Here is a 285,671-nt window from a genome sequence, read left to right on the forward strand (position 1 = left end):
TGGAAACAAGAAAAGACATTGTAATTCGACAGGCCGATAAAGGAGGTGCAATTGTCATCCAATCTAAGGATGACTACTACGAGGAGTTGAATAGACAAGTGAATGACAAAGATACCTATCGTTTATTATTAAGTAACCCAACGCTAAGGTTTAAAAAAGAATTGGCAAAAGTTATCCAGAAAGGTGTGAATAAAGGCCTCTTAAATAAAAAGGAGGCTCTCTACTTACAGCCGAAAACTTGCAAGATACCCATAATCTATACGTTGCCAAAGATTCACAAGGATAAGGATAAACCCCCAGGACGACCTATAGTGAATGGGATCAATTCAGTAAGTGCAAGAATAGGCGAATACATTGACTGGTTTTTACAACCAGTAGTGAAGATGACAAAATCATACTTGAGAGATACTAAGCACCTTATTCAACTCCTCAATGATGTGACCTTGAGTGACGGACCGATATATTTGGCAACATCCGATGTCTCATCCTTGTACACGATCATCAATCATGATGAGGCTATACAGGCAACTAAATGGGCCCTAAGAAAATTTAGTGGTTTAAAATGTAAACAAAGAAGATTTTTATTAGATTGTCTAAGATATAGTCTGGATTCCAGCTATTTCTGGCATAATAAGAATTACTATCAACAAATACGGGGAATTGCAATGGGCGCTAAATATGCGCCCAGTGTGGCTAACTTGTATATGTCGGAGTGGGAGGAAGAAGTACTATATAGCAATCGACCACACCAGTTGCTAGTATATAAACGCTTCATCGATGATATTTTTATTATTTGGAAGGGAGACAAAGAAAGCCTTAGTGACTTCTGTTTTTTCCTGAATAATAACAACAAAAATATAAAACTGACTTGGGAGATCAGTAATGAGAAAATTAACTTCCTAGACCTCGAAATCAAAAAAGAAGGATTTAAACTGTGTACTCAAACTTATTTTAAGGCAGTGGATAGAAACAGTTATTTACCTCTGGATAGCTGTCACCACTCATTATGGTTGAATAATATACCCAAGGGACAGTTGGTTAGATTGAGGCGGAATTGCACCAAAAAAGAAGTTTTTATGGAACAGGCTAAAATGGTTGGAGAAAGATTCATCCAGAAAGGATACGATGTGAAATTCATCGAAGAGAAAATTATGGATGTTACACGTCTGGAGAGAGAAAAATTAATACAGGATGAAGAAATAAACCTTATCCAAGAAGACACTGTACCCATTATTATGGACTTTAACATGCAATATAAACAAATTGAAAAAATTATTAAGAAATATTGGGACATTGTCAAGACAGATCGACACCTGGGCCCTATTTTATCAAATATACCTAAATTCATATACAGGAGGGCCCCGACATTGCGTGATCGCCTAGCAAAAAATGTCTTAGATCCACCCCAAAAGAAAAAATTTCCTTTTTTGAGGGAAAGGGGTTTTATCCATGCAAAAATTGTTATGCTTGCAGACACACAAAAGAAATTAAGAAGAAAAAATCAAGTTTCACGTCTACTGTTACAACACAGAACTATGAAATAGAGGACTTTATTTCATGTAGGAGTGAAGGAGTCGTTTATCTCCTGGAGTGCCCCTGTCATATCCAATATGTAGGCAGAACGAAGAGGGCACTATGGATTAGACTAAAAGAACATGTACAAAATATTAAAAAAAGATTTGACAAGCACAGTCTATCCTGACACTATTTAGAGCATCATAATAGTGACCCTTCATCATTAAAAATATGTGGAATTGAAAAGTATAAACCTCATTGGAGGGGCGATAATAAAGTTATCAGAATTAGTCAGGCTGAATCCAGATGGATTCATGAATTACAGACTTTATCGCCCCTAGGACATAACGTGGAATTTGATTTAAATTGTTTTATTTCCAATTTTTAGTGGTTTTACTATCTTACCCACAGTCTGACATAGCAAGTCTTTATTGTATCTTTATGGGGTTTGGTCTGCTTACTTGCTTTATCTGTCCCCGTTTTAGATTTAACATGCTCCTAGTGACCAGCACGATAATCTTTATCTTAGATTTTAGGATATTCTATTTTGCTTATTGAAGATATATTTATTCTCCTTTGTCTATTTTAATTTACTTCATTTTTATTCTGTATTTTTATTTTTATTTTATTTTAATATTTTTAATTAAATATTTTTAATGTTTCCTATACACTTGCACTCGATGGGCTGGTCGTTCGTCCTTGCCTGGATTAATTGAGTGACCAGTGCTTTTAATGGAATACACACATCATTGTAGTTCTATTTGAAGGTTTCTGTAAAATCATTATGGGTGATATCCTAAGTCACCACTAGATGGCGATGATGACCATGCGATTTTATGAATTATTGATGTTTACTAGAGGAATTTACAATGCTAATTACCGCAAGAATCATGTTTTTATTTATGTTTTTAATCATAATCCAGAATTAGGAGATGATGTTTACTGATCATGTTTTTTTTTTTTACTGTTATGATTAGCACACTATATACAGCCCCCTATAGTTCGGTTTCTTTCACACAAGCTCGGCTTCAAGTATTGTTTATCCGTTGCCATGCCAATGGCGCACATATAAACTGAAGGATTGGCACCGGACTCCTCATCCCTTTGATAAAGTCACGTGGTGTGACGCAACGCGTCAGGGTAGGAGGAGTCAGGTGCCGACGCTTCTCGGGGACGGCCGAACCCGGAAGCTTTTTGACATCCACTGATTGCTGCTATTTTAAATGTAAGTTGCTATGTTTTTCAATAAACGTGTATTTAATACTGCACCATGAGACCTCTCCTTTGTTTTTAAACAAACTGCTGGGATTGCTGGGAGTGCGGGGAACTGCGGGAGGAGTTGCAGAGAGACGGACTCATCTGACACTAAAGAAACACTGAAGGAATCACATCCTCTCCTAGATTATCTACTCGCTTTACTTGGCCCATTGGGGGCCGCTGCTGGAGGTGAGAGGCTAGGGGAAACAATTGGGAGATGCACTAGAACGTGCATAGAAGAAAAGCACCAGTCACTGCACAAATTGCACCATATTCAAAGACTGTTTTGTGTGGAAGTTACCAATCACTACTGCACTTTCTGTATGGACTAATTGCACTATTGTCACTGTTTGGGACAGTGTCTCGTTTGTGGGATTATCTGTCCTATCATATTTTGATTTTTCATCAATTTAAATTATTTATAATATTTATAATTATGATTTATTGTATTACAGTTTTTATCACTTATTATGCACTAGATTATTATGATATGATTGCATTATTGTGAAAAATATTTTTTAGATAGTCGATCATATAGGAATTCTTGTTGACCGTAGGGACTCTTTGCACTGTATGTTGGTCTAATACATCCACTTTTTAGCTCATGCTGAAGATTTACGTATTTTTGACATCAGTACTAGAAATGTTTTGATCTTCAGCTGGTGCTTGCGATACATTGGACACTGTTTGTTTATGGAGTTCTAGTGTGTTTTTCAGCCTGGGAAGCCAGTTCACTATATTCACAGGTTTATTTTTGCCACCTGATGAGAGGTGGTTGATATTATTATTTTTATTCAACTCATGTGAGCACTATAATCACACATTTGATTCTAAGCATTTTGATTACTGGTATTCACCATTTATTGTGTTTATTGCATATATTTTTTTCTTTGATTTACTTATGTACGGCGATATTCATCTCTAGGCCTATAACTATATACAAGGTGGAGCCCATTGTGTGTACTTCATCCGACAGCATAGTTTATTCTAGTTGTGATTTTGGATTATTTATTTATCACTGATTGATGGAGTAGCGCCACATATCTTTATCCATTATCTATCTTGGGGAATTGAGTTTACCTATCTATGTTGGCAGCTCTCTATCTGGTATTTTACCGTCAGTTTGGTAACTCTCTGTGTATATTGGGTTTTTGCGCACTGGTTCTTATATATTCATCTAATCTCATATGTTTTTTGTTTACTCTTTACTCCAGAATTCACTGGTTTCCTTTCTATCTATTCATCTCTTCAGTCCACACAGGTTGATCTGCGCAGTCAGCTCTGCATAACAAAAAGTAAGTCAAAACTATTTGATCTATTGCCATGGCACCACTGAATATACTTTCCCTGAATGTTCAGGGAATAAATGTCCCTCAAAAAAGGACCAAAGCCTTCCGTACTTTCCATAACAAGAAGGCTCACATAGTATGCCTCCAAGAAACACACTTCACCAAAGATTCTACTCCAAAATATATTTCTCCTTTTTATGAACAAATTTACACGGCTTCTGCCTGTACCAAGCAAAGGGGAACTCTAATCGCATTTCACCGATCCACACCATTCACCTTATCATCAGAAATTAAAGACCCAGAAGGTAGATACCTGATACTCATGGGTTATATAATGGATACAGCAATCACGGTGATTTCCTACTACGCTCCTAACAAACAACCTACACCATTCCTCTCACATATATTACAAGTGATTAATACACACAAAATAGGAACAGTGATAATGTGTGGGGATTCGAACCAGGTCCTCCTCCCATTTCTAGATAAATCACCTTTTACACCATCCAAAATAACCTCTAGATTACCTTTTTCTCAACTTCTTTCCAAATACAATCTGGTAGATTCATGGAGAGAAAGTAACCCAATGAAAAAGAAATTCACTTATTTCTCGCACCCTCATCAAACCTTCACCAGAATAGATCATATTTTTCTAACAATAGGAATGATACCAGAAATTATTGCATCAGATATAATTCCGATTCCGTGGTCTGACCATAATGCAGTATACACTACTATAGCCTCAGCCATACCAAAAGCGCATGACCCAACGTGGTACTTACCGGACATAATGCTCAAACACCCACTACATCAGATGGCCATTGAACAAGCTTTAAAGCAATACATATCAATTAATAATACAACAGACATCTCCCCAATAACACTGTGGGAAGCTCATAAGCCTGTCTTGCGTGGTACAATACAAAGACAAATGGCACTATTTAAACGGGAACGCAAAAATCTAGCAAAAAAACTAGAACTCAATTTTAATGCAGCCTACATATCATTTCAAGATAATCCATCTCAGAGTACAAAATCTCATCTGGAAAAATCTAGATTGGAATACGATCTATTTCTCACTGAGTCAGTTGATAAATCCCTCAAACGTTCCAAACATAATTTCTACATGAATACAAACAAACCAGGTACATATTTGGCTCGGGCATTAAATTCAACTAACAAATCTTTCAAACCAATACGTTTGAAATTATCAAAAAATGTTTACACTTGTAATCCAGTTAAAATAGTCCATAAATTTCACTCACATCTTGCAACTTTATACAAGACAAACAATGAATTTAATCCTACAGAAGCTGAATCTTTCTTCTCAAAAATAACCTTACCTGAGTTATCTCAGAATCAAAAAAGCAGTTTGGATGAGCCTATAACTATAGATGAAGTTGCTAACGCCATAAAAGACCTAAAACTTAACAAAAGACCAGGCCCAGACAGCTACTCGGCTTTATACTATAAAACATTCTCAGAAATACTCTCTCCCATTCTCACTGAAACTTTTAACAAACTTCTAGATGGACATTCTTTTCGGCAAGAAACACTAATGGCAATTGTTTGTATGATCCCAAAACCCCTTTCTGATGATACTTCCTGTGTGAATTATCGGCCTATCTCTCTGTTAAACCTCGATATTAAATTATTAGCAAAAATAATAGCAAAACGCCTCAATAGCATTATAGGAAAATTAATACATAGAGATCAAGTAGGCTTCATGCCAAATAGACAGGCAGGCGATAATATACGCAGGGCAGTGTTATTGGCACATATTGCTAAAAAACGGAAAATCCCTTTATGTTTTCTATCTCTCGATATTAAGAGGGCATTTGACACAGTATCCTGGCAATATATGCAATATTCATTACAAAAATGGGGTTTTGGACCCCACTTTTTAACATGGATCAAAGCATTATATAATAAACCCAAAGCCTATATAAAATATGCTGGATACAAATCTGAAGCCTTTAATATCGAAAGAGGTACCCGACAGGGTTGCCCATTATCTCCCTTATTATTTGCCCTTATACTCGAACCCATGGCCCAATACATCAGAACAAACCAAACTATAACTGGCATTGAAGTAGGAGGTATTACACACAAATTATGTATATTTGCAGACGATATATTACTTTTTCTATCATCACCACAGGTCTCTGGTCCTAACTTAATACCAGCTCTTGATGGATTTGCAGCCCTATCCTTATGATTAATCCTAAGAAATGCCTAGTGCTTAATATTTCACTCACAAACATGGAATTGATCCCGGCTAGGGCTGCACTCCCATTCACATGGGCAGAAAAATCAATCCCATATCTTAGAATTCATTTAACAGCATCTCATTCTGACGTATTCTCAACCAATTATCCTCCTGTATTAAGACAGATCACAAATCTAATAAAACAATGGTCACAACTTCCTTTATCCTGGATAGGGAAGATTAATGCAATCAAAATGACTATTCTACCCAAATTGCTTTATCTATTCAGAGTCCTCCCTATTCCAATTCCTTCCTATTTTTTGAGAATAGTACAAAAAAGAGAAACTTCGTTTATATGGGGCTCTTCTAAACCACGTATACCTATACACACACTACATCTTCCCAAAAATAAAGGAGGCCTGGGATACCCTAATTTTACTAACTACTACAGAGCAGCACATTTGGCCAGTCTGTCCAAATACCATGCAAAACAGGAAATCCCATTATGGGTATTTATAGAGGCTTCAGAAAATGACCCTCTATTAATATCAAATTTATTATGGCTTGATCCTAAAGACCGCTTTAAAATTCATAATCCCATAACTAAACACTTCTTATCTCTCTGGGATAAACTAAAAACCAAATATCAGTTACAATCTCCACACAATCCTCTCCTTTCTTTTATCAGAAATCCGGCCTTTTATCCGGCATGGATCTACCCAAATTCTTTTAAAGCTTGGACAACATCAGGCATTCAGACACTAAATGACTTCATAGCATCTAAATCATTCCTTTCATTCCCATCGCTTAGAGAAAAATATGATCTACCAAACTCTGAGATATTTAGATATCTCCAAATCAAAAATTTCTATACACCATTCCTAAAGGGGGATACACCATTATCCCAATTATCCATTTTTGAATCAATCTGTACAAAAGATCCATTTGCTAAAGGTACAATTTCATCACTTTATAATCAATTATATGGAGTAGCAAATCTTAATAGACCCTCTTACGTTCAGAGGTGGGAGGAGGACCTGGGACGAACTTTAGAAGACATGGACTGGTCTAACATATGGCTCACATCTAAGTCATCTTCACCCAACATCTTAGCACTGGAGACAAATTATAAAGTCCTAACTCGCTGGTACCTTGTACCCGCTAGAGTGGCAAAATATTCACCTAATACCTCAACTAATTGTTTTTGAGGATGCCCAGAAATAGGCACATATTTACACATATGGTGGACGTGCCCAGTAATCCAAACCTTCTGGAAGGAAGTCTTCGTGATTGCATCTAAAATATTTAAAAAAATAATACAACCAGATCCATATTTAACTTTACTTAATCTAAAACCGGAATGGTTAACACTCTCTCAATTCAAACTTATGATCCAACTAATAACGGCTGCAAAACAAACAGTGGCCAAGGCATGGAAATCTCCTACATTGGTACTAGCAGAAACAATTCACAGAATGAATAATACAATGTCCCATGCTAAGATGGTAGCCATCGATCAAAATCAAATTCCAAAATTTGAAAAACTTTGGCATCCTTGGATAAAACAACAGTTCCTGTCAAACTTCAATGACTCTGTCCTGTTGCCATGGTAACAGATTAAATGACTTACAGAAACACCCATTCTAAGGCTTCAAAGAGAACTAAAAAGAATAATAAACTGACGAGCGGGACAACCTTGTGGACCATACCTCTACCTTTCAACCCTTTTTCTTCTTTCTCTTTCCTTTTCTCCACCTTACGATTAAAGCTCATTATCAGAATTTATTTGACCTATATACACTCTACTTGTAAACAATATGTATAGTAGGTATAAATCATTTAAATACCTACAAAAGTAACTAAGGAAATTATATATATCTTTAATTTAGGTTTACGTGAACCCAATGTTTAATATTTGAAATTTCATATTTACCTATATAAACTCTACTGTAAAACAATGAGCTTACTTTATAGATCCTTGTAAACTTACTTTATGTATCTTTATAACATTGTATACTCAATAAACTTCTTTTGACAAGGAAAACATCTGCCTCTACTTGTTGGCCTCTCAGACATGATGGGTGGGGCTTATTACCCAAATTTAATAGAAACTGGGAAATATGAGATTGGATGCATTTTATTGAATGAAAAGTGGTGTTTGGTGCACTTTAAATTGAGGACTGAAACTGACAGAAAGTTAAAAATTATAAAAAAATGAATAAAATGGGGAACAAAAGCGTCAGTCAGAAAAACTGTGGATGACAAAAAAAGGGGGCCGGCAGGGGACAAAAAAAGACAACAAAAAAGAAAAAAAAAAAAAAAAAATTGCAGCAACCAAAAAAAAAAAGGGTATACAGCACTAAATTTTATGTAATGCTGTCTTAAACACTGCACTACACTAACACACTACACTATACTCACATTATACTAACACACTATACTATACTTACACTATACTGACAAATTATACTCATACTATACTAACACACTACACTATACTCACACACTATACTAACACTACACTAACACTCCACACTCAGAGTCACAATAAGTGAACACTAGTGATGGGTTTTATGTTCGGGTCGAACATGAGTTCGACTCGAACATTGGCTGTTCGCCCGTTCACCGAATAGCGAACAATTTGGGGTGTTCACGGCAAATTCGAAAGCCGCAAAACACCCTTTAAAAGTCTATGGGAGAAATCAAAAGTGCTAATTTTAAAGGTTAATATGCAAGTTATTGTCATAAAAAGTGTTTGGGGACCTGCGTCCTGCCCCAGGTATCAATGCAAAAAAAAGTTTTAAAAACTGACATTTTTTTCGGGAGCAGTGATTTTATTAATACGTAAAGTGAAACAATAAAAGTGTAATATTCCTTTAAATTTCATACCTGGGGGGTGTCTATAGTATGCCTGTAAAGTGGCGCATGTTTCCCGTGTTTAGAACAGTCTGACAGCAAAATGACATTTCTAAAGGGAAAAAAAGTCATTTAAAACTACTCACGGCTATAATGAATTGTCGGTCCCGGCAATACACATAAAAGTTCATTGATAAAAACGGCATGGGATTCCCCCACAGGACAAATCCCGAACCAAAATTTTAAAAAAAATGCGCGGGAGTCCCCCCAAATTCCATACCAGGCCCTTCAGGCATTGTTTATTGAGATTGACATGGATCTGCATCACTGGATGATGTGAATTGATGGTGGATTAACATCAGTGGGCATTTTTTTTTAATTTTAAAGACTAACTTTAACATACCCCTGGACCCCCTCATGGACTCCTCCACAGGAATTTCTCACCTCCGTTTCGCGCTCTGCGACAAATTAGAATTTCCCTCCAAGAGATCTCACTTCATAATACTTGGAGAACATTACATAAATCATGTAATGATTGAATCATGAATAAAAACACTATACTTTTTATTCAGCTCCACACAACAAATACTCCCGTTTAGACTACCTCTTTATTAGTCAGCAAGACCTGCCCCTCCTATCCAAATCTACAGTTGAACCAATGAATTTCAGACCATCACCCGATCACCCTATGCTTAACCTTCCCTGAATACACACACACTACCAAAATATGGAGACTAGATTCCAACTTACTTACAGACCCGGACAGAGTTAATAATCTCAACATTATCATTGTCAACTTCTTCAAAGACAATGATACCCAAGACACCTCACCTCTTACCCAATGGGAAGCTCACAAATGCGTATTATGAGGATATCTCATCTCCCTTGCTTCATCCAACAACAGAAACACATCAATAGCCTCCTTTCCCAAATACAGACACTTGAAAGATTTTATAAACGAAATCTCGTAAAATATACCTTTCACAAACTTACTGAGACATGAAAAATCCTTTTAGAAGGCCAAAAAGGCCAAAACAATACTCCATCTACTAAAAACACAAACAGGCGACACTTTAAAAAGCAACCCAGAAATAGCAAAAGAATGTGAGCGCTTCTACGTGAGCCTGTACAATCTCCCAACCTCAGAAACACAACACTCCGGATCCTCACCCAGATCAACCCTCATAGAGAGTTTCTTGGGAAAACACCACACTAGACCACTCACACCAGACACAAAACCAAGCTAGACCTTCCCATTTCAAAAGAGGAATGGGATACAGCTCTCAAACATTTGAAACCCGGGAAAAGCCCCGGTCCTGATGGCCTATCAGCAGCTTATTACAATACATTCACAAATTTACTATCTGCCCCTTTCCTCAAAGCATTTAACTTTCATACTCCTGACCACCCTCTTACTCCAAACTTGCTAGAAGCACACATCTCAGTTATTCCAAACGAAGGAAAGGATCCCACACAAGCAGCAAATTATAGACCGATATCCCTACTAAACCTGGACATCAAAATTTTTGCAAAAATCCTAGCAAACCGCCTACTTCCCCTCCTTCCATCCATTATAGACCAAGACCAAGTTGGATTTATCCCTGGTAGAGAAGCCAGGGATAACACCATCAAAGCAATAAACATCCACCACCTCCTAACTTCTTCCAGCCAAGCAGGTTTTTTGTCCCTCGACGCGGAGAAGGCATTTGACAGGGTAGCCTGGGACTATATGGAGGCGGCACTCTGATCCATAGGCTTAGGGAGCCGCCTACTAAGCTTTATAATGGCTCTCTACTCCTACCCGAGTGCTAGAGTCCGAGTTAATGGCTTCGTGTCAAATGCCTTCCCCATCTAAAATGGTACGAGGCAAGGTTGCCCCCTTTCCCCACTTTTTTTTGTACTCACCCTAGAACCCTTCTTACGCAGCCTCAGAAACAACCCAAACATTAAGGGTGTACAAACACACAACAAAGAATACAAATTAGCGGCTTTCGCTGATGACATTTTCCTCTTTCTTCCTGAACCACATACATCGCTTCCCAACCTCCTAGCAGAATTCTGCCAGTACAGATTAATTTCTAACCTTAAGATAAATTTCTCCAAATCCTACACCCTTAATGTCTCCCTCCCTAGCAGCACTGTCACTCAGTGCAAAGGCAATTTTGCTTTCCTCTGGAAGGCAGAAGACATAACCTACTTGGGCATTCAACTTCCAACACCTTAAAAACCTATACGCTAAAAACTACCTAAAATATCTACCTATCTTACAAAGCCTCTCCGACGACTTTAAAAGGTGGAACAAGCCTATTTTTTCTTGGTTCGGTAGAGCAGCTATCTTAAAGATGAATGATCTACCTTGCCTCCTCTATATCTTACAAGCGGTTCCAATCCACATCCCCATATCCTTTTTCTGAAGCTATAGAAGTCTATGCACACGATTTCTCTGGGGTAGCCGCAGACCAAGAATTAGTTACCCGCAACTCTCCCTTCCCAAAAATAAAGGAGGAATAGGACTACCAGACATTATAAATTACTATCGGGCCTGCCATCTCACGAGAATCATAGATTGGAACATCCATAATAAATTTAAAGACTGGGTCACCCTTGAGGCCTCTTTCACCCCATTTCCCCTTTGCTCACTACCGTGGATGCTCCCGAAACATGTCCCTACTGACGCTCGCCTCTACCCCCTTATTGGCCCCACTCTCAGAAGCTTCCAAGAAACATGTGAAACAAAGTGTAGCGCTATAAAGTGAGTACTGAAAAATATAAAAATAAATTACGTGAGTGAAAGAACACTAATCTTAACGTGTCTATGTTAACAAAAAAAGTCCATAATTATAGTCTCTAAGTAAATAAGACCGTAATGGTCTTAAGCCATGAGGTGAGAAGTGCCGTCAGTCACTACAATAAGTGAAAATATTGTGAATTGTCCTGTGTTCCAGAATAGCACAAATGAAAGTGGTATGATGATGATTGTTCCTCAATCTATTAGGGACAGAAGTCCTCGGAGTTCCTATCGGTGATAAGCAGAAGCCACCTCAGTGTCCTCTAGAAAACGTGTAAAGTTCCCACAACCAGTAGTTTAGGAGGCTTACCGGAGGGTTTGAACCCAAGACAGCGTATACTGTTATGGGTCAAACCGGCTTGTATTGCCCACCGGCAATAGGGGGGATCTTGGCAAACTGGGAAGATGGGAGTCCCAACTGTTTTCATAGAAGTATCCTCTCCATATGGTTGGTCACATATCCCAGAATATGGCCCATATAGAATATTCACTCACGTAATTTATTTTTATATTTTTCAGTACTCACTTTATAGTGCTACACTTTGTTTCACAGGTTTACTTAACAAATATTCTTTTTGTCGAGTTAGCTGCTCACTCAGAGTAAGCGCAAAATACTTTACTGCTTTTTCTTCCAAGAAACATGCAAATCAAGAGCCCTATACTCAACCTCTTGTTACTCTAACCCCGACTTCCCATCAGGACTACATAGCAACTTCCTAACGGACACCTGGCTATTCAAAAATGCCTTAACCCACCACTTTTTGCACACGGTAAACCCCTATCACACGATAAACTCCCATCCAAGGATGAAAGCCACCCCATTTCTACCTGGAACTACACACTTCTATCACACTATCTCCGTGATCTAGTTAGGAAGTTCATGGTCTCTAGACCTCTATCTCCCTACGAAAACTCTTTGCCTATTGCAAAGACCTCAACGCCACTTACTATCCATGATGCACTCCCTTCTTTTCACAAACACTCCCTCCAACACTAGCTTGGCATGCTCAGCCTGGGAAAAAGATCTTTCCTTACCCCTATCCCCTGAAGATTGGAAGCAAATCTACCTGAATACACACAAGGGTTCTGTGAACATCACAAACCAGATGGTATCGCACCCCCACCATTATCCACAAATACCGTCCAGATCTTCCTGATACATGTTGGAGATGCCAACGTGAAAAGGGATCCCTTTTACACATTTGGTGGAGGTGCCCTATCATCCAAAAGTTCTGGGCAGATGTTCACCGCATCATTACTAGGGTGACTACACTTACGCTCGATTTTGATACACTACTCAATGGCAACAAATAATAGATACCTTAAATACCTTGCCATGCATATGGTAAATGCAGCCAAACAATGCATACCAATTTACTGGGGGACTCATCAATCTCCCTCAATTAAAGATTGGCTGACCAGAATCAGCAAAATAGCCGAAATGGAATGCCTCATTAGCATCGCTCATGACACACCTACAAAATTCTCCACCAAATGGGCTTGCTGGACCCACTTTCAGACAACAACAGATTACCGAGGCCTTGTCACCCCTAACACACAACATGGGAGTCCACCACACAATATCCCAACATAAACTGCCCTAGGATGCCCTAAAAGACCCCTTTCGATACACTTCTGAAATCACTATAGATCGATACCGACTACCTTCAGCCCTTAACGCTTAACCTTACCCCTTCCCATTCCCACGGAGGGAGAGAGAGATGGTGACCCACCCCCTCCGTCACCCTTACCCATTCCCGTCCAAACCCCGCCTGACTCCCCCCCTTCCACTTCACTACATCCCCCTCACACCATCACACCCCCAGACCCCAATCAGACCTCGGACATACAGAAACACTACACCTCACCCAGACGTTTAACTAGCGTACAAACAAGCCCTACCTCAACTGCAACAGACCAGCTAGCAGTCACTAAGGCTTAGTTCTCAACCAGCTTTTCACACTTGACGAGCTACTTGGTACTCTTATCACATAAGCCCAAACAGTACAGCAAATAACCTTGGAATTGACAACCAAACACTACACACCTACTTCACAAAACTAGAACAAGCATCCCTGGTGACCAATTTGAGTCATTTAGCCCCTCTTTGATATGCAACCCCCTAGATAGGGGAAAAGAGAATAATCACAGCAGTTGTGAACCATGATATTTCCCTGCTTTTCATAGTTAACTTTCTACCAAGCCTAACCTTCCAACACTGTTACCTATCGATGGAACTTGTTTTCTACCACACATTTGATGTTCTTTGTTTTTGTTTCTGTAAACATAATCCACTGTTATTAAAATTTTGTGTATTTAATTACTATTTACTTTTTTTACTGAATGAGTAAGGGGGCTGTATTTGGGGGCCCCCTTATATTTAAAGGCAGATTCCAGGTTCAGATAAGCCCCTTACCCAAATACCTCCACAACCACTGGGCTAGGGTTGTAGGTAAGAGGCCTTTGTCCTCATTAAAATGGGGGGAATGTGTTTTTCCTGTGACACTCCCCTGGCAAGGTACCCCCATGTTGAGGACATGTGGCTTTGTATGGTAACACATTAGCCCCCCCCCTTTTTTAGCCAGCCAGGCTGCATACTTGGATTAATGGTCTGACATTAATTTTTAGGGGAGCATCACATACCAGACTTGATACCAAAGGGTCTGGTATGCATTTGGGAGTGACTCTACACAAAGTTTCTTTTTCATTCTTGCTATAGAATTTGCTACAGCAAAAGTGACATGTACAGTATATAAAAAAAAGAAATACATTTTAAATTGACCGCAAATGACATTTCTTTCCTGGCTTCTTTTTATACAAAACGCATGCAGACCCCTAAAAGGTTTCCCAAATATTTGGGGACCTATAGAGGGTTCTGTGTGCCAGGAATTTAAAATCATTTTTTCTTTGTAAATGTTAATGCTTTAAAAAAATCACTGCTCCTGGCTAAATGTAAAACATTATTTAGTTGCGCTCATTAATATAAAATCGCTCCCCTGGTGCTCTCCTGCCTCCCCCCCCCACTTATCCTTAACACTTTATTGAAACACACCTGGAAAATATGGGATTATGTTAAATATTCTTGTAAACTGCCTTCTCCACAACTCCCCTTACTCCCTATTACGAGTAATCATCTTTTCCTATTGAGTCTTGAACAGCCGACTTCCTTTTCTTGGTGGACCTCACATAAGTTTAGAGTCAGCTTATAGGATACTTACCAAAAAGTACCTTCAAGATGGACACATGTTTGGGCTTAAGTTGCAGAAGATGCCAGGCTATGTCCTCCACGTATGGTGGACCTGCCAGAAGCAAAACGGCTTCTGGTGTAAAGCGTTTTCCCTTCTGCATACACTATTCAGGATCCGCTTTTCTAGAGACCCCTGGCTAACACTACTACATTTCAAACCTCCTGGTGTTACTAAGAGACATTTTAAACGTATTCATTTCATTTTTTAGCTTCTAATTGACCATAACCAGGATGTGTAAAAAAAACTATTCACCCACTTTTCTGAAGTTGAATCCTTAATAGTTGTTTTTTTTTCATGAATGAACAGTTATCCAGCATCCTCGCTAATAGCCATACCAAGTTTCACAAGATCTGGGACCCCTGGATCACGTACCGCTATCTAAATATAGCTGTGTAATCTGAGCTTTTACTGATGCAACAATTGATAATATTTGATATTCCCCTATGTTGTAAAGACTCCAGAGAGAGAGAAATAATTTTGCCCCTGTACAAATTGTTAGTAAGACCTTATCTGGAATATGCAGTTCAGTTTTGGACACCAGTTTGCAAAAAGAATATTGGAAAACTTGAGAAAATGCAGGGAGGGGCAACCAAACTAAGAAGAGGCATTGAGGAGCTCAGCTATGAGAAAAGATTAGCTGAACTGAATTTCTTTCCTTTGGGAAGAGGCAATTAAGAGGGGATATGATCACTATGCATAATACATAAGTGGTCCATATTGTTAATTTGGTGTTGAGCTATTTACTTTCGGGTCATTACAGAGGAAAAGAGGCACCTTTTTATGTCTGGATCAACTGTGGGTATAGGATTGTGTATATGGAAGTTTTTCTTTTGCGTGTTTTTTTTTTTTTTTTCCTATTGGTTGAACTAGATTGACTTGTGTCTTTGTTCATGTATAAAAAACCAACAGGGGTTAACTCTGCGCTAGAAACCTAATTGATAAAAATGGGTTCTATATTTTTTTTTAAATTAACCTGATATCAGCAAAGCAGCCAGCATCAAAGAGTCAGATACAAGAACTCTAGATACAAATAATAAAAAAACCAATGCAGCGCTAATTAAATTGAGCAATAATGTGAAATATCACAAAGGAAAACTACAAGAAAAAAAAAAAAGCAATTATAAAAAATACATAAGAATATACATAGAGCGCAATGTATCATGAAACAGTGCCACAAAGTAGTGATATATTAGTTCACCAAAACAATCCAAGCGTAAAATTAGTGAAAATAATCATATTAAATGCCAAATACTATCCAAGTGATATTGATCACAATAAATGAAAAAAAAACAGATATATAAAAAGTCCCATCACACACAGTGCAAAAAAAAGTCCATAAGCATAATAAAGAAGCTGATCCAAAAATTGTGATGAAAAGAATCCAATCTCCCAATAGTTAAATGCACCCAGCTGATTAATAAGGCTTCTTATCGACTCAAATGACCACACAGGTGGTCTCACCAAGCATAGACGATGTTAAGGTCTCCCAACAACCTATACCAGCATCTGTAATGTTGGTTAGATCTGCACTGCTCGGGAAATACAAACAAAAAGAGCTCCCATAGTGTAATCGTTCCAAGCAGGGGATTTATTGAATAAAAGAGTACACTTACAAAAGAATCCAGTCAATAGGCATGAACAAACGGCAATTGGAATGTCTCAGCGTCTCCACAGGCTTCCCGCTGTGCACAAACTTCCCATCAATCTCGGCAGAGGAGAACAACGTAGTGACGTCAGCATCACAGGCCACACCCAACGTGTTTCGTCACGATAGGACGTTGTCTGGGGGTTGGGCCCAACCCCCAGACGACGTCAAAAGCGATTGCCTTGCTTCTGTATGGTCATCTAGAAATCTCAGTTTGGGGTAGTACCACAGCTTGGGGACATAAACCTCCTGATTTGAGGGAATCCTGTATCTTCTTGTGTTCCCGCCTGTACATATTCCGCAAGATCCCAATTTTATTTTCCACTAACTTAATGTCTGCCTGGGGGACTCGAGTCTTTACAAACTCCAGAAGTCTCCCCAGTGTTGCCTGCCTTGCTTGCTTATTGAAATACAAGGGGTGCTTGACCTCCCACAGGTTTCGGTTCTCTTGATAGAGGTTAATAAACTGAATGAAAAAAATCCTACTCCTTTAAAGGGATTCATTTTATCTGAAAGACAAGACACAAGATAAAAACTGTAATGTCAGTCCAAACTCCCAGTATTATTTTTTACAGAATATAGGGTACACACACACGCACACACACACACACCAAACACATACACAAAACACATACACAAAACACACACCCACGTTTAAATCTTTACCTTCGTTTATGACACTCACTACTTCCATTCGGACATACGTAGGCCAGCGTACTAGCTTTATATACACTGCGCATGCGTCATGCTCCACCTGCATCGCCCGCCCCTGGTGTTCTTTAGGATGATTTTCCCCCGCCCCTTCATTCTTCGTTGCGCAGTGGGAGTATATAGAGAAAGATGGCAAAGAGATTATCTGGAACTAGTGTGGAGGAAAGCCCGGAGCCACAAACATCCAGATCCAGGAGGAGATATAAGGCCACCAACATGGCCTTTGAAGAGATGGTGGAGATGGTGGCCATATTGAGGAGGGGGGACTATGATGGCAAAAAAAGACCGTACACCAGACCCAATATGCGGAAGGACAAAATAATGTCCTCAGTTGTCACCACTATTGAGGGAAAATTTGGAATTAAATGGGCTAAAGAACAATTGAAGTGCTGGTCTGACCTATAAACTAGGGAGCCTGAACGATATTGCCGAATCAAGAAGGTGCTTAAAAAAAGTAAGTACTTGTTGTGTGTTCCTATTGAGATACTTAACTTGCATGCTGATCCATATGCTTTTCGTTTACACAGCATCGCTCGTAAAGATTGTTCTTTTGAAACTACATATGATTATAATAAAATGGCATTTGTTTTGCAAGAAATACAGGGTTGTACATACATTTAGGTCTTGATAATTTGTCGTAGTAAAATACGTTTTGGATGTTGTGTAGATGTGTTTGAAACTAGAATGCTTGTTAAAAAAATGATTCAATGTAATGTAAGGACAGGACACAGCAGCTGTTTCCACATCTGGACTCATGAGCACTAGTGTACTGTGTGACACCAGAGAACATTTTTGAGGGTAATCCGCACAGGGGCTCCAGGAGATACTTGAGGTGTGTCCATCTGTGAAACTTGCATAAAAATGTTAAGTATTGCAGTTTTGTTAAAAGGGAATTTGAATCCTGTCTTAAAATATTTTTTTTTAACAAACAGACAATTGTCCACCACTTCAAAGCAAGGTTTCATATTCCTATTTCTGGCCAGAAATATCACTATGTTAAGTATACCTTTTGTTTCATTCTCATAGGGGAGAAAAGACTCAGACAATAGTCAGAGGATCCCAGGACCCCCGCAAGTCACCAGCCTGAATTGGGAATTACCCCAAGCCCCAGCCCAAGACCACGCCCACCCGACGATCTTGAGGAAGGAGAGGTGGAGGAAGTGGGCGAGATGTGCACCCCACCAAGTGAGTGACTGACACCCTAGCTTAAGGTAATCTATTTAGGCATGCATATATCTAAATACATTTTTCTCCACAAATTTTAGGTGATGTTCTGGTTGTGGAAGGCCAAGTGGCGGAGCCATTCAGCACAGACAGTGCACAAAGACTGATTGGGCAGATAATGGTGTGGAATGGCCAAATTGATAGAATGTGAGAACAAATTGACAGCATGAGAAATCGGCCGGACAGCATGTAACAGGAAATCAAGAACATGATTGATGTTTTGGGGAGAATATAATCACTTTTTGCCTAAAACATCAATCATGTTCTTCATTTCATTGGAAAAATTTCTATTTTTGAATGTTTTAAAGTTGTGAAATAGTAAAATCCAAATTTAGCAGATGCACACTGTGTTTCATCATGTGCTATCTGCCATCAGGGGATCTCAATGTACTTGTTTTGTGTTTGCAACCCCTTCCTCATAATGCTAGTTTGTGAGAGGAAAGGGATTGCACACACAAAACACGTCCATTGATCCCCCATGATAGGAGATAGCACATGTTTACTTTACCCATTTGGACTCAAAATTTGTGTGCATCTGCTAAATTTTGCTTTTACATGGGTGACATCACCAGCACAGTTTTTGACATGTTGAACTTTGTAAGTTCCTGAGGTTTTTTTTTTTTTTTATTATGTGTGAAAAAAACCCTGTTGTAAAACAAAAATTTGTAAAAAAAAAAATATTTTTTGATAAATATGCCTAAAATAACCCCAAAAAATAAAAAAATTATATTGTTAAAAACAAAAAAAAATGCTAACATAAAAAATGATGTTTTAAAAAAATGCACCTTTGAATGTGCGCACAGTAAAATGTTTTTACTACTACAATGTGTGTGGCTTATTATTTCAATACTCAATACCAGTTTAGTAATTTTTTTGGTGTTTACAGTGACAAAGGGCCTTATTGACTAAAGGGAAATGCACTTGCCACTAGTAGTAAGACCCCGAATGGGGTGGTGGCACAATGCGAACATGCTTCCCATCGATCACCCCTACACAGTTGGGAAAGTCCCAACGGTCAGCGAACTGGGAGGCCACAGTCTGCCATTCCTGTGGGTTGGAAGGAAACTGTGGAGTCAAACAAGAAAAAAAAATATATAAGTACTTTTTCTTTCCAATATTTTTATTGAAAATAGTATATAGAAAATATACAATATACATTCCTTGAATATAAAAGGTAATGGAAAAAGAAGACACATCTCGGCCAACATGGCCTGTAAGAGTTACATTAGCAAATTATAACATCTCTACTCTGTTTACATGAGGCAAGAATGGCTATCTGGTTGTTCACAGCTAAGGCTATCCCTGTCACTCTTGTACAAATGCATTCAAAATATAGAGTGTCCTTACTTTGGAGATATATATGTCTATCCTTATATTTTGGTTGCCCCAAAATTATTTCCATGTCATTTATGTATTCCTTGGAGAGAAGGCGCGACGCCGGGGGTCCACCTGTCCACCCCATTTGGGATCTACACTGTGGACGGGAGGCCCCCAGCCTCACCCCTCCCGACTTATAACTAATGAATCTAATATCACATCTTGATCCTCTGCAAATATTGCGAGGGCAATGACACAAGGCAGGAAAACCTGCAAAGACAAACAAAAGGAGAAAGGAAAGGATAAGAGAAAGGAGGAGAAAGAGGGAGAAGAGAAAGGGTGGGGGAAAGGTTAAGGTTGAGTGCACCCCTAAGGATCTCCACTAAGATCCATTATCTATCGAAGCCCGTAGATAGATAGGTCCACCATGGTTCCCAAATCCTATCAAAAGCCTGCTGTTTATCCAAAAGAATCGCCGACAGGCGTTCATTAATCATAATCCACGTCAGCTTCACTCTTACCAATTCAAAGGGGATCAGAGGCTTTCTCCAGGATCTAGCAATCGCCATCCTAGATGCTGTGAAGATAAAAGAAATGAGTTTTTTTGTGTGCCTAGGCACTCCTTCCACTGGACCCCCCAGTAGCGCCTGTTGTGGAGATTTGGTTAGATTGACTTGGGTCAGTGAGTAAATAAAATTATAAATGCATATCCAAAAATGTCTGACTTTAAGGCAAGTCCACCAAGTATGATACATTGTACCTTCCCTGCCGCATCCCCTGAAACACAGTGGGGAAGCGCCAGGGATGTATGTAGCAGTTCTCACCGGAACCATATACCACCGTAGTAAGACTTTATAATTCGCCTCTATCAGGGAGGTATTTATATAACCTTTTGAGGCTAATTGCGCCATATTAAGCCATGTATCCATTTCTATTGTTACCGCTATATCCTGCTCCCACTTTTGCATATAAAATAATTTTCCCATCTTAGAGTTCAGTATACTATAAATTTTGGATATGTGGCCTTTATGTTTATCAAAAGACCTGCATAAATATTCCATTGGGGAAGAAGTCGTGATATCGGACTTTGCGTTGTAGAGTTTTCAGGAAATGAAGGTGGAGGTAGTGATAGAATTCTGTATTAGGTAACTGATGCTTTTCTATAAGAGATTGTTTTGATAATATACCTCTATGATAACATATGTCAGCTATACGAATCAGGCCTTTGTTGGTCCACCATGATAATCTTTGAGGATTAAGACCCGGGGTGAAATCTGGGTTGCCCGTTAACGGGGCTAAGGGAGCATGAGTAGAGCAAAAAGTAAAAGGTTTTGTAATCTGTCCCACAAGCTTAATGAAAAGGATAATGTGGAGCACAATATGGTCGGTCTGTCTTTCATATGAAGCCACAACAAATGGCTAATCGGTTTTGTAGGATATGGTGATGATTCCAATTTCATCCAGGATGGCTGAGGTAGCCCTAAGTGGGAGCGGATTAATTGGGCCAATTGGGCTGCCTCAAAATATTTGGCCAAATCTAGGACCCCCAAACCCCTTTTAGTTTTGGGGGTGTAGAGGGTTTGCTGATTCACCCTAGGCCTTGTATCTCCCCATATAAACGTCATTATCTTTTTCTGAAAAACCTTAAGATCAGGTCTATTGATTGCTATCGGAAGAGTTCTGAACAAGTACAACAGTCTCGGCAAGAGGTTCATTTTAATGGAGTACAGTCTGCCAAACCATGACGGAGGGCTTTTAGCCCATGACAATAGGTCTGCTGTCAGTTTCCTATAAAGAGGGGGATAATTGGCTTGGCACAGGGCCTGTAGAGTGGGGGTTAGAAAAAAAAAAAAAAAAAGTCTATTTTTCTGCCATTTAAACTGGAACGATTTTTGAAGAAGTTTTACTGTCCGCGGTTCTAAGGTTAAATTCAGGGCTTCAGATTTGGAGTGGTTTATCGTGAGACCTGAAAAAGCAGTAAAGCATTGTAGGACCTGACAGATATTGGGAAGGGACGTGATCGGGGAGGAGAGGAACATTAAGATATCTTTGGCGAACAGAGAACATTTCTGCGCCCCGTCTCCGCAGCATATCCCTTTTATGTCTTGGTGATGTCTAAGCTTAATTGCTAGGGGTTCTAATACAAAAATAAATAAAATGGGAGATAGAGGGCACTCGTTCCCCTGTGTATATCTATTGTATGAGATTTGTAGCCTTTTATCTGAAGTTTGGCCGTGGGTGTGTTGTATAGTATCTGTAAAATAGTCAGAAAATGAGGCCCAAATCCATATCTCCGCAATGTGTAATATATATATTCCCACGTGACCGAGTCGAATGCCTTACAAAGATCTAACTACAGTAGCATTCCCTTCCGTGTGCCTAGATTGTCCCAGTTTGAATTAAGTGCTGCTATAATATCTATCTATCTATCTAGCCGTCTGGGCTAGGTGCTTTTGTGGGATTTGAACATTTAATGGCTGCTAATATCTCTCCCTCGGTAAAGTCTGCTTCCATTAATTCTATATGTTCTTCTTCTACTTTTGGTAAGGGAATATCATGAAAAAATTAATCTGCCCGGGCTTTGGGAAATGGGTCTGGTTTATTGTAAAGATCAGTGAAGAACCTTGCAAATTCTTGGAGTATCACTTGGGGGTTTTGGGTAAGTTTCCCATCTTGTGTACGTAATCACGGCATTGCAGGATTGAATGGTCTCGGGGTTAGTTTTCTAGCTAATAGTGTGGTAGGTTTATCTCCCTTCATGTAAAAACGATGTCTAGACCAGCGTAAAAATGTTTCCGCTTTGGTTGTGAGGCTAAGATTCAATGCAATTCTAGGAGTATCTATTTTATGTCGCAGATCCAGATGAGGGTTATATTTTTGTTCCTGAACTATTTTTTGTAACTTGTCCTCCTGCTGTTAAATGTTCTGTGCATTATCTCTTTTTTTCCTAGAGGCCACTTGAATCAGTTTGCCGCGAATTGTGGCTTTTTGCGCCACCCAATTAATGCTGGGGGACGTGTCGCTAGCTGGATTATCTATAAAATATTGTTGGATGGCCTTCTCTATCTCAGTGTATATAATGGGGTCATTGAGTAATGATGTGTTAAGTCGCCACTTTGAGGGTTTTGATTTCATCCATAAATCAGTTAGTGTCATTTGTACTGATGAGTGGTCTGACCATGAACTGGGCACTATTTTAGCTGATTCAATTGGGTAAGAGTGAAGATTGTGTTTGTAAATGGTCTATACGAGAGTATGTTTTATGTTTTATGGACCTGGGAGTAGTGGGTATAATCCCTGGTAGTAGGATGGAAGTCCATCCAAATATCTATGAGGTCATAGGAGTGTAAAGTTCGGGCCAGTTTGGTACCCTGTTTGGGGGTATGTTTCACTATTGGTTTGTGTACGTTGGTCCTATCAAGGACTTGGTCTAAGGAGACATTGCTGTCACCGCTCATTATAACTTGGCCTTGTACATGAGGCATCAGTGTTTGTAGCATGGTTTCGAAAAATGTTACCCGTCCCGTGTTGGGGGTGTAGTATGAGATGAGTGTGATAGCATTTTCATTCACTTTCCCCGCGACCATGACATACCTTCCCTCTTTATCCCTGATGACAGTTGAGGGAGTGAACGGTACTCTCTTTGCAATGCAAATCGCTACTCCTCGTTTATTAACTGGGCCGTTTGATAGATAAAACGTGGGATATCTAGCATTCAGGTATCTAGGGGCTGAAGTACGTGAAAAATGCATTTCCTGGAGGAGTAGGAAATCTATATCTAGTTTGTGATAGTTTAGAAAGGCTTTAGCTCGTTTTGTAGGGGAATTTAGGCCTTGAACATGATGTGTTAATACATGAGTGTGTGAATGGGGTACTTGAGATCTTATCATTATAGTCCGGCAAACTGTACTCGCCTGTTGTAGATAGTCGTCATTACCCTCGAATAGGAGATGTTTCGATGGTCTTCTTCAAATTTCAGATGTAGGGGTGCACTCAAGGAAAAGGGGAAGACAAATGAAAGAAGAAATAAGAAATCAGTGTTGGGACAAGATGAACTGTACCATCTGTCAACTCAGAAATAAGGTACATAAAAAACTGATATAACAACATGAACATATTTGTAAAGGTCCCGGAGACTATGGTCTCCACTGAGTTGGGTGAGGTTGTCACCATCTGGTTGATGACGACAAGCTGCGTTTCCACCTCGGCACTTTCCATATAAAACATTGTATTGATAGAGAGGGGAGACAAGCAAAGCTAACTAACTCAATATATTACGTTCCCTCAAGTCTAACTAAACAAAACTAGGTTAGACTAGATTAGGGGGGTCAGGGTCTACTGTATCTATATAACCTTCATAGTAAAACAACAAACATAGGTTAATCAGCTCTAATCTCCCAATAATGAGAGGGGGTACATCCCTCCAGAAGTTAGGCAGTCACATTGGCGTCTCGAAGATGAATTAAACTGGCTGAACTATAGCCAACATGTGAGTTCCAGACCGCTGAAGGGGAGTCCTGTACGGGTGTACAGTAATATCAATATCTCTGTGTGGTGGATACTTCCCAAAAAAAGGCTCATCTCCATCATCCATCTGGTCCTGCTACTGGGTGTCGTCTTCTAGAAGAATATCGCTGGCGTTGTTCCCATAAGGGCGAGATTGGACGATCCAATTCCTGTTGTGCTTTGGGGGCTGATGATTCCCTGGATATCAAGCCAAGGCCCAAGAGAATGTCTGCTCCATCTGAGAAATTTGCAAAGGAATATGTCTTTCCCTTGAAGGTAAACGATAATCAAAAAGGAAATGACCAACGGTATTTGATTTGGTAATTATTGAGCTGCACCAATAATGGTTTCAGGGCTCGTCTTTTTTGGATAGTCATTTGCGAAATGTCCACGAAAATTTGTATGGGGTGGCCCATGAGGTCAATTTCGCCCCTAGCCCAGGCTGTGGGCATTATTTGTTCCTTAATTCTATAGAAATGCGGGTTGACTATGACGTCTCTAGGAGAGCCATCATATCTTGGGGCCGTCAGAGCTCGATGCACTCTATCAATTTCCATGTGCTGTGGTGAGATGTCCGGGATCAAATCTTGCATGAGAGTATGTACTGCGTCCTCCAGGTCAGTCACCGCCTCAGGTAGACCGCGAATTCGAAAATTATAGCATCTGGATCTGTTTTCCTGATCTTCAATTTTGGCATTGGCTTGATCTAATAGATCTTGTAATGAGGCTATCATGCTTGAGTTCTGATTAACCCTCCGCACTGTGCCATCCATTTTGGATTCGATAGTGTCCAATCTGTCCCCTATGTCATTAAAGTCATGTTTCATTTCAGCTGTGATTAATTGGCAGGCCTTAGTCAGCTCTTGCTGTAATAGTGCTGAAAAGCGAGCGAGGAGGACAGAATCCCCTGGATATGGCGCTGGAGGTGGGGGAGGTTGTTCACTTCCTATGCTGTTTTTGCTCAGGGCAAGTTCGGCTATTTCAGCCATATTCCTCTCCATGGAGGAAGCTGGGGAAGCTGGGGAATCAGCACCATCCACTCCTTCCCCCTGATAGGTATGGGAGGGGGAGAGAGAGAACCGCGGGGACCCATCTTTCTGTGGCCGTGTGATATCTTCCTGTGACTGAGAGGAGAAGGGGTCCCGCTCTCTGTCTAGTCCAGCTGCCGCTATGTTATGAGGAGAGATGCCTTGTGCAGGGGGGGCCTGATTTCTCTGGGTCCCGCTCACCTGCTTTGCAGCTTCTGTCTCTGTCCTCCGGCCCGACGCCATCTTGGAAGGGGGAGTCCCTGCTGTAGCGTTCCCCGAATGGAACGAATAGCTGGATGCCGGGGGTTTCTTTTTGGATGTCCCCCCTCCTGTCCGGTTCATAATGTGACCGCGGAAGACTGCAGTCTTTGTGGCTTCCCTCTGGCTTAATCAGGCTTGGAAAGGCCGGCGGCGTGCAGAGCAGGTCAGAACATGTCCGCTCCCGTGCCCGTGCGCTTGCGCACTATTATATAAGTACTTTTAAACATAACTTTTCTAGCAGATTACACAAAAACATTATTGAACATCAGCAGTCTAACATTTTTTAAAGTATTATTTCTAAAAATCTAGAAAATAAGGACCACTTCTAAGATTACTCACCCCCTCTGATGGCCCATTGATCAATTTGTATGTGGGGGTGGGGGGTTCTAATTTAGTAGAAGACCACACATGACATTTGAGGGGGTGGGCGGGGGGGTTCTAATTTAGTAGAAGATCACACGTGACATTTGGAGACATTTGAGGGGGTGGGGGGGTTCTAATTTAGTAGAAGATCACACATGACATTTGGAGACATTTCAGGGGTGGGGGAGGGTAAAGCAGTACAATAGAGCTGACAATATACATTGTTAAAGGGACTATAGCCTATAGGTGTATATGGGTCCAGGATTGCATGGTGGGGATGCTAGTGAAGGTAATATGCATGTAGGGCAAAAAATGATTTACCAAAAAAAAACATGCATGCATGAAGATAAAGGGGACATTCACAGCATATTCCAAGCATGGTAATTAGGTAACAATGAAATTAATACAATACATTAGCAAACATTAAAGACATATCATGTAATGTTAATGGATAAAAAACTTACCTTCATATAGTCCTTCTGCAGGACCTGAATTATGGCAGAAGAGGTCTCTGGAATAATGATCCCCAGAGCCTGGGGGGAGATGCTTGTCAAGAATTTCAGATCCTGAAGGCTTCTCCCATTCGCCAAGTAACATAACATGGCAACTAGCCTCTGCTCCGCAGTGATGGCTTGCCTCATGCAGGTATCCTGTCTGCTAATATAAGGGGTCAGCAGACATTGAAAAACGAGGTCCGTCATCCTGAGATAATTCCTGAAATCCTCAGGATTATTCTCACGGATCTCATGGAGCAAAGGCATGTGCAAGAATTGGTCACGCTGGCGCAACCAATTCTTAGTCCATGAACTCCTCCTCGCCCTGTTCATGGACTGGGCTGGGGTCAAAGTATGAACCCCAACACCAAGCCCCCATGCAGCACAAACTCGAGAACGAGTACATCCACGCACCATGGCTTCAAAACAGTCGGCTGGTCAAACAAACAAACTTAGAACAAACACACTGAAGAACAGCAAGGCCTATGAAGAGCGACCTGAAGATCAGGAATGAGTGGACCAGAACGGCCTGCTATACCGGTTACGAACTGACCAACATGCACTGAAAACCAGATACAAACCTCACAAGCACAAACTGAACCGCAGAAAACGATCGAAATAAGCTGAAGTCTGAAAAGCACGAATCGTCTCTAACCAAACTTCCACTAACACGCGGTAAACATGAGATTAGCAGATGGAGCCCAAAGGGTGGTGTAATGGGGCCTGAACTTCCTTTTTCTAGTCCCGTCGTATGTGCTGTATGTCACCGCGTTCAAAACCATCGGACTTTTGGAGTGATCGTGTGTGTCCAAGTCCGTCCATTTCTAAGTCCGGCGCACCTACGCTACAAAGTCCGTCGGAAAGATCGTCGGACCTAGTCCGTCGAAAAGTCCACTCGTGTGTACGCGCCATTAGTAGTTGAATAGTAGTAGTAGTTTTCAAACTCTGTTTTCTGGGATAGTGGGGAGAGAGGAAGTTTCTAAATAAAACTTGATAGCAGTTGCCTTGGTGGTGTTGGGAGTGTTGCTTGAGTGCTGTGGTAGATTTCTAAAGTTTTGATAGTATGGTCAGAAAGTGTCCACTATTTCATTACTATCTTGGGTCAGTTCTCCTGAGGGGTCAGTCAATTGCAAGACAAGTGCTTTTTTTTGGGGGGGGAGGGTGCCTAGAGCATTGGCCAGTATGCGTCTGCAATTGTTTTGGCCATTTGTAAAGAGGAGTAGTATGTGAGGAAAATGAAGGAGATAATGAAGGAGATAATTTTATTTTCTCGTTCCAATTTGATTTTGTGGCCGTGTTTACTAAGAATACTCTGGATAATACTTTTGTGAGCCTCCCACACTATGAGTGGTTTTGAAACGGAATATTATTGTGAGTGACAAGTGTTCAAGTTTTTTTGACGTCCTATAGGAGACGTGTTGAGTCCCCAGGTTCTTGGTTTAGCGGTTTGTGGAGAGAGATCAATTGTGATAGAGTTTGGTGATGGTTAGAGTATGTTATGCAGTTGATGTTGGTGGCTAATGCTTTTGGAAAATTAAGATGTTGAACAAAAATGAATTAATTCTGGAGTATGCTTTGTAGACAGGGGAAAAGTGTGTTTAGTCTTGTTCCTCAAGATGTTTAGCGCTCTACACATCTAATAAATCTTGTTCATGTAAACTTATACCACTCATTAATATGTTTCAGGGCAGAAAAAAAATGAGAAGATGCTCTTGACACTTTCAAAGCCAGCTTAAGTGCAGAATTGCATTGGTTAGAGTGTATAATTACAAATTATGTTGGCTTCTCTGCATTTCAGGAAGCAGTGGTTTCTGAATCTAGGTGATTTAAATTGTTTAGAATGAGCTACCTAATAAATGCCATCTTAGTACAAAGTTAGTTTAGAACCAAAATATGAGTCGGCAGGAAGGTTGTGAGGGCAGGTAAGAACAGTATAGGAAAATGAGGGTAGGTGTATTTAGGTGGGGTACAGAGGGTGGGATTGAACATCAGATGAGAATAAGGTACGGGGGTTATGGAGTAGGGAGGAAGAAGAGTGGTAGGAGAAGTGGTTGGGGCTGGGAGGGAAAGTTAGGAACGTAAGTGTTCAGTCAGGGACTGCAAGGAGAGTTATGCACAGATTGAGATGACACTGGGTATTAGAAGGCACAGCATATTTTACTCTTTTTTTCTTTATATTTCTGGACTGTTAAGGCCTGGTTATACCTAAGCCATCTGCGCACTGCTGGCAATCATCTTGGAATACCAGTAGAACAGGAGATTGCATACCAGGATTCTGCCTCTGGAAGAGAGTACACACATACACCCTAGCAGCGGGGCATGGAGATAAAAAAGCATGGCCTCAGACCTCCTAGTGATGTGAAGATTAAAGTGCCTTATTACCTTGCTTTCACCCAGAACATTAAAGGGCCAGCTGGGGGCTGGAATGCTGACCTGGACCAAAGAACTGGCCTGCAGTGTAACAATGCCATCTGCTTGAGGATATACAGGATGACACCATACAGGACAGCCCTAATAATTTGTTGTTGCTCATGGAGGACTATACAGGGGCAGGCAGAGGGGCCTGTGTGGGTGGGTTTGTGAGTGGTATAAAAGTATGAGGGTCAGCAAGATAGCTCTCTTGATTCCTGGAACCCAGCCAAGATACAGAACTTTGAGAATGGACTTATGTATGTTATCATCTCTGCTCTTTTATCTCTATATGCTCTGTAATATTCTTTTAGATTTCTATGTTAGGGTTTTACTTTCTTTGTAAATAAATAAGACCTTTTCTTCTTTGAGCATTCCATTTATTATTATAGTTATTATTGTTTATATTGTCACTATTTAATATTATTTGAGCTTTAACAGAATAGCACATTATAGGAGCAGACAAGATAGTACATATTTATAATTTAAGTAAGGGGAATCCAAAACTACACCACTATTTATTTTTAAGGGGCTAATCCCCAATTTTAAGTGCAAAATGTTGGGGTGACCTACACGGGGACAGGGATGAAAAATGGAGGTTTGTGAAGGTGTCAGGAAAGGGCTCATCTGCTGGTGGCACTATGGCTCCCAGATTCATAGGCTGCAGTTCCAGTGTCAACCAGCGGGTGTCTCCTAGCGACCAGAAGGTCATATCATCACATGTAATCAGTCATCACCTGATGCTGTGTTTCTCCTGTTGCCTTGGTGTTCTGCCTCCATGTGCCCCTGACCTGCATTCATGTGTTCCTGCATTCCTGCATCCTGCATCCTGTTCCTGGACCCTGACCCTGCAGCCTGATTCCCTCCTGCTTTCTCTATCTCCTGTTACCTTCCCCCTGTCCTGTCTTGTTCCCAGCTCCCTCTGCTTGATCTCCCGTATATGACCCTGTCTCTGTTACAACTACGTTTCACTTATCCTGTTTCCTGTATATACTTATTTTGGGCAGTTGTCATTGTGTGTCACTATTTGGTTATCTGGTTTGATTTACAGAGTTTTGGTATATTTGAGGTGCGTTTACATTTACGTTATTTACTTATTTTTAAATAAATTGGATTATTTTACACTTTACTTGTGCTTGGTATTCTCTGTGACAGACCACACATTTCTGGTCACAACAGTTTCTGACAGAAGGTGTACAGTGTGGGTCACAATAGAGTACAATCTGTTTGGAGGTATGACCCTTTAAGAAAAACATGCCAGCCAGAAAGAATGAATAAAAAACAAACCAGAAAAAAAAACTGTGTACACATCTGGATATATGACAAAGCTGGGGCATGGCGACAGAACATGGAGTCACTTTTGTTGTGTCCCAGTGGCTGTGTGAGTCTCAGGAAAAGGCAGAAGTGGCTGATCCATTAAATGTTGCAGGCACCCTAGGTGCATTTAGAATTCACATTTTCCGAAACTGTGGACAACAGATGTGGGAGAAGGCCACCGATTGTCTCCCATTTTAAATATATATAACAGAACCTGAGGGGTGTATCCACCAGCTGTGATCAAAAAGGACAGCATACAGTTCGGGTGACAGCTACCCACTGAACTGCTACAATCAAGGTGAACAACATGAAAAAAACTTACTTTATATTGTAGAAATGCGCTCATCTATGGTAGTGGTTTGCAGATAATTCCTGGGTAGGGGAACCTGATGTACCCTGTGTCTATTTCCAAATGTGCAGTAGGAGGTTTATTGTGAATTTGCAACTAGCGTGTACATTGGCCTTTAGTTCAGGGCTATTTGTGGTTTTAGACCCCCTTGATGTGAAAGTTGTTCATGTGGCACTGGTTTTCATTGTCTTTGATACAAAAGTACAGGAGAAGCATTTGAGGCAAGTTGTTATTCGAATGCTGAAAGGCAGAGGATACTGGGTGTCTGTGAGACTCAAGTTCTATAACTCGAGTTGGAACTAATATGGTGTGTCATCACTTCTTTCATCAGGTCTTGTTTAGTAGTGATTTCTGCCAGGTCCTGTTTGTGGGGATAGAGTGCAACAGATCATTTATTTGCTGGTCATCTGTCCAGTGGGGCTGCAAAGAAGCATGGGATAACTCTGATGCCAATGGGCAGACATCTCTGGTTAGTCTGAATGTGTGGATTGAAGTAAAGGGCAAGCCAAGTCTATGGCCTTTCAAAATAGAAGGAGACAGTAGAAAGAGAGCAGCTTTTTCTGGTTTCTAGTTTCTTCTTCCCCAATGCTGTATGAGTAGGCAACATCTTGGGCTGCTCACATGGGGTAAAGATTGGTGGCTGGGAGGTAGGAATCCAATAGTCCCAAAGTTTTTGGAGACTGGCCGGTGCTCAGATGTTTGTGCCCTTTGAGCATACAAGAGAAGCGTCTTGGTTATTGTTAATTGTAGAAATAGGGCTCGGTCAGTGCAAATTAGTTTATCTAAAGGCTTTCTCTAAAGGACCACTATTAATTAGTAATGTTTATTAGTTATTACAGGTAAAGCACCAGCAATATTTATGCAGCACTTACATACTATATATTCACTTCAATCCCTCAAGGATAGTGTGCTGACAGAGATTCATTTTTTTTGTTCCTTTTATATTTGTTTTAACTATTTCTTTAGTTCTGGTACCTGCAGTTTTACAGACAAAAGCACATTTTCAAAAACTATGTGTGACAAAAAAACTAATGGATCAATTGCATCAAATTTCAGTTTACTCTTTTACAATTTTTCAGAAAATAGTTGGAAAACCTATTTCTGTATGCTAATCCTATACCTTTAATAATGATAAAAATAAATAATGAGTTGATTAATGTAATGCGTCACTAAGTTGGTAATATAGCCTTATATATACAGTATATATATGTGAACAGCCTCAGATGATACACAGAGATGAAACAAATCTCTCTACATAAGTTTTACATGTGTATATGCTTTCTTCAGGTTTATATATTCTTTAGAAAGTGCAGATTATGTTAGAATTTTCTTTTCCTGTTCCATCAGGGGGAAGGGAGTCTTGCCATACATTGTAAGACAGCTGATAGGAGGAAAGGCACAAACCCCCACTACATAGCCAGAGACTTGCAGAGCTTTGCATTGACCAGCTGTCTGCTAATCTATTTATAGCACCTGCCCTGACACAAATTTCAGGCTGGTTTTATCACATGTGTCAGAGAACTTATCAGAACTTATAATGCTGATAACAGAAGAACCGAGCAGGAGAATGCCACGGGACCTAGGGCTTGAGAGAAAGATAAGAAAACACTGCAGATATATGTATGTGTCCTTCTCAAATTTCATGAATCGGGTTTACATCCACTTTAAGAACTGAGTTTACCCATGTAAGGAATCGCCAGCCATTATACTGGGTAAAGGGCATAGGATATAAGATTTCTTTCCGAATTTTAATGTGCATTGGAATGTTCTATGCCAATTTACCCCTACTCATTCACATGGGGGGGATCTGGGGGCCCCATTGTTAAAAGGGGCCATTGTTAAAAGGGGCTTCCAGATTCCGATAAACCTCCTGCCCATAGACCCCCACAACCACAGCCCAGGGTTGTCTATAATAGGCCCTTGTCCTCCCCCCCAAAGCACTCCCCCATATTGAGAGCATGTGGCCTGGTATGGTTCAGGAGAGGGGTGCTTGCTCACCCCCCCTTTCCTGGCCTGCCAGGCTGCATGCTTGGATAATGGTCTGGTATGGATTTTGGGGGTGACCCCACACTTTTTTTTGCGTGGGGGTTCCCCTCAAAATCCATACCAGACCTAAAGGTCTGGTATGGATTTTGGGAGGGACCCCACACTGTTTTTTTTAATTATTTTTCTTTTTTTTTTTTTTTCTATTTCTGGCAATTTTTTTTTTGCAGCTGGATTATTATAATTATTTAAATTTCTTTCTTTTTTCTTCCACTTTACAGGCAGACTAAGGGGACCTCCAGGCACTATATTTAAAGGAATTGTTTCACTTTAAAGGGGTTGTAAAGGTAATTTTTTTTTTTTAAATAACAAACATTTTATACTTACCTCCACTGTGCAGCTCGTTTTGCACTGAGTGGCCCCGAACCTGGTCTTCTGTGGTCCCTCGGTGGCTGTCTCAGCTCCTCCCCGCAAGAACTAAACACCTTCATGCGAGCTCTCTCGCATGGTGCTTAGTTCTTGCGGGCGCGCTCCCGTGATACAGACGGTGGCTATAGCCGCTGACACTATCACTCGGCCCCGCCCCCCTGGCGCACCGCATCATTGGATGTGATTGACAGCAGCGCGAGCCAATGGCTGCGCTGCTTTCAGTCCATCCATTCTAGCCAATCAACGGCCAGGCTGAGAGACGAAGAGGAAATCGGGAGCAAACGCAGCAGGTGAACGGGCTCAGGTAAGTAAAATGGGGGGGCTGGGGGAGCGGTATTGGTGGATGTTTTTTCACCTTAATGCCTATCAAGGGAATGGAGGTTGATTAAAAGAATCTCTGCTAAAAGGGCCAGCCAACATCCCAAATTGAATCTACATGGGGTTTCCCCTTATAAACGGGACTTTAAAGGCATGGACTCGTAGAATAAGCAATATTAAAAATATAAATGTTATTAAGTACTGTACAAAAAAGACTATACAAAAAAATATTAAATTATTACATACATATGGAAAATTCTATACAAAAAAGCTCTCAAATGCAAAATGTTCCTAGAAGAATCATAGAGAACTTCATAAGTATAAGCATGAAAAAAATGCATAAATGTTTCCTACGCGTTACGGAGACACATCTCCTTCTTCAGGGATATTCAGATATGCATTTAATTTAAATGTAGAAATCTTGAATAGAAAAGACATATCTTCAAAAACAAAACACACCTCAATAGTGTCCCTCCAACCACCCAATAACAACAAATGAATAAAGGCATAGAACCAAGGCCTATATATTTTTTGTTTCATACTCACATGCCCAAAAGCAGCAGCTGAGAATGATGGATCAACAGAGGATGGCCAAACTGGCCAAACAAGACAAGTCAATAAAATCAAGAAAGTTGGACAGAGAAGAGCTTCCTGATAGCTGGGGGGGAGAGGGGTGCAGGCGCAGCAATCCCCCAAGCGCAGCACGGGACCGCAGCAGCAGAAGGCTAGGAAATAGGATGGATACAGTGAGCAAACTCATGGTAATATGTATGTTAAATTCATTAAATCACTTTGAATGAACCCACTAGGGCCAAATTTTCTCATATATAGAGGTAGGCTAGGGGTTTTTTTTGAAGAAGCATATAACTAACTAGAAATGAAAACCATATCATGTATAAAATATAGAACATTTTGCAGTATAACATATACAAATATATATATACACATAAAGACATATACCTCAGTGGGGTACTGTGGATGTAAAGACAAAGGCAGATTAGAATTAGTGAACTCCTATTAGAAAGCATACGGGTTGCAAACCCCAAATAGTGAAAGATGGCAGGAGATGGATGCTGGAATTGTAGGTGCAGTGGCTAATTAGGAACATCAAAGACAGCCCCTAAAAATTTATCCCAAAGGGGGCACAATCTGCAAATGACAGGTAAATGATGGAGTAAACAGCTAATATCCAACAGATTGGGCAGGAAAAGGGGGGGGTATCAATTAGACAAATCCCCTCATCATTTGCATCCCAAAAGCAGCAGAGATCAAACAATTTAATTTACCTAGAGTGCTAGATAACACTGATGTTTAGCCTCGTCCAAGCCCACAGCACTAAGGGTCTCCGGCTTCAGTCTGTCCCTAAATAGCCGCCAGACGCCCACAAATCCTGCCCTCAAAGCAGGCGTAGGTGATTGCAATCATCCACACCTGTGATGCGTACTGCAGGTGCGGTCCCCCGGATGTACGCGCATGGTGTCACCCCCTGCCCATAGGAAGCATTAAGGTGAAAAAACGTGAACCTTTACAATCCCTTTTAAGCATCATTAAAATCACTACTCCTTTAAAAACTATATTTAAAGAAAAAACATTTTTTGCATTGATACATGTCCCCCAGGGCAGTACCCAGGCCCCCATACTCTTTTTATGGCCAATAACTTGCATACAAGCCTTCAAAATTGGGACTTCGGGTCCCATAGACATTAATAGAGTTTGCGGCTCGGGTCCAAACTTTTTCTCTCTTTGGGAGTTCTGCTGCAAATTGACCCGGGGGATGTTTGGCCCATCACTAAACTTCATCTCCTGCTTCCCAATTGCTTCGAAATGGCCAACAACAAGAATTCCAAATGAAATCTGGCACTGTCTGGGGCTAAAAACAACAAATTACAAGAGTGTAATAACTAATCTCTGCCTCGGAGTCTGACACTGACGATCTTTCAGGCCTCTCTTTTGGCAATTACGTTACCCTTATACTCAGCTTTGAGGACACTGACATTGACACTTATCTGCATGCATACATTAGATGGCTGTCCATGAGACCTGAAATGGAAGGCTATGTTTCTGCAAAAGTGAGTGTCTACAAGTCTGAGCTAATGGTTGTGAAACAAGCAATTGTAGAAGAGTTTGAGAAATTCTCCTCACCTCCTCAAGGGAACTTGAAAGCTTCTATTGGACAGCTGAGATTACATCTGTAATCATACTAAGTGCCCTCTCTTTCTATTCACAAAGACACGCCTGTGGTCATTTATTTTCCAAAGATCATTGGATGACTTGGACTTTATTTTATTGAACATCAGACTGATACAGTATATATGGTGCTTTTAGGATCACACTAGACCCACATTCATGCTCTCAAGAGGAGATTTTTTTTTTATCACCTCCCATACTTTCCACACCTCCAACAGTTTTAACGAGTTTGCATCAGGCGACTATTCTCTTTTTATGCTCAAGGGCTCCACAGATAGACTGTTCGTTTACATGACTCTGTACCCCTTTATATTTATCCATAAGGGCAGTTTCTTTGAACAGCCTTACCCACTTGCCTACTGGGCACTTAAACCCCCCTCCTGCCCAGACCAATTTTCAGCTTTCAGTGCTCTCACACTTTGAATGACAATTACTCAGTCATGTAATATTGTACCCAAATTAATTTTTTGTACTTTTTGTTTCAAACAAATAGAGCTTTCCTTTGGTGGTATTTGATCACCTCTGGATTATTTATTTTTTGCGCTATAAATATAAAAGACCGAAAATTTTGAAAAAAAACAAATTTTTCTTAGTTTCTGTGATAAAATTTTGCAAATTATTAATTTTTCTTCATAAATTTTGGCCACAATTTATACTGCTACATATCTTTTGTAAAAATAGTGGATATTATTTGGTCTGTGTGAAAGTTAGAGAGTCTACAAGCTGTGGTGCAAATCCATAAAAAATTGATCACACCTGATGTACTGGTGGACGATCTCATTTCTTGTGACCCAAACAAGCCAGGAAAGTGTAAATACCCCCCAAATGACCCCTTTTTTGAAAGTAGACATTCCAAGGTGTTTAGTAAGATGCATGGTGAGGTTTTTGATGTTGTCATTTTTTCCCACAATTCTTTGCAAAATAAAATTTTTTTTTTTACCACAAAATTGTCATTGTAATAGGTTATTTCTCTCACATGGCATGTGTATACCACAAATGACACCCCAAAATACATTCTGCTACTCCTCCTAAGTATTACGACACCACATGTGTGGGACTTATTCACAGCCTGGCCACATAGAGAGGCCCGACATGCAGGGAGCACCTCCAGGCGTTCTAGGAGCATAAATTACACATCTAACTTGTTGACTACCTATTACACTTTTGAAGGCCCTGGACCACCAGGACAATGACACGTGACACTGATGACAGATGGCACTGATATGTGGCACTGATGGCACATGATGCTGATGTGGCACTGATGACAGATGGCACTAATACGTGGCACTGATGACACGTGACACTCATGTGGCACTGAAGACAGATGGCACTAATACATGGCACTGATGACAATTGGCACTAATACATGGCACTGATGACACGTGACACTGATAACAGATGACACGTGACACTGACAGATGGCACCAACAGGTGGCACTGGGGACAGGTGGCACTGGTAGGTACTGTGGGCACTGTGTTTTATATAGTGTTCACTCACGCTGCAGCACAGAAGCTCTCCCTCCTCACACGCGGTCTCTGTGTGAGGAGGGAGAGCTGGCAATTAGAGATGATCTCATATGTTTACATTTGAGATCATCTCTCATTGGACATGCCGATTGAGTGCTAAATGAGCGCTGCGATTGGCCATTTAGCACGATCTGTGATTGACCGTGTCCAAGGGACAAGGCCAACACAGATTTTCCCCGATGCGGTGGCGTGCGGAGAACAAGTAAACAGGAGGATGTCCAGGAACGCCCTCTGGGCAATTAAGCGTCGCACTGTAGCCGTCTTTCAGCTATATCGCGGGCGCCTAGTGGTTAAAGATGTTTTTCATCTGTTTACATGTCTGGGGTCCTGATCGCTATGCCAGTCCTGCTCCTATTATCTTGTCAAAACACAATGCTGCAGTATTTGGTTGTTTTGGGGCCTACATACTTTGGCTACATTTTTTTTGGTTCATATTCAAATAAATGTTACTTTTGCACTTGTCTGCATGCCCTTCCATCATAAGCATTTTGCATGTACATTAATTTCTGTGCCCATTTCCTATATCTACAGTATGTTTCCTATTACAGACTTCAGTGTTCCTTTTTTATCCCTCTGATGTTCTATTAACTTGATTTCCAATATGTTTTTTATTTTTTAACTTGTCTATACTGCAGGGTACTTGTTACATATAGTTTTTTTATTATTACAAAAACTGGAAAGTGAAAAAGCTGGTGTAGTCCTGCGTAGAAACCAATCGGTTTCCAGTTTTTTGTTTTGTTTTGTTTTTTGTCAAAGCTTAATTGAACAAGCTGAAGCTAGAAGCTATATTTGCCTACCATGCACAGCTGCACTAGATTTTGCACTCTCCAGTTTTAGTAAATCAATCCCTATTGTTTCAGTGAGACAGTTGCAGTTTTAAAGGGTCCCCTTGGTAAACCTCTGACTTCTATACATATTTTGTTAAATGTTATAACCTTTACTTCTAAGATCTTCGGATGCACCTGTGTGGTAATATGCTTCCCTTTTCTGAGACCATATAACAGGATCGTTTTTTAAATCTTCTTTTAAGTTTTAACAACAACAAGCGACATAGTAACAAAATATATATACTTTTTTTACTTGTTATTTTGTTACTGTGTCGTTTTAAGGTCCTTTGTTTACTGTCCCCCCTGCTGTTTAATGCTGCTCATTACGAATGCCCTGTCTGTATCACGGACTTTCTGGCCCCGCCCCCTCCTCAGATTACTTAAGCCCATTGTGTGTTACATTCCCTATGCTTGAGAAAGGAATGCGGCCATTCGTCCACCAATGGCTAGCCTATTCTATAACGCGTTGCATACGTGTGACGTCATCACCGGGCGCCACGCTGTGATTGCTCTCCAAGCCTCGTTTGCGATCTCCTGCACGGCCTGCCGTGCTCTATCCCAGAGGCCCTTACTATCCAGTGGAGAGCAGCAGCATGGCTGAACGGCTGCTCTGGCGTCCTGTACACATCCCTCTCTCCCTCTACTTGGAACTTTTATCCCTGTATCCAGGGCACGATCAGGCTCCTAAATACAGCAGGATTTATGTTGGTCTGTTCACTGTAAGAGACTGCACCCGGCTGCACCTACTCATCTTTCCTCTTCTGGACTTGGCATGCCCTGCAGGAACCGCTGTGACCTGTAGTTCCACCGCATCTCTCCAGCCCAGCCAACAGACCTGAATGCAACTCTTCCTACTTTTATGTGAGTGGATATTGCTGTTTTAGTAAATGTTTTTATGATATATACTCAGAGGCGCCCCTCTCCTTGTTGTTGTTCTAGCCTGCTGGACCCCGCTTTTGGTTCCTTTGGTGGCTGCCCTGACTGACCTCCGTTATATACTCCCAGTACACATGCATGAACATACACATGCAATTTACCAGCCTATCTTAATTTCTGGACTAATCGGTTTTATATCCAAGGTAATTGTGTCTTGCGCCTTTTTACTTGTTTTATAGTGGGCTTATGAAGTGTCAACTATAGAAAATATAGGGTACTGAAGTTTGTCGCCATTTCACGGGCGCACAAAAATTTAAGGTTTGACATGTTGGGTATCTATATGCTCGGTGCAAACTCATCTTGTATATTTTCCCAAAAATGTGGGTAGTTTATTGCGTTTGTTTGCCCTAAAATTAACCTTTGCGGTAATAATAGGTGGCATAAAAAAAAACTACCACCATTTTATTCTCTAGGGTGTCTTGGAGGTTTTATGTAATCTATAGGCTTAAAACGATTTTTTAGACATGTGTGCAAAAAATGCAAAAACGCCTCTGGCAGCGAAAAGGTTAAATGTGACTGAGATTTTTTTATAATGTACAATATACTTTTTTAAACAAAAAATACTACACTATAAGATATTTTCTCTGTTCATGTGCACCTGGTTATATGACATGGGGGGAAAGGTGAATGCAGACCCCAAGATTCTCTTGATTTTCCTGGGGGACCAGACATTTGTGGAGCGAAAGAGAAGAGGTTCCAGCCAAAAGGGGAAGCACTCCTCCTTCCCTCCCCTGCCACATTTTGCATGTCATTTTTTTTGGGGGGGGGGCGGCTACCTAGTTTTGACATGTACCTGCTCTTACTTCCGCTCGAATCGCCTAGGCCTAGTTCTACTCTCCCCCTCCCTCCCTGCATTCTTCTGGGACACATCACAGGTCCCGGAAGACTGCCCGACCATTCAGGAGGTGCAGTGTGACTCGCACATGCGCAGTGTGCACCTGGCTGTGAAGCCACAAGCTGTCACAGCCAGGTGCTCACAGTTAAAATGCTGACTCTGGGGAGAGGCGAAGGAGAAAAGCGATGGTTTGGGCGATCACATTGCTGGATCCTGGGACAGGTGAGTTTGTGTTTGTTAAAAGTCAGCAGCTACAATTTTTGTAGCTGCTGACTTTTAATAAACATAAAAACAACTGGAGCTCCGCTTTAAACCCAAAGCGCACTGTGACCTCCTGGAAATAAAGAGGTCCTATTAGTCTGGTGAGTGAGCACTTAAAGTGATTGTAAAGGCTAGCTTTTTTTTTTTAAATAAAAGACATATCATTCTTGCCTCCACTGTGCAGCTCGTTTTGCATCCTCTTCTGGGGTCCCTCAGCGGCTCTCGTGGCTCCTTCCCGCATCAGTTAATCCCCTAGGAGAAGCGCTCTCCCAGGAGGGGTTACCTTGCAGGTGCGCTCCCGAGTCCAGCATTTGCGTCCATAGACACAAATGCCGAACTCGCCCCTGCCCCCCAAGGGCCTGCATCATTGGATTTGATTGACAGCAGCGGGAGCCAATGGCTGCACTGCTATCAATCTATCCAATCAAGAGCCGAGAACCCCGGGCAGAGGAAGAGCTCCGGGTGAAATTCCAGGGCTCAGGTAAGTAAAAAAGTAAAACGGGGGGGTTGGGGGGCTGGGGGGCAGGGGGATCACTTTTGCATGGTTGGTGTTGAAGAGGATAGGATTACATCTGTGCACTACAGTTGGACTTATTCTTCTGAGGAACACGTGTATAATCTCAATTTTTATAGTTTTGAATGGACTCACGGGGTACGTGGACTTTATTTGGTTTATAGTTGCTGGTTTATTTAAGCCTGGAAATTAGCAAGTTTACTACTTTGCCATATAATATATTTTGTTTATGGGAATTACTATATATATATATATATATATATATATATATATAATTTCTGTTAATAGTGTCAAATATTAAACTTTTTGAAAGGGACAGCTACACTACTTAATTGGATTTAATGGATAAGCGCAAAGGTTTATTATTGTTTTTGTTAGCACCATTATTGTACCTACTAAATAAATTAAACTTGTCTTTAGAGAAATATGGAGGCTACCACTGCTGACCTCTCCTTCTGAAAATGCTGGTAAACTTGACTATCACGCTGACCCAATTACTTTATATTACTGACTAGGACAAATATCCAGCCAAGAATCTTTGAATTTTTCTAACTCAAAGTACTGAAGAAAGAGGGTGAGAATAACAGCCAGACAACTAACATTTTAACTAACATATCTGTTTCAATAAAAGGAAATCCCATTTCATAATTTGTAAAATTCTCAAAACCTTTCTTTTAATTACTTACTAGGATATATGCATGCAGCATTTACTGCATCAACTTTTATCTTCTATTATCTACCCTTTTTAAATGATTACCTAATTCTTCATTCTCCTTTAAAAATACCGTACTGGACCTGCTATAAATGTTTAGTAATATTACACCTTGTTTTGCAGTTTCAACTCAACCTTTATTTCAGATACTTTCCGCAAGATGTTGCCATTTCAACATACAGTACAGATGAGTATAAAAAATAAATGATTTTCCTTTCTTCCTTTATAACAATGCATTCAATGGTGTGTGACTATATTTTATGAATGTTTAGGAATGAACACCTAATTTCTCAAATTGCAATGAGAAGATGTGCATACCAGTCTAGCAAAGTTAAATATCTGGCCTAGAATAATGGAGATTCGAGCAAGATCTCTGCAGCAATATACTAAACTTATATAATTCAATCAAATGTGTAATCCTGATGTTTTTCTTTATATGATGTAATATATATGTTGTTTTTTTTTTTTTACAAAGTCAGGCAAATATGGGTTATAACATTTTTTATTGCTTCATCATTTTCCCTAAAACACAAGGTTTAAAGCCTTCCAAGCACGCCACCAGTGACGCCAATATTTTCCCCATTGATGTAAGAAGCATCTTCAGAGCATAAAAATGAGGCAATCCCTGCACACTCTTCTGGTTCTCCAAACCTGGAAAACAAATTATGAAAACACATAAAACAGATAACTAGTTAATCTGTCACAAAAAATACCAGTTTTGAAAATTGCGATTTAGTATAATTTTTGGGCTGTGCACAATTTGTAAGGCGCTGACCCCTCTTACTTCACTGTCCTGAAGCTTTGGGGTTCATGAATAGTAAATACTGGGGGAATGCAATAAAACACGTATGACACTTTTCTGGTGGTATGGCCTCTTTAAAATGACCTGAGGCAGATTAAAAAATCCCTGTGACCAATTTTAGTAGCTTTAGATACACACGAGGCAGATTCAGGTTCTTCTTAATAGCACTACTAAAAAAAGTGGCACAATGGCTGCACTAGATTACAAAAGAATTACCCTTAGCTTGACGATGACAAAAGTGGAGGTAATTGAAACCAACTCTAATGCCGCGTACACACACGCGCGGACTTTTCGACGGACTAGGTCCGGCGGACTTTTCAATGGACTTTCCGATAGACTTTCCGACGGACTTTCGAATGAACGTACTTGCCTACACACGATCAACCAAAGTCCGACGGATTCATACGTGATGATGTACGAGCGGACTAAAATAAGGAAGTTCATAGCCAATAGCCAATAGCTGCCCTAGTGTCGGTTTTTGTCCGTCTGACTAGCATACAGACGAGCTGACTTTTCGACCGGACTTGAGTCCGTCGGAAAGATTTGAAACATGTTTTATTTCTAGGACTGTCAGACTTTTGGGAAAAAAGTCCGCTGGAGCCCACACACAGTCGAATTGTCCGCTGGAGTCCGGTCCGCCGGACCTAGTCCGTCGAAAAGTCCGCTCGTGTGTACGCGGCATAACTTGGAGTACAAAGGCAGAGTGCCTGTCTCTCTATGCTGTGTAGCAGAGTGGCATGTTTGCCTCCTAGTGGCCAGTGATGATGACAGTGGGTGGAACCTGATGGGGAAGCTCAGGCCTTGTTCTCCATCAGCTCCCCTCTCTCCTTGTGACAGCTGGCAGTGGGAGGATTCTATAAACAATGTCAGGCTGTCTATTGATATGGATCCAACTATTGTCTGCTGTCAACCACAAGGGGAGCAGAACTGATGGAAATCTACTGTCTCCAAATCCTAAGCAGACTCCGCCCACCCATTGACAATTCTGATTGGCCACAGTTGATCTGATGGAGTGTTTCTATGGACACTCTGACATCAGTGTACCTCCACATGTGGCGCTTGCCCCAAATTCTTGTATCTGCTTCCAAAAGGTACATGAATCTGTCTCTCCATGTCAAAACGGAATTCCAAAGAGTGTCACAGACACGTTTTATGAATTATTGTGATTGTGTTTTAAATTGTTTTCCAATTTGCTGATAAGTTGTTTCTTTTCTACACACATAAGACGTGGTGAACAGGAAAGAATATTGTCAAGGTATTTTATGATTGGTTATTGAGTTTGTTGTTTTAAAAAAAATGATTCTCGGTGTATGTTCATTTTATATAATCTGATAATATGTATAAAGCCAAAAATTAATTATATTGAAAATAGCGTAGGATTTGTGCTTTTTTTTTTTATGATAAAAGTAAATGCTTCTGTTAAATGTTTTATTGTTGGTCATTACTATATTTGGAAGATTTCTCCTTTCTGTCCCTGTGAAAGCACAAGGAATTAAGGGGCATTTAGCTCTGGGACAGAAATTATAACATGACAGAGGTTTTAAAACTTTCCCATTTTACTAAAGAAAAATAGTTTTTTTTGCATTTTGGGTCTTTACTGGAGAGATATCCTATCTCTTCCTATCCCAATAAGGAAATGAAGGAAATCTCCCTGTTGGGAGGGAGAACATACATAAAAAGATAGCTGGGCTTCTAATTAAGTTATCTATTAAAAAAAGGATTGGAAGGGACAGGACCAGATGTTAGACAATGTGTGGAAAAGCACATGAACCATTAGATTTACTAACTAGTAGAACTTCTGTTCTCGTTAAAAAAAAAATAATTGTCAACCAGGCTTTTTCTGGCACTTTTTGTTTACAAGTTTCAGAGACCCTAGGGAATAAAATGGTGATTGTTGCAATTGTTTATGTCACACGGTATTTGGGCAAGCAATTTTGCAAATACAATTTTTTGGGAAAAAATACACTTTAATGGACAAAAAAACCCACAATATTTACCCAAATGTTTTTGTATAATGTGAAAGATGATGTTACCCCGAGTAAATAGATACATAATATAATGCTTTAAAATTGCACACGCTGCTGGAATGGCGACAATCTCCATAGGTGGGGAGCATGCGCGACTCTTCAAGACGGTGGACATGTGATCCGTGAGCTCTGGACCCGCTCTGCTCCTTGCAACCCCTGCACAGCTTCATTGGCATACATTTGCCACAGAGGGTAAGATATACAGACCCCTAGAGCCTCCTAGCACCCCATGGTAAAGGTCAGTCCCCACAAGCGTCGCAGCCGTTAGCACCCTGATGGCGGACGACAACTCACAGCAAGCCCTTTCCCTACATCTCCCCTCACCCTCTCAGTCTGTTTTAACCCCCTGAACTGCTAGATGTCAAACTACAGGCTCTGGTACAGCAGCTCACAAGGGGAATAGCCCAGGAGGTGGGGAAGATTTCTAGGGAACTCAGAGGGGAGATTGATCAGCTTGGTGAGTGGACAGCAACTTTAGAAACCAAGTTTGATGTGACATTACAGTATATTCAGGCCCTGGAAGAGGAAAATGCCTCTCTTAAAAACCCTGTGTCCCTGCTACAACTTCATCAAGAAGACCTGGAAAACAGAGAAAGGCGCCAAAACCTCAGGATTCGCGAGGTCTCAGAAAATGTGGCTAAAAATAACATCAGACCGTACTTATTAGGCCTGTTTAACCAACTTGCTCAAGACATAGTGGACATAGACTGGCTCCTTGACCGGGCCCACAGGTCTCTAGCCCCTAATCCTCCTGCAGGTGCCAGATGGCGAGACATAGTGGTGCGGTTCCACTATTAAGAGAGTAAAGAGGCATTGACCCTGGCTACCCTCAACCAATCCCATATTGATTATAAAGGGGACAGAATTAAAATATTTAGCAACCTCTCTCCAATCGCCCTGGCTAAAAGGCGCTCACTACGTCCCATCACCCCTCACCTTCAACTACACAAGTTCCCTTACTTCTGGGGCTTTCTGTTCCACCTCAGTGCAACAAAAGATGGCACCCAACATACCCTCCGGGATCTGCAAGAAGGAGATTCCTTCCTCAAAAACCTGGGCTTACCACCACTACCAGCAGATGAAGGGCAACCAATGCCTACTACCCCTCGACTTTCTCCAACCCCATCAATGATCTGGACCCCAGTGCGAGGAAAACGATTGAAGGCTTACTCCACTCCTCAATGCCCTTAACGGCCTAGGCAACCTACCTGATCCCCCCGTGAGTCATACCTCAGGAGGTTGTTTTTCTTTCCTTGGGATTACAGATCCCCGCAACCCCTTCTCACAGGCTTGATTTGTTCCAATTCACCTCATTGCCAAAGATGGAAGATCAACTGCTCAGTTTCTTTTTTGCCCTCTTTTTTCCTTCAGGGTGTTTTGCACATTTTTTTTTTTTTTTTCTATTTCCTTTTGTCAGAATCTTTGATTCTCTATAAGGTTGGTTAAGAAGTCTTTTGTCTGTTCACACCACTAATAGAGCAGCACAGTGGGATCCCGTGTTTCTCACCAGTTGGAGACCACCTTGCTCCCCCATTTTTGGCTGTGGCCGAGGACTCCTCAGTTGCTGTTGCTCTCAGGCCTACACATGTTATTAGGCCTACCTTTTTTAGGCCAACCCAACCTTTTTGTTATTTCGCAGCTACATATCCTCTGGACTTTTTTTGGACTTTTTTTGTTTTGTTTTTCTGTTATTGTTCTCTTTTTGTGCTCTTTATTGTGCTCTTCACCATTTTTGTAATGTTTTTCACAGTACAGTATGGTATGTATGCTAATATAAGGCTATTAACCTACAATCCCACTGTTGGGATGCTACCTGTTCAACTATATGTACATTGGCTAAATTTTACTACCTTGGCATGGCTCTGAAGCTGTTGTCACTGTGAAAGGCCTGAACTCCATCAAAAAACGGTGGCTGGCTTTGAAGGAGTTCAGGGCCTCTGGTGCGGATGTGATCCTGATTCAGGAAACCCACTTCCACACTGGAGGTTCCTTTAAATTTGCATCCAAATATTTTCAGATCTCTCACATGGCATCTGACTCATCTGGTAAGGCTGGCATCGCAATACTGATTAGACGCTCTTGCCTTCTCCAGATTCAGTCTACGCATCTAGACCCACACGTTCGCTACATGATAATGCAATGTGTTTATATGTCTTGTCCCATTACAACTATGAATGTCTATGCACCTAACTCAGATCAGGTCAAACTCTTAACTGAGGCATTTGAACAGCTCCAACGCTTCTCACAGCCCTTTATGGTGATAGGTGGAGACTTGAATGCCATACTCTTCCCTACACAAGATAGGAGATCCCTATTTCACACAAAACTACCCCTCCCCGCACAATCTCTATCCACATCCTTTCACAAACTGACATGTGCCCACCACCTGTTTGACACCTGGCGGATTAAACACCCTACTAGCAAACAGTTTTCATTCTACTCTCCTCCCCACAAAATGTTCTCTAGACTCAACTACTTTTTCGTGATGGCCCCTCTCCTACCCAACACAGTGTCAGCTGATTTGGGCCCCATCACCTGGTCGGACCATGCCCCCCGACTCTAGACCTTTCCCTCCCCACTGCGTACCCCAAGAAATGCCACTGGAAGCTTAATGAATTACTGCTAAACCACCCCAAAACCAAAGATGTGCTTTCCCTTGCTCTGACAGAATACTTCCAGCTCAATGTAGGCACTGTCTCCAGTCCATCCTCTCTATGGGAAGCTCACAAGGTGTATTTCGGGGGCAATGTATTTCAGTAATCTCCCACAGAAAGAAGGATGCCACCCTCTTGAAATCGTCCTTACTGGCTGAACTGCAAACGGCTGAGTGCTCCCTAGTTCACTCTCCCACAATGGCTTGACTGCAGACCGTAACCTCGCAACGAAACCGGATAAAGTCCCTGGAGATGTCAGCTATAGATAAATCCCTCCTATGGGCTAAGCAAACGTTTTACGAGTTCTCCAACAAACCACATAGAATGTTAGTTTCCAGACTCAACCCTTGGCCCTTCCTTTTCCCGGATCACCTTAAATAATCCGATGGGACCCCCATCCACTGCCCACAAGCCATGACTCGGGTCTTTGGTGAGTTTTATGCTAAACTTTACAATTGCTCAACCCCAGATCTCCACCCCCCACTTGATCAGGAGACTTTTGAGACATTTCTGTCAGACATAAAGAATTAGCTAATACTATTAAACACCTACCTCTACACAAATCCCCTGGCCCAGACAGTCTACCCTATTCCTACTACAGGACATTCTCACAGATCTTGTCACCTCATCTATTATTTATTATTATTATTTTTATACAGGATTTATATAGCGCCGACAGTTTATGCAGCGCTTTACAACATTAGGGCAGACAGTACAATTACAATACTGCTCGTTAGAGCTTACAGTCTAGGAGGGAGGGTCAAGTTATACAAAAAGGTAATAGATGTGGGGGATGAGCTAATGGAGAAAATAGTGCAGTTGTTAGATGGAGGCAGGATATTCTTCTCTGAAGAGGAAAGTTTTCTGGGATCGCCTAAAAGCGGATAAATTTGGAGACAGTCTGACAGATTGGGGTAGCTAGAGAGCAGGAGGTCTTGGGAGGAACGAAGAGGGCGATTAGGTTGGTATTTTGAGATTAAGCTAGTGATGTAGCAGGGGGCAGAGTTGTGGATGGCTTTGTCACTAAGCTAGTATTTTGAATTTAATTTGTTGGGCAAGTGGCAGCCAATGGAGGGATTGGCAGAGAGGGGTAGCAGACACTGTGCGGTTTGTAAGGTGGATGAGTCTGGCAGCAGCATTCATGATGGACTGAAGGGGGCATAGTCTATTTAAAGGTAAGCCAATGAGGAGGGAGTTGCAGTAGTCAAGGCGAGAGATAACCAGGCAGTGAATCTGGAGCTTTGTGGTTTCATTGGTTAGAAAGGGACGAAGTTTAGAGATGTTGCAGAGGCTGAGACGGCAAGCTTTGGAAAGTGATTGGATGTGGGGCCGAAAGGAGAGTTCAGAGTCCAGGATAACACCTAGCATGCTGACATGTGGGGAAGGGTGGATGGTTGTGCCATTGCTCTTGACAGATAAGTCAGGGGAAGAGGCACATGGGGGAGGAAATATTATAAGTTCGGTTTTGGACAAGTTGAGTTTGAGGAAGTGGTGTGACATCCATGCAGATATGTCTGTTAGTAAGTTAGTGATGCATGACGAGACTGAGGAGGAGATAGGGCATAGGTTGTTAAGATTGGTAGGGTCCAAGGACAGCTTTTTAAGTATGGGGGTGACCAGTGCATGTTTTAGAGCATTGCGGAAAATGCCAGAGGTGAGGGAGAGATTGAAGATGTGAGTTAGAGAGTGTAGGATAGAGTCAGAGGGCAACCGTAGTGTTTGAGAGGGACTAGGGTCCAGGGGGCAGGTGGTTAGGTGGACGTTAGAAAGGAGTTTAGCAACTTCGTCTGTAGTAGCAGATTTGAATAAGGGGAGTGTCAATTGTACCTGTTGATATGGGGTCTTAACTGAGGTCGATACCTGTAGAGTGGAGATTTCATCACGGATTGTATCAATCTTATTTTTGAAGTGATTAGCAATCTCCTGGGCAGTGAGTGAGTCAGTAGAGGGCGAAGTGGAGAGTTGAAGGTAGAGAAAAGTTTATGGGGACTGGATGAGAAGGTGTTAATAAGAGTTGTAAAATAGGTCTGCTTAGCAGTGTGGAGGAAAGAATAGTATTCTTGGCGGGCAGATTTGTATTGGTTGAAGTCTTTGAAATAATTGGTCTTGTGCCACACATGCTAAAGAGCGCGACAAAGTTTTTTGAGAATTTTAGTGTCATCTGTTTGCCAGGGTTGTAGGGGTCGAGGCCTGATTCTGCGTGTAGTGAGGGGAGCGAGCTTGTCCAGGGTGGAGGACAGGGATTTATTGTAGATGGAAGTGGCTTGGTGGGGGCAGGATAGGGGAGAAATTTTGTCACAGAGGTGGTTAGTAGCAGAATAGAGGAGAGAAGAGTTGAAGTTGCAAAAGTTTCTACGGGTGATGGTTAGGCGATTGGAGGGAAAGGTGGTGGAAGACAGGGAGAGAGAGAAACAAATAAGGTGTTGGTCAGAGAGAGGAAAAGGATTGTTTGAGAAGTTGCATGGATTGCAAAGGTAGGAGAATACAAGGTCAAGGGTGTTACCATCAGAGTGAGTAGAAGTCTGTACCCATTGCTTCAGGTCAAATTAAGAGGTTAGACTAAGAAGTTTAAAAGTAGCAGGAGTGTTTGTAATAGCAGGGATGTTTAAATCACTGAGAATGATTGTGGGAATTTCCGAAGAGAGAAAGTAGGGTAGCCAGGCAGAGAACTCATCAAGGAAAGTCGATAATGGTCCAGGGGGCCGGTAGATTACAGCAATTCTTAGGGAAGTAGGAGAGAATAGACGTATACAGTGAGCTTCAAATGATGAGAGGGCAAGAGAGGGAGGGGAGTGAATAACCTGGAAGGTGCTTTGGGGGATAAGAGGAATCCCACTCCACCTTCCTTGCGTCCATTAGGCCTAGGGGAGTGAGTCCAGTGAAGGACACCCAGGAAGAGTGAAGCAGGAGAAGGGGTGTCAGATTCGTGGAGCCAGGTTTCGGTAAAGAGCAAGTAGATTAAAGGAATTAGTGACAAAGAGGTCATGAACAGTGGTGAGTTTGTTGCAGACAGAGCAAGCGTTCCAGAGGGCGCAGGAGAGGGGGAGGCTGGCGTTGGGAAGAAAAGGAACGGAGACTAATTGCGTAGATTGTGACTACTGCCAGAGGGTGTAGGGTGATGGTGATGGGTGTGTTGGGTACAGTTAAATAAGGGAGGCCCAGGGTTTGGGGGAATATCTCCAGCGGTTAGGAGAAGCAGAAAAGTAAGGGAGGTAATATGAGAATATGATTTGTATGAGGGGAAATGCTTCGGTATCCTGGGGTGTTTGTTAGCAAGTGGGCTTAGGGTTAGAAAGAGGTGATGAGTGCAGTAATAGGGAGAGGGAAGAAGTGAGGGTGATATGTACAGATTGTGGGGTGGAGCAGGGGGTGAAGAAAAGTGAGTTTGAGGAGAGAGGCTGCAATTGTGAAAAGGAGGAGAGGTAAAGAGTGCATGTTTCAGAGAGGAAGGTGAGATAATATCTATTATCTCTATACAACTCCCTTATACAGGGCAAGGCCCCCACCAGCCTTTTCTTCATTCCTATATCTCGGTCATTCCTAAACCGGCTATAGATCCCTCTATTCCAGACAACTATAGACTGATTGCACTCCTAAATTCAGATTACAAACTCTTCACTAAAATCCTGGCCAATCGCTTACCCCAATTCCTAACCAAATTGATTGATAGAGACCAAGTAGGCTTTGTCCCTACTAGACACGCTGGGGACAACACTAGGCGCACCATCGATATCACTGACATGCTGGACAGAGTACGTAGACCGGCACTGATCCTCAGCCTAGATGTCCAAAAGGCGTTTCAATAGATTAAGCTGGCCCTACATGTTTGCTGCCCTTTCCAAATTTGGGTTTCACGGTCCATTTATATCTGCTTTAAAGGCCCTCTATTCCAACCCCTCATCTCAGGTCCAAATGGCCTCATTTACGTCCCAGACCTTCCCTATGTCAAACGGTACCAGACAGGGCTGCCCTCTATCCACACTCCTATTCATTCTATGTCTGGAACCCTTGGCAGAAGCTATACGGTACCATCCTGATATCCGAGGGGTTCCAATGCGCCATAGGGAATATAAATTATTCCTATTCACGGATGATATCTTGCTGACCTTCACCAATCCTCACATTACCATCCAAATCCCTACACATTCTCCTTTGCTGGTTTAGCTCCCTATCTGGTTACAAAATCAACACCTCTAAAACAGAAGCCTTGCCTCTACATATCCCCCCGGGAAGATATAACGTCCCTAAAAAACTCATACCCATACCACTGGTGTACCTCATCTCTCAAATACCTAGGTGTAAGAATTACCCCATGTGTATATTCATTTACATATAGAATTATGTACACCTTGGATTCAATTAGAAAACACTTTATTGCACATGAGTAGAAGCCCAACACTGTCCATGGAGCTAAGGATAGAAGTGTAAACAGTAGTGTATAAGGAAAAGATTATTATAACTGTATACTGGAATAAGTGAAATTTAAAAGAAAAGTTTTAAACACAGTACCACCATATATTCCTGCCCTCGGAAGGCTCGCCGTTCACTGTTGACAGGAAGTCATCCAAAGATGTATGAAGAACGCTCAGGCTCCAATGGGACAGAGTGGGGAGACAGGGAACTCTGCCTGCTGTCACAAGACTGATGGGCATGGAGATGGAAAAGCAGAGGGAACTCCTGCTGGTCACAGCGATGGTTGGAGCTGGCCTCTGTAGTCCCCAATTTTTATAATTTTTTTTCACACAAATAGAGCTTTCTTTTGGTGGTATTTAATCACCACTGGGTTTTTTATTTTTTGCGACATAAGTGAAAAAAGTGCAAAAATTTAAAAAAAAACTTTTTTTTTTTTAGTTTCTATAATAAAAATTTGCAAATAAGTAATTTTTGTTTGGGACAAAATTTATACTGCTACAAATCTTTGGTAAAAATAACCCAGATAAGTTTATATTATTTGGTCTGTGTGAAAGTTATAGAGTCTATAAGCTATGGTGCAAATTATTGAAAATTGATCACACTTGATGTACTGACAGCCTATCATAACTCTTGAGGTCCTGAAATGTCAGGAAAGTACAAATACCCCCCAAATGACCCCTTTTTGGAAAGGAGACAGTCCAAGGTATTTAGTAAGAGGCATAGTGAGTTTTTTGAAGTTGTAATTTTTTCCCACAATTCTTGGGAAATTTAAGAAATTATTATTATTTTTTACACAAAATTGTCATAACAAGTTATTTCTCACACACAGCATATGCATGCTTTCAATTACACCCCAAAATACATTCAGCTACTCCTCTGGAGTATGGCGATACCACATGTGTGGGACTTTTTCACTGCCTGGCCACAGAGAGGTCCAACATGCAGGGAGCACCATCAGGCATTCTAGGAGCATAAATTGCACATAAAATTTCCTAACGACCTATCACAATTTGAAAGCCCTGGAGCACCAGGACTATGGAATTGCCCACAAAATGACCCCATTTTGGAAAGCAAACACCCCAAGGTATATTCGATGAGGCATAATGAGTCTTTTGAATGGTTCAATTTTTTCCACAAGTCTTAGGAAAACGTGGCAAGAAAATTAAAACGTATTTTTTTTTTTTTTTTTTACAGAAAGTGGTCAATTTATACAGATATTTCTAACACACAGCATGTACATAGCAAAAATGAAACCCCAAGATACATTCTGCTACTCCTCCTGAGTATGGCAATTGTCAGGTGCCTTTCAGCGGAGTCCAAAATGACGAGGGTGGCCTCTTGCACGGTTCCAGTCCTAGCACCCCTGGAGGTTGAGACAGGGCTGCTAGGGCAGCGGAAGGGTGCAGGTGCCTGCTGGCAGGATCAGGAACACCGGAGCCTTCATGGAGGAGGTGGGATGCTGATCACAGGACTGGTTTAGGAAAAGTCCTACAGGAACACTTGCAGAGTCAGGGGCAGGCAGGAGTTTGCAACGTGCTGGCAGTAAGGTACACAATCAGCAGGTAGGCTCGTGGTCGGGGACTGGAGGTGGTTGGCAACAGGCTGGCAGGAAAGTACAAGATCAGGAGACAGAGCCGTAGTTAGAAGTCCAAGCCAGGGTCGGTACAGGAAGCAGAGGCAGGCAGAGATGCAGGGGTAATCCGAGAGAGTAGTCGTGGAAACCAGGAGTTCAGGATCAAGGTAATCAAACAAGACAGCAGCAAGGATACAGGAACGAGCTGAGATAATCCAGCACTGACACTAGTACATTGGTCATTTAAATAGGGCGCCTTGCGTCATGATTTGTTGGTGTGCAAACGTGTCTGCGCTGACATGCACTCATTTGTATGGGAGCGCCAACATGCGTGCCTGATCCGGGGCTCGCTCGTTCTTGCCGTACATTTGAGCGAAGACTGCTGGCTGGCGCACGGGAATGAGCATTTGTTGCGATAGTTCTCTGACAGCGATACCACATGTGTGAGACTTTTACACAGCCTCGCCACATAGAGAGGTCCACCATTGAAGTAGTACCTTCAGGCATTCTAGGAGCATAAAATTAAACATAATTGTATTCCTTTCTATCACACTTTTGATGGTCCTGGAGCACCAGGACAGTGGAATTACCCACAAAATGACTACATTTTGGAAAGCAAACAACCCAACGTATATTCTATGAGGCATGGGCTGCAGATAGTTACTCGGGCACTCTGATGGGCTGGTGACAGATACTCAGTTAATCTGATGGGCTGGTGACAGGTACTCAGATGGGCTGGTGACAGGTACTCGGGTACTCAGATGGGCTGGTGACAGGTACTCAGGTGGGCTGGGGACAGGTACTCGGGTAATCTGATGGGCTGGTGACAGGTACTTGGGTAAACTTATGGGCTCTTGACAGGTACTCGGGTACTCTGATGGCCTGGTGACAGGTACTCAGGTACTCAGATGGGTTGGTGACAGGTACTCGGGTACTCAGATGGGCTGGTGACAGGTACTCGGGTACTTTGATGACCTGGTGACAGGCCCATGACAGGTGCTGTGACAGGTGCTTTGATGGATGGTGAAAGGTCCTCTTTATTGGGGGGTGGGGGCAGTGTGTTTGGTGTATACTGTAGGGGGTAACGAGCTGTTACTGCAATCTCCTTCTCACACACATGATCAGTGTGTGAGGAGGAGAGCCCGGTAACAGCTCGTTACGAGCGCTTGTTGACATTCTGTGACCAGCTGTGATTGGACACAGCCAATCACGTGGTAAAGAGCCAATTTCATTGGCTCTTTACCGCGAACGGTGATGGGTTGTGTCAGTATGACAAGCCTCGTCCCCGATCGCCGCTCTGCGCGCCGTGCACGGGACAATGCATGTGACCGGCTGTTTTCGGACACAGCTGGTCATGTGGTAAAGCAACAATTTTTATTGGCTCTTTACACTGATCTGGGATGTGCTGTGTCCCAAGGACGTCATATAACACACGCTCGGAGGGACAGAGTGTTCCTGCAGACGTCATATGACAATGGCCCGGTATGGAAGTGGTTAAGGACATCAATGCCATGTTAACCCACTGGAATTTACTTCCAATATCATGGTTAGGCAGAATCAATGTGTTGAAAATGTTGGTCATGCCTCAATTGAAACTGATCAAACAATGGTTCCTCAGACTCATATGGGGAAATAAGGCACATAGAATAGCGAGCTCAGTGATCTTTTCTCCCAGAAACCAAGGGAGTCTGGGGGCCCCAAACATTTACAAATACTACCTGGCCTCACATCTTCATGCAGTGGTATCCTGGTCTAGCCTCTCAACGCCAAATAGGTGGTCAGAGATTGAGATGGGCTCTCTGTTCCCTACTCATCCCTGCTCCCGAGTCTGGTTGCCCCCATTGCACCAATATCCCAATCTTCAAAGTGTATGCCTGGGTCCTATGCAGTTCTCATTAAAGATAAGGTGTACATATGCTACAAGGTTCTCTCTATCTTCGTCATGCCTCTCCAATGTACTCTACAACCCTCTAATCCTGTATAGCCTTTCCCACACTCAAATGCTCCCATGGGCACAAGCAGGCCTGTTCCAGCTCCGCCAATTTACTCATCCAATTACCCAAAATCTCCGGACCTTTGCAGACCTCCAATCTAAGCACCAGATACCCAACAATTTGTTCTATTCATATCTCCAAGTGAGTCATTATCTATCAACCTTCTCTCTGAACCATACGCTACCTAAACCAATGGCCTTTGAGCTCCATTGTTCCCAAAGCCCCCCCCCAAATGCGGCTAATATCTACCATATATCAGTTGCTGCAGGAGTCTTCTTCACTCTCTGAAAACTTACACACCTATATGCGAAAATGGGCCCATATCACTCAAAAACCAATCTCCCTCCCTCAATGGGATAAGATCTGGACTTCAGCATCCAAAGTATCCAGGTGCGTCAGGTGCGTGACGCAGAGAGAGACGGCACTTCAAATACTACTCTTCTGGTACAGGACTCCAGAAATACGGCATTGTTATGACTCCTCCCTCTCTCCTCTTTGTTGGAGATGTGATAAATCCAGAGGCAACCACTACCACATCTTCTGGCAATGTGAATTAATTGTGCCCTTTTGGTCCATGGTGATGTCTCTGCTTCAGCGTATATTTGAGTATCCTCTCCCACTGGATCCATTATATCTCCTTCTGGGTCTCCCCTTCTCTGGATTGGGGAAAGCTTTGAACAAATTAGCCTCCTATATCTTACTGGCCACCAAGCAAGTTATTCCTATCTGTTGGTTGTCCCCCCCCCCATTTAGGATACATTTTTACAGGTTATTGCCGAAATACGTAGAGTGGAACACATGACAGCTCAGGTAGAAGATGCAGTGGACAGATTTGACAGAGTTTGGGATTTGTGGGACGATTCTGAGTACAGCATCACACCCTTAAACCCCACCTAATCCCTGCATATTTAATCAACATCTAAGTCCCTTATCTTTAGTATTCAACCACTTCTTGGTTATAGCCATTTGATTGTACCCCTTTGTATAAACTTTTATTTTGTTATACATTTTGTACTAGATCTGTTTGATGTTACTAGATCTACATTGACTCTTCTGAATTTTAATGTACCGGGTGTGCTTTTCTTTTCTGTACTATTATATTCAATAAAAAAACATAATTAAAAAAAAATCTCCATAGGCAACATTTTAAATGCCTTTACAGATTGCCTATTTAGATTTACAGAGGAGATCTAGCACTAGAATTATTGCTCTTGCTCTAACGTTCGCGGTCATACCTCACATGTGTGGTGCAAATACTGCTTACACAAACGTGCACGACTTTTCTTTTTGCTTATTTTATTTTTTTTTTATCACTTTTCTTCATATTACAATGAGTGTAAACATCCCTTGTAATAGAAATAAGGATGACAGGTCCTCCTTACGGAGAAATCTGGGGTCCCCACATATCTTCTTTACCTTTAAAAGCAAAAGATCCAAAAACATTTTTTTTTATATTTCACTTAAAAAAAAAAGAAAAAAAAAAGCTATATTTACTTCCAGCCTGGACCGGATGTGAGGTCATGACCTCGCTCCGGTCCTCCAAGGCCATAGAGTTGATCAAAGAGTATCTACTCTTTGATCGCCTATGGGAGCAGCCAGCCACACTGTCGGGTTGTTTCTCGTACGCACTGGTGGTAACGGTAAGCCCAAGAAACACCTCCACTTCGGAAACTGTACACATTGCAGTTGGTAAGTGGTTATAACACTTTCTGTGATGCCAGTGATAAATCCTAACCAGTGATTAGGAGGCATTTTCACCCAATTCTACATCTGGTCTTTTTGAGTTCCCTGTGCTTAGGATCATTGTCAATATGACTAACCTTTTAAATCCAGCAAGAAACCAAATAGTATAATATTTCTTTTTTTTTTTCCAAAAAAGTTTTATTGGTAATAGAGTGGACCATACACGTATGTTGTGATACAGAAACGTGCAGTACGGAATATGATGTCTAACATGACATTTCAAACAGTTGCAATTTTAAAACATTAAACAACTTGGTGTGATCCGGTGGGGAGATGTATAGGGTAAGGGTTGGCTCAAGAATGTCAGGAACTACTTAGCATCTAGGAGTCTCAAGTTTTAAGAAAAAGGCATTGGGGGAAAGTATTTAGGGGGATTCACTTGAGCCCGTATTCAGACCATGTAGATTTATGTCTGTATGTGTGTTTAAAAGGCTTAGGGGGTGAGTCACCGGTTGTAGGTAAGTGGTAAATGAGAGGGGCGTAATTTTGTTCAGCTGAGTTGGGGTGTCCTGTTAGGGGCTTGTCTAATGTAGGTAGTACTTATCTCGGTGAGGTAGCGGGTTTCTGTATGATGGTGAGTATTACTAGGTTCCTCAAGTGGGAAAAGGGGACCGTGTAGGGGGTGGGTGATAGGGGTGGGAAAGGGGGGAGAGAGCGGCAGGGGGGGTTAAGCAGGGAGAGGAGTAGGAAAGGAAAGGCTAGTGGGTGTAGCAGTGGTTTTAGAGGGGTGTGACAATGAAACGGAGGGGGTGGGTATCCATCTCTCTCTCTCCCTCCGTTTGGTATAGTAGGTAGGTTGTTAGCTCTTTGGAATTCTGATTTAGTGTGGAGAAGGTCTGGGAGTAAGTTTATTTGATGTTTATCTGAAGTTGTGAGGTTAATCCTAGGGCATACTGGAATGAGTTGGTGCCATTGGGTTGTCTGCAGTGATGAGGTTTCAGTATTCTGCTGTTGTTTGGAAGTGGGTCCAACAGGCCCATTTAGTTGAGAATTTGGAGGGATTGTCATGTGCGATGAGGCGCTCCATTTCAGCTACTTTGGTGATTCTGGCTAACCATTCTTTAATTGATGGGGTTTGTATTAAACCCCAGTGGACCGGAATGCATTGTTTTGCGATGTTTAGCATGTGTATTGCTAAGGACTTAAAGTAGTTCCTGTGTGATAGTGTGGAATGGTGTAGGAGAAATTATGCTGGGGAAAAATCTAGTTGGTATGTGGTTGTTTTTGTGAAAAGTTGGTGTACCAACTTGTCACAGTAGGTTTGGATGGCAGGACAGCTCCACCATAAATGCAGGTGAGATCCCTTTCCAAGATGGCATTTCCAACACGTATCCGGGAGGTCCGGGTGGAATTAGTGGATAAGTGTTGGGGTGCGGTACAATCAGGCTTCAATTTTGTATCTGTTCTTTTGTGTGGATACATTTATAGATCCCTTATGTATGTTCAGATAAATTTGTTCCCAATCTTCCGGAGAAAAGGATCTGGAAAGGTCACCTTCCCAAGATGAGCAGGCTCGCTCTGTGTTGGAAGGGATATTTGAAAATAGGAGGGTGCGCATTGTGGAGATTCAGTGGCGCTGGGGTGATTACATCGTGCAAAGGGTTTCAAAGGGTGAGGGGTCTGGAGACTTTGAACTTCCTCTCTAGCGTGCGGGTATAGTGTGAGAGCAAGGTGAAAGTCCAGGGGGAGGTAGAGGGGTTCTCCTTCTTAGATGGGAGGTTTTCCCATGTTAGGGGTTTGCCTTGTGCAAAAAAGTGGTGTGCTAGTATCTTGCTGTGCGGCCAGGTGTCTTTTAGATAGTTGCTGTGCATTCCAGGGGGGAAGTCCGGGTTGAGGCATTATGAGGTGAGTGGGCCTGGAGTTGAGGATAGGGGAGTAGATTTGCAAGTTTCATAGAAACATCTAAGAGTTGGGCCAATTCATAGGAGGGTGCGGGTTTTGGTTGTAACATGTTTCGGGAGTAACCAGGGCAATGAGTGCAGGGGGGATGGTGTGAAGGAAGCTTTGAGTTTGACCCAGTCTTTAATTTCGTTGTGGATGTTCCAATCCAGGATTCTGGTCAAGTGGCTGGCCCTGTAATAATTTCTTAAGTCTGGCAGGCCTATCCCTCCTTTATTCTTAGGTAGAGAGAGGTGGGAGTAGCTGATTCTCGGTCTCTAGTTGGCCCAGAGGAATCTGGTACACAGGCTCTTGTAGGTCCGGAAGAAGGCTAGGGGGATGTGGGTCGGGGCTGCTTGTAAGATATATAGGAGGCGGGGCAGTGCATTCATTTTTAGGATGGCTGCTTTGCCAAACCAGGAAAAGGTGGGTTTGTTCCACCACTTGAGATCACTAGTAAGACTGTGTAGAATTGGTAGATAACTCTTGAGATATAAGTGTTTTAGAGACCTGGGGAGTTGGATGCCAAGATATGTTATAGCATCTTCCTTCCATTTGAAAGGAAAGTTGTTTTGGCATTGGGTGACGATTTGGTTCGGGAGAGATATATTCAGGGCGTGGGACTTGGAGAAATTGATCTTGAGGTTGGAGATTAATCTAAATCATTGGAATTCTGAGAGGAGATTTTGGAGAGATATATGTGGTTCTGTGAGGAAAAGAAGGATGTCATCTGCAAAAGCAGCAAGTTTGTATTCTGTGAGGGAAGTACGAACACTTCTAACATCTGTGTTGAGGCCAAGGCTATGTAGCAATGGTTCTAGGGTAAGTATGAATAATAAGAGCGAGAGGGGGCAGCCCTGCCTCATTCCATTGTGAATGGAGAAGGCGTTTGACAGGAGGCTGTTGACTTGGACTTTCGCCGCCGGGCTGGAATAGAGCGCCACTATAAAGCTTAACCACTTGCCGACTGCTGCACGATGATGTACGTCGGCAGAATGGCACGGGCAGGCATAAGAGCTTACCTGTACGTCCCTGCCTGCCCGCGTGTGGGGGGGTCCGCTCGGACACCCCCCCCGTGCCTGCGGCGGTCGGCTTTGTTACAAGAGCAATCCGTGCTGAGGGGGAGGCCATCTATTCATGGTCACCCCCTTGCGATCGCTCCTGATGAATGAAATGCTTCCTCTGCCTCTGTAATATAAACAGTGGCAGAGGAATTGATGTCATCTCTCCTCGTGAAGCCTTTTCATTCCGGCTTCCGAGGAGAGAAGACATCAAGTAAGTATGCACCAACACAACACTTACAGTAGAACACTCAGGCACACATTTCACCCCAGTCACCCCCTGATCACCCCCTGCACCCCCTGTCACAGTGACACCAATAACATTTTTTTTTTCCTGATTATTGCATTGGTGTCATTTGTGACAGTTATAAGTGGTAGGGCAGTTAGTGTTAGGCCCCTTTAGGTCTAGGGTACCCCCCCTAACCCCCCCCAATAAAGGTTTAACCTTGTGATCACCCCCCCCCATCGCCAGTGTCACTAAGCGATCGTTTTTCTGATCGCTGTATTAGTGTCACAGGTGACGCTAGTTAGGGAGGTAAGTTTTTAGGTTCGCCGTCAGCTTTTTATAGCGTCAGGGACCCCCATATACTACCTAGTAAAGGTTTTAACCCCCTGATTGCCCCCTAGTTAACCCTTTCACCAGTGATCACCGTATAACTGTTACGGGTGATGCTGGTTAGTTAGTTTGTTTTTTATAGTTTCAGGGCACCCCTAAAAAAGGATTAACCGCCTGATCGCCCGGCAGTGATATAAGTTAAGTTTTAGGGTCAGATAGGGTCTGCGTCGCCCCAGGCAGCGTCAGGTTAGTGCCAGTACCGCTAACACCCACGCACACAGCATACACCTCCCTTACTGGTATAGTATCTGAACGGATCAATATCTGATCTGATCAGATCTATACTAGAGTCCCCAGCAGTTTCGGGTCCCCAAAAACGCAGTGTTAGAGGGATCAGCCCAGATACCTGCTAGCACCTGCGTTTTGCCCCTCTGCCCAGCCCAGCCCACCCAAGTGCAGCATCGATCGATCACTGTCACTTACAAAACACTAAACACATAACTGCAGCGTTCGCAGAGTCAGGCCTGATCCCTGCAATCATTAACAGTTTTTTGGGTAGCGTTTTGATACAGTCGCTAACAGTCTAGGAGCTTTTTTACCTGTGAGTCTCACTAGTGTACCACTAAATTTAGAGCCCAAAATGGCAAATCGAAGGTACACTAGTGTAGAGGCCTACACATTTCTGAGCATGACAGATAGTGAAGAGGAAGTCACCCATCTGTCAGATTTAGGCTCAGAATACGAACCTGTAGACAGCAGCGGCTCCATGACAGATAGCTCTGACGACTAGTTGTGGTCCCTGCCAAGGTCAGGCGTACCAGACCCAAATCTTCTTCTGCTGTTGAGGTGCAAGAACCGCAGGGCTCTCGTATGGAGCTGAGAAGTACTAGCGCCACTATTCCTTCTGGTAAACTGGCAAGCACCAGCGGTCTGGTACACCCCGGTCGTACATCCAGCACTGCAGTAACACGTGGTGACGTGGCGAGTCCCATAAGTGCAGTTCAAGCTGGTGAGGTGGCAAGCACAAGTAGTGTCCCGCTGCCACCAAGAAGACAAAGACAGGCCCGTCGTGCCCATAGTGTCCTTCCTGCAGAATTTGCCAATCCTAATTGGGAACCCACCACTTCTGCAGCACCCGTACTTCCCTCATTCACTGGCCAACCCGGCATTCAGGTGGAAACAGTTGATTTTGCGTCACTTGATTTCTATTCGCTGTTTTTCACTGAAGATCTCTATAGATCTATTGTGGACCAAAGCAAATTGTACGCTGGTCAACACATCGCCACTATTCCCCAGTCCCCCTTTCCAGAGATTAGAGACCATATATGGTCTCCGAATTTAAGACCTTTCTGGGCCTATCCTTCAACATGGGCATAGTTAAAATGAGTATGTTACAGTCATATTGGTCCACTGACCCAATGTACCATATGCCCATGTTCTCTACTTCCATGGCCAGGGCACGATACAAGCAGATTTTGCGGTTCATGCACTTCAACAACAATGAACTCTGTCGTCCTTGTGGAGACCCTGGATACGATCGGCTCCACAAAATTCGGCCCCTCGTAAACCACTTCAACCAACGTTTTGCAGACTTGTTTACTCCCCATCAAGTTGTCTGCGTTGATGAGTCCCTGATTAAGTTTTCTGGCTGCTTGTCATTCAAACAGTACCTTCCCAGCAAGCGTGCCAGATACAGCAGTCATAAATTAAAAGTTGCGTAAATTCCAGAAAATGTACCCTAGTTTGTAGACGCTATAACTTTTGCGCAAACCAATAAATATATGCTTATTGACTTTTTTTTACCAAAGACATGTGGCTGAATGACGATTAGCAAGAAATTAGCGAATATTTTGATGTCTGCTTTGATGTGTGCTTCTAGCATACCTGGTGTGAGTGGATTCTCTGAAGTAAGGGAGTTAAATGCTTTGAGGAAGGGGGTGGACAGCATGCTTGAGGTCTTATAGTATACAGCTGATAGACCGTCTGGTCCGGGACTTTTCTCCGGTTTCAGCTGCTTGAGTGCTAAGTCCCATTCAGTCATTGTTAATGGGAGGTCAAGTTTGTCTGCATCGTCTGATGTAAGTGATTTTGGGCAGTGCTTCTCTAGGAAATTTTGTATGAGGGATAGCCTAGTTGTGGGTGCAGGCATTTGTGTTTCTGAGGCGGAAAGGTTGTAGAGTTTTGCTAGAAGTGTTCAAATTCTTGTGCTATGTCTAGATTGCTTTTTAATGTGTTTCCTGAAGAAGTTATGAGTTGGTGAACAGTTGCTTTAGTTTTTTTGGCTCGTAGGGCTTGTGCTAGTAGGTGGCTGCTTTTGTTGCTAAACTCGTAGAAGAGTTTTGGGATAAGGTATATTTTCTCTTTATCTTCTGTCCGAGTTCCTCCAGAAGAAGTTTACGGGTCTCTACGAGTTTGTGGTGTGTGAGTTGGGCTAGGTTTGATTTGTGTGCTCTCTCCAGTGTCTGTATTTTGGCTATCAGGTCATTTGTGTGCTTCTGTTTTTCGCGCTTTAGTGCAGAAGCCAAAGAAATAAGATGGCCCGAAGTGCTTCCCATTGGGTGAGGGTTGAGGTGTCGGGTGTGTCATTTTCTTGGAAATAGTTGGTGATGACGGTATTGAGTTTACGGATTCTCTTTGTCGGTCAATAGGTTTAGGTCTAGTCTCCAGATTTTTGAGGAGTGAAAAGTCAGTTGGAGGGTGATCGGGTGGTGGTCTGAGGTAAGCATTGGTTCGATCGTTGATTTGGAGAGGAGGGGTAAATCTTGTTGGCTGAGGAGAAAATAGTCCTGACGAGAATATTTGTATGTGTGGGGCCGAGCAATAATTAAAGCCTTTGTCATGGGGATGGAGGGTCCGCCATGTGTCATGGAGGGAGAGTTCTTGAAGGGAAAGTTTAATTTGTCACAGGGCATGGAATGGCAGGTGGGAAGTTCCAGTGGATGTGTCAATGAGGGGGTCTAGGGGGACATTAAAGTCTCCTCCTAGGATAAGAATTCCAGATTGGTATGATGTTAATAGACGGGTTATCGAACTGAAGAACAGGACCTGAGAGGTGTTTGGGCTGTATATGTTGGCTAGGGTGATTGGTTTGTCCCAGAGAGTGCCCTTGAGGAAAATATAACAACCTTGTTCGTCAGCTAGTGTGTCTGACATTTGAAGGGGAGGTGCCTGGATATCAGGATGGAAGTCCCCTTGGTTTTGGTGGAGGGGGATGTGGCATGGTATACGTGTGGGTAGTGAAAGTTTTCTAATTTGGGAATGTTGTTGGTTTAAAGTGGGTCTCCAGTAGAAATATGATATCTGCTTTTAGAGTGTACATGTTGGCTAGAATTTGTGACCTTTTTTCCAGAATATTAAGGCCTTTTGTGTTGAGAGATATTATTTTAAGTGAGCGGGGTGTGGTTGAGGTCATGGTAGAGGCCATAGTGGGTTTGATGGTGATCAAATAGGGTGTGGGAAAGTCTAGTAGTATGAATTTGTATGATGTGGTTTCGCCCTAAGGGCGGGGGGTGGGTTGGAGGGAGAGAGAGATGTATGTACGGTGTGGGTGAAGGGCTCAGAGAGGTTAGAGGGAGGGGTGGGGGTGGTGGTGGGGGGGTGGGAGGGTGTGGGTGAAGGGGGGCAAGGAAGAGGCAGAGGTAAAGAAGGGGGGGTGAGGAGAGGGTGGTAGGGAAGATGTGGGTCAAGTCCGGAGGTGAGGATAGGCCTGCTAGCTCACCCTAGCAGAGGGGGGGTTTGGAATGAGTCAGCTGGATGAGGACATGGCAGTGGTCTCTAGATGGGTGGGATCTTCGACATCGTTGAGGTCATGTGTTCGTATGGGGGAGTCTCTGTTAATGGTATTGTAAGGGAAGTTTGGGTGTCAGTGTGCAGGGTCCACAGTGTTGGCTCTGTAGTGTGAGTAGAGGTATGATGAGGGTGGCAGGTGTGATAATTAGGATTCCCGTTATTGGGGGGTGAACCCCTGTGTGTCATGCTAGTGGGTTTCCCTGCGGTGATTATAGGAGTAAAAAAGCTACAGGGAGGTAGTGTAATCAAGACCGACTGGGATTTGGCGTGACAGTATAGGTTTGAAGTCAGACATAACAAGCATAGAACAAAATAAAAATAAGAACATTTACAACTGGTATGGGTAGACTTTGCGATATAAAGAACACTCAAAAACATGTAGAAACATTCCAACATAAACATTAACATTAACTGGAATAATTGGGAGAGATTCCAAGAGAGGGTTGGAGGGTGGGGATAGGAATAGGGTTTGGGTTGTGAGATCATTTTGACAATAAGCGTATTGCTTGGGTCTGGTGATCTTCTGTGTTTTTGGTTGGCTTACAAGTTTCAGGTCTGGTAAAGGATAAGCAGTGGGGATGGTTAGGGTTAGGTTGGGTTTAGGAGGTGTTGTATGGTTAGGATATCACCCCCTCTGATGTTTTCCCTCGGAATCTCTCCCTGCTTATTAGGCAAAATGTGCGTCTCAACGGAACAAGGTATGTGGTACAATGGTCAGGAGGGATTGTATTCTTCAGGCTGTATCTTGAGTGCTCATGCCGCAACTAGAGTAAACAGTTTACTTTAAAATAAGTAGACATATTTACAGGTAGCGGTGCAGTTCTGTAGTGAAGTAAAAGTGGGAGTGAGGTTTGTAATATAGTGAGTATGAGAAAAGTTGAGGGGAGAGAGGGGAGAGAAGAAGAAAAAGAAAAGGGGAAAAAGTAGAAAGGGCTAGGGAAGGGGAAGGCAAGGGTTGGGAAAATTAGGAGTTAATGAGGGGTCCGGCAGAGGATGGTATAGGGCTGGAAGTATTACTCCCTTAGTTCACCACTACTTTAGCAAGTGAGCAATTGGTGGGGAGGAAAGTTCTTGTTTGGTGGTCTTTCAAGAGTCTGCAAATCCTGGTGGTGTATAAGAGATGGTGTGCGTCGAAGAGTAGGGGCTTGCACGAGTGTCTTGGGGTCCTCCCGGGAAGTTGTCGTCAAGCACGAATAACCTTGATTTAGGGTTGGAAGTTAGTTAGGATTTGGCATGGCAAGGGTAAAGATGGTGAGAGTTTCCTCGTGTGGCTGCTCTATGTTTACCTCTTCTTGGTCGCTTGTAGAGGGTTGTTTTGGGTTGTGACAGTAATGGACCCGTGGGGGGTAGGCCCAAGTAGGGTTCTAGGATGTATGGGTTGTGACCTCCTAGTTGCTAGATCGCGTCTGTGTGGAGAACTGCATTCTTCTGAGCATGGATAAACTTTTGAGGTCTTCCGGAAGCTGTGATACTGGTTTTGTTAACAGGTTTGGAGTGTTGCAGTTGCCATTAAGCTCTTACTGGCAGGGTCATGACGTGATGCGGGTTGGCAAGATGTTAAGGCATCCTGTTGGGGGGGATCTTCATGGAGTTTAGGTGCGGGGGAGAGTAAGGGCTGGTCATTGGCTAGTAAATAGAGACAGTTAATGATGTGAAGGTACTGACCTTGATCCGTTAATTGCAGGGGCATAGCAGGGGTTTCCTTTAGTTGGAGAAACATGCTCTTCTGTGTGCTGGAGACGCTGTAGGGCTGCCATTTCTCGGAGCGTCTTGTGTGTCTTCCATGGAGGAGGCCTATCGCATTGGTGGCAGATGGAAATTGCTATACCAGTCAGGGAGGTCAATCGCGGGGATCTCTAGGGTGCTACAGAAGTGTTCTAGGTCCTCTGAAACTCTTAGATTTGCTGTGCGGCCATGGTTTGAGGCTGAGAGGCAAAAAGGAAATTTCCAGCGATAGGTGATTGATTTAGAGCATAGGAGGTCCAGAAGGGGTCTTAGCTCCTTTCTGCGTTGCAGAGTGATATTCAATAGGTTTTAGTAAATTTTAATTTCTGAGCCGTTGGACATAATGTTCTGTGCTTTCCTCAGGATTTCCTCTTTTTGAGGGAAGCTGACAAGGCAGCATACTACATCTCTGGGGGGAATCTGTATCTCTGCCTCATGGTCTGAGATCTCTGTGTATGCACTCCATTTCTATGGGGGCATCTTGTGGCCTTTCCTGGAGGTCATTAAAGAGGACTATTGTGGCTTGGGGTAGCCTATTGGGCTCAATGCTTTCAGGCATGCCTCTTACCCTTAAGTTGTGTCGCCTGCCACGTTTGTCGAGATCTTCTAGGTGTCTGTGAAGTTCTCGCAAATGTATGGCATGTGATTCTGTTACTTGTACCTGGCAGAGGGAGGTGTCATGGCGCGCTGCTGTTCTTTCAACTTCTCCCACTCTGGCGCTGATATCTTGGGTGTCACCTCTGAGATCTGAGAAAGCTGCTGACAGTGTGCTCTTGATGTCGGCAGCAATCTCATGTAGATCAGATAGATTTAAGGCTCTGTTCTCCCTTGGACTCGGGAGAGCTGTGGCAGGGTCAACGCCCTGTGAGCGGAGTGGGCTTCTGCTGGAAGAGCGGGATCTCCAGGAAGAGGGCTGTGATGCAGACATGCTGTCCCGCTGTTGCCGGGTACGGAATAGGTCGGGGATATTGCCGCTGAGCTGGGTTCCCTGATCCCTAGGTAATAGGACCTGGTAGCGGACATGCTACGCTGTGTTCCCCCTGTCATTTGGAGAGCAGAGGCTCCGTTTAAGACTGTTCAAGACCTCGGGGATGTCAGAGCTCTGAAGTTAGGCGGCCATCATGGACTAGGATAAAGCAGCGACAAAGATCATAACCATATCTGACTAAAAGATCCGACTCACTGACTGAATTAACTGAATTAACTGACCCACAATTATGTTATTTTAAGATGTAATTTTCTTGCAAGTTCACATTTTTATGTCAATGGCCCTGAATTTTTATTTGTTAACTAGAGATATGTAATGTGTTATCTATGTTGTAGATAACATATTGTAAAACTGATTTGTAAAACATGTTCACTAAAAAAGTAAGCTAAAAATTAATTCAGAACATAGCTTCTTGTAATATACATGATACATACACTGAAATAAATTTCTCTGGTGCCATAAAGATATGAAGAAATATCCCCAGTGAGAACACCCACACCCAATAAAATATTTACCACATCTTAACCCCATTCTAAAAAAAAAGTTTTTATTGTTATGTGTCAGCTCTACTACTTCCTTGATCATTTTATACTCACTGTACAGAGGTTATGATGCTGATTTAATATCTACTGAGGATACTGAGAGCCAAGACAAGGCATATACAGTTGAAATGCTAAATCAGGAAGATGAAATGCTTAATCAAAAACTACATGTTACGTGTCTGGTTGTACAGTGTGGAAAATGTATGTAAATCACAAGACATGCTGCAGTCAATTGCAAATCCTTTGGTAGTAAAATAGTAAATATGTGTAATTAAACTGTATTTTTATCTCCTGTTAAACCCTTTGTGTTTGAAGAACAAGCCCCAGCTACATACCCATATTTTATCAGGTTGATGGGGTTATACTATGATGATGCCAGGAGCTTCAGGCATTACCCTGGTAACTTTTTTTTCAGTTGGCAATGGGCTTTAATGTAAAAGTGATCCTAGCGGCTATTTAGTCGCTGGATAGCTTTAACAGGTGGCAGGAGAACCCTTCTGCCTTCTTCCGCAGCTCTCCCATTGATTCCGCTAGCTGTCCAAGTATTTTGCCACTTCTGACTTTGGCTAATGTAAACAGGCTGTTACCAGTCTGTGAAAGCATTGGATCAAACCAATCTTGATTTGATCTGATGCTTTTAAGGGCAGAGGAGAGATCTGGGGTCTAATAGACCCCAGATCTCTCAATAAGGAGTACCTGTAACTGCCCATGCTATCACATAGGATGTTGGTTATTCCTTCTGATAGCAATAAAGTTAATAAAAAAAAACAGTGTACAAAAAATAATATACATTTGAAAGCACCCCTGTCCCTTTGTGTTTGTGCACAATGGGGAACACATACGTAGGTCTCGCACGCATATGTAAACATGGTTGCACCACACATGTGAGGTATTGCCGCAAACATTATAGCAAGAGCAATAATTATAGAACCAGACCTCCTGTATAACTCTAAACTGGTAACCTTTAAATTGTAGCCTATGGAGATTTTTAAGTATCGTAGTCTGGCGCTGTTCCACGAGCATGCACAATTTCAAGGTGTGACATGTTAGGTATCTATTTATTAAGGGTAACATAATTTTTTATACTTTACCATATAATTGGGTATTTTATTGTGTTTTTGTCCAAAAAAATTGTGTTTGAAAAACCGCTGCGCAAATACGGTGTGGCATAAAATATTCTCTAGGGCCTCTGCTTAAACAAATATATAATGTTTGGGGTTCCAAGTAGTTTTCTAGCAACAAAAAAAATGCTGATTTTACATATATGTGAGAAGTTTCAGAATAGGCAAAGAATAAAAGCAACATGTGTGCAATAATTTTATGATTTGAGTTTTTATGAGTGTTCTAGATTTAAAGGGGTTGTAAATGTTCAGGTTTGTTTAAAAAAAAAAAAAACATACATGTCATACTTGCCTCGACTGTGCAGTTGTTTTTGCACAGAGTCACCCCCATCCTCCTCTTCTGGGGTCCCTCCCTAGCGCTCCTGGCTCCAACTCTTCTTGAGTGTCTCGTCGGAGAAGCGCTCTCCGACGGGACACCCGTGCGGGCACGCTCCCATGTCCTACTGCTGCGTCTGTTGACCCAGACATCAGGACTCGGCTCCGCCACTCAGCACCCACATCATTGGATTTGATTGACAGCATCAGGAGCCAATGGCTGCGCTATCAATCTATCCAATCAGGACACGAGACACCGGCTGGAGCTGGTATGCTCGTTTTCATCGCGGGAATTATGGGGCTCAGGTAAGTATAAGGGGGACTCGAGGGCGCTGCTGCAGTAAAGAAGGTTTTTCACCTTAAAGCAATGAATGCATTAAGGTGAAAAATGCAGAGGGTTTAAATTGCTATTATTAGAGAGAGAATTTAGAAACACTATGTAATGCTGGCAGGGAACAGTGACAATGAAGACATTTCCTCACCAAAGTTATTCTGAAATACTGCAAGAATCACAATCTACATGTAATGTACATTAAAGTTAAGTTGACCACCCTATGTCTGCATTAAATAGTAAATTAAATGGAGTAAAAGCATCTCTCTGATGCTGTTTGGCTTACATATGCTAAAAATGATAATATTTCATGGTGAGAGCACATTTTTGAAGAAGCAAAATTTATACAGACTATAGGAACAAATAGCTAATATTAGGCATGGGTTCCCTGGACATAGTGTTTTGAAGCATTATGCGTGCTGTCGTCAAAAAAATCTTAAAGGTCCCATTTTTCTTGCCCCTAGATTGGAGGGGGAGCTATATCAGGTGAGACATCTTGAAATTAGAGACTCACTAAATATATATGACCTCAAACCATTCACCCCTTTTGGGATGAACATAGAGTGGGATGTGAGCTATTTCATAAATAATGGTTAATATTATCAAAAGTATTTTTATATTATTGGTTTTTTATTTTTTATGACTATCAATTGCCTCTTTCTTGTAATATAATTATTTTCATATTTTATTGTACTTATCATTTTTGTACTCTGGATGTGTTTAATATAGTTAATATTATTGGGGTGAAATTTTTAAATTATACATAAGATGAGACTATATTAGACAAGTGATTATAAAAGTTCCTAAGGAGTTTGCTTTCCGGGAGCTGGAGGGTGGCTGGTTACCTGGGAGGTTGCCCCCCTCCACCTCTGGTATCTGGAACAAATTTGTTTTTTTATTTTAATATATGTTCTGTTTTCCTTGGTCCTGGCTTTTTCGGCTTCTGGGTGTTGGAGCACATTGGTTGTTATTACTGATGCCAGAAGCATAGTCGAGGAACAAGCCAAGGTTCGAGGGGTAGCAATAATGGATGGCAGCGGGGAAGACAAGAGTGAGATAGTGGCTGAAGAGAGCACAATAATCTGGCAACAGGAAGTACAGAGACATGGCTTAAATTAGGAAGTTCATAGGGGGGAGCAATGAGTTCAAGTTTTAAGACAAACAATGTTCAAGGCAGGATCATCCAAGGAATTGTTCAGATGTCTGTCCAGCATTGCAGGTGGCTCAACAAGAAGGCACATTGCCTAACATGGCAGAGATCCTGGGTTCAAATCCAGTCCTAAATTAATGGTGGCGTTAATGAAAGTCAACTATAAGGCATTTTGTGACCACTCTATATTTTGAGGGTCTACTTTATCTGGTAAGCTGCTTGGTTTTATCACGGTGGTGTTGAGTGCAGTCACTTTCACACTGAACCTGATGTTGGGACTTCTTTGCTATTGGACATTGTTTAGTTATTATATAAAAATTATACATACCTGTGAACCCCAAGAGGCATCAGTTTTGACTTTAATTCAGGAGTCTTTAGTATCTGTAATAGGGCGTACACACGGTCGGACTTTGTTCGGACATTCCGACAACAAAATCCTAGGATTTTTTCCGACGGATGTTGGCTCAAACTTTTTTTGTCTACACACGGTCGCACAAAGTTGTCGGAATTTCCCATCGCCAACCATGCGGTCACATACACCACGTACGACGAGACTAGAAAAGGCCAGTTCAGAACCAAGCGCGACACCTTTTGGGCTCCTTTTGCTAATCTCGTGTTAGTAAAAGTTTGGTGAGAGACGATTTGCGCTTTTTCAGACTCGTGGCTTTCAGATCGTTTTCTGCCGTTCAGTTTGTGCTTGTGGGTTTGTATCTGCTCTTCAGTGCGTGCAGCAAGTTCCGCGTGACTTTAGGTAGTCATTGTATTCTTGTTCGCTCGTTACTGTTTTTCAGGTCGCTCTTCACAGGCCTTGCTGTTCTTCAGTGCGTTCTGTTACTTCGTTCTGAGCAGCTGACCGTTTTCTAGCCATGTTTTGTATGCGTACTCCTCGTAGAGTTCGTGCTGTGCGGGGACTTGGTGTTGGGGTCCTGACCTTGACACAAGTCCAGTCCATGAACAGGGTGGGGAGGAGTTCATGGACCAAGAATTGGTTGCTTCAGCGTGACCAGTTCTGTCATATGCCTTTGCTCCGTGAGATCCGTGAGAATAATCCTGATGATTTCAGGAACTTTTTCAGGATGACGGACCCCGTATTTCACCGTTTGTTGGCTTCGCTGACCCCCTATATCAGCAGGCAGGATACCTGCATGAGGCAAGCCATCACTCCGGAGCAGAGGTTGGTCGCTACCCTGCGGTATTTGGCCACAGGGAGAAGCCTGCAGGACTTGAAGTTCTCGACAGGCATCTCCCCCCAGGCTCTGGGTATCATCATCCCAGAGACCTGTTCTGCCATCATTCAGGTCCTGCAGAAGGAGTATATGAAGGTAAGATTTGTATCCTATTATATCACATTTTATTGTATTGAATGTTTGCTAATATCTTGTATTTCTTTCCTCATTCCCTAATTACCATGATTGGAATATGCTGTGAATGTCCCCTTTGTCCTCATTCATGCAGGATTTTTATGTAATTATTATTTTAGGTCCTTCATACATATTTGCCTTCAATAACCTCCCCAGCATGGTGTCTCCTGGCCCTATATTCACCTCATGTAGTCACTTAACAATGTATTTTATCAGCTCTATAGTAGTGCTTTACCCCAAACACGCCCTAAAATGTTTAGAAATGTTATTTTTGATTTAAATTCAGGCAGAGTGCCAGAGGCTTTTTTTTGTGCTGTCCCCAAATAATTTTTAGTAACCCTCACTCCCCCAACTGCTAAGTCAGCTGATCCCAATTCTCTATCTATTCTCAATCATCTATCTGCTGACTTTGCCAAACCCATACACACTATATACCCACCTCTTTTGTGGTCAGATGTATGGAGGAATTCCCCAAAGCAGGTAGTGCAAGGGCCTGCCTGTATACTTTCCAATGGTACTGTTTAAAGTATTTGTGTCCTATTATTATCTTGACAGGTGATAGCAGAATGCCCAAATGTCCTCAAATGTGTACAATGTGTATTTATATCTTTGTATTATGACACTTCTTACCTGTCCAGTGGGCTGCCAATAGTGTAACTAAGGAGGGGCTGTTCCAAGTAATACCCATTATTTAGGCATTCATCTCCCAATGAAGTGAAGAGGGTTACCTGTCCAAGATTTCCACACACCCCCTACAATGTTAGAAATGGCCCATGAGGGGGGGAGGGGGAATATGATAGGTGTACCTTATACTTTGGCCTTGTTAAATTCTCCTTACTAAATGCTATCTGGAGGTTGCCCCATAATGTTTGTGTCTAATCTGCTTGCCATGTTTCTGTGAAAAAATAGTAATGTTTATTGTTTTTTCCTCAACAGTTTCCTTCCACGCCACAGGAATGGCAGACTGTGGCCTCCCACTTTGCCCAGCGGTGGGACTTTCCTAACTGCGGAGGGGCAATTGATGGAAAACACATCCACATCGTCCCACCACCCAACTCGGGGTCGTACTATTATAATTACAAGGGGTTCAATAGTATAGTGATGTTGGCGGTGGTGTCGGCTAATTACGACTTCTTGTATGTGGACGTGGGGAAGAATGGCCGGATGTCCGATGGTGGAGTCATCGCCCAGACGGAGTTCTACAGGCGTCTCCAGAATGGCAGCTTGGACTTGCCAGCTCCAGAGGACAATGTTGAAGGACTCCCATTTGTGTTCGTTGCTGATGAAGCGTTTGCGCTGGGGGACCACCTGATCCAGCCATTCCCAATGAGGACCCTCACCCCGGAACAGAGGGTTTTTAATTACCGGCTGGCCAGAGCCCGAAGAGTGGTGGAGAACACATTTGGAATCCTGGCCAGCCGGTTCCGCCTATTTATGACACCCATCCATATGGCGGAGTATAAACTGAACCATATTATACTTGCGTGCTGTGTTCTCCATAACTTTTTAAGGAAACATTCGGCCAACTATGCTGGCTCAGTTGGGCCTGAGGCCGGAATCATACATCAAACCACACTGACGGCGCTTGAAATTGGCCGTCCTGGCTTGCCCTCCCTGAGTGCCCGTGATGTACGGTTACGCTACCTGGAGTTATTTGCGGTTAGGGGGGCTATCAATATGCCAGCAAATATGTGAAGCCTTTTTATAATAAAAACAAAAAGAAAGTTTTTGTGGACATTTACTGCTTGTGTTTGTTTTAGCTGACCCTGACAGAAATGTTTTGAGTGCAGAAAATGGCGTGATTGTGTAACCTTATACAAAGCACTGTTGGCTGTTATTTACTAAATGCAAAAACACATTTCACTACAAGTGCACTTGCAACTGCACTTGTAGTGCAAAGTGGATTTGTCCTTAGGAAATAACCCCCATTTTCTCAGAAAACAACAATTACATCACCCCAAAAGTGTTGTAGCGTTGAGACAATAATCCACACATTCTTGATTAACAATCTTTTTAATACCTGCACAATCACATGTGCATTTACTAAAGGTTTTTCAAACAAACCAACATGTTTGTTGTATAACAATTTTTGTGGTGGCATTATCCAAAATCAAAATGTCCATTTTATAGAAAACAGGCCTGTGTAAAACCAACAAGAAAGACACAAATCTTGAACTTACAAACGTCACATTTGGTCGAATTTGAAGGCAATATCAGACATGAGTATTTAGGAACTGTGTTTGATATTGCGTTCAGATGGGGGAAATCTCCCCTGGAAAAGCCAAATTTGGAAGATGCACACAAATTTCCCAATGTCAACATGTGCGACCTGCCATCACGGGGGATCAAGGGACGTGTTTTGGGGGAGAAACCCCTTCCTCTCAGCTACTTTATTATTGAGGAAGGGGTTGCACCCCCAAAACGCGTCCATTGATCTCCCGTGATGGCAGATAGCACATGTTGGCACACTGTGTGCATCCTCCAAATTTGGCTTTGTCAAAAATCACAAAAAGATTTAGCACATTGTAGCACACAAAAGAAGAAATTGATTTGGAGGGGTTTTAAACTCGCCCCAAAACATCAATGATGTTTTTATATTTTGGAATAACATCATTGATGTTTTGCTTGATGATTTCCAATTGTAAATTACACCCCATGATCTCCCCGATCAGGATCTGGGCACTTTCGGATGTGAAAGGATCTGGATCCACAACATCACGATCACCTAAAAAGAGAGGAACCCCAAATAATAATAATAATAAATTTGGTTTAAAAAAAATGCCGCCATCCATCTCTTATCTGAGCCTGTGGTTGCAGACACTCACCTGTTGTGGTGCCAATTTCCACCACGTCTTCATCCTCCTGCTCAGCTTGTGTTGGGGGGATTTCCCCTTCTTCCAGAGGGGGGGGCTCTGGTCTCCTCGGATGAGGGGTGTCCTCCGAGTCTTTTCTCCCCTATGTAAAACAAAAAAGGTATACTTAGCACACAGATATTTAATGTCAGAACTATAAAGATGAAACATTGCTTGGAAGTGGGGTACAATTGTCTATTTTAGCCGAGTTCCAAGATGTAGCTTTTTTAGTGTCCTTTGTCAAGCTGCAATACTTTACCTGTTTAGTACAAGCTTCACAGATGGAGACCCCCCTATAGTATACACTGGAGCACCTGTGTGGCCCCCCTAATAAAAATGGTGTTCTGGGGTCCCACACTAGTGCTCCAGTGTCCAGATGTGTAAACAGCTGCTCAGTGTCCTCTCCTTACACAGAATCTAGTTTGCCTTTCATTCTAGTAACAAAGCCATCTACACAACCCAATTCTTTGAAGACAAGTATAGGGCGTCAAAATGGTGGCCAAATGCATATGGGCTAAACAATGGTATTTTATAGTTGGAACGAAAAATGTTTGATCCGAATGAATAATGTGCCCATGAACATGAAAGTTGCCATTTTAAACTGTACAACAGTTCCTAAAAGCACATGGAGCAGCACGAACGTAATAAAGACAAAAAGAATAGGAACACAGCACAACTACTTACTTTTTTGCAGCACTCTCCAGATCTTTCTGTACTGCTCGTGTTCTCGTAATTTGAGCTGATCTTTCGATCGTCATACCCCGAAATTCTGGTGCAGACTCCTGACTAGGGATGAGCTTCGTGTTCGAGTCGAACCCATGTTCGACTCGAACATCGGCTGTTCGATCGTTCGCCGAATTGCGAACGTTATGGGCCGTTCGCGCTAAATTCGTGTGGCGCGTCACGGCCCATAATTCACTGCGGCATCGCAGTGCATTGCTGGCTGATGATTGGCCAAGCATGCACTATGACCCGCATGCTTGGCCAATCACAGCGCCGTCAGTAGAGAGAGCTGTAATTGGCCAAAGCCAGGGTGGCTTTGGCCAATTATGGCTCAGGGGATTTAGTACACACCCCACACTATATAAGGCCGCCTGCACGGCGGCCCTGTGTAGTGTGTGTTCCGGTGTGCTGAGAGATAGAGAGAGAGAGAGACAGTGTCATTTGATTTGAGTTAGATAGATTAGGCAGAACAGTCAGTCAGTTAGCTGCACTTACAGTGTATTGTGTATATATATGCATCCCAGGTGTTGCATATATATATATACACTGTATTCAGTTTAGCTAGATCCGTTCCTGTTATCTTCTATCTAGACTATTTACATTTAATGCAGTGCGTCCTGCTCACAGTGTTCAGCTAGATCCGTTCCTGCTATTTACATTTAGTGCAGTGCGTCCTGCTCACAGTGTTCAGCTAGATCCGTTCCTGTTATCTTCTAGACTATTTACATTTAGTGCAGTGCGTCCTGCTCACAGTGTTCAGCTAGATCCGTTCCTGCAATTTACATTTAGTGCAGTGCGTCCTGCTCACAGTGTTCAGCTAGATCCGTTCCTGCTATTTACATTTAGTGCAGTGCGTCCTGCTCACAGTGTTCAGCTAGATCCGTTCCTGCTATTTACATTTAGTGCAGTGCGTCCTGCTCACAGTGTTCAGCTAGATCCGTTCCTGCTATTTACATTTAGTGCAGTGCGTCCTGCTCACAGTGTTCAGCTAGATCCGTTCCTGTTATCTTCTAGACTATTTACATTTAGTGCAGTGCGTCCTGCTCACAGTGTTCAGCTAGATCCGTTCCTGCAATTTACATTTAGTGCAGTGCGTCCTGCTCACAGTGTTCAGCTAGATCCGTTCCTGCTATTTACATTTAGTGCAGTGCGTCCTGCTCACAGTGTTCAGCTAGATCCGTTCCTGCTATTTACATTTAGTGCAGTGCGTCCTGCTCACAGTGTTCAGCTAGATCCGTTCCTGCTATTTACATTTAGTGCAGTGCGTCCTGCTCACAGTGTTCAGCTAGATCCGTTCCTGCTATTTACATTTAGTGCAGTGCGTCCTGCTCACAGTGTTCAGCTAGATCCGTTCCTGTTAAATTCCTACTGACCGGCAGGCTTGTCTGGTTACAGTATATAAAGCTACCTGAAGAAAATTACAGGTGTTCTATTTGATCCTATTAGTACCACGGTCAGGCAGCTAGACTATTTACATTTAGTACAGTGCGTCCTGCTCACAGTGTTCAGCTAGATCCGTTCCTGTTATCTTCCTACTGACAGGCAGGCTTGTCTGGTTACAGTATATAAAGCTACCTGAAGAAAATTACAGGTGTTCTATTTGATCCTATTAGTACCACGGTCAGGCAGCTAGACTATTTACATTTAGTACAGTGCGTCCTGCTCACAGTGTACAGCTAGATCCGTTCCTGTTATCTTCCTACTGACAGGCAGGCTTGTCTGGTTACAGTATATAAAGCTACCTGAAGAAAATTACAGGTGTTCTATTTGATCCTATTAGTACCACGGTCAGGCAGCTAGACTATTTACATTTAGTACAGTGCGTCCTGCTCACAGTGTTCAGCTAGATCCGTTCCTGTTATCTTCCTACTGACAGGCAGGCTTGTCTGGTTACAGTATATAAAGCTACTTGAAGAAAATTACAGGTGTTCTATCCCAGCTTAGTGCAGCTACAGGCCATTAGTATGTCTGGAAGGCCAAGAAGGAGAGGCAGACAGTCACAAGCCAATAAGAGAGGGCAAGCAGGCTCTGTGTCTAGTGCTGGTCGTGGAGACGGTGCATCCTCATCAGCACGTGGCCATGGGACACGCTTGGCCTTTTTTTCGGCAGCTGGCCATGTTGAGCCGCAACATGCGGAAGACTTGGTCGAGTGGATGACCAAGCCGTCCTCATCCTCCTCATCCTCTCTCACCCATGCCCAGGGTGCTTTGTCTGGCAAAGCAGCGGCCTCTTCCCTCAGCTCAATGTCATCAGTGACTCCTTCCCTAGCTCCACCATGTCCTCATGAGGATTCCCTCGAACTGTTTGACCACAGTGTTGGGTACATGCTCCAGGAGGATGCCCAGCGTTTGGAAGGCTCTGATGACGATACTGAGCTCGATGAAGGCAGTAACATGAGCGCGGACAGAGGGGGTGCCCAAGAAGGACAGCAATCTGGCAGTCATGCTCCCCCTGCTGCAGCATACTGCCAGGTTTGCTCCAGTGATGAGGAGGGAGGGGATGATGAGGTCACTGACTCAACGTGGGTGCCTGATAGGAGAGAGGAGGAGGAGGAGGAGGAGGAGGAGGAGGCGGCAGCACATCACCAACGAGGCAGGATGCCCTCCAGGGGCCAGCCTAAGGGCAGCACATTGACTGCATCACACCCCAAAGCTCCACATGTGCAGGGCGCTGCAGTCTCTGCGCGTTATTCAAAAAGTTCTTTGGTGTGGGCCTTTTTTGAGACGAGTGCATCAGATCGCACCGCTGCTATTTGCAACATATGTCTCAAGCGTATCTCGCGTGGCCAAAATATCTCCCGCTTGGGTACCACATGCTTGACCAGACATATGTTGACCTGCCATGCAGTTCGTTGGCAAGCGTATCTAAAAGACCCACACCAAAGAACAAAGAGGATCTCTCCTTGCTCCTCATCAGCTGAGATTTCCAACCCCACTAGACCTTCAGTCCTCTCTGAGACCTGCAGTGAGAGGAATGAAGGTGTAGAATTAGGTGTGTCACAGCCAAGTACTTGTGGGCAATCTGCTTTTGGTACACCGACGTCAGATTGTACCAGGCAAATTTCCCTGCCCCAGCTGCTGCACCGCCGAAAGAAGTTTGCTCCCAGCCATCCACATGCCCAGCGGTTGAATGCTAGCTTGGCAAAATTGCTAGCACTTCAACTGCTGCCTTTTCAGTTGGTAGACTCTGCCCCCTTCCGTGAGTTTGTGGAATGTGCGGTTCCTCAGTGGCAGGTACCCAAACGCCACTTTTTCTCACGGAAGGCGATTCCGGCTCTCTACCGGCATGTGGAAGGCAATGTCCATGCCTCGCTGGACAGGGCGGTCAGCGGTAAGGTGCATATTACCGCTGACTCATGGTCCAGCAGGCATGGACAGGGACGTTACCTAAGTTTCACGGCGCATTGGGTGACTCTGCTGGCAGCTGGGAAGGATGCAGGACAAGGTGCAGTAGTGTTGGAGGTTGTTCCGCCACCACGCCTCCAAAATGCTGATTGTGACACACCTCTCTCCTCCACCCCCTCCTCTTCTTCTTCCTCCATGGCCTCTTCCTCGGAACCAGCGGTGCTCCGTAGGCGTTCAAGGGGCTACGCAAGTACGCAGGCCAAAAGATGCCATGCGGTGCTTGAGCTGGTGTGCTTGGGGGACAGGAGCCACACTGGGGCAGAGGTTCTGTCAGCTCTGCAGGGGCAGGTTCAGAGGTGGTTGACGCCACGCCAACTTAAGGCAGGAATGGTGGTTTGCGACAATGGCACCAACCTCCTCTCTGCCCTCCGACAGGGACAAATGACCCATGTGCCCTGTTTGGCTCACGTCCTTAACTTGGTGGTGCAGCGGTTCTTGGGCAGGTACCCGGGCTTACAGGATGTCCTGAGGCAGGCCAGGAAAGTCTGTGTGCATTTCCGCCGGTCATATAATGCCAGTGCTCGGCTGACGGACCTCCAAAAGGAGTTTAACCTGCCCAAGAACCGCCTAATCTGTGACATGCCCACCAGGTGGAACTCAACGTTGGCCATGCTGCAGCGGCTGCACACGCAGCAGAGGGCCATCAATGAGTACCTGTGCGACTATGGCACCAGGACAGGGTCAGGGGAGCTTGTTTTTTTTCCCCACGCCAGTGGGCCATGATCAGGGATGCATGCACTGTCCTTTCACCATTCGAGGAGGCCACGAGGATGGTGAGCAGTGACAGTGCATGCATCAGTGACACTGTCCCCCTTGTCCACCTGTTGGAGCACACGCTGCGTGGAATAATGGACAGGGCACTTGAGGCAGAACAGAGGCAGGAAGAGGAGGACTTCCTTAGCTCTCAAGGCCCCCTTTATCCAGACAGTGTTCCTGCGTGCCCGCCGATCACACAGGAAGAGGACGAGGAGGAAGAGGAGGAGGAGGAAGATTGTGTCAGTATGGAGGTGGAGCCTGGCACTCAGCATCAGCAGCAGTCTTTAAGGGATCAGTCCCAAGAAACACATGGACTTGTACGTGGCTGGGAGGAGGTGGCTGCGGACCATGTCGTTCTTAGTGACCCAGAGGACTCCGGACCGAATGCCTCAGCAAACCTACGCTGCATGGCCTCCCTGATCCTGCAAAGCCTGCGTAAGGATCCTCGTATTCGTGGTAGCAAGGAGAAGGACCAATACTGGCTGGCAACCCTCCTTGATCCACGTTACAAGGGTAAGGTTGCGGACCTTATCTTGCCATCGCAGAGGGAGCAGAGGATGAAACATCTTCGGGAGGCCTTGCAGAAAGGTCTGTGCAACGCGTTCCCAGAGACTGGGAGGTTACAAACTCCTGTTTCTGGACAACGTGTTGCTGAGGCTTCGGTCAGTCAAAGAAGGAGCGGTGGAGAAGGTGGCCGTCTGACCGATGCGTTCAGACAATTTTTTGGTCCGCAGCCCCAAGGTATGATCGGTTCCAGCAACCATCGCCAGCGTCTGTTTTACATGGTGCAGGAATACCTAGGGGCAAGATCAGACTTGGACACCTTTCCCACCGAAAATCCTCTGGGTTACTGGGTCTTGAGGATGGATCACTGGCCAGAGCTTGCACAGTATGCAATTGAGCTACTGGCCTGTCCTGCATCCAGCGTTCTTTCGGAACGCACATTCAGTGCTGCTGGAGGCGTGGTAACCGATCACAGGGTGCGTCTGTCCACCGATTCGGTCGATCGGCTGACCTTCATAAAAATGAATGAGTCTTGGATCACCACCAGCTACCAAGCACCTGATGCTGATGTAACCGAATAATTTTTTTTGAAATCTCAGATCCCTTCAAAGACTGCCTATGCTGATGCTGAGTGACTATCCCTGAGTAATTATCCTCTTCCTCCTCAATCATCACGCTGATAGCTTGTAAGAACATTTTTGGTTCTGGGCGCCACCACCAGTGCCTAAGGCACAATTTTTCAGCCCCTGTTTAACAGGGGCGTGTAATTACAATTTTTGATGTAATACTTTGCAGCAGGGCTCGTTCCTGCATTCCAACTAGAGTGTCTGTGAGGGGTTGCAGTGTTGTGGCACCAGCACCAGTGCCTAGGGCCCAATTTTTCTGCCCCTGTCTAACAGGGGCGTGTAATTACAATTTTTGATGCAATACTTTGCAGCAGGGCTCGTTCCTGCGTTCCAACTAGAGTGTCTGTGAGGGGTTGCAGTGTTGTGGCACCAGCACCAGTGCCTAAGGCCCAATTTTTCTGCCCCTGTCTAACAGGGGCGTGTAATTACAATTTTTGAAGCAATAATTTGCAGCAGGGCTCGTTCCTGCGTTCCAACTAGAGTGTCTGTGAGGGGTTGCAGTGTTGTGGCACCAGCACCAGTGCCTAAGGCCTAATTTTTCAGCTCCTGTTCAACAGGGGCATGTAATTACAATTCTTGATCTAATATTTCACAGCAGGGCCCTGTGAGGGCTTACAGTGTTGTGGCCACAGCAACACCTAAGGCCCAAATTTCTGCTGAGTATATAGGGCAGGACCCTACTTTCAAACATCTAACTTACAAACGACTCCTACTTGCAAACGGAAGGAGACAACAGGAAGTGAGATGAAATCTACCCCTAGGAAGGGAAATTCTCTCCTGTAAGAGTTAATATGGGAAAACAATTTCTCCTTTCCACTGATGCTTTCCAATCCTTGTTCCACAAAAAAACCCAAATTTTCAAAAAACATTTTTCATTGGGACAAAAAAGTGAGGTGAAATCTTCTGAAGAGGAGGAAAGACAGCAAAACAAATGTCACAGGGGTGATAACCCTTCCCTATGTTTTCCAAAAAGCTTAGAAAAGATTTTTTGGCTGGAGCTAAACACGTTAAAAATGTTCAAAATTACAAACAGATTCTACTTAACAACAAACCTACAGTCCCTGTCTTGTTTGCACCGCCTGTATACTGCTGTTCAGAGTATATAGGGCCTGGTGGCCCCACACCTTTCCTTATTTTAATTTGGGTGCGGGGTTCCCCTTAATATCCATACAAGACCCAAAGGGCCTGGTAATGGACTGGGGGGTACCCATGCCGTTTGTCTCACTGATTTTCATCCATATTGCCATGACCCGACATGACATTAAACCCGCAAGCAGTTTTAAATGAGATTTTTTCCTTTAAAAATGACATTTGGTGCAGGGACTGTTCTAAACATGGGAAACACGCGTCACTTTACAGGCATACTATAGACACCCCCCAGGTACGATATTTAAAGGAATATTTCACTTTTTTTTTTTTACTTTAAGCATCATTAAAATCACTGCTCCCGAAAAAACGGCCGTTTTTAAAAGTTTTTTTTGCATTGATACATGTCCCCTGGGGTAGGACCCGGGTCCCCAAACCCTTTTTAGGACAATACCATGCAAATTAGCCTTTAAAATGAGCACTTTTGATTTCGAACGTTCGAGTCCCATAGACGTCAATGGGGTTCTAACGTTCGTGCGAACTTTCGGTCCGTTCGCGGGTTCTGGTGCGAACCGAACCGGGGGGTGTTCGGCTCATCCCTACTCCTGACCACTTTCGCCATGATCTTGGCCTTTCGGATATTGGGGTTGGGGTAAGGCCCATACTTTCCATCATAGTCGGCCTTCTTCAGGATGTCCACCATTTCCAACATCTCCCCAAAGGACATATTTGAGTCCTTAAATCTCCTTCTGGATCGGGACGTTGCAGGCTCCGGCCTTTCCTCCTCCTCCTCGTTGCTACAGTTAGCACGCACCTGCTGTCTATCCGCCATGTGCTCTTCCCCCACTGCGCCGAACGAAAAGGGGCGGGGAATAGACTAGAAAGAACGTCAGGGGCGGGCGGAGTTATACGCATGCGCAGTGTGTTTAAAGCGTAACACACGTGCGTATTACGTACGATCTGTGAGCGGAGGAAGGAGAATCGGAGACGCCAATCGTGATAACGAAGGTAAGATCTAAACTTGCACCTATACTGCTTCGAAATGGAAGCCTATATTGTAACAAGATTAGGGGAGTTTGGCCTGACATTAGGGTTTGTCTTGTGTTGTGTCTTGCAGAGAAAATGGATGGGTTCAACGACCACAATTTCCTGCCCCTGTTCATAGACAAATACAGGGAGCTGCCCTGTCTGTGGCAAGTGAGACACCCCCATTATAATCATAAACAGAAGAGGCAGGCAGCGCTGGAGAAACTGCTGGAGTTGTTAACGCCGGTGGTCCCCACAGCAACCATCCCTTATTTAAAAGCCAAAATTGGTGGCCTGAGGAGCACATATCTTAGGGAACGCAAGAAGGTCACAGATTCCCTGAGGTCCGGAGCTGCAGCAGATGACATTTATGTCCCCAGGCTCTGGTACTACGAGAGACTGCGATTTCTGTCAGACCACACTGAAGTCAGGGAATCCCTCTCTACTCTTCCTTCCACGCTTCCTTCCACCCCAGCTGAGGCTTCCGATGTCCAACCTGGGCCTTCCAGCCAGGAAGAAGTGGAGGAGCCCAGCTGGAGTCAGGTATAGCATTCTTCTACAGATTTCTGGGCAATAAATAAATGATGTTTACTAGATGTTATTATTGATCACTAATTGCTGATTGAAAAAAGTTTTTTACATATCAATAGACAGTAGTGGGCACCCAAAATTGGGACAAGAATGAAAACTGCTGGGCTCAGAAGGATAGTCTGTTATATTTGTTAACATTGAATTTGCAGCAGTCAGGAGGTGAAAATTGTGTGTGATTGATGAAGAAAAAACTAAAACTATGTCCCTTTTTCATACACAGGAAGACCTCAGCCAGGAGGAGGTTGTGGAATGTGGCAGTCAGGAGGAGGCGGGGATTAGTGGCAGCCAGGAGGAGGCGGGGATTAGTGGCAGCCAGGAGGAGGTGGGGCTAAGTGTCAGCCAAGAGAAGCCTGGGACCAGTCGCAGCCTGACTGAGTCTCAGGTCCCTCCCCTCCGCCTGCCATATAAACGAGCCAGGAAGGCCACTCCGAGTCCCGTGCAGGATTCAGCATTCAGGCTGATCCAGGAGGCTTCGGCGTCCCTCAGAGCCTTACCAACTCCTGAAGAGGCCTTTGCCTGCATGGCTGCCACTAAATTGTAGGGCATGCAGGAGGGTCAACGCAAGCTCTGTGAGGACCTGCTTTATAAAGTCCTACGTAAGGGGGTGAGTGGGGAACAAACACCCAAGACCGACGTGGTTGAGTTGGACCATCCTCCTCCTCCTCCTGCTGCCACAACTCCAACACCACAGCCACCGCGTGGAAGGAGGCGTGGAAAGAAGACCAAAGAGTGATGGCCCTGGGTTCAGTCTGGTCTGAAAGAAGATGCAGTCTCTCGTATGACCACAGCCTGGGGACACAGATGTCATCTGCTGCTGTTCATGATCTCTGGGACTTCTGGACCAGACTGCCCTCCCTTAGATAAGGACTCCTCAGGCCACCAATTTTGCTTAAAATAGTTGATGTCTGCCCTGGGGGTCCAAGGCTTCACCCACTTCTGCAGTTTCTCCAGCGTTGCCTCCCTCTTTGTTTAGTTGTGAGCCGTTAATAAAATTTTTTAGGTAAATTATACTCTCCTGTGTGTGTTTTCATCCAAAAAGGACAGTTTGTTGGTGACGATTCAGGTACATTTCTAAAGTACAATGTGAAATTAACAAGAGACAACAACACCAAACAATCTCCTACAGATTAAATAGAACAACATATCAATGGTGTTGTGGGAACTTGTCACAAAAAACACACACAAACATTTACGGAAGTACAAATCAAAATCGCAAACAAAATAAAAATAAAATACAAACACAAAAAAAGAATCTACATTAAAGCCAAAAAATATATAAAAAATATACAAAAATATGTTGTCAGATGTGAGAAAGCAAAATATATTGAGGGAATCCCGATAAATAGTAACGAAATAAGTTTGTGAAAAGTGTGTGTGAATATGAGCAGCAAAACTACTTAATTCTTGTCACATTATAAAGAAGAAGAGAGTGCGCTGTATTAAACCATTTTTAACATTGCAGCGTGACGAAAGTGCTGTATCCATTGCGAACGCTAAGTTTACCAGAACGAGCTGTTCCGTCTTGGAATTTCTTCTGAGCATGCGTGGCACTTTGTGCGTCGGAACAGGCCACACACGGTCGGAATTGACGCGATCGGATTTTGTTGTCGGAAAATTTTATCTCCTGCTCTCCAACTTTGTGTGTCAGAAAATCAGATGGAAAATGTCCGATGGAGCCCGCACACGGTCGGAATTTCCGACAACACGCTCCCATCGGACATTTTCCATCGGAAAATCCGACCGTGTGTACGGGGCATAAATGTTAAGCAGCTGTTTAGTAAAAGTAAACCTTTCACATGTTGCTTGTATAAAAGGTAACTATCATTAACCTCTCAAGGACCTGGCCTTTTTCTGACATTTGTTGTTTACAAATCAAAATCAGTATTTTTTGCTATAAAATTACTTAGATGTCCCAAACATAATGTGTGTGTGTGTGTGTGTGTGTATATATATGTATATGTAAATATATATATATATATATATATATATATATATATATATATATATATATAATATGGTTTTTGCGCAGCGGTTTTTCAAACACAATATTTTTTGAAAAAATACACTTTAATGAATTTTAGAAAAAACATAATATACTCCATTTTTTTGTATAATATGACAGATGATGTTACGCTGAGTAAATAGATACCTAACATGCTTTAAAATTGCACTCGCTCGTGGAAGGACGCCAAACTATGGTACTTAAAAATCTCCAGAGATGACACTTTAAAAATTTCTACAGGTTGCCAGTTTAGAGTTACAGAGGTGGTCTAGTGCTAGAGTTCTTGCTCTCGCTCAGAAGTTCATGGCAATTCCTCACATGTATAGTGCAAACACCCGTGTGCATAGATGGGCGTGACATATGTATGCATTCACTACTGCACGTGGAGACAGGGGCACTTTAAAAAGATATATATATATTTATTTTATTCCATTTTTTTCATTTTTACACTGTCTGAAAAAAAAAGTCATCACTATTATTGCTATTGCAAGGGCTGTAAACGTCCCTTGCGATAACTATACAGCATGACAGGTGGTCTTTATGGAGAGATCTGGGGTCTAAAAGACCCCAAATCTCTCTTCTACCTTTAACCACTTCAGCCCCGGAAGGATTTGCCCCCTTAATGACCAGGCCTTTTTTTGCGATACGGCACTGTTTCGCTTTAACTGACAATTGCACAGTCGTGCGACATTGTACCCAAACAAAATTGACATCCTTTTTTCCCACAAATAGTTTTCTTTTGGTGGTATTTGATCACCTCTGTGTTTTTTGTTTTTTTTTGCGCTATAAACAACGACAATTTTGAAAAAAATTGCAAAAGCAATATTTTTTTTATATTTTGTTATAATAAATATCCCCCACAAAAATAAATTTTATTATACCTTTTCATGTGACAACACTGAAGAAATGACACTTTGCTACAATGTAAAGTAGTGAGTGTACAGCTTGTACAACAGTGTATTTGCTGTCATCTCAAAATAAATCAAAACACAGTCATTAATGTCTAAACCGCTGGCAACAAAAAGTGAGTACACCCCTAAGTGAAAAGGTCCAAATTGGGCCCAAATTGTTAATATTTTGTGTGGCCACCATTATTTTCCAGCACTGCTTTAACCCTCTTGGGCATGGAGTTTACCATAGTTTCATAGGTTGCCACTGGAGTCCTCTTCCATGCCTCCGTGACGACATCATGGAGCTGGTGAATGTTAGAGACGTTGTGCTCCTCCACCTTCCGTTTGAGGATGCCCCACAGATGCTCAATATGGTTTAGGTCTGGAGACATGCTTGGCCAGTCCATTAACTTTACCCTCAGCTTCTTTAGCAAGGCAGTGGTTGTTTTGGAGGTGTATTTGGGGTCGTTATCTTGTTGGAATACTGCCCTGCGGCCCAGTCTCCAAAAGGAGGGGATCATGCTCTGCTTCAGTATGTCACAGTACATGTTGACATTCATGGTTTCCTCAATGAACTTTAGCTCCCAAGTGCACTCATGCAGCCCCAGACCATGACACTCCCAACACCATGCTTGACTGCAGGCACACTTGACTTTGAGCTCCTAACCTGGTTGCCGCCACACACGCTTGACACCATCTGAACTAAATAAGTTTATCTTGGTCTCATCAAACCACAGGACATGGTTCCAGTAATCCATGTCCTTAGTCTGCTTGTCTTCAGCAAACTGTTTGCAGGCTTTCTTGTGCATAATCTTTACAAGAGGCTTCCTTCTGGGACGACAGCCATGCAGACCAATTTGATGCAGTGTGCGGCGTATGGTCTGACCACTGACAGGCTGACCCCCCACCCCTTCAACCTCTGCAGCAATGCTGACAGAATTTATTTCCCAAAGACAACCTCTGGATATGAGGCTGAGCATGTGCACTCAACTTCTTTGGTTGACCATGGCGAGGCCTGTTCTGCGGGGCCTGTGGAACCTGTTCTGTTAAACCGCTGTATGGTCTTGGCCACCGTGCTGCAGTTCAGTTTCAGGGTCTTGGCAATCTCCTTATAGCCTAGGCCATCTTTATGTAGAGCAACAATTCTTTTTTTCAGATCCTCAGAGAGTTCTTTGCCATGAGGTGCAATGTGGAACTTCCAGTGACCAGTATGAGAGAGTGAGAGCGATAACACCAAATTTAGCACACCTGCTCCCCATTCACACATGAGACCTTGTAACACTAACAAGTTACATGACACTGGGGAGGGAAAATGGCTAATTGAGCCCAATTTGGACATCTTCACTTAGGGGTGTACTCATTTTTGTTGCCAGCAATTTAGACATTAATGGCTGTGTGTTGAGTTATTTTGAGGGGACAGCAAATTTACACTGTTAACCCTTTCATGACTAAGCCTATTTTTGAAAGTTAAAACCCGTATTTTTTGCTAGAAAATTACTTAGAGCCCCCAAACATTATATATATTTTTTTAGCAGAGAATCTAGAGAATAAAATGGTGATTGTTGCAATATTTTATGTCACACAGTATTTGTGCAGCGGTGTTTTAAACGCAACTTTTTGGGAAAAGGGACACTTTCATGAATTAAAAAAAACAAACAGTAAAGTTACCACCATTTTTTTTGTATAATGTGAAAGATGATGTTACGTCGAGTAAATAGATACCAAACATGTCACGCTTTATAATTGCACGCACTTGTGGAATGGCGACAAACTACGGTATCTAAAAATCTCCATAGGTGACGCTTTAAATTTTTTTACGGTTACCAGGTGAGAGTTACAGAGGAGGTCTAGTGCTAGAATTAATGCTCTCGCTCTGACGATCGTGGCGATACCTCACATGTGTGATTTGAACATTGTTTACATATGCGGGCCCGTATGCGTTTTCTTTGCTGAGCAAGCTCGCGGGGACGGGGACACTTTACATTTTTTTTTTCTTATTTATATTATTTATTTTTATATTAATAAACTATGTTTAAAAAAAAAAAAAAACATTTTTGATCACTTTTATTGCTGTCACAAGGAATGTAAACATCCCTTGTGACAGTAATAGATGGTGACAGGTACTCTTTATGGAGGGATCGGGGGTCTAAAAGACCCCCAAACCCTCCTTTGCACTTCAAAGTATTCAGATCGCCATTTTCGGTGATTATGAATACTGTATATTTTTTTAAAACTGGCGCCATTGAAAGCCGAGTAAACAGGAAGTGACATCATGACGTCGCTTCGGTGTTTACAATTAGGAGGCTGGAACGCAGCCATTCATGGCTGCGTTCCAGTCCGTCCCCAGCCACCGGAAGCGGCTGATTGGTCATTGGGTCTCCCGATGGAACGGGAGGCCCGGTAAGAGCGGCGTGACGGGGTGACGTCCCCTCCCACTTCTCCGGTATAAGCTGCAGGCATCATCCCTGTGTAACCCCCGGAAACCGAGTACGCACATCTGCATACAAGCTGTACACTCACTACTTTACATTGTAGCAAAGTGTCATTTCTTCAGTGTTGTCACATGAAAAGATATAATAAAATATTTACAAAAATGTGAGGAGTGTACTCACTTTTGTGAGATACTGTATATTCTTCTACATATTTTTGGTAAAAAAAAATAGCAATAAGCGTATATTGATTGGTTTGCACAAACATTATAGTGTATACAAAATAGGGGCAATATTTATGGAATTTTTATTATTATTTTTTTTTTACTAGTAATGGCAGCGATCTGCGATTTTTAGCAGGACTGTGACATTGCAACGGACAGATCAGACACTTTTGACACATTTTGACACACTTTTGACACATTTATACAGCGATCAGTGCTATAAAAATGCACTGATTACTGTGCAAATGTCACTGGCAGGGAAGGGGTTAACACTAGGGGCGATCAAGGGGTAAAACAAGTAGGAACAGTCGATCTGTCTCTCCTCTCCTGACAGAATTGTGATGTGTGTGTGTACACACATACACATACACACATACACATACACACACACACACACACACACAAACACACACACATCCCCGCTCTGGCTCTTGTGCCCGCGATCGCGCGTGGCCGGCGGACATCGCGTGTGCCGCAGGAGGCACGTGCCCGCTGCACGGTGGGGAACCCGATGCACATGGCTGGTGGGTGAGATGTTATAGCTGTTTGAGGGGCCCAGGTACAGCTACGGCGATTTGTGCAGGAGAGCCGACCTGCCGCAGTAGAATGATGGCACCTGGTCGGCTAGTGGTTAAAAGCAAAAGATTAAAAAAAATATATATCTTTTGCTTTAAGAAAAAAAAAAACATGTTTACATGGCCCAAGAGCCAGAAGTGACATCATGACGTCTACTCATAGTAGGTTGACTTGGCCCATCCTTCCCTGTTTTCAGAAAGAAGAGAGAAGGGCTGGGTCAAGTGCAATTTGTGAACTGAAAATCTAGTGAACTGCATGTCATTTTCAGCGAGACATCTCCCTCCGCAATAAATGTATGACATCCAATCAGATTTTAGTTTTTGAGACCAGTCAAGTACAAGATAGATTTTGAGTGGCTTATATCACAATTACATATTTTATTGACTAAGCCCAATAATGGTTTTAGAAACAATTTTAAATTAATATATGAAAACTTTGGAAAGTTTGCACAAGCGTCTTTATTGCACCTAATCCTTGTCATGATTTCACTTTTAGTGCCTGGTAATGATTAGTAAAAAAGAGTAAGCATAACACCAAACTTATATAAACAAAATTCAACAAAGCCCTGGAGCCGCACTCCACTTCCAAAGGGGTAAATCAACTGTATTGGCTAGCACAAGCACAGACCCTCCACCCAGGATCTTCCCTTTAGCATGGTTCACCCCATACTGGTGCTTACCCTTTTGGGAACGGATTTGATATCTCCTGGTTGTGTTTCTCTCTTATGGTAACTATCCATCACTGAGATTTATTTCCTAATTTTGGGAGGATGGATTCACTGACAGATGGAATGACAGGTGGGGACCTCTTGGGATGGTACCTATGGTCTATCCCCAGGAGGCCCTCTGTCGTTGTCAATAGAAGCTGGCCTTTTCACTTCAATGACCCCCTATGTTCTCTATCTTGTTACATGCATTAATGGAGAATATATTCAGTTTTGTTCACTATGATGCTCGCTGGAATTTATACCTATACTGTGATTCCTTTAACTGTTGAAGATTTCTGGATCCTTGTTCATCCCACAATGTAACCTGGGATGTATGTTACTTAATATTTTTTTGTGTGCTTTATATAATAAAAATTGATTGAAAGAAACACACAATAAAAACTCACTCATACACAAAACACAAACACACACCTACAAAACAAAAACAAACAAATGAAACAAAGACTGACACATAAAACGCATACAAACACATAAACACACACCTACCTAAGTTCTCTCACGTCTTGTTCCACCAACTCATCACTCTGCCTTAAAAAATGGATCCTGCAAGGTCCCAAAATGTTGGCCTGTAATACCTGTTACTTTGTCTGAATAAACTCTACCAAGATGTGCTGGAAAAGGTCTCTACTTTAGAATAATTGTATGTTGGCACCATCCACCAATTCACTCAATACACGAACTGTGGGCAAGCCTGTAGGCTAGGTTTACACTTGTGCAGGTTGGGAACGCGTGCATAGTTGCAGGTGTTCCCAAATTGCAGGCAAAGCATATTGCTGTTTAGCGGATGAGCAGGGGTGCCATTCATTTTTAGTTGTACCCTCACAAATCAGAAGATGTGGTGCATTTTCTTGTACGCAAAACCACATGGTGCCACAGCGCAATGCGGTTCTGTGTGGCTGCATTTTCTAAAAAATGGGCTGGGACTTTTTCCCCATATTTCCACAATTGAAATGAATGGGATGGTGGGCCCACGCAAATGTGCCCCATGACCTACTTGAGGTTGACCCAAGCCATAAGGAGCATGACGACAACTTCTTTGTTCCAGCAACCAACTCTGCTATTGCTTGTCTGGCCATTTTGAATGAGCTCTTCTCTTCCTCAAATCAGCAGCCTCTCCCTACTGCAGCAATCTCTGCTACTGCCTGCACTAACTTAGTCTGTATGCTGTATGTGCTGCTGCCTGGAAGGAAGATGCACAGATGCAGAACTACTAAATAAGGTCTTCCAAGACAGGACAGGTCAGGACAAACATCTCACTCTTCTGTTTCCCACCAGGCCTCCCTTTGCCTCGGGCCCCATAGTGGCCACATGGGCGACATAGCAGTAGCTACCCTATTAATGCTCTTTGATTAAGCCCCAGTAAGGTGAAATATGTTAGGTGAGGATTCTGGGTGGAATGTCTCTGCTTGTGCTGAACAAAAAGTTATTTTTACCCTTTGGAAGCGGTGTGCAACTTCAGAGTTTCGCTGAATTGTGTGTGGAAGAAACAGACCCCAGAGAAATGAGCACCTGTGAGCTGGGAATGGCTTAATCTTTTCTGTGTAACATCCTTTAAGCAAACATTAATTGCTTTTTCCCTGTTAACCCAAATTGGTTTATCCAGTTTATGAATTATAACATTATTACCATTACATATTTTGGACTTACTACTTTGCTGAAACTGGTATTGATTAAACCCAGTACCAGGCTATTCACTCTGATGTTCATGAAACGCAAAGCTTGTGCCAACATATTGGTTAATCCATGTACTGATGTCTTAGTTATTGAATATGGACCAATATACTAGAAAATAAATATTACATATTAGATATATTGATATACAGAGAGAGGGACAGAGAAGGAGAGTCTACACATTGTAACGAATTACAGTGTTTGGTCTTCAGACCTTAAAACTTTTAGCCCTCTTTCACACAGGTGGCCAGGGGTTGGTAAAAACAGGCAAGCGGAGTCAGGGTTTTACCACCCTTTGACCACCCATCTAAAATGAAACCAGGGGAAGCTGTTCACATGGCCATACTCAGCCATTCAAGTTAATTGGCTGTGCCACAAATGCGAGTCAAATGCTTGGCTCACATTTACAGCACATTGGCCCCATTATAAAATGCCATTTGGCCAAAAAAAACAGGCATTCGGGAGGCTGCATGCCTAACAGTGGCTGCTTAGCCGCACTATGAAAAGCAATCAACTGGAAAACTCTTTTCAGAGCAAGGGCTAGTGCCACTGTCATTTTTACAAACTGCCATATTTGCTTTAAAAAAGTAACTTGATATGAATTCAGCATTGTACTTTATTTGGGAACAATAGGAGAGCAAAACTTAAAACTTTTACATTTCAACCATGTGCCTATTGATTCAGCAATAGCTTTACCATTATTTATTTTACCCAAATTATTCAACAAGCAATGTTTTCCCTGGTGGTATTATCGTTCAAAACTATTTTTTTGTGTATATTAAAATTAAAATAAAGTAGTAAAAAAAAAAGTTTTCAACAGTTATATCTTAAAAACTACTGGTGTTACTGTATATACAAATTACACAAAGTTCTGAAAAGGATTATTAACCAAAGTCCTGGCAGGGATTATGCAGGCCCTGTTGGAAGCCATGGCAGGGGTTCTGGGAATCCTGGAAGAAGTTCTTAAAGTCTTAACAAGAATTCTGCAATTCCTGGATGGGATTCTGAGAATATAGTAACACATAGCCAAATGGGTAGGGGTCCACAAATTCCCCTGTGGAGTTGATTTAATAGAGGGAAATAGACTGTTCACTTGTAAGAGAAGTTGCACTTCCTGCGATTAACCGATCATTCTTGCGATCCCACCTTCGTTTGATTGACCGTTTGATCCTTTTTTCGATCGAATGATGCTTCCTGCGATCGATCCTTCCTGTGATCAATCAATCCCTTGATCCTTCTTTTGATTGACCAATGCTTCCTGCGATCAATTGACCAATCTTTCCTGTGATTGGACAATCCTTTCTGTAAACGATCGACCAATGCTTCCTGCGATTGATCGGACAATCCTACCTATGATTGATCAACCAATCTTTCCTCACTTCGATCCTACCTGCGATCGGCCAACCGATCCTTTCTGCGATCAACTGACCAATCCCTCCTGTGATCGACCGAGCCTTCCTTCGACCAATCCTTTCTTGAATCGGTCGATCCTTCATTAAGTCAGTCCTTCCTTCCTTCTATCCTGGCCTGTTTTAATCAATCCTTCCTTCCTATCCTTGATCTTTCCTTCCTTCAATCCTTCCTTCATTATTTTTGTAAATGTTATTTATCCTTTTTCATGCAGTATAATACCTCGTTGATCCTGCCTGTTCATGTATTTCAGTCAGCAAACTGACTTTCCATCATCCTGCTCTCTCTGCAACATCTGTGTCTCCCTCTCTCCCCCTCCCTTCCTGTCATTTCCATGATCTGGGTGAAGCCGAATCCTCTTCCAGCCCCTCCCCTCCCCTCCTGAAACTGAAACTAAAGGAGCAGAGGAATGTGAGCCCCTCCCACTGGAATCCCTCTGCTTGGGAGTAAAACCGAAGAAAACCGTGTGACAGCACAGAAGCACTGCTGGGAAAAGGCATTTAGAGATTATATTGCTGGGAAAAAAAACACTGCCATTACTATTGTCCCATAAGAGAACCTATGATGGGAGTTTATTGTGGAGACTTAACAACCACTTTAAAATTGTGTGCGCATCTGAAGCCCAGCACCCTTATATTTCCATAGTCCAGTCCAAAAGCTTCTACAGGCCATTAGAGTGAACCATGAAAAATGGCCCTAGAATGATTGATCTCACGCCAGTGTGAAAAGCGATATGTAACATTTTCATACATAGGTACCCCCAACATATGAGTTTACGTGGGGGTTCAAATTTTTCTACTTTTTTTTTTCATTTATCTTTATTTTTTATCACACTGGGGACAAAATGTTTCTTTAATGAGACGTCAGGGTTTTTTTAGACCCCAAATGTCCCACTTTTCCTCCAATGAAGCTAATGAAGCACAGATTGGGGTTAATGTACCAAAAGTTGACACAGTCGGCTTGTCAAATTTACACACATACACACTATAGCAGCCGAGTGTGTGTACACCTCCCTTGTTGCTGATGTAAACCATACCATAGCTCCCAACTATCCCTGATTTCAAGGGACTGTCCCTAATTTGGAACAAAGTTCCTCTGTCCCTCCACACGTGTCCCTCATTTTGGTCTGATCTACAGAGAGGGAAAAAAGTATTTGATCTCCTGCTGATTTTGTACATTTGCCCACTGAAAAGAAATGATCAGTCTATATTTTTGATGGTAGGTTTATTTTAACATTGAGATACAGAATAACAACAAAAATATACAGAAAAATGCATTTCAAAAAAGTTATAAGTTTTAATGAGTGAAAAAAGTATTTGATCCCATATCAATAAGCACAATTGCAACTAATCTCAGTTTGTTACCTGTATAAAGGACACCTGTCCACAGAACCAATCAATCAGATTTCAATCTCTCCCCCAAAGATCATGAGGACATAGAGGAATCAGCCTAGAACTACACGGGAAAATCTTGTCAATGATCTCAAGACAGATGGGACCATAGTCACCGAAAAAATAATTGGTAACACACTATGCCGCGAAGGACTGAAATTCTGCAGCACCCGCAAGGCCCCCCTGCTCAGGAACATGTACCGGCCTATCTGAAGTTTGCTAATGAACATCTGAATGATTCAGAGGAGAGTGAAAATGTTGTGGTCAGGTGAGACCAAAATCTAGCTCTTTGGCATCAACTCAACTCGCCGTGTTTGGAGGAGGAGGAATGCTGCCTATGACCCCAAGAACACCATCCCCACCATCAAACATGGAGGTGGGAACATTATGCTTTAGGGGTGTTTTTCTCCTAAGGGGACAGGACAACTTCACCGCATCAAAGAGACGATGGACTGGGCCATGTACTGTCAAAACTTCAGAACCTCCTTCCCTCAGCCAGGGCATTGAAAATGGGTCATGGATGGGTATTCCAAACATGACAATGACCCAAAACACACGGCCAAGGCAACAAAGGAGTGGATATTTGTGTTGTTATTCTGCCTCTCACTGTTAATAAACCTACCATTGTCAGTGGGCAAACGTACAAAATCAGCAGTGGATCAAATACTTCCCTGCTTGCACACTCACCCGGAAAGAGTCATTCACTGTGGAGGATCACTCTTCGGGTGATGGGCAGCTCAACCAACCAACTACCTGTAAAAATTCTTTTCAAGGGGGTTCCAGTTTGGACCACATCAAGGGATGCAGCAGCCCAGCCCACACCTAAGCGCAGAATATAACCAGATATGCAGGAAGTGTATAGTGCAGATTTATGGAGGGGACAGCAAAAATGATAAGAAGGGGAAAATAAACAGAGCAGAGGAGCAGGGGGGATCAGTGCTGACTAAGGCTACTTTCACACTGAGGCACTTTAGCACTAAAAATAGGGCCTGTAAAGCGCCTCTCATGCCTCCCCTGTGTGAAAGCCTGAGTGCTTTCACACTGGGGCGGTGCGCTTGCAGGGCGGGAAAAAAAGTCCTGCGAGCAGCATCTTTGGGGCGGTGCGGGAGTGCTGTATACACTGCTCCCAAAACGCCCTGCCCATTGAAATGAATGGGTAGCACTGCTGAAGCGCCTGCAAAGCGCTTTGGCAATGCCGCAACACGGGCGCTTTTAACTCTTCCTTCAGCCGCTAGTGGGGGTTAAAAGCGCCCCGCTAGCGGCCAAAAAGCACTGCTATAACAGCGGTAAAGCGCTGCTAAAACTAGAGGCACTTTACCGCTAATGCCGGGCACTAGGCAGTGTGAAAATACAAGTAAAAGAATTTAGCCTAGGTTCACACCCATGCATTTTTTAGTGCATTTTGCAGTTTGCAGAAATGCACTACAGTCCATTTAACATGGTTCTCTATGGTACAAGTTCACATCTATGCGTTTTGCAGCCGCTGTGTTTTTGGAAAGGGTTGGGGACTTTTTTCCCATGATTTGAACGGCACCAGAAACGCAAGTTTGTGTTTGTGATGCTATTTTTGATGTATTTTGCATTTTTTATTTTAACACTATATATAGCTGGTCGCTAAGCAGAGGGCCGGGAAGCCGGCCACCACGTCCGGATGAGTCATCAGTTGTCAGCGGGCTTCCCTGCTGAAATTTGAATGTAAAAAAAAATAATTAGCATAACGACGACGTGGGGTCCCCCCCAGGTCCATACCAGGCCCTTCGGGTATAGTATGGATTCAGAGGGGACCCCCCACTCCAAAAATGTTTTAAAAGATGGCGTGACATCACAAAGGGCGGACTCTGCGGGCGATGTCATTGGATGGCCACGTCCCATGCCTATATAAGAGGTATCGGACAGCAGGGACATCACAACAGAGGAAGACAGCTTCAGGACAAGACTGGCTTTTTTTTGTTTTTTAGCCGGTATCTGCCGGCGATGAAGAAGACAGCTCTGCGGGAGAAGACAGCACAAGAAGAAGATGGCTCCAGGAGATGACGGCCCTGGAAGATGATGGCTCCAGGAGAGGATGGCTCCGGGCTTCTTATTTAATAAAGAACTTGTCAAAAACTGTCTCTTGTAAGTTCACATTATTATTATTATTATTATTATTATTATTATACAGGATTTATATAGCGCCGACAGTTTACGCAGCGCTTTACAACATTAGGGCAGACAATACAAGTACAATACAATTCAATACAGGAGGAATCAGAGGGCCCTGCTCGTTAGAGCTTACAATCTAGGAGGGAGGGTCAAGTTATACAAAAGGGTAATAGCTGTGGGGTATGAGCTAATGGAGAAAATAGTGCAGTTATTAGATGGAGGCAGGATAGGCTTCTCTGAAGAGGAAAGTTTTCAGGGATCGCCTAAAAGTGGATAAATTTGGAGACAGTCTGACAGATTGGTGTAGGAAATTCCAGAGGATGGGCGAGGCTCGGGAGAAGTCCCGGAGGCGGATATGGGAGGAGGTGATGAGGGAGCTAGAGAGCAGGAGGTCTTGGGAGGAGCGGAGATGGCGATTAGGTTGGTATTTAGAGACTAGGTTAGTGATGTAGCTGGGGGCAGAGTTGTGGATGGCTTTGTAACTTATTGTTAGTATTTTGAATTTAATTCGTTGGGCGAGTGGCAGCCAATGGAGGGATTGGCAGAGAGGGGTAGCAGACACTGAGCGGTTTGTAAGGTGGATAAGTCTGGCAGCAGCATTCATGATGGACTGCAGGGGGGATAGTCTGTTTAAAGGTAAGCCAATGAGGAGTGAGTTGCAGTAGTCAAGGCGAGAGATAACCAGGGAGTGAATCAGGAGCTTTGTGGTTTCATTGGTTAGAAAGGGACGTAGTTTAGAGATGTTGCAGAGGTTGAGGCGGCAAGCTTTGGAAAGTGATTGGATGTGGGGCTGAAAGGAGAGTTCAGAATCCAGGATAACACCTAGTACCCTGACATGTGGGGACTGGTGGATGGTTGTGCCATTGCTCTTGACAGAGAAGTCAAGGGAAGAGGCACGTGGGGGAGGAAATATTATAAGCTCAGTTTTGGACAGGTTGAGTTTGAGGAAGTGGTGTGACATCCATACAGATGTCATTTCACAGTTGTTTGGTGAATGGGTAGGGGTACGATGTACCCGAGACCCATTCAAATAGGGGGGAGGGCCTGGGTCTGGGGGCCCCCTTGTTAATGGGTGCTTCCAGATTCCAATAAGCCCCCCCGCCCGCAGACCCCGACAGCCTCCGGCCAGGGTTGTCGGGAAGAGGCCCTTGTCCTCATCAACATGGGGGAAAGGTGCTTTGGGGTGGGGGGGCGGAGAACCCTCCCACGTTGAGGGCATGCGGCCTGGTATGGTTCAGGAGGGGGCGCTCGCTCATCCCCTCCCTTTCCTGACCTACCGGGCGACATGATCAGCTAAGGGTCTGGTATGGATTTTGGGGGGGGGACCCCACAACATTTTTTTTGCCATGGGGGAATCCCCTCTGAATCCATACTAGACCCGAAGGGCCTGGTATGAACCTGGGGGGAAACCCCACACCGTTTTTTTTTTGCAAATTTTTTTGCTGCCAATTTTTTTTTACATTCATCTTTCAGCAGGAAAGCCCGCTGACAGCTGATGATTAATCAGTTGTTAAGAACGCGGCGGCCAGCTTCTTGGCCCCCTGTTTAGTAACCAGCTAAAAAACGCAAAATGCATGAAAACTGCATGCAAAAACGCATAAAAAACGTGGGTTTAAAAACGTGAAAGACACTGCAAAACGTGCCTGAAAAGCACATCAAGCACAGCCACATAGATGTGAACCTAGACCTAGGCCTGGTTCACACCTATGCATGTTGCAGTTTGCATACTCCAGGTGCATTTTGCGTTTTTCAATACACGTTTTTGATCCATTGAAGTCTATGGAACTAAAAACCAGAAAAGTCCTTTCCATAAGATGTACAGAATTGAACTACATCCATAGGAAACCATGTTAAATGGAATGTAGTGTGTTTCTGCAAAACTGAAAATGCACAAAAAATGCATAGGTGTGAAGCAGGCCTTATACAAGCATTTATAACACAAAGAAACACAAAGAAAAAAATCTCAAGGGCAAATGCACTAGTCTTAGATAATTCCAATTTTTAAATGGATGGCCTTAGACAGGAACGCGGTTCGAAATTATGGGACCATGTACAACCTACATGACAGCCCCCCCATTCAAGTGGAAGTGGCCTCTGCATGTGGTTGCAGCACACTAGTGCAGGGGTTAAAGGGGTTAAAGCAGGTGGTGAGTAGGGATGGGCAAACAGTTTGGACCGAGCATAAGTTCAGGCTGAACTTTCACTGTTTGGGCATTCGCCGAACCGATCACAATCCATTTCGGCACTGAACAGTGCAGTGCAAGCCCTGATTGGCTGAAGCAGTGAAAGCTTCAGCCAATAAGGGCACAGAGCACTGTCAGTGTCATGGTTGGACACTATCATCATGACTTTATCCGATCATGACTCATTCCCGCCCCACAGTATAAAAGTATTTTTTCAATGGCAGCCATTTTCAGTGTGATTTTGGTGTGGAGAGAGATAGAACAGGGCTTTGTTCAGTACTATTAGTTAGTGTGCTATACTGTGCTATTTTGCTTTAATTGTTAGTGTAGAATATTAGTTTGGTGTCAGTCTAGGGATAGTGTGAGTGTAGTGAGGAGGACCATCATTCAGCTTTGCATAGTGTGCAGCTAGAGTAGGGACAGCTCCGATTGTGTCAGTGTAGTGACAGTTGAACACCGTCTATTTGATTGCGTTACTGTCAGTTTAACGCCATTTACTTCTGTGTGCGTTACTGCCAGTGTAAAGCCATTTACTTCTGTGTTCGTTACTGCCAGTTTATCGCCATATAGTTTTGCGTGCCTTACTGCCAGTTTAACGCCACATAGTTCTGTGTGCGTTACTGCCAGTTTAACGCCATATACAGTGTCTTGCAAAAGTATTCACCCCTCTTGGCATTTTTCGTGTTTTGTTGCCTCACAACCTGGAATTAACATGTTTGAGGATTTGCATCATTTAATTTACAGAACAAGCCCACAACTTTGAAGATTTTTTTTGTTATTGTGAAACAAACAACAAATAGGACAAAATAACAGAAAAAGTCAATGTGCATAACTATTCATCCCCCCCCCCACACACCCCTTTGTAGAGCCACCTTTTGCGGCTATCACAGCTCCAAATCGCTTTGGTAAGTCTCTATGAGCTTGCCACATCTTACCACTGGGATTTTTGCCCATTATTCCTTGCAAAACTGCTCCAGCTCCTTCAAACTAGATGGTTTGCGCTTGTGAAAAGCAATCTTCAAGTCTGACCACAGATTTTCTATTGGATTGAGGTCTGGGCTTTGACTAGGCCATTCCAACACATTTACATGTTGCTTTATCAGTGTATTTGTCCGTCCTAGCCTCAAATCACACACAGAGTGGTACAGGTTTTGCTCAAGAATATCCCTGTATTTAGCACCATCCATCTTTCCCTCATCTCTGACCAGTTTGCCAGTCCCGACTGCTGAAATACATCCCCACAGCATGATGCTGCCACCACCATGTTTCACTGTGGTGTTCTTTGGGTGATGTGATGTGTTGGGTTTGCGCCAGACATAGCATTTTCTTTGATGGCCAAACAGTTCAATTTTAGTCTCATCAGACCAGAGCACCTTCCTCCCACATGCCTTTTCGCAAACTCAAAATGTGCCATTTTGTTTTTGCTGAAAGTAATGGCTTTCTTCTGGCCACTCTGCCATAAAGCCCAACTCTATGGAGCGTACGGCTTATTGCCGTCCTATGTACAGATACTCCAGTCTCTGCTGTGGAACTCTGCAGCTCCTCCAGGGTTACCTTAGGTCTCTGTGCTGCCTTTCTGATGAATGCCCTCCTTGCCGGGTCTGTGAGGTTTGGTGTGCAGCCGTCTCTTGGCAGGTTTGCTGTTGTGCTATGTTCTTTCCATTTGGTTATGATAGATTTGATGGTGCTCCTAGGGATCATCAAAGATTTGGATATTTTTTTATAACCTAACCCTGACTTGTACTTCTCAACAACATTGTCCCTTACTTGTTTGGAGAGTTCCTTGGTCTTCGTGGCAGTGTTTGGTTAATGGTGCCTCTTGCTTAGGTGTTGCAGCCTCTGGGGCTTTTCAAAAAGGTGTGTGTATGTAATGACAGATCATATCACATTTAGATTGCACACAGGTGGACATCATTTCACTAATTATGTGACTTCTGAAGGTAATTGGTTGCACCAGAGCTTTTTATGGGCTTCATAACAAAGGGGGTGAATACATACGCACATGCCAATTATCAGTTTTTTATTTCTGAAAAATAGTTTTATGTATATATTTTTCTAATTTTACTTCACCAACTTAGACTATTGTGTTCTGATCCATCACATATAATTCACATTACAAGAAAACATTGAACTAAAAGCTGTAATGTAACAAAATGGGTAAAAAGCCAAGGGGGGTGAATACTTTTGCAAGGCAGGTTTTGTGTGTGTTACTGCCAGTTTAACGCCATATAGTTCTGCGCGTCACTGTACATTTGGCACATTATATTGCAGTATATTATAGTGTATCCGTGGAGTGTGTCTGTATAGTGTGAGTACCCAAAGTAAAGTGCACCAAACACTTCTTTACATTGATTAAAGTGCACCTTTGTACAGAGTTCAACTTCTTCTTTACATTTGCTTATAAGCACCGCCCTCTCCCTCCCAATAATGTCTGGGAGGACAACAAGGAGAGGCAGAAATTCCCTTGGTACTGTAAGGGGGCCAGCAACAAATGTGTCCAGGCAAAGGTTGACGTGGTGGTCAGTCCTCAGACAGGGCATCATTTCCTCTGTTTAGGGAGTTTGCCCGTGCTATCCAGCCTCAGTATGCAGATGAGGTGGTGGACTGGCTTACTAAACCTTCCTCATCTTCCTCATTCTCTGTCACACAAGCAGAGACAAGTGTGCAGTCCCCTGCAGTTGCCAGAGTGGATAAACCTGCCTCCTTGTCCACAAAGAGTATTTTTTTGCACCTGTTTGACAGGTGCATATCACTGCAATTTTTACAGCAAGGCCAATTCTTGCTTTCATCAAGACTACCTCTATAGGGTTAGGTTGGGAAGGCACCACCGACATCCAAAGAACAATTTTTACGCACTCGTCACTTCTACCCAAAGTCAAAGTGACACCAGAATGTATCCAAAAAATCTCTAATCTTGTTCCCAGTGCACTTCATTGTGGTCCCATCATACACACTGGCTCCCCAGCTGTTGCTGAGCAAAATAAAGGCAGCTTGCAGGGAAAATGTCATTTTTTTTTTTTTTGGTTTTATAAATGCAATTATGCTGCTAGCAGTTTCTAGACATGGTGCAGATCTGCCACTTTACAGGTAGACTAAGGGGACTCCCAGGCACTATATTGGAAGGATTTTTTCATTTTTATGCTTTCACTTTAAAAATAAAAAAAAAATCACTGCTCATTTAAAAATGAAGTTTTTCACAAACTTTTTTTATTGATACATGTCCCCCAGGTCAGGACCCGGACCCCTATAGCCATTGTATGCCCAATTACTTGCATATAAGCCTTCAAAATGGGCACTTTTGATTTTTGATGTTCGGGTCCCATTGACATTAATGGGGTTCGTTATTCAGGTCCGAACTTTTGCGGTGTTCCAAAGTTCTGGTGCGAACCGAACAGGGGTCCGTTCAGCCCATCCCTAGTGGTGAGGAGGTGTGCTTTCTGAAGAGTAATCCAGATAGTGCAAAAATAGCGTAGAGAGTAACACTAGTGTAAAATAGCACTTAGGGCTCATTCAGCCTAGCAATGCTCCTTGAAGAGCAATCTGTGTTTGTCTCACTCTTCATAGAACACTTTAACCACTTCCCGCCCGGCCTATAGCAGATTGATGGCCGGGCGGTGGTTTAGTTATCCTAACTGGGCGTCATATGACGTCCAGCAGGATAACAGCAGCCACGCGCCTGTGGGGGCGCACATCACGGCTATCGGTGGAGCGGTGTGTCAGTCTGATACAACGATCGGCGGCTCTCCTGACAGGGGGGGTCTGCGCTGATTGTTTCAGCGCAGCCCCCCCTCAGATGCCCACACTAGACCACCAGGGAAGCCGCCAGGACCACCAGGGAAGGGGGCAACATGTGGATGGCCAGGTATGTACCCCATTGCCATCCACATGTGCAAATTATGCCCAATCTGTGTCAATCAGTGCCCACAAAAGGGCACTGACTGGCACCATTATATATCAGTGATTCCCAGCAATGCCACCCATCAGTGTCATCAGTGCCACCAATCAGTGTCATCAGTGCCACCCATCAGTGTCCATCCGTGCCCATCAGTGCCCACCTATCAGTGCCCATCCATGCCACCTATCAGTGCTACCCGTAAGTACCCATCAGTGCCACCCATAAGTACCCATCAATGCCACCTACGAGTGCCCATCAGTGCCGCCTATGAGTGCCCATCAGTGCCACCTATGAGTGCCCATCAGTGCCGCATACCAGTGCCACCTATCAGTGCCCATCAGTGCCGCCTATCGGTGCCCATCATCAGTGCCCGTCAGTGCCACCTCATTGGTGCCACCTCATCGGTGCCCATCAGTGCCCGTCACTGCAGCCATATCAGTGCCCATCATTGAAGAAGAAAACATACTTATTTACAAAAATTTTTAACAGAAACAAAGAAAAACTTTTTTTCAACATTTTCTGTCTTTTTTTATTTGTTACGCAAAAAATAAAAACCTCAGGAGGTGATCAAATACCACCAAAAGAAAGCACTATTTGTGGGAACAAAATGATAAAAAATTTGTTTGGGTACAATGTTGTATGACCGTGCAATTGTCATTCAAATTGCGACAGCGCTGAAAGCTGAAAATTGGCCTGGGCTGAAAGGTGTCTAAGTGCCTGGTATTGAAGTGGTTAAAGGAGGTAAGTAGGCATTGTTTTGCCTAAAATGCTCTATGAAGAGTGATCCGAACATGGATTGCTCTTTAGAGGTCATTGCTAGTCTGAACAAGCCCTAGGGGCTATTTTACACTAGCATTGCTCTCTGAAGAGCGATCCACAATCTGAATCACTTTTCAGAGAGGATTTGACACACAACACCTGCTCACCACCTACTTTAACCCTAAAGCTTTGAAGTAGCGCATGCATTGCACACAGTTTTGGGGCACACTGATTAAGTTGAATGGGTCATTTTCAGCAGGCAGTACTGTCTGCTGAACACAGCAAAGGGGATCATTTTTGCAGAGTGACGATGCAAAGCCATACATATACACCTACACACTTTTACTGTCATCATCATGATAATGATGATAAACAGAAAGGTGTTTAGGTGTATATGTATGCTTTATTAATACTATGGTCAGATTGTACCTGTAACCTGTCCAGAAGTGCTGAACCTGTGCACCCGTCGGGATCCCTGTGGACACATCGCTGATCCCTTAGTCATCGCCTGGCTACAGCCTCAGGACTTTCATCTCTGAACACACAGTGCCATTGGTGTAGCATTCTGCCCATACAGCTGCAGTGCATTTCAGCATGCTTTAAATGTTGACAGAATGCAGACAGGCATTTGATCTTGAGGCTGGGTTCACACTGGTATGACACAACTGTTGTACGACTGTCATCTGACTTTGCCCTGCAACATCGGTCCTACTTCGGTCCTACTTCCATCCGATTTGAATGAACAAGATAAGATTTTGCTCTGACTTTGAGATAGTACGACTTGTCTTTTGACCAATCAAAACAATCCCAGTGTCACATAAATTCCTTTTACTGCTGCTGTAATCACTATGTCAGATGTCATAAGTCAGATGGTTAGGACAAGGATCCTACTTTGATCCGACTTCAATGATATTCAATGGGCTGAAGTAGGATCAAAGTCGGACCAAAGTAGTGCAGGGAGCATTTTCAAAGTCGGACCGACTTGTGTTAAGAAGGCTCTCATAGGGAAACATTGATTTGTACACGTCATGCGACATGAGCTCCCAAAGTCAGAGCGTTTGTCGTACCAGTATGAACCCAGCCTCAGGCTGGGTTCACACTGGTACGACATAACAGTCTACCACTTTGGATCCGACTTTGCACTGCGACTTGAAGTCCAACAAGCATCCAAATTCAATGAACTGGGATCCGACTATTGATCTCCGACAATACCAGGCACTATGTCTGATGTGAATCTTTAGGGGGAACTCCACGCAAAATGTAAAAAAAAAAGGCATACTCAAAGAGCATACCAGGCCATTCGGTCTTTAATGGATTTTAAGGGGAACCCCCATTCTGAAAAAACGGCGTGGGCCCCCCCCTAAAATCTATACCAGACCCTTATTTGAGCACACAGCCCGGGAGGTCAGGAAAGGGGGCAAGGACAAGCGAGAGGTCCCCTCCCTCCTGAACCGTACCAGGCCGCATGCCCTCAACGTTGCTTTGGGGCAGGGAGGCCCTATGCCCCCCCACATCAAAGCACCTTGTCCCTATGTTGATAAGGACAAGGGCCTCTTCCCAACAACCCTGGCCGTTGGTTGTTGGGTTCTGCGGGCGGGGGGCTTATCAAAATCTGGAAGCCCCCTTTAACCACCTCAATACAGGGCACTTACACCCCCTTCCTGCCCAGGCCATTTTTCAGCTTTCAGCGCTGTCACACTTTGAATGACAATTACGCGGTCATGCTACACAGTAACCATGTGAAATTGTTATCATTTTCCTCACACAAATAGAGCTTTCTTTTGGTGTATTTAATCACTCCTGGGTTTTTTATTTTTTCCTAAAAAAAAAAAAAAAGACCAAAAATGTTTAAACATTTTGTAAATAAGTAATTTTTCTCCTTCACTGATGGGCGTTGATGAGGTGGCACTAATGGGCACTGATAGGCTGCACTGATGGGCACTGATGAATTGGCACTTATGGGAACTGATGAGGTGGCACTTATGGGCACTGATTAGGTGGCACTGATGAGGAGGCAAGAATATGCCGCACTTATGGGCACTGATAGGTGGCACTGATGAACACTGATAGGCGGCACTGATGGGCACTGGGCAGAGATAGGCGGCAATGGTGGGCACAGATAGGCGGCACTGGTGGGCACAGATAGGCAGCACTGGTGAGAACAGATATGAGGCACTGATGAGCATTGATGGGTGACATTGATTCGCAGCAGTGATGAGCATTGATGGGCAGCAGTGATGGCCATTGATGGGCAGCACTGATAGCCAGCACTGACTGGCATCACTAATGGCCACTGATTGCTGGCACTTGAGGCACAGATTGGCAATTGAAAAAAAAATAGCGGTGAGTGCGTTTCTTATGGGGCACTGTTTTCCAAGAAGCACAGAACAATTTGAAGGAAAACATTGTCACTTTATTGGACTTTTTTATACACCAGGGTTTAAGGACGGTATATGCATATTTCTGAACCCCGTTTCACAATACAATATACACCAGTCATATACGCCCTACACTCTACTTACTCCTCCTACGCCCGTGGGACATCCATTCTCATTGCCAAATCGGCACCAATTTCCATTAAACGCATAAAATTAGATCCCAATGGCTGTTTTGTGATCCTGATACTGGAACTAATGGGTAAACCATATACTGTGACAAATGTTTATATCCCACCGCCTTTCACGAGGAAATTCTTTGAGAAGGTGATGGGAACGATACTTGAGATTGCTGAGGGTCCTTTATTGATTGCGGGGGATTACAACACAGTCTTAGATAATTCTTTGGATAGATTTCGATGCGCTACATTACCCCCAACTCCTTTAGGATCCTTTCTGACCCAGTTTGATTTGGTGGAGGCCTGGAGGTGGAAGCATGCGAATATAAAAGAATACTCATGTCAGTCTGATACTCATAATACTCTATCAAGAATTGACTTGTGTCTGGTCTCATCTGATCTACTCAGTCTTATAGCCAAAATCAAATATTTACCCAGGGCCCTGTCTGACCATTCACCTTTGATGGTAGACCTGGCCCTGAATACATCCCCCTCTTATCGGGTGTGGAGGTTGAGCTCATTATGGTTGGCAGACCAAGCTGTATTGGATCAGAGTATGGCAGACATGAAGTCATACTGGGTAATCAACAAACGCAGTGCAGACGTCCCGGTGGTCTGGGATGCCTTCAAGGCTACTGCCCGTGGCTCTTTTGCAGCTGCCATCGGGGGGCCCGCAAGGCGTCGCAGTCCAGATTAGTGGACGCAGAGGGAGAACTTAGAATGGCGGAAGCAGAATACTCTACACACCCCACTACTGACACACATGCTGTTTGGCGACATAAAGCTAGAGAACTAGACCTGGTACTCCTAGAACGTACACAAAAAAAGTTACTATACCAAAACCAACGTATATTTGAATTTGGGGATAAAAACAGCCGCTTATTAGCCTACCTGGCTAAGCCTGAATATCAACCTTGTAACATTCCCAAAATAAAAACCCAAACGGGTGGAATGGTTGAGCAGAGTGAAGATATTATGAAGGAGTTTGTTGCCTTCTACTCCGCTCTGTATGCCACCAGAGCCCACTACACAATAATAGAGTTGGATGACTATTTATCAGAGATTTCACTTCCAAGATTGATGAGGAGTCAGGCTGATGAGCTTGACGCTCCGTTAACGACGGAAGAAATAGAGGAAGCAATACATTCTTTTGCCAGACACAAGACCCCGGGCCTTGATGGATTCCCTATCGAGTGGTATATGCAATTCCGGGATCTCTTGGTCCCACACCTACTGCGGATGTATAACTATGCCCTTAGAACAGGCCAGTTACCACCATCCATGTCAGAAGCATTGATAGTTTTAATTCCCAAGCCTCATAAAGATCACCTCTTATGCGAATCATATCGGCCAATTTCACTTATTAACACAGACGTTAAAATTCTGGCTAAAGTACTTGCCAGGCGCTTGAACGTAGTAATCACATCCAGTATAGGGGCGGATCAAACGGGATTTATGCCTGGACGATCAACCTCTATAAACCTGCGTAGATTATATACTAACTTACAGACATCACATGACAGGACTGGTACTCAAGCAGTTTTATCGTTAGACGCACACAAGGCCTTCGACTCAGTCAAGTGGCCATATCTGTTTGAGGTCCTGGCCAAATTTGGATTTGGCAAGGTCTTCATAAAATGGGTACAGCTCCTCTATTCCAAACCCATAGCTAGATTAAGGGTTAATATGTCTATATCGGACGCTTTCCACATAAAGAGAGGAACGAGGCAAGGATGCCCGCTGTCACCGTTATTATTTGCACTGGCAATAGAACCCTTGGCAGCATTGGTGAGATCCAGGGGGGAGATTAAGGGATTGGCGACTGGGGGCCTAGAAGAAAAAGTTTCCTTATATGCAGATGATATGTTGATATATCTCGAGGACCCTCAGTCGTCTCTCCCAGTCTTGTTGGAGACTATTCAGCGTTTCGGTCACTTTTCAGGATTCCGGGTCAGTTGGGATAAATCTCTTTTGTTTCAGATTGACCGGGAGTCACAAATAAAATTGCCCCCGGCATGCCCACTGCAGATAGTAACCTCCTTTCGATATTTAGGGGTTCTGATCGAACACCCTATTTCCTCATATACTAAGATCAATCTGGACCCTCTCATCACTAGATTAAAATCCACCCTGAAAACATGGAATAATCTTCCTCTCACGTTACTAGGTAGAATTAATATCTTCAAGATGATTTACCTCCCGAGATTCCTTTATATCCTGAGTAATTCCCCAATTTACATTACTAAAGCCAAATTTAAAGAAATAGACTCAGTAATTATTAACTTTCTATGGAAAGGAGGGGTGGTAAAAATTGCAAAACACACTTTACAACTACCCATTTTGGAAGGGGGTCTGGCTCTGCCGTGCCTCCAAACGTACTATATTGCCTCGCAATTGATGCACGCTCATTGGTGTTTTTTTCCGGAGACCAACAATGCAGCTACAGCACTTGAGGCGGCCATTCTCACCTCATATGAATCTCTTCAAAACCTAATACATCGCCTGTCACTTAGAGGGAGGGAGGGCGTAAATATCTTATCTATGACCCTGCGGATTTTTAAAATTTCCAAATTACTCCCAACGGATTCTCCAGCTGTTTATTCTCCCAATGCCCCACTCTGGGGAAACCCTTCACTACCAGAATTTAATCAAAGGGCTGACGGGGGGTACTGGTCCAAAAAAGGAGTGAAATCAATATCACACTTATTCACGGGTAACACATTTAAATCCTTTATAGAATTCCAAAGGGATTTTGGGCTTCCAAGGACGGCCTACTTCCAATATCTGCAGATAAGACACACAGCAGCGGCACAATTCGGGCTAAGAAATATAGAGATGAAATCCTCTAGGCTTGAACTCTTACTGACTGACCCCTCTCATGATAAATTAATTTAATCTTATTATAAAACTTTGCTTCATTCCACCACTTTCAGATTGGAGAGGATTGAGCACACATGGCGGGCAGATATACCTGAGCTGACGGAGGAAATATGGAAGGAGATTCTTCCCTTGCAGGTCCCCTCGGTCATCTCCTCCAGAGATAGGGTGATCCAGTCAAAGCTATTGTATAGAGCATACTTCACACCCAAACTACTATTTAAATGAAAAAAATTACCAGATCCTTTGTGCTTGAGATGCGGTGCAGTTGAGGGTACATTTTTCCATCTAATGTGGGAGTGTGCTCCGATAAGGAGATTCTGGTCAGAAGTTACAGCATTCCTCAGCTCTGTAGCCAATATACCAAATATTTGTAATCCTCTGAGGTGTCTATTAGGCTACATTGATGATGAAGGCTTGTCTAAAAACACACAGTCCTTTATAAGGATTGTACTGTTCTATGCCAAAAAAACAATAACTATGCACTGGAAATCCCACTCTACTCTGACTATAAAGTTTTGGCTAACCCTCATCAATCACGCTATACCATTGTATAAGCTAACATATGAAGCTAGAGGATGTCCCAAAAAATTTCTCAAAATATGGAACTCGTGGGTAAGCTCGGAGAACACTATAACACCAGATTGACAAACTATAAGTGTTGTATAAAAATAATATACTGTAGCAGTTGTATACAGCCTCCCCTAACTGCAATAAAATATGATGTAAGACGATTCATACTGATGTATAATACAAACTTGTATACCTGTTCACTGGATTGTAATATGACTAAAACAATGTCTAATATGATTATATGTCCGTGAAACCAATACTGATTTTGCTTATAAAAATAATAAAAAAGTTAACCTTTAAAAAAAAAAAAAGAGCCACGGGTCTTTACACAGATCGGGGTCGCACCATGTCCTAGCAACACGGCGTGATCGACATGTGCAGGAGTGGTAGTTCTGAGAAGCCGTCATATGACATCCACCCAGAATGAGAGCTGCACCGCCCAGCCGTCATTTGACGGTGGGCGGGCGGCAAGTGGTTAACAAGGGGGCCCCCAGATCCCGCCTCCCCACCCTATGTGAATGAGTATGGGGTACATTGTACCCCTACGCATTCACCTAAAAAAAGTGTCAAAAATAAAATGCAGTACACAGGTTCTTAAAGTAGTTAATTAAGGCAGCTCCGGCGTCTCTTCCAACTTCTTCTCCACTCTCCAGCACTTCTACCCCCTCCGCTGATGTCTTCTGCCACTGCCGGTTCTTCTCCCCTCTCTGGTTCTTCTCCCTCTGTCTGCTGTCTTCTGCCTCTGCCGGGTCTTCTCCACTTTCTTCTCGCTCTTTTGCCAGGTCTTCTGCGCTGTCTTCTCCCGTGGTTCTGCTTCTGATGTTGACACAATGCTCTCTCCTGCTCTAATGCTGGGTGCGCGGTATGCCACTACTTATATTGGCATGGGGCGGGGGTCACCGGAGCCCCCCCTTATGACATCACCACCCCGGGAGGTGACATCATAAAGGGCAGGCCACAGGATGATGTCATACGGTGACCCCGCCCCATGCCAATTAACTGGAACATCCACTAGGGCAGGGATATGCAAATAGCGGACCTCCAGCTGTTGCAAAACTACAAGTCCCATCATGCCTCTGCCTCTGGGTGTTATGCTTGTGGCTGTCAGAGTCTTGCTATACCTCATGGGACTTGTAGTTCTGCAACAGCTGGAGGTCTGCTGGAGGTCTGCTAATTGCATATCCCTGCACTAGGGGGTGACTTTGGATCTGAATATGGTGCATCCTTGTGCACATAGCATTATTCATTGTTTAAACATTGTTGTGTTTTTGGGAGGAGTCTATTTGCTGAGTTGACGCTGTTTTTGTGGCTCAGTGGATTTACTCCTCTTTTTGTAAAATAACCCTTTTTCTATTTGGTTCAAGTAAAATCTTTTAGAACCTTATACCACTGAGTTGCTTGATTCTTGCTCTATAGTATTAACAGGATGTCTGAACCCAGAGTGTCAGATGGGTTTGAAGCTTCACTTGGGGGCTCGTCTGGGATGCTATCTGCAGCAGGCCCCAGTCGACCTAGATCGGAGCCACAATCTGAGTGGGAAGCCACATCCATGGCCGTGGTCGCTTGGGGTTGAAGTTATGGGACTCCCATCGACAGAAGCACCATTCTGAAGATCTTGGGGAGTGAACATACCGAGAGGGAGATCAGAAGGTGGCTGAGAGCCTTAGTGCCAGGACACCGGGCTTACCTGGTGGAAACTGAAGTCTCCGCAGAGATGGATCAAGTCAGAGCACTGATAGAATGGCAGGAAGAAGTGCCAGTGTACTTCCAGGAGGAAGAGATCAGATTAACGGAGGAAGTGATGGCAAGGGTATTCCCCTTCAGAAGCGAAAGAGGAGGGAGTGAGAAGCCACCTCTGACAAAAACTCACGAGAAAAGTTCTGTGTCTATGAGGACTAACTCACAAGGGGCCAACCCCCCTCCACCTTCTTTCTACACGGATATGAGTTGTCTAGTCGATAGCCTAGTGAATAATGGGCCTGGGAATGCTAATCAAAGTTATCGGGGACTTAGATTTTTCTCAGGACAGTTGCCAACGGCACTGGGAGAAGACGCGTTTGAAACCTGGATGAGTCAAGCTTTACAGGAAGAGTGGAGCGTTTCAGAGGCTGTGAAACGTCAGTGACTTAGTGAGAGCCTCCGAGGCCCAGCAGTCGACATGATCCATAACCTAAGGATGGGGAAAAAGGACTTGTGTTGCCATGGACTACACTGAGGCTTTGTGCGCTGTGTTTGGAAAAGTTGAGACCATCGTCGATCTACAGGTGTACAAGTACAACCACACCCATCAACAAAGAGGGGAAAGTTTGTCCGAATACATCTCTCAGGTAGATCGGATGCTACACCAAATCATCCTCAAGAAAGGTCTTGACCCCAAAGACGCTGACCATACACGACTGGATTGGGTGCTACATGGGGCCTGGCCCAGCTGAAGCTGTTACTGAAAAGGACCCAGGTGGTACCAACCTATCCTGAATTGATAAGAGAGGTTTTGAGAGAAAGAGGCTCTGCTGGAAGAAAAGAGCCAAAGACCCAGAGATGTGAATCCTGCTGGTTGGAAGCTAAACAGTGGGGACCTTGAGTGGAGAGTGAACAAGTCTTGCTTTTTGACTGCTGGTGATTGCTGGGTTGCATTTTTAGGTTCTTTTGGGGGCTTTTCCTTGTAGCTTTTTAACACCTTTTTCTGACACTTTTTAAACAGCTTTTTTTTCTTTGCTTCCTTCAGCCTACTAATTAAGGGGAGTGTTTAATTGGTCACAGGTGCTTGAGGCCTATATAACCTTGTGTAGAACTCATTGTGAGCCTGCGTTCCTTGATCATCCGATCGAGGGTGAATACTGCTGTGCAAAATGTAAGCACATTGTTTCCCTGGAAGCCCAGGTTCTGAATCTGGGGAAGCAACTGTCAGCACTGAGAAGTCCCTCCATACTAAAGGAGAGCCAGGAACGTACATGGCAGGGGCCATAACAGAGGCGGGTGGAGACAAAGTGGTGCAGGCACTAGAAAAGAGTAGATGGGTGACAGGAAGGGTAGAGGGGGAAGTGCCAGGGAGGCCGATCAATAAGTACGCTCCATTGAGTGACATTGGTGAAACCAGTCACCGACCAGCACTGCTGGAGCTGAGGGACTCTCCTAGCTGCCAGGGGAAGAACTCCTCCAGTGAGAGTGGGGGGGGGAGGCGAAGGGAAAGGAAAGACAGATTCTGGTGGTAGGGGACTCAATTCTTAGAAGGACAGTGAGGCCAATCTGTAACAAAGACCTGAAGTGCCGAACTTTATGTTGTCTACCGGGTGCTTGGATTTGGCACATCACGGATCTGGTGGACAGATTACCGTGAGAGGCTAGGGAAAGGCCCAGCTGTCATGGCGCACGTTGGCACCAATGACTAAGTCAGAGGCAGATGGAGTGTCCTAAAGAATGATTTTAGGGACTTGGGACCTAAATTGAGGAAAAGGACCTCCAAGGTAGTATTCTCAGGAATACTACTGGTACACTGAGCCACATCAGAAAGGCTGAAGGAGATTAGGGAAGTAAACAAGGGGCTGAAGAGCTGGTGTAGTAAGGAGGGGTTTGGGTTCCTGGAGGACTGGGCCAACTTCTCAGTCGATAACCAGTACTATAGAAGGGATGGACTGCACCTAAATGAGGAGGGTGCAGATCAGCTGGGAATGAAGATGACCAAAAGGTTAGAGGGGTTTTTAAATTAGGCGATGGGGGGGAGAGTCCAGAGGTAGAGATAGTCAGCGTGGAACATATTCCAGAAGGCAGTATTGGGGGCATTAGTGGTAGGTTGACCAAAGCACATAAACCCAAGGTAAGTATAGTAGCAAGTCCTAGTTGCAATCTCGGAACACCCAAGGGGAAAATAATACTGGGAGTATGCTATAGGCCCCTTAACCTGAGGGAGGAAGGGAGACAGATCTCTTATCACAATTTGGATTAGCAGCAAGGATGGGAAGTGTTATCATAATGGGGGATTTTAATTATCCAGACATAGACTGGGCAGAGGGAACCATGCAGTCACCTAAGGCTCGCCAGTTACTAAATGTCTTGCAGGACAATTTTATGGGTCAGATGTTAGACGCACCAACTAGAAATAAAGCGTTACTGGATCTACTGATTATCAACAATACAGACCTGATCACGGATGTGGAAATACGGGGCAATTCAGGAAACAGCAATCACAGGTCAATTGGCTTCAGTATAAATCACACAAATAGGAAACATAAGGGGAATACAAAGACACTGAATTTCAAAAGAGCCAGCTTCCCTAAACTACAAACCTTGCTAGAAGGCATAAACTGGGATAAAATCTTAGGAACAAAGAACACAGAGGAGAAGATGGGTTTGCTTTAAGAGCATATTAAATAAGGGCATTAGCCAATGCATCTCATTGGTAATACATTTAAAAGAGCGAACAAAAGTCCTGGATGGCTTAGCTCAAATGTAAAAATGCATATAAAAGCAAAGGAGAAGGCCTTCAAAAAATACAAGGTTGAGGGATCATTATCAGCACTCAGACTTTATAAAGAATGCAACAAGAAATGTAAGGGTGCAATAAGGACGGCTAAGATAGAACATGAAAGACACATAGCGGAGGAGAGCAAAAAAAAAAATCCCAAGAAATTCTTTAAGTATGTAAACAATAAAAAAGGGAGGACAGACCATATTGGCCCCATAAAGAATGAGGAAGGACATCTGGTTATAAAGGATGGGGAGATGGCGAAGGTATTGAATTCAGTGAATCAGGGGGCTTCAGTAACCAAAACTGCAGTGTTTATCCTCATGACACATCACAGGAAGCACCTCCATGGTTAACAGAGGACAGAATTAACATTAGACTTGGGAAACTTAACATTATTAAATCACCGGGACCAGATGGCTTGCACTCAAGGGTACTTAGGGAACTCAGTCAAGTAATTGCCAGACCATTCTTCCTAAGTTTTACTGACAGTCTACTGACTGGAATGGTACCAGCTGATTAGAGAAAAGCCAATGTAGCACCAATATTTAAAAAGGGCCCAAAATACATCCCTGGGGATTACAGATCAGTTAGCCTAATCATCAATAGTATGTAAACTCTTGGAGGGGATGATAAGGGACTATATAGAAGATTTTAGTAATGAGAATGGTATCATTAGCAGTAATGAGCATGGATTCATGAAGAATCGTTCTTGCCAAACCAATCTATTACCTTCTATGAGGAAGTGAGTTGCCATCTAGATAAAGGAAGGCCCGTAGATGTGGTGTATCTGGATTTTGCAAAAGCATGTGACACAGTTCCCCATAAACGTTTACTGTACAAAATAAGGTCTGTTGGCATGGACCATAGGGTGAGTACATGATTGAAAACTGGCTACAAGGGCGAGTTTAGAGGGTGGTGATAAATGAGGAGTACTCGGAATGGTCAGGAGTGGGTAGTGGGGTCCCCCATGGTTCTGTGCTGGGACCAATCCTGTTTAATTTGTTCATAAACAACGTGTAGGATGGGGTAAACAGTTCAATCTCTGTATTTGTGGACGATACTAAGCTAAGCAGGGCAATAACATCTCCGGAGGATGTGGAAACCTTGCAAAAATATCTGAACAAATTAATGGGGTGGGCAACTATGTGGCAAATGAGGTTCAATATACAAAAATGTAAAATAATCCATTTGGGTGGCAAAACAGCAAACAGAATATTGGTATGCATTAAAAACAGGATTAATTCCAGAGATAAAAAAAAATTCTCCTGCTCTACAAGACTCTGGTTTGGCCGCACCTAGAGTATGCTGTCCAGTTCTGGGCACCAGTCCTCAGGAAGGATGTACTGGAAATGGAGCAAGTAAAAAGAAGGACAACAAAGCTAATAAAGGGTCTGGAGGATATTAGTTATGAGGAAAGGTTGCGAGCACTGAACTTATTCTCTCTGGAGAAGAGATGCTTGAGAGGGGAATATGATTTCAATATACAAATACCATACTGGTGACCCCACAATAGGGATAAAACTTTTTCGCAGAAGGGATTTTAACAAGACTTGTGGCCATTCATTAAACTTAGAAGAAAAGAGGTTTAACCTTAAACTACATAGAGGGTTCTTTACTGTAAGAGCAGCAAGGATGTGGAATTCCCTTCAACAGGTGGTGGTCTCAGCGGGGGGCGTTGATTCGTTTCAAGAAACTGTTAGATAAGCACCTGAATGACCGCAACATACAGGGATATACAATGTAATACTGACATATAATCACACACATAGGTATGTAACTATGTTACTGGAAACAAAGAGAAAGTGGTGGGCCGCACTGTTCATGCTGAAATAGACTTTTCAACGACAGTGGAACCGAATCTGAACCCAAGGGATTGACTCCCCATGACATCCATAAATCAGTTGTAGAACTAGGGTCAACTGAACTGATGGCGCTGGTAGCACAAGCTCAGACTCAAATGTATTACGCGCTGATGAGAGTAATGGAGACCCAAACAAAAGTTCAGGAGAAAAGGACTCGTACAAGCGAACCAAAACAGTACTCAGGACCAGAGAGGAGGTGTTTTGGATGTGGAGAAGTGGGGCATTTCCGAGCCAAGTGTCCCAAGACGGGTGTCAGCCCCCAACTCCTTAATGAAGTTTTGAGAGCATTACAGAAACTCCTCTTCCCCAAGCCGGTGGGAAACTTCAATGGACCTCAATGAGGGAGCTAGTCGGAAGTCCCAAGGGAAAGCTGTGCTCCAAGGACTAGAAAAAAAATTAGAAGAAAAACAAGAGGGGAGAACGCAAGTCATCAATCTCCTCACCCCTGCCTGTGCTCAAGCACGACCCAAAATTAAAACCCCCAGAAAATGGAGGAAGGGGGCAGGAGATCAATGCACACCTTGCCAAACAAGCAATTAAATCTCAAACACCATCTCTAAGGAGGCCTGTTAGAGCACATGCCTTAGAGGCACCTGGAGAGAACCTACCCAAGAACTTAGTGGGGCCTTCCCCTATAGTATCAGTCCAAGTGGAAGGCATCTATACACAAGCACTGTTGGATACTGGAGCTCAAATAGCGCTGCTGTATCAAGACTTCCATCATAAGTACTTGAAACACATCCCCTTGTGTAAACTTGACGAGCTGGAAATTTGGGGAATTTAAAGCTTTAGCTGGAAGGCAAGAGACATTCGACACATTAGCCGTCGTATGCCCTCGATCGCCTGGAGCCGGACGAAATTCTTTGCTCATAGGAACTAATACCAACTTAGTGAGAAGACTACTTGCCCCCCTGGCCGTAGATGGTGCCCCTGTCGGGAAAATCCACCCTCAGTTGAGGCAAGCATTTCAGAGGGTATTGCAACAAAAGAAGGCACCTGCCGAAGGAGTGGGAATGTTGTGGCGACTGGACACTCAAGAAAGGGTGTTACAGCCTGGAGAGAGAGCCTGTCTCAAAGCCACTGTCCTGGGACCAACCGGTTCTGTATGTGGTGGTAGAAGCTGACCCCACAGGGGTGATTTAGAAGACCTTAGGGAACAACTAGCTGAACTGAAAATGGGTCTCTACAAATGTGTATCTATTATCGAACCTTGAATCAAAGAACTATCCCCGACCAATCCACCACCCCTTGCATAGAAGAAGCCTTGCAGTGCTTATCTGGGGCAAAATGGTTCAGTGTGTTGGACTTGAAGAGTGGATACTACCAAATCCCTATGCACCCAGAAGACCAGGAGAAGACTGCCTTTATTAGCCCACTGGGGTTCTTTCAGAATGCTGGATACCTCAGGGGCTGAACGAGGCTCCTGCCACTTTCCAGCGATTGATGGTGAATACAGTGGGTGATATGAGCATGATAGAAGTACTGGTTTACCTTGATGACATCATCGTGTTTGGTCGAACTTTGGAAGAGCATGAGGCCCGATTGGAGAAGGTTTTCCAGTGATTACACGAAGAGGGGTTGAAGTGCCAATTCTACCAGACCTCTGTCACCGATTTAGGGCATGTGGTACCTGCAGAAGTCGTCCAGATGAAGCTACACACCCCCAAATGTGAAACGTGTTACGTCATTTCCGCCCGGACGCCACGCTCAAGCACCATTCCCTATTGGTGTCTAGGGGCGCGTGACTCTACAGGAGGATTTTGATCATGTGATTGCAGGGCACTGACGGAAGAACAGAGGAGGACATGGAAGAGACCATACACCTGGATGGCCATCTCACTTCCCTAGGAATGCCAGCTCATGTGCACCTCTCACACAGCGCAAGGACTTTCACATGAATACCGCATAGCAGTGCAGTGATTCCGATGGCAGAATATCCATATGGGAAGACGCCAGCTCCTGAAGTATATGACGGCATCCTTCCGGGATGGTAATGTAACATGGTTCTTTATCAGCTTGGATACAGCTTGATTTATTAACCTCCATGATACTTTTACAATTTGATCATTGTTTCCGGCTTCATGAGATCATTCTCAGCCCAGGGCATTCTACATTACCGGTCACCTCTACTTTTTCGCTGTACTTGTGATGTACTTCCACACAGCACTGAATCTCAGTAATTTTGCCCCTTCATTTCAGACTGTCCGGACACATTGCCTTGTAGACATCAGTGAGATATCTTCAACAACTGGTACCTACCTTCAGCTCCACTGATGCCCTATGGACTTTCCATGACCCTCTCCACAGTTCCCTGCCCATCCCCCTCCCCCAAGCCCCTCCACCTTTGGGATTGATGTCAGCCCTGTAGCCCTACTGAGCAATTGCTCTCCTATGTCCCATACGGATAGCAGGACTGACATCAACTTACTGTGCGTCTGGACGCTGTTTTTGTTTATGTCATTGTTCTATGTTGTTCTGTTCCCCCTGTCTGTGGTCACGACAGACCTACCTCTATAGGTGGTCGGCGATATTTTATTAGATACAGTACTGCATTGGGTCATTACCCTGTTACCTATCATATGTGTTTATGCCAATAAATTGTCATTTTTGATACTTAAACCGGGTTTTTGCTCTTCCGTTTAGCCCTGCTTTCCTTTTTTCCCTCCCTGTCTGGGATACTTTTTTTACTACCTGCAGAAGGTATGGCCACTGACCAACAAAAACTGGAAGCAGTCACTTCTTGGCCTCGGCCCACCACCGTCAGTGAGGTGAGATCGTTGGGTTTCTGTTCTGACTACAGACGGTTTGTGAAGAGCTTCTCTCAGATTGCTTGGCCCTTGAACGAGATGTTACAGAAGCAAACATAAGGAGAACCACAAAAAACCCAAAAAGGAGGAGGCAGAAGGCCGAAGGAATCCATCCAGGACCAGTGGACTGTGAAGTGTGAAAGGTCCTTTGAGAAGCTGAAGGGGAGTCTGGTAGAAGCTCCGGTGCTGGCCTACGCTGACCCCTGGAAGCCTTACATATTACATGTGGATTCCAGTAGAGGTGGTATTGGGGGAGTGTTGTATCAAGAATCGTAAGGGAAGCTCCGCCCAGTGGCATATGTGAGTCATGGCCTTACTCCCCCTGAAAAGAATTATACAGTGCACAAGTTGGAGTTCCTGGCCCTGAAGTGGACTGTAGTGGACAAACTTCGAGACTACCTGTATGGAGCCACCTGTGTGGTGAAAATGGATAACAATCCCCTGACCTACTTACTATCCTCTTCCAAGCTGGATGCCACTGGGCATCGGTCGCTAGCCGCTTTATTGGAGTTGAAATATCGGCCAGGAGTAGGAAATAGAGATGCTGATGCTCTCTCCCGAAGACCACACTTCACCCATAATGATCAGAGAAGTTGGATTCATTTACCTCCCGAAGGAGTACAAGCAGTGTGCAAAGGGGTGGAGTATAAGCACAGGGGAGCAATAGGAGCTGAAGTGGTGGGGGTCACCCCTGGGGGAGTATCAAAACATTATTGCAACCTGACCCAAGTGCGCAGCCAAGAATTACCTCAGCTGACTAAGGATAGGAGGAGAGACCAGCAGGAAGATCCGCTAGGAAACCTGATAATTAAATCACTATCGACTAAAGACACTCGGATACTGATGAATAGTTCCCATTGAGGGCGCCAAGGTGATTCATAGAGAATGGGAGAGAATGAAGATAGAAGAAGGGATCCTGTATCGATGAGGCCCCTCCGAGGATGCCAAAGGTGTGAGCCAGATGTTCCTCCCGGAAAAACATTGCTTGACTGTGCTAACCGCACTTCATGATGACCATGGTCATTTAGGCCCAGATAGAACTTTCAAACTAGTCAAAGACTGATTCTGTTGGCCAAACATAAGGACCAAGGTGAAAGGTTACTCTCGATCTTGCGGTAGGTGTATCCAGAGGAAGACTCTACCAGGCAGGGCCGCCCCAATGGGTCAGGGACCTATGGAGTTGGTGTGCATAGATTTCCTGTGCCTGGAACCTGATCTGAGTGGGAGGAGTAATGTCCTGCTTGTGACAGATCATTTCACCCAAAATGCCCAGGCCTTCCCCACCATGGATCAAAAATCCAGCAGAGTGGCCAAGACTTTAGTAGAGAAGTTCTTTGAACTTGAAGTTCTTTGAAGTTCTGTGAACTACTAAACATAACAAAGTCAATAACTATCCTTTATTACCCTAAAGGTGACCCACAGCCAGAGTGGTTTAATCGTACACTCTTGAACATGCTGGGAACCCTCCCACTAGAGAAGAAACAGCATTGGGGAGACCATGTTGCTACAATAGTCCACACCTACAATAATACCTCAAATGATGCTACTGGATACTTCCCTACTGACTGATGTTTGGGAGAGAGGCTCACTTACCAGTAGATCTAACCTTTGGAACCTCCCCTGATCACATCTTTCAAGCCTCTTACAAGGGCTATGTTGATAGGCTAAGGAAGAATCTAAAGGTAGCTTATGAAAAAGCAAAGGAAGCCTCTCACATCAGAGAACAAAGGAATAAGAGGAACGTTGAACTTAAAGTAACCAAATTCAAGATCTGCAAACTGGGGATTGGGTGTTGTTACGCAATCTAGGAGTGCAAGGAAAACAAACCAGCAGATCGATGGCATTCTCAACCCTACATTGTTTGTCAACAGGTACCGGGACTTCCTGTATATCAGATTAGACCAGAAGGGAAGACAGGGCCATTAAAAACTTGGCATCAAAATCACCTATTGCCTATTTCAGAGGCTGTACGGGTACCTTCCATCCCTTATAGCCACCACAGCCTCCAACATTGAGGTCTCAGAGTAGAAATTCATGTACTCCCACATCTCTAGAAGAAGAAAATGATGATGAGGAAGTACCCTTAGATTGGTTGTGGGTTTCTCCTGTGAAAGATAATCCTCTAGACCCTGCAGCCAAACCAGAAGACTGTTTAGGGACAGGTCCTCACATGCCCTATACTAAGGCCATAGCTTCTGTTCCACTGTTGGAAACTGAAGATGTCAAGCTGGAACTCAGTGAAGTAATTGCTCCGGTTGATGCACCCATTCCGCTTACTGAAAGAAGTGAAGGAGAGATAACACCCGAGCCTGAACCAGAACCAGAACCAGAACCTGAAATGGAGCCAGAGACTGCAGCAGAATTTGAACCAGAAGCAGGATGCAGCCAATGGGGAACTGAACAGGGACCCAATTCTGTAGAAGATATGCACTCTCAATTGAGACAGGAAATATGTCCCCCAAAGAGGTTGACCCATGAGACCCTTGGAAAAAAAACTCTGATGAACTCATACCCACTACTCATCGGCCCATGCAAGCACTTGCCTCCTTTGTCAAGTCTTTGGCAAAGGATGACCTTGATCCACCCTCTAACACTACTGGGTGGACCACTGATCTACATTTGGCCTGTCATAAACTTAATATGATTTCCTCCTCTGCTGATGTGTATAGTTTATTAACAGTGGATCCTTTGTTAAGGCAGTTAGTTGTTTTCACCTCTAGTTTCGTAGACGAATGATTGACTAGCTCCTGCAGTAAAGTGATTTGAGTCATATTCTGTCTTTGGGGACCAAAGATTTTCTAGTGGGGAAGGATGTAGTGATATGGACTGTTATCAGAAAGCTTCATACCGTCCAGTGTTCTAAACATTGTTGTCTTCATGATTATTCGTGCAACCAGTGACCTCATAGCTGTGTGACGGCAGAGAGAGTTATGAGGCATGTAGTCCTCTTTTAACCCTTTCATGACTAAGCCTATTTTTGAAATTTGGTGTTTACAAGTTAAAATAAGTTTTTTTGCTAGAAAATTACTTAGAACCCCCAAACATTATATATATAAAATGGCGATTGTTGCAATATTTTATATCACACGGTATTTGTGCAGCGGTGTTTTAAACGCAAATTTTTGGGAAAAGGGACACTTTCATGAATTTTAAAAAATCCATGATGAAAGATGATGTTATGCCGAGTAAATAGGTACCAAACATGTCACGCTTTATAATTGCACGCACTCGTGGAATGGCGACAAACTACGGTAACTAAGAATTTCCATAGGCAACGCTTTAAATTTTTTTACGGTTACCAGGTTAGAGTTACAGAGGAAGTCTAGTACTAGGATTATTGCTCTCGCTCTGACGATCGCGGCGATACCTCACATGTGTGATTTGAACACCATTTACATATGCGGGCGCGACTTCCGTATGCGTTTTCTTTGCTGCGCGAGCTCGTGGGGACGGGGGCGCTTTAAACATTTTTTTTTTTCTTATTTATTTTATTTAATTATATATTTATAAATTGTGTATAAAAATGATGACTTTTATTGCTGTCACAAGGAATGTAAACATCCCTTGTGACAGTAATAGGTGGTGACAGGTACTCTTTATGGAGGGATCAGGGGTCTAAAACCTCTAAGACCCCCGATCCCTACTTTGCACTTCACAGTATTCAGATCGCCGAAAACGGCGATTCTGAATACTGTGTATCTTTTTAAAACCGGCGCCATTGGCAGCCGAGTAAACGGGAAGTGACGTCATGACGTCGCTTCCGTGTTTACTATTAGGAGGCTGGAACGAAGCCACCCACGGCTTCGTTCCAGCCCGCCCCCAGCTGCAGGAGGCAGCCGATTGGTCACCGGGCCTCCCAATCGAACGGGAGGCCCGGTAAGAGCGGTGGGAGGCGGCGGGAGGGGGGACGTCCCCTTCCACTCCTCTGGTATAACAGTTGAGCGGCTTTTAGCCACATCAGTTGTTATACTTAAATAGCCGATCGCCCGCTATAAGCAACGGTACCGGGATGATGCCTGCAGCTGCGGGCATCATCCCGGTATAACCCCAGAAAGCCGAGTATGCACATCTGCATACACTCGGCGGGAAGGGGTTAATCTGCTTCGATGTATCCATGTACGCTAAGACTACAAAACCCAGGGACCCTTGCAGTGGCCTGAAGGGTGCTGGGAGGGACTGTTTTAGATCCAAACCAACCAAGGTCCGGTATTATTATTTCTTCCCCTGGTCAAATTATTGAATATAGTGCGTGCACGTGCTGAAGTGATTACGCTGACACTCAGTTCAGAGTAAAATACTTTCTGTTTTAATATTTCCACTTTGCAAGACTTATATACTATTTCGCTAATATTAAGATACGTCAGATCAGGCTGGCACATGCAAACCACAAATATATAAATATATTATAACAAAGTATGTGACAAAGTATTGGCTTTTAGCTGGGACATCCATATGAGGAAGTAGCCATGTTCTTGCAATGTCCTTGCTTCTTTTAAAACATTGGTGTTATCTTGTTATTTCTTGAGTGTATTCTTAGAAGAGGTGCGAACTTCTGTTAACTTTTGCAGTTCTCTTGCAGTTCCACAGTAAGAGAGGGGTACGTTTTTTGATATCTACTGAATATGTTTTAAGGCTGATAAGCATAGAAGCTGATATATATATATATATGTCAGGTATATAAAGCATGTACATATATATATATATATATATATATATATATATATATATATATATATATATATATATATATATATATATATATATATATATATATATATTGGAATAGACATTTCATGATACTCTTAATCACATCCATTACAGGACGATAATGGGCCTGACGCAAGACGGACCTCTATGCGTGACAGAGAGAGAGAGAGAGAGAGAGAGAGAGAGAGAGGTCGTGGCCTACCACATGGAGCGCTACTTCCACCCCGAGGCCTAAGGGGCCTAGTCCTGCTACCCACTGTTGGACATCCTGTCCCTAGCATCGTTTACAGTGTCTACCCATCAGTGCGGACATGTGGAGAAAGTCACTACAGAGGCCGAGACAGAGGATACGTTGCCAGGGTGTTGCAGTCCGTGTTCCTGTCTAGAAGACTGCATATCGGTTTGGGTTGTTGGTGAAGAGCAAGCTGCTCAATCTTTATCTATTCGCTACCACCATTACAGAACACAGTGCGCACACATCTCTACCCAAGAAGACTTTACTGCATTGCTGAAACACTGTACTCAGATGCCTTAGGCATTCACCACTTGGAATTTATTGCTTTCATCCGCAATCAAACAGATTACAGTTAACAAGCCCCAACTAGCTAACAAACAACAGCAGGCCTGCCACGTGGAACTTTACCGCTGTTAAAAACGTTATTTATGGTATTATTATCGATATTCTTCAAATTATATTGGTGAGAAAAGTTCTGAAGTAGAGAGTCCATTCAGTTCTTGTGTAAAAACTCAAAAATTGATTCAATAATATAATAGCAAAATATTACAAGAACAATATCAAAATGTAAAACGTAAAAATAACATCAATAATGTAGTTATATGCTTAAGATGTTGAATCAAATGTGTGTCTGTGTGTATGTGAAGCTTCCTCGTGGTGTCTGTCGCAGTCTGCCAAATGTGCTCTTGTTCATAGCTTTTACCCCTCCTGACCCCTCCTTCCTAAAAAGGCTGGTTTAAGGTTCTTATTTGCCTTGCAGTCCTACAGAAAACGTGGGCTTCAACCACCTCACGTAATGGTGGGGGTTGCTCAGTCTCTATGCATTGGCATTCCTGAGGGGTGGGCAAGAACAATGTGTAAAACCATTTAAATTATACATATAATTTCATCTATCATCTAAATCAAATAATGTTACATAAATCAGTATGTATATTATATTCAATGAAAGACCCTATTCTTATTAATAACTTAATCAAAAGATATTACCGTATAAAGGACTAATAGTTATATATATATATATATATATATATATATATATATATATATTATCTTCAAGAAATGTGAAACCTTCCTTTTCCCATATGTGATGGGGGAAGGTGAGAGCTAATTACTACCATATGTTAGTTCTCCAAAAAGAAACACCAACAAACTATAATGCCGCGTACACACAGTCGGACTTTTCAGCTACAAAAGTCCGACAGCCCGTCCGACAGACTTTCAACAGACTTTCTAATGACCGGACTTGCCTACACATGATCACACAAAAGTCCAACGGATTCGTACATGATGACGTACACCGGACTAAAATAAGGAAGTTGATAGCCAGTAGCCAATAGCTGCCCTAGCGTGGGTTTTTGTCCGTCGGACTAGCATACAGACGAGCGGATTTCTGGGTCCGGCGGAGTTACGACGTAAAGATTTGAAGCATGTTCCAAATCTAAAGTCTGTCAGATTTGTGACTGGAAAAGTCCGCTGAAGGTCCGGTGAAGCCCACACACGATCGGATTGTCCGCCGGATTTGGTCCGTCGGCGTCCGTCGGACAAGTCCGGTTGAAAAGTCTGACCATGTGTACGCGGCATAACAATATGTATACTTTCACATAATTATACAAGTCTATATATTTCACTGTTCCCAATCTAGAACAAATAAATATACACAGCTCAAATATACTAATAAAGATCTAACTCATTCATTCATTTGTTGGTAATGTTAATAAATATTAGAAATTAGATTAAAGAAAACTTCTAACAACTTCTAGAATAGGCTGTCAAGATTACATCTATCTTAAGCCTCGTACAGCCTCTATCTTAAGCCTCATGCAATGAGATTTTCCGCTGGAAGTTGTGTGACGACAGACTTTTGGCCTAAAATCCGACCGTTTGTATGATCCATCGGACAATTGTTGTTGAATTTTCCACGGACAAACGTTGGATGGCAGCGCACATTCTCTTCTTTCTTAATGGGATAATAATGAAGCTGCTTTGTTGGTGATACTGATGGAGTTATGGCAAACACATCTATAAAGGCTTTTTTTTCTAGTGATATCAAAAATAATATTATTATGCTTGTTATTTTTTTTTTTTTGGAGCAAGTTTACCACAACACCATTATCTCGTAGTTTTTAACCACTTTAAGACCGGGCCTCTTTTTTAGATGTGGTGTTTACAAGTTAAAAACATTTTTTTTTTGCTAGAAAATTACTTAGAACGCCCAAAAATTTTACATTTTTTCTAACATCTTAGAGAATAAAATGGTGGTCGTTGCAATACTTTCTGTCACACCGTATTTGCGCAGCGGTCTTACAAGCGCACTTTTTTTTTTTTTTAAATCTACTTTTTTGAATAAAAAAATAAGACAACAGTAAAGTTACCTCATATTTTTTACATTGTGAAAGATAATGTTACACCGAGTAAATTGATACCCAACATGTCACACTTCAAAATTGTGTCCGCTTGTGGAATGGCGACAAACTTTTACCCTTAAAAATCTTCATAGGCGATTTTAAAAATTCTACCGGTTGCATGTTTTGCGTTACAGAGGAGATCTAAGGCTAGAATTATTGCTCTCGCTCTACCGATCGCGGCGATACCTCACATGTGTGGTTTGAACACTGTTTTCATATGCGGGCGCTACTCACGGATGCTTTAGTTTCTGCACGCGAGCTCGGCAGGATGGCTTATTTTTATTTTTTATTATTTATTATTATTATACAGGATTTATATAGCGCTAACAGTTTACGCAGCACTTTCCAACATTAGGGCAGACAGTACAATTACAATACAATTCGATACAGGGGGGAATCAGAGTGCCCTGCTCATTAAAGCTTACAATCTAGGAGGGAGGGTTTAAATTTTATTTTTTTTTTCTTATTTATTTTACCTTTTACTTTTTATTTTTACACTGTTTTAAAAAAAAATTTCACTTTTATTCCTATTACAAGGAATGTAAACATTCCTTGTAATAGAAAAAAAGCATGACAGGACCTCTTAAATATGAAATCTGATATCATATTTACACTAAAATGCAATAAAAAAAAAAGTCTGACATTTTGTCTGTGGAAAATCCGATCGTGTGTACGAGGCTTAAGTGTGGCCACTTATGTAGTTAACTGGAACATCCACTAGGGGTGACTTCGGATCTGAATATAGTGCATCCTTGTGTATGTAGCATTATTCATTGTTTAAACATTGTTGTGTCTTTGGGAGGAGTCTGTTTGCTGAGTCGACGCTGTTATCGTGACTCAGTGGATTCCACTCTTTGTAAAATAACCCTTTTTCTATTTTAGAACCTTATACCACTGAGTTGCTTGATTCTTGCTCTATAGTATTAACAGGAGGTCCTACCCCACTGCTGCCATTTTACCTTACAGCGCTGTTTTTTATCGATTTATATGTGAGTGTATTTCCTATTTTTTCAATAAATTTGGTACATATTTTTATGGATTTACACTATGTGGCCTTTCTTTTTTCCTTTTCACCCATTTTAACTACCATCCACTTTGGGCATCACCCCGAGGGACACACCGGTCCACGGTTCATCCCAGGACCTTCATTTTCCACCTCTCCCGGATCTCCATCAGCTGTTCACCACCTAAGCCTGTTTGACCCAACCAAGCATGTTTCTTTGGGTCCAATTGGTCCAGTAAGCCTCCCTATTGTTGGTGGTGGTGTTCCCTTCACTCCAGATGTCACGTGCACATTGATATGCTTCACATATGAAGTCACACACTTACTAATGGACTATTATTTTTCATATTTTTTATGAGTTATATATTCGTGGAGGACTTTTTCCTATTCTATTTTTAGAGGTTTACCAGTTTATAGACTCAATTGTCTTTATGCTATATGTTCTATGGTCATTTATATTAGCGCTACACTTATTTTGTTTCAAGGTTTCTACATTTAACCCCTTCTCTAATAACTCCAGGACAGCTATGTCCATCCTTCCCACACAGGACATTGCCCATAGATTGGCACAACCAGATTGCTATATGTATGGGTGAGTGACTGATGCACTTACGCTGCTGCAACAATTATACCCGAATGACACAATTGAAATGGCTTTAGATCTCTGAACAAGGCTGTCTGGGTGGATACATTAACTTCAGTCTGCTCAAAACCGCAATATAGTATCACTGACTTATATACTGAATGGATCTAGATGTTGAGTAACCTTAATTGTTACATTTAAATTGCAACAGTCTACCCTGACATGGAAAGGTAATTAATCCTTGAGAGGGCAGGAGGCGGAGCCTAGCAGAGCAGACATGCATTGTTAGAGCTCCACACCGCTGAGGAGAGAAGAGAAGGACAAAGCGGAGCCTGCAGGCTCAAAAGGTATCCATTTGAACCTTTTTGCCCCAGGGAACAAACTGTGAAAGTTTGGGCAGGAAATATGGTACTGGGAGGAAACCGTGGCAGAAATAAAAATCACCTCACAAAGAGCTCACAGGCACTCACTGCAGCTGAAGCAGCTCCAGTCACCTCACAAGATACAGCATCAGGGCGCTCTCACAGACAGAAAATGTCACAGCAAGACTCTCCATTTGAGTCAGATACAGAACAAATCCTCTCACAAACTTCTCCACAAGCCTCCTCAGTATCCCCAGTAATATTATTACAATTTGAAAAGATGCTTCATAAGGCTTTAAAACAAACCTCAGACCAAATAACAAAAAGCCTAACCAAAGAAATAAGAGAGCTGGGAAACCGCACCGCAGCCTTAGAAATAAAAATGGATGAAATTGAAATTACAAACCAAGAAAATATAACAGAATTGGAACAATTAAAAAAAGAGAATTTAATACTTCAAACTAAGCTCGAAGATTACGAAAATAGAGCCAGACGTTCAAACTTACGCATAAGGGGAATACCTGAAACTGTGACAGACCTGCAATCTACTATTACTGCTCTATTACAAGAACTAAAGCCAGATATCCCTATTGAACGTTTAGAACTGGACAGAGTACACAGAGCCCTCACAGCCAAAAAGAAAGATGGACCCCCACGTGATATAATCACAAAATTTCATTATTACAGAACGAAAGAACAAATACTAATTGCTGCAAGAGAAAAAAAGGAACTTAATTTTCAAGGACACAATTATCAAATTTTTGCTGACCTATCCCAACTTACTATTACTAAAAGACGATCCATGAAACCCCAACTAATGGAACTGCAACGCCACAACATTATGTATCAATGGGGCTTCCCCTTTTCAGTCAGATTTAACTACCAAGGTACAATTTACAGAAGCAGATCAGCAGATGAACTACAACAAACCCTTTTAAAATTAAATCTGACAGAACCCACAAGCAGCAACACTCCCACACGCAGAAGAATGGCGTCATCTTCACCTTCAGGCAGCACCCAGAAAATTTCAGAACAAAATGGGAATCATCATTCTCACAAAAGAGGCCGTTATGCCACATCATCCATGGACCAAGAAGATTCAATGGACTGACATCCTAATTCCTGATATCTCTTCATTTATTATACTAAGAGATGGTTCTCTATAAAAAACCTATATTTATAACTGAATGTAACTGCATTCTGATAGTCACACACTGTGTGGGATCATGTTACATTCCAGTTATATTTCTTATTACTTCTGATTCATATAGCCTTAGAATATATAAGTGAAATAAGGAAATTCTTGTTCAGTTATATATTATCAGGTAATAACAATAGATTTATTACTTTTTAGGACAAATATGTTCAATAATCCAGAAGTAATGGAAGCTTTTTCTTTCTTTTCTTAAAACAAATATATTATTACCTAACTAGTTCCTAGAATTATGTTTTTGTTTATTCTAATCTGAAGCAATACAACCTCAATTTTATGAGTTAACATATCTAAACAGTTACATATGAATAAAATATGTAATTGTTTACTCTAAAAGGGTTAAAATCCCAAAATAATTCAAACTATCTTCATCAATACCAAAGTTATTAACAGTACCTTTCTAACTGAATTATTTAGCCTAGGGCAAGACTAACCATATACAACCACCCTGGAATAAATTCAACAAAAACTATATTCTGCACTCCAATTAATGAAACATCATTTTGATGTCTTTTGACATAGCACTTCTCTCCTGTAAGCGGAAGATCCGTGTACCCCCATTAGCCCTCCTCATTCTCCCAACCATATTATGTGGGAGTGTGACGAAGGCACTTATTCCCCTGAGAGAGATATTTATTCTCTTTCACGGGTAAATTGTGATTACTTGCAAAAAATAATTTATACAATGTATCATCTAATCTCATATGTTTTTGTTTACTCTTTACTCCAGAATTCACTGGTTTCTTTTCTATCTATTCATCTCTTCAGTCCACACAGGTTGATCTGCGCAGTCAGCTCTGCATAACAAAAAGTAAGTCAAAACTATTTGATCTATTGCCATGGCACCACTGAATATACTTTCCCTGAATGTTCAGGGAATAAATGTCCCTCAAAAAAGGACCAAAGCCTTCCGTACTTTCCATAACAAGAAGGCTCACATAGTATGCCTCCAAGAAACACACTTCACCAAAGATTCTACTCCAAAATATATTTCTCCTTTTTATCAACAAATTTACACGGCTTCTGCCTGTACCAAGCAAAGGGGAACTCTAATTGCATTTCACCGATCCACACCATTCACCTTATCATCAGAAATTAAAGACCCAGAAGGTAGATACCTGATACTCATGGGTTATATAATGGATACAGCAATCACGGTGATTTCCTACTACGCTCCTAACAAACAACCTACACCATTCCTCTCACATGTATTACAAGTGATTAATACACACAAAATAGGAACAGTGATAATGTGTGGGGATTCGAACCAGGTCCTCCTCCCATTTCTAGATAAATCACCTTTTACACCATCCAAAATAACCTCTAGATTACCTTTTTCTCAACTTCTTTCCAAATACAATCTGGTAGATTCATGGAGAGAAAGTAACCCAATGAAAAAGAAATTCACTTATTTCTCGCACCCTCATCAAACCTTCACCAGAATAGATCATATTTTTCTAACAATAGGAATGATACCAGAAATTATTGCATCAGATATAATTCCGATTCCGTGGTCTGACCATAATGCAGTATACACTACTATAGCCTCAGCCATACCAAAAGCGCATGACCCAACGTGGTACTTACCGGACATAATGCTCAAACACCCACTACATCAGATGGCCATTGAACAAGCTTTAAAGGAATACATATCAATTAATAATACAACAGACATCTCCCCAATAACACTGTGGGAAGCTCATAAGCCTGTCTTGCGTGGTACAATACAAAGACAAATGGCACTATTTAAACGGGAACGCAAAAATCTAGCAAAAAAACTAGAACTCAATTTTAATGCAGCCTACATATCATTTCAAGATAATCCATCTCAGAGTACAAAATCTCATCTGGAAAAATCTAGATTGGAATACGATCTATTTCTCACTGAGTCAGTTGATAAATCCCTCAAACGCTCCAAACACAATTTCTACATGAATACAAACAAACCAGGTACATATTTGGCTCGGGCATTAAATTCAACTAACAAATCTTTCAAACCAATACGTTTGAAATTATCAAAAAATGTTTACACTTGTAATCCAGTTAAAATAGTCCATAAATTTCACTCACATCTCGCAACTTTATACAAGACAAACAATGAATTTAATCCTACAGAAGCTGAATCCTTCTTCTCAAAAATAACCTTACCTGAGTTATCTCAGAATCAAAAAAGCAGTTTGGATGAGCCTATAACTATAGATGAAGTTGCTAACGCCATAAAAGACCTAAAACTTAACAAAAGACCAGGCCCAGACGGCTACTCGGCTTTATACTATAAAACATTCTCAGAAATACTCTCTCCCATTCTCACTGAAACTTTTAACAAACTTCTAGATGGGCATTCTTTTCGGCAAGAAACACTAATGGCAATTGTTTGTATGATCCCAAAACCCCTTTCTGATGATACTTCCTGTGTGAATTATCGGCCTATCTCTCTGTTAAACCTCGATATTAAATTATTAGCAAAAATAATAGCAAAACGCCTCAATAGCATTATAGGAAAATTAATACATAGAGATCAAGTAGGCTTCATGCCAAATAGACAGGCAGGCGATAATATACGCAGGGCAGTGTTATTGGCACATATTGCTAAAAAACGGAAAATCCCTTTATGTTTTCTATCTCTCGATATTAAGAGGGCATTTGACACAGTATCCTGGCAATATATGCAATATTCATTACAAAAATGGGGTTTTGGACCCCACTTTTTAACATGGATCAAAGCATTATATAATAAACCCAAAGCCTATATAAAATATGCTGGATACAAATCTGAAGCCTTTAATATCGAAAGAGGTACCCGACAGGGTTGCCCATTATCTCCCTTATTATTTGCCCTTATACTCAAACCCATGGCCCAATACATCAGAACAAACCAAACTATAACTGGCATTGAAGTAGGAGGTATTACACACAAATTATGTATATTTGCAGACGATATATTACTTTTTCTATCATCACCACAGGTCTCTGGTCCTAACTTAATACCAGCTCTTGATGGATTTGCAGCCCTATCCGGCCTTATGATTAATCCTAAGAAATGCCTAGTGCTTAATATTTCAGTCACAAACATGGAATTGATCCCGGCTAGGGCTGCACTCCCATTCACATGGGCAGAAAAATCAATCCTATATCTTGGAATTCATTTAACAGCATCTCATTCTGACTTATTCTCAACCAATTATCCTCCTGTATTAAGACAGATCACAAATCTAATAAAACAATGGTCGCAACTTCCTTTATCCTGGATAGGGAAGATTAATGCAATCAAAATGACTATTCTACCCAAATTGCTTTATCTATTCAGAGTCCTCCCTATTCCAATTCCTTCCTATTTTTTGAGAATAGTACAAAAAAGAGCAACTTCGTTTATATGGGGCTCTTCTAAACCACGTATACCTATACACACACTACATCTTCCCAAAAATAAAGGAGGCCTGGGATACCCTAATTTTACTAACTACTACAGAGCAGCACATTTGGCCAGTCTGTCCAAATACCATGCAAAACAGGAAATCCCATTATGGGTATTTATAGAGGCTTCAGAAAATGACCCTCTATTAATATCAAATTTATTATGGCTTGATCCTAAAGACCGCTTTAAAATTCATAATCCCATAACTAAACACTTCTTATCTCTCTGGGATAAACTAAAAACCAAATATCAGTTACAATCTCCACACAATCCTCTCCTTTCTTTTATCAGAAATCCGGCCTTTTATCCGGCATGGATCTACCCAAATTCTTTTAAAGCTTGGACAACATCAGGCATTCAGACACTAAATGACTTCATAGCATCCAAATCATTCCTTTCATTCCCATCGCTTAGAGAAAAATATGATCTACCAAACTCTGAGATATTTAGATATCTCCAAATCAAAAATTTCTATACACCATTCCTAAAGGGGGATACACCATTATCCCAATTATCCATTTTTGAATCAATCTGTACAAAAGATCCATTTGCTAAAGGTACAATTTCATCACTTTATAATCAATTATATGGAGTAGCAAATCTTAATAGACCCTCTTACGTTCAGAGGTGGGAGGAGGACCTGGGACGAACTTTAGAAGACACGGACTGGTCTAATATATGGCTCACATCTAAGTCATTTTCACCCAACATCTTGGCACTGGAGACAAATTATAAAGTCCTAACTCGCTGGTACCTTGTACCCGCTAGAGTGGCAAAATATTCACCTAATACCTCAACTCTTTTTTTTGAGGATGCCCAGAAATAGGCACATATTTACACATATGGTGGACGTGCCCAGTAATCCAAACCTTCTGGAAGGAAGTCTTCGTGATTGCATCTAAAATATTTAAAAAAATAATACAACCAGATCCATATTTAACTTTACTTAATCTAAAACCGGAATGGTTAACACTCTCTCAATTCAAACTTATGATCCAACTAATAACGGCTGCAAAACAAACAGTGGCCAAGGCATGGAAATCTCCTACATTGGTACTAGCAGAAACAATTCACAGAATGAATAATACAATGTCCCATGCTAAGATGGTAGCCATCGATCAAAATCAAATTCCAAAATTTGAAAAACTTTGGCATCCTTGGATAAAACAACAGTTCCTGTCAAATTTCAATGACGCTGTCCTGTTGCCATGGTAACAGATTAAATGACTTACAGAGACACCCATTCTAAGGCTTCAAAGAGAACTAAAAAGAATAATAAACTGACGAGCGGGACAACCTTGTGGACCATACCTCTACCTTTCAACCCTTTTTCTTATTTCTCTTTCCTTTTCTCCACCTTACGATTAAAGCTCATTATCAGAATTTATTTGACCTATATACACTCTACTTGTAAACAATATGTATAGTAGGTATAAATCATTTAAATACCTACAAAAGTAACTAAGGAAATGATATATATCTTTAATTTAGGTTTACGTGAACCCAATGTTTAATATTTGAAATTTCATGATATTTACCTATATAAACCCTACTGTAAAACAATGAGCTTACTTTATAGATCCTTGTAAACTTACTTTATGTATCTTTATGTATCTTTATAACATTGTATACTCAATAAACTTCTTTTGACAAGGAAAGGTAATTAATCCTATCTAGAAACTTGCTTCAACAAGTCTGCAGTGTATGGATGCCCTGCCTATCATCAATCAGGATAATTTCACCTCTGTTCACCTTTTTTTTCTAAATTCCAGCTCCCCTATGTTCCAATATAGCATTCATGTACTTTTTTTTGCAAAAATATCAAAGCTTTTCATAAAATCTACAGACACTTACCTTACTGTGCTCCATCCATGTTTCCAAACGTATCAATTGCTTCTGTCTTACTTCCTTACAGACTGTAGGTCATGACACAGGAAGGAGTTGACCAGCTGACCTCATTAACATACACCCTGCATCATCCACCCACCCACTCCCAGCTGCACATTTTTTAAATGATATGTAATCAATCAGTGATCACCCTTCTCACTAAATACACAATATACAATCAGATTCCATAGTGTATGGCCATCTTTATACAAGTACATAGGAGGGAGTGGACAGAAACACAGTTGTCAGGCCCCATTCACCCCATTTTTTTAGCGAGGGGGGGGGCGTATTGGAGCATTTTCACTCATCACACATAGGGCAGCTCATCCACCTTTCAGGCCCCATTCACATCTAGCATAGTGGGAGCGCACATTTTGTGTCTCGTTTTTCCTGTGACATGCATAGGGCAGCCTGTTCATTTCAATTGGCTGTGCTATATGTCACTTATGGGACATTTTGACATTTTGTGGGTTGCATGTTTTTTACTGCGCCTTTTTCAGCATTTGCCCCTCGTTTTTTCACATGGCAAAATGTGCGTTTTGCTTCTGTGTTTGGTGTGCCGTTAACAATTAATGGCACTGAAAGGGCAACTAGTAATTTTAGGTGTATAAAGATGGCCATACACTATACAATCTCCTTTAGATCTGTCATCAATTAGGTACTGCAAGGGCCTGCCTGGTTGGATATAGAGTGATTGGCATTTCCTCCTGTTATATAATTTTGGTAAATCTAAAGGAGATTGTACCACCAGATTTTATAGTGTATGGCCACCTTTATACTTCTAAAATTACTAGTTGCGCTTTAGGTGCCATTAATTGTTACCGGCACACCAAATACAGAAGCAAACACACATTTTGCCATGTGAAAAAATGAGTGGCAAATGCTGCAAAACGCACAGTAAAACACATGCAATAAACACGCAATAAGAAATGGCCATACACTATGCTATCTAATTGTACATTGTGTATTTCGTGAGAAGGGGGATCACTGATAGATTACATTTAATTTAAAAAACATGCAGTTGAGTGTGGGAGGGTGGATGATGCAGGGTGTGTGCTAATGAGATCAGCTGGTCAACTCCTTCCTGTGTCATAACCTATAGTCTGTAAGGAAGACAGACAGAAGCAATAGATACATTTGGAAACATGGATGGAGGACAGTAAGGTACACATCTGTAAATTTTATGGAAAGCTTTGATATTTTTGCAAAAAAAGTACATGAATGCTATATTGATACATAGGGGAGCTGGAATTTAGAAGAAAAAAAAGGTGAACAAAGGTGAACTTATCCTTTAAGCTTCCATTTTAGCAATACATTTTCACAGGTTTAATGAAGAAAGAAATCTACTGTGTATCATAACACTATGATATGTTTCTGTGTCCATTATTTTTTTCACCACCCGCTATCCCTTTATCGCACATTGTGCAATTCCTTAGCATATAAGCTCCTTGTGGAGTAAGAAATACTGGCTGGTGATTCTAAAGTGATTGTGACAGCGCACCAGCTATTATGGTGTATTTTGCTGCTATAGAGTCTGGACTCTGTTTCATGTTTTTATAATAACAATGTTGTTATTGAGGCCTGGTTCACACTGGTACGACATACACTCCAACTTTGGGAGCACATGTTGCATGACGTGTACAAATAAATGGTTCCCTATGAGAGCCGTCTTAAAGTGTAATTCCGTGTACACACGGTCGGACTTTTCAGCTACAAAAGTCCGACTGCCTGTCTGACAGACTTTCGACAGACTTTCGACTGACTTTTGGCGGACTTTTGACGGACTTTCTAACAACCGGACTTGCCTACACACTATCACACCAAAGTCCGACGGATTCGTACGTGATGACGTACACCGGACTAAATTAAGGAAGTTGATAGCCAGTAGCCGAAAGATTTGCGACTGGAAAGGTCCGCTGAAGGTCCGGTGAAGCCCACACACGATCGGATTGTTCACCGGATTTGGTCCGTCAGCGTCCGTCAGACAAGTCCGGTCGAAAAGTCCGACCGTGTGTACGCCCCATTAGTAAACCTCCCTATCATTTTCAGACAAGGAAGATGCCATCTTTGCCTCTGTTTAATCTACAACTGCCATGATGCTGCACATGTGATCAGTATAGACACCAGCCATTGGATGGCTGGACAGTTTGGTTGAGAGCATGAACAATGGGAGTGTTACATTTCTGGCACGTGCCGGAAATGAAACGGTTTTATGGATGGGTTTACTTCCACTTTAACTGGTTCAACAAAAGTTGGACCGACTTTAAAAAAGGTTCCTGCACTACTTTGGTCCAACTTTGGTCCGTTTTCAGCCCATTCAATATCATTGAAGTCGGAAGTAGGATCCTCGTCCTAACCATCCGACTTCTGACATGGTGATTACAGCAGCAGGAAAAGGAATTTACGTCACACTGGGATTGGTATGATTATTCAAGGGACAAGTCAGACTATCTCAAAGTCAAAGCAAAATCGTATCCTGTTCATTCAAGTCGGATGGATGTAGGACCGATGTTGCAGGGCAAAGTTGGATTGACAGTCGTACAACAGTCGTGTTGTACCTGTGTGAACCCGGCCTTAAGGTGAGAGGCGGAGGTGTGTTATGACACGTCTGTGTCCGTGTTTTATATTAATTCTATAGTCCTTAATAAAGTACAGTTATTTTCATTCCCATTGAAGGTCGAGCATTATGCCTACTTCTTTGGGATCTCTTTCTCTTACTTTTTGTACCTTGGGTATGCAGACCTGTACAGATTTCTGTAATAATGGAATTGAATTAGCTTTCTCCCTCGCCTGGTATCACTTTGAGCTGATGATACTACACTTTGCTATAAGTACAGAAACTTATTTTTAATGTTTTACGTAGCTGTATCTGCAAAAAGGGCCAGCCTGAAATGATCTAGCATGACTTAAATTTTATTTAAATTTATTATATAACAAAAATATTGCATTCCTTTTCTAAAACAATATTTTTTTAAATAAAGTTGACAAATTAGCTTCAGAGCTGCATTTGTTTTCCTTTAGACCCCTTTCACACTGAAGGCGGTTTTCATGTGTCTTAGAGCTAGAAATAGCTAGAGTGCTTTCACACCTGAGCGCCTGAAAAGCACTTCAGAAGCGCCGCAACATGGGCGGTTTTAACCCTTTCTCCCCGCTAGTGACCCAAAAGCGCAGCTAAAATGACGGTAAAGCGCCGCTACAACAACACCAACAGGGCCGCAGCTACAGTGTGATAGTAACCTCAAAGTGGCTGTGAAGGCTGAAGGCAGTATTACAAATACTGTAACTGCTGACTTTTAATAAAGACACTTACCTGTCCAGGGATCCCGTGATGTTGGCACACCAAGGCCAATTTGTCCACTGGCTCGTGTGCAGGTGCCACTATTGCAACTAAGGGAAACCGGCAGTGGAGCCTTCAGCCTTTCCTGTCGCATGGTGCTTTTTTGAATAGCCACCACGGCTTCTGGGATACACACAGGTCCCAGAAGGCAGCAGGGGGAAAGAGGAGTGCTTGCGGCAGAAGAGGAAATGACATACTTTGATGCGGCCTGGCTGGGACAGAAGTACACCTTTGTAAACAAGGGGTGGAGGGGTGGTCTTTAGTGTAAAACCTTCTTGTAAAGTTGGGTGGAACTCCGCTTTAAGTGTGCAGCTCACCCCCCCATACTCACCTAAGCCCAATCCTGATCTAGCGATGTGCATGAGAGCAGAAGCTCTCCTAGGTTTCTCACTCCTCATTGGCTGACACAGCAGCCAGAGCCGTTCGCAAGCAGCTTGCTATGGCACTCCGCAGGGGGGGAGGGGCCAAGAGCACTGGCGGGGGACCAGGGGCGTATCATGAAATGAGTGGGCCCATGTGCAAGATCAAGAGTGGGCCCCAGGCACCAACAAATATAGAAATGCGGCACGCACAGCGCGTGTGGTGAAAAGTGGGTGTGGCTTAACCACTTCCCATCCCGCCTATAGTAATATGATGCCTGCAAGGTGGCTCTTCCATCCCGGGTGGTTGTCATATGACGTCCTCAGCTTTCTGGTGGTATAGGGTGCGCGTGCACACAGCCGGAAGCCGATGCGCATGCCCAGTGGCCACAATGTCCACCAGGCACCTGCAATTGCTCGTGACAGAGCAGGAACGTGGATCTGTGTGTGTAAACACACAGATCCACATCCTGTCAGGGGAGAGGAGACAGATCGTGTGTTCCTACTATATAGGAACACCGATCAGTCTCCCTTAGTCAGTCCCATCCCCCCACAGTTAGAACACACCTAGGAAACGCATTTAACCCCTTGATTGCCCCCTAGTGTTAACCCCTTCCCTGCCAGTGACATTTACACAGTAATCAGTGCAAATTTATAGCACTGATCGCTATATGAATGTCAGTGGTCCCGAAATAGTGTCTGATTTGTCCGCCGCAATGTCGCAGTCCTGATAAAAATCGCAGATCGCTGCCATTACTATTAAAAAAAATAATAATAAAAATGCCATAAATCAATAATAATAATGTAGGCGCTATAACTTTTGTGCAAACCAATCAATATACGCTTATTGCGAATTTTTTTTTTACCAAAAATATGTAGAATACATATCGACCTAAACTGAGGAAAAAATGTGTGTGTGTTTTTTTTTTAAATTGGGATATTTATTATAGCAAAAAGTAAAAAATATTGTGTTTTTTTTTAAATTGGGATATTTATTATAGCAAAAAGTACAAAATATTGTTTTTTTTTTTTAAATTGTCGCTCTTTTTTTTGTTTATAGCACAAAAAATAAAAACCACAGAGGTGATCAAATACCACCAAAAGAAATCTCTATTTGTGGAGGGAAAAAATTATCAAAATTTAATTTAGGTACAGTGTTGCATGACCGCACAATTGTCATTCAAAATGTCACAACGCTGAGGCGCATGCGCGGTAGCTTCCAGGATAGCCGCATAGCCCTGGAGCTCTGCACCATGATGGCTCATTAACCCCAGCAGCGGCATATAGAAACCTCACCCCGAGCCCACACAGCCACTGAACGAGAGGGGACGAGCTTGGGATTCTCCCGATGACCTTGGGATCAGCAAGAAGAGACCTGTTGAGCCAGCTGAACTCGGCTCCCCCACAGCCCGGCCGTATCAAGATGGCAGCCACAACTACACGAGGCCTGGACCGGGAGGCTGCTGAATCAATAGCAGACCAGGACACTGCACAGGCCTGCACAGCCCTCACACCGCTCCCACAGGAGCTGAACACAGTGAGTACCTGGCAGCACCACACTCACTCCCCAGGATCCACGGAATCCCTGATTGGGATAGCAATGGGAAACACTAACCAGTCACCAATGATCACTGTGCTATCTACCCCAGGCACCCCAGGCATAGGAGCACACAGCTACCCCTACCCCCTCTGACTTCCCATCCATGATGGAAGCCTTTGCCAACATGCTAGCAAAAGGCCTGGCCCAAACAGTAGCACAGATCACCAATTCTATACATGCTGATCTCCAACAAATTGGAGCTAGGATAGACGCAATAGAAATGAAAATGGACAAATCAGTTGCTAAGAATAATCAAAATTCAGACAGAATCCAGGATCTCCAGGACCACTTAGAGACTGCAATGTCCAAAATTGACGAATTAGAAAACAGGTCGAGACGCTATAATTTTAGGATCCGAGGCCTACCTGAATCAGTCAAGGAAGTACATGCAGCATGAAGCAGTGGCTTCTCATAATTCCCAGAGGGGGAACGTCTTCTTTTGCACCTGGGACTGATCACACAAGAAAATCCAATCTTGTCCATCTTTAAAGCCTCCTCTTCTGCCAAAAGGCCATCAACACCAAGTCCCCTCACACCAATCTGAAAGCAACAGCAGTCGAAGAAGTGGAGGGAAGAGCATCCCACCTGAGGAAGAATACCAGAATCTGGACAAAGCTGTCCGGCTGAACACCCTCAGGAACTGAACTTTAGAGAGTAACTTTTTCTTTATTTCTTATTGATAGGGCGCTCCTCAGCTTAGGCACAGGCAGCGCACTAAGACCCCGGGGAATCTCCCGGGAGAGTAGGTCAAGTTTGTACTAGTGTCCAGGACCAGATCCTAGATCTACCGCTTGACCGTCCAATTGCTATAGTTATCTGAGCTGGGCCTCATACTCTCTACACTCCCACTTAGGCTGCCCTACAGGGTCAGCACATACAGGTCAAGCAGATATATGCCATCCGGAACGCTTTAGGATAAGAGGCCCTAGTTTTGTTAGCACAGTGGATAACCCCAACTTAAGTTCCCAGGGTGATGCATGTGGAGGTCCAGGGTCTCTGCAGCCTGTGAAAACCTACCCACAATTTGGGGAATGTGATGCAGGGTTTGTGAAGACTGGGGATTCACCACTCGGACCAAACCTTTAACGAACGGTCGGGCACAGGTTTCTGTTCATAAGTTTCTGTACATATAATACTATTTTTTGTTTTTGTTGATGAAAATGTTTTAGACTGGGTAGCCGTTGTGTGTGCAATGCGCCTCCACCTGACATTTAAGGATCCATGTTAATCCCTCAGAGTCAGAGTGATACTCCTGGAATAAAGGATATCACCTTTTTTTTAATACGAGCAGGGAAGTGGCTAACCCCTTCCTGACCCGAATAGGTGTGGGAAATTTGGGTTATGTACATATACTAGTGACCTCTTTTTCTTCACCCCTATGCTTTCCTTTTCTTTTTCTCCTTCCCCTTTCTAATTTCCCAGTACTCTCTGGCCCTTAAAACTAACAGGATTGTGCCACTCTACAGCCCCCAGGCACAAGGTCCCGAATGGTTTTTACCACCATCGGGTATCTGTATGCACGATGAGAGCCTTTTCTTTCTCGCAAACTACTCCCCTCTGATCCATGGCTAATCCCATGAATGGCAGGGTGAAGCTGCAAGTAATCACCCACAATGTACAAGGGATTCATTCCCCAGTGAAAAGAAGGAATTTATTCCATCTATACGACACCTTAAAAACAGATGTGATACTACTACAAGAAACCCATTTCCCGACCTCTTACAATCCTTAATTTATCCACCAAAGCTACCCTCAATTCTTTTTAGCAAATTCTGAAAACAAAACAAGAGGTGTAGCAATCTGCTTCTCCAAACACTTATGCCACGTACACACCACCGGACTTTCCGGCAGAAAAGGTCTGACGGTATCATTCCGTCGGACATTCCAATCATGTGTGGTCTTCATCGGACATTTTCTTTCTAAAATTCAGATGGACCTAGAAATAGAACATGTTTCAAATTTTTCCGACGGACTCAATCCCTATAAGGAAAACCGTTCTTCTGTATGCTAGTCCGACGGACCAAAAACGACGCAAGGGCAGCTATTGGCTACTGGCTATTGAACTTCCATTTTCTAGTTCCATCGTACGTCATCACGTTCTAAACTAACGGACTTTGGTGTGATCGTGTGTAGGCAAGTCCGTTTCAGCGGAACTCCATCGGAACTCCGTTGAAAACACCGTCAGAGTCTACTCTGACGGAAAGTCCGGTCGTGTGTACACGGCATGGCACTTTGCTCCCTCTAATGTAATCAAAGACCCGGATGGACAGTTTCTACTAGTGGAGGGAACTATAGATGGTGGGACCTATAATTTTGTCTCATACTACTCCCCTAACAAAGGTCATAGAAAAATTTTTTGAAACGCTGATGAAAACCCTACAGCCACACTGCAGAGGCACGGTGTTGATGGGAGGAGAATCAAACATTTTGTTCGACCCCTCTTTGGACAAATCACCCAGGGGATCCCCAAAACTGAAATGACCTCCCAAACAGAGTCTAAAAATTACACAGATATCTGGAGGGAGCTGAACCTGCATACCGGGGATTATACACACTATTCAGCCCCACATCGCACATATTACAGGATAGATCACATCTTCCTTCAATCTGCAATCTCCCCTCTAGCTCTCTCCTCCACAATCCGTGACACATCCCTATCGGATCATTCCATGGTTTCCTTACTAATACAGGACCACTAGGGGTCAGGGGAATGTCCAAATGGCGCCTAAACTAATCAATTCTCAACAACCCGATACACTGTACATTATTAGAAAAGTCCCTGAAAGAATACTTCACAGATAATGACAACATGGTTTCTCCAGCCACATTATGGGCGGTGCATAAAACAGTCATCAGGGGAAAACGAATTCAGCTGTCCTCACAATTAAAATGGGAACATGAAAATGAAATTAGGAAACTGACGGGGCCGTTTCTCGCCATAAGCAAACGACACAAACAAAGACCCAATGCTAGTAACTTAGCTCAGCTGGAAACCACCTGAACAAACCTTAACTTAGCCTTAACTACTGCGGCGGAAAAGCACATTCGATGGTCTGGTGCAAAATTCTACTCGCAGAGGGACAGAATAGGCTCCAGACTAGTGACAAAGCTTAGCCCAAGCAGCGTACTCTAGTATTCCCCAAGATACGCTCTGCATCTCTACAATTGTCCCACCCCTCTCTCTCTAATTTAGAAGAGTTTCTTAGAAACGTATACCTTCCAAAAATTTCCCACAACCACATGGAACTCCTTGATCAACCATTCTCGTTGGAGGAAATCCTGGAGGTCATAAAATCTCTCAAGAATGGGTTCTCCCCATGACCAGATTATTAGTATGCTATTACAAGAAATTTGAACATGCACTCGCCTCCTTCATGACTAGGTTCTTCAACTCTCTCTGGGATGGAGCCCCCATAAACAAAAACCTAAATTCTGCATTCATCTCAGTTATCCCCAAACCAGGGAAAGAAGCGGCGAGTGACGTTAACAATTACCGTCCAATATCGCTCATTAACAATGACCTCAAAATAATTACCAAAATTCTAGCAATGAGACTCCCAAGCTTTATCACAAAATATATTCATAAGGACCAGGTGGGCTTCATCCCGGGGAGACAGGGCCCAGATGAGATTAGGAGGGCGATAGATGTCATTTCAATCCTGAACTCCAGATGGGATGGGGGGCCCAACAAGAAGGTTTTCTGCTATCAGTAGACCTCCAGAAGGCCTTCGACTCCATCCCCTGGCATTTTCTTTTTGAAATACTAGAGAGGTGGTGCTTCCGGCCAAAATTCCTGGGTACAGTCCATTCACTCTATTCCAACCCTACAACACAAATCTGCATGATGGGCCACTACTCAGACACAGTCAATATACAGAGAGGAACCAGATTTTTGGTGTAGCGCATTTCTGAAATGCAAGGAAACACACAGATGTGAATGGAGCCTCATTGTTCTTGTGTTACTGCACCAATTTCACTTTCAGGCCCCATTCACATCTAGCATAGTGGGAGTGCACATTTTGTGTCTCGTTTTTCCTGTGACATGCATAGGGCAGCCTGTTCATTTCAATTGGCTGTGCTATATGTCACTTATGGGACATTTTGGCATTTTGTGGGTTGCATGTTTTTTACTGCGCCTTTTTCAGCATTTGCCCCTCGTTTTTTCACATGGCAAAATGTGCGTTTTGCTTCTGTGTTTGGTGTGCCGTTAACAATTAATGGCACTGAAAGGGCAACTAGTAATTTTAGGTGTATAAAGATGGCCATACACTATACAATCTCCTTTAGATCTGTCATCAATTAGGTACTGCAAGGGCCTGCCTGGTTGGATATAGAGTGATTGGCATTTCCTCCTGTTATATAATTTTGGTAAATCTAAAGGAGATTGTACCATCAGATTTTATAGTGTATGGCCACCTTTATACTTCTAAAATTACTAGTTGCGCTTTAGGTGTCATTAATTGTTACCGGCACACCAAATACAGAAGCAAACACACATTTTCCCATGTGAAAAAACGAGTGGCAAATGCTGCAAAACGCACAGTAAAACACATGCAATAAACACGCAATAAGAAATGGCCATACACTATGCTATCTAATTGTACATTGTGTATTTCGTGAGAAGGGGGATCACTGATAGATTACATTTAATTTAAAAAACATGCAGTTGAGTGTGGGAGGGTGGATGATGCAGGGTGTGTGCTAATGAGATCAGCTGGTCAACTCCTTCCTGTGTCATAACCTATAGTCTGTAAGGAAGACAGACAGAAGCAATAGATACATTTGGAAACATGGATGGAGGACAGTAAGGTACACATCTGTAAATTTTATGGAAAGCTTTGATATTTTTGCAAAAAAAGTACATGAATGCTATATTGATACATAGGGGAGCTGGAATTTAGAAGAAAAAAAAAGGTGAACAAAGGTGAACTTATCCTTTAAGCTTCCATTTTAGCAATACATTTTCACAGGTTTAATGAAGAAAGAAATCTACTGTGTATCATAACACTATGATATGTTTCTGTGTCCATTATTTTTTTCACCACCCGCTATCCCTTTATCGCACATTGTGCAATTCCTTAGCATATAAGCTCCTTGTGGAGTAAGAAATACTGGCTGGTGATTCTAAAGTGATTGTGACAGCGCACCAGCTATTATGGTGTATTTTGCTGCTATAGAGTCTGGACTCTGTTTCATGTTTTTATAATAACAATGTTGTTATTGAGGCCTGGTTCACACTGGTATGACATACACTCCAACTTTGGGAGCACATGTTGCATGACGTGTACAAATAAATGGTTCTCTATGAGAGCCGTCTTAAAGTGTAATTCCGTGTACACACGGTCGGACTTTTCAGCTACAAAAGTCCGACTGCCTGTCTGACAGACTTTCGACAGACTTTCGACTGACTTTTGGCGGACTTTTGACGGACTTTCTAACAACCGGACTTGCCTACACACTATCACACCAAAGTCCGACGGATTCGTACGTGATGACGTACACCGGACTAAATTAAGGAAGTTGATAGCCAGTAGCCGAAAGATTTGCGACTGGAAAGGTCCGCTGAAGGTCCGGTGAAGCCCACACACGATCGGATTGTTCACCGGATTTGGTCCGTCAGCGTCCGTCAGACAAGTCCGGTCGAAAAGTCCGACCGTGTGTACGCCCCATTAGTAAACCTCCCTATCATTTTCAGACAAGGAAGATGCCATCTTTGCCTCTGTTTAATCTACAACTGCCATGATGCTGCACATGTGATCAGTATAGACACCAGCCATTGGATGGCTGGACAGTTTGGTTGAGAGCATGAACAATGGGAGTGTTACATTTCTGGCACGTGCCGGAAATGAAACGGTTTTATGGATGGGTTTACTTCCACTTTAACTGGTTCAACAAAAGTTGGACCGACTTTAAAAAAGGTTCCTACACTACTTTGGTCCAACTTTGGTCCGTTTTCAGCCCATTCAATATCATTGAAGTCGGAAGTAGGATCCTCGTCCTAACCATCCGACTTCTGACATGGTGATTACAGCAGCAGGAAAAGGAATTTACGTCACACTGGGATTGGTATGATTATTCAAGGGACAAGTCAGACTATCTCAAAGTCAAAGCAAAATCGTATCCTGTTCATTCAAGTCGGATGGATGTAGGACCGATGTTGCAGGGCAAAGTTGGATTGACAGTCGTACAACAGTCGTGTTGTACCTGTGTGAACCCGGCCTTAAGGTGAGAGGTGGAGGTGTGTTATGACACGTCTGTGTCAGTGTTTTATATTAATTCTATAGTCCTTAATAAAGTACAGTTAATTTCATTCCCATTGAAGGTCGAGCATTATGCCTACTTCTTTGGGATCTCTTTCTCTTACTTTTTGTACCTTGGGTATGCAGACCTGTACAGATTTCTGTAATAATGGAATTGAATTAGCTTTCTCCCTCGCCTGGTATCACTTTGAGCTGATGATACTACACTTTGCTATAAGTACAGAAACTTATTTTTAATGTTTTACGTAGCTGTATCTGCAAAAAGGGCCAGCCTGAAATGATCTAGCATGACTTAAATTTTATTTAAATTTATTATATAACAAAAATATTGCATTCCTTTTCTAAAACAATATTTTTTTAAATAAAGTTGACAAATTAGCTTCAGAGCTGCATTTGTTTTCCTTTAGACCCCTTTCACACTGAAGGCGGTTTTCATGTGTCTTAGAGCTAGAAATAGCTAGAGTGCTTTCACACCTGAGCGCCTGAAAAGCACTTCAGAAGCGCCGCAACATGGGCGGTTTTAACCCTTTCTCCCCGCTAGTGACCCAAAAGCGCAGCTAAAACGACGGTAAAGCGCCGCTACAACAACACCAACAGGGCCGCAGCTACAGTGTGAAAGTAACCTCAAAGTGGCTGTAAAGGCTGAAGGCAGTATTACAAATACTGTAACTGCTGACTTTTAATAAAGACACTTACCTGTCCAGGGATCCCGTGATGTTGGCACACCAAGGCCAATTTGTCCACTGGCTCGTGTGCAGGTGCCACTATTGCAACTAAGGGAAACCGGCAGTGGAGCCTTCAGCCTTTCCTGTCGCACGGTGCTTTTTTGAATAGCCACCACGGCTTCTGGGATACACACAGGTCCCAGAAGGCAGCAGGGGGAAAGAGGAGTGCTTGCGGCAGAAGAGGAAATGACATACTTTGATGCAGCCTGGCTGGGATAGAAGTACACCTTTGTAAACAAGGGGTGGAGGGGTGGTCTTTAGTGTAAAACCTTCTTGTAAAGTTGGGTGGAACTCCGCTTTAAGTGTGCAGCTCACCCCCCCATACTCACCTAAGCCCAATCCTGATCTAGCGATGTGCATGAGAGCAGAAGCTCTCCTAGGTTTCTCACTCCTCATTGGCTGACACAGCAGCCAGAGTCGTTCGCAAGCAGCTTGCTATGGCACTCCGCAGGGGGGGAGGGGCCAAGAGCGCTGGCGGGGGACCAGGGGCGTATCATGAAATGAGTGGGCCCATGTGCAAGATCAAGAGTGGGCCCCAGGCACCAACAAATATAGAAATGCGGCACGCACAGCGCGTGTGGTGAAAAGTGGGTGTGGCTTAACCACTTCCCATCCCGCCTATAGTAATATGATGCCTGCAAGGTGGCTCTTCCATCCCGGGTGGTTGTCATATGACGTCCTCAGCTTTCTGGTGATATAGAGTGCGCGTGCACACAGCCGGAAGCCGATGCGCATGCCCAGCGGCCACAATGTCCACCAGGCACCTGCAATTGCTCGTGACAGAGCAGGAACGTGGATCTGTGTGTGTAAACACACAGATCCACATCCTGTCAGGGGAGAGGAGACAGATCGTGTGTTCCTACTATATAGGAACACCGATCAGTCTCCCTTAGTCAGTCCCATCCCCCCACAGTTAGAACACACCTAGGAAACGCATTTAACCCCTTGATTGCCCCCTAGTGTTAACCCCTTCCCTGCCAGTGACATTTACACAGTAATCAGTGCAAATTTATAGCACTGATCGCTATATGAATGTCAGTGGTCCCGAAATAGTGTCTGATTTGTCCGCCGCAATGTCGCAGTCCTGATAAAAATCGCAGATCGCTGCCATTACTATTAAAAAAAATAATAATAAAAATGCCATAAATCAATAATAATAATGTAGGCGCTATAACTTTTGTGCAAACCAATCAATATACGCTTATTGCGAATTTTTTTTTTACCAAAAATATGTAGAATACATATCGACCTAAACTGAGGAAAAAATTTGTGTGTTTTTTTTTTTAAATTGGGATATTTATTATAGCAAAAAGTAAAAAATATTGTGTTTTTTTTTAAATTGGGATATTTATTATAGCAAAAAGTACAAAATATTGTTTTTTTTTTTTAAATTGTCGCTCTTTTTTTTGTTTATAGCACAAAAAATAAAAACCACAGAGGTGATCAAATACCACCAAAAGAAATCTCTATTTGTGGAGGGAAAAAATTATCAAAATTTAATTTAGGTACAGTGTTGCATGACCGCACAATTGTCATTCAAAATGTCACAACGCTGAGGCGCATGCGCGGTAGCTTCCAGGATAGCCGCATAGCCCTGGAGCTCTGCACCATGATGGCTCATTAACCCCAGCAGCGGCATATAGAAACCTCACCCCGAGCCCACACAGCCACTGAACGAGAGGGGACGAGCTTGGGATTCTCCCGATGACCTTGGGATCAGCAAGAAGAGACCTGTTGAGCCAGCTGAACTCGGCTCCCCCACAGCCCGGCCGTATCAAGATGGCAGCCACAACTACACGAGGCCTGGACCGGGAGGCTGCTGAATCAATAGCAGACCAGGACACTGCACAGGCCTGCACAGCCCTCACACCGCTCCCACAGGAGCTGAACACAGTGAGTACCTGGCAGCACCACACTCACTCCCCAGGATCCACGGAATCCCTGATTGGGATAGCAATGGGAAACACTAACCAGTCACCAATGATCACTGTGCTATCTACCCCAGGCACCCCAGGCATAGGAGCACACAGCTACCCCTACCCCCTCTGACTTCCCATCCATGATGGAAGCCTTTGCCAACATGCTAGCAAAAGGCCTGGCCCAAACAGTAGCACAGATCACCAATTCTATACATGCTGATCTCCAACAAATTGGAGCTAGGATAGACGCAATAGAAATGAAAATGGACAAATCAGTTGCTAAGAATAATCAAAATTCAGACAGAATCCAGGATCTCCAGGACCACTTAGAGACTGCAATGTCCAAAATTGACGAATTAGAAAACAGGTCGAGACGCTATAATTTTAGGATCCGAGGCCTACCTGAATCAGTCAAGGAAGTACATGCAGCATGAAGCAGTGGCTTCTCATAATTCCCAGAGGGGGAACGTCTTCTTTTGCACCTGGGACTGATCACACAAGAAAATCCAATCTTGTCCATCTTTAAAGCCTCCTCTTCTGCCAAAAGGCCATCAACACCAAGTCCCCTCACACCAATCTGAAAGCAACAGCAGTCGAAGAAGTGGAGGGAAGAGCATCCCACCTGAGGAAGAATACCAGAATCTGGACAAAGCTGTCCGGCTGAACACCCTCAGGAACTGAACTTTAGAGAGTAACTTTTTCTTTATTTCTTATTGATAGGGCGCTCCTCAGCTTAGGCACAGGCAGCGCACTAAGACCCCGGGGAATCTCCCGGGAGAGTAGGTCAAGTTTGTACTAGTGTCCAGGACCAGATCCTAGATCTACCGCTTGACCATCCAATTGCTATAGTTATCTGAGCTGGGCCTCATACTCTCTACACTCCCACTTAGGCTGCCCTACAGGGTCAGCACATACAGGTCAAGCAGATATATGCCATCCGGAACGCTTTAGGATAAGAGGCCCTAGTTTTGTTAGCACAGTGGATAACCCCAACTTAAGTTCCCAGGGTGATGCATGTGGAGGTCCAGGGTCTCTGCAGCCTGTGAAAACCTACCCACAATTTGGGGAATGTGATGCAGGGTTTGTGAAGACTGGGGATTCACCACTCGGACCACACCTTTAACGAACGGTCGGGCACAGGTTTCTGTTTATTAGTTTTTGTACATATAATACTATTTTTTGTTTTTGTTGATGAAAATGTTTTAGACTGGGTAGCCGTTGTGTGTGCAATGCGCCTCCACCTGACATTTAAGGATCCATGTTAATCCCTCAGAGTCAGAGTGATACTCCTGGAATAAAGGGATATCACCTTTTTTTTAATACGAGCATTGAAGTGGCTAACCCCTTCCTGACCCGAATAGGTGTGGGAAATTTGGGTTATGTACATATACTAATGACCTCTTTTTCTTCACCCCTATGCTTTCCTTTTCTTTTTCTCCTTCCCCTTTCTAATTTCCCAGTACTCTCTGGCCCTCAAAACTAACAGAATTGTACCACTCTACAGCCCCCAGGCACAAGGTCCCGAATGGTTTTTACCACCATCGGGTATTTGTATGCACGATGAGAGCCTTTTCTTTCTCGCAAACTACTCCCCTCTGATCCATGGCTAATCCCATGAATGGCAGGGTGAAGCTGCAAGTAATCACCCACAATGTACAAGGGATTAATTCCCCAGTGAAAAGAAGGAATTTATTCCATCTATACGACACCTTAAAAACAGATGTGATACTACTACAAGAAACCCATTTCCCGACCTCTTACAATCCTTAATTTATCCACCAAAGCTACCCTCAATTCTTTTTAGCAAATTCTGAAAACAAAACAAGAGGTGTAGCAATCTGCTTCTCCAAACACTTATGCCACGTACACACCACCGGACTTTCCGGCAGAAAAGGTCTGACGGTATCATTCCGTCGGACATTCCGATCGTGTGTGGTCTTCATCGGACATTTTCTTTCTAAAATTCAGATGGACCTAGAAATAGAACATGTTTCAAATTTTTCCGACGGACTCAATCCCTATAAGGAAAACCGTTTGTCTGTATGCTAGTCCGACGGACCAAAAACGACGCAAGGGCAGCTATTGGCTACTGGCTATTGAACTTCCATTTTCTAGTTCCATCGTACGTCATCACGTTCTAAACTAACGGACTTTGGTGTGATCGTGTGTAGGCAAGTCCGTTTCAGCGGAACTCCATCGGAACTCCGTTGAAAACACCGTCAGAGTCTACTCTGACGGAAAGTCCGGTCGTGTGTACACGGCATGGCACTTTGCTCCCTCTAATGTAATCAAAGACCCGGATGGACAGTTTCTACTAGTGGAGGGAACTATAGATGGTGGGACCTATAATTTTGTCTCATACTACTCCCCTAACAAAGGTCAGAGAAAAATTTTTTGAAACGCTGATGAAAACCCTACAGCCACACTGCAGAGGCATGGTGTTGATGGGAGGAGAATCAAACATTTTGTTCGACCCCTCTTTGGACAAATCACCCAGGGGATCCCCAAAACTGAAATGACCTCCCAAACAGAGTCTAAAAATTACACAGATATCTGGAGGGAGCTGAACCTGCATACCGGGGATTATACACACTATTCAGCCCCACATCGCACATATTACAGGATAGATCACATCTTCCTTCAATCTGCAATCTCCCCTCTAGCTCTCTCCTCCACAATCCGTGACACATCCCTATCGGATCATTCCATGGTTTCCTTACTAATACAGGACCACTAGGGGTCAGGGGAATGTCCAAATGGCGCCTAAACTAATCAATTCTCAACAACCCGATACACTGTACATTATTAGAAAAGTCCCTGAAAGAATACTTCACAGATAATGACAACATGGTTTCTCCAGCCACATTATGGGCGGTGCATAAAACAGTCATCAGGGGAAAACAAATTCAGCTGTCCTCACAATTAAAATGGGAACATGAAAATGAAATTAGGAAACTGACGGGGCCGTTTCTCGCCATAAGCAAACGACACAAACAAAGACCCAATGCTAGTAACTTAGCTCAGCTGGAAACCGCCTGAACAAACCTTAACTTAGCCTTAACTACTGCGGCGGAAAAGCACATTCGATGGTCTGGTGCAAAATTCTACTCGCAGAGGGACAGAATAGGCTCCAGACTAGTGACAAAGCTTAGCCCAAGCAGCGTACTCTAGTATTCCCCAAGATACGCTCTGCATCTCTACAATTGTCCCACCCCTCTCTCTCTAATTTAGAAGAGTTTCTTAGAAACGTATACCTTCCAAAAATTTCCCACAACTACATGGAACTCCTTGATCAACCATTCTCGTTGGAGGAAATCCTGGAGGTCATAAAATCTCTCAAGAATGGGTCCTCCCCATGACCAGATTATTAGTATGCTATTACAAGAAATTTGAACATGCACTCGCCTCCTTCATGACTAGGTTCTTCAACTCTCTCTGGGATGGAGCCCCCATAAACAAAAACCTAAATTCTGCATTCATCTCAGTTATCCCCAAACCAGGGAAAGAAGCGGCGAGTGACGTTAACAATTACCGTCCAATATCGCTCATTAACAATGACCTCAAAATAATTACCAAAATTCTAGCAATGAGACTCCCAAGCTTTATCACAAAATATATTCATAAGGACCAGGTGGGCTTCATCCCGGGGAGACAGGGCCCAGATGAGATTAGGAGGGCGATAGATGTCATTTCCTGAACTCCAGATGGGATGGGGGGCCCAACAAGAAGGTTTTCTGCTATCAGTAGACCTCCAGAAGGCCTTCGACTCCATCCCCTGGCATTTTCTTTTTGAAATACTAGAGAGGTGGTGCTTCCGGCCAAAATTCCTGGGTACAGTCCATTCACTCTATTCCAACCCTACGACACAAATCTGCATGATGGGCCACTACTCAGACACAGTCAATATACAGAGAGGAACCAGACAGGGCTGCCCCCTTTCTCCGATAATATTTGCGATAGCGATAGAGACGCTAGCAATATCGATCAGGTCCAACCCTGACATTAAGGGGTTCTCTGCGGCACACAAGAACACAAATGTGCGCTTTTGCAGATGACTTATTGCTTTTTCTCACCTCCCCACTGATCTCCACACCCAACCTACTTCATCTACTGAAAGACTTTAGCATGTTATCAGGGCTTGAAGTTAACGTTGCTAAATTGGCGGCATTAAATATAACAGTCCCTACTGCACTAATAGACCAGCTAAAGGATCACTTCCCGTTCTCCTGGGCTCCAAACATGATCCCATATTTGGGAATCAAACTGCCGGATAAAATGGAGCATGTGTTCTCAGCTAATTATCCCCCAATATTTCGTAAAGTAGATGAAGAATTAAAGACATGATCAAAGTGTGGTCTAGCTTGGCTGGGGAGGATTAACGCAGTCAAGATGACACTTCTTCCATGCTTGCTATACCTCTTTCACGCCCTCCCCATTCCCCTTATTTGGGGAAAACAAGGCCATCAGTGCAATAAAGAAATTCTCTTTCATCTTAAAAATCAGGGGGATCTGGGACTTCCCAATCTCTGGTGGTACTACAAGGCCGCACAACTGACCCAAATATCTATAGCATACTCGAAAGGCCCGAAACCGGATTGGGTCACCATGGAAAGACAGGCGATACCCTCCCACACTATAGATTATCTCCTTTGGTGTCCTCCCAAATTAAGACCCACAGTCCTAGCTCCCACACTATCCCATTCACTAGTGCTATGTGCTTCCCTCCATAAACAAAAGGCACTAATATCTGACATGAAACCCCCTGCGCATCTCTTCCATAACCCATCATTCCCTCCAGGCATGAATATCCTAGCCTTTAAATGGTGGCTAAATAAAGGATTGTTTAGAATCGGTCATTTCCTCACCTCACTAGGCCCCTTATCATTGGGCTATTGTACAAGCAAACTCGAAATGCTGAACTCGGAGAGGTTCAGACTCTCACAGATAAACCATTTCTTGCACTCCATCTGGTCATCTAAACCTGAAGCCCCCAAACCCACCAACTACGAATTATGGTGTGCCAACTTGCTGGATCAGAGGGGACGTATCTCCATCATTTATGCCTCCCTAGCAGACAATTCCTCCAAGCCCTCCTATGCTCAAGCCTGGGAATCAGACACGGGGACCCACATAGGTCAGGAAAAATGGTTCCATGCATTCAAAAGGTCATTCAAGGGCATTATGAATATCTCCTTAATTGAAGTTAGTGTCAAAATACTTACAAGATGGTACTATGTCCCAGCTAGCTTGGCTAGGTTCTATCCTAATGCCTCTCCCCTTTGCTTCAGAGGGAGCAACCCTGTCGGCTCCATGTACCATACCTGGTGAACATGTCCACGTATCAGGTCATACTGGAACAAGGTGTTTCACTTAGTTTGCAAAGTTATGGGAATGGAAGTCCCTCAGGACTAGGGATGAGCCGAACACCCCCCGGTTCGGTTCACACCAGAACCTGCGAACGGACCGAAAGTTCGCACGAACGTTAGAACCCCATTGACGTCTATGGGACTCGAACGTTCGAAATCAAAGTGCTCATTTTAAAGGCTAATTTGCATGGTATTGTCCTAAAAAGGGTTTGGGGACCCGGGTCCTACCCCAGGGGACATGTATCAATGCAAAAAAAACTTTTAAAAACGGACGTTTTTTCGGGAGCAGTGATTTTAATGATGCTTAAAGTAAAAAAAAAAAAAGTGAAATATTCCTTTAAATATCGTACCTGAGGGGTGTCTATAGTATGCCTGTAAAGTGACGCGTGTTTCTCGTGTTTAGAACAGTCCCTGCACCAAATGTCATTTTTAAAGGAAAAAATCTCATTTAAAACTGCTTGCGGGTTTAATGTAATGTCGGGTCCTGGCAATATGGATGAAAATCAGTGAGACAAACGGCATGGGTACCCCCAGTCCATTACCAGGCCCTTTGGGTCTTGTATGGATATTAAGGGGAACCCCGCACCCAAATTAAAATAAGGAAAGGTGTGGGGCCACCAGGCCCTATATACTCTGAACAGCAGTATACAGGCTGTAGGTTTGTTGTTAAGTAGAATCTCTTTGTAATTTTGAACGGGTACATTTTTAACGTGTTTAGCTCCAGCCAAAAAATCTTTTTTAAGCTTTTTGGAAAACATAGGGAAGGGTTATCACCCCTGTGACATTTGTTTTGCTGTCTTTTCTCCTCTTCAGAAGATTTCACCTCACTTTTTGTCCCAATGGATTGGAAAGCATCAGTGGAAAGGAGAAATGTTTTTCCCATATTAACTCTTACAGGAGAGAATTTCCCTTCCTAGGGGTAGATTTCATCTCACTTCCTGTTGTCTCCTTCCGTTTGCAAGTAGGAGTCGTTTGTAAGTTAGTTGTTTGAAAGTAGGGTCCTGCCCTATATACTCAGCAGAAATTTGGGCCTTAGGTGTTGCTGTGGCCACAACACTGTAAGCCCTCACAGGGCTCTGCTGTGAAATATTAGATCAAGAATTGTAATTACATGCCCCTGTTGAACAGGAGCTGAAAAATTGGGCCTTAGGCACTGGTGCTGGTGCCACAACACTGCAACCCCTCACAGACACTCTAGTTGGAATGCAGGAACGAGCCCTGCTGCAAAGTATTACATCAAAAATCGTAATTACACGCCCCTGTTAAACAGGGGCTGAAAAATTGTGCCTTAGGCATTGGTGTTCTTACAAGCTATCAGCGTGATGATTGAGGAGGAAGAGGATAATTACTCAGGGATAGTCACTCAGCATCAGCATAGGCAGTCTTTGAAGGGATCTGAGATTTCAAAAAAAATTATTCGGTTACATCAGCATCAGGTGCTTGGTAGCTGGTGGTGATCCAAGACTCATTCATTTTTATGAAGGTCAGTCGATCGACCGAGTCAGTGGACAGACGCACCCTGTGATCGGTTACCACGCCTCCAGCAGCACTGAATGTGCGTTACGAAAGAACGCTGGATGCAGGACAGGCCAGTAGCTCAATTGCATACTGTGCAAGCTCTGGCCAGTGATCCATCCTCAAGACCCAGTAACCCAGAGGATTTTCGGTGGGAAAGGTGTCCAAGTCTGATCTTGCCCCTAGGTATTCCTGCACCATGTAAAACAGACGCTGGCGATGGTTGCTGGAACCGATCATACCTTGGGGCTGCGGACCAAAAAATCGTCTGAACGCATCGGTCAGACGGCCACCTTCTCCACCGCTCCTTCTTTGACTGACCGAAGCCTCAGCAACACGTTGTCCAGAAACAGGAGTTTGTAACCTCCCAGTCTCTGGGAACGCGTTGCACAGACCTTTCTGCAAGGCCTCCCGAAGATGTTTCATCCTCTGCTCCCTCTGCGATGGCAAGATAAGGTCCGCAACCTTACCCTTGTAACGTGGATCAAGGAGGGTTGCCAGCCAGTATTGGTCCTTCTCCTTGATACCACGAATACGAGGATCCTTACGCAGGCTTTGCAGGATCAGGGAGGCCATGCAGCGTAGGTTTGCTGAGGCATTCGGTCCGGAGTCCTCTGGGTCACTAAGGACGACATGGTCCGCAGCCACCTCCTCCCAGCCACGTACAAGTCCATGTGTTTCTTGGGACTGATCCCTTAAAGACTGCTGCTGAGTGCCAGGCTCCACCTCCATACTGACACAATCTTCCTCCTCCTCCTCCTCCTCTTCCTCCTCGTCCTCTTCCTGTGTGATCGGCGGGCACGCAGGAACACTGTCTGGATAAAGGGGGCCTTGAGAGCTAAGGAAGTCCTCCTCTTCCTGCCTCTGTTCTGCCTCAAGTGCCCTGTCCATTATTCCACGCAGCGTGTGCTCCAACAGGTGGACAAGGGGGACAGTGTCACTGATGCATGCACTGTCACTGCTCACCATCCTCGTGGCCTCCTCAAATGGTGACAGGACAGTGCATGCATCCCTGATCATGGCCCACTGGCGTGGGGAAAAAAAACCAAGCTCCCCTGACCCTGTCCTGGTGCCATAGTCGCACAGGTACTCATTGATGGCCCTCTGCTGCGTGTGCAGCCGCTGCAGCATGGCCAACGTTGAGTTCCACCTGGTGGGCATGTCACAGATTAGGCGGTTCTTGGGCAGGTTAAACTCCTTTTGGAGGTCCGTCAGCCGAGCACTGGCATTATATGACCGGCGAAAATGCACACAGACTTTCCTGGCCTGCCTCAGGACATCCTGTAAGCCCGGGTACCTGCCCAAGAACCGCTGCACCACCAAGTTAAGGACGTGAGCCAAACAGGGCACATGGGTCATTTGTCCCTGTCGGAGGGCAGAGAGGAGGTTGGTGCCATTGTCGCAAACCACCATTCCTGCCTTAAGTTGGCGTGGCGTCAACCACCTCTGAACCTGCCCCTGCAGAGCTGACAGAACCTCTGCCCCAGTGTGGCTCCTGTCCCCCAAGCACACCAGCTCAAGCACCGCATGGCATCTTTTGGCCTGCGTACTTGCGTAGCCCCTTGAACGACTACGGAGCACCGCTGGTTCCGAGGAAGAGGCCATGGAGGAAGAAGAAGAGGAGGGGGTGGAGGAGAGAGGTGTGTCACAATCATTAGCATTTTGGAGGCGTGGTGGCGGAACAACCTCCAACACTACTGCACCTTGTCCTGCATCCTTCCCAGCTGCCAGCAGAGTCACCCAATGCGCCGTGAAACTTAGGTAACGTCCCTGTCCATGCCTGCTGGACCATGAGTCAGCGGTAATATGCACCTTACCGCTGACCGCCCTGTCCAGCGAGGCATGGACATTGCCTTCCACATGCTGGTAGAGAGCCGGAATTGCCTTCCGTGAGAAAAAGTGGCGTTTGGGTACCTGCCACTGAGGAACCGCACATTCCACAAACTCACGGAAGGGGGCAGAGTCTACCAACTGAAAAGGCAGCAGTTGAAGTGCTAGCAATTTTGCCAAGCTAGCATTCAACCGTTGGGCATGTGGATGGCTGGGAGCAAACTTCTTTCGGCGGTGCAGCAGCTGGGGCAGGGAAATTTGCCTGGTACAATCTGACGTCGATGTACCAAAATCAGATTGCCCACAAGTACATGGCTGTGACACACCTAATTCTACACCTTCATTCCTCTCAGTGCAGGTCTCAGAGAGGACTGAAGGTCTAGTGGGGTTGGAAATCTCAGCTGATGAGGAGCAAGCAGAGGTCCTCTTTGTTCTTTGGTGTGGGTCTTTTAGATACGCTTGCCAACGAACTGCATGGCAGGTCAACATATGTCTGGTCAAGCATGTGGTACCCAAGCGGGAGATGTTTTGGCCACGCGAGATACGCTTGAGACATATGTTGCAAATAGCAGCGGTGCGATCTGATGCACTCGTCTCAAAAAAGGCCCACACCAAAGAACTTTTTGAATAACGCGCAGAGACTGCAGCGCCCTGCACATGTGGAGCTTTGGGGTGTGATGCAGTCAATGTGCTGCCCTTAGGCTGGCCCCTGGAGGGCATCCTGCCTTGTTGGTGATGTGCCGCCTCCTCCTCCTCCTCCTCCTCCTCCTCTCTCCTATCAGGCACCCACGTTGAGTCAGTGACCTCATCATCCCCTCCCTCCTCATCACTGGAGCAAACCTGGCAGTATGCTGCAGCAGGGGGAGCATGACTGCCAGATTGCTGTCCTTCTTGGGCACCCCCTCTGTCCGTGCTCGTGTTACTGCCTTCATCAAGCTCAGTATCATCATCAGAGCCTTCCAAACGCTGGGCATCCTCCTGGAGCATGTACCCAACACTGTGGTCAAACAGTTCGAGGGACTCCTCAGGAGGACATGGTGGGGCTAGGGAAGGAGTCACTGATGACATTGAGCCAAGGGAAGAGGCCGCTGCTTTGCCAGACAAAGTACCCTGGGCATGGGTGAGAGAGGATGAGGAGGATGAGGACGGCTTGGTCATCCACTCGACCAAGTCTTCCGCATGTTGCGGCTCAACATGGCCAGCTACCGAAAAAAAGGCCAAGCGTGTCCCATGGCCACGTGCTGATGAGGATGCACTGTCTCCACGACCAGCACTAGACACAGAGCCTGCTTGCCCTCTCTTATTGGCTTGTGACTGTCTGCCTCTCCTTCTTGGCCTTCCAGACATACTAATGGCCTGTAGCTGCACTAAGCTGGGATATATATATATATATATATATGTACTGATACTGCAGCTAGCAAAATCAACTGCCTGCCTGTAGTATGAGAACACCACCAACCTTCTACAGGTAGCTTTAGCTGAACACTGTGAGGTGGACGCACCCCACTAACTTGTAGGTTTAGCTGAACACTGTGAGCAGGGTGCACCCCACTAACTTGTAGGTTTAGCAGAACACTGTGAGCAGGACGCACTGCACTAACTGTAAATAGTCTAGCTGCCTGACTGTGGTACTAATAGGATCAAAAGAACACCAGCAATTTTCTTTAAAATACTGTAACAAGACAAGCCTGCCTGTCAGTAAAAAGATAACAGGAACGGATCTAGCTGAACACTGTGAGCAGGACGCACCCCACTAGCTTGTAGGTTTAGCTGAACACTGTGAGGTGGACGCACCCCACTAACTTGTAGGTTTAGCTGAACACTGTGAGCAGGACGCACCCCACTAACTTGTAGGTTTAGCAGAACACTGTGAGCAGGACGCACTGCACTAACTGTAAATAGTCTAGCTGCCTGACTGTGGTACTAATAGGATCAAAAGAACACCAGCAATTTTCTTCAGGTAGCTGTATTTACTGTAACAAGACAAGCCTGCCTGTCAGTAAGAAGATAACAGGAACGGATCTAGCTGAACACTGTGAGCAGGACGCACCCCACTAGTTTGTAGGTTTAGCTGAACACTGTGAGGTGGACGCACCCCACTAACTTGTAGGTTTAGCTGAACACTGTGAGCAGGACGCACCCCACTAACTTGTAGGTTTAGCAGAACACTGTGAGCAGGACGCACTGCACTAACTGTAAATAGTCTAGCTGCCTGACTGTGGTACTAATAGGATCAAAAGAACACCAGCAATTTTCTTCAGGTAGCTGTATTTACTGTAACAAGACAAGCCTGCCTGTCAGTAAGAAGATAACAGAAACGGATCTAGCTGAACACTGTGAGCAGGACGCACCCCACTAGCTTGTAGGTTTAGCTGAACACTGTGAGGTGGACGCACCCCACTAACTTGTAGGTTTAGCTGAACACTGTGAGCAGGACGCACCCCACTAACTTGTAGGTTTAGCAGAACACTGTGAGCAGGATGCACTGCACTAACTGTAAATAGTCTAGCTGCCTGACTGTGGTACTAATAGGATCAAAAGAACACCAGCAATTTTCTTCAGGTAGCTGTATTTACTGTAACAAGACAAGCCTGCCTGTCAGTAAGAAGATAACAGAAACGGATCTAGCTGAACACTGTGAGCAGGACGCACCCCACTAGCTTGTAGGTTTAGCTGAACACTGTGAGGTGGACGCACCCCACTAACTTGTAGGTTTAGCTGAACACTGTGAGCAGGACGCACCCCACTAACTTGTAGGTTTAGCAGAACACTGTGAGCAGGACGCACTGCACTAACTGTAAATAGTCTAGCTGCCTGACTGTGGTACTAATAGGATCAAAAGAACACCAGCAATTTTCTTCAGGTAGCTGTATTTACTGTAACAAGACAAGCCTGCCTGTTAGTAAGAAGATAACAGAAACGGATCTAGCTGAACACTGTGAGCAGGACGCACCCCACTAGCTTGTAGGTTTAGCTGAACACTGTGAGGTGGACGCACCCCACTAACTTGTAGGTTTAGCTGAACACTGTGAGCAGGACGCACCCCACTTACTTGTAGGTTTAGCAGAACACTGTGGGCAGGACGCACTGCACTAACTGTAAATAGTCTAGCTGCCTGACTGTGGTACTAATAGGATCAAAAGAACACCAGTAATTTTCTTTAAAATACTGTAACAAGACAAGCCTGCCTGTCAGTAAGAAGATAACAGGAACGGATCTAGCTGAACACTGTGAGCAGGACGCACTGCACTAAATGTAAATAGTCTAGCTGCCTGACTGTGGTACTAATAGGATCAAAAGAACACCAGTAATTTTCTTCAAAATACTGTAACAAGACAAGCCTGCCTGTCAGTAGGAATATAACAGGAACGGATCTAGCTGAACACTGTGAGCAGGACGCACTGCACTAAATGTAAATAGTCTAGAAGATAACAGGAACGGATCTAGCTAAACTGAATACAGTGTATATATATATATATATATATATATATGCAACACCTGGGATGCATATATATACACAATACACTTTAAGTGCAGCTAACTGACTGACTGTCCTGCCTAATCTAGCTAACTCAAATGAAATTACACTGTCTCTCTCTCTCTCTAAGCACACCGGAACACACTGCACAGGGCCGCCGTGCAGGCGGCCTTATATAGTGTGGGGCGTGTACTAAATCCCCTGAGCCATAATTGGCCAAAGCCTCCTTGGCTTTGGCCAATTATGGCTCTCTGTTAAGGCGGCGCTGTGATTGGCCAAGCATGCGGGTCATAGTGCATGCTTGGCCAATCATCAGCAAGCAATGCACTGCAATGCCGCAGTGAATTATGGGCCGTGACGCGCCACACGAATTTGGCGCGAACGGCCCATATCGTTCGCAATTCGGCGAACGATCGAACAGCCGATGTTCGAGTCGAACATGGGTTCGACTCGAACACGAAGCTCATCCCTACTCAGGACCCAACAATTGCACTTCTTAACCACAGGGTAGACAACGCCCCTAAAGGAAACCAGACTCTTATCTTCTTCATGCTCCTAGGCACGAAAATCACCATTGATTTCCCTTTAGGCAGCAAAAAATAACATTTCCTGGATTATGTCCCAGGAACAAATAGTAGCCAAACCTCAAGACAAAGTCAAAATCAGTGAGGCAACCTGGGAACCATGGGCTAAATACGTCAAAGTGCCGCCCTATCCTGGACACAATCCTCTTCAACGACAACATCGTAATACCCCTACTCTCCTCTACTCCCTTCTCGCGGGGAACCTCTCCCAACTATCTCTGACTTTAATCCCCCCTTTCATCAGTCTTCGATAAAACGAAGGAAAAGAGAGTCAACTTGAAAATCCTCTAGTGGGTAATTCGTTCGTAGCAAGTTAAATGACAGGTAGCAACTAATCTATCATTTTAATTCCTGGGGATTACCTACCTGGCAAATGTGAATTACCCGGGTCACGGAGTCGTGTCTTACACACTCCTCCACAGATCCAACCTAAAAGAAAGCCGGCTTTTGGTTGATGAGGTTGGGGCCAGACTGTTCTGACCGGATCTCCCCCAGTCCACAGCGTGAACCCATTGGGATGGCAGGGGGGCTCATTCAGAGCAGGACGGACACAAATCTACAACCCGCTGGAATTTACATGTTGAGTAACAAGGTCACTATATATTCCTCAAGGAGATTTGCTGTAGCTATTTACCTCTACGCCTACTATATAATTTTCCGAATGTTAACGTTAACTTTTCCAAATGTTGGGCAATGATAAGATAAAATTAAACTACATTATCACGTTAATGTTACCTGATATGTTTCTCAAATGTTATATGTGAGGCCTTGCAGGCCATTAACATACCTTATAATGTTACTTTGTATTTCACTGACTGGAAATTAATACAAATATTGAAACAGGAAAAAAAAATGTTACAGCACTGAAAATTGGCCTGGGCAGTAAGGGGGTGAAAATGCCTTGTATTGGAGTGGTTAAAGTGCGCTAAATATTGGCCATGGCTTAAAGGGGGTGTGGATAAATAGATCATGAGATTACTTACATAGTGCATAATGTGGTATCGTTAAACAGGGAATGTACAGTGTGGAGTATACGGTGGCGGGTAGTATGTGCATGTCCTTACCTGGCTGCTTGATCCATCTGGAATCCTGTGTAGAAGAATCCTCCCCTCTCTCACTTTTCTTCTGGGCTGATTTCTCCCATCTGAAGGGATGCCGGGGATGCCAGTGCAGTGATAGCTTGAGAGAGTTCCCCCTGGCGGATAAGGACTCCCCTGTACTGTGCAGGCGCAGTGCTTGCGCAGTACGAGCCACCGAAAATAGCCGAAGTTGAACAGCTGAGAGTCAGCTGTACACGGCGCCTGTAACAGGGCCCCTCGCGGGCTTGCTTCGCTCGCCATGCTTCGGGCACGGCCTCGCTTCGCTCGGCATAGCTTTATTCAAACTCTGTGTGCACTTGGATGGTGGGGCTTGAACCTGGACTCAGTGTGCAGGCACTGTGTAGAGCTGACGATCGGCTGTTCAACTTCGGAGTCTTTCGGCGTACTGTGCAAGCGCAGCGCATGCGCAGTACAGGGGTCCATATCCGCCGGGGGGAACTTTCTTGGTAAGACACCGGAAAGCAAAAGAAAACTTCCTCTGCTCACTTCTCTGCCAGGCTCTGACTGATGACATCATATATTGCAGAGCCCAGCAGAGGAAGCCACTGGAAGTCTTCCTTTGCTGACACTTTTTCTTTACATGTCTGAGCTGTCATTGCACAGACATCTCCAGCATCCCTCCTCCAGAGTTGCCAGCCCGGCCACAGGAGCAGTGATAGAGTTGTCACTTCTCCTGTCAGCGGCGGTGCCCGCCTCACCCCCCCCCCCTTCCTTCAATGCGGTGCCCATGGATGAAACGATGGGCCCCCACCGCTGCACAGATATCATCCCCGAACATATCATCCATGTGTGCAGAGTGGGTCAGTGAACAAGAGCTCTACCATATAGTATACTAATACATCACCAAATCATAAAAAGTCATATCAAATGTAAAATAACAAAATATAAAGTCCATAAATTGCAATAAACAAATAAATAAATATATAAAGTTCATGTGAATCCAAGGAGGTTTTTCGGATGTGCAGTATAAAGTGCCAAGTCAAACATGAGTGCAAAATTCGTGCTCCCCTCTGTGTGCCCTCTCACTTACCAGAGATCCAGGACTCCCATAACAGAAGTCGGATGCGCTTTGAGAGGGTGGCCGAGCTTAGTAGTCCCACTGGCTGTGTCACTGCGGCTTGCGTTGTCCTCATTGAGCCATCATAAATCCCGGAATCTCATTGAGAAGTGTGCAAACGTTATGGAGTGGCCGGCCAGAAATGATAGGTAGGTGACCATAGGTGGTGACATCATTTCCGGCCGACCACTTCCAGTTCAGGTTTGACATTGTTCTTAACATTTTAATATGAGTGGATTACCTGGAATTTTTGATTTTATACAATAAATATACAGAATTACGCTATATAGCTTCTTTTGTCTTTTGTACCCATCCAGGGGCATAACTAGAAATAGCAGGGCCCCATAGCAAAATGTTGTATGGGGCCCCCCTGCAAACAGCCCCCCCCACAGCTGCTCTTGTGTCAATGCAGCGTGACCTGTGCCACATACAGCATGACCAGTGCCCCATACAGCGTGACCAGTTCCCCTATGCAGCGTGACCTGTGCCCCATGCAGCGTGACCTGTGCCCCATGCAGCGTGACCTGTGCCCCATACAGCCTCACCTATGCAGAGGAAGAGGCAAGCCACACGGATCAGCAGAGAGCGGGATTGCCCACTGTAATAGCTTTCATTTGAATTTCCCGTCTTCCCGGGGCTCATCGTCACATAGCCCCACCTCTTGGCCCAACGCCTTTGATGACATCACATGTCCCGCATTGGATCGGCGTTCTGTCTATCAAAGGGGCCGGGCCAAGAGGTGGAGCTATGTGACGTGAGCCCCGGGAACGCTGGAAGTTCTAATGAAAGCTATTACATCGGGCAATTCAGCTCTCTGCTGATACGGACAGCTCGCCTCTTCCTCTCCTCTCTCTTCCCCTGGCTGGGAGACTGTGCCGGTGGTGCTCTCATCCTCACTGGGCCCCACACGGCTACGGGCCCCATAGCGCCCGCATGGGTCACTATGGTGGTAGTTCCGCCCCTGTACCCATCTCTGGAGGTTCATTGGGGACAACACCTTTTGTAGCTTGAATTACAGCCTGTGGGACCACAGAGCTCAGCAGTCATCATACATTTTTAGTATATTGGTTAAATAACTTACTGCTTTGGGTACATATCCAGAGAACGAAGAGCAGATTATTATTGATCCACTCCTAAATGAAATAAAACAGAGTATCATGTGCAACGCTGTTTACGAATGTATGATCATTAAGAAATGTATCAGTCTTTGTTACTGGTTAAAATTATTTGTAATTGGTTAGATAAAATATTTTAAAAAATAAAATAAAAAAAGTGCCAGTAAAAAAATAAAGACCCCCCCCCTTCCATACTAGGCTCTTTGGGTCTAGTATGAATTTGAAGGGTTGAAGGGAACCCAACGGCAAAATGAAAAAAAAATGTTGTGGGTTTTCCCCCAAAATCAGTAACAGACCCTTATCTGGGCATGCAGCCTGGCAGGTCAGGAGAGGGGGTGACGGGCGAGTGCCCCCCTCCTGAACTATACCAAGCCACATGCCTTCAACATGGGGGTGGGTGCTTTGGAACAAGGGGGGCTCTGCCGCCCCACCCCAGAGCACCTTGTCAAGGGCCTCATCTGCACAACCGTGGCTGGTAATGGTGGGGATCTGCAGGTTGGGGGCTTATCATAATCTAGAAGCCATCTTTAACAAGGGGGCCCCCAGATCCCAGCTCCCTCCCCCCATGTGAATGAGTATCGGGTACATAATACCTCTACCCATTCACCAAAAAAGTGTCAAAAAGTAATAAATAGAAGAGACACGTTTTTGACAATTCCTTTATTTAAAAATTAAAAAATAGTGTCCCTCAATGTAAATCCATTGTCAATCACGCCGCCCGCTGCACCTGAAAAAAAAAATGCTCCCGCCATCTGGAAGGCTTCCTGCCGAATGCCTGCTCTGTGCTTTGACATTTCTTATATAGGTAAGGGGCAGGGCCACCTGGCTACGTCACCTGGGGGTCCCGCCCCCTTGTGTTATCACATGACCAGCATGCACCTGTCCTTGATGTTAGAAGGGCCAGTGCCTCCAGGTGACGTAGCCAGGTGGCCCTGCCACTTACCTATATATAAAATGTCAAAGTGCAGATTAGGCATTCAAAGCATCCCAAAGCACCCACCCCTCCATGTTAAGGGCATGTGGCCTGGTATGGTTCAGCGGGGGGGGGGCTCGTCCCCTTTCTTTCCTGATCTGCCAGGCTGCATGCCCGAATAAGGGTCTGCTATGGATTTTTGGGGGGACCCCACGCTGTTTTTTTTAAAAAAATGTTGGCGTGGAATTTCCCTCCAAATCCATACTAGTCTCAAACGGTCTGGTATGGACTGGGGGGGGGGGGACTCCATGCCGTTGTTTTCTTTATTCTTTCAATAGCCGGCTGCTGGCTAATGCAACCGCAAGTCATTTTAAATGCGACTTGACTCTTTGTTTTTTTTTTGATTGATACATGTCCCCCAGAGCAGTACCCAGACCCCCATACCCTTGTAATGGCCAAATACTTGCATATAAGGGAGAGGATGATATATCGGAAGAATTACATTATAATGTATAATAATCAGTTGTATTTAATAGTTACTATGTATATTTTCTAATAATAAAACAAAATTTGTGGATTTATTAAAGAAAAGAAAATAATGAACAATTGTTACCCTTGTTTCTGGATGTGAGGTACAACAAGTTTTATCAAAAGGAAAGTTGATATTACATTGATATGGAAAACCTAGCAAATGATACAGAGAAATTATCAGTACTACGAATTGTTTAAATTCAGAAAATTTTACTAATACTATATTTCTGTAGGCCCAATATTAAAGTAGAAATCCAGGACTTACCCTCCACTACCACCACCAGCAGTTAAGCCCCGTTCACATTGGAACAGTTTATCATGCAAAATTTTACGATTTCAAGTGAAGTCGCATGATTTTAAAGCCCCAGTCAATGTGAATGTGGGCTTGAAAAAAGAAAAACTTTTATTTCAGTTTTAGATAGAAAATGGAACGATTATAAACCCTTGTTGAGCCTCACTGTTATCATGGACCCATTAGAGAGATTTCCCCTTACTTACTGGTATAGTGACAGGCATTTTTAACAGAAATTGAGGAAAAATCTGCTACAGGGACACAGACAACAGTACAAAGCTGATAGTGGTTCCTTTCTTCTGATACCCAATTATGGAATATTTTTATTTCTAAGTTAGAGTTGCAGATTTTCCCTTACTTTCTGTCTGTTGAAACCATTGTCACTGTGACAGTAATGGCCTGTACACACGACCAGTTTTGCCGTCAGAATAAACTCCGAAGGTTTCTCCGACGGAACTCCGACGGAATTCCCTTCAAGCGGTCTTGCCTACACGCGGTCACACCAAAGTCCGACCATCCAGAACGCGGTCACACCAAAGTCCGACCATCCAGAACGCGGTGACGTACAACATGTACGACGGAACTAGAAAAAGGAAGTGCAATAGCCAGTAGCCAATAGCTTCCGTCTCGTACTTGCTTCAGAGCATGCGTCGTTTTTGGTACGTTGGAACAGCATACGGACAAGCGGTTTTCCCAAAAGAAATTGGTTCCGTCGGAAATATTTAGAACATGTTCCATTTCTAGGTCCGTCAGAATTTTTGAAAAAAAAAGTCTGATGAGGTATACATCAGACTTTTACACAGCGTACACAGTATAAGACACAATTATCTCTAATGGGTCTGAGATGGCAGTACAACTCAAAAGGGTTTTAAACCTTTTTCCACTCAAACAATATGAACGAATACCTCTTGATTTTTTGCAGGTCGGCCTTTTTAGGAGTGTTTAAATGATACATTTAACATATGAGAATAGAAAAATTGCGCATAAATCTAGTAAACTGCCAACATTTCCTCTAGACCTAAAGTGTAAATACAGATAAAAATAAAAATAATGTGGCACTCAAAATAGTGACAAAAAGTATCATATAAATGAATATAACAATATATGTTGTGTATTTACAAAATGAACTCAAGGTGAATGTTTCAGAAAGTGAATGAATCAAAAACATACAAAAGTTCTTGAATAAACAAGATAATGCAGCCCAAAGGTGAATCTTGTGTAGGGAAAAGTTTCTCACACTGTTCCTGGTGAAGTCAAACTGAATCTCGTGTATAAACAAAGGATAAGATATCATGCATACCAGACTTGGTGGATTCGTATACTGTACAGTATAGGAGTCAAACAGGCATTCATGAGGAATAACCTCAACAGGATTCAGCATGCAAAGTTGATGATCTCTGAATGGGCCACTTCGGATATCAACAGAGTGGATCCACTGTCAGAAAATGAGCTCTTTAAGATGCAGTGATTCACATCAAAGGTGAACTTGGTGATCCATGAAGATGGGTAAAAAAAATAAAAACAACACATAGTGTAACACTGTATAGTGGGTTTATTGTAAAAACATCAAGTCTACAATCAAAAAAAGTTCCATACAAGGCTGGTAACATACGATTGTAAAAAAACAATGTGCAGTCATTTCAGGAGCGTCACCAGACACATTTCGTCTGATTGGACATCATCACACCCCAGCGTCAGACGCGTTTCTTCCGATTGGACATCATCACACCCCAGATGATGTCCAATTGCATGAAATGTGCCAGATGACACTCCTGAAACTACTGCACATTGCTTTTTTACAACCGTATGTTACCAACCTTTTATGGAACTTTTATGGATTGTCGACTTGATGTTTTTACAATAAACCCACTATACAGTGTTACACTATGTGTGGTTTTTATGTTTTTATACCCATCTTAATGGATCATCAAGTTCACCTTTGATGTGAATCACTGCACCCTTGTCAGGAAGGGCACACCAACATTCAAGATGGCGGCCACAGAAGTTCCCCTGTTCTGCATGTCCCACTGAGAAGGGCTGCGTGGGCACGTTTGCGCGCATCTATATACATGCGCACATGCTTGCGCACTAATGCCACACGGAATGCTAGCGTTGGTGCGCAAGCGTGCCCTGTGACAGTTCGTGGCGCTAACAGGCTATTTAAACTGACTTGCTCCCATGGATCAGTGCTGTTTGGTCTACAGTGTTCCCTGTGACTCCTGATTACTGTTTGCCTGTACCTGTTCCAGGCACAAATTAAATATTCCACAAATGCAGAAATATGAACATCCCTCTAATTTTATGTGCCTTCCTTTATTCTTCAGCAGTGCTCATTGAGAAATGCCTGTATTTTCTGTTAAGGGGGCTAGTCCTCTTAAAGTGGTATTATTCCCAAAAGCAAACCTTTATTATATTGCAATTTACCAATTCTTTGATGTGATGGCTGCATTCGTTTTCTTGTTTGGGCTTTCTTGATTCTACTTTTACCTGGTGATCTAGCCAGAAAATCTGTTGTTTTTCAACAGTAAACAATGCCCTACAAATGTAGCAGTCAGAGGTTTGAGACAAACCATTTAACACTGCAGTTGTGCTTACAATAATCAGCTTTTATTTATTTATGTAAAACCTTTATCCCATAAGGAACAACACAGTTGCTCTAACTGCTTATAAAACATTAGCTGGAGTTTATGTTCAATTTGTTTAGTGCATCTAAATCTGTCATTACATCTAACACTACCCTCCCCCTAGATTATCAATGCTATTGTCCAAAGGTGTCTCTGTTGCTCCTTTGTCTAGACTAGTGTAGGTACTCTAATACAGGAGGTGTGTTACTGGCCAGATCACCGGGTGAAAACAGAGTGAAAAAAACTTAAAAAAGAAGAAAACTAATGAAGGAAAAAGAATGCATCCACCACATCTAATGACTTTTAAGCATTATACAGTATAACATTTCTAGTTTTGTATTTAATAGCACTTTAATACTCCCTATCAGTTATACTTAAGGTGTCATCATGTCAGCCCTTTCTATTTACCGTAAGAGGGGAGATCTTTTCCAGGTGTATGCATACAGCCCTAGCTGCTCCTATCTATCTTTTCAGCCTCCCCTCTCTCTTCAGAATACAACAGACAATAGAGTTCTCAGCAACTTGGCAACAAGAATCTGAGGACACTATCACTCTGTCACTCTAATGTGACACACTCAACAGAACTTGTTCAAAGTGGTAGTAAAGTCAGTTTTTTCTCTTTGCACCTACAGGTAAGCCTTTAATAAGGCTTGCTTGTAGGTACAGTGAATATCTGTGAATATCTAAATATGCACCGAAATGAGTAGCCCGTAGTTCAGTTTTACATCCAAGCTAGAGAAGTTTCTAAAATTAAAATGGGTGTTAGAAGGCCAAATTGGATGCGATACCAATAAGACATTCAAACTAAAATATGTAAGAACTACTCTTCATTATAGCATTATAGCCCCAGTCCTTTTTCTTGTCACTCACCTTTTTCCACAATTCCTCTGTAGTTTTAAAAAGTGGACCAACGAAAGGATTCACAGCAGCATTACAGATAAAGATGTCAATTTTCCCATAAATCTCAAGTGTCTTAAAAAAAGAGGAATACTATGTAGTAAAACATTTCTGTTCACTAATATTGAGCAAACTGGGCAAATTTCAATTTGTAGCAGGTTCATACACATGGAAAAAAAATCTTCTAAACCCCAACATAGCACTTGTTATTGTTTTCAGTTTTTTTTTTTCTTTAATGCAAATTTGCTAGATTTTGTTAAAAAATGGTTGGGTATCTGGGAACTTCCATTGGGGACTTGTACCTATGGAACAACAACAAAATAAATAAAAACATTTTTTTCATTACTGTTCAATAGCGATAACATTAAAAAAGCAGGAGCTTTGGGTTCACATTGAAGATCAGTTCGACCAGAATGCAGCCTATTTGCAGTTCAGCAAACAAACTTACTAAATTTGGCCAATTTACCTGCCTGCTCAAAACTCCTGTTAATGCAGCCAGAAGTCTATAATTTAGCAGCAGTATCACTACTGCCTCTAAAATGGCAGATACTCACCAGCTTCAGTTTGAGATTGTAATATCATTCGAGCATTTAGGTTTCCTGATGCTATTGTATTAAAAGCTGTGGTGGGCTGTCAGTCAATACTCATCGTTATTGATGCTGGTTATACATGGCTTGACATTGGGGAGGGAGGATAATGGGGGGGGGGGGTTGCATGCTTGCTGCATGCCTGAAAAATGGTCTTTTATGGATTTTTAAGAGGAACCCCCCTCAATTTTTTTAACCTTAACATTGAAAAGGTACATTGTAAAGGGCAGTGGTAAAGCTTCTGCTCTTGCATGGTCCCTTTTCCCCAAGTTGATGGGGGCTAGTGTTGGCCAAACGGTTCAGCCTGAGCATGAGTTAGGGACGAACATTGGCTGTTCGCCCGTTCGACAAACATCCAAATTGTTGGGGCATTCAACTGTTTGTTCAGCCCACCGAATGTCCCACAATGCACTACACCACTGCACAGTGCATTGGAAACCCTGATTGGCTGAAACAATGAAAGCTTTGCCCAATCAGGGCACATAGCACTGTCAGAGCCATGGCTGGACACTGTCATGATGATGCTCTCTAATCATGGCTCATTGCTCTTAGTCCCACCCCACACTATTAAAATATCCTTCCCATAGTAGCCATGTGCAGTGTGATATTGGTATGGAGAGAGATAAAACAGGGCTCTGTACATTTCTATTAGCCAGTTAGTGTGCTATTGTGATTCTTTTGCGAGTGTAAAGTATAATTTTAGTGTGCATATAGTGATAGTACAGTGTGAGTGTAGTGTGACCATTCATTTTTACTTTAGTGTCAGTTTATTGTGTCAGGTTTACTGCAGTATAGTGCAGTGCATCAGTGTAGAGTGTCAGGGTAGTGATACTATATTATATTGAAGCGCATCAGGGTACTTTTTCTGCAGTATATTGTAGTGCGTTCATGCACATTTACTGCAGTATAGTTAAGTGTGTTAGTACAGTATAGTGCAGTGCGTTAGTGCACGTTTACCGTAGTATGTTGCAGTGCACATTTACTGCAGTGTATTGCAGTGTGTTAGTGCACACTTACTGGAGTATATTGCCGTGCATGTTTACTGCAGTAAATTGCATTGCGTTAGCGCACAGTTACTGCAGTATACCAAAGTGTGTTAGTGCACATTTACTGCGGTATAAGGCAGTGTGTTAGTGGACATTTACTGCAGCATAGTTAAGTGTGTTAGTGCACGATTACTGCGGAAGGTTGCAGTGCGTTAGTGCATGTTTACTGTCGTATAGTGGGGTGCATTAGTGCATGCCTACTGCAGTATATTGCAGTGCATTAGTGTACGTTTACACAGTATATTGCAGTGCATTAGTGCATGTTTACACAGTATAGTAACGGGCGTCACTGCACATTTAACGAAGTATTTTGCAGTTAGTGCACGCTTACTGCAGTATAGTGACAAGCATTAGTGCACATTTACTGCAGTATAGTCAAGTACGTTAGTGCACTTTTATGGCAGTATACTGAAGTGCGTTGGTGCACATTTACTGCAGTATTTTGAAGTGTGTTAGTGCACCTTTACCACAGTATAATGAAGTGCGTAAGGGCACGTTTACTGCAATATTGAAGTATTGAAATGTGTCAGTGCAGTTTTACTGCAGTATATTGTAGTGTGTCAGTGGAGTATGTCTGTATAGTGAGTATTGAAGTTAAAGTGCACCAAACACCACTTTCCATTGATTAAAGTGCATCCATGTACACATGTCCCCACCTCTATTACATTTTGTTAATACTCCCCCCCCATCATGTCTGGGAGGCAAACAAGGAGAGCCAGACATTCCCATGGCACTGTGAGGGGGCCAGAAATGCTTGTGTCCACAGGCAAAGGTTAACATAGTCCGTTCTCAGGCAGGGCACTAGTTCCTCTGTTTAGTGATGATGGCTGTGTTATCCAGCTACAGCATGCAGAGGAGGTGGTAGACTGGCTTACTAAACCATCCTCATTCTCCTCATCCTCCATCATCTAAGCAGAGACTAGTGCACAGTCCACCACAGCTGCCAGAGAGGCTTATTCTGCCTCCTTGTCCACAGCTACTCCTGCCATAACCCCAGCATCAGGCATGGCGGAGTCAGCTGAGTTATTTAAACACAGCATCAGCCACTTGGTCCTTGACGATGCATAGCAAGTACTTGATTCAGATGTTGGTTCTGAGGTCCAGGAAGATAGGAACATGAGCCTACAGAGTATTGCCAAGTTGGCTCAGTGATGATGAGGATGGAGGGGATGATGACGATGAGGTCACTGGCGTGACTTGGATGCCAGATAGAGCAGAGGAGGAAAGTGATGGTGAGGCACAACCTCAATGAGGCAGTCATCATGGCAGAGAAGAGATCAGCCACCCTATTCCATCACATTGTGGAGCTGTTATCTCCTGGCTCACTTCACACAGCTCATCTGGCCTTTTTTAGCACATATGCAGCCGATCGCACTGTTGCAGTTTGCAAACTTTTCCTCAAGCAGATCAAACTTGGCAAAAACACCAGCCATTTGAGTACCACATGCTTGGCACTTAACCTCCCATCACTCATTTATGACCTCTCAGCAGCCTCCACTGACAGGGATGATGGTATAGCAAAGGGTGTCCCAGATCCTTGCAGCACGTCTGCCAGTAGCACACCACCAGCTGTAGACTATAGCATGCAAATTTATCTGCCCCATCTGCTGCAGCAAAAAAACAAATAAAGTCACTGCCCCCCACATGCCCAGCATCTAAATTGAAACTCCTGCCTTTCAATCTGGTGGATTTTGCCCCCTTCCGTAAATTTTCTGAATATGCTGTACCACAATGGCAGGTTCTCAGTCGCTATTTCTTTTCACGTAAGGCCAATCCAGCTCTATACAATCACGTGGAAGGCAATGTTGTGGCATCATTGGGCAAGGCAGTCAGCTGCAAGGTCCACGCTACTGCTGACACGTGGTCCAGAAAGCATGTTTAGGAATGATATATTTAGTTCACAGCACACCGGATAACTCTGCTTGCAACTCGGAAGGATGCAGGACAGTGCTGCAGATTGTTTTACCACCAAGTCTCCATACAGCTGGTGGTGATGATGCAAGATTTGTCAGCATCTTCCGCCTCCTCCAGCCCTCCTCTGCTGAATTGTCCTATGAACCAGCAGTACATCCTAAGTGTTCAAGGGGCTATACAATAAGTCAGGTAAAAGAAGCCATGCAGTGTTTCAGCCGGTCTGTCTAGGGGACAGGACCCACGCTGGGGCAGCAAGCACATGTGGTCCAGCAAGCATGATCAGGGATGATATATTTAGTTCACAGCACACTGGGTAACTGCTTGCAACTTGGAAGGATGCAGGACAGGGCTCAGTGCTGCAGATTGTTTTGCCGCCACGTCCAGTATAGTAGCAAGTCCTAGTTGCAATCTTGAAACACCCAATACGAGGACAATATGCGACCGGTCTATGTGGCATGTTCACCAATGCCAGGAGCATGGCGGACAAGATGGGTGAACTAGAGATACTGTTGTACAAGGAGGATTTGGATTTTGTGGGAATTTCAGAGACCTGGTTCAACAGCTCTCATGATTGGCTGGTAAACATTCAAGGGTATACCCTATACCGCAAGGATAGAGAGGGTAAAAAAGGGGGAGGGGTATGCCTATATATCAAGAATAATGTACAAGTGAATGTGAGAGATGACATCACTGAGGGAGCTAGTGAGGAGGTGGAATCCTTATGGGTAGAGCTCCAAAGGGATGAAGCTAAGGGGAAAATAATACTGGGAGTATGCTATAGGCCCCCTAACCTGAGGGAGGAAGTGGAGACGGATCTCCTATCACAAATTGGATTAGCAGCAAGGATGGGAAGTGTTATCATAATGGGGGATTTTAATTATCCAGACATAGACTGGGCGGAGGGAACCGCGCATTCATTTAAGGCTCGCCAGTTCCTTAATGTCTTGCAGGACAATTTTATGGGTCAGATGGTAGACGCACCAACTAGAAATAAAACATTACTGGATCTACTGATTACCAACAATACAGACCTGATCACAGATGTGGAAATACGGGGCAATTTAGGTAACAGCGATCAAAGGTCAATTAGTTTCAGTATAAATCACACAAATAGGAAACATGAAGGGAACACAAAGACACTGAATTTCAAAAGAGCCAAATTCCCTAAACTACAAACCTTGCTAAAAGGCATAAATTGGGATAAAATATTAGGAACAAAGAATACGGAGGAGAGATGGGTTTGCTTTAAGAGCATATTAAATAAGGGCATTAGCCAATGTATCCCATTGGGTAATAAATTTAAAAGAGCGAACAAAAATCCTGGATGGCTTAACTCCAATGTAAAAATGCATTTAAAAGCAAAGGAGAAGGCCTTAAAAAAATACAAGGTTGAGGGATCATCCTCAGCATTCAGACTTTATAAAGAATGCAATAAGAAATGTAAGGGTGCAATTAGGACGGCTAAGATAGAACATGAAAGACACATAGCGGAGGAGAGCAAAAAAAATCCCAAGAAATTCTTTAAGTATGTAAACAGTAAAAAAGGGAGGACAGACCATATTGGCCCCATAAAGAATGAGGAAGGACATCTGGTTACAAACGATGGGGAGAAGGCAAAGGTATTGAATTTATTCTTCTCCTCAGTATTCACGAGTGAATCGGGGGGCTTCAGTAACCAAAACTGCAGTGTTTATCCTCATGACACAACACAGGAAGCACCTACATGGTTAACAGAGGACGGAATTAAAATTAGACTTGAGAAACTTAACATTAATAAATCACCGGGACCAGATGGCTTGCATCCGAGGGTACTTAGGGAACTCAGTCAGGTGATTGCCAGACCGTTGTTCCTAATTTTTACAGACAGTCTATTGACTGAAATGGTACCAGCTGATTGGAGAAAAGCCAATGTAGCACCAATATTTAAAAAGGGCCCAAAAAACATCCCTGGGAATTACAGACCAGTTAGCCTAACATCAATAGTATGTAAACTCTTGGAGGGGATGATAAGGGACTATATACAAGATTTTAGTAATAAGAATGATATCATTAGCAGTAATCGTTCTTGCCAAACCAATCTATTAACCTTCTATGAGGAGGTGAGTTGCCATCTAGATAAAGGAAGGCCCGTAGACGTGGTGTATCTGGATTTTGCAAAAGCATTTGACACAGTTCCCCATAAACGTTTACTGTACAAAATAAGGTCCGTTGGCATGGACCATAGGGTGAGTACATGGATTGAAAACTGGCTACAAGGGCATGTTCAGAGGGTGGTGATAAATGGGGAGTACTCAGAATGGTCAGGGGTGGGTAGTGGGGTTCCCCAGGGTACTGTGCTGGGACCAATCCTATTTAATTTGTTTATAAACGACCTGGAGGATGGGATAAACAGTTCAATCTCTGTATTTGCAGATGATACTAAGCTAAGCAGGGCAATAACTTCTCCGCAGGATGTGGAAACCTTGCAAAAAGACCTGAACAAATTAATGGGGTGGGCGACTACATGGCAAATGAGGTTCAATGTAGAAAAATGTAAAATAATGCATTTGGGTGGCAAAAATATGAATGCAATCTATACACTGGGGGGAGAACCTCTGGGGTAATCTAGGATGGAAAAGGACCTGGGGGTCTTGGTAGATGATAGGCTCAGCAATGGCATGCAATGCCAAGCTGCTGCTAATAAAGCAAACAGAATATTGGCTTGCATTAAAAGGGGGATCAACTCCAGAGATAAAACGATAATTCTCCTGCTCTACAAGACTCTGGTCCGGCTGCACCTGGAGTATGCTGTCCAGTTCTGGGCACCAGTCCTCAGGAGGGATGTACTGGAAATGGAGCGAGTACAAAGAAGGGCAACAAAGCTAATAAAGGGTCTGGAGGATCTTAGTTATGAGGAAAGGTTGCGAGCACTGAACTTATTCTCTCTGGAGAAGAGACGCTTGAGAGGGGATATGATTTCAAATTACAAATACTGTACTGGTGACCCCACAATAGGGATAAAACTTTTTCGCAGAAAAGAGTTTAATAAGACTCGTGGCCACTCATTACAATTAGAAGAAAAGAGGTTTAACCTTAAACTACGTAGAGGGTTCTTTACTGTAAGAGCGGCAAGGATGTGGAATTCCCTTCCACAGGCGGTGGTCTCAGCGGGGAGCATTGATAGCTTCAAGAAACTATTAGATAATCACCTGAATGACCGCAACATACAGGGATATGTAATGAAATACTGACACATAATCACACACATAGGTTGGACTTGATGGACTTGTGTCTTTTTTCAACCTCACCTACTATGTAACTATGTAACTATGTAACTATGTCTCCATACAGCTGGTGGTGATGATGCAAGATTTGTCAGCATCCTCCGCCTCCTCCATGCCCTCCTCTGCTGAATTTTCCTATGAACCAGCAGTACATCCTAAGCGTTCAAGGGGCTATACAGTGAGTCAGGTAAAAGATGCCATGCAGTATTTCAGCTGGTCTGTCTAGGGGACAGGAGCCACGCTGGAGCAGAGATTCCTTCAGCTTTGCAGGGGCAGGCCCAGAGGTGGTTCATGCAACACCAGCTGGAGCCAGGAATGGTGGTGTGCGATAATGGCACTAACCTCCTGTCCCCATTTGACAGGGAAAGTTGACACATGTGCTATGCCTGGCACATGTTTTCAATTTGGCGGCGCAGTGTTTCTTAAATAGGTACCCAGGGTTGGAAGATCTGCTAAAGCAGGCCAGAAGGATCTGTAGCCATTTCAGGTGGTCATACACAGCCAGTGCTCGGGTGGCTGAAATTCAGTGGGAATTCCACCTGCCCATAAACTTCCTGATTTGTGACATGCCCACCAGATGGAACTCAACTTTGGCAATGCTGCAGCAGAGGGCCATTAACCAGTACCTGTGTGAGTATGGCACAATGACAGGCTCAGGCCGGCTTGACTTTATTTATCCCACACCAATGGCTGCTGATAAAGAATGCATGCACTGTACTGTTATCATTTGAGGAGGCGACAAGGATGGTGAGCCATGACAATGCATGCATGCATGCATCAGTGACACAATCCCTGTTGTGTTTCTGCTGCAGCAGGCTCTGCATTGCATTATGGACAGGGCACTCGAGGCAAAGCAGCAAGAGGAAGAGGAGGACTTCCTTTACTCTTAAGGCCCGATTTATGCAGACACCACTCTTGCGACACCACAGAACACACAAGAGGAGAGGGAGGAGGAGGATTCTGGCAGTTTTGGAGGCATTAAAGCAGAGGAAGATATACGTCAACAATTAAGAAATGGTTTTCCAAACGCAGAACCCTTGTGAGTAGTACGTGACTGGGAGGAGGCAGTTCCAGATGCTATAATTCTCAGTGACCCCGAGGAGTCTGCTTCTCATGCGTCCTCAAACTTGCAGTGCATGGGCTCTCTTATTCTTCAAAGCCTGCGAAAGGACCTGAGAATACGTGGCATCAAGGAAAAAGAACCACTATTAGTTGGTAACCCTCCTTGACCACCATTACAAGGGGAAAGTCTCAGAACTCATCCCATCCCCACAGAGGCAGCAGAGGATAAAATATCTTGAGGACACCTTAAAGATGAGTTTATGTAACGCCTTTCCAGACTCTGGCAGGTTACAGTCTCATGGAAAATGTAATTTTGAGGCTTCTGTTGGTCAAGAGGAGCGGTGGAGAAGGGGGACGCCTCAGTGATGCATTTCAACATGTTTTTAGTCCTTGGCGCCCAGAGCTGTTAGCTTCCACATCCTCTCTGCAGCATCTGCATCATATGGTTGGAGATTATCTAAGGGCGAAAACAGACATGGAAATGTGGCGCTTTGCTTGTAGTCAATAATTCACACACACACACACAGATATATATATATATATATATATATAATCAAAAAAAATTGAGGAAATCAAGTGAATAAAGGTGAAGGTGTTGTGTCTAAAGGTTAAATCTATCAATGGTCAAAATCAATTAAAATGTTGCATTTAATTCAGGTGCTGTATAGTGTGCGCTCAGTGCTGTATAGTCATAGTGTATCCAAAAAATATTAAATTACCTCAAAATTCATAAATACAATATTAAAGTGCATCCAAACAAGTTAATGTGCAATACACAACATGCTTCAAAGTAAACAAACTACTAACAGACAAAATGTTGTTTTAAAATGTGCAAAAAATGCCAAAAGGGCATGTGCAAATAGTCCCAAAGAAAATTATTCAAACAATATGGAGTAGATACAAGTCCCATAGAATATCTTCAATGTGTGTAAAATTATACAAGGTGGTGTTTTTCCTTCTCCATTCTGTAACTTGATGTCATCCTTTATAAATGCAAATAGAGTCCACCGCAGGGTTTTTTGGGACTGTTTGCACATACCCTTTGGCATTTTTTGCACATCTTGTTGGTTAGTAGTTTGTGTAGCATCCTGGAGTTTAGGCAGGGTTGATCCTCACAAATTTAGTTTCCAGGAGTCGTTATCCTGGATGATTGATAGAGATCTATTGATTTCTCCCTATGTTTGGCCTTGTTGCACTTTTCTCTTCTACCACTAGGTGGCCGGGTACTTGGTGGTACTAGATATGAGAAGGGTAACGCAAGGTCAGGTTATGGGTATATGGGGTATCTCAGGCAATGGGTAGGGGTTTTCTTGGATTCCTTGGCCTGCTGGGAGAGCGTATATGTTCGAGTGGAGTCAGGTGATCTATGTTCTTTGCCACCTGGACGGCTGTCTGGGTGGACGTGTGTTGTATTGCCTGGGCTGCTAGGCCAGAGATGGGGGCTATCCCAGGCACATCTGGCTGCAAGAGAGCAGCACAGGGTGGGAACTGCAGCTTGCAGTCCAACCAGGAGTGATGGTTCTGCCGGCCGGAGAACCTGTCGTGGTCGGAGGTAGAGGGGAAGCTGTCGCCAGTAAGAGACTATCTGCCTTATTACCAGGGACCACCGTGAGTAACTGAAGCAAGTACTGGAGCAGCATTCTCACCAGATGGGGATAGTGAAGAATCGCGAAACTTCAGTGGGAATCAAGCCAGGGACCCAGCCAGCGGAGGCGACGCTTGCAGAGCAGCCTTATGTGTCATTATTATAAAATATGCTTAAGTTCAAAATTCAAACATTAACAGCGCTTATTAAGAATATTCCTAAATGTTCACTGGTAAATATTTCTTACTGAGCAGTATATATTTGTTCACACCCTTCCTACTGACATGTAAGAAGAATGGGTTCCTAAACAAACCAAAATATCTATCAAAGAACAAACAAGAGCATGCAAGGAGCAATGTCTTCAAAAAACCATACTACCAAATAATATGATATAACAATAAAATGTCCATGCAATAAAAAATATATTGTGCTTTTAGTCCAAAAATCTTGTGCCAAGAATATTGAGCCTCTACACATCACATAAAACGTCCATGCAATGAAAGGTAAGGAGATGTGTTGTGCCTTGAGTCCGAAACAATCTTGTGCCAAGAATGTTGAGCCTCTACAGTACACCATCACTGATCACCTTGTGAACACCCTTTGTGTATCTACTCACCAGAGTAAAATACAATTAAAGCCTATAGATTCCTCTCAAGAGGTGAAGCCTGTAGCTCCTCTTTGGAAATCCAGAAGTCCTTCACAGGAACGGTTCAGTTTGGCAACTCACAGCATGTAAAAATACAAGGGGATGCTCTCCATAGTGTAAAACCATTTTTTGTAAGAAACATACCGCCCGCATACAAGTTATGCTTACTAGAATGCAAGTTAAAAATAGCCTATCTGGGCACAGAACTGCATCAAGATCACCACCTCCTGGGGATCGAAATAAACGTCTGTGGCAGTGAGTCTCGGGATGACACCAGCTGTGCCTGTCAGATGAGTCGCGCAGTCATGCCCTCAAGCCTTATGTGTCAAGCTAGGGAGTGAGCAGGCCAGCATGGGTGAAGCTTGAGAAGTATCTTGAGTGCCAAGCTAGGGACTCAGCAGAGAAGCAGGGTGACGCTTGAGGAAGATATCACTGACGATTGGAAGAGCTCAAGGGATTCAGTGGCAGTGAATAAGTGGGTCTAGTGAGAGACTGGAAGCTCAGTGGTCTGAAGAACTACAAGGAGTAACTGTAGTGAAAGAGAAGGAACTGTTAAGTTTGTGTTAGGAACTGTTAAAGACTGTTGCCATAGGAGACAGCATTCCTGCAGATGTAGATGTGGCATTTTGCTGGATGCCTTTCCTTGCATGGCTGTCCTCCTATTGAAGTCTCGGAGTCTGCCAATTAATCTTGCAAGTACCTAAGGGTGTCCTGGCCCTAACACTCTCTCCCCCAAAAAAGTTTGGTAAAGGAAATAAACTTTCTTTTGCATTCAAGAAGTGTCTGGCGCCCAATAACTTTAATAATTCTGCACCCACCATGCCTCACAGCCCACTACATACAGAAGGATGTCAGCTATCTCTGGCCCTGTGAGTCCTCATTAGACCAAAGGAGGCCTGGAACCTTGCTACATTTGCTTTGAAGCATGCAGTGTATTGCACATTGACCTGTTTGGATGCATTATAATTTTATATAAATGAATTTTGAGGTAATTTAATATTTCTTGGATACACTATACAGCACTGAGAGCGCTTTACAGCACCTGAATTGAATGCAACATGTTAACTGTTTTTGACCATTGATAGATTTAACGTTTAGACACAATGCCTTTATTCACTTGATTTCTCCAATTTTTATTTTTAAGTTTTAATTTTGATTATATATTTGTGAATTATTGAATACAAGCATAGCGCCACATCACTTAGGAACTTTAATTGCTTATCTTATGTGGGGACACATTGCAATTGTGAGCAGCTGCTGAAATCTTTAAATTTCTCTCTAGTATACGGTAGCGTATAGGAAGTGCCCTGCTTTATTTGTTAACAGACATGGAGAACTTTCCAGTTGACAATCCACTGGGTTACTGGGTCATGAGAAAAGACCACTGGCCAGAACTTGCGCAGTATGCAATTGAGCTGCTGTGCTGCCCTGCATCTAGCGTGCTTTCTGAACAGGCATACAGTCCTGCCAGAGTTTTTGTGACAGATAAAAGAGCGTGTCTGTCCACAGACTCCGTGGACTGGCTGACATTTATCAAAATGAATCAGTCCTGGATTAGAAGTAGCTATCAAGCCCCTGATGCCGTCGCTGATTAAGTGTTTTCTGGATCTGGATCTCTGAAAGACTGTCTAAGCTGCCTAGCTTTGTAGATGTTGATTTCATCTGAAATATATTTGGTGTAGGTTTCATGGGCACAATTAACACCCAAGGAACAATTTTTCCACACCTGTTTGACAGGTGCATATCATTTACATTTTTGACAGCAAGGCCAATTCTTGCATTCATCAAGAGTACCTCTATAGGGTTATGGTGTGAAGGCACCACCAACACCCAAAGCCAATCTTTCTGCCACTGTTTGACCGGGGAATATCATTTCAATTTTTGACAGCAAGGCCAATTCTTGATTTCATCAAAAGTACCTCTATAGATTTACCTGTTGTCAGAGCAGAGAGCAGACGTGTGTCAGAAGCTTCGGCCATCTGGCCACCCAGCCATCCAGGATTCATCCCCAGACTCCCCAGCAGTATTGAACTGGGACCCCCCAGCAATGCGTACCAAGAACGGGACCACCTGGACCACCCCATAGGCCCAGCTCAGCCCCCAGCTTTTCATCACGCCATCCGCTGCCATCCGGACGCCTCGATTCTAGCCTGCCAGCCTCACAGAACAGCCTCACAGGACAGTCCAGGGCTCTGGTCTAGCTCTGGCCCTGTGCTGGCCTGCCGCTTCACCCCCCCAGCCTTGGCCTGGAGGCCCGCACACTCCTTCCAACTGGACCCAACCCACCATACCGGACGGGACCGTAGCCGCACCGGGACCCCCGAGCATCAGGACAGGCTCGGGCCTACCCCGACGGCCATCTTGGCCTACCCAGTCATGGCCGCAGCACTCCACCGGCCACCCAGAACATGTCCCCGGACTCCCCAGCTGAATTGAACCAGGACCAAGTCCCACCCGACCCCGACTCACCTGGGCACTATCCACTGCCGCCGTCCGGTCGCGCCGTCCGCTGCCAGCCGGACGCCCCGATTCCAGCCGCCAGCCTTACAGGACAGCCTCACAGGACAGTCCGCAGCTCTGGCCTAGCTCCGGCCCAGTGCTGGCCTGCCGCTTCACCTCCCCCCACCTTGATCGGCAGGCCCACGCACTCCCTCCAACCGGACCCAACCCACTATACACGGTCGGGACCATAGTTGCACCGGGAGCCACCGAGCATCAGGACAGCCCACATCTTGGGCCTACCCCGACGGCCATCTTGGTCCACCCATACGCAGCCGGAGCACTCCACCGGCCACCCAGAACTCATCCACGGACTCCCCAGCTGAATTGAACCAGGACCCCTGTCCCACCTGACCCCGACTCTACCCCCAGCTCAACTGGGCACTATCCACAGCCACTGTGCAGTCGCCTCTTCTCTAGCCTCCTAGACACGAGGGACAGACCGCAGCTGCGGCCAGCTCTGGCCCACGCCGGCCTACCTCCTCAGCTCACCCCCACTGTCTGTTTCAGTGGGCCAGCTTGCCCTTTCTTCCCCGGAACACCTCCCCCTCCTTACTGGACCTCACCGCAGGGGCACCGGGTGATACAGAGATTAACATAAAGTATAGGCACAACAACTCAGGATTCACATAAGGTCAAAATCTACATCTGCTGATACGTAATTATCAGAATAAGGTTCATGAATGGAAATTAAGATGAATAATAGTCCATATAGCTGTTGAGAAAGGGGCGCGACTTGCAGTACATCCACGTGCGCATGCCCAGGAAACTGCCGATGACGTCATTCCCCTGCAGCCAGCTGTCTTCTGTGTTTCAAGCCTCGCTCTGAGGCCGCCTTCCGTAGCCAGCCTTCACAACATCCCGAAGAGCTTCTAAACTATATTCATAGCACAGACCACATATGGCACAGATCCGGGAGTGTCATCTGAGACATTTGATACCATGCTTGTTTTCTTCTTGCTAAATGTGAGTTTATCTGATTTGCTATTAAAGTGTTATTTTATATAAAAACGACTGCACCCAGAGGCACCTCTCTACTTGTTGGGTGATACAGAGAGCCAGGATATACCATGGCTCAGGCCTAGCCCCAGCATCCATCTTGATCCACCCAGACGTGGCTGCAGTACTGGTGAGTAGTGGCCTAGGTTTAACCTAGCGCCCTCTCCTTCTGTTCCTTCTGTTCTCCCCCCCTCATCATCCTCTCCCTTCATCTCTTCATCTCTGGACCATCCCCGATCAGGTAAGTACTCGGGGCACCACCCAATAGCAGTTGATCCAGGGTCCTCGGGTCCAATCGCCCCCCCGGGGGGTCGAGAAGGAATTTTTTCCTCTGCTGCAGCAATTGGCCAGCTCAGCTAGGGGTTTTTCGCCTTCCTCTGGATCAACAGGAGGGCGGTTAGGTCAGAAGGACTCCCCCTCACCACCACCAGAACTATTCGCACCGTCATCAGCACCATCAGCAACACCACCCTTGAATCAGCGGCATCCCGCAGGACCATCATCGTCTCAGCAACCTCATCGTCGCCACTAGGGATGAGCTTCATGTTCGAATCAAATGCATGTTCGACTCAAACATTGCCTGTTCGGTCGTTCGCCGAATTCTGAACGATATGGGCCGTTTGTGCCAAATTCGAGTGGCGCGTCACGGCCCATAATTCACTGCGGCATCGCAGTGCATTGCTGGCTGATGATTGGCCAATAATGCACTATGACCCACATGCTTGTCCAATCACAGCGCCATCTGTACAGAGAGCCGTAATTGGCCAAAGCCAGGGTGGCTTTGGCCAATTATGGCTCAGGGGGTTTAGTACACGCACTATATAAGGCTGCCTGCACGGCTGCCCTGTGTAATGTGTTCCGGCGTTGAGAGAGGGATAGATAGACAGAGAGACAGTGTCATTTGATTTAAGTTAGATAGAGTAGGCAGGCGAGTCAGTTAGCTGCACTTACAGTGTATTGTGTATGTATATATATATATATATAAATCCTAGGTGTTGTGTGTGTGTGTATATATATATATATTTTTATATATATATATATATATATATATATATATATATATATATATATATATATATATATATATATATATATATATATTTACACACTGTATTTAGTTTAGCTAGATCCGTTCCTGTTATTCTATTCCTACTACTGACAGGCAGGCAGGTGTTTCTACAGTATTTACAGCTACCTGAAGAAAATTGCTGGTGTTCTTCTGATCCTATTAGCTACAGTATTTACAGTTTATTTATTTATTTCAGGTACTTATATAGCGCCGTCAATTTACGCAGCGCTTTTACATATATATTACACATTCACATCAGTCCCTATACCCTCAAGGAGCTTACAATCTAAGGTCCCTAACTCACATTCATACCTATACTAGGGCCAATTTAGACAGGATCCAATTAACCTACCAGCATGTCTTTGGAGTGTGGGAGGAAACCGGAGTACCCGGAGGAAACCCACGCAGACACAGGGAGAACATGCAAACTCCAGGCAGGTAGTGTCATGGTCGGGATTCGAACCAGCGACCCTTCTTACTGCTAGGCAAGAGTTAGTGTAGTGCGTCCGCTGCACAGTGTACACCTAAAGCTACCTGAAGAAAAATAGTGTTCTTCTGATCCTATTAGTACAGTACCGCAGGCAGCTGCAGTATTTACAAGTTAGTGTAGTACGTCCTCTGCACAGTGTGCACCTAAAGCTACCTGAAGAAAATTAGTGGTGTTCTTCTGATCCTATTAATACCACAGGCAGGCAGCTACAGTATTTACAGTTAGTGTAGTGCGTCCTCTGCACAGTGTGCACCTAAAGCTACCTGGAGACAATTGCTGTTGTTCTGCTCCTATTAATACCACAGGCAGGCAGCTACAGTGTTTACAGTTAGTGCACTGTGTCCTCTGCACAGTGTGCACCTAAAGCTACCTGAAGAAAATTAGTGGTGTTCTTCTGATCCTATTAATACCACAGACAGGCAGCTACAGTATTTACAGTTAGTGTAGTGCGTCCTCTGCACAGTGTGCACCTAAAGCTACCTGGAGACAATTGCTGTTGTTCTGCTCCTATTAATACTACAGGCAAGCAGCTACAGTATTTACAGTTAGTGCACTGTGTCCTCTGCACAGTGTGCACCTAAAGCTACCTGAAGAAAATTAGTGGTGTTCTGATCTTATTAATACCACAGGCAGGCAGCTACAGTATTTACAGTTAGTGTACTGTGTCCTCTGCACAGTGTGCACCTAAAGCTACCTGAATAAAATTGGTGGTGTTCTTCTGATCCTATTAATACCACAGGCAGGCAGTTACAGTATTTACAGTTAGTGTACTGCGTCCTCTGCACAGTGTGCACCTAAAGCTACCTGAAGACAATTTCTGGTGTTCTCATACTAATAATACTACAGGCAGGCAGTTGATTCTGCTAGCTGCAGTATCAGTATATATATACATCCCAGCTTTGTGCAGCTACATCTCACTGCAGGCCATTCATTTGTCTGGAAGGCCAACAAGGAGAGGCAGACAGTCACGAGCCAATAAAAGAGGGCAAGCAGGCTCTGTGTCTAGCGGCAACAGTGCTGGTCGTGGAGACGGTGCATCCTCATCAGCACGTGGCCGTGGGACACGCTTGTCCTTTTTTTGGGCAGCTGGCTGTGTTGAGCCGCAATATGCAGAAGACTTGGTAGAATGGATGACCAAGCCGTCCTCATCCTCTCTCACCCAGGCTCAGGGTACTTTGTCTGGCAAAGCAGCTGCCAAACCGGCCTCTTCCCTTGGCTCAATGGCATCAGTCACTCCTTCCCTAGCCCCACCATGTCCTCCTGAGGAGTCCCCTGAACTGTTTGACCACAGTGTTGGGTACATGCTCCAGGAGGATGCCCAGCGTTTTGAAGGCTCCAATGATGGTACCCAGCTAGAGGAAGGCAGTAACGTGAGCCCAGAGAGAGGGGGTGCCCAAAAAGGACAGCAATCTGGCAGTCATAATAAAGACAAAGAAGGCCTTCGCGCTACTAAGATGTGTTCAGAATAATCCCCTAATTAAAAGATTCCCTGATGAAGTCACGTGATGACGTAACGCGTAGGGAGTGGCCGGAGGTTGAAGTATACCGGAAGTGATGTGAGAACGGCGTTCAGATGCCATACTATTTGTTTTATGCTTTTTTTTAATATTTCAATGTAAGAGTCCAGCCTTATCTTTTAATAAAATCGCAAACATACTACACCATTGGAGTTCTCTATCTCTCCCATCCTTGTCCACTTCTCTCCCCCCCTCTGCGGGTACGAGATTGTATGAGGACGCAGATGTGAAGTATCCATTCAGGTTTTACACTAAGTGGAGGACCCCCTGGTGGTGGAGGTTGGAATAGATTCCTGTACATTACCTTATGCTGATATTTCAAGATATCAAGGTGAGGGTTCTGTGAGCTCATTTATGGGATTATACACTTCTCGCCTTTTTGCTGTGTAATTTATTTAAACACATTTTTGAGAAAACCTTTTTTTTTGGACATTTACTGAAAAATGCTGAATTAAGAGACTATCACCACATTGAATCTAATGCCCCTGGATTGTTACACCAACTTATGGACTAACCACTTTTGCACTTTATTATTATCCCAACGTATTGGGCACTATTTACACATTGTTTATTTACCCTATTCATTGGGCACCTTTTGCACTTTATTATTGCTGTAGCGTGGAAACACTATATGATTTTATGTAATCTGGCAGTCATGTTCCCCCAGCTGCAGCATACTGCCAGCTTTGCTCCAGTGATGAGGAGAGAGGGGATGATGAGTTCACTGACTCCACGTGGGTGCCTGATAGGAGAGAGGAGGAGGAGGAGGCACATCACCAATGAGGCAGGATGCCCTCCAGGGGCCAGCGTTATTCCAAAAGTTCTTTGGTGTGGGCCTTTTTTGAGATGAGTGCATCAGATCCCACCGCTGCTATTTGCAACATATGTCTTAAGCATAGCTCTCATGGCCAAAACATCTCCCACTTGGGCACCACATGCTTGACCAGACATATGTTGACCTGCCATGCAGTTCATTGGCAAGCGTACCTAAAAGACCCACACCAAAGAACAAAGAGGACCTCTCCTTGCTCCTCATCAGCTGGGATCTCCAACCCCACTATACCTTCAGTCCTCTCTGAGACCTGCACTGAGAGGAATGAAGGTCCCAACGTATTGGGCACTATTTACACATTGTTTATTTACCCTATTCATTTGGCACCTTTTGCACTTTATTATTGCTGTAGCGTGGAAACACTATATGATTTTATGTAATCTGGCAGTCATGTTCCCCCAGCTGCAGCATACTGCCAGCTTTGCTCCAGTGATGAGGAGAGAGGGGATGATGAGTTCACTGACTCCACGTGGGTGCCTGATAGGAGGAGGAGGAGGCACATCACCAATGAGGCAGGATGCCCTCCAGGGGCCAGCGTTATTCCAAAAGATCTTTGGTGTGGGCCTTTTTTTGAGACGAGTGCATCAGATCCCACTGATTGCTATTTGCAACATATGTCTTAAGCATAGCTCTCATGGCCAAAACATCTCCCACTTGGGCACCACATGCTTGACCAGACATATGTTGACCTGCCATGCAGTTCATTGGCAAGCGTACCTAAAAGACCCACACCAAAGAACAAAGAGGACCTCTCCTTGCTCCTCATCAGCTGGGATCTCCAACCCCACTATACCTTCAGTCCTCTCTGGGACCTGCACTGAGAGGAATGAAGGTGTAGAATTAGGTGTGTCACAGCCAAGTACTTGTGGGCAATCTGCTATCGGTACACCGACGTCAGATTGTACCAGGCAAATTTCCCTGCCCCAGCTGCTGCACTACCAAAATAAGTTAGCTCCCAGCCATCCACATGCCCAGTGGTTGAATGCTAGCTTGGCTAAATTGCTAGCACTTCAACTGCTGCCTTTTCAGTTAGTAGACTCTGCCCCCTTCCGTGAGTTTGTGGAATGTGCGGTTCCTCAGTGGCAGGTTCCCAAACACCACTTTTTCTCATGGAAGGCGATTCCAGCTCTCTACTGGTATGTGGAAGGCAATGTCTTGGCCTCGCTGGACAGGGCAGTCAGCAGTAAGGTGCATATTACCGCTGACTCATGGTCCAGCAGGCATTGACAGGGACGTTACCTATCTTTCACTGCGCACTGGGTGACTCTTCCGGCAGCTGGGAAGGATGAAGGACAAGGTGCAGAAGTGTTGGAGGTTGTTCTGCCACCACGCCTCCAAAATACTACTAGTGGTGATTCTGCCACACCTCTCTCCTCCACCCCCTCCTCTTCTTCTTCCTCCATGGCCTCTTCTTGTGCTGATTTGACTTCGGAACCAGTGGAGCTCCATAGGCATTCAAGGGGCTATGCAAGCATGCAGGCCAAAAGATGTCATGCGATGCTTGAGCTGGTGTTCTTGGGGGACAGGAGCCACACTGGAGCAGAGATTCTGTCAGCTCTGCAGGGGCAGGTTTAGAGGTGGTTGACACCACGCCAGCTTAAGGCAGGTATGGTGGTTTGCAACAATGGCACCAACCTCCTCTCCGCCCTCCGACAGGGAGAACTGACCCATGTGCCCTGTTTGGCTCACGTTCTTAACTTGGTGGTGCAGCGGTTATTGGGAAGGTACCTGGGCTTACAGGATGTCCTGAGGCAGGCCAGGAAAATCTGTGTGCCTTTCCACAGGTCATATAATGCCAGTGCTCAGCTGGCTGACCTCCAAAAGGAATTTAACCTGCTCAAGAACTGCCTAATCTGTGACATGCCCACCAGGTGGAACTCAACGTTGGCCATGCTGCAGTGGCTGTACACGCAGCAGAGGGCCATCAATAAGTACCTGTGCGACTATGGCACCAGGACAGTGTCAGGGGAGCTTGTTTTTTTTACCCACGCCAGTGGGCCATGATCAGGGATGCATGCACTGTCCTGTCACCATTTGAGGAGGCCACGAGGATGGTGAGCAGTGACAGTGCATGCATCAGTGACACTGTCCCCCTTGTCCACCTGTTGGAGCACACACTGCGTGGAATAATGGACAGGGCACTTGAGGCAGAACAGAGGCAGGAAGAGGAGGACTTCCTTAGCTCTCAAAGCCCCTTTTATCCAGACAGTGTTCCTGCGTGCCCACCGATCACACAGGATGAGGACGAGGAGGAGGAGGAAGAGGAGGATTGTGTAAGCATGGAGGTGGAGCTTGGCACTCAGCATCAGCAGCAGTCTTCAAGGGATCATTTACAGTCCCAAGAAACCCATGGACTTGTACGTGGCTGGGAGGAGGTGGCTGCCGATCATGTTGTCCTTAGTGACCCAGAGGACTCCGGACCGAATGCCTCAGCAAACCTATGCTGCATGGCCTCCCTGATCCTGCAAAGCCTGTGGAAGGATCCTCTTATTCGTGGTATCAAGGAGAGGGATCAATACTGGCTGACAACCCTCCTTGATCCACATTACAAGGGTAAGGTTGTGGACCTTATCTTGCTGTCGCAGAGGGAGCAGAGGATGAATCATCTTCGGGAGGCCTTGCAGAAAGGTCTGTGCAACATGTTCCCAAAGACTGGGAGGTTACAAACTCCTGTTCCTGGACAACGTGTTGCTGAGGCTTCAGTCAGTCAAAGAAGGAGCGGTGGAGAAGGTGGCTGTCTGACCGATGCGTTCAGACAATTTTTTAGTCCGCAGACCCAAGGTATGATCGGTTCCAGCAACCATCGCCAGCGTCGGTTTTACATGGTGCAGGAATACCTAGGGGCAAGATCTGACTTGGACACCTTTCCCACCGAAAATCCTCTAGGTTACTGGGTCTTGAGGATGGATCACTGGCCATAGCTTGCACAGTATGGAATTGAGCTACTGGCCTGTCCTGCATCCAGCGTTCTTTTGAAACGCACATTCAGTGCTGCTGGAGGTTTTGTAACTGATCACAGGGTGCGCCTGTCCACCAACTCGGTCGATCGACTGACCTTCATAAAAATGAATGAGTCTTGGATCACCACCAGCTACCAAGCACCTGATGCTGATGTAACCGAATAATTTTTTTTGAAATGTCAGATCCCTTCAAGACTGCCTATGCTGATGTTGAGTGACTATCCTGTTATGCTGAGTGACTATCCTCTTCCTCCTCAATGATCATGCTGATAGCTTGTAAGTATATTTTTGGTTCTGGGCACCGCCACCAGTTGCTAAGGCCCAATTTTTCAGCCCCTGTTTAACAGGGGCGTGTAATTACAATTTTTGTGATGCAATATTTTGCAAGGAGGGTTCGTTGTTGCACTCAACTAGAGTATTTGTGAGGGGTTGCAGTGTTGCGGCACCAGTGCCTAAGGCCCACTTTTTCAGCCCCTGTTTAACAGGGGCGTGTAATTACAATTTTTGATGCAATACTTTGCAGCAGGGCTTGTTCCTGTTCTCCAACTAGAGTATCTGTGAGGGGTTGCAGTGTTGTGGCACCAGCACCAGTGCCTAAGGCCCAATTTTTTCAGCCCCTGTTTAACAGGTGCATGTAATTACAATTTTTGATGCAGTATTTTACAGGAGGGCTCATTCCTGTGCTCCAACTGGAGTATCTGTGAGGGGTTGCAGTGTTGTGGCACCAGTGTCTAAGGCCCAATTTTTCTGCCCCTGTTCAACAGGGACATGTAATTAGAATTCTTGATCTAATATTTCACAGAGGGGCCCGTTTCTGTGCCCACCAAGAGTAACTGTGAGGACTTACAGTGTTGTGACACCAGCACCACCACCACCAAAGGCCCAATTTTTCTGCCCCTGTTCAACAGGTGCATGTAATTACAATTCTTGATCTAATATTTCACAGCAGGGCCCGTTCCAGCTCCCACCAAGAGTAACTGTGAAGACTTACAATGTTGTGGCAACACCACTATCACCACCACCAAAGGCCCAATTTTTCTGCCCCTGTTCAACAGGTGCATGTAATTACAATTCTTGATCTAATATTTCACAGCAGAGCCCGTTCCTGCACCCACCAAGAGTAACTGTGTGGGTTTACAGTGTTGTGGCAACACCAACACCTAAGGCCCAAATTTCTGCAGAGTATATATAGGGCAGGCCCCTACGTTCAAACATCCAACTTACAAACGACTCCTACTTGCAAACAGAAGGAGACAACAGGAAGTGAGATGAAATCTACCCCTAGGAAGGGAAATGCTCTCCTGTAAGAGTTAATATGGGAAAAACATGTCTCCTTTCCACTGATGCTTTATCTCCAATCCTTGTTTCACTAAATACCCCAAATTGTCAAAAAACCTTTGTAATTGGGACAGAAAGTGAGGTGAAATCTTCTGAAGAGGTGCACAGACAGCAAAACAAATGTCACAGGGGTGATAACCCTTCCCTATGTTTTCCAAATAGCTTAAAAATAGATTTTTTGGCTGGAGCTACACTTTAAAAATGTACCAGTTCAAAATTACAAACAGATTCTACTTAACAACAAACCTACAGTCCGTGTCTTGTTTGCATCGCCTGTATACTGCTGTTCAGAGGGCCTGGGGCCCCACGCCTTTCCTTTTTTAAATTTGGGTGTGAGGTTCCCCTTAATATCCATACAAGACCCAAAGGGCCTGGTAATGGACTGGGGGGGGGGGGTACCCATGCCGTTTGTCTCACTGATCTTCATCCGTATTATAAATCAAAAAATTTTATATACTCTGCGCTGCTCAACCAATAATTTGCAGCTAACACAACAAACGGAAATTTTGCTCAAATCAACAAGTGTATCAAAGTGTAGCGCTGTAGTGCCAAATTAAATAACCATAATTAATGGTGAGTTGTACCTATAAGACATGTAGTGAAAAGAATTATAGGTAATATAAAGTAAAGTCTCTCGTAATCTCCAAGTGTTAATCATGTGCGGTGATTATTTGCAGTTCATATTGGAGTGGAATAGTCCTGATCCCCATGTGGAAAACCAATAAGGTAGATGAAAGGTGAAAATACCAATGTGATAGTGCCACCACCAGAGTAAATGCAGGCTTACCAGAGAGTTTGAACTCAAAAGAACGTAAGTTCTATGAGTCAAACAAGCTTGTATTGCCAACCGACAATGGAGGAGGAACCTTAGAAGTCAAAGGTGATTGGAGTCTGAAGTCTCCAAAGCCTTCATGGAAGGTCTTCTTCATATAGGTGGTTACACATCCAGGGAAAATAGCTTTGTTCATCTGCAATTTTGATAGCAGCTGAGATGACTGTGTCCTCTTCCTCGGCCTGTATTAATACCACTTATGTCAGTGTTTGGAGCCACCTTTGTATTTCACAGGTGTTAGCCATATATATCCATATTACCAGGACCGGACATTACATTAAAGCCGTAAGCAGTTTTAAATTACTTTTATTACTTTAAAAATGTCATTTTGTGCAGGTACTGTTCTAAGCATGAGAAACATGCGCCACTTTACAGGCATACTATAGACACCCCCCAGGTACGATATTTAAAGGAATATTTCACTTTTTTTTCACTTTAAGCATCATTTAAATCACTGCTGCCGAAAAAACGGTCATTTTTAAAACTTTTTTTTGCCTTGATACATGTCCCCTGGGGCAGGACCCGGGTCCCTAAACCCTTTTTAGGACAATACCATGCAAATTAGCCTTTAAAATTAGCACTTTTGATTTTGAACGTTCGAGTCCCATAGACTTCAATGGGGTTCTAACATTCGTGCAAATTTTCGGTCCATTCGCAGGTTCTGGTGCGAACCGAACCGGGGGGGGTGTTCGGATCATCTCTAGTCGCCACATCAGTATCATCATCGCATCATCCTATCAACATCAACTTTTTTTCTCACCATGTGCAACTTCAAATACTCAGCGGACGCCCTCCACAGGCTAAGAAATAATACCTCATCATTACCAACCTCCATTCAAAAAATACTACGAAAAGAACAACTACTAAGGTCCAATTTACAATCAACCATCAAACACAGGAAGACACCAATTCAACCACAACAATTAGCATGCGCCCTGATCAACACCAGATCTGCAGTCAAGCACAAACTGGAAGTCCACAACTTCATCACCCAAAACAACATTGATTGTCTCTTCATCATGGAACGCTGGCTAACACCCAACTGCAATGCCATCCTAACTGAACTGGAGCCTCAGAACTACAGTATCCTAACTGAGCATAGAATAGGAAAAAAAGGAGGAGGCCTAGCAGTGATCTTAAATCTCACCTTGCGCTCATCAAACCAGCTTTACAGAACTCAGTGCCTTTCAAGGAGACACTCACCCTACAGCTTCAAACAACACCCCAAGACACCATTCACATACTACTATGCTACAGACCACCAGGACCGAAGACTAGTCTCCTTACACCCTTCACTGAATTCATCTCAATACACACCCTGAAAACCAAAAACTTTCTGGTACTTGTGGACTTCAACCTCTGGGCAAACTTTACCCAAGATCCTATCGCCACTGCCTGCATTAACCAACTGGAAGAACTAGGTTTTCAGCAATTGATAAATGCTCCCACACATGGTTCAAGACATATTCTGGACCTCATCTTCAAACAAAACATGGACATCAACATATTCGACAACATACCGCTACCATGGACGGACCACCACACTATCAAATTTAAAATCGCCACCAACACCACTCTCCAAAAACCGAAACACGCAATAACAACACACTGGACCAGAAACTTCCCTCCGAACTCTTCAAAACCACATTATCAAACAAAATAGCAACGCTAAATTTAAACCACTCAATGGAACAAACACTCAACTCCTTAAACAAGGCATTACTACAAACAGCAGACTCAGTGGCTCCAAAACATAGAACACTCATCCACAAAAAAAAACTCTGGATGGTTCAATGGCACTCTTACTTTACTGAAGCAGGAATGCAGAAAAGCTGAAAGAGCCTGGAGAAGAAATTCCACAAAGGAAAATCACACAAACTACAAAGCACTTACTAAGAAATATCACAAAGCAATCTTCAAAGCAAAAAAAGAACATTTCTCAAACATCATCTCAACAGCCTTAAACCGCCCTCGGGAACATTTCAAAATAGTCACACAGACTATGAACCCTACCTGCCTAGAGCCCTCAGCAAACGAAACTCAAGAATTCTGCAATGAGTTATCATATTTTTTCATCGACAAAATCGACAACATTCGGAAAACAATTCAACAGAAAAAAATAACCAACCTTAGTCAACTAAAGCTAAAAGAGGAAATCGATATGAACATCACACAATTACCAAATTTTTTGCTGATTCCAATCTCCATTGACACCACCAAAAACATCATCAGAAGCCTCCAAGACAGCACAGCACTGAACGACATAATTCCCACAAAACTCCTGAAAGAATGTTCCGACATCTTGGCTCCTACTATAACACACAAATCAGTCGTTCAAAGAAGGAATTGTCCCGATTGCGCTCAAGCAAGGCATCGTCAAACCCCTCCTAAGGAAACCCAACCTTGACCCTAAAGACCCTAACTTCCGCAGACCGGTAACAAGCCTTAACACCATCTCAAAGATTATGGAGAAAGCAGTAGTACAACATCTACAACGCCACCTGGACACACACAAACTCTTGGACCCATTGCAATCAGGCTTTTGCCTGATCCGCACTTCTCAAAATATGGGACGACACCCTCGAAGCAGCAGATGATGGAGAATCATGTCTCCTGGTACTGTTGGACCTCAGTGCAGCATTCGACACAGTGGACCACAATACCCTACTCAGCAGCCTCACAGAAGTAGCTGGAGTCACAGGTTCAGATCTATCATGGTTCGCATCCTTCTTAGAAAATCGTACACAGACAGTGAAACTAGGAGCCTTCACCTCTGAAACTTGTGCAATTTCTTATGGAGTCCCTCAAGGTTCACCCCTGTCACCCATGCTCTTCAACATCTACATCCGTCCACTCCTCAAAATCATCAGAAAAGCGGAACTCTGCTTCCACTCATACACTGATGACACTTAACTCTATTTTCGCATCACCGGACAAAAAGACCAATATCAGCGACTAGAAAAATGCCTCACATTGATAGACGACTGGATGTCGATGAATGCACAAATACGATCAGTAGTCAGTGGATCTCACCATCGTCTCCGCCTGCTACGTAGACTCATGCCTTTCATTCCAGAAGAGGACAAAGCAGCAGTAGTTGGAATAATCATCAATTCCCGTCCCAACTACTCAAACTCCCTCTACATAGGACTTCCTAAATACCAGATTGCAGGCTTACAAGTCATCCAAAACACGGCAGCAAGACTGATAACGGGGAAAAAACCCTGGGAATCCATCTCCCCGTCCCTGAGGACCCTACATTGGCTAACCGTAAAGGATCGGATCACATTCAAGAACCTCTGCCTCACTCACAAATGCAAGGAAACGCTCCTCAATACCTATGTGAGAAAATAAAACACTGCACACCTAATTGCAGTCTTCGATCAACCAACCAAAACCTCCTCCTCATTCCCAAGTCCCGCTACAAATCAAAGGGAGAACGAAGATTCGCAGTCCAAGGACCACAGCTATGGAACTCTCTACCCACTCACATCCGCATGTGAAGAAAACCATAGGGCCTTCAGAAAAAAACTCAAAACCCACCTCTTCTAAGATGCAGGACAACACAGGACCGTTCAAGCGCCTTCAGGCGATTCAGTTCGCATTTGCAGCGCTATGCAAAGCATTTATTGATTAATTTATTCAAGGCACCACCAACACCCAAAGCCCAATTTTTCTGCACCTATTACTTCTATCCAAAATCCATGAAAGAGACACCAGAATGTATCCAAAAGATCTCTTTAATCTTGTGCACTAAATTGTGGGCTCATTATACAGACTGGCTCCCCAAGCCATAAAGAAAGCTTGCAGGGAAAATGTCATTTTTTTGGCTTTATAAATGTCGATTTTGCTGCAGCAGGTTATATACATGGTACAGATGCGCCACTTTACAGGCAGACTAAGGGGACCCCCCCCCCCCCAGTGCACTATATTTAATGGAAATTTTCATTTTTATTGTTTCACTTTAAGCCCAAATACTTGCTTATAGGCCTTCAAATGGGCACTTTTGACTGTTCCCGTTTGGGTCCCATAGACTTTAATGGGGTTCGTTATTCGGTTCCAAACTTTCCCAATGTTCAAAAGTTCTGGCGCAAACCAAAACGGGGGGTGTTTGGCCCATCTCTAATGGGGACAAAAGCTTCATACCCACATCCTGTCCCCCAAAATATGTGAATTGTTAGATTCTGAAAGCCCCCTTAAAAGAAGGGACCCCTAGATGTCTTCCCACCCATGTAAAAGAGTACATAATACCCATTTTTACTAATTTGCAAAAAAAATGGAAATAGCAAATAAAACATAGGCGCCATTAAAAACTTCCTTTACTACCTTTACGGTAGAACGCTTAGTCTACAACCGTCTTTGCTCCTACCTCAATGAAAATAACCTTCTTGACCCCTTACAGTCTGGCTTTCGCTCGCAGCACTCCACGGAAACTACCTTACTAAAACTCACTAACGATTTACTAACTGCTAAAACCAACAGCCAGTACTCCATACTCCTACTACTTGACCTCTCTGCGGCCTTTGATACTGTTGACCACCCGCTCCTTCTCAATAAACTACATTCCCTTGGCCTCCGAGATTCTGCTCTATCCTGGTTCTCTGGCTATTTATCACAGCGCTCCTTCAGTGTCACCTACAACTCTGTCTCCTCCTCTCCATTGCCCCTTTCTGTGGGGGTCCCCCAAGGCTCGGTTCTTGGACCCCTTCTCTTCTCTATCTACACCACCTCCCTTGGTCACCTAATAACTGCCCACGGCTTCCAATACCACTTATACGCTGATGACACCCAAATCTATCTGTCTACTCCTCACCTCACTCCTTCAGTCTCCTCTCGCATTACTAACTTACTAACTGACATATCAGCATGGATGTCGCACCACTTCCTTAAACTAAATCTCTCTAAAACTGAGCTATTAATATTCCCCCCCGCCCGTGCCCCCCTCCATGACTTTTCCATCAAAATCAACAATGCAACCATCAGTCCCTCCCCTCACGCCAGGGTACTAGGTGTAATCCTAGACTCCGACTTGTCATTTCAGCCTCAAATCCAATCATTGTCAAAAGTTTGTAGAATTCACCTCCGTAACATCTCTAAAATTCGCCCTTTTTTAACAAATGAAACCACCAAGCTCCTCATTCACTCCCTTGTTATCTCTCGCCTTGACTATTGCAACTCCCTTCTCATTGGCCTACCGCTCCATAGGCTATCCCCTCTTCAGTCTATCATGAATGCTGCTGCCAGACTTATCCACCTTACCAACCGCTCAGTGTCTGCCAACCCTCTACTTCAATCCCTACACTGGCTCCCAATCACCCAGCGAATTAAATTCAAAATTCTAACCACAACATACAAAGCCATTCACAACTCTGCCCCAAGCTACATCACTAATCTTGTCTCCAAATATCACCCAAATCGTCCTCTCCGCTCTTCTCAAGACCTCCTGCTTTCAAGCTCTCTCATCTCCTCCTCCCATGCTCGTCTCCAGGATTTCTCCAGAGCCTCTCCCATCCTCTGGAACTCGCTACCTCCATCTATCCGGCTATCCCCTACTCTTGCTACCTTCAGGCAATCCCTGAAAACTCATCTCTTCAGGAAAGCCTATCACGTCTCCAACTAATCTCCTACCACTTCCACCAGCTCATTCCCCACAGTTACAACCTTTTTTACCACCTGCCCCACCCTATTAGATTGTAAGCTCTTCTGAGCAGGGCCCTCTTAATCCTATTGTATTGTATTGTATTATAACTGTATTGTCTCCCTTTTTATATTGTAAAGCGCTGCGTAAACTGTTGGCGCTATATAAATCCTGAATAATAATAATAATAATAATAATAACTAAAAAGAAAATACTACCTTCCAATAAAAGAAATGCCTCACAATATAAATCCAATGTCAATCATATCATCCTGCAAAGTGAATGCAGAGTCAATCATGATGAAGGCCTGCTGTCATGATGACTCACTACTATGACAAAGCTGCCCAGCCTCTACTTGTGCTGCAGATGACTGGTCCCTGTTGCTGCTGGAATGTAAACAACAGCCCGTGAAATCTGGGTGATATCAATAATAAAATATGGTTCTGACCATATTTGGTCCACTTGAGATTCCCCTGGCTTGTTTACAATTTGAAATTTTCTAGTGAGACATCCCTTACTAATACCACAAATAAATGACAGACTTCCAGCTGCATCAGCCAGAGGTTCAGGTAATTTGGAGAACTGACCAAATCTGGACAGATTGTTCATCTATTTGAGAAATTGAGAACCGGCTGGGTTTGGGTCGAACTCATGTTCAAGCCAAAGATCATCCCTACTTTGCAGACTAAAAACATTAGTGAATAATTTGTGGGTGTGGGAAGATATTTATAGAATAAGCAGTTATCGTTTGTTATTGCACGTGGTTACACAATGCAAAAATAGAATATTGCCATAAATAATAGGCTTCTTATATAAATTGGAAATAAATGTACATTTTGGCATACAAGTAAATTATGAAAATATTTTATACAGTGTTACAAATGTAGATTTTCTGAGATGACTCCCTAATCCATGCATATAATTGTTCTGAATACCACTTTTATATTCCTGTGTTGCTTTCTTACAATTAATTATAGTAAGCCATATTGTATTTACTGTATATATTTTTTTATTTCTGATAACATTCTTTACTCAAAAACAGGTTTATGCAACACAGAACACATGACTCCTTTAGTAAATCACTCCTTATTCATTCTTCTACCTTGCATTTCTCTTACCATTGCCACTAGTTTCTCCCGATCTTTTTCATTTCCCACATGACATGGAATTCCAGAAATGCTGAGTCCTTCTTCTTTTAGCTGTTGGATAGCTTTATCCACATTTTCTGTCTTACGACTACATAAAAGCACGTGAGCCCCATCTTGTGCCAAACGTCTTGCTATAGCAAAGCCTATTCTAAATGTCAATAAATAAGCATAGTGAGGGTGACATTGCAGGTGAATCCTCCACACATGTACCAGGAATGTTCACCTGCAGTGAAGGATTAGTGAATGTCACATTCTTTTTATGTTTTATGAATTTGCCCCTATAGTGTATATTAAAGCTCATAAAAATATTACATTACAAAAAAAAAACTAATAACTTAATGCAGGTTATTATTAATTATTAAAGTGATTGTAAACCCACATTTTTTTTAACAAACATGTCATACTTACAGTACCTGCTCTGTGCAATAGCTTTGCAGAGCAGCCCTGATCATCCTCTGGTCCAATGCCGGCACTCCTGTTTCCTCCCTCCTGCAAGCCGCTTGCTATGGGGACATTTGTGTGCACTTGCTCCAAAGCCTTTTTCTGTGTGTCCATTGACAAACAGAGTGCTGCTTGGACCTGCCCCCCAACTTTCTCTTCACTGGCTGTGATTGACAGCAGCAGGAGGAGGGGGGAGCTGTACTCCAAAAGTTTTTTACCCTAATACAGAGAATGCAATACGGTAAAAAATCTCCAGCTTTTAGAACGACTTTACAGCCCAACTCCAGGATGCCTTTGAATGTAACACTGCAGTGGGATTCCCAACACTAATACACGATACAGAACTTACCTTATTTCCCACTCTCCTAGCAGCTGGCACTTTCCTCTGCAGTCTGACATTATGGGTTTGTGGGTGGGCCCTCTTCAGCCCTTCTTACAATGCAGGACTTCTGGTCCTGCATTGTATGGGAGGACATCGGAGAGGTGTGACTTGCCAGGTTGCAAAGTGAAGCAGCTTGTGGGGGGGGGGACTGCTCACATGAAGAGGAGGCCACTCCTATAATAATAACCAACTGATTGGATATTTTTAGAATTTTTTTTAACATACCCATATGTTGACCCAGTCACAATGGTCACTTTATCTTGCAAGGGTTTTTGATTTTTCGCACTTGATTTGATCAGGTAGTTTTCTTGAGACATTTTCTAACAGCTGTTACAAAATATCTGTAAAAACAAACAAACAGTATCTGCACATGAAACTAGCAAAAAAAAGTAAGTTTTGATTTAGTTTTAGCTATAATTTACTTGATTTGATGGACCACACTATAGAAGACCTCAATGTTTTAGTTCTTAGGCTATGTTTCCACTAGTGCGTCCCCAAAGTCGCGCGATTTTGCCGCGATTTTTTACCGCGATTTTACCGCGACTTTTTACCGCGATTTGAAGCAATGCCTGTATCTATGGACCTCAAGTCGCATCAAAGTGGGACCAAAGTAGTGCAGGGACTACTTTGAAGTCGCTGCGACTTGAAGTCGCACAGATATGAACGGTACTCATTGGAAATCATGGGAAACAATTTGTCATGCGACTTTTCAGTCCCAAGTCGCATGAAAAGTCGCACTAGTGGAAACAGAGCCTTAAAGGGAATTTCAGAACTCTCCAGGAAAGGAAAACGTTTGAACTAAGAATGATACTTCTTTTTGACACGAAAAATAAATAACGGCCTGAATTTAGATATTGGTTTCCTTACACATTATGCTAAAGTTTTACGACCCCTCTGTGACTAGTATCCCCCCCTGCATTCTATAGCTCTCTCTCCCTCTGTCTTATCTCACTAACTCTGCTGCTATCTTTATTACCATTGATTTGTATGTGTTTGGCTTTCCCTTTTTTTTTTTTTTTTTTTTAACATGCTGCTTAAAAATTTGTGAATCAGTACTGCTTGGACCTTGAAGAAGGGGACATACCCCGAAAGCTTGTCCTGAAAAATTGTATGTTAGTGCAAATAAAAAAAGTATCACGGACAGTACAGCTATAATTTAGGAACAAAGGGTCTTGGTTTGGTAATCCTATGTTTGTTTGCAAAACAATCATACTTAAAAAATTAAAAGAACCTGTAGTCTGTAGTCTTACAATTGTTAACATCACCACACTGTCCTTTATTGTCTTTTTAGCAAAAAATAGTAAACTTAACATACATCACTCTTCCGACAATGGAAGAGTTTCCCCGGGGGGGGGGGATGTTTAAAGCAGCGAAAACTTTATAAGAAAAAGATTCGGTCTTTTATTCAGGCAAAGAATGAATGCAATCAATTAAACAGTAAATTTAAAATATATATTGTGGTTAGCAACACAAACAACAAACACCAAACAAAAGCCATCGCAAATGGCAAACAGTACACCAAGGAAACCATAGTTTGTCAATTACATTGTGACATTTACATCTACATGAATACCCCGATGCATTTCGACCCTATCATTTCCGGTCTTCTTCAGGGAGATTTTTAATTCTAGGCGATATATCAAAGAGTTCTAAATTTAGACAACTTTATTAACATTGCAGTATACAAAACATCGTTGGACATTTCATAATGTTCAAAAGTATATTCCCATATATAAGGTAGTATATTTACCATTACAGAGATGGAAAGGTGAGAATATATCGCACAACCAGGATTGCTAAAAACAGCTGCATTCAATGGTCCCAAAATGTCCACATGTCCCCTCCGCACTCTCCAGGAGAGTCCATAACCCGCAGTCCGCCGGGCTTACAAAGAGCCACGCTTTTGGACCTTGAGAGGAAAGTATGGGGCGAGGCACCCGTGGTATGGTATTGAGGAATCTAAATAAGTAATCAGCAAGTATTATATAAGTATACAGTGCTACTGACCTTAGACTGGTCGATACTCATTCAAATGTTGGATTTATATGGACTGATATTGCTTATATATTTAATTTTATAGTATATTTATTTATTGGATTTCTTTTTAGATTAATTTGTATTAACATTCATATAATGAAAGAGAAGGTGATGATGTTACCTGATTAGTATAGAGGTGACTGTGCAATATGGTGAATACAGTCTTGAGGGAACAGGAATGAGATATAAAGTGCCAGACAAAGGAAGATGTATGGCACTGAATAACAAGTGTTTAAAAGTGTTCAGAGTGAGACCATGTCTATATCAAGTTGAAGTATGTTGGTTAAATTGTAAAGAGCCTAAATAGTAGGGCATATAGGTAAATAAGTTAGTCAGCATGATACAAATATCAGCCAGTCAGATGAATTCAAAAGTTGCACTTACTAAATGCTACAATCCTTCCCTTGTGTGTTAACGGCATTCCAGAAATCACTTCAGGATCCCCTGGAAGCTGTGGGTTTAAGTAGTATTTGAATTATGTGTCCATTGATGGCAGGTGTTAATCTCCTCCCCTGACTCCCCCTCATTTACAGGCCCTGCCGCCATGATTACGGCGTCTGCGTGGCCCCCTCGGCGTTGCGGAAGGCATAAGGGTCTAAATGCATCGGGGTATTCACGTAGATGTAAATGTCACAATGTAATTGACAAACTATGATTTCATTGGTGTACTGTTTGCCATTTGCGATGTCTTTTGTTTGGTGTTTGTTGTTTATGTCGCTAACCACAATATATATGTTAAATTTACTGTTTAATTGCATTCATTCTTTGCCTGAATAAAAGATTTTTATTCAGGCAAAGTCTGTATACTTTTGGGGTGTGCAGCCTAGTTGACTCTCATATATGTCTTTTTCCATTTTGTATAATACTTGGGTGGTTAAACACCCATTCCCCTTTGAATATATGAGCGTTGCAATCACGAGCTGAGATATATCCCAATTTTTTGAAAATATAGTAAGCTCTCTCTTCTAGTCACCTTTATGGTGATATATGAAGGGTGTTGCAAAAGGCGTAAATAGCTACCGTAATTTAAAAGGGAACCCATTTTTGGTCCAATAGAAAGAGCAAACAAGCTAAGTCTACTCCTGGAGTGAAATAGACATATTTTTCCCTCCTTTTATGTCACTAAATTGGTAGAATACAATATACCTTCAGCTCTTTGAATCAAAGAAAATTATGATTAAAAGAATACATGTTTGCATAAGACAAATGACAATAATTATTTAATCTTGTATGTTCTGTTTAACACGTCTGCTTCATGGTGATCATCTCATTGCACCGCTATGTCTCTCTCTCTGCGGCCCTGGGTGAGCGTCCCCCCCTTTCCATCATGGCTTCCCAACACGGTAGGGAGATGCAAACCCTTTGTGGTTCTCCCCTTTTCATGTTACCACAGTTGGACCTTCTTCATTTGGCCACTGGAGGGAGCATCCTTCATGCCGGTGGCGTCCCTTGATCGCCACCGGATGTTCACGGGCGTCGAGCACATGCGCGTGACATCACCTAATTGCGTCGGGGGTGATGGCAGATGCAGAGGCACATGCCTTCCGGAACGCCGAGGGGGCCACGCGGACGCATGATGGCAGGGCCTGTAAATGAGGGGTAGTCCGGGGAGGAGATTAACACCTGCCATCAATGGACACATAATTCAAATACTACTTAAACCCACAGCTTCTAGAAGATGCTGAAGTGATCTCTGGAATGCCGTTTACACACACAGGAAGAATCTTAGCATTTAGTAAGTGCAACATTTGAATTCGTCTGACTGGCTGATATTTGTATCATGCTGACTAACTTATTTACCTATATTCCCTACTATTTAGGCTCTTTACAATTTAAACAACATACTTCAACTCGATATAGACATGGTCTCACTCTGAACACTTTTGAACACTTGTTATTCAGTGCCATACATCTTCCTTTGTCTGGCACTTTATATCTCATTCCTGTTCCCTCAACACTGTATTCCTTTTAATAGTTAAGGTAATAACAGTTCACTTATACGTGTCTTGTAACATACTTTTGCACTCACTAGCACCCTTGGTTTTTCACATTTTTTTATGCCTTGTATCATAGTGTATTAGTCATTTATCTTCACACACATTACCTCACCATATTGCACAGTCACCTCTATATTAATCAGGTAACACCACCACCTTCTATTTCATTACATGAATGTTAATACAAATTAATCTAAAAAGAAATCCAATAAATAAATACAGTTGCAATAAAAAGTATGTGAACCCTTTTGGAATGATATGGATTTCTGCACAAATTGGTCATAAAATGTGATCTGATCTTCATCTAAGTCACAACAATAGACAGTCATAGTCTGCTTAAACTAATAACACACAAACAATTAAATGTTACAATGTTTTTATTGAACACACCATGTAAACATTCACAGTGCAGGTGGAAAAAGTATGTGAACCCCTAGGCTAAGATCTCCAAGAGCTAATTGGAGTGAGGTGTCAGCCAACTGGAGTCCAATCAATGAGATGAGATTGGAGGTGTTGGTTGTGACAGACTCACCCGGGACAGAGGCTTTTGGAGGGGACTAAATGTGAGCCTCTTGCCTACAGATTATGGGCCCTGGCATTTGGGGTACCCTTGAGGTGTTGTTACTTTGGCTTCGGGTCCTTGTCCCCCAGGACACACACACTCTGGGGACCGTGTATTTGCCATATTAGCAATAGTGACTGAGTCATACTGTTGGGACACATACTGTGAAGAGATGCTAATATCAACTCCACTCACCTGTCTGATGTGTTTAATGTAAATGAGTCTAGTCTGGCTTACCACAGGTTCTAAGGGTATTCCGCACATTGTTGTTCTAATTAACCCTGTGTTGATTGTGTATTGAATAGTCAATGAGCTAGGAGACATAGTCACCTAGTCTGGGTAAATGATTTAGTAAACTAGCTCATGTTAATTAGGTTACAGTTGTATTGTTAGAGTAATATGAGCAGGAGGGGGGAACCTCCTCTAACGGCATATAAAGTCTTGTAATTTTGATTCTAAAAAAAACAGTCCATGTTAGCAGTGAAACAAGTGTCGCCTTGTTTTATGTTTGTGAGCGGTTGGAATATCTGATATCTGTATCCAGACTGGGAGGAAGTGGTATATGACAGAAGCACTCAAGCAGAGTGTGGGACGTTCCATGACATTGGTTACAGCTGCCCTGCCTTATGAAAAACACATACCAGTTCTGGGTGTGCTTTTCACAAGAAGCATTGCCTGATGTGAATGATGCCTCACACAAAAGAGCTCTCAGAAGACCAGGGGCATAACTAGAAATAGCAGGGCTCCATAGCAAAATGTTGTATGGGGCCCCCCTGCAAACAGCCCCCCCCACAGCTGCTCTTGTGTCAATGCAGCGTGACCTGTGCCCCATGCAGCGTGACCTGTGCCCCATGCAGCGTGACCTGTGCCCCATACAGCCTCACCTATGCAGAGGAAGAGGCAAGCCACCCGGATCAGCAGAGAGCGGGATTGCCCGCTGTAATAGCTTTCATTTGAATTTCCCGTCCTCCCGGGGCTCATCGTCACATAGCCCCACCTCTTGGCCCGACGCCTTTGATGACGTCACATGTCCCGCATTGGATCGGCGTTCTGTCTATCAAAGGGGCCGGGCCAAGAGGTGGAGCTATGTGACGTGAGCCCCGGGAATGCTGGAAGTTCTAATGAAAGCTATTACATTGGGCAATTCAGCTCTCTGCTGATACGAACAGCTCGCCTCTTCCTCTCCTCTCTCTTCCCCTGGCTGGGAGACTGTACTGGCGGTGCTCTCATCCTCACTGGGCCCCACATGGCTACGGGCCCCATAGCGCCCGCATGGGTCGCTATGGTGGTAGTTCCGCCCCTGCAGAAGACCTACGATTAAGAATTGTTGACTTGCATAAAGCTGGAAAGGGTTATAAAAGTATCTCCAAAAGCCTTGCTGTTCATCAGTCCATGGTAAGACAAATTGTCTATAAATGGAGAAAGTTCAGCACTGCTGCTATTCTCCCTAGGAGTGGGTGTCCTGTAAAGATTACTGCAAGAGCACAGCGCAGACTGCTCAGTGAGGTGAAGAAGAATCCTAGAGTGTCAGCTAAAGACTTACAAAAGTCTCTGGCATATGCTAACATCCCTGTTAGCGAATCTACGATACGTAAACACTAAACAAGAATGGATGTCATGGGAGGATAACACAGAGGAAGCCACTGCTGTCCAAAAAAAAAAAAATTGCTGCACATTTACAGTTTGCACAAGAGCACCTGGAGTGCAGTACTGGCAAAATATTCTGTGGACAGATGAAACCAAAGTTGAGTTGTTTGGAAGAAACACACAACGCTATCTGTGGAGAAAAAGAGGCACAGCACAGCAACATCAAAACCTCATCCCAACTGTGAAGTATGTTGGTGGGGGCATCATGGTTTGGGGCTGCTTTGCTGTGTCAGGGCCTGGACGGATTGCTATCATCGAAGGAAAAATGAATTCCCAAGTTTATCAAGACATTTTGTAGGAGAACTTAAGGCCATCTGTCCACCAGCTGAAGCTCAACAGAAAATGGGTGTTGCAACAGGACAACAACCCAAAGCATAGAAGTAAATCATTAGAATGGCTTCAACAGAAGAAAATACGCCTTCTGGAGTGGCCCAGTCAGAGTCCTGACCTCAACCCGATTGAGATGCTGTGGCATGACCACAAGAAAGCGATTCACACCAGACATCCCAAGAATATTGCTGAACTGAAACAGTTCTGTAAAGAGGAATGGTCAAGAATTACTCCTGACCGTTGTGCACGTCTGATCTGCAACTACAGGAAACATTTGGTTGAAGTTATTGATGCCAAAGGAGATTCAACCAGTTATTAAATCCAAGGGTTCACATACTTTTTCCACCTGCACTGTGAATGTTTACATGGTGTGTTCAATAAAAACATGGTAACATTTAATTCTTTGTGTGTTATTAGTTTAAGCAGACTGTGATTGTCTATTGTTGTGACTTAGATGAAGATCAGATCACATTTTATGACCAATTTGTGCAGAAATCCATATCTTTCCAAAAGGGTTCACATACTTTTTATTGCAACTGTATACTATAAAATTAAATATATAAGCAATATCAGTCCATATAAATCCAACATTTGATTGAGTATCGACCAGTCTAAGGTCGCACAGTAGCACTGTATACTTATATAATACTTGCTGATTATTTATTGAGATTCCTCAATACTGTACCACAGGTGCCTCGCCCCATACCTTCCTCTCAAGGTCCAGAAGCGTGGCTCTTTGTAATAAATTAATAATAAGTGGCGCTAACTAACCTGTGTAAAAAAGGATGACAATATAATAAATACCACTACCTAGCCTGTGGAGCAATGTATTAATCCCAATAAATAAACATCGAAAACCAATCAATGGAAAGTGATAATAAATAAACAACTGAATTAATAACAATCAATTAATAAATAAAGCAGCTCAATAATGTGCAATGGTGGGTAAATCTTCAAAAAAATATATTAATAATCAATAATCCTAATGAGTGGATAAATCTATTAAAGTGCAAAATAAAGTGCAATAATACGTGACACAACTAAGTAAATGCATCCAGTGAATGTCCAAAGAAAGAAAATCCAATAATATGGAATAAATAAGTCAAACAAAAAATCCAGTGAACCATGTACTTGAACTCCCAACAACAGGGGTCAGGTCTTCTTACGACAGTTCATAAAAAAGTGCAAGTGCAATATGTAAAAAAAGTGCAAGTGCAATAAATGATCGATGTGCAAAAAAAAAGTATAACTGGTGCCTGTTCCATCCAAACACAATTCAGAGTGCGCCACCTGTTTCCCCTGGACTCTCACCTCTAGCAGCCCCCAATGGGCCAAGTTGAGCTTGGATCAGCAATGGATATCAATTTCCTCAGTGGATCGATCTCCAGTAGTGACACCAAAGGGACACACGATCTCCGGGTGGAAACTTCGTGTCAGACTTTCACGTACCTGACTGACGAACCTGATACAGCAGGGGTAGGTCTCCCTTACGTATCTGGTTCCCGGCCCCTGGTAGTATGAACAGAAGGCACGAGAGCACAGAATGGTATGAGAGCCTGACGGATGGTTTGCAGAGATAAGGCCCAGGATCCAGGTGTAAGAGGACTGATGGTCCTTTGCAAGCTGAGGCACAGGCAGCAGATGCAGAGCAGGAGCGGAGTAGACAGGTTGGGGCACAGGCAGGGTTGGCAGTAGGCGGTCAGCACAGTACAAGGGAGCAGGCAGATTCAGAGTCCGGGTCACAAGCAGGATTAGCAACAGGCGGGCAGCGCAGTACAAGGGAGGAGGCAGATTCAAAGTCAAAGGCAGGCCGAGGTCAGGTGCAGGCAGACAGCAGAGAGGAATCCAATAGACAAGCCGGGTATCAGAGGGGATCAAACGTTCAGGCAGGTAAACAGGAAGCACAGGTACTGGGAGCTGCAGATCACACAGCACTGAGCAAAGTGCCTCAATGGTTTAAATAGAGCGATTGGCGCCAAACCTTGTGCGCGCGCATGCGATGACACGCACGTCGGCTCGCTCGCGCACGCACAGTGGCGCGCACCGGCACGAGCCGGCGCACCCCAGGGTGCCCAGTACTGCATCTGTTCAGGGAACCTCTCTGACAGTGCCCCCTCCTTAAGGGCTGCCTCCGGATGCCCATCTGGACTAGTCTATCAGCGTGGGCACTCCGAAAATCCCTTAACAGTTCTTCAGCATGGAGGTTGCTTTCCGGTTCACAGGAATTATCTTCTGGTCCATACCACCTCCACTTGATCAAGTATTGGATTTGGTTGTGCCTCTTCCTGCAATCCAGGATTGCTTCCACCACAAATTCTTCCTCGTTGTTGATGATTACAGGTTCAGGTGGGCCAGTATTTTGACCAGAAAAAGAATTGGGAATAACGGATTTCAGCAAGGACACATGAAAGACTGGGTGGACTTTCAGTGTATCGGGTAAGTCAAGCTCATAAGTCACATCATTAATTTTCCTCTTGCCGAAAAAGGACCCATGAATCTGAGACCCAACTTCCTTGAGGGGCAGGCCATTTTTAAATTAAGTGTAGATAGCCACACCTGGTTACCAGGTTCTAGGATGAGTTCTCCTCGCTTCTTCTTGTCAAAACATCTTTTTATTGTATTCCTGGGTTTTAGCCATGGTCTCTCTTAGAAACTTGTTATTGGTGAAGAAGAAGTCCATTGTTTCGGAGACTGCAGGAATCGCACACTCGGGTAAGGAACCCAGCAAGAAGGATGGATGAAAGCCATAATTGGCAAAGAATGGCATTTGTTTAATGGCAGAGTGCACAGAGTTATTGTATGCAAACTCAGCAACAGGCAGTAGAGAGACCCAATCGTCCTGTGAGAAGGCAGAAAAACAGCTGAGATATTGTTCCAGAGTCTGATTAGTTCTCTCCGTCTGCCCATTCGTCTGGGGATGGTAGGCAGACGAGAACGCTAATTCAATTTCTAGTGACCCACAGAGAGCCTTTCAAAACCTGGAAGTGAACTGAACACCTCGATCCGATACTATACTTGACGGAACTCCAAGCAGTCTCCAATTTTTGCTGTTTCCAATGCAGAAGGTGTGCCTTTCATGGGTAGGAAATGAGCCATCTTTGACAATCTATCAACGATGATGAAGATAGTGGAAAACCCCTCTGCCGGAGGGAGCTCAACGATGACATCCATCGAAATCATCTTCCAGTGCCTTTCTGGGACAGGCAAGGGTCTTAGTAGGCCCCAGACTTTTGTTTGGCTATTCTTACTCCGAGCACAGGTGGTGCATGATTCCACATAGCTCCTTCAGTTGTTTGCCAGCTGAGGCCACCAAAATGAAAGTTGTACCAGCTCTGTCCTTTTCAGAACACCAAAATGTCCGGCCAATTTATGGTCGTGGCAGAGTTCCAGTACTGCTACCCTCAGATTCTCTGGAACCAAAATGTTATTGTGCCAGAATAGGCCATCTTGCATGCTTACATTATCTTCAGTAGATGGGGACCAACCCACGGAGGCTTGTCTTATTTGGGATAAAATGTCCCCTTGAAGTAGCAAGAAATTTCCAGCTGGAAGGATGATGTCTGGAGGTAAGGATTCTCCGGAATCATGGAACATGCGGGATAGCGCATCCGGCTTAGTATTTTTAGAGCCAGGTCTGTACGTGATGTGAAACTGAAATCTGGAGAAAAACAGCGCCCACCTTGCCTGCCGTGGTCTCAGTCTTTTGGCGGTTCTCAGATATTCCAGGTTCTTGTGGTCGGTATAGACCAGGATGGGATGAGCAGCACCCTCCAGTAGATAGCGCCACTCTTCTAGGGCGGCCTTGATGGCCAGGAGCTCCCGATCTCCCACGTCGTAATTTCTCTCCGCAGTGGAGAGCTTACGTGAGAAAAAACAGTTCTTTAAGTTTTTCAAAGGCGTTTTGTGCCTTAGGGGACCAACAGAATCGGTTCCCTTACTTGGTTAGTTCAGTAATGGGGGCAATTATTGCAGAAAATCCCCTTATGAACTTCTGGTAAAAGTTGGCGAAGCCAATGAAACATTGGACTCCTTTCTTATCAGAGGGAGAGGGCCAGTCCAGGATAGCTGCCACTTTTTGGGGATCCATCTTAATGCCGTTAATGGAAATAATCAGGCCGAGGAACTGGATGGACTGGAGTTCAAACTCGCATTTTTCCAACTTGGCGTAAAGACCATGCTGCCTGAGCCGGGTTAATACGTTTCGGACATGCATGCGATGCTCGGCGACTGAAGAGGAAAAGATCAAGATATCTCTAGATACACTATTATGTACAAGTCCAGAAGGTCATGGAAGATATCATTCACGAAGTGTTGAAATGTCGCTGGTGCATTGCACAGGCCAAAGGGCATGACCAGGTACTCAAAGCTGTTTTCCATTCATCTCCCTCTCTGATGCGGATTAAATTGTAAGCACCACGGAGATCTAATTTAGAGAAGATCGTTGCAGAACCCAGTCTTTGGAAAAGTTCAGGCACAAGAGGTAGAGGATAACGGTTCATGATGGTTACCTTATTTAGTTCCCGATAATCAATACAAGGCCGAAGAGAGTGATTTTTTTTCTCTACAAAGAAGATCCTGGCTCCAGCCGGTGAAGGATGGAGGATAAAACCTCTCTTTAGGTTCTCGCCTATATAGACTTTAAGGGTATCCAGCTCCTGCTCTGTTAGTGGAAAAATTCTTCCAAAAGGAACTTCAGATCCAGGCAACAGTTCTATCGGGCAATCATAAGGTCTATGAGGAGGGAGAGTCTCTGCCCCTTTTTTACTAAACACATCGGAAAAGTCCTGATATGGAGCGGGAATCACCTGCTGCGATTCAGTGTCAATGTCCAGGCAGAAGAGTTGATTGGGTTTCACGGAAGTACTGTGCAGACAGTGTTGTTGACAATAACTGGAGAGGAACTTGTTTTCCCCAGTGACCCAGTCAATGCTGGGATTATGGGCCTGTAGCCAAGGCATTCCCAGAATAATAGGAAAAAGCGGTGAAGAGATAGCATCTAATCTGAGAAGTTCCCGATGGTGAGTGCCCATGATGGCCAGCAGAGAAATAGTCTCCTGGGTGACAGGACCAGAACTAAGGGTGGAGCCATCAGCAAGGTGTACAGCAAGTCCCTGCGCCTTTGATTGGAGAGGGATGCAATGATGAGCAGCAAAAGTTAGGTCAATGAAGCAGCTGCCTGCTCCAGAGTCAATTATGACTGAGACTGGCAGATCCTGTCCTGGAAGCTGTAGAACAATGGAGAGAGCAAGGTGGTTAGCAGGATTAGGCAAGGCAGGTGCATACTTAGGAGAGGTTAAAGGGGACTTACATGTCTTGTTGGGGCAAGATCTCACGTAGTGACCCGATTCTCCGCAATACATACACAGATTGTTGACATGTCGGCGTTGCCGCTCTTCTGGAGTAAGAGACGGGCGGAGAAGACCGAGCTGCATCGGTTCGGGGGCATCGAGGACCGAGGTATGTGGAGCACTAGGACATTGGCCGACAGAGCTGGTAGCACTAGGGACCTTGGGGAGGACCCAGGTGGGACGGAATTGGTTGGTGGATCTCTTGGAGTGGTGCTCTCTTAGGCGCCGGTCAATCTGAACGGACAGGTTAATGAAGTCATCCAGAGATTGGGGTATTCCAACCCGTGCCAACTCATCTTTAAGTGAATCAGATAAGCCCATACGAAATTGATAACGCAGGGCGGCGTCATTCCAGTCCGTATTCAAACTCCAACGCCTGAATTCCAGGACATAATCTTCTGCAGGTCTACGCCCTTGTTGTAGAGCGTGCAAGGCGGATTCAGCGGTGGCTTTTAACTGGGGGTCCTCGTATAGCTGGGACATCGCAGCGAAGAAGGCATCCAGGCTATCTAGGGATGCTGACTTTTGCTCCAGCAGACAGTGGGCCCAGGTCTGCGGTTCACCGGATAGAAGAGAAATTACAAAGCCCACCTTGGTCGCTTCCAAAGAAAAGGTGCGTGTTTATAAAGCAAAGTAAAGTTCACAGGCGTTGCGGAAGGACCGGTATTTACTACGATCTCCAGCAAATCTTTCAGGTGTAGGGACCCTGGGTTCAGGGTGTAGCATTACCACTGAAGGTGCAGAGTCTGGCAGCAGAAGCAGAATGAGGGTTAGCAGGTGAAGACAACACCTGGACTCGCTCTTCCAGTCACCCCCCTGTTCGGTTCTCACCAGAACTTGCGAACAGGCAAAAAATTTGTTCGAACATGCGAACACCGTTAAAGTCTATGGGACACGAACATGAATAATCAAAAGTGCTAATTTTAAAGGCTTATATGCAAGTTATTGTCATAAAAAGTGTTTACGGACCTGGGTCCTGCCCCAGGGGACATGGATGAATGCAAAAAAAGTTTTAAAAACGGCCGTTTTTTCGGGAGCAGTGATTTTATTAATGCTTAAAATGAAACAATAAAAGTGTAATATCCCTTTAAATTTCATACCTGGGGGGTGTCTATAGTATGCCTGTAATGGGGCGCATGTTTCCCGTGTTTAGAACAGTCTGACAGCAAAATGACATTTCAAAGGAAAAAAAGTCATTTAAAACTACTTGCGGCTATTAATGAATTGCTGGTCTGACAATACACTTAAAAGTTCATTGATAAAAACGACATGGGAATTCCCCACAGGGGAACCCCGAACCAAAATGAAAAAAAAACAGGCCCTTCAGGTCTGGTATGGATATTAAGGGGAACCCCGGCCAAAATTTAAAAAAAAAATGGCGTGGGGTCCCCCTCAAAATCTATACCAGACCCTTATCCGAGCACGCAACCTGGCAGGCTGCAGGAAAAGAGGGGGGACGAGAGAGCGCCCCCCACTCCTGAACCGTACCAGGCCACATGCCCTCAACATTGGGAGGGTGCTTTGGGGTAGCCCCCCAAAACACCTTGTCCCTATGTTGATGAGGACAAGGGCCTCATCCCCACAACCCTTGGCCGGTGGTTGTGGGGGTCTGCGGGCAAGGGGCTTATCGGAATCTGGAAGCCCCCTTTAACAAGGGGACCCCCAGATCCCGGCCCTCCCCCCTGTGTGAAAAAACTGTCAAAAATGTTAAAAATGACAAGAGACAGTTTTTGACAATTCCTTTATTTAAATGCTTCTTCTTTCTTCTATCTTCCTTCGGTTTCTTCCTCCATCTTCTTCTTCTTCTTCTGGTTCTTCTGGTTCTTCCTCCGGTGTTCTCATCCAGCATCTTCCTCCGTGGCGTCGGTGTCTTCTTCCCTTCTTCTCCTTGGGCAGCTCCGCATCCATGATGGCATGGAGGGAGGCTCCAGGGTGTTCCATTCGAATTTGCCGCGAACACCCCAAATTGTTCGCTGTTCGGCAAAGTGGCGAAAAGCTGATGTTCGACTCGAACATGAGTTCGACTCGAACTCGAAGCTCATCCCTAGTTATAAGATATAAATGTATTATTTATCTATTTACTGTGAAATTACTGGTTGGAAGTTATAACTTCAAACTTCAGTAATTTGTCCATTAAGCCACCTTGAGTACAGTTTTTGAAAACATAGTAAATTACCTTAAAAACGATATTTAATAATTATTTGTATATTACGTACTTATGGTAATTAAACCCTTGCTACACAGACCAATCCTGACTTTTCTCCTACATGTAAAAATCATCATTTTTTGGCTAGAAAATTACTCAGAACCCCCAAACATTATATATTAGTGAATATAATGGTGGTCATTGCAACTTTTTATGTTACAAGGTATTTGCACAGCAATTTCTCAAACGTGTTTTTTTTGGAAAGAAACCGTTTCATGAATAAAAAAAAAAAAAAAACACTAAAGTTAGCCCCATTTTTTTGTATACTATGAAAGATGATGTTACACCGAGTAAACAGATACCTAACCTGTCACACTTTAAAATTGCGCACACTTGTGGAATGGCGCTAAACTTGAGTACTTAAAGTGGAGTTCCACCCATATTTTAAAATCCTCGCGATCCAAAGCCGATATGTTCGCTGAAAAAGAATTGGCATATTATTATTTTTTTTTTTAAACTCGCTGTTATATTCTGTACGCTATCTTCATTTCCTGTGCTCGGCCGTGGCCAAGCGCTTCTTTTCCTGTCTGCAATGCCTCCTGGGAGATGTTTGTCATCAATCCCAGGAGGCAATAGGCATCGGGCCGTAGCATCGCGTTATTTCAAAACCGGAAATGGCATGATGCAAGGCGACGGCCAGCGCCATTTTAAATAAGGGCAACCAGGCATTTGTTGCCATTGTTACTTCCAGGGCATCAAGATCGGTGGCAGTGGAATACGGTCGATTCGTTCGGAAGGTAAGTGGCTGCATTTGATGGGCACAAGTGGCTTCATATGATGGGCACAAGTGGCTGTATATGATGGGCACAAGTGGCTGCATTTCACGGGCACAAGTGGCTGCATTTCCCGGGCACAAGTGGCTGCATTTGATTGGCACAAGTGGCTGCATATGATGGGCACAAGTGGCTGCATATGATGGGCACAAGTGGCTGCATATGACGGGCACAAGTGGCTGCATTTGATGGCATAAGTGACTACATTTGACGAGCATAAGTGGCTGCATTTGAGGGGCACAAGTGGCTGCATATGATGGGCTCTAGCGGCTGCATTTGACGGGCACAAGTGGCTGCATTTGACAGCACAAGTGGCTACATTTGATGGGCACAAGTGGCTGCATATGATGGGCACAAGTGGCTGCATATGATGGGCACAGTGGCTGCATTTGATGGGCACAAGTGGCTGCATTTGATGGGCACAGTGGCTGAGATTATTATTATTTTTTTAAATGAAAAGCATTTCATGGGCACAAGTGGCTGCATATGATGGGCACAGGTGGCTGCATTTGACGGGCACAAACCACTGCATTTTAGGGGCACAAGTGGCTGCATTTAAGAGACACAAGTGGCTGCATTTGACGGGCACAAGTGGCTGCATATGATGGGCACAAGTGGCTGCATATGATGGGCACAAGTGGCTGCATATGACGGGCACAAGTGGCTGCATATGACGGGCACATTGGCTGCATATGATGGGCACAAGTGGCTGCATTTGATGGGCACAAGTGGCTGCGTTTGATGGGCACAGTGGCTGAGATTATTATTATTTTTTTAAATGAAAAGCTGTACAGAAAAAAGTAGCCACTGAGTGTAGATATGTGTGTATATATATATATATATATATATATATATATATATATATATATATATATATTTGTACTTGGAGTCTATATGCAAGAACGAGTAAGAACATGATAAAGGAACAAGAGCAAGTGACCTGGGGTGTGCCAAAAGTCACGTGGTCAGTACGCATAAAAGGGGGCATACTCAAATATGAAATGAAAAGGAAAAGATAAGAATAAAGGGGACCGGGTGGGTGGGATACGAGAGAGAAGGCCGACAGCAGAAAGGAGGAGGAGGGCAGGTTTATGTACGGCCCAACTCCTCCTACAAATTCAGGCCGTCCTCCGGCTAGCCTTCTTATTTGTACTTGGAGTCTATATGCAAGAACAAGTAAGAACATGATAAAGGAACAAGAACAAGTGACCTGGGGTGTGCCAAAAGTCACGTGGTCAGTATGCCTCAAAGGGGGCAAAAATGAAGATAGTAGGATAAATAAGCCAACAGGTTTCATTACATCATTTAGCCAAATACCTGAAAGCCTGAGACATCTCAATTCGTGGGTCCAGGACATATCTAGAGAAACACGCTGAGTTTCATCTGCCCAATTTTTTTATAATATGCGCTGGGGCCCCCTGACGAGAGGCTGTGGAAGCCACCTCTATCCTGAAGGAGTGTCCAGAAAACATTACTGGGTTTAACCCCAGGTTGGGCAATAATGTGCGGCAATGTTTGATAAATTGTGCCACCGTGAGGGGAGCATGAGGGAAGGGTAGCAGGGCCTATCCCTTGGTTTATCTATGAGCAACGCCATCATCTGGTCCAAAACTGCCACGGGGCAGCAAGCACTGCCTGTTTTGAAAAACCTAATGTCCCCAAACTGCTGCGTTTTACATGTGATGAAATGTAGCTGGAAACGATCTGGATGTCTAACCAGCTGGCTAATTGTGCACATGGGAACCTGGACCGGTGCGTGTGAACTCACCCGGCCTGAGGAACCCATAGAATGCCAAGTATATGGCTACTTTGAGGACCACGCTGAGCAGCCTCCCGAAAGGTGACCTGGTCAGCAACTCTGACAATCCCGGAAAATGTTTCCTGAGATGGGGAGTCTGCTGATGGAAGGAGGAGGACTACTCCCACGAATCCCTCTTAGAATGGCTTTGATTAAATGGGCTGAAAAGATGGATGGTCTATTTGGGTCCTGTAAGGCCAAAAAATGTTGAACCCCTGCCAGATAAGTTTTGATCGTGCCATACGACAGCTTCAATTGAGAATGACAGTATGCCACGAAAGCCAGCAGGTACCGAACATCATGACCATTGAACCAAGAGAACCGGGACTGGAAGACCTGGAAGGTTTTCTAGGCCGTGTTATAAGCCTTCTTAGTGTTGACTGATAGAGATTTATCAATCAATGCTGCTGCATTGGCCCAATGGGAAACTAATCCATCATCAGTAGAGAGGACTGCGGGGATGGCGTGGTGTAGGTGTCTGCTTCTGGAACTTGTTGGAAAAACAACGGGTAGTTAAACCGTGACAGAGCATTTGGACACTCAAATGTGCCGGAAGGCAAAGTGATGAATCCCATGTGGAAGCCCCTCGTGAAACCCTCCACTAAAAACATACACAAACTGGAAGATGGGTGAGATGAAAAACAAGATGGGTGAGATGTGGCGTAGTCAGCTGCTTTTGCCTTGTTTCAGGGAACAGAGTGACTTCGGGTGGACCCTGAAACAACTAGAGCAACTATAGTTGCAAACCCTATGATTGAAATTGTTACATATATGAAATTTCCCCAGATACCGAATGGGTCTACCTAAATTATCAAAAGAAGCCGCCTGAGCCGGGGCTGGTAGGGAACTAGGTAAAGCCCTGGACGTGCCTGGAACAGGTAAATCAGTATTGGGGCACCAATATGCAGTGTGTGAGGACGACTGTCATGTTGCGCAAACCGGTGACTTCAGCCCAGCAAAATGTCTGCAAAAAAGTTCAGTGTCCACCCCACTCCATACTGTGACTACCTGATGTTGGGCAAACATGGCAGCGGCTTTGGCAGAAAACAAACGATGGTCATCGTAAAATTCTGTACCTCCGAACTTATACCCTGATTCCACCACTGCGTACAGATAATGATCCAGCTCCTCCCTCCTATGGGGGCTTACCGAGCATACAATATCCCTGAACATGCTGAATGCCAGACAAATTCAGGGATAGAGAGCTTGCGCTTCAATCTGTGGTCCCTAGTCTCGACAATGACTGACACATCCCCACAGGCATAGGATTTATTGTCAATGAATAAATGGTGGTATTTGCGCTGCGCAAAATAAGAGAGAATGTACTGTGAAAGCAAAATTAATAATACATATGTATAAAAGGTATATATCCAACAAATATATCAAACATATAATCACATAAATGAACGTGATAAATTCCTAGTGCAAAAACGTGACAAAACAAATTATCAAGTAAAAAAGTCCATGTCAAAATACAAAGTGATAAGTGACAAATCCAACAAAAGTCCGTGTCAGGTATACAAAATGAATCCCACCACCAAAATGGCAAATGAGTGCTGAAATAATGACACAAATCTTTAATGGTGACAACTGTGTATCTGCAAGCCGCTCACCTTACTGCCATAAGGTATACAGCATGGATAAATCACAGGTGCAGTATTCAATGATTCCTCCTGGTTTTGATAGTTTTTTGATCTTTTTTGAGTGGTCTCAGTGGCAGGTTAGGGCATTAAGAGAAAATAAAGCTCATAGCATAATTCCATAAGATAAAAAAGGGGAATGGATAAAAGCAGACCCAAAAGTGATACACTCACTTTTTAAATTAGAAGCATAAACGTCAATCCACGAACGCCAAGTTCGGAAGCTTCTGCATATAATCCTGGTGCTGCCCTTGATCCAAAGCCCTTATGGTACAAGCTTGGTATATTTTTTTTTTGGTTTTAAAAATGGGAAAGAGAGATGCCTATAGCGTGATCCCATATTTAGAAACAATTTATTGAAATAGCAACAATGAAAGAAACTCACATTTAGAGTAAAAGCATGTGCAGCAAACCACAAGCGCCGAGCTTGTCTCCTTCCATCAAATGTGAATGGTACCTAGTGCTCCAAACCCGACGCGTGTTGTCACATCACGTGACTTCATCAGGGGATGACACTAAGTAAGAATCGTGTCTTTAAATAGTATATGCAATTAGACGGCCGGCGGCCATTTTCTCATAGCCAGCCATTGGAATAAAAGGCATCGGCCATTTAGCTATTGTCCCCCATAGAAACATTACAGTGGCCATTTTTGGTTGGTTCGTAGCATGGAGTCAATGCTGCAATCATGTGAGCGACTGAATACATAGGAATAAAACGACATAACAACCATTAACATGGGCACAAATATAGTATTAGGGACAGGGAACTAAATACTTAATTGAAACTAGTTATAAAATACCGGCATAACTAATATAGGACTACCAGACAATAAGGAAAATTAAAATTAATAAATATATACTTTTTAAAAATACATATATAAAAAAATGCATATAAAATGTATATATAAAAGAAGGAGGAGCCCCAGGAACATTACAGTGACGTAAAGATGATGTACAAATTACTAATGGCAAGAAATTATCACTAAAAGCAGGACAGGGAATCACAAATATAAAATGTATAAAATATAAAATATATATGTGTATAATGTATAATAGCAAAATACAATTAAAATAGAACAATATCATATAAAAACTCATAATCCTAAAGGATAATATGGAATAACATATGAGTTAAAATGACAGAAGTAAGCGAGGTTCTAGACTGTATGGTGAAATCCACTAAAAGAAGGGAAGGAAGTGGGGAGACCCAAAAAAATTTGCAACTAAAAATCGCTAAGAAAACAGTCCAAATCAAACTCAATATTGAGCCCATTGGGTGCAAAAGTGTCCATAGAAAATATCTATTTAGACTCAAGTTGGCTGAGGGTTCTCACCTTGTGGCCCCCTCGCCAAGGTCTAGTATACGGTACAATCCCCCAAAATTTAAGATGGATGGGGTTTTTGTTGTGGTATTTGGCAAAGTGCCTAGACACACTGGGGGTCATTTACTATAGAGCTGTGGTGCTAATTAGTGCTAATTGCAATGAATTAGTGCTAATTAGCGCTAAAACAGTATTAACTATAGTGCTGGTGAGAAAATACTCCCAAAATTGAATTTACTATAGTTCCCTGAAACCAAATAGCGCCCAAACCCTTACTCTGCTAAAACCTGCAGAATTGCACATGGAAATAATGTTTACAGCATGATATAATTGCCTAAATGGTACTGAAATATGTGGTATATTATTTAAAGATAATCTGCTTTTAAACTGTGTGAAAAAGTGTTTTCTACACTGAAATATCTTTAAAAGTCTGAGAAGTGAAAAATTCCCCGTTTTGGACAACTAGGTGCCAACACAACTGAGCATGCTCAGACCTGCAAATAACTCTCATTTTAACTCAAGTGTCTTTTTTAGCCGGCACTATAGTAAATACCAAAATGAGAGCTAATTAGAGAGCATTTTTTGAAGTGAAAATCTGCTCTATTTTAGTCCAAATAAAGTTTCAGCCATTGATTCTAATGGAACAATTCTAACTTTCACAAAAAAAACCTTTTAATGTTCAGATGAAATGTATCTTCCTGTGAAATAAATTTTCCTTTGCAACATTGTTGCTTCTACTTAAAATATTTTGTTTTTAAGAATGCTAGAATGTAGAATGTTTTGATGTTTTGGTAAAATATATTTTTCTCTGTCACTTTCACTTGTTACTCTATATCTCACAACCATCTTTACCCAAACTCACACAGGTGTCTTTATAATCCACAAACAATACCATTGCTGATGCAAATTTAAAATGAATCACAATTTTTTGTGCTTTTTATTATTTCCAAATATTCATAATTTGAGCCCAGAAAATGTGATATGTGTACCAACATCAGAAAGCAAAATGTAATTCCCAAAAATTTGGGGGTAATATTCTACTCTCACCCACAAAAAAACACCAAATATCACAGAATAAATCAAGAAGAATAACTCTTGAGTAATGTAATTCCATCACCTGTATGTCCAAAGAAATGCAGTATTTATGTGTAGTTATGTGTAGATATGTATAGGAGGTTCTCACACATGGCAGCTCCATGGCTTAGAGGTTAGAACTTCTGCTTAGTATCTCTGAGGGTCTGGGTTCAAATCCCAACCATGCTGCTTCATGTAGAGAAGTTGTCTCATCTCTCAGGTGCTATAACTATGTGGAATGTAGTATTTATGTGTAGGAGGGTTCCGTCACCATTGTAAGTCTTTTCCAGATACACTATTTAGCCAAAAGTATTGGGATGCCTGTCTTTACACACACATGAACTTTAATAGCAGCCCAGTCTTAGTCCGTGGGGTTAAAATTTGATTTGGCACACCCTTTGCAGCTAGAACAGCTTCTGGGAAGGCTGTCCACAAGGTTTAGTGTGCCTATGGGAATGTTTGATCATTCTTCCAGAAGTGCATTTGTGAGGCCAGGCACTGATGTTGGATGAGAAGGCCTGGCTCGCAGTCTCTACTCTAATTCAGCCAAAGGGTGTTCTATCGGGTTGAGGCCAGGATTCTGTGCAGGCCAGTCAGCTTTCTCCACCCCAAACTTGCTCATCCATGTCTTTATGGACCTTGCTTTGTGCACTGGTATGCAGTTATGTTGGAACAGGAAGGGGCTTTCCCCAAACTGTTCCCACAATGTTGGGAGCATGAAATTGTCCAAAATGTCTTGGTATGCTGACGCCTTAAGAGTTCCCTTAACTGTAACTAAGAGGCCAAGCCCAACCCCTGAAATACAACCCCACATCATAATTCCCCCTCCACCAAATCATTTGGACCAGTGCACAAAGCAAGGTCCATAAAGACATGGATGAGTGATTTTGGGGTGGAGGAACTTGACTGACCTGGACAGAGTTCTGACCTCAACACAACAGAACACCTTGGGGATGAATTAGAGAGGAGACTGTAGGTCAGGCCTTCTCGTCCAACATCAGTGCCTGACCTCACAAATGCACTTGGAAGAATGGTCAAACATTCCCATAGACACACTCCTAAACCTTGTGGACAGCCTTCCCAGAAGAGTTGAAGCTGTTATAGCTGCAAAGGGTGGGCCAAATGAGTTTTGAACCCAATACTAATACTGGGATGCCATTACAGTTCATATGCGTTTAAAGGCAGGCGTCCCAATACTTAGGACAATATATTGTATATTGCTTGTGACACTGAGCATGGCTATGGACTTAGGGCTGGTTCACACCACAGAGATGCAGAGAACATGGGTGAGGCTGCCTGGTGGCGAAGTGGGTAGCAGTTCTGTCGAGCAGCACCTGGGATGTTGGTTCAATTCCCCAATATGCTAATCCTTGTGTTGAAGTTTATATGTTCTCCCTGTGTGGGTTTCTCACCACAATCCAAAGACATGCTGGCACCCTATGTGTCTCCTGTCGAAATAGGTTCTAATGTAAGAAAGTTAATTTTGGACTTTAGATTGGAAGCTCGTTGCAGCCAGGGACTGATGTTAATGTTTATTAGCACTAATCATGCCCAGGGACTTGATTGAAAGATACTGGTGGGCGTGTACTTCTATTGGTTGTGTCAGTTTGCTAACAATACAACCTCTCTTATATAAAGGCCTGCAGTAGGATGGTTTGTTTGGCCTGAGAAGGTCAGGTTTTTTGCTGTGATATGTGGGGGGTGAGAAGGAATGATATTGTGCATATTGGCAAATGCCCAACTAGGGAGATTTGATGAAATTCTTGTGCATTTTTTCAATCAAATGTGGGTTTATGTGGCCATGCTGTCAATGTTGTGCATGTATTGTTCCTGTCTGATCATGCAAACATTGTTTGGAAGCATATGCTGATCTACTCTTCTTGATCTCGTTGTTTAATCGTGTACACCAAAATGCAGCTTCCAGCAGAACATGGTCACCTGTGTATGTATGTGTGGATTGTGGGCTGGTGGTGGGTGTTTTGAATAAGTCTTTTTTGTAATATGTTGGAATGCTTTGTAAGAATGACTGTTAAGTATGTTTCTATAATCTTGCAGATAAAAATGTGATGTGTTACCCATTATACACTGAAATTAAAGCTGTGTCCACTCTAAGGTTTTGTCAAATTTTAGATTGTAAGCTCCTATGAGCAGGGCCCTTAAAATCCCATTGCTAAATTTAGCACCATATATCCTATCCAAATTTTTTTGAAGCTAGTAAATGAATGTAATTTTTTTTTTTTTTTTTGCTGGCAAAATAAAAGTACATTATTGAGCTTTGTTGTGGTGTTTTTTTTTTTTTATTCTACTTTTCTTTCTCTTTAGTTTTTGTGGGTGGTGGTTTTGGGAAAGTGCAATGTCTCATATTTTATTTAAATATGTATTTGTGCACCAAAAAACTAATCTCTTTGCCCTGGTTCACACTGATGCTACTTTGAAATTGCACTACTTCATTTGAAGTAGCACGATTTCAAAGTAGCAAGGTCAGTGTGATTTCAGGTGCTACTTGATAGACATCCGTGTGGCTTCATACACAAACGTCTATTGAAGTCGCACCTGAAATTGGTAAAAATAGTGCAGGAACTACTTTCACAAACTGGTGCGGCGCCACAAAAAAATGTTGCATCGATTGAAACAGTGCCATTGCTGTCAATAGTCATGCCATTTGATCTCTCAAATCACATGACAAATCGCTCCAATGTAAACCTAGTCTTCTGCACACCTGCAAGTTAATGATAAAGGTGGAATCTTTATATATAAACAGCTGTGGAGAATTGCAGCTGGTGGATAGACAGTGTTGTATGTGTCAGCTTTAGTTCACATTAGTGCGATTTGACATGTCAAAGCGGTGACAATTGCACTGTTTTAATTGGTGCGACTTTGGGGTGCAATCTGTATTAATATCAGTGCAGAAACCTGCACAGATGTCTCTGAAATTCCCCCTGCAGTTGGGACTGACATGCGGGAATGAGTGTGTGTGATTTCAGCTGAACGATTTCCTCCCTCTGTCAGTGTGAACCAGGGCTCAAACTGGGCCTTTTGTTTTTGTCATTCACCTGCTGCTAACCCAGGGACACCATTTCTTATCGAACGCCTTTAACTATCATAAGTAGAAATACAAATTTGCATATCTGCAAATAAACAAAAATAAAATTCTAATAGTGGTTGTGATCAAATATTCGCAGCAACGATCAAAAGAGTGTGGTTTCGCATTCTGACCCAGAAATAAGTCATTGTAATCACCCGGAAGTTCCTGTGCTGGTCAGGATCGCCATCTAGGTGGACATGAGGAGGTGCTGCTCATTTTCCAGATAAGGGTATGATATGTACTTGGGCTTAATCAATGTGGGGTGGATGTAGTAGTTAGATTTGGTGTGGGTGGGGTTCATTGATTTGTTTGGCATCCCAACACATTTGCTTCTGGCCCATGTGCACACATCACTTCCTGCATTGATGTAATTGAGAGCTCCTTTCTATTAAAATATATATGACTTGTTTCACAGTTGGGCGAATTTGGACATCCGAGTTGCTTGACAAGTTGTACCCCATGATTCTCAATGATAACTAGGGATGGGTCGAACATCCCCCCTGTTTGGTTCGCAGCAGAACATGCGAACAGACAAAAAATCTGTGCGAACACCGTTAAAGTCTATGGGTCACGAACATAAATAATCAAAAGTGCAAATTTTAAAGGTTAATATGCAAGTTATTGTCATAAAAAGTGTTTGAGGACCCGGGTCCTGCCCCAGGGGACATTTATCAATGGCAAAAAAGTTTTAAAAATGGCTGTTTTTTCGGGAGCAGTGATTTTATTAATGCTTAAAGTGAAACAATAAAAGTGTAATATTCCTTTAAATTTCGTACCTGGGGGGTGTCTATAGTATGCCTGTAAAGTGGCGCATTTTTCCCGTGTTTAGAACAGTCTGACAGCAAAATTACATTTCTAAAGGAAGAAAAAAGTAATTTAAAAGTGCTAGCGCCAGTGCCGGTGTTCTGCCGAGAAAGTTCCCCCCGGCGGATAAGGACTCCCCTGTACTGCGCAGGCGCAGTACGAGCCGCCGAAAATAGCCGAAGCTGAACACCTGTGACCCCGCCCCCCTCTGACATCACGAGGAATGCCACAGGGAAGTCCCCATGCATCAGAGGGGGGCGGGGTCACTGGGTGACCCCGCCCTCCGTTATTTAAGAACCGTTAGAAGACGAGAAGCATCACACAGCGGGAGCCTCCCATCATGGATGCGGAGTGGCCTGAGGAGAAGAAGGGAAGAAGACGCCACAGAGGAAGATGCCAGATGAGAACACCGGAGGAAGTACCAGAAGAACCAGAAGAAGAAGAAGATGGAGGAAGAAACCAAAGGAAGATAGAAGATAGAAGAAAGAAGAAGCATTTAAATAAAGGAATTCTTAGTGACGAACTTGTCATTTACTCGTGATATTTCCAAATCAAGAAACGGGATGGTGTCTTCTTCAATCTGCCAAGATAATTTGATCTTCCTGTTATTATTATTGAGTTTATTGAAAAACAGGACTAGCTGGTCACGGTCACCTTTCCAAATCAAAAACACATCATCTATGTATCGTCTAAAGAAAAGGAGTTCTTCTGGTGGGTCAGTAAAAATGGATTCTTCCTCCCATTGGGACATAAAAAGGCCTGCGACACTAGGGGCAAACTTGGCTCCCATAGCCACCCCTGTTTTCTGTTGGTAATATTGCTTGCTATACCAAAAATAACTATGTTTAAGGCAAAAGTCCAAACATTTGATAAGGAATTTTCTTTGTATGCAGGGAAGTTTTGTGTATTTTCTCAGCCCCCACTTTGTGGCCTCGCATGCTTGATAGTGAAGTATAATAGTATATAAAGACGAAACATCTGCTGTCGCCATTAGTAACGGTCCAGTATCGGTTCTCTCTTCCAAAAGTTGCAACATTTGTTTTGTATCTTTAACCACATGCTGACCAGCCGCCACAGTTGTACTGCGGCAGCATGGCACAGCTGGGTGAAACGACGGTATGTAACGTCGCAGTCGTGCGACGTGGTTCTCAAACAAAACTGACGTCCTTTTTTTAGAAACGATCATCTCAACCCGGTGTTACCTACAACGTGATAGGTGAATGCTGTAGTGGTGAAACTTGACAACAGAATACGTTTTGAGTGAACAATGTATAAGCAGCTATGGTCGTGAATCCTTCTCACTTAAAAGAACAAAATCTGCCTGACGACCAATGTGTACCCTGAAAACATATGAGCGGGGCTAAAAACGTCTCAAACCCCCAAAACAGGGATCAAAGACCCCAACCTTTGAAAAACCTGAAGATGTGTCAGGTCACTGCAACGTGAGTTAAGACCTAATGTGATGATCGTGACATGAACGTGTATGCAATGGATGAGCGGACTTGCTACTGCCCCAAGTCAATTAAAAATGAAACATCTCAGTCCGATAATACCCAAAACGTGATAGGTGACCCCACATTTCAACCATGTCCTAAACGGTGGACCATGACCTTTGCATGCGAATGACAGCTGACAGAAGATAACCAACAACACCAGGAAACAGAAACAAACATACAGAAAAAGCAATCATCCAAACAAAGCTGCAATGATATGCGATAATCAAGTAGGAAAAGAACATCTTATGACAATGAAATGCATGATTGAAACCTAACATCGTGCGTGGAGTCTGAATGGAGGAGGGTCAGATGAGATGAAACAAATGACCTGGCCACCTGACCGTGAGATACCTATGGACCCCTGGTAGGTGCCCTGGAAGTACGTGACTACCAAGGATCCCCCATGTGAGTGGACCCTGCGACCATCAGACTGTGAAAGTTTACATGTACCACTTACTGAGCACACTGAACCTGAACAGATGTGGCTGAACGCACCTACACACCGAACAGAAACCTAAAGAAAAAATCACAGAATTACGACGAGCGTGTGGTATGATAGTCAACATATAACAGTTAAGTGAAACAAATTACATGAAACAAAAATAACAAACAAACCAGTTACAAGGTGTACATGAAATACGTGAATAACCGGATGGACAAGGAGATGCCAAAGCCTAGTGCAAAGCTGACTGACCCTGGTGCAGCAACCGCACAGATAGAATCAACTGCCAATCCGATTTCCTGCTGAACATACCGCAGAAAATATGCTTGGCACGTGGTCAGTTTGACAAGCAATATGGACTGCGGGGATGGCGATACAGTAGTGTTAGAGGTACTATTTAACCACTTGCTTACTGGGCACCTAAACCCTTCTCCTGCCCAGACCAATTTTCAGCTTTTAGCACTGTCACTTTTTGAATGACAATTGCACGGTCATACAACACTGTACCGAAATAAAATTATAATTTTTCCCCACAAATAGAGCTTTCTTTTGGTGATATTTGATCACCTCTAAGTTTTTTATTCTTTGTTAAAAGAATTAAAAAAGACCACATTTTTTTTTTAAAATACGAAACCGTTTTATATTTTGTAAATACATTTTGCAAACAGGTAATTTTTCTCCTTCATTGATGTACGTTTATGAGGCTACACTGATGGGCACTGATAGGCACCGATAGGCTGCATTGATGGGCACTGATAAGGCGGCACTGATGGGCACTAATAGGCGGCACTGGTGGGCACTGAGATGTAGCACTGATTGGTGGCACTAATGGGCAATAATAGGTGGCACTGATAGGTGGCACTGATGGGCGACAGTGATGGGCACTGATGGGTGGCAGTGATGGGCACCGATTGGCACTTGTAGACGACACTGATAGGCAGCACTGATAGGTGGCACTGATAAGGCACTGATTGGCACCACTGGTGGGCATTGATAGGTGGCACTCATGGGCATTGATAGGTGGCACTGATGTACTGGTGGGCACTGGTTGGTGGGCACTGTGGGCACTGATTGATGGGCATTGATTGGTGGGCACTGTGGGCACATATGAGGCCTCGCCTCTCCCTGCTCGGGACCGATGTCCCTTTAACAGAAAAAGGTGATCGGCTACCTGAACTCTCCAACTTGTTCCACTTGTCTATGGACGCTGAATGCTGGACTCGGGAGCGCACCCGCAAGGTAACCCCCCGGGAGAGCGGGGACAGCAGCCAAGGGACCCCAGAAGACCAGAATCGGGGCCACTGTGTGCAAAACGGGCTGCACAGTGGAGATAAGTATCACATGTTTGTTATTTAAAAAAAAAAAAAAAAACCTTTAGTGTCACTTTAAAATTGTTGATTGGTCAGGGGTCAGAGTGGAAAAATCTGTACCTCTCTGCCCCAAGGAGCATGTAGACAGGCTTTCATGTAACCTGGAGGTTGTAAACCCTCTTGATGAGGACAAGTAATCTATCAAATGCTTTAAAGAGGCATCCATTTCCAAATGCATGTATTTGAACAAACAACTGCCCATCCCAACCTACATGGCAGTCATTAATGGTTATTGAGACCCCCCTGATCTGCTTACAGAAATTCAGACCAATTACCAGGAATTAGGAAGACAGCCCTTGATCATGCAACAATAGAAATAAGTTTAGCGGCTGCAGCTCAATATTTATACTGATCATTCCCTCAATAACTATCAGAAACCACAGCAGACAAATGAAATAATGATGTAAAATAAACACATGTTCGCGTAGCTGTGCAACACTGATACATGCATGACATTGTTAGCAAAAATGACCGAGCCCCCCCGCTGGCCGTCTACCACCAGTCAGGGACCCCCACCGATCGGTACCTGATACCGGAGACCCCTGACCCTCACAGCCGCCACCGCATGACCACCTCGCAGCGCCCAAAACCGGAAATAACGTTCAGCTGTCGCCTGGAAATGACACAAACCGTCCGAAGCATCATACAAGAGAGAAGGCCAACAGGAGAAAGGAGGAGGAGGGGGGCGGGTTTATGTATGGCCTGACTCCTCCTACAAATTCAGGCCGTATATACATACATATATATATATATATATATATATATATATATATATATATATATATATATATATACACACATATTATATAGATATATACACACACATACATATATATTATACACACATACATGCATGTGTAACAAAAATATATATGTATGTATCTTGTTATGTATATATATCTTTTTTTATTTTTAAAGCTATTACCTTTTGCAGCAGATATCTGCATTTCTTGACTATTGCTTGCTGTACATGCAGTATATTTCCTGGTCCCTGGAGGGAGGAGGGGAGGAGAGGTTTGCATAGCTAAGGGGCAGCAACTTCTTCTGACACTGCCTTTGCTATGGAAACCTGACCTGAAACCTATAAAGAATGCTTGTGCTGCACCGAGCATGTGCAAGATCTGGAAGAATGCGAAGAAACACAGTCTAGGAGGAAACACAGTCTGACTTCAGATGCCCACACTTGAGATGGCCTGCTGGAAGTGTATAAAGTAACAAACTAATGCTATAAACTAACAAAACGGACCTTAGTTTACAGACTAACTTTACTAGAATACATTAAAGGGGTTGTAAAGATAAAAATTTTTTCACCTTAATGCATTCTATGCATTAAGGTGAAAAAACTTTTGACAGTACCGCCGCCCCCAGGCCCCCCGTTTTACTTACCTGACGCCTCGAATCTTCGCTGCTCGTCCTCGTCATCTTCATTGCAGCTCAGCCTGGTCGCTGATTGGCTGCAGTGGATGGATTGAAAGCAGCGCAGCCATTGGCTCGCGCTGCTGTCAATCACATCCGATGACGTGGCGCGCCGGGGGGCGGGGCCGAGTGATACAGCGAGCGGCTATAGCCGCCGGCTGTATCACGGGAGCGCGCCCGCAAGCACTCACCACCATGCGAAGGAGCTCGCATTAAGGTGGTAAATGCTTGCGGGGAGGAGCTGAAACAGCCGCCGAGGGACCCCAGAAGACCAGGTTCGGGGCCACTCTGTGCAGAACGAGCTGCACAGTGAAGGTAAGTATGATATGTTTGTTATTTTAAAAAAAAAAAAAATTACCTTTACAACCCCTTTAAGCTTGTGTATTCTAGGGGTATTTTTACTTAAAAAGTATAAATTTGGCCGGAACATCGCTTTAAAAATCTCCATATACGATGCTTTAAATTATTTTACAGATTACCTGTTTAGAGTTAGAGGAGGTCTAGTGCTAGAATTATTGCTCTCACTCTAACAATCGCGGTGTATGTAACCTATGTGTATCTGGCTCTGATACTAGTCAGAGCCTCACCAGCCACTGACCTCACCACACGTCCCTGGCCCAAATCTTAAAAATACATTTGGACAGGGCTGTACGAATGCCGTAGCTGTGATGCTTTACTTCACAGCTGCCACTTTTCTTTTATTTTGTAATTTCTTTAGCATCTTTAACTCAGCCTGCAGAGTTTGACAGGCAGCACTGTCAAACTCTGCAACTGCAAGCCAAACTCACTCGCAGTAGCAGCATAGTCCAACAATGTAAAAAAATACCATTCAGCAATGTAAAAAAAAAAAAAAGGAGGCAGCAGTAGCACCTCATGAACACATGTCAGCTGCTGCTATACCACTCGTTGAAAAGCAATCCATCACAGATCACTTTTCAGAGGGCAGTAAGCATTACCGCAAATGTGAAACTTGAAATACATCATCCATTTCACACTCATCCCCAAACAGGTCACTCCCCAGCCACTTCCCATGTTAACCACCTCCCTTCAACTTATATCACAGGTGACCATTTCCCAACCTGCAGATGACAGACCCTACTCCAAAAGATACCACTCCCAGTTACTCCTCCCACCCACTGATTGATATCCCTCCATGACCACCTCACACCCCCTGCTGACAGACCTCTCTCCCCATCCTGTCAGCCTGTCCCTACACACCCTCTCACCTGCTGACCTGTGGATGGTGGAATCACTCCCACAGTATTATTGTGTTCTGCCAGTGGGGAGCCTTCCCTACCTGCTAAGTATAGCTGGTAGCACTGATTGTTTTGGAAAATTACCTGACAGGCTGTTTGTACTCAGGTCGATTAATAGATTGACTTGTGAACAACCAGCTAGCCCATACATAGATTGACTAAGGCTGGTCTCTGCTTAATTGGCTTAATTTCAATCCATGTATAGCCTGCTTAACCACTATGCAATCTCTAAACATCTTTCTACAAACCTTTACATTTTTCCTTCCCAGATTTCTTCATCCTCTTCACCTGTACATAATGCCCACTGTCATGCCCTCCACACTCCTCTCCTGTACATACTGTCCCTCTGTCATATCCTCCACACTCCTCTCCTGTACATATCGCTCACTGTCATACCCTCCACACTCCTCTCCTGTACATACTGCCCTCTGTCATATACTCCACACTCCTCCCCTGTACATAGCACCCCCTGTCATACTCTCCACTCTCCTCTCCTGTACATAATGCTCACTGTCATACTCTCCACACTCCTCTCCTGTACATACTGCTCACTGTCATACCCTCCACACTCCTCTCTTGTACATACTGCCCGCTGTCATATCCTCCACACTTCTCTGCTATACATACTGCCCAATGTCATACCCTCCACATTCCTCTCCTGTGCATACTGCCCACTGTCATACCCTCCACACTCCTTTCCTGTACATATTGTATGCTCTCATACCCTCCACACTTCTCACCTGTACATATTGCCCACTGTCTTACCCTCCACACTCATCTCCTCTACATACTGCTAGTATCATACAGTCCACACTCCTCTCCTGTACATACTGCCCACTGTCATACCCTCTACACTCCTCTCCTGTACATACTGCTCACTGTCATACCCTCCACACTCCTCTCCTGTACATACTGCTCACTGTCATACCCTCCACACTCCTCTCCTGTACATACTGCCCACTGTCATACCCTCCACACTTCTCTCCTATGCATACTGCCCACTGTCATACCCTCCACATTCCTCTCCTGTGTAGGGATGAGCTTCATGTTTTTAGTCGAACCCATGTTCGACTCGAACATCGTCTGTTCGACCGTTCGTCGAATTGCGAACGATATGGGCCATTCGCGCCAAATTCGTGTGGCGCGTCACGGCCCATAATTCACTGCCGCATTGCAGTGCATTGCTGGCTGATGATTGGCCAAGCATGCACTATGACCCGCATGCAACGCATTCCCAGAGACTGGGAGGTTACAAACTCCTGTTTCTGGACAACATGTTGCTGAGGCTTCTGTCAGTCAAAGAAGGAGCAGTGGAGAAGGTGGCCGTCTGACCGATGCATTCAGACAATTTTTTAGTCCGCAGCCCCAAGGTATGATCAGTTCCAGCAACCATCGGCAGCGTCTGTTTTACATCATGCAGGAATACCTAGGGGCAAGATCTGACTTGGTCACCTTTCCGACCGAAAATCCTCTGGGTTACTGGGTCTTGAGGATGGATCACTGGCCAGAGCTTGCACAGTATGCAATTGAGCCACTGGCCTGTCCTGCATCCAGCGTTCTTTCGGAACACACATTCAGTGCTGCTGGAGGCTTTGTAACCGATCACAGGGTGCGTCTGTCCACCGACTCGGTCGATCGACTGACCTTCATAAAAATGAATCAGTCTTGGATCACCACCAGCTACCAAGCACCTGATGCTGATGTAACCGAATAATTTTTTTTGAAATCTCAGATCCCTTCAAAGACTGCCTATGCTAATGCTGAGTGACTATCCTGAGTAATTATCCTCTTCCTCCTCAATGATCATGCTGATAGCTTGTAAGAACATTTTTGGTTCTGGGCGCTGCCACCAGTGCCTAAGGCCCAATTTTTCAGCCCCTGTTTAACAGGGGTGTGTAATTACAATTTTTGATGCAATACTTTGCAGCAGGGCTTGTTCCTGCGTTCCAACTAGAGTATCTGTGAGGGGTTGCAGTGTTGTGGCACCAGCACCAGTGCCTAAGGCCCAATTTTTCAGCCCCTGTTTAACAGGGGCATATAATTACAATTTTTGATGCAATACTTTGCAGCAGGGCTTGTTCCTGCGTTCCAACTAGAGTATCTGTGAGGGGTTGCAGTGTTGTGGCACCAGCACCAGTGCCTAAGGCCCACTTTTTCAGCTCCTGTTCAACAGGGGCATGTAATTACAATTCTTGATTGAATATTTCACAGAAGAGCCCGTTTCTGCGCCCACCAAGATTAACTGTGAGGACTTACAGTGTTGTGCCACCAGCACCACCACCGCCACCAAAGGCCCAATTTTTCAGCCCCTGTTCAACAGGGGCATGTAATTAAAATTCTTGATGTAATATTTCACAGCAGGGCCTGTTTCTGCGCCCACCAAGATTAACTGTGAGGAATTACAGTGTTGTGCCACCAGCACCACCACCACCTTTTTCTGGCCCTGTTCAACAGGGGCATGTAATTACAATTCTTGATTGAATATTTCACAGCAGGGCCTGTTTCTGCACCCACCAACATTAACTATGAGGACTTACAGTGTTGTGCCACCAGCACCACCACCACCACCAAAGGCCCAATTTTTCAGCCCCTGTTCAACAGGGGCATGTAATTACAATTTGTGATGCAATAAGTTACAGCAGGGCTCGTTCCTGCATTCCAACTAGAGTATCTGTGAGGGGTTGCAGTGTTGTGGCACCAGCACCAGTGCCTAAGGCCCAATTTTTCAGCCCCTGTGTTGTGCCACCAGCACCACCACCAAAGGCCCAATTTTCCTGGTCCTGTTCAACAGGGGCATGTAATTACAATTCTTGCTTGAATATTTCACAGCAGGGCCCGTTTCTGCGCCCACCAAGATTAACTGTGAGGACTTACAGTGTTGTGCCACCAGCACCACCACCACCACCAAGGGCCCAATTTTTCAGCCCCTGTTCAACAGGGGCATGTAATTACAATTTTTGATGCAATACTTTGCAGCAGGGCTCATTCCTGTGTTCCAACTAGAGTATCTGTGAGGGGTTGCAGGGTTGTGGCACCAGCACCAGTGCCTAAGGCCCAATTTTTCAGCCCCTGTGTTGTGCCACCAGCACCACCACCACCACCAAAGGCCCAATTTTTCTGTCCCTGTTCAACAGGGGCATGTAATTACAATTCTTGATTGAATATTTCACAGCAGGGCCCGTTTCTGCGCCCACCAAGATTAACTGTGAGGACTTACAGTGTTGTGCCACCAGCACCACCACCGCCACCAAAGGCCCAATTTTTCAGCCCCTGTTCAACAGGGGCATGTAATTAGAATACTTGATCTAATATTTCACAGCAGGGCCCATTCCAGCGCCCAACAAGAGTAACTGTGAGGACTTACAGTATTGTGACACCAGCACTACCATCACCAAAGGCCCAATTTTTCTGGCCCTGTTCAACAGGGGCATGTAATTACAATTCTTGATCTAATATTTCACAGCAGGGCCCTGTGAGGGCTTACAGTGTTGAGGCCACAACATCACCTAAGGCCAAAATTTCTGCTGAGTATATAGGGAAGGCCCCTACTTTCAAACATCCAACTTACAAACGACGCCTACTTGCAAATGGAAGGAGACAACAGGAAGTGAGATGAAATCTACCCCATAGGAAGGGAAGTTCTCTCCTGTAAGAGTTAATATGGGAAAAACTTTTCTCCTTTCCACTGATGCTTTATCACCAATCCTTGTTTCAATAAAAACCCCAAATTTTCAAAAAACATTTGTCATTGGGACAAAAAGTGAGGTGAAATCTTCTGAAGAGGAGCACAGACAGCAAAACAAATGTCACAGGGGTGATAACCGTTCCCTATGTTTTCCAAAAAGCTTAAAAACAGATTTGTTGGCTGGAGCTGCACTTCAAAAATGTACCAGTTCAAAATTACAAACAGATTCTACTTAACAACAAACCTTCAGTCCCTGTCTTGTTTGCACCGCCTGTATACTGCTGTTCAAAGTATATAGGGCCTTGGGGCCCCACACCTTTCCTTTTTTTAATTTGGGTGCGGGGTTCCCCTTAATATCCATACAGGACCCAAAGGGCCTGGTAATGGACTGGAGGGTACCCATGCCGTTTGTCTCACTGATTTTCATCCATATTGCCAGGACCCAACATTACATTAAAGCCGCAAGCAGTTTTAAATGACTTTTTTTCCTTTAAAGATGTCATTTTGTGCAGGGACTGTTCTAAGCACAGGAAACACGCGTCACTTTACAGGCATACTATAGACACCCCCCAGGTACGATATTTAAAGGAATATTTCACTTTTTTTTTTTACTTTAAGCATCATTAAAATCACTGCTCCTGAAAAAAACGGCCATTTTTTAAAAGTTTTTTGCATTGATACATGTCCCCTGGGGCAAGACCCGGGTCCCCAAACCCTTTTTAGGACAATACCATGCAAATTAGCCTTTAAAATGAGCACTTTTGATTTTGAACGTTCGAGTCCCATAGACGTCAATGGGGTTCTAACGTTCGTGCAAATTTTCGGTCCGTTCACAGGTTCTGGTGCGAACCGAACCGGGAGGTGTTCGCCTCATCCCTACTCCTGTGCATACTGCCCACTGTCATACCCGCCACACTTCTCTCCTGTGTACACTGCCCACTGTCATACCCTCCACACTTGTCTCCTGTACATATTGTATGCTCTCATACCCTCCACATTCCTCTCCTGTACATACTTCCCACTGTCTTACCCTCCACACTCTTCTCCTGTACATACTGCTCAGTATCATACCATCCACACTCCTCTACTGTACATAATGCCGGCTGTCATACAGTTCCCTCCACACTCCTCTCCTGTGCACACTGCCCACTGGCATACTCTCCACACTCCTCTCCTGTGCATACTGCCCACTTTCATAAACTCCTCTACTGTACATAGTGTCGGCTGTCATACCCTTCACACTCCTCTCCTGTACATACTGCCCACTGGCATACCCTCCACACGCCTCTCCTGTGCATACTGCTCAGTATCATATCGTCCACATTCCTCTCCTGTAATACTGTCCACTTTCATACCCTCCACACTGCTCTGCTGTACTTACTGCCCACTGGGATACCCTCCACACTCTTCTCCTGTGCATACTGCCCACTCTCATACCGTCCACACCCCTCTGTACGTACCTCCCACTGTCATACCCACCACACTCCTCTTTTGTAAGTACTGATCACTGTCATACTCTCCACACTCCTCTCCTGTACATACTGCCCACTGTCATACCCTCCACACTCCTCTGCTGTACATACTGCTCACTGTCATACCCTCCACACTGCTCTCCTGTACATACTGCACACTGTCATACTCTCCACACTCCTCTCCTGTACATACTGCCCACTGTCATACCCTCCACACTCCTCTGCTGTACATACTGCTCACTGTCATACTCTCCACACTGCTCTCCTATACATAGTGCCCACTGTCATACCCTCCACATTCCTCTCCTGTGCATACTGCCACTGTCATACCCTCCACACTCCTCTCCTGTACATACTGCCCACTGTCCTACCCTCTACACTCTACGCAGGGATTGCTGCACATAAAATGTATTAAATAAATCAATGTTATTCAAATATATCAGGAGTATTCCAGATGACAGTTTCGGGCTAACATGAGTACGACCTTCTTCAGATTGGAACACATCTAAATACTACTACATGTAACCAATTAAATACATTTTACATATATTTGGAATAAATTAATCAAATATCAATTAGGATAGTGTCCATATGTTGAATTCATTATTTACCAGACAAGGAAGTGGTTTAGCATAACAGGTCCATTCCCCAACATTTTGTTAGAAGCATCCAATAATTAACCTATTGGAAAAATAATACAAAAAACTTTTTTTTTACTTATATACAGAATTTCTACACAAAATCTAAAAAGCAAACTACTGTGGGATCGAGACAAAATATTTCGACAGAGGCCAATCAATTCTATAAAAATATTATTATTAGTATTATACAAAAAAGAAAAGAAAAAACAACAGCATTATACAAAATGATACAAATCCAGTTCTGAATTTAACCCCTTAGGGTACAGAGTGTTCAAAGAATGGATTCATTGCACCTATCGTTTCCTCAACAATAGCTCACGATTACCACCCCTCCTATTTTTTTGTATCCCATCAATGACCATAAATTTAAGTTGGGGCACTGCATGCCCTTTTTCTACAAAGTATCTAGCAAGGGGTAGTTGTACCAGCTTATCTCTGATTGAATACTTATGTCGAGCAGAGCGATCCATGATTTTTTGGGTCATTTCACCCACATAAAGCAGGCCACAAGGGCATTTAATAAAAAAAATTAACAGATGTGGACTAGCACACAGGGCTGCCATCAGGGGGGGACAGCTGTACAACTGTAAGGGCCCTGCCTGGGCCAGAAGAAGGCAGGAGCAGGTGAAAGGGAGCCGTGTTGTGCAATACTGAAACGATCTCGGCAGCTACTGCTGCTCTGTGTCATTGAGCTCAGACATTGAGCTCATTACTGCCACCTCTGGCTGCTATGTGCATGTGCACCCCTCGTGTGAGCTGCCTGTTCTGTGTTATGTAGTGTGATCGGCTGCAGCTCATGTGTGTGTCAGCAACATGTCAGCTTTGTGAAAATGAGCTGGGACTAAGTAGGAAGACCTCCCTTACAAGTAGGAGCTGTGAAGGAAAGGGAGGGGGGATGTTTGTGTACAGGGAGGGGCCAGAGCTTTGTGTGTTTACAGATTTGTGTATGTGGGGGGCTGACATATATACAGGTGTAAGGGGGGCTGGCATATATAAACAGGATTGAGGGGGGCTGAGTGCGTACAGGTGGGGTGACCGGTGTGCGGATTCGGTGGGATGGCCCGTGGGCAGGCTCTGGGGAATGTTGGTGGTAAGGCTTGGTAGGGGGCAGGCCTAAAGCTGTGTAAGGGGCCCAAAGACTTCTGATAGCTGCCCTGCTGGCACGTAAAGTAGCCTTAAATAGTAATACTGTGTCCTCTATGTGGGTGTGACAAACATTTTCCCTTGATCATGAAGTTACATTGTGTACAACTTAAACAGGGATATGAGCCAGTATTGCGTGGCCTAAAAAAGTAGTAATAGGGCTCGGTGTGGCATACTGATCTGTCTTTATCACTCTGTCATGCAGTGTCTTGCCTCTTCTATATGAGGGCAGGAGGGGTACATGGAACTCTGGGATAGTCGGATAACTCTCTTTTAAAATAGACCAATGTCTTCTTATAATTTTTTGTATATGGAATGAGAATGACAGATTGGTAAAGACAGGTCAGGTCAGTATGCCACACCGAGCCCTATTACTACTTTTTTAGGGCCAAGTAATACTGGCTCATATCCATGTTTAAGTTGTACACAATGTAATTTCATGATCAAGGGAGAATGTTGTCACATCCACACAGAGGACACAGTATTACTATTAAAGACTACTTTATGTGCCAGCAGGGCAGCCATCAGAAGTTTTGCTTTATGGTGAAGCCCCAAAAAATCAAGGATCGGATTGCTCGACCTACGTATTTAATCAGGTATAAGCTGGTACAACTACTCCTTGCTAGACACTTTGTAGAAAAGGGGCAGGCAGTGTCCCAATTCAAATTTATGGTCATTGATGGGATACAAAAAAATAGAAGGGGTGGTAATCATGATCTATTGTTAAGGAAACAAGAGGTGCAATGAAGCCATTCTTTGGACACTCCATACCCGAAGGGGTTAAATTTAGAACTTTGTATCTTTGTATAAGACCCCTTTCACACATACGGGCCGTTCGTCCGTTTTTCATCCATCCATTGACGGATGAAAAAACGGACATCAATGCATTCCTATGGAAAAACAGATGATCATTTATTTGCATCCATTTTCATTGCCTCCATTAACATCCATTTTTGTGACAAGATGAAAGCCCTATTTTTCATCCGTCAAGAAAACGGACGGAAAACAAATGTTAGCGGATGACATCCGCTTACATTCAATCTGCTGACATCCATTTTTAAACACTTTTTTTTTTCCTCACTGGATATTAGCTTGTTGCTAGGGAGGGGGCCAGAAAGCTGGTTCCCTGCTGACAGCTGAATATAAAAAAAAAATTGCAGGCAAAAAAAAAAATAACGTAAAAAATGACGTGGGGTCCCCCCAGGTCCATACCAGGCCCATCAGGTCTGGTATGGATTTGGAGGGGACCCCCACGACAAAATTAAAAAAAAAAATGGAATGGGGTCCCTCCCAAAATTCATACCAGAACCTTATCCAAGCATGCAGCTTGGCAGGTCAGGAAGGGGAGGTGACGAGCCCCCATGTTGATGAGGACAAGGACCTCTTATCAATAACCCTTGTCGGGGTCTGCGGGCGGGGGGCTTATCAGAATCTGTAAGCCTCCTTTAACAAGGGGGTCCCCAGATCCCGCCCCCAACCTATGTGAATGGGTATGAGGTACATCGTACCCCTACCCATTCACCCCAAAAAGCAGTGTAATGTAAAAAAAAAAAGAGCCAGTTTTTGACAAGTCCTTTATTAAAAAAATAACTCTGAGCCATCTTCTCCCTGAGCCGTTTCTCCCGGTGCCGTCTTCTTCCTCGCTGCCATTTTTTTCCTACAGCTTCCTACAGCTTACCTGTAAAATCCTTTTTTTAGAGTACATCATGGGACACAGAGCAGCCATAATAATGAATATGTGGGTTATACGCCACCTATAGGTAAATGGACACTGACAGATAGTCAAACAGGAAGTCCTTTCCTATATACCCCCTCCTACACAGGAAGTACCTCAGTTTTGTAGCAAAACAATGAATATCCCAAAAAAGATGGGAGGGATCTCTGTGTCCCGTGATGTACTCCAAGAAAAGGATTGTATAGGTAAGCTGTAGGAAAAATCCAATTTTCTTTATCGTACATCACGTGACACAGAGCAGGCATAATAATAATGACTATGTGGGATATCCTAAAGCAATGCACTTGAGGGGAGGGGGACACAAGAGGTTTAACCTTAAACTACGTAGAGGGTTCTTTACTGTAAGAGCGGCAAGGATGTGGAATTCCCTTCCACAGGCGGTGGTCTCAGCGGGGAGCATTGATAGCTTCAAGAAACTATTAGATAAGCACCTAAATGACCGCAACATACAGGGATATATAATGTAATACTGACACATAATCACACACATAGGTTGGACTTGTGTCTTTTTTCAACCTCAACTACTATGTAACTATGTAACATTCACAGAAATTGACACCTGAGAAGGACTTCTTCTGCCACCCGAAACATACTGTGGCCAAAGCAGTATCCTCCGTGGCTTTGATATCCATCTGGTAAAATTCTGTAGTGGCCTTAAAATCCTGAGCCACTGACACCTGATAGCGGATGGCCCAAGAACTCCCCACACACCTGGTAGCAAGTGCTTTTACCAAAAAATGGGATGGGGGACCTTGCCCTTTTTTTTTTACATTTGTATTACACTGTATTTCACTCAATTGGGATGCAGCGGCTGCATGGACACAGCCACTGTTCCCAACTTGACATCCATGTGGGTGCATGTCACTGAACTCACACTGTCTGCATTTGGGGCCATGCAGACGCAACCCATTAAACAAATGGGTTGTTTAACATAAGATATGGCAGTAAGTGACATACAGCTTATGGTGGTATATATTCAGAAGTTACAATCTTACGTAAGTTAAGTAGGTATAGTGTTAGACCTACTGGTACTGTTAATACTTTACAGTCACCTCATGTGTCAATTAAGTCATAGCCTATATGGCAATATAGACCAGGATTTGTCAAACTTCGCACAATTTGAGGAGTTTAATGCTATAAGACGTTCAAAGGTGCAGTTCCTGTTGACAGCTTTAATTATATCTGTCATATTCAAGGCTGTCGCGGATTTCCAGTTGCAAAGAATCATTGATCTCGTCTCTAGTAGTATGTGTGTCACTACTGGTCTGAAGTCGGTATGGAAGTTGTCTATGTTTAAGTGTAATATTGCTAATGCGGGGTCTGGAGGTGTGAGCATTCCTGTAATAGAGGATATTAGTCGGAATATTTGATTCCATGTGCTTTTAACAGTGGGGCAATACCATAGCATGTGAAGTAAAGATCCCGTGTGGCCGCAAGCCCTCCAACATAGCGGTGAAGTGCCAGGAAAATAGGTCGCCAACCTGTATGGTGTGTAGTGCCATCTGTTAGCTAGCTTAATCGCTAGCTCCCAATGCTTAATGCAGTGAGAGGCTTTGTGTATTTCAGTGAATGCCTGTTGCCATTGGTCTGGTGAGAATATTTTTCCCAGTTCAACCTCCCATTTTTTCATTGCAGTGGTTTTAAGGAACGTGTTTTTATCCCTTACTTTATGGTAGAAGAAGGAAATATCTTTAGTGTTGCTATTAGCGGTCAAGTAAAAGTTCCATATCTCTTTCGGTATGGAAATGGACGGTCTAGAGAAGGATTTAAGAAAGTGTGTGATTCTCATGTGTAAGAATTTCCCGTTATTGGTGAGGTTATATTGGGACATGACCTGTTCAGCTGTTTTTAATTGTGTACCGTCATAGAGGTCCAGAATGTTATTTACCCCTTTACTTGTCAAGTAGTTAACCTTCAGTAGAGGAATCTTTGTTTCTAGTAGAGTCATTGGTATTGTGTATGGTATTTCTTGATTGACCTTATGTTTTTGTTCTAGAAGGAATCTCCATGCTCTCAATGAGATCTGCATAGGAGGAGTAAGGGTAGACAGTTTCCATGGTAACCACCCATCACTCAGTAGTAGTAATGTTAAGTCCTTTGTTGGGGCTAATGCTTTTTCAATGTCTACCCAAAGTGGTGTGTCCTCAGTTTTGAACCATAGTTTTGTTTGGTCTAGTCTGACAGCCCAGTAGTAGTCATATAAGTCCGTTAGGCCTGCCCCTCGTATTTTTTTATGGAACGTGAGGTTGTTTCTGGAGCATATAGCTTTTTTTCCATTCCATATATACTTCCAACCTGCTTTTAACAGTTTATGGATATAGTGAATAGGTATGTGGATTGGTAAAGAGCGAAACATATAAATTATTTGTGGTAGCAACATCATCTTATATGCATTGATTCTTCCAAACCATGACACTTCTTTATTGGACATATGCCTGATTTGGGCTTCCAGTGTGGCCATCAGTGTTAGCATGTTGACTTTAACTAGTGTGGGGGTTTTATTGGTAAGGGTGATACCCAGATATTTTATGCCACTTAGGCTTCACGTATAAGGTAGTTGTGTTTGAAGCAGGTTGCGTTCGTGGGGGGGAATACCCAGATCTAATATTAAGGATTTGTTAAAATTGACTTTGTAATATGAGATTTCTCCAAATGTGTTGAGGATTACATGAGCTTGCTGTAATGATGTGACAGGATTGGTCAGGATTAAGATTACATCATCAGCAAAGAGGTTTATGGTGTGCGAGCTGGAGCCGAACTGGAAGCCTTTAATCAGGGGGTGGGATCTTATGGTTTCAGCTAGGGGTTCGATCATTAGGTTAAAGACTGTTGGAGATAGGGGACACCCCTGTCTTGTCCCGTTAGTGATGTTGAATGGTTTGGATAAGAACCCAAAGGAGTACACCTGTGCTGACGGGTGTGAATATAGAGCCAGAATGGCTTGCAGTATGGGGCCCTGGAACCCAAATTTGGTAAGAGTTGTTTTCATATATGTCCAGTGGACTCTATCGAACGCCTTCTCTGCGTCAATTGACAACAGCAGAGAAGGCGTTCGAGTTTTCTCAGCAAAATTCATCACATTAATAATTCTTCTAGTTGCGTCAGAAGTTTGTCTCCCCCTCACAAAGCCCATCTGGTCGCGCTTTATAATATGTGGTATTATGTCTGTTAATCTTTTGGCTAATAATTTGGCGTAGATTTTAATATCAGAGTTTAGAAGAGATATAGGTCTGAAATTTGCTGGAGTGGTAGGATGGTTTGGGCAGTGTTACTATGTAAGCTTTCAACATGTCTTGTGGAAGGGTCGCGGACTCAGCAGCTTTATTGTATATGGTAGACATGTATGGTGATAAAGTGTTTGCAAAGGTTTTAAAGTATTCGTTGGAGAAACCATCCGGCCCTGGAGATTTTCCATTGGGAAGAGAGTTGATTATCAGTTCTATTTCTCGTGTCGTGATGGGTGCGTTCAGTGTTTCTAACTGGTGAATAGAGAGAGTGGGAAGATTGATATTTTTTAGGAATGTCTCAATTTGTTCCACTGATGGTTGGTGTGTGTTGGGGTCTGTTTGTAGATTGTAAAGTGAGCCATAGTAATCCGCAAATTGGTCAGCTATAGCTTGAGGATTTACAATTTTGTGTGGTTCTGTAGGATGCTGTAGGTAGGCTATTCTCGTTTTAGTTCGAGCCGCCTTTAATCTGTTTGCTAGATATTTTCCTGCTCTATTAGCATTGGCGTAGTAGTTTAGTTGGAGGCGTCGGAGATGTATGTCATATTGTTGTGATAGTAGATTTCTAAGTTTTTCTCTGAGGGCATTCAGTTTATCAGTAAGTGGTAATGTAGGGGATTGTTTGTGTTGTGAGGAGATATCGTGGATTTCTACCAGGAGATTGTGAAGCTGCTGAGTCCGTTTCCTCTTTTCTCTGGCCCCTATTTGAATTAAAACGCCTCTCATGAAGGCCTTGTGTGTGCTCCATAAGATGTATGGGTCCTCGACTGAGCCAGCATTGTCCGAAAAGAAATGCTGTAAGTTCTGAGATAGTAGTGATTGGAGTTGTGGGTCATGGAGTATGCATGTGTTGCAGCGCCAGATGGGGGGTGAGGAGGAGATTCCCCTCTCAGCAATGGATAAAGAAACAGCAGAGTGGTCCGACCACGTAATATCATGTATTGTGGTTTTTTCGATTTGTTGTAGAAGCCTTTTATCCGTTAAAAATAAGTCTATACGGGAGTATGAGCAGTGTCTGCTGGAAAAAAAGGTGTAGTCCTTTTCATTGCCGTGTAGACACCTCCATGTGTCGAATAGCTCTTCTTTGTGTAGTAGTGGTTGGAGGGACAAAGTTCCTTTACCGGATGATGTGTCTATGAGTGGGTCAGGTGTCGCGTTAAAGTTCCCACAGATCAGGAGGTTACCATATTGTAAGGCTTTTGCTTTGTGGAGTACTTTGTTTATGAACCGTACTTGGTGCTTGTTTGGAGCGTATAAGGTTACTATGGTGTAGGGACTAGAGTTGATGTCCCCTGTGGCAATGATGTACCTTCCTGCAGCATCAGTGATGATTTCTTTGGGCTCAAAGGATATGGAGTTTTTGAAGGCTAGGAGAACTCCCCCTGTTTTACGGTGTGGCGTACAGGCTATGTAGATGAAAGGGAAGTCCTTGTGAGTGCATTGGGGGTTGTTGTGTAGTTGGAAGTGCGTTTCTTGGACTCTGAGAATGTCCGCCTTATGCTTGTGAGCTTCTTTCCATAAGCTATAGCGTTTAGCCGGGTGATTTAAGCCTCTGGCATTGATGGAAAGGCAGGTAATCATCATTTAAGAGACGTGTGTGGTAAGTTATGAGGCTGTGATGTGGGAGTACTCACTGCGACCATGGAAAACCTCTTGTGCTGCATATTTGTTTGTGGAGACGAGACGTTGTAGCGAGACTGGTTCGGAGGTGTAGTTAGTGCTGTGAAGCGGTGTATATCACTTAAAAAAAAAAGGGGTAAAAAAAAACTGTAAACCAAACTAAAAGTTAACATGAGTAACATAAGAAATGGATCTCACAAGTGATCCTCTTGCAGTCGTAGCTGCTATTGGTGTTGAAGGGGTAAGGGAGAGGTTCTAGATCAGAAACTCAGCCCTGGAGATAATCCTGTATAGACTTGGGTTATTTTTCTAGCTTCCACCTGTGGGCTTCTTGTTAGATTTTTTGTAGGACACTACCTGCCAATCATTCTGGAGGAAGGATGGTTCAGCTGGGTGTGCCTGATGGGTAGGCTGATCCGCAATGATGTTCCATCTTTTCAGGGCTGTGAGCCCTTCTTCCAAAGTAGATATGGAGATGGTCACCCCGTTGTGGGTAATAGATAGAGTGGCGGGGTACTTCCACTTATGGAGGATTTTGTGGTTCCTCAAAGCTTTTGTGATCGTTAGCAAATTACGGCGGCGCTGCAGAGTATGTCTGGAGAGGTCTGAGAGCAGTCTGATATTCACATACTGCTGGGGGACGTTCTCCTGTTTGCGTGAGGCTTGGAGTACCCGGTCCTTAACGTGGTAGAAGTGCATTCTGAGCAGGACATCCCTGGGTATGTCAGCAGGGAGAAATGACGGCTTAGGTACTCTATGTATCCTGTCCACTAGTAGGTCATGTGCTGAGGCATCGGGCACCAGAGTGGAGAATAGGGTCTGGGCATATTGTAGGAGCTGGTTAGGGGGGATATCTTCCGGAATCCCTCTCAGTTTGAGGTTGTTCCTCCGGGACCTGTCTTCTAGGTCGGCCATTTTGTCTTTTAACCACGTGATGTCTTCCCCTTGGGCTGTGTGGGCCTCCACCATCACATTGTATGCTGAGGTGTATTCCTCCATCTTATTTTCTACCAGATGTACCCTCTGGCCTATGGCCTGTACTTCCCTCTGGCACTCTGTTATCCCCCTAACCATGTCTGCTTGTAGTGAGGAGCGTAGTGACAGGAGCATATCTTTCAGTAGTGTATCTGAGACCGGACGGTCTGCAGTGGGGAATTCCCTGATAGGATCCCCTTCAGTGCTGCTCTGGTGTAACGGAGTACTGTGAGGCCCGCTCACCTCCATACCCTGCGCGCCTCCCTGCCTGATAGGGGAGTCCCTCCGCAGCTTCGATTTGGCCGGACTTCTAGTGGAAGGGCTGGATGGGCTGGAGGATGACACACTGGGTGGGTTTGGGGAGCGGATAGGGACAGATACTAGACCTTGTCTGCCGCTGTGCGCTTCGGGCCTAAGCTCCGGCCTGTCATCTGCCGTACCGCCGCCATTTTGAGGGCCGCGAGCCGCATAGTAACTTGTCATTTTCTGCGGCTGTTGTGGATTCTTGCGGCGTCTGGTCATCCCCGATGAGTGCAGCGGGCCTCCACTTAATGTTAGGTAATTCCGATTGTCGTTAGGGGTGCTGGGAAGCTCTGATGGCTGTGGATTATCTCTGAGGCGAGCGGAGCTCCAGGATTACATGTCCATCTTAGAGCCCGTTCGGCCACGCCCCCCGAAAAAATTCCTTCCTGATCCCCCAGGTGGCATTTGGATATTCCTTGGATCAACTTTGCCTATAAATGTTAGTACCCAGTTATATTATGTACATTTAGGAAAGAATCCAGGCCTTTTTAAAGCAATCTACTGAGCTGACCAGAACCAGCTCTTGAGGGAGTCTATCCATATTTTCACAGCTCTTACTGTGGTTTATGCCCTTAATAGCAAAAAGGGTTTGTAAGAGAACTGTCAGAATGCGTGTGCACGTGTGCATGCGCACATTCACGGGAATCAGCAGATTTCTTTGCACACCAATGCACATGCCCATGCGGTCGCACTGCGTGCACGCGCAGGAGCGCACCTCTGGCCACAATTGGCGCCAGACAGCCTATTTAAGGGTTGCTCTGACTTCTGAAAAGTGCTGATTGATCTTCAGCTGTGTCCTGAGATTCTGAACCCTGTTTGTCTGACTTGATTTCCTGTTGCTGAACCCTGGCTTTCCTGACCCTGCTTCTGGACTCTGATTACTCTGATTACCAGTTCCTGATTCTGGCTTCCAGTTTGACCCTGCTCCTGTTTATGCCTTGGTACCTTGCTGCCTGCCCATTGCCGAACCCAGCTTTCCTGATGACCTTGCTCCTGTCTCCTGCTTGGCTCCACGCTGTTTCCGAGTACCTGTGCTGGCTGTCCATCCTCTCAGCTTTCCTGGTTCCAGTTCTTCACCAGAAACCCTGTCTGCACTTCCAAGCCTGCAACACCTCCTGCAAGTTCTGCACGCAGTATTCACAGGCACTCGTGTTCCTCCTGATCCTTGCCACCATCTGTTCCACCTCCAGTGGGGCTTGGGTTGGAAATACAAGAGAGGCCGACCTCAACATTTCAGACTCCTACCAGGTACGTGACAGAGTTAAACCTGGCCAGGATAATCCTGCTGTGGGCTATCCTGCTCTTAACATTACGGGCTTTTTTGTAAGAAATTTTGGGTATGTTAGTGAGGAAAGATTGGCCCAATGGTTTATGTGTGATGTGTTCCATTTTCGGAAAATGTGTATGGAATTGGGTTGCGAACCTCAGGGGTTGCATATTAGAAGAAAAAGTAAACCAATTGCCCCCGGTATTCTTCTCACCCAAATAAAGGGAAAAAGCTTTGTGAACTGGGGTAGAGGGATCCTTTTTCCAGAATTTTTTTTTGAGAAGGTCCCCACGTGACAAGTAATCCTCATCACGTGAATAGTTATGTCTCAATCTACAGAATTGGCTTTTGAGTATGTTAGCCACCCACCTGGGGTGGTGGCAGCTCTGAAAGTGCAAGAAGGAATTGCCTGCTGTAGGTTTAACTTAATTATTAGCATATATACTGTTGTAATTGTGGCAAAGCTCCAGATCGAAAAAAGATATGGACAGAGATCAGACTACCTCTTGGAGGAGTGCCAGGATTAATTTTTGCAAACAGCTCACAAACCAAAGCCCTGCAAACTGCTCAAATTTGGCCAGCAAGGAGGATAAGTCCTTCAGTACTGTACATTCATGCCCAGAATAATTGGTACCGCAGCCGTGGGTCACCATGACCTCTTCTCGCTCCACCACCTGATCGTCTACCTTAAGCTTCAACTAGGATGGACAGGTTATTGGCCGTCTTGAGGGATAGCGTCCCTAACCATTGTGCATAGAAGTCATACTCTATGACAGTGACTTTAGATCCCGTGTTATTTAGGCATGGGACCTCTTGTCCTTTAATGAGGGCATTCACCACTGGATTTGGGGTGAATATGGACTCTGGTTTGCTGGGACTTTGTGATGACTGTCCCGGGATTATGCCTCTGCCCTGCGAGCAACTAGTTTAATGTCGGCCTGCGTGTACTTGTGAATTCAGGCTGGCCACAGTTCTTGGCTACATGTCCAAAGCGGTCGCACTTCCTGTCCTACTCCTAATCCCTAGGCAATGGATTCTCGCTCTTGGAAGAGTGGGCGGAACCCTGTTTTAATGTGGACATTTTATTGCTTCAAGAAGTAAGTTTCCTGTATGGCCGATCGAGGGGAAGGTGCCCCCCCTTTCAGGTGTATATCATACCTTTTTTTCAAAGCTGCAGCTGCTTCCGCATCTTCCTGTTCCTGCTCAAATGCATCCACAACAGTGTCTTGAAAGAAGTTGGTGGCCAGGGCCAGATTAAGAACATCATGGGCCTGATGCTGAGGATTTTGGTGGGGCTTTTCATAAAATAAATAAAAATGCAAACAATTTTTTGTTATAACAAATTAAATTAAAGAGAGGGAGGATGAGAGAGCGAGAAAGAGAGAAAGGGGATGAGAGAGGAGTGAGGGGTAAGGGAGGGAGGATGAGAGAGAGAGGATGCGCAAGAGCATGTGTGGGAGTGAAATCAACGCAGCATGGCCAAAGCAAGTGACCGAAAGCACAAAACCCGAAGGAAGACCGGGTGAAGATGGAAGTGCCCGGGACCTGCCGTATTGATCACAGCGCAGAGCTGGAGGGATTAGCCTGACAAGAAAGTGTATCCTAATGTGCTAATATGCTGTGCATACTTGTACATTATGGCATAACCTACCTCAGGGCCTCTAAATAGTAGTAATGTTAGCAAAGTTTACTACTGCTTTAATATCACAGGATCCCAGGAGCCTCTCATGGGGCCCCCTACTGACCCAGTGACCTTTGGGCAGTGCCCAAGTGCATAGTTGCCAACATTTCAAAAATATTTTCAGGGACACTATTTTTACCAGTGGTATATTTAGAGTAGCTGACATCCCCTATGTTCCTCTAAACATCACAATAGTAATCCCAAAAATAAATAAGTACTAATAATGGGCAGAACGAATATGAGGACTGAGAAGATTTCCCTTAGTTGAACTAACAAACGTATGCCCATTCTAGAGCTGGTAACATTGAGGATATTCAATATGATTTTAAAGAACTGTTTTTGTGGGTAGGAGGCATAGGGGAGGAGTATGAATGGTATAAAAGTGGGAAGTATGCGCAGGTGAGGGAGAGGAATGTTGAGGGTATAACAGTGGGCACTATGTACAGGAGAGGAGTGTGGAGGGTATGGCAGTGGGCACTATGTACAGGAGAGGAATGTGGAAGGTATGACAGTGGGCAGTATGCACAGCAGAGTAGTGTGGAGGGTTGACAGTGGGCAGTATGTACAGGAAAGGAGTGTTGAGGTTATGCTAGTGGGCAGTATGTACAGGACAGGAGTGTGGAGGGTATGACAGTGAGCAGTATGTACAGGAGGGGAGTGTGGAGGATATAACAGTGAGCAGTTTGTACAGGAGAGGAGTGTGGAGGGTATGACATTGGGCGGTATGTACAGGAGAGGAATGTGGTGGGTATGACAGTGGGCAGTATGTACACAGAAGAGGCGTGCCAAGGGTATAACAGTGGGCAGTATGTACAGAAGATGAGTGTGGAGGGTATGATGGGGGCAGTATGTACAGAAGAGGAGTGTGGAAGGTATTATGGGGGCAGTTTTTACAGGAGAGGAGTGTGGAGAAAGACAGTTGACAGCATGTACAGAAAAGGAGTGTGAAGAGAAAGACATTGGCAGTATGTACAGGAGAGGAATGTGGAGAGAAAAACAGTGTGGGGGGTATGACAGTGAGCAGTGTGTACAGGAGAGGAGTGTGGAGGGTATGACAGAGGGCAGTATGTACAGGAGAGGAGTGTGGAGGGTATGACAGTGAGCAGTATGTACAGGAGGGGAGTGTGGAGGATATAACAGTGAGCAGTTTGTACAGGAGAGGAGTGTGGAGGGTATGACATTGGGCGGTATGTACAGGAGAGGAATGTGGTGGGTATGACAGTGGGCAGTATGTACAGGAGAGGCGTGTGGTGGGTATGACAGTGGGCAATATGTACAGGAGAGGAGTGTGGATGGTATTATACTTAGCAGTATGTACAGGAGAGGAGTGCGGAGGGTATGATGTTTAGGGATTGCGTAGTGGTTAAGCAGGCCATACATGGATTGAAATTAAGCCAATTAAGCAGAGACCAGGCATAGTCGATCTATGTATGGGCTAGCTGGTTGTACACAAGTCAATCTATTAATCAACTTGAGTACAACCAGCCTGTCAGGTTTTTCCCAAAGCAATCAGTGCTGCCAGCTATAGTTAGCAACACTGATCATTGTATTCTGTGGGTTGGGAAGGCTCCCCACTGGCAGAACACAATAACACTGCGGGCGTGATTCCCCCATCCACAGGTCAGCAGGTGAGAGGGTGTGTGGGGACAGGCTGGGGAAAGAGGTCTGTCAGCAGGGGGGTGTGAGGTGGTCATTGAGGGATATCAATCAGGGGGTGGGGGGAGTAACTGGGAGTGATATCTTTTGGAGTAGGGTCTGTCATCTGCAGGTTGGGAAATGGTCACCTGTGATATAAGTTGAAGGGAGGTGGTTAACATGGGAAATGGCTGGGGAGTGACCTGTTTGGGGGTGAGTGTGAAATGGATGATGTATTTCAAGTTTCACATTTGCGGTAATGCTTACTGCCCTCTGAAAAGTGATCTGTGGTGGATTGCTTTTCAACGAGTGGTATAGCAGCAGCTGACAGGTGTTCATGAGGTGCTACTGTTGCCTCCTTGTTTTTTTTTTTTTACATTGCTGAATGGTATGTTTACATTGTTGGACTATGCTGCTACTGCGAGCGAGTTTGGCTTGCAGTTGCAGAGTGGCACCATTGAAATCCATAGGCGAGTTTGACAGGCAGTGCTGCCTGTCAAACCCTGCAGGCTGAGTTAACCACTACAACCCCGGAGGATTTGGGAGCTCATTGACCGAAGGACTTTTTACAATTTGGCACTGCGCTGCTTTAACTGGTAATTGCGCGGTCATGCAATGTTGTACTGTACCCAAATGAAATTTGCGTCCTTTTTTTCCCACAATTAGAGCTTTCTTTTGATGGTATTTGATTGCCTCTGCAATTTTTATTTTTTGCGATATAAATGGAAAAAGACTGAAAATTTTGAAAAAAAATGATATTTTCTACTTTTTGTTATAAAAAAAATTTAATAAACTAAATTTTAGTCATACATTTAGGCCAAATGTATTCAACCACATGTCTTTGGTAAAAAAATGTCAATAAGCGTATATTTATTGGTTTGCGCAAAAGTTATAGCGTCTACAAACTATGGTACATTTTCTGGAATTTACGCATTTCTCATTTCTTGAGGTGCTAAAATGGCAGGGCAGTACAACACCCCAAGGAAATTGCTGAGAGGCATGTTGAGCCCATTGAATATTTTATTTTTTTTGTCACAAGTGATTGAAAAATGACAAAAAAAATAAATAAATTACACAAAGTTGTCACTAAATGATATATTGCTCACACGTGGCATGGTTATATGTAGAATTACACCCCAAAATACATTCTACTGCTTTTCCTGAGTATGGGGATACCTCACGTGTGAGACTTTTTGGGAGCCTAGCCACGTACAGGACCCCGAAAACCAATCACCGCCTTCAGGATTTCTAAGGGTGTAAATTTATGATTTCACTCCTCACTACCTTTCACAGTTTTGAAGGCCATAAAATGCCAAGATAGCACAATCCCCCCCCCCCCATGACCCCCATTTGGAAAGTAGACACCCCAAGCTATTTGATCAGAGGCATATTGAGTCCATGGAATATTTTATATTTTGCCACAAGTTGCGGGAAAATTAAATTATTTTTTTTTGCAAAAAGTTGTCATTAAATGATCTATTGCTCAAACATGCCATGGGCATATGTGAAATTACACCCCAAAATGCATTCAGCTGCTTCTCCTGAGTATGGGGATACCACATGTGTGAGACTTTTTGGGAGCCTAGCCCTGTACAGGACCCCGAAAACCAAACACCGCCTTCAGGCTTTCTAAAGGCGTAAAATGGTGATTTTACTTCCTCACTACCTATCACAGTTTCGGAGGCCATAAAATGACAAGATAGCCCAAACCCCCCCCCAAATGACCCCATTTTGGAAAGAAGACACTTCAAGATATTTGCTGGCTGAAAAGAATGATACCAAGATAATACCTAAACCTGCAGCCATTATTCAGGTATAACCACTCAAAGTCCAGCAACATACCAGTACGTTGCTGGTCCTTGTTGGGCATACATTGTAATGTTCTTTTTTTCATGCAGCCTGTGGGCTGCATGAAAAAAAGAGATTGATCGGTGGGTATGCCCACCATTAGAACACCGCCCTTCATCCACCCACTTCTAATGATGGGCATACATGCACCATTTTTTTTTAACTGTGGTTGTGAAATCACCTCCGACAGCGCTGGAATCCCGGCTTTATGTATCGTGGGAGCAAACGCTGTTGCTGTCAAGATAAATAAACCCACGCTGCAGCTGAATGGCATACCTGCTAAGCAAATGATGGTTAACAATAAAACAAAGTAACCTTACAGTATAACAGTAATGCCCTGTACACATGGTCGGATTTTCCGACGGAAAAAGTGCGATCGGATTTTGTTGGCGGAAATTCCGATCGTGTGTGGGCTCCATCTGACTTTTTCCGTCGGAATTTCCGACACACAATGTTTGAGAGCAGGCTATAAAATTTTCTGCCAACAAAATCCGATCGGTTAAATTCCGATTGTGTGTACACAAATCCGACACACAAAGTGCCACGCATGCTCAGAATAAATTAAGGGATGAAAGCCATTGGCTACTGCCCCGTTTATAGTCTTGACGTATGTGTTTTACGTCACCGCGTTCAGAACGATCGGATTTTCCGACAACTTTATTCGACCGTGTGTATGCAGGACAAGTTTGAGCCAACATCCGTCGGAAAAAATCCATGGATTTTGTTGTCGGAATGTGCGATCAATGCCCGATCGTGTGTACAGGGCATAAGACTTACCATACCTGCAAAGCAAATACAATAAAACATAGTAAAAATAAAACATTGCAATCTGTGCCTAAAAAAATATATGCCGAAGCATGGGGGCAATCCACCCCTAATGTTAGGAGCAAATCGTTCCCTCACCCCTGCCCCCATGCTTCGGAGTATATGCTCTTTTTTTTTAACTGTGGTGGTGAAATCACCTCTGTCAGCACTGGAGTCACAGCTTTAGGTATCGTGGGAGCAAACACTGTTGCTGTCAAGATAAATAAACCCGTGCTGCAGCTGAATGGCGTACCTGCAAAGCAAATACAATAAAACATAATAAAAATAAAACAGAGAGAGAACGATAGATATACAGTCAGGTCCATAAATATTGGGACATTGTCACATTTTTAATCTTTTTGGCTCTATACACCACCACAGTGGATTTGAAATGAAACAAACAAGATGTGCTTTAATTGCAGACTTTTAGCTTTAATTTGAGGGTATTTACATCCAAATCAGATGAACGGTGTAGGAATTACAACAGTTTGTATATGTGCCTCCCACTTTTTAAGGGAACAAAAGTAATGGGACAGATTAACAATCATCCATCAAACTTTCACTTTTTAATACTTGGTTGCAAATCCTTTGCAGTCAATTACAGCCTGAAGTCTGGAACGCATAGACATCACCAGACGCTAGGTTTCATCCCTGGTGATGCTCTGCCAAGCCTCTACTGCAACTGTCTTCAGTTCCTGCTTGTTCTTGGGGCATTTTCCCTTCAGTTTTGTCTTCAGCAAGTGAAATGCATGCTCAATCAGATTCAGGTCAGGTGATTGACTTCACTATTGCATAACATTCCACTTCTTTCCCTTAAAAAACTCTTTGGTTGCTTTCGCAGTATGCTTCGAGTCATTGTCCATCTGCATTGTGAAGCGCCGTCCAATGAGTTCTGAAGCCTTTTGCTGAATATGAGCAGATAATATTGCACGAAACGCTCCAGAATTCATCCTGCTAATTTTGTCAGCAGTCACATCGTCAATAAATACAAGAGAACCAGTTCCATTAGCAGCCATACATGCCCACACCATGACACTACTGCCACCATGCTTCACTGATGAGGTGGTATGCTTGGGATCATGAGCAGTTCCTTTCCTTCTTCATATTCTTCTCTTCCCATCACTCTGGTACAAGTTGATCTTGATCTCATCTGTCCATAGGATGTTTTTCCAGAACTGTGAAGGCTTTTTTAGATGTTGTTTGGCAAACTCTAATCTGGCCTTCCTATTTTTGAGGCTCACCAATGGTTTACATCTTGTGGGGAACCCTCTGTATTCACTCTGGCAAAGTCTTCTCTTGATTGTTGACTTTGACACACATACACCTACCTCCTGGAGAGTGTTCTTGAAAATTCTTTTTATTACAATAAAATAAAACAATCCTATACATTTATACTTATCTATAGAACTTCTATAACTGAAACTACTCATGTTATTAAGATTGAGAGGACAGGGGGAGGATAGTGTGTCATGCATTTCAGGTGACCACATCGGGAAGTGCTGCTGAGGTTGAGGATAACGCCTTTAGGAGAACCTTCAGATAATGGCAAAGTTAGGTCTTCACTGCTACAAGACTTTTAGTTGAAGTAGACAATCAATGGGAACAGTGCCTATTGAGTTGCGATCGTGGTGTCTGATTCTAACCATACGCGCCATATTTTGTCAAACTTAGCTGGGCAGCCTCTGGAGAGAAAGGCCTCTTTGTACAGTGGCACCGCTGAGTTGATCAGCGATTTCCATGTGTTCAAAGTAGGTACCTCCGTTTGTTTCCATTTAATGAGTAGAGCTTTCCTAGCTTAAAATAGTAGAAGCCCTATTAGTGTTCTGGTTGCTCGGCGGTGGGCCAAGGAGCCCACCAGACCAAGCAAACAGATCGATACAATCAGGGGAACATGAATCATGGTCAAGGTTTCAATGAAGGTCGTGACCTCCGTCCAGAAGGGCTGGATTCTAGGACAGGACCACAACATATGGTTGAATTCGGTATTTGCCATATCACACTTCCAACAGTTGGAGAAGGAATTCGGGTTCATTTTGGACAATCTCTGGGGTGACCAATAGACTCTATGGATCAGTTTAAATTGTATCAATCGATCTCTGACAGAGATGAGCTGTAAGAAAGGATATTCCCAGGCATCCTCCCAGTCTTCCGAATCCAGATCCGGGATCTCGCCCTGCCACCTTGAGAGCAAGTCCTCCAGACCAAAGTGGACTGAAGGCAATAAAGCTTTGTAAATGGTGGAGGTGGGTTTGACCAGAGGAGTAACCCTTAATGTGTATTCAAGGTTGGAGGAGGAGTACCGGGGTGGAACCAAATTGGGTAACGAAGACATGGCGAATTTGAAGAAATATAAAGAATTGTCTGTTGGTGAGCCCGAATTTCTCCTTGAAGGAGTCAAAGGTCAGAAGGGAGCCACTGATACAGATATGCTCCAGGTTATTGATACCTCTAGTAGCCCAGAACCCTGGGTCTGGGATAGTCAGAAACTCTGGTAAATGTAGGTTGAGCCACAGGGGGGTGTCTGGAGATCTAGTGTGAGAGTCCCTTTGAAGTTTAGAGATCAACAATTGCCATACCCTGATCACCGCTTTCATCATGGAGGGTGTGAGAGGATAGGGGGCCCTGACTCCCTGTATAAAGCATTACTGAGCGCCTCGTAGGAACCGAGGTGGGCGGCCTCAAGGACTACAGCAGCATTGGTTATATCTGAGGCTAGCCAGTTATGGGCGTGTGACAGTAGTGCAGCATAGAAATATTTCCAAAGATCCGGACAGGCTAGGCCACCCTCTGTCCAGGGCCTTTTGAGTATAGATTTGTTGATTCTGGGGGGGTGAGATTTCCACAGAAAGGGGGTTATAATGGAGTCAAATTTTTGGAAGAAGGCTTTGGGGATCCAAATTGGGGAGTGCCTTAGAGCAGTGGTCATCATCCCTGTACTCAGGGCCCACTAATAGGCCAGGTTTTATGTATTACCTTGGGAAGATGCAGACCAGAATACTGCAATCACTGAGCAGCAAATGATATCAACTGTGATGTATTTCAGTTATCTTGCAAACCTGGCCTGTTAGTGGGCCCTGAGGACAGGGTTGATGACCACTGCCTTAGAGCATATAGAAAAACTGGGATGAATTTAATTTTAAGTAAGTTTATCCTGCCAATTAGTGATAATGGCAGGTTATTCCAAGCCTGAAGCATCAGTTTGAGTTGGGTTAGTAAGGGATAGAGGTTTAACTTAGCAAAGTCAGAGACTCTAGGGGTAATGGTAATTCCCAAGTAACGGATAGAGGAGGTCCAGGCTAGTGAGACAGAGGGGTCTGCGTGAAGTTTTGCCTGAGAGTCAATAGGTAGTGCTTGGGATTTTTCCCAATTGACTCTGAGCCCACACAGTTCGGAGAATTCAGAGATAATACTCAGAGCTGCACGGAGGGAGGGTCCCGGATCATTAAGGAACAGCATGAGGTCATCCGCGTATAGAGCAAGTTTTTCAGTGGTGGTGCCTACTTTAATACCCCTCACAGATTTTGAGTTTCTGAGGGCCGTGGGAAGGGGTTCCATGACCAGGACAAACAAAAATGGAGAGATGGGACACCCCTGCCTAGTTCCTCTCTCCACTGGTAAGGGGTCAGACAGCAGGCCCAGTAGTTTGATCTGTGCTGTTGGTGATTTATACATTATATCTATCCACTTGCAAAAAGAGGGACTGAAACCAAAGGTCTGCAGGACTAATTTCATATATTGCCATGTTACCATATCAAAGGCTTTTTCAATATCTAGTGCTACCATTACCCAGGTTTGTAAATGAGAGTTTGGGAGCTGCAGATGAGTGAGGACTCTTCTCAGGTTGATGTCAGTAGATTTTCCTGGCATGAACCCAGTTTGATCAGTGTCGATTAGGTCTGGTAGAACTCTGACCAATCTAGTGGCGAGAACCTTGGCCAGACTTTTTAGATCATAGTTCAATAAATAAATAGCCCTGTAAGAGGCACAGTGTTTCGGGTCTTTGCCCGGTTTGGGGATGAGAATAATGTGGGCTCCGTACATAGTGGGTGGTAAGGAGTTGACCTCTAAGCAGTGGGAGAAGAGTAGCTGAAGCTTAGGAGCTATAATCTTGGTGTATCTTTTGTACCAGTCACCCGGGAGACCATCTGGGCCAGGGGTTTTGGAGGGAGGTAGTGAGGCGATGGCCAACTCTATCTCATGGGTTGTTATTGGGGCATCTAGGGCCTTGATCTCTATAGATGAGAGGCTGGGGAGATGTAATTGTTGCAGTTCAGATTCAAGAACCTCAGGAGCAGGGCAGTGGGGTTGGTGATATAGGTTCCTATAAAAAACATAAAATTTGTGAAGAATTGCATCAGGATCAGTAATACTAATCCCGGTCTCTGATAATAATTCGGGGACTATAGTTTGAAATTGTGGATCAGCCACCAGATTGGCCAGCAGGCATCCATTTTTATCCCTGATTCAAATATTTTACCAGACAACAAACGGACATCAGTTTGGGTTAGAGATATGTAGTGTAGAGCTATATTTCTCCTGGCTTGGGCCAGTTGGAGATAATTGGATGATGTGGGTTGCTCAGCAAAGGAGGCAGAAGCGCCAGCCTCCAGACCTTCTAGCCTTGATGTTTTAGAAGCACAATCGGTTCTGGTGGCTTTGATGGCAGAAATATAAGAGCCTCGGATCGTGGCCTTAAAGGCATCCCACACCACCCCAGGAGGAGCTGTGTCTGTATTGTGAGACCAGTAATCTTCGAGTTGTGGGGAAGACTCTGGAGTCAGAATGTTTCCATCTCCATATCTCAGTTATAGCAAAGGTGCCTGCCCATTGAGTGAGATCGGGGAGACAGTTCGCTGGGGGTTAGAGGAGTCTAGGGCAGGATCAAGAATTGAATTAAAGTCCCCAGCAAAAAAGATACGTGTGAAGGGAAGAGAAGCTAGTTTCTCGCTAATGGAGAAAAGTATAGTGGGGTCTACAGGAGGGGGTAGATAGAGATTTACAAAAGCCCAGAGGACTGAATGAAGTTCAAGTAACAGAATTATGTATCTGCCATTGGGGTCCAAGATCACTTTCTCAACTTTACATGGTAGGGCTTTATTAATTAGGATTGCGACTCCTCTCGCATAGGTCGAGTATGTGGCCACCCAAGATCTACGCAGAGCCAATATTCTACTTCCCATGAGATGAGTCTCCTGTAGAAAGAGCTTGTGGAACGTTAAGAATTTGAACATTAGGGAACGTTTAAATTTGTTATTCAGGCCTCGTATGTTCCAGGAAACCAATTTAACATCAGATATAGCCATCATGTAATAATTTCAGACAGTTAGTGGAGACTATCGTCATATGTTTCAATATTGATCTTAGAAAAAAGTTCCTCAGCAAGCAGTGGCATGTGATAAGCATGATAGTGTAATCAGACAATTAGGAAATTTTAACCTTAGTACAAAACTCCCTACTACTTAGCCAATACCCCAACATAACCAGGCTTGTAGTTCAATTCCCTAAACTTTGGTATCAACAAAAATCACATATGAGAGGCTCAAAGTTCCAGGGAAGAACCCTAATGGTGTCTAGCTTCTAACAGCAAGCGTGGGCAGAGGGGTTGTGATTCCCATTACATCCGATGGGGGACCGGGTAGTCCATAGATGCCCTGTGCGGGCTCAGTTTCATTGAGAAGGTGTGTTGAAACGTCTTGCTGTAGCTTCGATTGGCTAGGAACAAGTAAATGCAGGGGAGAGAATTGTCACAAGTAGGGGGGTGAGCCACCCTAGTCGCCCCGCCTTGGCAGGGAACAGCGGCAAAATGTAGGGAACAACCTGAGTCAGCTAGTGGAAGGACAGCCCACCCCCTGGTTGGGGGACATGCTCAGAGGACAACTGGTCAGTCGCGTTAGGTGTTAACAAGTGTGAAAAAGGGTATCAGGCAACTGGGAGGAGAGGTTCCCCTGCATGTCCCCTCCGCGGGTAAACCGCCTCGCTCCACCCGCCATACTGTACAGGATTGATCAATTAGTGGTGGAAAATGAACAGATAAACCTTGGAACTGTAACAATAGCCAGGATGGTATATTAGGGAGTAAGCATAAAGATTACTGCAGATATAGTAGCCAGTTATCTGCCTCTTCAGGGGATTCAAAAAACTTTACCGAACCACCATGTTGAACTCGCAGGCGACTTGGGTATAGCATGGAGTACTTGATTTCCCATTCCTGGAGCCATCTTCTGACATCAGTAAAGGTTTTGCGACGTCTCTGTAGGTCTGCGGAGAAGTCAGGATAAAGATGTACCACAGTGTGCTCAAAGGGAAGGGTGGGACATTTGCGGGCTTCAATGAGAATGCGATCACGGTCTCTGAAGTTCAGAAACCTAACAAGAAAGGGCCTTGGTGGGGCCCCAGGGGTGCTCCGGCCAGTTGGGACTCTGTGGGTCCTTTCCACCACGTAGGTCGGGGGGACCTCGGTCAGGTTAAGAAGTGACTTAAAGAAGGCCTCCACAAACTCAGCTGGGAGATCCCCCTCCGCCCCCTCCAGGAGACCCATGACCCTGACATTATTCCTCTAGAGGCGATTTTCCACATCGTCAGATTTAGCCACAAGGGATTGGGCGGTGCGCTGCAGGGAATGGACCGTATCATCATGGCGGGCAGTGAGATCATCCATGGTAGAGCTCCGCAACTCAGTCTCAGAAAGTCTGCCCCTGATTTTATCCATATCTGCCCTGATGAGGTTACGTTCCTCTGCCAGGTGGTCAATGTGAACCAGCAGGGAGGTTCTACTCTGCTCTATGGCCGCAAGGATAACAGCGGTGTCGCTAGTCTGTGGTGGTGCCTGCGGAGGTGGAAGGGCCGTCAGGTTCTCTGCCTGGTCCATATCTGCTAACAACAATCTGAGTTGATCCAGGATGGCACTGGGACACTGAGTGGGCTGTACGGGTGCCTTTTTAGTCTCAGATTTGCTCTTTGAGGGCATGAGTGGGTGATCTGGAGAAGTCGGATCAATTTGCAGGGAGGAGGGTATGTCCTGGAGAGTGTTCTTGATCTGGCCAACTGTTGTGAAGGGTGTTTTCTTCACCAGGGAAAGAATTCTTCGGTCATCCACCACAATTGTTTTCCATGGTCTTCCGGGTCTTTTGGTGTTGCTGAGCCCACCGGTGCGTTCTTTCTTTTTAAGGATGTTCCAAACAGTTGATTTGGCCACACCTAGTTATTATTTATTATTATTATTATTATTATACAGGATTTATATAGCGCCAATAGTTTACGTAGCGCTTTACACCTCAAGGGTAGACAGTACAAATACTTTAATACAGTGGGAATCAGAGGGTCCTGCTCCTTAGAGCTTACAGTCAAAGAATGTCTGCTATCTGTAATGTTTTTGCTATCTCTCTAATGGGTTTGTTTTGTTTTTTCAGCCTAATGATGGCTTGCTTCACTAATAGTGACAGCTCTTTGGATCTCATATTGAGAGCTGACAGCAAAAGATTCCAAATGCAAATAGCACACTTGAAATGAACTCTGGACCTTTTATCTGCTCCTTGTAAATGGGATAATGAGGGAATAACACACACCTGGCCATGGAACAGCTGAGCAGCCAATTGTCCCATTACTTTTGGTCCCTTAAAAAGTAGGAGGCACATATACAAACTGTTGTAATTCCTACACCGTTCACCTGATTTGGATGTAAATACCCTCAAATTAAAGCTGAAAGTCTTCAGTTAAAGCACATCTTGTTCGTTTCATTTCAAATCCATTGTGGTGGTGTACAGAGCCAAAAAGATTAGAATTGTGTCGATGTCCCAATATTTTTGGACCTGACTGTAGAACAATAGTGAGCGAACAGTAGAGCAGACAGTAGAGAGCGAACATAAGTGAGAAAACATGAGAGAGAGAGAAGAAAAAATACAACCATGGGGCGCATGCGCGGCAGCCTGAGGTGAAGGTAATGTTACCTTAGAGCTCCGCTCCTCAGGAGTTTTCATCGGAGGATTACAGGTCCCAGTGAACCAGCAAGTATCTCAAAACTGCAGAAAATCCTACCTAATACTGTCAGCTTCACTGACAATGGTCTTGAGAGCTCCTAAAACGAAAATTAAATCAGGTAAAACGAAGGAAACGGCACACAGGCTGGCGGCTGGAATGGCGGCGGCATCCTCTCCCTCACAGCACAGCTGTGAATACACTAAAAAATCTTTACCTCACAGTCAGCACAGCGGTGAATACACTAAAAAATCTTTACCTCACAGTCAGAAGACACAGGCTGCTAATGGTGAGTCTGAGCCTGAATATGAATACTGTGAATTACAAGCTGCTACACAGTCTGACATCTTCAAAAAATTAGAATGTATGCTTCAGAAAGCCCTCAAACAGACTTCTGATCATATAACTGACAAACTGACTAAAGAAATTAGAGAACTAGGTCAGAGAACAGCTGACTTAGAACTGAGGGTTGATGAAATTGATAATTTTACACAGAACTACATGACTGAGATGATGGTACTAAAAGAGGAAAACCTTACATTACAAACTCGTTTAGAGGACCAAGAGAACAGAGATTGTTGATTGAATTTGCGAATCAGGGGAATCCCTGAATCTGTTCTAGACCTGCAGGCTAATATCACGGCGCTCTTTCAAGAATTATTACCTGGAACCCCTATTGACAGGTTCGAAATGGATAGAATGCATAGAGTGTTAGCCCCACGCAAAATAAATGGTCCCCCGAGGGATATTATAGCTAAATTGCACTTCTACAGAACCAAAGAACAGATACTAACAGCTGCCAGAGGGAGAGAATCTCTTAGCTTCCAGGGCAATACCTATCAACTCTTCACAGATTTGTCCCCACTAACGGTTGCAAAAAGACGTGCACTTAAAACTCAACTCCAGGTACTCCAGAGAAATCAAATTTCCTATCAATGGGGATTTCCTTTTTGTCTCAGATTTACTCATCTGGAAACAAAATATGTTTGTCGCTCTTCAGAGGACTTGAAGTCGGCCCTATTTGATATGGGCCTAGCCGAAGCAATCTTACCAAATGACCAGTCTCATAGGCGCTCAGCTTTTCGTTCTACACAGCAAAATAAAGACCCAAAACCCAGCTATTCCACATCTTCCCATCAAAATCTTAACAAGCGAGGTTGATATGAACATTCACGACCAAACAATGAGGATTCAATGGACTGACTGTAGTGATATAAATATGTATCGGGTGGTTAGATGTAGTATCGTTAGTAAGTACTCTTCCGCAGCAACCCAATTCTTCCAGAGAGATGCACTTGACTTCCAACACAGAACAAAGTCCAAAGTCCACAGATGACAAAAAATCTGACAGAGTATATAATTCAGAGACCCATCTCCTAGGTCTGTGTGTGCATACACAGATAAGCCTAACTTAAACTATAGACTGAATGCTGTGTTATATTCACTAGACACTGAATGGCTGAGCAATTTGATTGGCCGTCTCCATTCAGGTCTTTTATATACTTTAGGTTTTCAGATAGACAACAACTCCCAGCCGTGAACAGCGGTAGTCATAAACCACCCCAATTTGCACTCCCGCATATCAACATCAACAAGTCCCCTTAGATATGTGTAATTAGATTAGATTAACAGATACCATCTGAACACCCTTTGAAATGTTCAAATAGACTTAAGATTAACACATCAAAGGGTCTTCATCTGTTCCCTTGCTATGTTAAAATTCAGTTGGACAAATCAACCAGTCAATTGAATTCTGGCCTGGTCAATATTGACTGTATGTGTACATACATATAATATAATGTCCCACATAAATCGGTGAACATATTACAACATATACAACATATACCCCCACTTGGGTTGGTTCTAACTACTAGAACTGACCCATAAATCAAACAACAAAAAATATCATTATGATTTAAGGTACTGGATGCTTTACAATGGCTCATATAAAATATGAAGTTGAAACTGGTTACATCTCTCTTCGCCAGCCTCTAAAATATCCCCATGAAACAGTTATTAGATAATATAACTTTTAGACCATGACTAGAAAAGGATTTTGTAAACATCAGTGGCCCATATAGCTGTTAGTCCTTATTATATCACATCAAGATCTTGATTATTGCGCAAAGACGAGCTGATGTCACAGTCCATCCTTTGGTCTGACTTCATCACATCTCTCACCATCTCACTGAAAGTAAACTTGGTATGCTCTGGGAGCTCCAATCCACTTAAGTCCAGGATTTTTTCATCTCCAGGCTCAAGCTTTCCATTTTTAAAGATGCTTTTACGCAAACACTCTACTTTCATCTTTATAGTAAGAAGAACTATCAATGTACCAGCACTCACTTTCAAGGTAGAAAAGGTTTGGATATGGCAGTAAAAACTGTGCTGCAAACTATTTCCTTGCACTTGACATTCATGAGTCCATCTTTGTTGATTGCCAGTCACAATTTGCTTTTGTAATTTGCTGTAGGCCGACCCCTCATTGCCTTCAATAGAGCAGTTACTTGGATCATTCAGTCCATAATTACACCTGAATGGTATACCAACATAAACATATACCCCCACACGATGGTTCAGATAGAGTCATCAGTGTTTATCAGATCTTTTATCCAGACAAAGCGGCAGTGGAAATTCTTGCCAGTATCTTCACCATGATAGGTAGAAAGGTCTTTTTCATCCATATATGTCATAGCCTTTAGCATATTATAAATAACTGAATCAACAAAGTTTCAAATCATGACTAGAGTGATGAATTTCACTCACCCCTCTTATAAATTTAGGAAAACCACCCAATATACTATAATTTATGCTATGCCAAGCCATTGTGCAGCATCTCACCTTAGATGTCAAATATATTGATCAATACGCATTATGTAATATGTACAGATGTTCTGAAAATTATTTTAGGATTAAATGCTTCTCTTTGGTTTTAAGATAAAGTTCAAGAAATAAAACAAACAAAATAAAAAATGAAAAGCAAAATATGTCAGGAAAAGGGAGAAAAATTAAAAATTAGGGCGTATAAGAAAAAAGAAAAAAAAGGTCCATTGCTTGATGAATTCTTTATAATTCCTTGTTGTCTATTGAGCATTTCTCCCATAATTCTCCCCCACTAGCAAGCAATTTCAGACTGTGCTTCTGCTATTCACCATCATTTAAATGTCAATATCTGAAAGACAAAAAAACTCTCCAACAAAACTAATTAGCAAGGTCCTTAAACATTGTTTGAAGTTAAAACAAAACACCATTTACATGTTTACAGTTTGGAGCTAATTCACCCCCACTGCTAGAGAAGTGTCATTTGCATTCAAAAACAGATCTGGAGAATGTACACCCTGTACCCCCTTCAACTGCTCTAATAATTTATCACGTTCCCCTTTCATCTTATCATACTCAATCTTCAGGTGGTCATATTTCTGTTTTAACTGAGAAAACGGTATCCAAGTCTTGGACCTTTTCTTATTATTATTTTGGTCAGCTCTGTTTTTCATATTAATATCACCTATGTTTGACCTGGTGTGTCCTCTCTGGGTGTTATCATAGGATATTATCTTCTGATCTTTATGCTCAGTATTTGTCCTAAACATTTTGGCTAAATCAATTTTGACAGCCTGCTCATTTGACTTTCTCCATAAATGGTCTGCTCTCAACAATATGTCTTTTAAATCATGAGGATTTGGGATAACTAATAAAATATTTTGTTTGATATCTTCATGCAACGCATCTAGAAACATACTCATATGTATCAAGCCACCACGCTCAAATGCAAGATTATTACCGACCAATAATTCCATAATAGTTGCTATCCTGTGTGACAATTCATAGGGAGATTCATTTTGCATTTGTTGGATCTTCCCATGAATAGTAACATCAGAACAAACACCATACAAAACACATAATAATTCCAGTAATATGTCCCTTGTCCTCAGAGGCTGAATACAGATCTGTTTAATTCTCATCCAAAGACCACTTCCTAAAGAATGTTGCAAAACTCTTTCTAAGTCAGATGGGTTGAGATTGTACATATCTCTGACCTGCTGCACGTCACAAAACCATTTTAAAAATCTGTTCAAATCATGGTATGGAACCATTCCTATTTCTTTAAGAATTGCGTCTAATTCTTTTGGTTTCAAAGGCTTCATTATAAACTGTGGTGGTCACAGTGGGGGCAGCTGGTAATGAATTATCAGATTTAATATGAGGTTCTGTTTCATCTGATAGAAAGTTTGTGTCTGCATCTTGCTGCAGATTGCTGAATCCAAGATTTGATGCATATCTGCATTCCTGAGATCTCTTCTCTAATTCCATAATTCTTAATTTTAATATCTCATTTTCCTCTGATAATTCATCACAATGTTTAGATTTCTCAAGCAAAGCTTCCCCAATGATAACTGCATGCAATTTACTGTCTCTGTGTCTGAGTGGTTTTGTAACCTCTTACAAACATTGTTGCTATTATCAACTGCCTTCTGTAACTGCGCAATTTCCTCAATCTTACCCTCTAAAGAACTTTCCATTGTTAAACAGCAAGATAATAAGCCCTGGACAATACAACCTTTTCTTTTACTTTCTGAAATTTTGCTATCAAAAACATTTTTCTCTAAAAATTCCTTCATCATAGTCCACGTCTGCTTACATTTTTCTGGAATTTCATAAGGACCGCCATGGCGCTTAATACATTTTAATACCCATCTGTTAACTTTATCAGAACTGACACTAGCTTCACACTGAGTAAGCATTTTGACTATATTACTAATGATTAAAAAAAAAAAAAAAAAGGAAATATTTTACTCACCACATTAATTACTCTTCAGCTTCCAGTTCAGGTCTTCTGGTACACGACACAGTCCTTTTTTTGTTGTTGTTTCCAGTCTCCAGAGAATAATTCTGGGGTTCCCAACTTGTTTAAATTTGTAGACCAGACTCTTTTATGTCACAACCAGACATTAGAGTCACAGCACAGCTCTTGGTTCTTCATCAGACTTCTGTCCACCTCACAGGATTGTTGTCACCACCGACTTCTGTTACTAAGTCCGAAAATGCTCTTCTGGTCGCTTGAACGGCACCAATGTAGTGATATAACCTTCCAATGTAGTGATTTAATATATACTGGGTGATATGATGTAGAGTGGGTAGGATAATTAATTAGTAAGTACTCTTCCGCAGCAACCCAATTCTTCCAGAGAGATGTACTTTATTGACTTCCAACACAGAACAAAGTCCACAGATGACAAAAAATCCGACAGAGTATATAATTCAAAGTCCCATGTTCTTAGGTCTGTGTGTTCACACACAGACAAGCCTAACTTAAACTATAGACTGAATGCTGTGTTATATTCACTAGACACTGAATGGCTGAGCAATTTGATTGGCCGTCTCCATTCAGGTCTTTTATATACTTTAGTCTTTCAGATAGACAACAACGCCCAGCGTGAACAGCTGTAGTCATAAACTGCCCCAATTTGCACTCCCGCATATCAACATCAACAAGTCCCCTTAGATATGTGTAATTAGATTAGATTAACAGATACCATCTGAACACCCTTTGAAATGTTCAAATAGACTTGCATAAGATTAACACATCAAAGGGTCTTCAGCTGTCCCCTTGCTATGTTAAAATTCAGTTGGACAAATCAACCAGTCAATTGAATTCTGGCCTGGTCAACATTGACTGTATGTGTACATACATATAATATAATGTCCCACATAAATCGGTGAACATATTACAACATATACAACACTGACAATCTAAGCCAGATTTGTCCTTGCTACTTTTTTCCAGCACAGTATGCTGACAGAGTTAATTAACTGGCCATATTCATGACTAAAATGAGTTATGGCTACATACTACTGTTATGTTACAAAAATATTTTTTTTAATATTTTTTATTTTTTTATATTAACTTTTTTCTGTTTTTTTTCCTCTCAAGTTTTTGAACTTTATTTTTTCTTTTTTTTTTGTAACAATTTAAGCAAAAATTTTCCATGATAGTAATGGAATAGTTCCTGTGGTCCTCCGATGTTATACATCCCTTAGGAATTTCTTGTTGCCCTTTATACCACCTAAGGACTCCTACCATTGTTATGGGGGTCTTTATTGGTGGTCCTGTACCCTGTCAGGGAGTTCTAAAAACTCTCCTGAGATGCTCCTACACCCTATTATTTAGCTTTTATATACTGCTAAATTGTCTTCATATTGGGTTTGCTCGATTCTCCTCTCCTTTTTTCTTTTTCTATTCTATTGCTTCTTACTTTAATCTTTGCTATTCCCTCCTGACTCTCGGGTTGGTGATCCTGGCTCTCGTTGAGTACTCTGCTTGTTATGCTATAATATTCGCATTTGTTGTTTTATGGCTCCTATAAATATCTTGTCATTAAATGTACAGGGGTTTAATACTCCACATAAGCGAACTAAGGCTTTACGCTCTTTTGCTATGAAAAAAGCTAATATTATATGTTTGCAGGAAACGCATTTTACTGACAAAGTTTATCCCAAATTTCTTTCATCATCATATCCACAATTCTATACTGCTTCTGCTATGGTTAAACAGCGCGGAACTCTCATTGGTTTTCACCGTTCCACTCCGTTTAACCTTGTATCAAAAATAACAGACCCTGAAGGACGATATGTTCTCCTAACAGGATTTATTTCTGATAATCCTATTACTATTGTGTCTTATTATGCCCCTAACAAACGCCCAACTGCTTTCTTATCCCACCTTTTTCAACTTATAGAAGTACATAAGTTTGGTACTGTTGTTATTTGTGGGGATTCTAATGCTACTATTTTCCCGTTCTTAGATAAATCTCCCCCTGGACCTACCACAAACTCAATAAACCTAACTTTTCAACATCTACTTACCACTCATAGCCTGGTAGATACTTGGTGAGAGATGAACCCTATTAGTAGGCGCTTCACTCATTATTCTTATCCGCATAACTCTTTTTCACGAATAGATCATATTCTAATCCCGCCAAGTATGCTACCAGAAATCATATCATCCAAAATCATTCTTTTTCCATAGACAGACCACTGCGCAGTATTTATTACCATTGCTTCCACAATTCCTAGATCACACGATACCACTTGGTGTATAAATGATTCAATTCTGACCCACCCTTCTCATCGTGTTGAGATTGAAAAAGCAATTTCTGATTACCTAAAATCCAATGATACAGACGATGTCTCTGCTATTACATTATGGGAGGCGCACAAGGTAGTCATTAGGGGTAGACTGATACAACAAGCAACTAACCTTAAAAGAGAACGCAAACTGTTGTTTGCAAAACTTGAATCTACCTTTAATGACTGTCATCAAACTTTTCAAACCTCCCGAATGCTACCAACAGTACCAAACTAGAAAAAGCCCGCCTGGATCTAGATCTTTTTCTTACTGATACTGCAGATAAACTTATAAGTAAACGCCAGCATGTTCAATATCGCAGGGCAAATAAACCTGATACACCTATGGCCAGAATTTTAAAAAATTCACAACATATACATATGCCTATCAGATTGAAAGTATCCCGGGAATCATACACTAGTAACCCAGTGAAAATACTTGAAATTTTTCGCTCTAAGTTATCTAAATTATATTCTTCTGCCTCGAATTTTGATAAAACTAAAGCAGACACACTGTTCTCCAATATTACGCTTCCTAACCTTGATCAACAACAGAAAGATCTTCTTGAATGTCCAATTACAGATACTGAAGTCCTTAACGCAATAAAATCTTTAAAATTACGTAAAAGACCAGGCCCAGATGGATTTTCGGCAACATATTATAGACAATTTGCATTTATCTTAACACCTGTCTTAACTAAAGCCTTCAATTCGATCCTTAAAGGTAATTCATTTAGAACAGAGACTCTCACCTCTATAATAGCAATGATCCCAAACCACGTTCTGACTCCACCTCCTGGACTAATTATCATCCTATATCCCTCCTAAATCTCGATATAAAATTAATAGCTAAAATTTTGGCCACTAGACTGAATAATATTATTGGTCTTCTAATCCATAAAGACCAAACAGGCTTTATGCCTAAACGCCAAGCTGGAGATAATATCAGGAGAGCACTCTTACTTATTAATGCGGCTAAAACGATCCCAGCTTGCCTTGTATCCTTAGACATAATGAAAGCATTCGATTCGGTTACATGGCCTTATATGGAATATGCCCTTGGTAAATGGGGATTTGGAAACAATTTTTTAACCTGGGTCTCATCCTTATACAATAATCCTAGAGCATATATCAAATATGCAGGCTATAAGTCTACAATGATTGATATCAAAAGAGGCACTAGACAAGGATGCCCTCTTTCCCCTCTACTTTTTGCCCTAATAATAGAACCCCTGGCACACCTTATTAGAACCAATCCTGATATTAAAGGTATCGAACTAGGTGGTTATCACCATAAACTATGTCTCTTTGTGGATGACATTCTGATATTTTTGTCTCATCCCCATATATCCACCCCTAATCTACTAAAAACACTAGATAATTTTGCCCAAATATCAGGACTACATGTTAATCCAACAAAATCAAATGCATTAAATATTTCCTTATCGCAATTAGAACTTCAGCAGGCACAAACTTCCCTACCCTTTACTTGGGTTCCAAAGCAGCTTCCATACCTAGGAATAAAACTCACAATCTCTCTTAAAGACCTTTTTGCGGCAAATTACTTACCCCTCCTTAAACAAATTTCCAGCTTCCTGAAACAATGGGCTCTTCTATCATTGTCATGGTTGGGAAGGATTAATGCGGTAAAGATGTCAATCCTGCCGAAATTCTTATATTTATTTAGGGTACTCCCTATTTCTTTACCATCTTACTTTCTTAGACTTACTCAACGTAGAGTTATGTCCTTCATTTGGGGTACCACCAAACCTCGTATACCTAAATCTATACTTTACCTTAATAAATTGAGTGGTGGTTTGGGATTGCCCAACTTTTCCTCCTATTTCTACGCTGCACAGTTAGCACTTATACCCAAGTATCATACTTCTGTAGAAGCTCCCCTATGGGTAGCTATTGAATCAGTGGAAAGTGCCCCTATCTCAGTGGCAAATATGTTTTGGCTCTGTCCTGCTGATAGAATACATCTTTCTAATCCTATCACGAAAAACAGACCCTAGCAGTATGGGATAAATGTAAATTTGCACATAATCTTCAATCAACACATAATCCCTTGCTTTCATTTCTTAATAATCCAGCCTTTTATCCTGCCTGGAAATTCCCAAGATCATTCTCTGCACGGACCTCTACAAACCTGACTCGTTTATACAATCTTTCCTCGACTAAAGCTATTTATACCTTTCCTGTACTATGTGAAACCTTTGGATTACCTAAAACTGAAATATTTCAATATTTACAAATTAAAAATTTTTATGAACCATTTCTTAGTACAGGCTCAACTCTTAATCAAATGACTCAATTTGAGCGGATTTGTATAAGTGATCCACACATTAGAGGACTTATCTCAATATTATATTTCCAACTTAATATGATATCTAGTGAGTTTCTATCCTCATACACAACTAAATGGGCACAAGATATGAATCGAGTGTTTAATAAACAAGATTGGTCGAATATATGGTCAGCCACCAAAACTTCCTCTCCAAATTGTTTTGCTGTAGAAACTAATTACAAGGTTCTAGCACGTTGGTACCTTGTACCAGCTAGAATAGCTAAATTTGTCCCCACATATTCACCTAATTGCTTTAGAGGATGTGACACAGCAGGAACACAATTCCACATATGGTGGCAATGCCCCGTAGTTGAAGAATTCTGGAAGAATATATTTCTTATGGCTTCTAAAGCCCTGGAAATCACAATTCCTCCAGATCCTGCAATGGCACTCCTAAACCTTAAACCCACAATACTCACCCATACTCAATTCCAATTGTTTATCCACCTTAGCACTGCAGCTAAACAAACGATTGCCAAGGCGTGGAAGTCCCAAAATCTAATTCTTGCTGAAGCTAAACACAGAATGAACAGAGCACTTTTATATGCCAAGATGACAGCTATTGAAGAAAATAAAATAAATACATTTCGCAAAATTTGGCAACCATGGGTTAAAAACTACCTCCCTACAGATTTTGACCAATCTCTGTTGTTACCACACTAAGATATATATCATATTATTACTGAAATATGTATTATATTTGTATACCTAATGAGGGCTGGATCATCATCCCGGGAAACTCTCTTTTTTTTTTTCTCTTCTTTCCTTCTTTCCATCTTTATCGCTCCTCTTTCTCCTTTTCTTTTATTATTTCCTAAAATATTATGGATACTTAGTCTAATAATTTGATTTATTGCTCTAATCTTACATCTAGAATCCCAACTAGTGTATAGTAAATATGGTTGTAAGATATCTCTAAAATTACTTTATTTTAATTTATTTATTTATCTTTTTTATCATACTGCAAAGATCTTCTGATGTATGATATGTATCCATGTACTGTATCATTTTATTTTTTTCTTCTGTGAAAACTGAATAAATATATTTAACAAGAAAAAATACAACCACAACTATTTTTGGATTTTTTATTTTATATTTTTTTGTGTTTTTGTGTTTTTTTTTCACTTTTTTCACTTTTATAAAATCTGTAAAAAAACTGTAAACTGAACGTTGCAGATTATCTCTCAAAATGTGATGGCCATCACATCTTTCGAGACCCCGAGACCCTGTATTAATGTGCCGAGGACTGTGTGGTGCTGTACCCTACACTAATACTTAACTAGTATGTAGTGGCATTTGAAACATTCACCAATGCAGAGACCAGGTTGATCAGGACAGGAGGGATAATAAAAGTGGGTGTCACACCTAAATCAGCGTTTACTGCAGACACGACATCTTCTTTGGGGTGTTCTTTGGGTAGGGGTACCAGGGAGGACATAAGGAAAATGCCTCTCATGCAGCCTCACTGCATTTGCGCTGGGAAGTTGGGCAAGAGCACCGTCTGGAAACAGAAGGGCTCTGACGATCTCTTCCTGGAATTTAAGAAAGGATCCAGTCCGCCCTGAAGCTTTGTATAGCACAAAACCATTCAGCAAAGCCAAATGAAAAAAATAAACAGACACTTTTTTGTACCAGCGTCTGGCCTTACGGGCAATTAGGTATGGCGCCAACAACTGGTCGTTGAGGTCCACCCCTCCCATGTTAAGGTTGTATTCGTGGACACAGAGGGGTTTCTCCACAACACCAGTCGCCGTAGGAATTTGGACTACCGTGTCTGCATGAAGCGAGGACAGAACAAAAACATTCCATGAATCCCTCCACTTCACTGCTAACAAATTATTACACCTCAAGCAGGCTCTCTCCCCCGTCTAAGTTGGGATTCTACAAGCCATTGGGAAAAGCCCCAGCGATTAGATCGCATGGTGCCACATGCGCCAATTCCACAATCAAAAAGGTGACTAAAAAGTGACATGAGTAATAATTGTCCACGTACAAGTGGTACCCCTTTCCGAATAAGGGTGACACCAATCCCACACTATCTTATCAGCGCTCCCTATGTAGTCTGGGCACTTCTCCGGCTCTACGTGACTATCTCTTCCCTTTTAAACCATAAAACTATTTGTATAGCCTGTGGCCCTGTCACAAAGCTTATACATCTTGACCCCATATCTGGCACGCTTGCTGGGAAGATACTGTTTGATAGACAAGCGGCCAGACTTATTCAGGGACTCATCAATGCAGACAATTTGATTGGGAATAAACAAGGCTTCAAAACGTTGGTTCAAGTGGTTTACAAGGGGCCCAAATTTTGTAGAGCCAATCAAATCCAGGATCACCTCAAGGCCCACAGAGTTCATTGTTATTGAAGTGCATGAACTGCAAGATCTGCTTGTATTGTGTCCTGGTCATGGAGGCAGAGAACAAGGGCATATGATGAATTGGGTCAGTGGACCAATATGACCGCAACTCACTCTTTTTAGTTATGCCCATGAGGAGGGATAGGCCCAGAAAGGTCTTAAATTCGGAAACTGTAATTGGTTTTCAATCTCTGGCAAGGGTCAGCTAGGAATTAGCGGCGATGAATTGACCAGCATACAAATTGCTTTGGTCCACAATAGATCTATAGAGATCTTCGGTGACGTAAAATCAAGTGACGTAAAATCAACTGTTTCCACCTGAATTCCGGGTTGGCCAGTGAATGGGGGAAGTACGGGTGCTGCAGAAGTGGTGGGCTCCCAATTAGGATTGGCAAATGCAGCAGGAAGGGCATTATGGGCTCGACGGGCCTGTGTTTGTTTTCTTCTTGGTGGCAGCGGGACACTACTTATGCTGCAATTGCAGCAGGAAGGGCACTATGGGCTCGATGGGCCTGTGTTTGTATTCTTCTTGGTGGCAGTGGGACACTACTCATGCTTGCCACCCCGCCAGCTTGAACTGCACTTATGGGACTTGCCATCTCACCAAGTGTTACTGCAGTGCTGGATGTACGACCAGGATGTACTAGGCCGCAGGTGTTTGCCAGTTCACCAGAAGGATGACATTTTGGTCTCTAAATCTACTGGTACACTAGTGAGACTCACAAGAAAAAAAGAGTACCTGTCAGCGACTGATTCAAATGCTACCAAAAAAACTGTTATGCCCTGTACACACGGTCGGACTTTCCAACGGAATATGTGCGATCGGAGCTTGTTGTCGGTAATTCCAACTGTGTGTGGGCTCCATCAAACTTTTTCCATCGGAATTTCCGACACACAAAGTTTGAGAGCAGGCTATAAAATTTTCTGACAAAATCCACTCGCGTAAATTCCAACCGTGTTGACAATTCCGATGCACAAATTGCCATGCATGCTCAGAATAAATTCCGAGATGGAACTGCTCGGTCTGGTAAAATTAGCATTCGGAATGGATATAGCACTTTCGTCACGCTGCAATGTTTTAAATTGTTTAATGCAGCGCACTCTCTTCTTCTTTATAATGCTAGAAGAATTAAGTTGTTTTGCTGCTTATATTCGCACAGAGTTCTCACAAACTTCTTTCTTTATTATTTCTCATGATTTCATGAATATAATATTTGTATTCGTCAGATCTTCCGAATTTTTGGGGGGTTTTATGTTTTTATATTTTTTATAATTTGTTGTTTGTTTTTTTAATCAAGATCTGTTTTTGTTATTTTTTTTGTGATCTCCATAATTATTTTTGTGGGTTTTGTGTGTCAAGTTACTACAACACCATTATTATATTGTATTTTAGAATCTCAAGGAGATTGGTTGGTGTTGGTGTCCCTTGTTAATTTCACATTGTATTTTGGAAATGTACCTGCCTACTCACAAAAAAACTGTCCTTTTTGAAGTAAAACACATAGGCAAGTATTTGTGAAAATAAATAGCCATTTATTCTGGGTCATAACAAAATAAGGAGGAAGGCAACGCTGGATAAACTGATGAAATTAGAGAAGCCTTTGTACCCCAGGGTGCACATCAGTAATTTTACAGTCAAAATTGGTGGCCTGAGGAGTCCTTATAATAGTGAGCACAATCTGGTCCAGGACTACAAGAGATCAGGAACAGCAGCAGATGACATATATGTCCCCAGGCTGTGGTACTACCACTGCCTGCATCTTTTGCCAGACCAGACTGAACCCAGGGCCATCAATCTCTGGTCTTTCTTACACGCTTCCTTCCAGGCTGTGGCTCTGGTGTTGGAGGTGTGGCAGAAGATGGAGGAGGTGGAGGAGGAGGACCTGGAGGAGGAGGAGGAGGAGGACCATGGTTGAACTCACAAACGTGGCTTTGGCTTGTGAGTTGGCCCCTCAACCCCATATTTAGGGCTTGTAAGATGAGATACTCACATATTGGCACTCCTCCATTTCCAGCATTTTGCAGGCTGTAATATAGGCAAAGTCTTCTTGAACACTGTGGGGGTCCTGAGGGCCACAGTAGCCTTCATAAATAGGCCAATTGCTGCCTCCTTCACTTTACTCCTCTTCCTGCCACTTTTTTGTGAAAGGTCGGAGGGGAGGGACCTGGGTATCGGGCAGGCTACTGGGCCCAGCCACCTCCTGGCTGTCACTTACCCCCGCCACCTCCTGGCTGAGACTTTCCTGTGTATGAAAAAGGGACATTGTTTTAGTTTTTGGTTCATCAATCACACACAATTTTCATCTCATGACTGTTGCAAGTTGAATGTTAATAAATAGAAAAAACTATCATTCTGAGCCCAGCATTTTTCATTCTTGTCACAATCATTTGTGGCCACCACTGTCTATTGATATGTAAAACACTTTGTGAAATCATAAATTAGTTATCAAAACTAACATAGATTTAACATCATTAATTTGACAAACAGAAATATTTAGAAGAATGCTATACCTGGCTCAAGCTGGGCCCCTGCACATGTTGCTGCCTGGATACCCAGGTTGGGCGTCTGAAGCCTCAGCTGGGGGGGGGGGGGAGTGGAGAAGGAAGAGTGGAGAGTGCTGGCCTGGGTTCAGTCTGGCCTGCCAGAAAATGCAGTCTGTCATAGTAACACAGCCTGGGGACATAAATGTTATCTGCTGCAGCTCCTGATCTCTGGGAATCCTGGACCTTCTTGTGCTCCCTAAGAGAAGTGCTCCTCAGGCCACCAGTTAGGGCCTTCAAATAGGGGATGTCTGCCGTGGGGATCACCGGCTTCACAAATTCCAGCAATTGATCCAGCTCTGCCTTCCTCTTTGTTTTATTGTTATAATAGGGGTGGTTTACCTGCCATGGACAGGGCAGCTCCTTAAACATATCGATTAATATTGGCATAAAGTTATGATCATTGACTAGATCCATTTTCTCTGCAAGACACAACACAAGACAAACCCTAATGGCAGGCTAAACTCCCCTAATCTTGTCCCAATATAGGCCTCAATCTATAAGAAGTGTAGGCCCAAGTTAAAATGGTACCTTCGTTATCACGATCGGCTCTTCCTATACTCCTTCCTCCGCTCACAGATCTTACGTACAACACACACGTGTTATGCTTTATATACACTGCGCATGCGTGAAACTCCGCTTCTTTCTAGTCTATTCCCCACCCCTTCTCTTTCAACGCAGTGGGGGAGAGCACATGGCGGAGAGACAACAGGTGCGTGATAATTCCAGCAACAAGGAGGAGGAGGAAAGATCGGAGCCAGAAATGTCTGGATCCCGCAGGCGATTTAAGGCATCAAATATGTCTTTTGTTGAAATGGTGGAGATGGTAGACATATGAAAAGGGCCGACTATGATGGGAGTATGGACCTTAACCCAACCCAAATGTGAGAAAGGCCAAGATCATGACTAAAGTTGTGAAGAGTCTGCACAGGAATTTGGGGGTACGATGATCCAAGGACCAACTGAGGAAATGGTGGTCGGACCTCAAATTATGGAAGCACGATCAGTATAGAAGGATCAGAAGAGTGCTGCAAAAAAGTAAGTAGTTGTTCTGTGTTCCCATTCTTTATTATTATTATGTTCGTGCTGCTCCATGTGCTTTTCTTTACTGTTGTACAGTTTAAAATGGCAACTTTCATGTTCATGGGCACATTAATCGTTTGTAGCAAACATTGTTCGTTCGGCCACTAAAATACAATAAAAATGTGAAAAAGCCTTCGCGCTACTAAATGTGCTGTATAAGAACTATTAGAAACCAAATAAAAAATCAAAAGTGAATCACCAATATATAAAGTGTATACAGTGCATAAAAGTGCAGTCTAGTAAATCAATAACAGCTGTCTGCAGCAGAACCTAAAGTGTATCACAATCCACTCACAGTTAAAATAGAACCATAATGTGATCCCGCGTTACAGCAAAAACATAAAAAATATTCCACTATATGTAATATATCAACCTACAATGTCTGAAATACATAAACCTACAGTGTTTCTCATTCCATAATAAACCCAGTGTGAGTGTAAAAATTAGAAACATACATAAATCAATCCAAGGGCATGATATAAAGAGTAATAATAGTCTCTTAATAAGATCTTCAAAAAAATTGTATTGTATGGTTTTCCTTCCGCTGCTGAGATCTCAAAACGAGGCGTGGTTTGGCTGTGTACTATTTAGAGCGATGACTCAGAGAGTCGCCCGTTCCCCAGATGACGCCATTTGTGGTGAAACGTACGTCGGGAGGTTGACGCTCTGACGTCATCGCCATTTTCAGTGTGGACAGGTGCTCGCTATGCTGGCCGGCTGTTTGCTGTTCTTTTTTTACTTATGTGAGTTTTCCATCTTATTCCATTAAATCATTTTTTTGCCAGTATTACACTATGGCCAGTTTCTTTTTATCCACATGCTTGTGAAATGTCAATTTGGGGTCCTTGCTATATCCCTCGGCTTATGCTGTAAGCAGTCCAGTACGCCAGTTGGATCTCTTATACTGAGACGGAACACAAGCTGTTGTTGGCTTGCCTTGCGGTAAGCGCATTATTTGCATGGTGGTGGATCACGGAGTGTGGTGTCTCTCTTATCTTCACTGCTGAGTTTGATTGCGTTCACTCAAGGGTTTTTCTTTTGCTGTATTCTTATGCACTTGTGTAAGTTTTCTACCTTCTTCTATTCAAATTATTTTGCCAGTATTACACTATGGTCAGTTTCTTTTCATTTACATGTCTATGAGATGGAAGTCTGGTGTCCTCATTACATCCTTTCAGCCAAGGTGTATGCAGGTGTATGAGTGTACCTTCTGGATTCTCTATACCAAGACAAGATACAGGCTGTTGTTCGCTTGCCTTGTGGTAAGCGCAATAATTGTGTGTTTGTGGATACTGTATTAGGTGTCATTCATATTTTCACCATTGACACTGGTCGGGTTTACCCTAGGGTCTTTTTTGGACTGATTTCAGATCATTATTTCACATTTGATTTTCATCTATTATATATGGACACTTATTTTTATTCATAGATATTATATATGGACACTTATTTTTGATTTATGGGTATTTGTATAGACCCATACATTTTTTATATTTCAATTTTTATTTTTAAGTTTTGCATACATATATGTACTTTCTAACGGAAGCTTTCAAGATCACTTCACGTGTTTCATTAATAATTTAGCGCGGTTATTTCTCTTTTTTATTTGTCGTTTTGGTGCACAACTCACTGTTTAACTGCTGCTTTTGGGGGGGTCAGTTTTTACGGGTAGCGCAGTATTTTTTTGTTTTTTATGTTTGTTCGAAAGGTTTGTCATAATTTGGTAAGGCTAGCACTGATGAACGAGAAAGGATTTGTTTTAGGTCAGTAAAGGCTGTCTCTGTTTCCTCACTCCATTTTATAGCGTCCTGTGGGGCCATGGGGCTCCCATGTATGGCATGGACCAACGGGGCAGTCAGTATTGAATACCCGGGGATCCAAGCCCTACAAAAATTCGTCATACCCAAAAAAGGCATCATTTTTTTTGTTTCTGGCTTCGGCTCCTGGAGGAGGGCTCAAATTCTGTCCTCATCCTGGTGTCGACCTTCTTTTGAGATATTATACCCCAAGTATTTGACCTGCTGTTGCCACAACTGGAGTTTAGTTTTATTTACCTTATGCCCTTGGTCATGTCAGTCCTACAAACCTCCTCTGAGGGAGACGCCACTAGTATGTCATCTACATAGAGGAGGAGCTGGCTTCCCCCTGGGGGCACAAATTGAACCAGGTTTGAGGACATTGCCTGTGAAAAGATGGTAGGGGACTCACAATAGCCCTGGGACAACCTGGTAAAGGTATACCTTTTTCCCCGGTAGGTGAAGGCAAACCAAAATTGATGGTCGGGGTGTACCGGAATACTAAAGAAGGCGTTACTGATATCAGTCTCAAAAAATAATTCATTTCCCGGATCTAAACCATGCAATAGTGTTTGTGGATCTGGTACCACAGGAGCTCTTGGTATAGCTGCCTGGTTAACAGCTTGTAAATCCTGTACCATTCTCCAGCCTGTGGAAGGCTGAGCCTTCTTAACAGGAAAAAGAGGGGTGTTGCAGGGGCTGTCAGGACACGGAATAATCATCCCTGCTTGTAAAAGTTTGTCTATTACAGGAGCTATACCCTCCTCTGCTTCCTTACAGGAGCCCAATCTCTTAGGTCTTGGCATTCCCTCACAAACCCTCCCACATCCCTCCAATCTCGGCTTTTGGGTTTAGCCAGGGATATATGTGGGGTGATTTCCCTAATCAGAACTTGTTCCTTGGGGGGTATACAACAAGCAGATGCACAAAATCCCTCAACACTCCAGTAAACGTTGGTTACTTGCAGGGTAACTTCCTTCTTTGAGAAAAATCTGGAGGCGTAATACCTATCAGACCCCAGTGTTCTCTTAAAATACATTGTGAAGTGAGCCCTATTTGGTGCCTGTAAATCTACTGTCTTACCTTAAGTAACAGTTTCAGTATAATGAATAATTTTGTCAACAGTATCAACTGTCTCCTTGTCTTTAATATACACATCTAAGGAGTAATAATAATGTGTTTCTTCTATTGGGTTCATAGGTCCCTGTCCTACCTGAACTGCAAACCCATTATTTTGTGCACTGACTGACATGCGCATGGCTGACATTAGGTCTCTACCCAAGAGATTTACAGGGAAGACAGTGGACAAGATCAGTCTGGTTGTGGTCTTGACCCCTGTCTCTGGCTTCCCAATGGTGACATACTCAGACAATGATTCCCTCACCAATTTTCCACTTACTCCTTGTACCAGAATAGATTTTGTAGATTGGTCAATATGAGGCACATCTGCAGGGTGGATTAAGGTCCTAGAAGTCCCAGAGTCCACCAAAAACTGTACACACTTTCTTTCAACCATTAACTCCACCTGTGGTAAGTTTTCAACGTACGCTATCTTTTCCAGGTGGTTCACACATACTGTTTCTAGTCAATCCCATTTGTGGGGGCCTGGCCTGTCAGGGCAGTCCCTGGCCAAATGCCCCTGTTTTCCACAAACCCAACATTCCCTTCTTTCTACCCATTCTTTATTCTTCTATTGTCCTCTAACCCTTCCTCTCGACCTGCTCCTTCCTCTAAAACCACCTCTGCCTCTCCCTCTATGAGACTCCGCTGGCTCTGCCTCAGCGGTGTACTCTTCTACATCTTCATCTCCTTCATCACCTTGCACAAAAACCTTTACTTTCACATTCTTTTTTGCCATTGTTTTCAAGTACTTCTCAGAATGCTTAGCATATTGTAAAACATCTGAAACTGATGCAGTTCATTAAGTAACCATGTTTTTAACCTTATGATGTAATCCTTATGATCCTGTTTTAATCCATTAATAAAAGCTATCTTTAGCTCTTGCTGATATGCACTATTCACATCCTCAGCTTCAGGGAGCCCAGAGAACACTTTAAAAACCTCTCATAGTTTATTTAGGTAGTCACTGACACTCTCCTTGTCTTCCTGTACTGTCATTTATTTTCAGTAAGGCAGTTAGTCTGTTGGTCAAGTCTAAACTATCAGGCCCCAAGGGCATTCCCCTAGCCTGACCAACCAGTGGAACTACACAGGGATTCCAATCTCCCTTTACTGAGGCCCAACCTGATCCCAACACACGTCTCAAGGCTTGTTCTACTTCCACCCCATTTAGCCTATAACTGTTTCTCAGGCCCTCAATGTTCTCAATAAATTAAGTGGGACTCAGCTTTGGATGTTTTATGTGCTCTGTAGCCTTCTGTATGTCATTCTCAGTCCATGGCCTGAAAACAGTCATGGTCAGGGGATGCTGTCCTCCCACCCTGTCCGCCTGTCCTCCCCTGGGGTTTGGGATTTCTATTAAAGGATACCCTTCAGCATCCTCCATGTCCTCCTCACCATAACCTGCTGGTTTTCTGTGTCTCTTAGTTCCCTCGGGAACTCCTCATCCCCGGGACCATGCATCAGTCAATGTCTCTAATATAGATCTGCTCATCGTACGGAGCTGACTGTCCACTCTGCGGAGATTCGGGAAATGGGGTTGGGGTTTTGTTCAGAGGCAGTTCCTTTGACAGGGGTGGATGTCACAGGGAGGGTGGTACTTTGGGCTGTGGCTTGTACCTGAGGGGGAGGACCATTATAAGGAAGTGGTCTCTGGGTGTAGCAAATGAGATTATCCTCTTTGTCCACTAGGGGCAGTTGGGCTTGGCATTTTTCTTTTGTTCTCCTTTCTTCTGCTCTATTTCTAGCATGCTCAAGCCAGTGCTCCGCCAAAACCAACCCATACCTTTTTTGATCTTTGGGTCCTAACAATTTAAGCTTATCCACCAAATCCTGACATCCTTTCACAGTTAGTTTACCATTGAATCCAAACTTCCTTTCCCACTTAGCACAATACTTAACAGATTTAGGTTCTTTGCTTTGCATAAGTTTCTTATCTCCTTCTAATGGTGCATTAGGAACACAACAGCAACATAAACAGGCACAAGACATTCTTTTACAGAAACTATTCCCCATGTCTCTGTTTCTTTTGTATCAGTTTTGAGTTTAGAATACAAGACTGGTAATTCAACTCTCGAACCCTACCAAAATCTATATAAAACAACAAGTCTACACTCTCCAAACAACAGGACATATTATATATATATATATATATATATATATATATATATATATATATATATATATATACATACATACATACGTATATACACATACACCCCTTCACCTTTTTCCCCACAAAGTACAGTTGGTTAAAACAAACAGTAAAATTAGTCATCTGATCAGAAATCACTTGCGCACACACACAAAAGAGGAAGTGCACTTAGATATCCTGGAGCTTCCCGATGATGCAAACAGTATTGCAAAACGCGTAGAGGCTGCTGGGAGAAAACGCACGTCACTTCCAGTCTTAGGAGAGGGAGGCTTGGAGCGCACGCTGATAGAGGAAAATATAGGGGAAGACACGCTGACGGTCTTCACCCCAAACACACGGCTGTATTAGCTTGGTGCCGGCTTGGAGGCACTTTGAAATGTGAGTCTAACAGCTGTTTTTAACCTTGTTATATATTTTGCTGGGGCTGCTTTTTTTGTATGGACTCACTGAATTAAGTTGAATTGCCCCAAATAATATACTACATATTCTAGCACTTGCACTTTTTTTTATATAATTTTTCATAATTAGCACTTGCACTTTTATTGGTTTAAATCACTGGTAAAATCTGTCGTTTATTAGCAAATTATTTGTTTATACAATTTATTCAGATTTTTTTTTTATAGGAGCATGGTTTAAATATTGAAGCATGTAGATTTTGGGCACACATACAAAATTAATGTATTGAATTAAGTAAAGCAACTAAATAGAGATCGGGTGGAAAACCTGCAAGGAACCCTCCATAGTAATAGAACACAAACACACATGTCCTATGGTAAAACAGAAGTAGTATGATATTAATCTACTCAGAAGTAAGCACATTCCACATATAGTTCATTGAGTTTAGAATTCAAGACTGGTAATTCAACTCTCAAACCCTGCCAAAATCTATATAAAAACAACAAAGTCTAAACTCTCCAAACAACAGGATATAAATATAGAATGAATATATATATATATATATATATATATATATATATATATATATATATATATATATATATATCAATTTATACCTTCACCTTTTTCACCACAAAGTGCATTTGGTTAAAATAAACAGTAAAATTAGTCATCCGATCAGAGATCTCTTGCACACACACAAAAGAGGAAGTGCACTTAAATGTCCGGGGGGGGGGGGGGTGGTGGGGGGGCGAGTCCAGTTTCTAACCACAAGTTTGCAGGCACACAGAACATATAACTGCCTTAACAGACAAGTTCCCCATCATTAGCATTAAGCCGGCATTTTATCAACTTGGAAAACACCGGACTAGCAACCCTTGGGTCACAGTAACAATAAGAATACAAGAAAAGCAACAATATCAAGACTCCCCACACTATGGGGAGAATCAAGAAATAGTTAAAACTTGTCTCTACAGTACCGTTATTCAGTAAAGTTAGTGTCAACAGAAAAGTTAAACATGAGAAAGGAGAAACTAACACCCAGAAGAAATTTAGCCTTGCGATCTTTCTAGATCACTTAGCTATTTTTAGCGCTTTAGATCATCGGGCAATCAACCTCCGCCGTTCGGTATACCTTTCAACAAATCTTTTTTTATCTGTCCTGGACAGTAGGTGATGTCTATGTTACCTTAGGCAACGCCCCAAATGCCTCTGTCTTCGACCATTGGGTTTACCGAGATGGTATACGATCAATCCCAATGTCGGCAATTACAACTCATTTATAAATTTATCAGATTAAAAAAAAATCAAAGAGAGAGAGAGGAAAGGATTAAGAATATTTTAAATTGTCTTACCTCTCAAACATCCTGGAGGACTGGATCACGCAGGTTCGGAAACAGATGGTGGACCCAGGTCCTGGTAGAAATCCACCCCCGTTTTGCCACTAACATTGAGCGGGGGGTCTTTTAATTCTCGGTGAGTTTTCAGGGTCGAATACTCATCACGGTCTTGAGCGGGACCATCAGACCCAGGATCCACTCGAAGGACCAAAATGTTAGGAATATTCTTCTCCTGTGATCAGTCAAACTCCAGATGTATTGAAAAGCAGACAATTTATTTCAATTGTATCGACACAATAGGGTGAGCTCTTACATGCTGAGGAAAAAAGCAGAAGTCACCTAGAATACAGGATGTAACTTCCTTTTATAAGATCAACAGAAAGAATCTTATTGGCTAAAAGTTCACTGGTGGCTCATGACGCATAACAGCTTTATTGCCAATACAGTGTCTTTTTACAATCTATTCCCTTATATAGCAAAGCTTGTGGTTTTCTAGCCTTAGGCAGTCAGTTGAAACAATAGACAAAAAAAAAAGTTGAAGCAACGTGTCCTTAGAAGCCATTTTAAAAATTGGTCTCCATTTTAGATTTCTTTGTAAAGTCACACAATAAACATTAAAACTTTTCGAACAGTAGCCGTTAGAGGTTTGAGACAAACCATTTAACACTGCAGGTATGCTTACAATGATAAGCTTTAATTTATTTATGCAAAACCTTTATCCCATAAGGAACAAAACTGTTTCTGTAGCTGCTTATAAAACATTAGCTGGAGTTTAGGTTCAATTTGTTTAGTGCATCTAAATCTGCCATTACATCTAACACTACCCTCCCCCTAGATTATCAATGCTGTTGTCCAAAGGTATCTCTGTTGCTCCATTTGTCTAGAGTGTGAAAATGGAGTAAAAAAACCTTAAAACAAAAAGGAAAACTAATGAATAAAAAAGAAAGAATATATCCACCACATCTAATGACCTTTAAGCAATATACAGTATAACATTTCTAGTTTTGTATTTAATAGAATTTTAATACTCTCTATCAGTTATACTTAAGGTGTCATCATGGCACCCCTTTCTAATTACTGTAAGAGGGTAGATGTGTTCTGGGTGTATGCATACAGCCCTAGCTGCTCCTATCCATCTTCTCTGCCTCCCCTCTCTCTTCAGAATACAACGGACAATAGTGTTAGAGTTCTCAGCAACTTGGCGACAAGAATCTGAGGACACTATCACTCTGTCACTCTAATGTGACACACTCAGCAGAACTTGTTCAAAGTGGTAGTAAAGTCAGCTTTTTCTCTTGCACCTACAGGTAAACCGTTAACCACTTACAGACCGGAAGATTTTCCTTCTTAATGACCAGGCCATTTTTTGCGATACAGCACTGCGTCGCTTTAACTGACAATTGTGTGGTTGTGTGACGCTGTACCTGAACAAAATTGATGACTTTTTCCCACAAATAGAGCTTTCTTTTGGTGGTATTTGATCACCTCTGCGTTCTTTTATTTTTTGCGCTATAAAAACTAATTTCTTCATCAGTTTAGGCCAATATACAGTATGTATATATATATATATATATATATATATATATATATATATATATATATATACACACACACATACACACACACACACACTATATATATATATATATATATATATATATATATATATATATATATATATATATATAGATAGATATAGATATAGATATATAATCTATATCTATATCTATATATATATAAAAATATGTGAGATTATTCAATTAACTATGCATATACTCACCCTATTACAATGTAATAACAATACAATATAACTTATTGCTAATATTATTACTCATAATTAATAAGGCTTGTTTTATAAAACAATTTTTGAATGAGCCCCATTCCCTTTTCTTAGTTAAGGAAAAAAAAAAATACAGTTCTTCCCTTGAGACATGAGACATTTGTTCCCTGGCCAGTTTCTTATCTTGTCTAGCTGACAGGACTTCAAAATGTAGGATCTGGGATAAAGATAAGATTCTTAAAGTCTTCTTACAAGAAACTTCTCTGTAAGCATGAACTTATATTCAACTTCTTAAAAAAAAACTTGAACAAGATAGCTCCTAAGTTGCTCATGAAACCATATGTAAAAATAATGTGTTTAGACCATTTAGAAATTATTTCTTTTAGTTCTTTTAACTTCAATAGTTCTGACAAGAAGAAGTTCCAGCTTAAACCCAAAGCGCACTGTGACCTTCTTGTAATAAAAAGGTCCTATTATGCCCTGTACACACGATCGTACATTGGTCGGACATTCCGACAACAAAATCCATGGATTTTTTCTGACGGATGTTGGCTCAAACTTGTTTTGCATAGACACGGTCGCACAAAGTTGTCGTAAAATCCGATCGTTCTGAACGCGGTGACGTAAAACACATATGTCAGGACTATAAACGGGGCAGTAGCCAATAGCTTTCATCTCTTAATGTATTCTGAGCATGCATGGCACTTTGTGCGTCGGAATTGTCCACACACGGTCGGAATTTACACGAACGGATTTTGTTGTCGGAAAATTTTATAGCCTGCTCTCAAACTTTGTGTGTCGGAAATGCTGATGAATTTCCGACAAGCTCTGATCGCACATATTCCGTTGAAAAGTCCGACCGTGTGTACAGGGCATAAGTCTGGTGAGTGAGCACTTAATCACAGGGTGATCACTTTTGCATGGTTGGTGTGGAAGAGGATATGATTACATCTGTGCACTACAGTTTGACTTATTCTTCTGGGGAACACGTGTATAATCTCAATTTTTATAGTTGTGAATGGTATACTGTATGTGGACTTTATTTGGTTTATAGTTGTTGGTTTATTTAAGCCTGAAAATTATCAGGTTTATCACTTTTTCGCATAACACATT

General features: G+C 43.3%; 1 protein-coding gene across 1 annotated transcript; it reads right to left on the reverse strand.

Annotated features, from left to right (window-relative positions):
- Positions 1 to 41,547: 41,547 nt before the first annotated feature.
- LOC141143749 (dehydrogenase/reductase SDR family member 4-like) lies at positions 41,548 to 200,220 on the reverse strand. Its single transcript, XM_073629352.1, has 8 exons — positions 200,129 to 200,220; positions 199,051 to 199,228; positions 169,629 to 169,730; positions 165,925 to 165,995; positions 164,365 to 164,416; positions 91,402 to 91,536; positions 70,306 to 70,358; positions 41,548 to 41,966 (listed from the first exon to the last, which is right to left on the reverse strand). The coding sequence occupies exons 1-8, from the start codon at positions 200,218 to 200,220 to the stop codon at positions 41,852 to 41,854; spliced, it is 798 nt and encodes a 265-aa protein (XP_073485453.1). The 3' UTR covers positions 41,548 to 41,851.
- Between the last annotated feature and the right edge of the window lie 85,451 nt (positions 200,221 to 285,671).

This window comes from Aquarana catesbeiana, linkage group LG01, assembly GCF_042186555.1.
Source record: "Aquarana catesbeiana isolate 2022-GZ linkage group LG01, ASM4218655v1, whole genome shotgun sequence".
Classification (NCBI taxonomy): domain Eukaryota; kingdom Metazoa; phylum Chordata; class Amphibia; order Anura; family Ranidae; genus Aquarana; species Aquarana catesbeiana.

Bases quoted from the DNA above. Each gene is read 5' to 3' on its own strand.
- LOC141143749 (XM_073629352.1), bottom strand. From the start codon at position 200,220: ATGTCTCAAGAAAACTACCTGATCAAATCAAGTGCGAAAAATCAAAAA. The intron at 164,417-165,924 runs GTAACAATTGTT...TATTTCATTTAG, and splicing joins CCTCACATCCAGAAACAAGG to GAGTGGATCAATAATAATCT. The intron at 41,967-70,305 runs GTATGTATAATT...TTTGTTTTCCAG, and splicing joins ATGCCTCTTGGGGTTCACAG to GTTTGGAGAACCAGAAGAGT.